Below are 288358 nucleotides of genomic sequence, written 5' to 3' on the forward strand. Positions count from 1 at the left end.
AAGTGGGTGTCTATGGTGTATACGCAACATTTTTTCTGTTTCAAACGCTTTGTAGTGTTAGTACAAAAATCATATCAAAATAATAATAGGTAATTGTAATAATAATATAATTGAGGTGCTAAGATTGCGTATAAGAATAATGTCTAACAAATGTAGTTATCTATTTTTTCCAAAACTTGTTGGTTTTTTTTTAAATAAAACACAAACATTTCTTAAAAGAAGTTTCATTAAATTTTATTTAATAGTTTTTTTTTTTCTTTTAAAATTTTTATCAAGTCAACATTCTTATAAGCTAAGAATATTTTGTCATTTTTTTTTTTTATTAAATTAAAATAAAAATCTCTTTAATTCTAAAAATTCTATACATAATTCTATAGAAAAATTATTTAATATATATGTATCAATATATATTTTATTTAAATTTACAATCCCAAATGAATGAGTTAAGAACAAGAGATCACTTGAATAAATAATTTCAACTTTATTTTATATAATATAATTTTTTTTGTATAAACTTTTTTTTATTAAAAATAAAAATTATTTCAATAGTAATGAGAGATGTCACAGCAATCCAAAGTATTTTTCATTTTCATTTTATTTAATCATTGTTTTTTTTTTTTAAAGTAGCTTTACCAGTATTGATTTTTTTTTTTGAGAGGGAAAAGCGTATAATGTTTCCCCATTTTTTGTATGTGGACAGAATAAAATTCTTAGAAACTTTAACGGCATTAAACGTGGGTTGGGTATAGTTAGGTTTTTATATATGTATTTTGATTTAAATTTATGAAACAGAATTGTATTCTCCGTTTCCGTTCGTTGTAATCTCATGAAGGCCGACATGGACCTTAACTGTGCTATTTGCAATTGGCTTAACTGGTGACACAGGCAGGGATACTGACGAATTGGATTCCTTTATGGAAGGATTTTTATTGCTACCAGTTCCGCGTAGAAAATTCATTTTCCGCCTTGTTCGCCAGCGAATTTTATCCGAAAGGCTTTCTAGCGTCTTGCTGGCTGGTTTGCGGGACGAATTCCTCAACTCTACACGACTATTCGTCGAATGCGGATCCCGACGGATAATACTGGAGAGTTTCGGTCGGCGAGTTGTGCTCACCGAGCCGTTATAGTGTATTCCGCCGCCAGGATGACATCTCAGTTCTTGCACTCTCAATGGTGTTCCCGCCCGTTCAATGCCCGACTTGGGGAACACGTCAGTCTCATTGTCTGAGCATCTATTGCTCATGTCCAAGTTATTGTCTGTCCACTCACCTGAGTCCAGTGACAACTCGTCACTGGAGACAAGCTGTGCCGGTAGGTAGCCCTGCGGTCGACGCATCTCCTTTAACCGGTACGACGACTGGTGGTGATGGTTGTGGGCAATTTCTGACTCTAGCAGCGAATTGGCATCATCCAACGAGGAGACCTGCGATATTTGAGTGTGTAATTCTCCACGATGGGTGGGCACTCCGGCCATCTTTGGCGTGCTATTAACAGCTGCTGCGGCAACTGCGGTTGCAGATTGCAGCACATAACTGTTTGTTGCAAATACATCGTTCTTGCTGAGCGAGGTCATCAAGGTCGACTGGCTACTGACGGACACACACCGCATGCGGTGGGCTCTGCAACTATTCCCATTCGTCCTCACACTATCCTGCAGAGAAATATGATGTGGATCACGACATTGCAATTGGACTACTCTATAGGAATTATAATGATCGATTGCATTGTTATTCACCGTTGTATGCAGACGCATCGAACCGTTCTGACGCAGCAGAGCGCTGTAATTGTGATTTGTGGTCTGGTATCGTCCAGTCAGGCCAAAGTGACGGGCCAGGGTAACCTATAAAATTGCAAAGGCGCAAGAGAGGTAGGTTTACCATTAGTGGCGAGACTGTGAAATGCTGTGCTATGCACTGAGTTTATGTATAGGTACCTTAAAAGCATCCCTGAACTTGTGACTCATGATGTTGTAGAGCAATGGATTGATACATGTCGACAGAAAGTATATGACGCCAGAGATGTATGTTAGGATGGAGTAAATCTCATTGTATAGTGGGGAGGTGTCACCGATGCTGGAACCATAAACTGCCATTAGTCGTTGGGCGTGATGTGGCGCCCAACACAGGAAAAAGGCAACTGCCACAGCTACTGTAAGGAAAAACAAAAAAAAAAAGAAGGATAGAATTATTTTTTAAGCTGAAACAGAAAAGTTGTGTTTTTTTGAAAATGGAAAAAAATGAAATTCAAGCATTTAATAGAGAAACACCAACGGGTTTTCGAAGTGAACTTTGACAGTTGATAAAAAACTTCCCACAGTTACGTTGTACTAAAATGCATATAAATGATGCGTTGGATTAAAAAATAAATCCTTAGCCCAGTAGCGAGAGTAATGGAAAATGAAATTGAGTATGACATGGTTGCTGAATTTGTTTGGTGATTATTTTTATGGAGGGTAGAGTGTGTCTTTTAAAAGTTTACTTTTCGTTGCATTCACAACGCATTTACAATTGGTATGAATGTAGTGAATGGTATTTTAAGTTGAAGGATTAAAAAGGCAAACAACAAGCCGGCTCAAATATTTTCACTGGTATTTCAATTGTAAGGATTTTTTTTTGTTGCAATTTTAATACACTTTGTGATAAACAATTCCTGGAAAAAATTAATCATTTCCTGAAGAGTAAAAAAGTTTGAAGGGAGTTCTATAAAATACTATTCAGGATATGGGGGTTTTGGGTATTAAATACTGAAATAAAATGGTAAATTATGTCACTTTAAGTTATTTGTTTGATCTGTTAAGAGGATTCATTGGGTTTTTTGTATCAATTTAAATATTGGTTTAAAAGAAACTGTTAATTAATTTCAGGAAAAATGTATCCTTTTTTTACAAATAAAGTAAATAAAAGTTACGACTGGCTTACACCTACTTGATCTTATGGTAAAATAAGCTTTAATGTTAAACCTTTTACAAAAATGAGTAATAATTATAATTTGAGTTTCCAAGGATTTAAGCAATATTAAAATAAGTAATGAAAAATATATATATAATTTTTGTGTGCAGTTACTTAAAACCCGACTTAAATGATTTTGAACACGGAATAAAGTATATCATTTGCTTTCTTGCATAATGCACGGAATTACAAGAAAAAAAAAATGGTTTTGAGAATCTTTAGAAACATTCAAAAAGAAAAAAAAATTGTATGCTTACAATTTTTTTGGAAATAAGAGATGCCATTTTTTAAAAACTATAAATCAAGACTTTAAAAAATTATTTTAGTGAAAATTCATCAACTCGTTTTCAAAAAAAAATTGTTGAAACATACTAAAAATATATCTAAAAATGTGGTTTTTGAAAATCTTACAATTTTATTCAGTAAAAAATAACTAGGGTATATTGATCAATACCTTAAAGAAAAATTTGAAATAAATTGAAATCCCCTTTTCAAAAAATTGATATAAAAAAAAAAAAAAAAAAAATAATAATAAATTATTATTTTTGGGAAAATAAATATACTACCTATAGGTATTTATGTTTTGTATATTTAATATTTTTTATAATTTATAAGTAAATAAATTGGTTAAAAATTTAACTAACTGAAAATCCTTATTTCTCGACTGAAATGGTTTAAACAATCTTTAAACAATCAATTTTAATGATTTTCAAATGTCATTTTCAATTTTTCAAAGCTTCAAAACACATAAAAATCCACAATGAAATGTAAATTTGCTCAAAGCCAAATAAAATTCAATCCCCATGAGTAATCTAAAACCAGGTGAAACATAAGGCAAAACATGAATACTTTTTTTTACCTTACCCTCTGTCGGCACACGGGTACGAATTTGGCAGGACAAAAATAAAAAAATTACCATTTTTCAAAAAAGTGGTCACAAATAAGTCTCTTTATAAGGGTTAGAATATATTTTTTTTGCAATTGTGAATACAATAGGTATTCGAATTCCTCAGAAGATTCTACATCAATTGCATAAATATATGATTCTCTAAAAAATATTGAGACCGAAAAAATTTCTAGCGACATGAAAAGTATAAAGCAAATTAGCACCCCGTGTGCCTATCACGTCACAAAAAAAGAGGTTAAACCTGAATAAAAATAAAAAAAATAAAAAGTTTTTTTTTCATTTCTGAAAAAGAAGATCACTTAAATCAAAAAGTTGTGGATAATATTTTTTCAAACTGATTAAAACAGTTATTGTTATTTTCTGTTCAGATGTTGATTTTATTTTTTAACTCTTTAAAATGTTTTCATAAAAGTTTGTTAAATATTGAATATTTAAATACTAATTTTTTTTTCTGAGAAACAGATACATTGTCAACGTGCATTAATGCAAAACCAAATAAAATTAAATTTAAAATCGTTGGCTAAGAGGAGTGTTAATATAACTTATTGAATTTATTTAAAGATAAGACTCTTTCCAATTTTTAAATTATTGTAAAAAGAGCAAAAACGTTTTCCACTTTAATAGGACAAAATTTTATATTTTTTGTCTTTGAAATAGAAATAATTTTAATGAAGAAAAAAAAAAAACAAATAATTTTTTTAAGAAATTGCATTGACATAAATATATCATGATTTTCAAACAATTTTATAGTTTTAAGAACAGAATAAATCCAATTTTTTACGAAAATGACTTCAAAGTTGTCATATGTTTATACTTTTTAGTTTTTCGCATAATTTTCAAAATTAGTGTTAACTTTCATCATTGTCATGTGAATAAAAACTTGTTGTCCACATGTTTGTCATTTGTTTGCCATACTTAACCATTTCATTGGTAAATCGCATATTGAAAATATTTCGTTTTAAAAATTCTACTAAACTACATCAAGATAATTTATGCCCAAAATGAATTTTCTGTTAAAAAATGCATGCTTTTATTTCGTCTTCTATTAATTTGTAGTTCTAATCAAATCAATAACTGGAATTTCGTAAGTGTAGCATTTTTGCAAGGTATTTTGATACAAATTCTTTAATTTACTATACTTTCTCTAATAAAAGGGAATTTCACCTTATTTTACGTGTTGTTTTAAAAATTCACTCGGTAGCAATAAAAAAATTAAATATTATTTCTCGGTAGCTATATCAAATGTCACCTTTACCTACACATAACTCTTTGAGTTATATACTGGCTTTAAGCGGATTTTTAATAGTAGCGAAATTAATAAATTGAGGTACACATTTTGAAATTTTCAGCTTAATTTTTCTTCGCAATTACCTCTACAAAGAAACTGCAATTTCGCAATTTTTGAAAAGTTTAATTTTCTTAAATATAATTCCTACGCTTTATATGAATAAATATTATGTTAAATTTTTAGATTCAATAGTGAATTCTAGGAGTTCCTTAATTGAATCCTAAATACCTACCAATCTATTAATCACACAATTAAAGCACTGAATTATTTTTCCTAAAATTTAGCACTCTCCTTTGTGAAGTTTTTTTTTTTTCAAATCTCAAGTTATAAAAACAGGACCAAGCACAAAATTTTCAAATACCAATTGGATCTTTATCAAAACAAATAATGATTATAACCCACAGTTAAAGTGTCAATTACCGCATCAAATTATCTACCCAGACGATTTTGTGTTTTTCTTTTTTTTTAGTCACACCAGAATACAAAACATAAGCTTCTTGTTCAAAATTTATTTGCACAAAATGAAAATAAATCACCAATAAATTGAGCGAAAAATAATATATTCAACCACTTTTCAATTTCATAACCTACACGAGACCAGAACAACAGATAAATAGAAACAAAAAAAAAAAAAATATCCTTAAATGAAAAACATTCTCATTCATAAGAAATATAATACAAAAACAATAATAACAAAAAAAAAAAAAGAAATCAATTCCCAACACAGAGCACAGACAGCTTAAAGCTAACAAGTATCCTCGATAAAGGATAACAAATGGCTGTGAATAAAAGAAAAAAGACCAACTCTATGAGAAAAAAAAGAACATTGACACTCTGACAATTTCAGGAAATGTTTTTCTTGAATTAAAGGAAAAACAAAAAAACAAATTAAATAAAACCGAGAAGGCAAGCCTGTAAGGCAAAATCAGAGAATAATAATTCTTGAGAAATGATTCCCTTGACGGAGACAAAGTTTTTATTCACACAAATGTATAAACACATTTCCTCATCATCAAGAAAAAGTCTAATCAGGATCAGAGGTCAGGACTATTTTTCATCAAAATAACCTCGATTTTCTCCAAATAAAACTTTTCTTAAGTGGTTTGTTATGCTACATATCAAAACAAAGTTCATTTGGAAAAAGAAAAAGAAACGGGAAGATTGATGAGCTGAATAATGAGCACCTCGAAATAATGTAAATCTTCCAAGAAACAAAGGTAGAACATCAAAAATTAAAGAAAAGACGTGATGAGCTGCCCCAGTAGTTCTGAGGGCATTTTATCCTTGTTTCTTCTTAATTCATCAGAAATTACCTTGTTTATCCTTTATTCATTTGAAATGTAAATTAAAAGAAGAAAAAGCACGAGTGGATAATTTCCTTTTGAAGAAAGGACAAAAAAGAAGATTTGTTAGCCATTTGGGCAGTCAGGAATAAAGACAAAACAATTAAAAAATGATTTTTAATCATAAAAAAAGCTTTGATAAAATTTTCTTAAAACAAAATTTTAAAAAGAACTTACAGCTAACATAAAGAAAGAAAGGAAGAAATTGTTGTTACTTAACTGAATTATATAAAAGTTACAGGATGAATACATTGTGATTTTAAGTACCTATAATTTGGAAAACAAGTTAAAGATTTGAATTAATTTCTTATGGAAACTCCCAATTTTGAACTAAAATTTTTTGATGATTATAAACCAATTACTCAAATGTGCATTAAAAAAAAATTTTTAAAGAAAATTAATTATAAAAAATATTTTCTATTTTAAGACTTATCACTTGATTTTTTGTTTATACCTTTTTTGGAGCTCAAATTCATTTAAATAGTAATTTTATTCCTTTGAAGAACGTATTTAATGTTTGTTAATTTAATACCATTAATTTAATGAGAAATTTAAACAGTTCGTACGTCAAGCCTAAAAATATCCTATTTATTTGCTCTCATCTACATATTTTTTGATATCAAAAGAAACTATGAATAATAAAATGTTGTTGTTCATATTTTGAATTTGTTATGAAAGAAAAAGTTCTACTTTCTAAATAAAAGTGAAAATAAGTTTGTAAATTCTTTTCATGCTCTACAAAATCAACTGAGCATATGAAATATATTAGAAAACCTTTGTAACTTTGAATCAAAAGTTTTGTTTAGTTCTGAGGAACTAGTTGAAAATGAAAATAAGTTATGGTGAGGAAAATTAACCATAGAATTCTTTTGATTGATATGGACGTAGAATTTCATTTTCTATTATAGGTTCAAAGAGCATCAAAATCCTGCTTTTGTTTTTTTTTTAACTACATTCAAGGTCAAGAGTATGGGAGGAGGTGGACGGTTGATCAATCTGGAAAATTAATGTTTTTGGGATCTGGCACACATTATTTAAAGATAATTTTAAATGCTGAATCGAATGCAACCAAAGACAATACGATACGATCACTGAAAAATTATAATTCTTTTTATGAAAAGTTAAATATTTTTTAGGAATATTATTTTTTAGTAAAAGTTTTTAAAAATAAATGCACGCTAGTAAAATTTGGCACTGTTGTTTTAATTCAATATACAAACAAAGATTCACGAAAGTCGTTTTAATTCTTTGTTGTTACAAATAGAGGGATTTTTAACCAGTTCCGAAACACCTTATGAACCTTATGAAGAAAAATATGGCTCAAATCCATTGGGCATTGGTCCGAGAACCAAAGGAATTAAGTCAAATATCCACGTTCAGAGGGTGTTTTTTAATACTGATTTATTCATACTAACTTGTAGAGTAGACCCGTGTTTTTGATACCTAGAGCTTCATTGCGGAAGGCCTGTGCAAAAATTCCACGGAATCAAAAATTCATTTCCCAAACAAATTAACTTTTTTGTTGAAAAATACATAATGAATGAAAACAATTTTTTTACAAAAAACAAGTTTGTTGAAACTCGATTAACCAGGATAGTCGGGACCGAGTCCATTACGGATAATCGAAAATCCCGGATAAAAGAATTTTTTTTTATCAGGAAAATATTTATATGTATTTATATTTAAGTTTTTATTAAAAAAAAAAACGAAAACAAACAAAAAAATATTACTTACATAAAACGTAAAAATTCATATTTTTGTTTGAACATATGGGTACATTAGAATGTCTCGAGATCATTTACGAGTATTATAAACTTAAAAAATTTGCCGGGGTGATTTTACTCGTTGATTTTCTTAAATTGAATTAATGTGAATACGGTGAATTAGCAGTATATCCTGATCTGTACTTCTAAGATAATTCTACTTTTCAAAAAAACTACGAAAAAAAAGACTCTCTTCAAAAATTCAGAGTCGTCACTCAAGTAAAATTTTTTCTCAAGCACAAGTCTGAGATTAGTTTTTTGAGTGTTTGTATCCTCAGTTGGTATTTAATAAAAGAAACCCTTAGGTTTTCTTAACGTAACAAGTAGCTTAAGTTGGCCAAACGCAAGAGCAAATTTTCACTTGTTTAAAATTTTTACTTGAGTGACTTCTATGAATTCCGCTCTTAGCCTTTTGAACATTAGATAAAAAATCATATTTTTTAAAGAAATTACCTGCTGCAAGTTTTCATAAGTACCATAAATGATTTATGATTGGGTCATATGCACACAAAATAATAAATGCTTTTACTTGAAAAGTTGTAAAGTATGGACTATTTTATCCACATTTTGTGCATATCAAACTAGGTTATACTTATTAATTTCATATTGCTAGTATTTAATATTTTTTATGCATACGGGCCATTATTTTACCAGCTTGTCTATGACCTTTTTGTTTATTATTATTGATGCTTTTGATCATAACCTGTTTTTAAACGTGTCGGTTACTAAAAATACTTTAACCTCTATGGGTTTAAAATTGAGGCTGTTACCGTTTTTTTTTTTTTTTATTAAAATTTCTATTTTTGGCCTTTTTAGTTTGAATTTAGCACTTTTTTCAGTTTTTAGCTTTGAACACGTACGTACACCTCCAAATTTTGAAATTGTATAGGTTTTTTGAAATACAAAATTGTACATAAAGCGTAGAAAACCATAATTAGTAGAAAACGCACAAATGGAATATTTGCAGAAATACTTGTCGATATAAATTGTGAGCCGAAGCTTGTCAAGGACTCAATCTTTCAACTTGGTTCGGTAAACTACCAACTGCTTTAAAATCGTGGAATCAGCAAAAAAATGTATCGAAAAGTTACCTGCACATACGTAATTTCTCTTCGACAAGGTTAAATTTCTGGATTAGCTTCGTAGAACACTAATTAAAAACAAATCGAAATCTCATATATGTACATTTCTATGAACATGCATTACAGCCTTCATAGAGGATTTTGCGAGGATTCAACCCAATGAAACTTTTTTTAACTTAATTTTCAGTTCTCTGGCAGTATTCCAAATAATTTGCTATTAAGAAATTTTTTAATTAATAGTTCCAAGAATTATCTACTTTATCAAAAAACTACTTTACATGTCCGTCCAGTCTATTTCAGAAAGCAAATTATTCCCAACCTCACACCGTCAAATCCTTTTTGGGCAAATAATTACAAGAGTTGGGGTACAAGAGCTTAATGTACCTTTTTAAAAGAATTAATTAGCAAGAAAAAGGAAAAACGAGCAGAAAACTCTCTTTTTAAACCTATCCAAAATACATCAATTTTACTAAAATTCGTAGAGGTACTTTGCTTAACATGAAAAATTTTATCACAAACCACTACGTAGAAGGAATAACTCTTTAATGCTGCTTAAAAGTTAGTTTTGGTCACTGTTGAAAGGAAATTTAACTTTGAATCATTCATCAAACAAGGACTTATCCATCTTCAAACCGCAGTTGAAATTCAAAGTTCTATGCTTTCCAACATCCAATTGTATTTGAAATCATTCATTAAAATAGTTTTATAAAATTTGTTTAAAAAGTTTCAAAATCACCTAAAAATAGGATACTTTATTACAAGTTCTAATTCCCAAAATATTCTTTCACTTAAAATAGAACAAAACCACACTTTTAACTTTTTCTTCCTCAACCTTTAACTTTCTCCTATAGGACTCATCTTCCTTATCCCAAATATCAATTTTCTTTTCAACTTGCAAATATCCTACACCTAATTGATATCCAATTCAAAAAGCAAACCAGTTAATATTGTTTGAACATCCCACAGAGTGCCATTAAATTTAACATAATCCCTTTTTACATTGCTCTGCTTAAATTTATATGTAGTTTTATACATAGATAACCCCCCTAAAGCTATACCGGACATTGTGTAAACCCTTATTTATTTAAAATTTGAATTTCCGCCGCGTCGGCTATACTTACCATTCTACTATAGCATTTAGGTATTTATATAGGCAAGGTACCTACCCAAATAGATTACAACCAAAGGGATAATCAATTTGAAAACACCACAAAGTATACCTACCTTTTTTGGTTTTTGATTCATTGCTTTTACGAGGTATTATAAATGTTGGTACGTTTTGTGGACCAATTAAATTTCATTCATATTTTTACGCTTGCTTGGCTTTATGGGGCAGAGTAAAATAATTATTAAGAGGTCTTGAATATAAATACATAAATAAATATACGCTGTCAAACAAACGATTACAGTTAATTCAATTTATTTTTCCAACCATGATTGTGCAAAGAAATGGGGGCTGAAAGTTGTTCTTACAATTTAATTTATTTTTACGCAGTTGGGTTTTTGTGAAGTTTTGTCGATTTTTAAAAGGTTGTATTTTTGGAAGCTTCTATATTTCAAAAGATTTGGAATTGTATTCCATCTTTCTCAGATATCATCTCAGATTTCCCTGTTTTCAGATCCAAGAAAAACCTTAGCGGATAATTTTACATCTCGCAGATAAGTGAAGCACACGAAAAAGTTAAACAAAAAGTTTGTTTATCCAATTCAGAACAACTTTTACCATCACCATTAACATCTTTTTTTTTCATTTTGATTTCCGAGAAACCCTTAAGGTTCAAATATGGGAAAAGTTGTGTTGTTTCCTGATACGGGTACAAACTATTACGTTCTAAGTTGATTTCTATGTCAGTCGATAAAATGTAGGAAGTCAATTTGACTGAGTGTTGGTTGGCATTTAAGAGTAAAGCTTCTCCTCCTCCACACTCTTTGAATAAATTTTGTTTGTTGATTGTATGTATATCAGAGTCAAGTATTATTGTTTTGATGCCCTTTAGATTGAAGCTTGTGTTCGAATAGTTAAACACAACAAACATAAACAAAATGCATTGTTATGTAAGAAGTTTAGCAAAAGTATTGTGAACTTGTGTATTTATTTGCAAATTGAACTTGTAGCTCCAGACAGATCACGATTAAGAAATCGTGATTTCAATATAGTAACAGCAAAAACGAAGTAAACAAACAAAACCGACGACATTTTTTAAACAATATGTCCATGACTCGTAAATTATGTTATTGGATATAGGGGTAATTGTTTTTTATGTCAAGCTAAAAGTTATTTTATTAAACCTTTTTTTTTTGTAGAAAAGAGTGATTTAGTATTTAAATTGTGATTTTCTTTTTGTTTATTTACATGAATTGTCAGGGCTTATTAATGTTATGAAAAATTTATGTGTATACGACTTCTGACGTGATGTGATATTGTGTGTTCTGTACAGACCTTTTAATTGGAAAAATGTTTTTCTGATATTGGTTGGGATAAATGAAATTTATAAACGATGTAAATTTACAGCTATTAAATGAAGAAGCTGTATTTGTTACATGTCATATATGACAAGTAAACAGATTTAAAAATACGTGGAAATAAATATCGAATTCAGATTTGCAAGGTAAGCAATTTTTGTTGATTGGATCGACTATAGTTATACGTCAATGTGACCTTAAAAATAATTGGTATTACCAAATTCTTAACTAACCTTTAGGAACTGCAACCTATTAGCAATCTATTTAAGAGGTTAGAGAATGGTAGGTATACAAAGATCAACTCGTGTAAATAATTGCTCAATAATGAAATAACTAGCAATAAGATTTTTCAATTCCAAAAAAAAATTACGCATACGCCCCAGTGACCGCCTTGTTCTCTCTAATATAATCACTTATTAGATAAAAAAAAGTTCACTTTGTAAATTCATATTAAAAATATCCTCATTTTTTTTTCTTTGTGTACATATTCTTTATTTTAAATTGAAATAATGTAACTTGTTAATGTATCCAAATTATTTACTATTTATTGTATTTAAAATTCGTATTTCAATTTTTAATGGCGATTTTAAATTGTATAATAGAGAGTGAATTAATTGTGCCTTAATCAGTTAATTTATTTTTCTATGTGAGTAAAGTAGTCTTTGAAGTAGGGACGAGTGCGGCACAGAGGTCCTCCATATTAAAATGAAAAATAAGAAACTTTTCTTAAAACTAAAATGCAATATCAAACATCGTTTTTTACTGTCTATAAGTTTACCAGGGTATTCTCAAGAGATAAAAATAAAGTTGTGTTTAGTGCCCCTTACCTCTAGTAAATAAATAGTAATCAAAACGAAAAGTAAATTAAAAGCGGCTTAACTGACTTCAGTCTATATCAAATGACTGTATTATTTAACAAATCAGTTTCAATTGTTTTTTAATAGTTATTTAATAGTTAGGGCTATTTTCTATTAAAGCAGTTTTTTTAAAATTAATTTGCATTGCTTTTACAACAACCTAATTAAAAAAATTTGCAATTTAATTTTTTAAAGCTTTAAAAATCATTTTGGGTTCTTAAAGAAACAGAAAACTTTCAAAAGAAAAAATTGTGGCAAAAAAAAAATTATGAAACATTCTTAAAAGAATATTTTCATTATAATTTTATAACAAAAATTTATTGAATCTTGAAAAATAATGTAGAATTTGTTTTACAAAAAAAAGGAAATATCTATTTAAGTGATTTTGACCTCAAAACGACTTATGCGATTAAATTTCTAATATTGAAAAGAATTTTAGAATTTTTTCAATACAGTAGAAAAATATAAAAAAAAAAATGGTACCTACGCCAAAAAAAAGGAATATTAATCGACACATAAAAACAAAGTTTCAAAAAAATTTAGGTTTCGTTTTTCAAAAAAATTGTTTTGAATTTTTTAAGCAATCCAAAAACTATTATTAATTTTTTTTGTACGAAAGTTTCCGAAGAAATTGGTTACGTCGATTACGAAAAAGTCGGACATCAAGACAACGGTTCTTTTGAAGGTACCAACAATAACTGTTTTTTATATTAATATTAGGACCTTTTTTAAAAATGGAATTTTTTTAATAGTAAATTAATAGAAACATTTTTGAGAAAAACAACCTTTTCCATTTGGTTCCAAAAATCGATGTTATAAAGTAAGGCAAAGAGAAGGAAAGACAAAATTGCTAGGTTATGTTATGTCTGATTTTATTTTTTTACGAATTCTAAACTGAATCGCAAGTAAAAATAACAAGAAAAAAATCCTTAATTCTTTTACGGAGCCCCGAATTCAGACTGAATTTAACGCTGATTTATACTCGATTTAAAAAAAAGTAAAATTGGCAACACTTGCAATATAAAATAGGTGCCCTTTGGTATGATCGATCACTTCTGTAAGTTTTAGCAATTTCGGTTAAGACCCCGAAGAGTTACGGTAAATTTTGTGATTTTTCATCAAATTCTTATCGTTCATGTGAAAAGTCAGTTGTATTTTTGACACTGAAATAATTAAAATTTTAAACTTTTCCTTTTTTTATAATAGAAAGTGCATATTAAAAACTATTTTCTGTGAAAGAAATAGTCATAAAGATAAATTAAAAAAAAAATAATACAGAACATCAAATATGATATGACTGGGGCAAGACCGCCCCCGGGCGAAATTGGAAGCTCTGGTAGCTTAAACAGGCTAAGCAACAGGCGACAAACAATACTGTAGGTAATTGATGATTCTGATGAAGAGGACTTTGCAGATTGTATTTGTACCTTCTATCTGCAACTGTTTTCAAGATCCAATCCAAAGTATTGTTGGAAGAAGTGCAAAATGTGTACCAAATGGTACCAAAAAGCTTGTGCTTGAGTGAGAACTAATGAAAATATACCATAATTGTGTTATTATTACAAATAGGCTGCATTTAAAACAATAGAAACGGTCTTTCTACCAACAAAATTTGATAGGGCGGTCTTACCCTATGTAAGGGCAAGACGGTTTTTTGTTTGATGTTTTTTCAAAACGTATTATATTTTGTTCAGTATTTTTTTATTTTTTTATAATAATGAGAGTTTCAGCAAAAAACATTAAATTTAATGAATAAAAACTTTATTCTATTTAAAAGATGTTTTTTGTTGGTTTTTAAGACAGTCAAACACTAAGTGGGAGGTCTTTCCCTATATAATATAACTAATTAATGGTACGAACGTCTGTAAATAAATTAAATAAAACAACATCCTTAAAAAAGAACAATTTTGCTGATATACTTTGCACTTCCGTCTACCCCAATTAACATTTTTCCCCGATAACAATCCAAAGCCTTATCTCTTAATTAGCCCAGTATACTAACTTAAATACGTGTCCAACCCTTATACCTACCAAAGCAAGCAATTTAACAATTCAAACTAGGAAGGTATAAGACAGAGAGTTAATATCTTATTTCTTTTTTAACTTACTTAACATTCGTATAACTCGCGTTTGTGCACTGATGCCTCGATTCAGATCAAAACATCTCCTTGGGACAGCCTGCAGCATTCTGCTTCGCTTAAGTTTTACTCCAATTAGTACGTACAGAACGCAAATGGCAGTCATTGGTCCTCCGAAGAATATAAATCCCGAAACAACAAAAACGTCTTGTGTTAAATCATTTTTCACCTAAAATAAACCAGAAATAAGAAGAAAAGAGAAACGAAATAGGACGACAAGAAAATGAACAAAGAACAATTAAAATCTAATTAATTACAAAACAAAAAAAAAAAGTATAAACTTTCAACACTCTTGAAGTTCATGGTTTCAATTTCAAGTTCATTTCTTGATACAAAATTTTCAAAATTCACCAAAAGGACAAACTATACACTCACACACAGACCACACACAAATATAGACAACAAAAATTGTTACATTAACACCAACATGCACAAAACTTTCATTGTTAGAGTAGCTGTTTTATACTCACCGAACAAACTTTGGTGTCATTTTGCTTCATAACGGAAAATTGCATCGCTTGTGGTAACGCCAACAGAAAGGCAGCCACCCAAATTGCCAGGATGAACTTTATCGCCCGGGATAATTTCGACATGGTGTGCTGTCTGTGAACGACAACGACACGATGACAACAAAAAAAAAAACATGGAATGAGCATTAGTAATAATAGTAAAAAAGCTAACACAACAGTATCAGTATCAGCATCAGGACCCAACCCAGGACCATGAGAACGAACGGACGGGCTGTGCTTACAAATGAACAGTAATAAAAAGCAAAATTCTATGTCCTTTGAGAGAGATTCTTTGATGATAGAGCGTGCCAGATTGATTGCACTCGAACAAACGAGAAGGATAATGTAATATGGCACGAGAAAAGATCCGACATCAAACAAAACGAAACAAAAAAACACAGAGGTCCTTGCTCTTTACTACTTGTGTCATTCAATTCATTATTATTGATATTGACAGCACGTATATAAGTCCTCGTCAAGGATATCGATCGATTAACTTAAAATTAAACACTCACCTAAAAGGATGACATATGGCAATGTATCGTTCGACTGTGAATGCCGTTATTGTAAGGACAGTTGCATTGGCAGCAGTCTCCGACAGGATTCCGCCAATGATGCAAACGACATCGGTAAAAGGATACGATGTTGGATACCACATGCTGTATAATTCATTTGGCATGCCTGTAAAGAGAGAGACCAAAGAAAAGGGTTATTTTTTATTACCTGTCAGAAAGTTGTGCGCTACTTTTCTACTAAAAAATATGGTTATGAAGAAAAATTGTTTTTTTCGTGGAATTGTAGGTAGAAGTTGGAAGAAAGGATGTGGAGGAAGTCTGGGGTGTGTTTAATTAAACTTTTCTTTCTGAAAGTCTATTATTTTTTAAGGAAATGAAATTGGTTTAATTTATTTCCAGCTAAAAACTTATTAAAAATGCACCATGATATGTTTTTCATGGCACCTTATTGCGTCAGTGTGTGTTTTAAAAGTTTTTTCATTTACGTACATAAATGTTGGGTCGTCAGCTATTCGTCAGTTTTTATTTGAATTATTTATTTCCAGGATAAAAGGAGTAAAAAGTGAAAACATATGGTGTCTGATGTTTCCACGTGCTCACGAAGTGTTATTTAAACCTGTCTATCAATTCGCGGAAAAAAACTTATATCAAATCAAAAAAGTGGGAAATTCTAGGATGGAAACACTTGGTACACAGTTTCTGGAAATCGATTTATAGAATAAGCTTGCAGTTAACTAAATTGATTTTTACAGCTAAATCTATTATATAGTTACAGTGGGAGATGAATCATCTATAAAAAATGTTCGGAGGAAAAAATCTTTTTACCCTTTCGGACCCAGCGTTAATCTCATGTAACATATCGTGGGCACAACGCCAAAACCACGAATCTGCAAAATTGTAGTTTTGAGAAAAACGGCTTCAAAGTTTTGCAAATGCATGCAATCTTATGGGAACTCGAGCTACGGAAATCGATATTTTAGGCTTTTAGGCAACAGATGGATGATTGGGGTCGAAGCAGTGGATAGAGAAACCGATAACAAGTTAAATGACGCATTAAAGTGAAAATGTCCAAAAATGCAGATTCGCGGTTTTGGCTTTGTGCCGACGATATATTTAAAAATTCGTAAAAAATATTCCATTAAATAATTTTTTAGGTTTCAATGGCTTAATTGAAAGATAATAATGCCGGGTTACTAGATTAATACAAAAAGTTAGTCAATTATCATACTTTTAATTTTTTTTTACTGAAATGCCCATTTTTTTTTTTGTAAAATATTTTTTTTTATGGTCATATATCAAAATATATAAAAAATATTAATCCAGAAAGTGTTTTATTTTTTGGCATGTTATATTAAAAATTATTTTCCCAGTCTAACATTTTTTTGGTGGTCATAGGAAGTGCATGTTACTTACATTTGATATCGGAGTAACGCATTAACTTTTTGCTATTCATATTTCTTAGTTGTGATGTTTTTGACACCATAATACTGAGAAAACCTGTTTTTAATATTGACTTTCATAGCTTGGGTTCCAAAGGGTTTTAAAAGCTGAAAAGACGTCCCTAACTTTAACGGAAACTTTGTGGCGGAATCAAACAAAATTTATCTCAGCAATTGTAGTTAGTTTTTTTGTACAAAAATCAAATTTTGTAGCCTACACGAAGAAAAATAGGGCACTTAAAAATAAGATGGTGCCCTTTTTAAATCCTACCACTTTAAAACAATAGGATTTCCTCTTAAAATAAGTGGAATCCGTTTCAATTTTTAAAAATTTAAGGTGAACTTCATTTCAGACTTCAACTTAAGTAAGAACATTTTCCGCTTAATTTAAGTGGATTTCTTATAGTTTTGGAGGTTCAAGAAATTAAGAAGATTTTTCCACTTATTTACAGAAGTCATCTTGGCAAAAAACCATGCAAAAATCCGCTTAATATAATGCGGAATCAAATTCTCTTAGGTGGCCTTCTTTCCGTGTATGGGTAATTTTATGTTCAAATTTTCAGTTCAAAAAGTAGTAGACTTCCGGTTTAGTCAAACCAGGGGAGGGATTTTGAAAACAAAAATTACTTATTTTGTTTAGTAATCCTTTATTGTTGAAGGGTCAAAAATGTAAAAGTTCAGAAAAAAACAATTTTTTTTTATAAAAAAACTTTTGTTTATTCAAAGCATTCAATTGTTGTTTTTTATTCCGTACAAAATTGTATTGAGGTTAGTACCGAGTTACCAAAAACCACTCCTAAAACTACCCTTAGTAGCTACAAAGTTAAATTTGGCGCAACTTATTATACCTACTTGTAGCTGGCTAAACAACAATATGAACATGAAAAAGACAATATTTTTTTTATTTTCGTCTACTAAGTCTTCAGTCTTATTTTAGCAGAATATTGAAAAAACAATTGTTGATACTATAATAACGAAGTTAATGAAGTTTACAAGCATTTCAAAAGTTACAAAAACCAATAAAACTATTAAAAATAAGGTCTTAAATCGTTAAATTTGTTGTAAATAAATTGAACTAAATATGGTTAGTTTTGAAAGAACTTTTGAGTTATTTAATTACTTGCATTTTACTTCAGTTGCTTATTTGTACTGATTCCGAAAAGGCTGTATAAAGGAATTACTGCATTATTTAAAATATATGTTTGTATAAATTTCCCTTATATTGGCAACGATTTTATTTTTAATGAAATAATTTCAAATAAGGTAGAAAGTATTAGTGGAGTAACTAAAGCAAATTATTAGGGAACCCGGCCGAACAGCTCTGATTTTGACGATTTTTGTTCCAAACGTAGGTAATTAAAATTACTTTAAAGGCTATAGGTTAAAAATTGCCGATGTTCCCGCATTGTTTTTTTAAATTAAAATTGAATTTATTTTGAACAAAACCATTTTTTTTTGCTTTAATTTCATAAAACAAATGATAGCAAAAGATTCTCTAGACAATTTAAGGAAAAAAAAAATATAAGAGAGTAAGGGACAATCTTCCATCGTTTAAGCAATAAATGCAATTTTCTCACAATCTGACTTCAAACACAAAAATAATATTTTGAAAACAACGGCAACACCTACAATATTTTAAAATACATTTTTAAAAAGCCAGAAGCTCATTCTTATCTCTTAGATTTAAATCCACTAAATTTAACTAAGAATTTTTGAAAGAATGCTCCTCAAACTGAGAATTAAAAAAAAAAATTGTTATTAAAAAAATTTAAATTTCCAAATTTTTTCTAATAAAATATGAATTTATTGTAAAAAAATTTTTGGTCATAAATATTATCAGTTGAATTTCGAAGCAGAAAAGGTAATATACATATACTACACTTTTGAAAAAAAAAAAAAATTAAAAATTAGTTCAATTTCAATGGGTTTTTTTTGATAAAAACTGAATTCTTACAATGAAATAATTGATTTTCGCAAAGATTTTGGCAAATAAGAACTTTAAACTTTAGCTTTTTAGCTTTCAATAATAATGGCTTTTGAATAAATAAAAAATAAATTTATATTTAAATGTTGAACTTAAAAAAAAATAAGTTAATTTTTTTTCAAATCTTCTATTAAAAAAAGTTCTTCGAAAATGAAATACTTTTTAATTTTTTTCATAAACTGTAATACATATTGACATTTCCTTTTATAATTTCAAATTATAATAAATGTGGCTTAAAACATTTGAAAAATAAATGCATTTTATATTACGAAAAAGTTTTAAAAACGACATGTTAAAATTTTGTCTAATTTTTTTTTTCAAAAATCTGATTTCAATTACCATTATTTCAAAAGCCCTTCATTCAATTTACTTAATTTTAATTTTAAAAATGTGATTAAGCTTTCTAGCTTTTTAAAAATATTTAAATATTGTAGGTGTTGCCGTTGTGTTAAAATATTTTTGTTTGTGTTTGAAGTCAATTAATAAGAAAATTGCATCTGTCGCTTGAACGATGAGAGATTGTCCCTCACTCCTATATATTTTTTCCTTGAATTTCCTAGACAATCTTTTGGCATCAATTAATTTATGAAATTTAAGAACAATTTTTGAAAAAATTTTTTTTTGCTCACAAAAATCTTCAATTAAATTTAAAAAGTCAAAACGGCAACACCAAACAAACAAACGCAATTAAATTTAAAAAATCAAAACGGCAACACCGGCAATTTTTAAGACTGTAAAGTATTTTTAATTACCGACGTTTGAAAAAAAAGATCATCAAAATCTAACCGTTCGGCCGGGTTCCCTAATATTGAGCTGTAGTTACTCTACTATTATGTATTACTGAATTGATAATAATGGATAAACTTTAGGTTCATTACTTAAAAACACTCATAATGCCCGAAGAAATAAAAGTTAGCTTATAATTAATAAATTTGCTTGCCCCTTTTTTATCAAGATGAACAGAAATGTTTTATGAATATTTATTCCACATTGCAAAAAAAAAGGGTTTTCAAAAGTTAAGAACAAAGTTTATTTTTTGAAATTATTCTGCAAGGTTGTGTATTAATCAAATTAATTGCTCCACACCACTAAAAAAATAGTGTTCTTGTGAATATATATAAAAACTTCTTATTTACCCTGAACAAAGTATTTTTTCATCTTAAATATTTATGTGTCCAAATAAAATTTGCGTAATATTTTTTGACCTCACAGAATCAGATAATATACTTTTTACATGAGTTAGGTTGGATTGTTTTTTTTTTTTATTACGAATAATGTAAAGCTCTTATTTTGGGAACCATATGTAGCTTAAAGGTTTATAAGGCTTTTGTGAAGGATTAACCATTGATTGAAAAATTATTACGTAGGATTTTGGCATTACTAATCCTGCAACATGTATTTATTTTTTCTTGTACAAAACTGTTTTCAATTGATATTAATGAAATTATGGAATTATTAAAATATTTTTTGAAATAACAAAATATTGACAAATGTTGTCGATTGAATTTGGATGAGAGGATTCACAAATAAATTCACAAAATTGATACTTATTAATGGAAAAGTATAATTAATAATGGGCTTAAATAATTATTTGAAACTTACTTCATGTTTCTGTTGTATTTAATAAAGTCAAACTTTAAAAAAAAACATGTATTACAATATCATAAATCCAGCTTAAAATTCAATTAATTAAAATCAATATTATGTAGATTAACTAGAAGTGTGTATATGGTATTTCCAAATATAATTTCCTTTTCTGAATTTGTATACCTAAATAAATAGGCAGCAGCTATATTCAAATACATGTTGTGAAACGATTACCTTCAATACATTGTGAATTATGTATAAATTTGGTATTTCACAATATGCAATTAATTTGATAAAGCCTTGTTGATATTCACCTCGAGCTCCAATCGAATGCATAATAATAATTGAACAGAGAACAAGAACACACTCCTTCATATAACACACACACAACATGTGTTAGAGAACGCAGAAACAACATGAATCTTGTTCATGTATATTTAAGGAATTGTAAACAAGAATTTCTTCATGATAATCTAACCTTTATCACAACAAAAACATTACTGTTAAAAAAAGAGCCAAGTTCTCCTATGTTGAAATTATGCTGGCACAAAAAGTACTGAGATGTAAAAGTGTACCAAGTTCTAAAGTTTGGGTTCAAATTCGTATCAATAAAATTTTGATTGTTCTCTTGACAATTTTTCTTAATTATCGATTTTTAAAGTTATTTCAAAAATTGCCAAGTAAACAATCAAAATTTTATTGATACGAATTTGAACCCAAACTTTAGAACTTGGTACACTTTTACATCTCAGTACTTTTTGTGCCAGCATAATATCAACATAGGAGAACTTGGCTCTTTTTTTAACAGTAATGTTTTTGTTGTGATTTGACTACTTTTTGCAAGGTATGGCTGTAGAATATAAAATCTCTATATTTGATGAAAATTCAGTGAAAATGGGTGGTTGCCACGCCCCCTGCCTGAAATTCTCAAATTTAAAATTTTTTCCTTTGTATAAACTACCAGCTCTACCATTCTACCAAATTTCAAGATTCTACGACAATCAGAAGTGCTCTATAATAATTTATGAAAACTCAGTGGAAATGGGCGGTTGCCACGCCCCCTGGCTGAAATTCTCAAGTTTTAAATTTTTTCCTTTGTATGAGCTACCAGCTCTACTATTCTACCAAATTTCAAGATTCTACGACAATCGGAAGTGCTCTATAATAATTTATGAAAATTCAGCGGAAATGGGCGGTTGCCACGCCCCCTGGCTGAAATTCTCAAATTTTAAATTTTTTCCTTTGTATAACCTACCAGTTCTACCATTCTACCAAATTTCAAGATTCTACGACAATCAGAAGTGCTCTATAATAATTTATGAAAATTCAACGGAAATGGGCGGTTGCCACGCCCCCTGGCTGAAATTCTCAAGTTTTAAATTTTTTCCTTTGTATTAACTACCAGCTCTACTATTCTACCAAATTTCAAGATTCTACGATAATCAGAAGTGCTCTATAATATATGATGAAAATTCAGCGGAAATGGGCGGATGCCACGCCCCCTGAATTGAAAATCTCAAATTTTCGATTTTTTCCTTTGTATACACCACAAGTCCTATCACCGTGTAAAATTCCAAGTTTCTACGATATCGGGAAGTTCTCCATAATTTTGATGATCTGTCAGTGAGTCAGTGAGTCAGTTACGGTTTTTGCGATTTTTGAAGCCCTATATCTCAGAAACTACTCATCGTAGGAGGCTGAAATTTTGTGAGGAGTTTGGTTTTTACGAGCTCAAGAAATGTAGTGAGTTTGAAATTTTTAGCATCTTTGGTGTGGAAGTTAGAGGGGGGTCGAAAATGGCCTGAGTTGTTTCCTGTAAATAAGGGTGTAGTGCCAAAGTTGCTAGAGAACTTGGCTGGGCACTACCGTGCCCCTTGATACGATATACGAGTAGGTATTTTTGGATATCATTAGATTTTGGAATAATATAATAATTGTTTATCGAAAAATCAATTTTGTAATTTTGTTCGAAGAAAAAGAAATCAAAATGTAGGTCCTTAAAAAATTCTTTAACAAATTAGGTGACTTTTTTTTAATATTTAAAATAAATTTTTTTATTGTAGGCTTAAAGTCAATTTTATTCTTTTATTTTTTGGCGCAACGTTTCAGGGATGGTTATCCCCTTCATCAGGCAAAATATATGTAAACAATATTTGAATTAAACAAAATAAAAAATGTATTATTCATTTCACTTGTTGACGTAATTAATTCTCCAGAATTTATAAAGTTTAATTATAAATATTAAAATTTGTAATTAAGAAAATGTTCGTAAGGCCCAACGATTTTTTTTTTTCAAATTTTAATGATATTTGGCTTGGATTGCAAATTAATTTATACTGTTTTTTGGAAGGGAAAGGAAACAAAAAAAACAAAAAAAAACAAAAAAAAAAAAAAATAAGGAAATGCACAACCACATACATTTTATCAGCTTTTGTCTAAGAGATAAATTAACCTATTTTCACAAGTTTGCAAAAAAAGTGTGTGTGTACACATGTACACGCGACTGAAGTTATACTTCTCACTCAGTATATTAATTGAATTTCATTTTATATTTTTATTATTTTTGTTTAATATTATTATTAAAATAATTAAACAGCGTATTTTTTTTTAACAATATCAGATTATAGTATTCTTAGGATTTTTTTTTGACTTCTGACTTCCCTGAATATAGTTATGCATGAAAAATCTTTCTAATTGTAAATTAAGAATCTTCATACCAATTTTCGGGGCTAAATTTTTGAGAAAAAAAAATTAAATTTTATCTAGCCTTTATATCAATACAAGTTTAGTTTTAGTCTATGTTGTTTTCTTTTCCTTTTATTTATACGTTTTTGTTTTTTCTGGAAACTTGCCACATGCAGCTTGCCACATGCAACTTGCCACATGCTACTTGCCACACGCAACTTGCCACATACAACTTGCCACATTTTGCATACTGAATGCCACATGCCTCGTGCTACTTGCCACATGCCACATGCACTTACACTTTGATTCATTCCACATGGTACTTGCCATATACCACATGCAACTTGCCACGTGTTGTGTGTTTTTTTTTTACCGTACTGCGGCGTACTGCATTTTTAAATACTAAAGTACTACCAACTCTAAAGGTGAAACGACAGCCCTGCCCAATTGCCTCGGAGATGACGATCGCGTCATAATCAAAAAACAAATTTTTATACCCACCGTCCCATAAAAAGTATAACTTCGAAAAATACAAACAAACACCTAGAATCATTAATTAAATCTTTTTTAACTAGAAGCTTGCGTAAAAAGTCTTTTGATTTGCAATTTTTAACTAAAAAAATATATTTTTAATTTATGAACTTTTGTCCCGTGGAGGCGTGGACTTATGACCCTGCACCTCTGTACCCATATTTAAAAAAAATAAACAATTTTTGGCCTTTTTTTGGGTGATATCCCTTAACATAAAAAATGGAGGTTGAAATTTTTTCAGTTGAATTTTATACCAAAAAATAAAGGTAAACATTATTGTACTTACGGATAACATGTTCGATTTTCTAATATCTAAATACTGTGAATACGTTTAAATGACTGCACAATGCACATGTCTATTAAATTTATATTTCAATATATTTCAAATATGTATATATAAACCGCAATGAGTTATGCATGAATGCAATTCAAAATAATTTTAATTCCACAGTAATAAAACCGACCAATACTTAATGACCAGACCATTAAAAAATATAATAAAATTTTGTATGCCTCTTTTAAACACACATGTTGCTTTGCACATTAACTGAATTTTGCTAGTTAATTGAAATTTTATTTTTTCAATTCGATGCCTCTCGAATCGATTTAGCGTTGAATTTCAGCAACAGTGAATTTGGATGGCCTTAAGCACATTTATTTCAAAACCACCAAAATGGAAAACATATAAAATTTAGTAGCGGCGGCAAGGCTTTGTAATGTAACTTTCTAATTCTATATCGGAATGAACCCTGCCAACAACTTATAGATTAAACATTCAAACACTAATCCGATGACAGCATCTGCTATCGGCGAAATGGTGTGAATTAAAAAAAAAAATGTGCGGTTTATTATTTTTTTTTAGAATAACAAATTAATTGAAATTTAAAATTGATTAGCTTACCTGATAGCAATAATATTAAATCCGATACGGCTAAATTAAATAAATAAAAATTCGTTGCTGTGTGCATAAACTTATTCCTATTGATCACAATGCAAGTTATTAGATTTCCCAATATGCCGGCGATGAATATCAGGGCATAGCACACAGTTATCACGGACAGCAAAGCTATCGAATCACGTTCGGCATTTCCATCTAATTCAATATAATTATCCAGCAAATTCGTCAAGTTCTTCTCAGAAATATTGAACAACTGGCTGACATTGTTTTTAAACCAATCACTTTTGAAAATTTCGTCACGGGGTGTTTCCTCATTGGCGAACATCTCCAGGAAAATGGCAGTTTGATTACCACCCACCATGGTAGATGTTCTTTTGTTTTTTTTTGTTTTTTGTTTTTAGTTTATTTTTGATTTTGTAGTTAAGTTTTTTTTTAAACTTTAATTTCTTTTTAGGTTTTATTTATTAATAAGCTGTATCTGTTTATGAGTATTATTTCTTTTAAATTTATAATTCGTATCTATTAGTTTATCAATGAAGGCCATTTTTTTGTTTACTCCACCAACGTCCTGTAGGATTATTATTTTTTCTGAAAATAAAAAAAAAATAAAATTTTTAAGTTAAAAAAATTATATGTAATAATTAATTATATATTTTATAACTTGCATGCAAAATACATGTTTAATAACCACATTAAAATGTTTAAGTTTTTTTTTTTAAACAGAAATTCATAATCTATTAGGAAAATAACCCATACTTAAGAGAAAAAAATCCTTTTTGACAACTAAAAAAACACAGCAATTTATAGCTCTTTACAATGTTCCTTTGTCTGCAAATATTATTTTTAATATTGCGTTTTTATTACACAGTTTTTTTTAATAATTTTCTTATTAATTTCAAATCCAAAAAATTAAAATGCATTAGTTTCTAATACAAAACATTAAAATGTAATCAAAAGTATTGAAATATAAGAAAATTTTAATTAAAAACTAATTTTTTTGCACCTAAATTATAACTTTTTCTGGTTTTGAATTGAGATTCTTTATACTCGTCTTCTTTTTTTTAATACAAGAAAATCAAATTTTAATCAAACTTTATTAAAATCTTAAACGAAAATGGAAGCAATTTCAAAAAAGAAAGACATTTTTTTTTGTACTTGAATTCAGGGTTATCGCTACTTGAAAAAGTACCTGTAGCTATTTAAAACTATTTGGGTTCAGAAAGATGCATTTGGTAACCTTTTTTCTGATTTTAGGGAGATAATAAATATCACCATTATTATATTTATGATGAGTAATCACTTTCAGAAATATTTTGTTTCATTTTAAAGAAGTAAGAAAGAAAATACTTAAAATAATACAAACAATAAAAAAGAAAAAGAAAGAAATATCATTATAATAAACTGAAACTTTAAGTTTAGGAATACGTCCTTGATTTTAATACAATAATCCAGTCAAATAAGGGCTTAACCTCGGAATGAATGTTAATAGAAATTAAATCTCGGAATGAATGTTAATAGAAATTTTTTTTGCTCAATATCTTCCTTTTGCCATTCTATAACATATCTCAAAAGTCTAGAAAAATCTCATTTCCGCTTGTCGCGATTTCAAGGTCAAATCGCGAAATGGAGATTTTCAAAATTAGCAAAAATAGGCTATGGTATTATATACACATATGATACATGTTTTCGAGGTATTTTTTAATGCTGATTCCAAAAAATCTAAAATCAAGATAATTTTGAAAATCTACATTTCGCGATATGACCTTGAAATCGCGACAAGCGGACATGAGATTTTTCTAGACTTTTGAGATATGTTATAGAATGGCAAAAGGAAGATATTGAGCAAAAAAAATTTCTATTAACATTCATTCCGAGATTTAACCCTTTTTTCTCCTTATTTGACTGTATTACAAAAATAATTAAATTTCAATAAATTTTGTATTAGACTCAAAAATGTATGCAATTAAAGTATTAAATTTAAATAAAATTTTGGTATTGCCTCACATGTAAGCTAAATTTTCGTAGAATCTACACCAAAATTTTAAACCGTGCAACCATTTTGAATAAAAAAAAAACACAGTGCACAAAATTTCATGTCTTTTCATTAATAAATGACGGTCCACCAAAAGGCACCACTGTGAGACTCCTTAAAATTACAATCAATATATTTAGAGGTCAACAAAACTTTCAGGAGTCAGTTCTTGCATGTTTTAACTTTGTTCTTCCAATTGTCAGGAAAAGTCAAGCAGTTTTGAATAATTTCCATTGAAATTTGGTACACGGATTGACTAAAAGACTAAAACAATATTTATAAGCTATTTTTTAATGAAAAAAACTGAACAGTGAACTTCAAATACGTGAAAAATTCCCAAATTTTTATATTTTCGAAATTCCGTACGTGTGAAATAATTATTCAAAATTTGGTACCAAATTTCAATAAAAAATTTTTTGAGATTTGTTACGTTGAGATTTTTTTTTTCAAATATTTTACAAGTCCGTACATCACATACGTTTTAGCCGTAGTCAAGTAAAAAGGAATCTGGTGTTAAAACAACTTTATTATTATGAGTTTTATGAGCTCCTTTTTTTCTCGCTTCATCTTTATCTTCATTGCCATAACTTTTCAAAAAACAAACAAAAATTATTCAACTTTTAATAGCAATTTCTCTTTCATAACCCTAATTTAGTTCAAAGTTTCCATCCTCATTTTTATATTTAGCATTTTTTTTTTTTTTTTTCAAACCACAAATATATAAAAAGAGATACATTTTTGCTGAATCTCTTTTCCTTAGCCTTTTTTCACTGATTCAATTTGAAATGAGTGTGGGTGGATAATTTTGTGATTTAATCTTCTGAGTTCGTTGGACTTTCTATAAAAGTACTTACCTATCCTATCTACCTACTTTTGATGTAGGATAATAATTAGAAGGATTTCTTAGAAGACGTATTTTTTTGAAGAATTTATAAGCTGAATGCTGACTTCTCTTTTTTTTTTAATTTGGTTTTTGGAAAAGTCTTATGATTGTTTGTAGAAAAAAAGCAAGTTTTTATTAGAAGTAAAAATTTTGAACTTTAATTTTTTTTTTGAAAAGATTTTAATTGAACTTTACTTTTTTGTAACTTTTTTTATTTATTTTAGAATTAAATGCATTTTATAAGACATTTCTTGTCTTCTAAAGTTATACCTATAATATCGGAACATTAAGTGTATCCCTAAGGAACTGACCTAACTGTCCGATCGACTCTTGGGAAGTTATTACATATAACCTTAATAGCGAAGGAAAATTCCATTAATAAACTCGCTCATGCAGAAAATTTTCTATAAATACCCAACCAAGCTCTTGAAATTCTAATCTTCCTTCTATACTCTTGTGCTGTAAAACTAATATAATTCTAACCATAAAAGCAAAGTTCACTATAAAACGTATTATAGATTTCTATTAATCTCCCTGGCAGCGTGAATAATTTATGTGACTTATCAGGTGATTTATAATACCGGATATGTCTATGTTGTATAAGGCAAACAGTTTTCCTCTTTGGTATACATATTCTTGTTTCGATTGTATTTGTATTTTTTGTCTTCTCCTTTTAATGTTTGTGTGGGTGACCACCGCAAACAACTCTATTGAACTATTTCTATATAAAAGTGCATCACTGCCGTAACATTTAGTTGTCCTGCGGCAAACAAAAGGACTTAACCACTTCCTGGCAAGTTGGCATTCAATTTCAGGTTTTCTATTTTTTTTTTTTTCCTTTGATATAACTTTCGCCAATTTATTGTCTAGGAGTTTTGTGTATATTTAGCACTTAAAAAAATGTATCCATCCACTACCACAAGTTCGATAAAGAAGAAAAATAAAAAAAGCTCTTCAAATGTCCGCAGGAGGAAAACACCAAAACAAACAAACTTTTATACGAAAGTGTATTTTATTGTGCAACAATTTTTCAGGATAGGAAAGGGATACACCTTTTAGTTTTTTTTTATTTTTGTATTGAGGTCAAACAATACCATTTATAGTTTTTTTTTTTGTAATTTTGTTATCTAAATAGGCTTTAGGGGCAACTGCAGTAGATTGTTGAAAGTACTAGACAGGGCTTTGAAAACACCTAGCTTACATAATGTTTATAGAAAGGGACGCAACCTTTGTAAGTGGAATGTAGTTTGTTGTTTTTTACTGCCCATTAAATGCGATGGCTTAATATTTATGTACAAGAGTATGCTTTAAGAACTAAACGTTGTTTTCCGGTTGTATTTTGTTGACAATGTTTTCTGTCTCAAGTACCTGGAAGGTGTCTGAAAAAGGAAGTGTTTGTGACGCATTGGATATTATAATCATTTCCGTAATGGATGTTTTTGTTTGAACAAATAATTCTCATTCTTTTTTTAATAAGAAGGATTGATAGAAAGCGTAGGATATTTTTGTCCTTTGAATTGGTTATTGAATATTTCATTCAGAAGTTTTAACAAAATTTAAAGAATACCAGTTTTGTCTTTTTTTGTTGTAAATGTCATAAATGCACTGGGGAAAATAAATAATATTTCAAGAAGGACAGCAAATGAAAATCCACTCAAAGAAAAAGAATAAAATTGCAAGAAAAAAAAAAAAAACAGTGCCAATGCCATAGTTATGGATTATTTTTCCTTTCTCTTTTAATTAAAATTATTTATTTCTTCAATATTTATTTTTGTATTGTTGATATTGGAAAGGGATACTACCAACTACTACTACTTATCACACTCACAAAGGGCTGGTATTATAAAAATAGAATTGTTTATTTTTAATCAATTGAATAGCTTTCTCTCACGAACTTGATCTTTTGGATTTGCAATTTTTTAAAGGACTGGGTTAAGCCAGAAGGGCATTTAAATATAATTAAAGAAAGTATAAAAATTCTTTTTTTCAAAAAGAAAATTTAGTCGGTAATGAAAAATATTATTCAGACAGATTTCTAGTCGTCTGCTAGAAGCGTAGGTGCATACCTTTGCCACAACCATAGCATAACGATTATTTTACTCTTAGTTACCGCAATTAATTCTTAGTATTTCATTTAACAATAATAATTAAAAGCAAACTCTTGATAATTAGACCACATTTATGATATTCGTACTTTTATTTTGTTATAAATACAAAAACTATCAAATAAATGAGAGATTAATTAAAGTGCCAAGTGATGTGGTTTCAAGCCTAACAATAGACAGATTTATATTCTTCTTACTCCTTCTTCAATAGAACGCCACTTATGTGATATTAATAGATAACACTGTTCTACAAAATAAAAAAAATTAAATGCACCCGACAAGTAACATAATGTAGGCTGTTCGTATGGACGAATAAATGCATAAAAATATTTTTGTTATATTTTTGGAACCCTCCATTTTTTTTTTTATTTACAAAAAAACTTTTTTACTGACTTTACGAAGTAATCTATCAATATCTCAGTCATTATTTTAACAATTCTCAATGTGTTTTATGTTTTTGGAAAGAGGGTTTTCAGACCTTTTAAATGATGTATAGAAATCTATTGTTTAAACAAATTAAGTGTATGTTTTTATCACATAAATCTTGAAAAAGTGATTTTTTCCTCAATTTTTTCAACTTTACCCATTTCTTATTGCACAATAAAACAAACAAAAAAATAAAGTTAGGTTATATTCTGAAAGAATATATGTTTAGTCACAAATTGGTGTATTGTTTTATTGAATGTGACCAAAACATCGGAATCTATGCTACTTTTACGTAACTAGAAAATATGGCAAATCATGATGTGTATTGCAAGGTGGACAATAGGGTGCTCGTTATTTTAAAATAATTAGAATTTGTATGCTCCTAAGATCTTATATGGTTGGAAATAAACTAAAAAAAATATTCCCCAAGTTTCAAGTCTCTAACTTAATTCTAACCCATGCCGCCAAGCGGTTGAAGTTTCTTATGGGAATAACATAGTGTTTCTTGGACCTTGTTCGATCAATTTTAAATTCCAGCGAACCAATTTGTGGCTTAACATAAATATTCTTTCAGAATATAACCTAACTTTATTTTTTTGTTTGTTTTATTGTATAATAAGAAATAGGTAAAGTTGAAAAAATTGAGGAAAAAATCACTTTTTCAAGATTTATGTGATAAAAACATACACTTAATTTGTTTAAACAATAGATTTCTATACATCATTTAAAAGGTCTGAAAACCCTCTTTCCAAAAACATATAACACATTGAGAATTGTTAAAAGAATGACTGAGATATTGATAGATTACTTCGTAAAGTCAGTAAAAACGGTTTTTTGTAAATAAAAAAAAAATGGAGGGTTCCAAAAATATAACAAAAATATTTTTATGCATTTATTCGTCCATACGAACAGCCTACACTATGTAATTTGTCGGGTGTATTTTCAGTGTCGCACCGTGTAATAATCACTTTATTTTCAAACACACTTAATACACTTACGTCTGCAAATTTAACATTCTCAGAAGTGTTAAATTGCTCTTAAAGACAAATGCATATTAGTTTCGTGTCAAAAAAAACTTCGATGTTTTAATCAAAACGAAATAGATAATGTAAAAATTGTTTTTAAAATAAGAAAAATATAATTTTAAATGTGCTGAGTTCGAACATAACCTTCGTTTGGAGAAATCACAGTTGCCACTTAAATTAAGGTTTAAATCTTTGATTTATTTTAATAAAATCATTTTTTAGGTGTTTGCTTGACTTTTTATTTTTTATTAAAAAAAAAAAAACTCTCTTCTGTTGACTTTTATCATAAAAATAAAGAAAAACGGTCAACCATAAACCTATTTTACGGAAAATAAATAAAAAAAAAATAAGAAAAAATGAAAATCCATTTCCACTAGGTACTTGAGTAATACCAAGCAAATCTAGACAGATCTATTTTTCCTTTTATAACTATGAATTAAATGTAAACTGTTTACCATTTTTTAATACACATCTTTCGCTTATTTGTGAGTGTAAATTTTTGTTATTAAATTTTTGCCATCAGGCGTGCAAAGAACGACATTTTGAAAAGTCTAAAAAAAAAATGGTTTTCTTTACCATGTTAAATCTCCGAAATTATAACAGTTTAAAATCCAGAAAATAGCTACAACTATGAGGTTTAAGTCTGCAAAGTTTCAAATTTTTGAAAAAAAAAAAAATTTTAAATTGATCGGACAGTGTGCAAAACCCAATTTTTTTTCCCATAATAACTTTCAAGCGTTTGGAGGTACGGGTTAAAATTAAGTTAGAGACTTGAAACTTGGGAAATATTTTTTTTTCCAACAATATAAGCCCTTGGGAGCAAAAAAATTTAATTTCTTGTAAATAACCCTAATGCAATGTTGAGTTATTAAAACAACAAATTTTTGAGATGATCGTGCACTGGGACGTATACGTGATTTTTTTTTGTATTTATTTTTTTTTTTCAATTGATACTACCTGGGTGTCTACATCTTTTTGTAATTATTCAATACTTTTATTATTTTTTCAATCAATTTTTAATTCCAGTTCCAGTCAAAATTTGTATTCAACAAAATCGTATCTTGGAAGACTTTAATAGTAAAGTAACTTCTAGCTATTTCTTAAAATTTTTAAAGTTTTTAGATTTTGTAATCGCTCACTCAGCTGTAGTGAAAAAAAAAATTGTTAGGACCAAACCTGTTATGCTTTTATGTGACACTGATTGTATCTTGTATCTAAATACAGCAAATAAGTAAGTTCCTGAAATTACTATCAGGCAGCAAGACGAAAGAAGAACAAAAAAAGGTCTTTATTTCAGAAAAGTCAAAATTATTTAATTTTGTGTTGTTTTGTGTTGTGCTTAAAATTTTTACCTATTTTAATAACTATGTATGTGCAACTGAAAATAACTTTTTCCTTTAAGGTGAATAACACAATATCCTTTCTATTTTATTATATTTTCTTTTTTTCATGTCCTTCATATCTATGTTGTCTATCATACCTCAGGCAAAAATATACTTGAGTGAAGCCATAATACCATGATACTTAACTTAAACTCAAACCATACGCATTCATCTATATGTTATGTCTTATTCATGATCTGTCATTAGGATTATCCTTGGGATTACAAAAAAAAAGGAATAACACGTTAGCTAGTTTTGGTTTATGTCTTTTCCTTCAAGCTCATATGTACCATCAAGTTTAGTGCAATTTGGCTTTGTTATACCCTGACTTTTGTTCACTTGATGAAGTACTTCTCGAGTTATAAAATTTTGTAGTTTTTTGCCTGAACTATGAACTCAAAATTAAGTTATAATAAAACATCGATTTGGAGAAGATCTTGAGGCTTTGTCTGTAACTATCTACTCTAATATAAATAAGTTTTGTGTATTTATTATTTTTTTAATGTAATACTCGTATCAAGAAAATCTGCACATTATTCTTTTTTTTAGTTCAAAAAAAGTGGTTGTAAACCATAAACCATTGCTTAACTAATATACACATTCAATGGAAGTACATCGTATAAAAGTTTTGATTTTTCATTAAATGTTTCGAAAGGGATTTTGTGTGCTTCTTATTTCTTTTGAAAGACGACAAGACAATTTATATTATATCAACCTTTTTTTTTTGTTCTCGGGTTGCATTTTATATAAAAAAGCATTTTAATAAAAATTCGAATTTGTTTTGGTATTACTTTGGTTGTTAGAGCTCCATCAGGAAAGTTTGTTTGAAAACTTTGGTGACATGATGTGGTTGGGTATTGTGTTTTTTTTTTTGTGCGTTTTATTTGTGGTTTGGTGGATAAGTTTTAAGTGGGTATTTGAAAAGTTTACACATTAGACAAAACGTTTTACCAAGATCAAGAAGTAAAAAAAAAAAAGAAAGCATTTTCAATGTAAAAAGAAAAGTTTCTTTGTTCTAAACTTGCAGCCAACATTATAATGATTTTGTTTAAATTCAATTTAGAAACAAAAAAAAAAAGATGTAACTGAGTTTTTTTGACACGTACTTGTCATTATAGCTAAAGGTTATGTTTGCATGTTATTTAGTGCTCTAAGTAAGAGAAAACTTGGTGAACAAATTGTAAGATATAAGAAAATTGAATTGTGATTGCAAACTTATTATCAATTTAGAGAAGGAGTTAAAAAAAAGTAGAATATGCCAACATGTTCCCACCAAAATTCAGTTTGTCAGTTATAATTCTGTCAAACTTTGTCTCAGTCTGTCATTCTTTTAGCTTCATTTTACACAAAATACGACTTAATTTCGTTGTATACTTTCGCTCTCCAAACTTTTTAGAGGTTTTAGGTTTTCGTAAAAGATATTTTGTAAAAAAAAATTATTTAAAAAAGTGCGTATACGCCATGGTGCACCACAATTGTCAAAAATAACCCATTTCGATTTAGTTTGTAAAATAACCTAATGACTATGTTTGAGCAATTTACATAATATATACATCATTGTTACTATCTACTACCTTTACGTATCATGTTTTCCAACCATCTTTAACATTCTACGTATTTTTAGTATTTTTTATGGCCATCTAATTTGTCAAAGTGCGTCATTGTGTGACTAACCAATATTGAAATTTTGTAAATTTATTTAAACTGCCTACTTAAGATTATAAAGCATTGATGTCACAATTTCCATTTACAGTTATTTTCATATTCCTTTCTGTAATCGACTCATAGTTCTCTGACGCAAAATGAGACCACTGTCTATAGCTATAAGCAAACTAAAAGATAAAAAAAAGTTAATATAAATCTTTATAATATCCGGAAAACGTGTTCCATACACCTATTTTCATTTTCCATAGAAATTTTTCCACACCCGCACTTTCAATCAAGAAAGGATTTTAAACTTGATGTTATTGTTTTTTCTCCCCCAACTAAGTTTCTTCAAACAATGGCAAGTGTTGAAGATTTTCAAAAATATCACCACTACATTGATATCATAATGCAATAAAATGCCCGGAAGAAAGAAAAATAGAAGAAAAATATTGCAAGTAGGATTTTTTCTGTGTTGGTGGTATTTGCATTCAATTTTTCTAATCTGCCCATAGCATTCAGTCCTTTGATATTTATTTTTCCTTGTCAATATGTCAATAGGGTTGAATGGAAAGCTTTGCGCGCAAGTGTATATTGTGTCTACCTATGTATATTTTATGCAGTATGAATTCCAATTCAAATATCCTTGACAGTAATGGCATTCTATTCATAGTAATATACTGCAACTGAACTGTTTTCTTGTTTTATTATTATTATAATTTTTTTCCTTTAAATACATATTTTGTTTATTTTGATCAGATTTTGCAGGAAATTTAAAAAAAAAAAAAATATTTATGCTACCAAGGAGTATAAGATATCTATTTCTCATATAGAAACTTTGCGACATGGCGATATGACGATAAGGCGACAAGGCGACATGGCGACAAGGCGACAAGGCTACAAGGCTACAAGGCGACATGGCGACAAGGTGACATGGCGACAAGGTGACAAGGCAACAAGGCAACTAGGCGACATGGCGACAAGGCGACATGGCGACAAGGCGACAAGGCGACACCCAAGTAACAATTTTCAATGCAAGCTATTTTTTTACTTGTTTAAGAAGAAGGACAAGTCTTATGCAAATCATTTTGGCGCACATTACCGAATTTCCCCAAGACCTTCCTCCACAGGCAATCCACAAGCTAATAGCTTGTGACGAACAGCGTAAAACGACCTTATGCAGGCCTTTTTACAAAACAATGAAACATTTTAGGGAAACTATAGCTTCGCTAAGGAAACTATCATTTGCATTGGATGTTATAATAAGGCCTTATGGAGGTTGTTATAAGATGTTGAATTTATGAATTGAATTTTATTGATTTTTTTTTTCTTTTAATTTTTTTCTATTTTGTTTTTTCTTATTTTTTGGCCATGTCAATGCTTTTCCTGTCGTTCTGAAATGGGAATTTCATTTTTTTTAATTTCACAAATGGCCCCGCCAGGAATCGATCCCACGTACCTCTGCATACCAAGCCAGCACCTTACCAGTAAACCATACTCGAATATTAAAGATGAGTTGCAAAAAGGGAGCTAATTAAAACCTCACATAAAAATGCAATGTTTTTTTCTAAAGTGTTACAAACATTGCATATCTGCAGGATAAAAGCTTTGTATACTTATTGGTGAAAAACATTGCATACTTGAGAGATGAAAACATTGCATACTTAAAAGAACCTCTTGGAACAGGTCTTATGAAAGCCTTCTGTCACTTGAAAATAGAAGGCTTCTTTAAAACGGTTCAAACAGGTCTTATGAAGGTCTTCTTTAACTTATATTTACAAGGCTTCTTCTGGTGCCGTGAAATAACGCCGAGGGAAATAACGCCGAATTCCAAAATTCGGCGTTATTTCACTTTCAAAAGCGAAATAAGGCCGAATTTCAACATTCGGGCTTATTTCACAATGACAAAGTGAAATAACGCCGATTCGGCATTATTTCACTTTTTCGGTGAGGCAAATCCTGCTAAGTGGAGCTTAGGAAAAATTGCAATGTAACCACCTGTAGTCAGTTTGATATTGAAATGCCATATTCTTGGCAAAGGGACATAAGGCCCATGGACATAACAGCCACTTTATATTTGTGGACTTAAGTCCCAATTGAGTGAGACATAAGTTCCAAATTAATTGTCAAACTCAGGTTGGACATAAGACCCACAAATAAAAGATGGACGTTATGTCTCACTAACGAAGAATTCACAAATTATAAAATTATTTCCCAACTGGATTTGGGATAGTTACAAAATTCGATTTTGCACTTATGTCCCACCCTATTGGCACATACGCCTATCCAATAGTGTATCCAAAGTAGGACAACATGTCCCCAGCCTACAAACATACTTCACTATTTATACGCCTAAGTCCTGTTTGTGTTATAACTTAGCAAACGCGAAGCGGAAAAAAATTTGCTTACATGAGAATATATTTAACTTTCGGAACCCAAACGCGAAGCGGAAAAAAATTTTGCCCACGGGAGAATCAATTTTGAGGTGTGAAAATAAAAATTCGCGCGAATTTTTATTTTCACACCTTAAAATTGATTCTCCCGTGGGCAAAATTTTTTTCCGCTTCGCGTTTGGGTTCCGAAAATTAAATATATTCTCATGTAAGCAAATTTTTTTCCGCTTTGCCTTCCACCAATTAAAACAGGTGGGATTTATTCGTTTCTTTTCTTTGTATTGTGATGACCGCCCTATTTGCGAGATAAAAATGACCCGCGCTTATCATGCGAGGTTGGTTGTATTCAAAGTTTCTTTTTCATTTAAAGAATCTGAAACAAAACGCGAATAAAATAGAACAAAAGTTATTCTACATTATTGTTTTATATTTCGAAAAGTGTGGGGCTTATGTCCCAGTTAAATAAAAAATATGTTGGGCTAATGTCTCACTCAAGTGGGATATAATTCTTAAATTAAATGTCGTCCCACTCAAGTGGAACATAACTCCCAAAAATAAAGAGTGGGCGTTATGTCCTTGGGTCTTATGTCCCTGCGCCACATTTTTATCACATCTTGAAACTTATCTAGGTTAATGAATAATTAAGAGGCATATAAGAAATAAGAGCCAAAACTTTTTTGGAACCTATACCTCGATGGGATGGACATAAGTCCCAAATTGGTATGGGAGCCATTGTGCCCAAATAAATTTGGGACTTATATGCCTTTGAAAATAAGAAAAAGGGTAACATACCGGTTAACTTGCGTCTGCTCTTATGCTGACTTTCTAACATTCGGCCTTATTTCTCAGTTGGGACTCGGCGTTATTTCACTTTGACAAAGTGCAATAAGGCCGAATGTTGAAATTCGGCGTTATTTCGCTTTTGTAAAGTGAAATAACGCCGAATTTTGGAATTCGGCGTTATTTCGCTCGGCGTTATTTCACGGCACCGCTTCTTCTAAACACTTCCAGATAGCCTTAAGGAGACCTCTTTTGTTTCCAAAATGGATGATTTGCGTAAGTAAGCCTTAAACTAAACTTATACAAACTATAGCTTGTCGAATCGAAGAAAATGGACCTTATGCAAGTAAAATTGTTACTTGGGCATGGCGACAAGGCGATATGGCGACATGGCAAAGCGACATAATATTAAATTTTCAGCCAAAAAAATGTCTATTTGTATATTGTCAGTTGAATTTATCTTCTTTAAAAAAATTCTAAAGAATTATAAATATGCCTAACAAAATGTACACACTTAAAAAGTTTCCTTCTCATGTCTAATGTTGTCCTCATGTTTCAAATTAAAAGTAAAACACGGGTTCACTTCTACACATTATTCATATTAATCTGAAAGCAACAATTTTAATTTTAATAATGATATCCTGGTAAAGTAATAGTATAAGGGAGATAATTCTGAGAATCTTTTTGATAAAAACGTACACGTGCCGTGCATAAGAAATTAAACAATCTGAATATTAATGTAGGCAATCTTCATTTAAAATTACAAAAACTACAAGAAATAAGTATGTGGTATTCATCCCGGAAGATTATTTAGAAAATGATAAAAGAATCCAATTTTATTTACTTAAAATGAACCCTATGGTGACATTATTTAAGCTTGAGGGTGTTTTGTATGAATACTGATAGATAAAAAAAATTAGTTTTTGTGAAAGAAATTCAACAACGGAATTTCAACCCCATTTAAGAAGAACTTTATTATTTTCATAATGAAGTAATTTTGATTTTGTATTTCTACCCCTGGGCAATTACAATCATGGTATTTTTTTTTTTTTTTTTTTAATATATCGCATCGAAATACTGGTTGATTAAACCAATATAAATCAAATTATTCCAATGAATTTACGAATATTTTTGTTTGATTTTTGTTGGTAACGTTGGCATAAATATTTGTGTTTTCAACAATAAAATTTATAATAACACTGTCAAACATAATTCCAATATCTTGAGAAGATTGAAATTAGCTGAAAAAAAAGAAAGGGTCATGTGTCATGTCTCATACACTGGCATTTCCCTAAATGCGTATAAGGAAAATAAAGGATCAGCTTATACTATTATACTATCAATTTAAGTAAATTTTGTCACATTGGAATCCCTGAAAACCATATGATGTTTTTCAGCTTTAAGCTTTTGAATTCGAAATACGTGCTACTCCATTTGCTTTGGGTTCATTGGTCTATAAAAAAGACTACAGACAACACAGACAAGATATTTCATTTAAGTACAAAATTTTAATGACACATAACATCTCAATTCAATAGTGCAGCAAAGTGGATTTCCTCATATTGGAATGTGTAAATGTACAAGTACATTCATGTACAAGGATAAACATCCTTAACGGAAGAATAGATTGTGTTCGACTTCATAGCTCATGCTCATGTTTTCGAATACCATCGATTTTATTAAAGCCACCTGTAATGCTATATTGACATTATGTCAGATGTACAAGTATAAATATCATAGCTAAGTCGCACAGTGGTGCCATTTGACGTTTTTGGCGACAAAATTCATTTGCACGGCCATTTCTGGACGAAAAGTCATGAAATTTGGTACACTGAATGATTATAGTATGGAGAATACGAAAAGACTGCCAACTTTTTTTTATTCAAAATGGCGGCTCCAAAATGGCGGAAAGAATGAGGGTTAAAATAGAATTTTAATTTTCAAAACAGTATATAAGCTAGAAATTGGGCTAAATTCATGTCAAAAAGGTGTTAGATTTAAGATTTAGAACTCATAGATTCATATTCGTTACAAAAAAATCAAAAAAATTGAGAACAAAGTCCAAAAAATGCCAATTTAGTAAAACACACTTTAAGACCTCTAATTACGCTATTTCATGCATTTTTTTTTAATTTATCACAATTTTGGGATCTCTTCTATTTATGTTTCATAAGAAAATTGAAAATATTGGGGTTATATGGTTGCCAACTATGTTTTTAAGTAAATATAAGAAAACATGATATAATGAAAAGTTTCAATGTTCAATAAAACTGGGAATTTATTTTTTCCGTAAACCAAAATATACTTTTCTAATAGATTTTAGCGTTTTCAATTCAAATCCGGAGTCAAAAAAAATCTATGACGTCACGTTTTCGAGATATAAGCAGATCAAAATTAATTTTTATCTTTGAAACGTGACGTCATAGATTTTTTTTGACTCCGGATTTGAATTGAAAACGCTAAAATCTATTAGAAAAGTATATTTTGGTTTACGGAAAAAATAAATTCCCAGTTTTATTGAACATTGAAACTTTTCATTATATCATGTTTTCTTATATTTACTTAAAAACATAGTTGGCAACCATATAACCCCAATATTTTCAATTTTGTTATGAAACATAAATAGAAGAGATCCCAAAATTGTGATAAATTTAAAAAAAATGCATGAAATAGCGTAATTAGAGGTCTTAAAGTGTGTTTTACTAAATTGGCATTTTTTGGACTTTGTTCTCAATTTTTTTGATTTTTTTGTAACGAATATGAATCTATGAGTTCTAAATCTTTAATCTAACACCTTTTTGACATGAATTTAGCCCAATTTCTAGCTTATATACTGTTTTGAAAATTAAAATTCTATTTTAACCCTCATTCTTTCCGCCATTTTGGAGCCGCCATTTTGAATAAAAAAAAGTTGGCAGCTTTTTCGTATTCTCCATACTATAATCATTCAGTGTACCAAATTTCATGACTTTTCGTCCAGAAATGGCCGTGCAAATGAATTTTGTCGCCAAAAACGTCAAATGGCACCACTGTGAGTCGAAGTGAACTTCTCTTACCAGTAATACAATATTTAAAAGTTCAATAGTCAATGCTCTATTTCTCTATGCTACACCGACACGAAACCGTAAAATTTTCATTTATAAAAAAAAGGAACCTATTGTATACGATAGAAATAATCTATTGTATAAGGTTCTTAATATATCGATTCCGATGGAAAGAGTAGAAGTGCCCTTGACACGATGAAATAAAAAATTGTTCAGTTATTAGAGCAATTATTATGATTTATGAACTGGGGAGAATACATCATTTTGTCAACAACTTGTTCTGAAGGACTAAAATGTCCAAAGACTAAAAAATTTTGGTATATTTGACAATGATACGCTCAATCACTTCTGTCCGAAATCTTAGGATGTTCATCGGGACATAAATTAAAATAAATCTGGGAAAAATCAACTGTCTAATGGTTATCGAATGATTTGAACTATCGATAGTTAGTAACTGAAATTCATTTATTCATTCGAGTAAAAACTATCGAATAAACTATCGGATAAAAACTATCGAATAAATTATCGAATAAACTATCGAATAAAAAAACTATTCGAATGAAAAAACTGTCGTATAGAAAAACTATTCGAATGAAAAAACTATCGTTTAAGAAAACTATTGGAATGAGAAAACTATTATATGACAAAAAACTACGAGTATTTGAATGAAAAAATTATCGTTTAAGAAAATTATTCGAATGAACAAACATTCGAAAGAAAATAGTAACTAAATGAATAATTGAATGATTTAAAACTATCGAATGAATGAATATTTTACAACTATCGATAGTTTGATAGTTTTTATTCTATAGTTCCCATCACTACTAATGGTGAAAGAAGTGAGGTAAATAAAAAAAAAAAACGTTTGAACCAAATTTAGTGAAAAATTTCACAATTTATTATTATCCCTCTACTGCATGAATTATCATCGAAGTGATATAAAATTATTTTTTACAATTTTTTAGCTTTATTAGGGGTTGAAAAACGGTATTACATAGAAATTTTTATTTTTTTTTTTACATATATATACATTTTTGGAAACATAAACCATATATGGGTTAGTATGCAGCAAGGTGATTTCCAGCAAAAAATTAATAACCCATATATGGTTTAGTATGCATTCAAGGTATGTTTTGTAAAGTATGTTTTTATTACAATGGACTTTTCTTATTCATGGAATTTATTCACTCTTTCTTTTTTCATTGTAGCAGAAGCAGTACACATTCCATTTTCTACACATTGTACGTCTTCAGTCCGCAAATTTGACATATTGCCTTTTTTTTGCCGTTCAGGGATATGGTCGATGTTTCCAGTTGGCACTGAATTCAACGGCTTTTGCCCTTGGTTGCTGTGAGTGAATTGAAGTTTCGGGATATAATGGGGATGGACTTCCGTGACTTGTATAACCCCCTGCCCTTTGTTTTGTTCTATCACCTGCCAAAGTTGAAGGTCGTCTTCTTTTTCGTGACATTGTAGGTTATCAAGATTTGCATATAAGTGCTCGGAGATGGCTTGTTTGATGTTAAAAAGAGCCAGAATCTGAAGCTAGATCATCATCACTTCGAAAGCCATCACGAGTTATAGCATTTACACACTTATTTTTTCTATAGAAAGTCTTCGAATTCATTTTACAAAAAAAATAAAAATCGTACAAAAATCAGTAATGAATTTCACCAACGCATGATAACCCATTTATGGTGTTTTGGAAAAAATGCCAAAAAAAGACAAAAATTATTATAAAAACAAAAAAAAAACTTCGTAAACATATAAAAGTATAATAAATACATACGAAACTTATTTTTAATTGGATGCAACTTACTTGTTTATTATGAAAAAACACCGGAAAAGTACACACTTTTATTCATTGATTTGCACTTTACACATGCTCTTGAAACAATGAGTTTATTTCAGAATCACGACTCTCTTACTGATAATAAAAACCGATTTATTATAAAAAAATAGACGTACCTAGTTTTATTATAGTTTTTTCTTTTTGACATTTGGTGCAATATAAATGAATATGCCATAATAAATGAAATTGATAAACCATATATGGGTTGGTATGCGGTAGAGGGTTATAAATGGTGTTGGGGTCAAAATTCTGCCGGGGTCAAAATTCATTTGTCAAAATTCTGCATTCAAAATTCTGCTTTGCAAAATTCTGCTTTCAAAATTCTGCTTTAAAAAGCGCGCGCTTTTTAACATTTTCCAAACCCTTTTTTATTTTTTTGCAAAATTCTGTAAAATCATCTTCTTGAAAAATTATCTACTTATTTGATTACTTACCTACACAATTTGTCATTCTTTGAATGCATATTAATTTTTGTTTTATAAATGAATAAATTTGAAAATATGTATTAAGAAAAGGTTTTTAATACTAAACATTTCCGAAAATAATTCAAATTTTTTAATTTATCAAATAAAGATGAATATTCAAAAATTTGAATAAGAAAAGTTGTATCAAACAACATCGATCGGTTCCAATAAGTTGTAGATTTTATTTGAAAGAAAGTAAGTCTATGCATTTAAAAAAAAAAAGAGTGTGTGTACACATGTACACGCGACTGAAGTTATACTTCTCATTCAGTATATGTAAATGAATTTCATTTGATATTTTTAATTTCTATTATTAAATTAATTAATCCACACTTCGTTTTTTTACATTTTTATCAAGTGAACAATAAATTAATTCTTTCATCCTCCTTGCGTCCATGTAGTTTTCAATTTATTCTGTGAAATTTACACATGTTGTGCGGTTCAGAACGTACGGTATACGCTTAACGAAACTAAATGAATTGCGCATAAAATGTGCGATATGGTAATTTTATGAGAATTATGTGTGCTTCAGCACTAGTAGTAGCAATATGGAACTTGCAGGGTTGCTACAAAGCTCAAAAGTGAGCTCAGCTCACAGCTCAGCTTAAATTTTGAGCTAGCTGACTTTTGAGCTATGTACCATAGTTCAGCTCATTTGAGCTGAGCTGAAAGTGAGATGAGCTGATGGTTGAGCTGAGCTGTTGGGTGAGCTAAAGTAAAGTGAGCTGAGCTGAGCTGTGATGGGTGAGAGGATACATAGATTTTTATTTGGAAAGTATAATGAAATATGAAGATATTTTAAACTTTTATAAAACACCATAGCTTAAGATGTTTGGTTCTAGTTATTGATGGAATTATTTTAACACAAGGATATTTTTATAAATAAAACAGATAATTTTTCGTGATCTTTCTCTTGGTTTTTTTTAACCCTAGAAAGATAATCATAATTAATATACGTCTCAGAGACGTATGATTCTAAAAAAGATTTTTGGTCTTATGTTAACACTTATATTTGTCATATTTATATTTATTTAACTCATTACTTAGATTATTTTAAAGAAGTGATATAATAAATCAAATCAATTTAACAAACACCCAGAAATTTGAATTGAATTAGATAAAATATTTCTTTTTTTATCATAAAAAAAAATCAGGTACGATCCGGTTTTACGACTTTTATCAAAATTCCGAGAAAATCGCGTTTGAAAGTTGGGGTAAATTTTTTTTTCGAAAAATTCCCGAATCTTTGAATGCTCCTGGAAGCTAAACCGCTTGAGAGCAATTTTTGGGAGCGGTGCCAAATGATAGCTTGTGTCATGGGCCTACGCTTTGCACATTATCAGATTTTTAAAAAATCGCCTTCCATGTTAAACCGCCACATCATGCCTTTTTTTCAGAATCGTGTCTATTTTTTTTTACTTTTAAGTTCTCCCGGTTTGAGAACGCGTGGACCTACAGGGATGGGAGTTGTACCCAAATGTAGGTTAGAGTCCCCGCTACCTTTTGGCATCAAAAATTTTATTTTCATTTTCTTCAAAATTCCGCGATATAGGCGTTGGAACGCTTTGATCTAGAGACAGGGGAGTGGTGCCATATGAAAGCTTATATTCTCAGCTACCCGAAAGTGGTATAATCCGGTTTTTCGATTTTTTTCAAAATTCCGAGAAAATAGTGTTTGAAAGTTGGAGTAAATTTTTTTTTCGAAAAATCCCCGAATCTTTAAACGCTCCTGGAAGCTAAACCGCTTGAGAGCAATTTTTGGGAGTGATGCCAAATGATAGCTTGTGTCATGGGCCTACGCTTTGCACATTGTCAGATTTTTAAAAAATCGCCTTCCATGTTAAACCGCCACATCATGCCTATTTTTTCAGAATCGGGCTTAACTTTTTTTTACCTTTAAGTTCTCCTGGTTTGAGAACGCGTGTACCAACAGGGATGGAAGTTGTACCCAAATGTAGGTTAGAGTCCCCGCTACCTTTTGGCATCAAAAATTTTTTTTTTCATTTTTTTCAAAATTCCGAGATATAGGCGTTGGAAGTTGGGGCGCTCACTTTCAGCTCAGCTCAAATGAGCTAAGCTCTGATACCTAGCTCAAATTTGAGCTGAGCTGAAATGTTAGCTTTTTGCAACCCTGGCAACTTGCCACACGCAACTTTCCACATGCAACTTGCCACACGCAACTTGCCACATACAACTTGCCACATGCAACTTGCCACATGCAACTTGCCACATGCAACTTGCTACATGCAACTTGCCACATGAAACATGTAACTTGCTACGTGTTGTGTGTTTTATGTTTGCCGTACTGCGGCGTACTGCATTTTTAAATACTAAAGTACTGCGTACTCTAAAGGTGAAACGACAGCCCTGCTACCCAGGGTGATCGCGTCATAATCCCTTTGACATTCTTGTCAAAAAGTAAATTTTCATACCCACCCTCCCATAAGAAGTATAACTTCAAAAATTAGAAAAAGTACCTATGTTGAATTACATTAATGAGGTGTATTTTTCTTTAGTCAGCGCATATGCTATAAAAAAAAAAAACAGAATTGGCAGAATTTTTTATTCAAGTATAATGCTAGCAGAATTTTGAAAAGCAAAATTTAAAAAAACAGAATTTTGAAAAGCAGAATAGAAAAAAAGCAGAATTTTGAAAAACAGAATTTTCGTTAAAAAAGCAGAATTTTGAAAAGCAGAATTTTAAAGCCAGAATTTTGACCCGATCCCTTATAAATGCCTTATTTCAGAATTTAGACTTACTCTTGCTAAATTTATTAAAACGATAAAATCATTCATCCTCTTAAAATGTACATTATGTATTGAAATGAAAGAGGGCCAATTGGAAACTGATATTTTCCTATGCACATTTACTAATTATTATACCGGGTTGTGTAACAGAATCCTTTTAAAATTTTCTCCAATCTCGTGTCAGTTTCAAGAACAGAATTTAACTTTCTTTTAACATTTCTGAATGCATTCATATGGAATTTCAAAAGACTTGAATCTTTAAAATTCATTTGGAAAGGATCGTTCCACACATCAGCACAAATAAATTGTGTACTTATTTTGTGTGTGCAAGGGAATAGGCTATTAAAATCATAATAAATATCCTCCCAAATGAATTCTGTTTACACAATATTTTGGACACAATAACTTTTGGCATACTCTATTCCACAAATGAAAAGACGAGAGAGAGAGATATTATAAATAAATTTTTGTGGGATGTTTTTGTGTTTACGAGTAATTATTATTTTCCACAAGAAAAAGGTATACATGCATTCGAGTAGATACAATATGCAACAAGGACTTCATCTTCCATCCTGTGCAGTATAAAATAAATATCTTCCTTTGAAAAGTTTCAGCTTTTTGGAAATGTGCCTGAAATATTAATATTTGGAACGTTATCCGTGTAGGATTATGTTTGTGATTGTTGAATTGTTGAATTAAAATCCCTTTGTTACCAAAAAACTTTATGGTGCATTCAGAAATTTGATAATAAATTTTTCCACTAGACAAATATGAACACAGAAGGATATTTAATAACAAGATCCTTGAGTTGTTTTTTAGTTTATGCTCTTGTTGTTGTTCATTTGCAAGAGTACTTTTTGTATGCATCTGATTTATTTGTATCTGGAATTCCTTTCCTCGGATGGTTGTTTGGAATTTACAACATCATGAACAATTTTATGTATTCAAGAAGTAAGATGTTATTCATTTTAATTTTAGAGAAAATAATATTCTTTTTGTTGAGTTTAAATTTGGGTGTGATAAATTTGAAAGATAAATAACAGAATAAATTAAACACCTTTTTACGAGCTGTCTAGTTGTGCATTTTACTTTGTTGTTGTGAAATATTGTATTTAAAAATAGTTTCTTTAACTTTTTACTGGAAAAACATGTTTAGCAAATGCTATTTGGCCATCATTCTCCTACACGTGTAAACCATTCCGCATTAAAGTCATAATAATAAAATAACAATCATAAATTATAATTCAAATTTTGACAATAGAAAAGCGTAAAAGCCACACATTTTATATTTTTTTTTTGTTTATCGATATGCGAAACCACAATTTTTTTAAGAATCATCACTCAACCAAAATATATTGACAAATATAAATAAATTTTATCAAAAGTTAGATCTTTTAATAGGTGTGTTTAATGTTTGGTGGATTTTATTAAATTTTTAAAAAGAATCATGACTCATTTTCTGTGGTTCCCCTCAAAATGTGTCATAAATCAAAGTGTTAACATCTTTGAATGAAGTTAAAAAACAAAAAATCCAAAACACCGTAATAATAAAGAGTTTGGGACCACAACCAATCTAACATTTTATTGTGGATTTGAATTTTAAATGAAATTAAATTGAATATGTTATTCGTATGTTAGTAAACACTCAACTTGATGACTTAGACCTTTGAACTTAAATTCATAGACAATTATTGCACTATGAACTTGAATTTTAAATAAATTTTTGGATATGAAAAGCAATTAAGATAGGTATACAAAAAATTGTGGCACGTGTAATGAAAATCTAAACGTCAATGTTTAAAAATTTACTGTCAATATTGAAGTCTTTTAACATGGTTATTCATTTTATTGTTTTATTTTATTTCGAAAACTTTAAAAATGAAAACATCTCAAAGGATTTTGATACAATAATTTAATTGTATATTGTACCTAAAGTTTTTTTTTTCGAAAATCATTATGTATTACCTCAAATAGAACCGTTTTTATGAAATTTCTGACTATCTTACAAATTCTAGCTCAATTTTACGGGTTTTTATTTATACAAAACATTTACAAAGTCAACTTCAAACAAAATTAAATATTACAAAAATTATATTTTGAATTTTTAAAGAAGTTTAAAAAAATTTTTTTTGAAATTTTTTTTTTCGAAAACGGCATTTTAATTTTTTTTTTATTTTGGTCTAATGTATTTGCTTATTAAAAATTAACTTATTTTTTTTAAAGCAATTCCAACGATTTTGGCCTTTTTAATAAACCATAGCAAAAGAAATAAACTCGGAGCTCAATTTGATTTAAAAATTTATTTTGCAATTAATTTATTTTCATTAACATTATGGGCCATATTCATAGCTGTCTACTAAGCTCTTTCTAAGCTATTACTTTTAGAAGTCCAGAGTTTAGCCTATTTATAAACAATTCTAGACCTATAATTAGGGCTAAACCTGTGGTCTAACTTTAAACACAAGAAATACTGTGTTTAAACAGTTACTAATACGAGCAAACGTAAAATCAAGACTTTTTTTCTGTCCTAAAAAGCCAACAAATATTATTATTTTAAATCAATTAAATACTCGTCAAATAAAATGTCGATAGATATTTCAAAAGTATAAGATTTTTATACATATTTCAGAGGATTTTCGAAACATTAATTGAAAATGTGGCACAATCACAACACCAGTGTGATGATATTAACCTGATGAATACTCTACCAGAGTGACATAGTTATACTTTCTATAATTTAAGTGTGTGTTCGTTTGATAAAAATTCAATTTATTTTTTGATCCAAAGGTGACAGATTTAGATCAAAAAATATTTGTTTTTTTTTTACCAAACGAAAATCCCATAAAACAATTCTGACTATGATTATTATTATTGTAATAGATTTTTTTAATAAACCGAGTTTAGTTAAACATTTCAAAGAAAACGTCTTTGAATATCAGCCGAGTTTATTTAACTTATTGAGCTTAAACTGTGGACTTAGAAGTTTTAGCTTTAGTAAATCTTTATGATTATGATCCATGTGTTTAAAAAATAAAAAAAAAACATTTAATGTCTGATATTCAAAAAAAAAAACCCCACGTTGGGAACCACTGGCCTAAATAGTTTAAAGTGAATGGTCAACAAGGTTAAACATGAATTTAGTCAGAAATTGACATTTTTTTTTGGACTAACTGCTTTATTGCACACACGGATAGAAATGTTACGCATACTTCACAGTAACCGTTTAAGTGTACTCTGTTGGTGTATCGTTGAGCAAATAATGAAACAATTTATTTTTTTTTAAACCAAGTTAGGTAGAGCTACATAATATGGTTGGTAATTTTTTCTTCGAAATTTTACAAATCGGGTACTTGTTTATTGTCAAAGCCAGTAAAAAGAAAAACACACCATGCTCGAAAAATTGGCAATTTTTGAAAAACAATACTGTGGAAAATATTACCTGTTTTAAATCAAATACATCAAATTTATACAAAATAAACAAAGGAGAGTGGGCATTTTGGCCCATTGGTGTAACACATTGAGACATACATCAAATGAAAGGTCTCGATGAGTGTACTATTTTTTTTGTATGGGCACAAGTCTGTATCTCGTGCAGGGAAAGTGCAGTGATGCATTTTATGTCTAAAAATGTATGTAATAAAATTCAGAAAAGTATACATTTTGACTAGACGCTCGATTAACTTGGTTCAAAAAAATTACATAACTGTGTTGGGAGATCAATTGGGCTATTCCATCACTTTTCACCCATGACTTAATGCATTTTTCGGTTTTCAAAACACTTTTGTATGGGACGTGGCTCATTTGTGTAACACATTGATACATACTTCAAATGAAAGGTCTCGATTAGTTTGTTATTTTTTTAGATTCCCAAAAGTCTGTGTCTCGTGCAGGGAAAGTGCAGTGATGCATTTTATGTTTAAAAATATATGTAATAAAACTCAGAAAAGCATACATTTTGACTAGATGCTCGATTGACTTGATTCAAAAACATTATAATATAATAACTTTGTTTTGTTGGAATAATCCATCAACTTCTCTAATTTTCAAAAAAATGCATTTATCGGTTTTTATGGATTTATGAAATGCAATACCAAGAAATGTTTGAGTTAGTATATGATTTTCTGTACTTTGAAGTCGTGTGCGAAACTACCTTGTTGGTTTGAAAGTAATTTAAATATACGATGGTTGTGACTAGTTTTTCAAAAATGCAAATCAAACTTTAAGTTATATTACTAATAAAATGTTGCAGTGAATTTAAACTCCAAACCATACCTTTTTTTGTTCTAAAAACACAAACATGTGAAATAAGCTGTAATACATTTTTGAACATAAAATGCAACACTCCACCTTCCACGAGAAAGAGTTTTGTGTCCATTCAAAGGACACTGCACTTTCCCTGCACGAGATAGAGTCTTTTGTCCATACAAAAAAATAACACGCTCATTGAGATCTTCCATCTAATGTGTGTCTCAATGTGTTACACCAATGAGCCACGCCCCATACAAAAGTGTTAAAAAAACCGAAAAATGCATTAAGTCATGGGTGAAAACTGGTGACGGAATACCCCAATTGAACTTCCAACACAGTTATGTAATGTTTTTGAAACAATTTAATCGAGCATCTAGTCAAAATGTATACTTTTCTGAATTTTACTACACATATTTTTGAACATGCATCACTGCACTTTCCCTGCACGAGATACAGACTTGTGCCCATACTAAAAAACAATACACTCATCGAGACCTTTCATTTGATGTATGTCACAATGTGTTACACCGATGGGCCACGTCCCATACAAAAGTGCCCAGTCTCCTTTCTGGTCCTTGTGAAATCAGATTTACTATCATTTTTCAGTGAATCGAGACTGGAATAAATTTTGATGTGGTTTATAAAATTATTTTTATTTCTAAAATAAAAAAATAAACTTCCAAATAATATTATTGCAGGATGAATCGCAATTCAAAAGATGTTGTAACGTTACGTTTTCTTCTTCCTCTTGTTACCTCAAAGAAGTGGTAACGGTAAAATAATAGATGTAATTGTGGTTACTTAAGTATCTCTATCATTTAAAATACCTTCCTTAAACCTAAACGGTATTCCCTTAAAAATAACATTAATCTTTTGAGCCCATTAAAGGTTAAAGAATTTATTACATAAAAAATGCAAAATATTTGATTTCCTCTTTCAAAAGGGATTCCCAAAAGATACATTTCAAGCTGTTCAGTACCTATATGTATTTCGAGTAGCTTACACAACTACCATCTTAGCTAAATAAATCGTAACTTTAAATATCTCTGGGAAATAATGTGAGGTCGAAAGTATTTGACCTTTACAATCACAAAGGCTATTATCTTAAAATATGCCCATCCATTTAGAAGCAAAATAATGCACTGAACTTTAAGTCATTAGGGAATTTTGTAAGTTATGTAAATTTCTTGACATTTTTGTCTGCATCAATCTTAAAAATCCAATTGAATGGAATGAAATACGAAAAATTTATTTAAATTTAACATCGAAACAAAATATTTACCATTCATTGATTTAAACAGCAAAATGTAACTCCCCCCATCCCATCAAATGTCATGACCAAATAAACTTAACGACCCTATACAACGACAATAACATTGTGTCAGATGACACACAGGACCTTTTATACATGTGGAATCTTGGCCCTATTATAGCAAATTGACATACTTTTGTTGTCGACGTTGTCGACCCATGAGTGTTTTAGAAGCTCCGCATCGTCATTAATTAAGGATAATAAATTTAACTTAATTGCCAAGTTCTATACAAAAGGAATGGAATTCTGTTTGGAATTATGTATTTTTTTTCTTGCCAATGGAATTCTTCATGACAAAAGCGTATTATTGTTTCTAAGCAGGATCTGCCTTAGATTCTTTCTTATAGTAACTACTTGTTGCCATATTTATGTGATTTTTCTTTGAAGTGATTGATGTGTTTTGCTGCGGGTACACTCTATGGTCGATGGTTCAGTGTTTTCTGTGTGAACTATGCGACATCAGCTTATTTATTGCACAATACTTGGTATTTGTTAGCCCCTACCAATAAGTGAACGTAAAAGTTTATTTTTCTTTAAAGGGAAAAAGAGGACATTTTAGGGACTGCTGCAAGCCTGAAAGTGACATTGATTAATTTCGTATTAGTTTGCAATATTGCAAGGGAATGAAGTATGACAACGTTTGTAGTGGATTTTTTTGGTCTGTTAGAGTAAATAAATTGATTAGCGAATGAAATTACTTGAAAATACTACGCAATGAAATTTAAACAACGTTTCACTGTTTCAAAAAAAAAAAAATGATTTTTTAAATTTAAACTGTAGGAAACTGGTTGAAAACAGAAAAACTCATCATTCATTCCTCCATGTATTTTCCAGAAAACTCCAAACCGTGAAGAAACTACCTTTTTCCAAAGATATTTTATATATTAAATCCTAATTCTTCCTTTTTTCTTAAATTCCTGCTCTTTTAAACAAATGCGTTTGCCTTTCAGAAACTAAAACCTATATATTTCAACCTTTTAGAGGTTTCAAAATTTCTTCAAATGCTATTATCTTTCTAAATGAATGAATTTATGTTGCCAACCATCGTATTTTTTAATAGCCTTTAGACACCTATATGACCGAGAACGTGCAACTTTAAATCGCATTTTTATGTTCTCTCTACCCGATGGGAATTTGGAAGTTTTAAATTATCTTATATTCCCTTAATGTTATTTTTTGCCTTAGATATTCGTAGCAATCTTCTACGTAAAATAACGTAGAACATTGTAGGACTCGTGTATAGTCCTGGAGATACTGTTAAATTAAACTGTCCAACACACAAACATTTTCCAGACCGTTGTTCTTAAAAACAAAAGAACAGAAAATAAAGGTAATTTTTTTTTGCTGCGAATTGTCTATGTGTGGGGTGTAATAATTTTTCGTTACGAAATTTCTTGGTTCGCTCCCCATGCATGGCCTGTGCTCCTGAAGGCCTCAGCAATAATAATCTGTTTTTACCAAAATCGGATTAGCTTCCTTTTTCGAGATACCCCCCGAAAAACGTGTTTTTTTTTTGGAGAAAAATTCATAACAAATAAAGGCTTGAGTGCGATAACTTAGGCGCCGAGAATTGAAAACGGTTTTTAGTAGAAGTATTCAATACAATCATTTTTTGTTATGGGAGGGAGGGTCTATATCCCCCCCTTTAGGCGGGAGTTGCAATTTTCTAAAAAAACATACAAAAAATTATTAAAAAACAATGGCAACACTTACAGTTATAAATTATATCTTTTTCAAAAGCTAGAATTATACACTTAATTATAATTTTTAAATCAAGTTATTTTAATCAGTTGTTTTCGAAATAATCGATTTCAAAGTCAACAATTGTAAAAAAGAAGTTTTAAAAAATACATTTAACACTATTTTTGTCAAGACTTTGGGTTTCATTACGGGATAAATTGATAAAGTAAACTACCTCAATAAGTTCCTTATCAAATACTGAAAACCATATGTTTCTATGCCTTCTAGTTTTTGAGAAAATTGAAAAATAGGAAAACTACTTTCTTTTTCAGAATTTTCTAGTTTTAGAGATTTATTTCTATACCTATTTAAAGGTACCTACATACCAAAATATGTTTCGTGCTCAAATCTGTAAACAAATTTGCGGTTCAATTTAATGTTTGAAATATTCAAATGTTTGTGTGTCATGACCTAAGTTTTCTGCCACTTAGAATTTTACCCCCAAGCTCAAACATCGGACGGGTTACAATAGGCTATTTTTTTTCTTTCACTTTTTCTAGAAATCAAACTACATAAATACATGGTGTTTAAAATAATCCTTCTGAAAGCTCTGTCCTGAATAAACCACACATTTTTAAGCTAACAAACCGGTCAGTTGTGATATTTTTCTGATAGTAAATGACCTAATATATCCTCCCAGCTTCGAATACTTGGACTACCTTCATCACTTACAAAGCTTTTTTGGTCATTTCAAACTAGTTGTTCAAATTCAGCAGCTCTACTTATAAATGTACGCCAATTTTGAGTTCTATCGATCCGGTCTAAACGCAAAAGTAATAGTAGTAAAAGGCTGATTTTTGGTATTTTTGAAAGGTATTCAGGTGGTTCACAATCTGTAAAAAGTTAAAAAAAATAGTCCGTCGGCTTAGAGGACAAAATTCACAAAAACTAATATGTATCTTAAGCACATTAGGTTTTAGACAAAAAATTTGTTCACAAACTTGCAGCTGCACTTATGCCTCTTAAAATTGTTTTTTTGAAGTAAATTTAATTTTTTTATAGGTATGAATAAAAAAAAAATGGTCAATTTTAAGTAGCATAAGCTCATATTCAAATTTGAGGAACAAATATACTTTTTATAAAACCTACATTCATTATAAACCACCAAAACCACAAAAATTAGCCTGTTACAAAAATGTTTCCTTTCTCTGACTTGTTTTCGTATATGGAGTCTTTTCTTTAATAAAAAGTCTTTTCTTCAACCTCCAATTCCTAGTTCACCAAGTCTCATATTTGTAATATTGTGTTCTCAAACTATAAATTTTCTCTCGAAGTTTAAAATGGAACCGACTGGTGTGAAAATGCATTTTTTTGACTAGCATAGTTATGAGACAGAAGGTTTTTATGGTTATAAAGTTTTCATGTGTGGGTTGAAACATATTACCTGCTTTTCGAGTGCAATGTGGATAGTGTGTGGATGGCACAAGTAATACCTTAACTTACAGCTATTACTTGCAAACAGTGAAAAACTAAGAAATATACCATACATTATGGAAAAATGATATGCTCTTAGCTTTAAAAAAAAATTGCCTGGAGTTAGAAAAAAAAGGAAAAGTTTTAAATTCACTTAGAAGTAGTTTTCTTTATGTTTTTTTTTATGAAAGGAGTTTTGGCTATTTCATTACCTTAAACTATTTATGTAGAACTCCACAGTTTAAAATTTTCTTGCTTGCATGTCTGTAATGCTTTCAGATAGTTGAAAAAGATAAGAAAATCAAGTAAATAAATAGAAAAAAATAAATGGGTTATTTTCTTACTTATAATTACGTATTTACTCAAGATAGTATCAAGTTAGAAAGTGCATATGAAAATGCAAATAAAGAACAGGAAATGGAAAGGTTAACTGACCATTAGCCAGAAAATCATGTCATGTCTTCAAACACTAAAGTCGGTCATTATGGAACAACTAAGAAGTAGATTTCTTGACTGAGTTTTGATATGGATGTACTCCTGAGAAAGATTCACTTAAATAACGTAGACTTTAAGTTTTGAGCCTATTGTGTGAGGAGTTAAAGTTTGGTTTCGAACGTAATTGTAAAATGATTTTATTTTTCTTGAGGGATTTTGCAATTTTTTTTTTGATTTTTTATCAGAAACGAAAGGAAAGATATGGTAAAGCCTGGATCTTTAGAAGAAAACTTGTCCAATTCAATCTTCTTAAAACAATTTTTAATACCTAACAATTCAGCTCATATCAATATAATAAACTAACAAGCATAAACTTCTTTTATCATTGTCTCTCAACTCCGGATACATTCAAGTTCATCTCAACATGCACAGTGTTATCTTATTTCCACAGCTCCTAAAGTTCTTAAAAAAAAAAATAGAAAATGAACAAAAATTTCGAATAAATTTTGTGCATGCTTTTGTTGTATATCTGCACACAAAATCCTCCAAGCGAAATGCACAAAAGCATCTATATCGTACTTTTTTTCCAGGAAAGTGTTATACACTTCCTGTTAGCAGCAACAACCTTGGGTGAAAGTACTTCGCTTTCATCATCAATTCTAGGAAAAATGTGTAGTTTTATACACTTAATAAAGTAGCATATCACGTAATTTAGTTTTTCAGTTGAGGAAGGTCATAAGATATGGATGTGTAAAATTGCAAAGGGACTTATTTGGAAGAGTATTTTTAAAATTTTTGGTATAAAACTGTTGCTGTGATATAGCTTTTTGGGAACAGAAACTTCAAGGACGATTTTGATATCATTTATTAGCTTTTGGATGATTTTCTATTTGTCTATACGATTTTGTTTAGAATTAAGTTGTCAGTATTGCTCATAAGTATAAACTACTTCAATATTTCATATGTACTAAAACTGATTTTTTTAAAAATGGATTCATTTAAAAAGTTAATGGACAATAAGGTACTCAAAATTAAAAAAAAAAATTAAAAATTCATTACATAGAAATAGTTAGTAAAAATCAGTTTAAACTGTAAGATTTTTTTTATTTAACTTTTAATTGAATAGAGTCAGGTTGTCACTTGTTTAAATATGGCATTATGTGTAAAAATGAAAACAGAAATTAAATTCGATACAGATAAATAAAATACAAAACTGCTAATTACGACTTGTAAATTGTGTTAAAAAAAAGTTCAATAATCATTTTTAGCAATAATAATCATTTTTACCAAAAAAACAAAACCGACTTCCATGATTCAAAACGGGGTTTTAAGGTTTTTCTAATAGTTCCTATCGCTTAAACTGAACGAAATTGAAATGGGACCACATTGCAGCAACTAGCTTCCCAATTCAAAAAGAATTATCAAAATTGATTCACTCTGTCCAAAGTTATGCGGTAACAAACATTAAAAAAAAAAAAAAAAAAAAAAAGTACAGTCGAATTGAATACCTCCTCCTTTTTGGAAGTCGGTAAAAAGACCAAACCCAGTAGATTTTGATAGTCCATATTTTATACAATTTTAACCATTATATTTAATTTTTGGGACCAGTATTTAAAAAATAAGTATCTTTTTTTTTTCTCCTTAACTTGTAAAATAATTATAAATAGTCAAATCATAAAAATAAACCATTTAGTAAAAACAGTGGTATTTTTTCTTAAGCTTTTACACTATCTTTAATAAAATTAAAATTTTTAACCATATCGACAGGAAATTTAGTAATATACAAAAATTTACTTAATAAAATTTTTCAAATTTTGCTTGGTATTCAAGTTATAGACAAAAACTCGAAAAGTAGCAAAAAGAGTCGAAATTTTTTATCGTTTCAAAACGTATTCATAGATTTTTAAGAAAAGCATCTTTGCCAGAAAGTGTACTACACATACAAAATTTAATAATACGAAGATTTGAAAGATTTTAATTTTTTCTTTTTAAATTTTTTTGTCAAAAATCGTTATCGTTTTTTTAAAGTTTTGTTTCATTGCAATTAAATATGATTATACATAAATATCGGTTCTCCTGTTCAGATTGGGTCACTTATTACTCAAGATAAAAGCTTGGTATAGATTTTGCAACACCTATTTATCTGATGGTATCGTAAATGGACATGTCTTGGAGTTAGAATTTTGCTAAAAAATGATTGTTCCACAAGTTCCTGATAAAGAAGTAAACAAACTTCATCTTTCTTTCGTGTCGAGTTACTCATTTTGTATGCAAAAAATAAATTAACAAACGAATTTAAATAAAAAAAATGAATATGTAAAAAATATCAAGTAACTAACGATGGACTACTGACTCACTTGGGTCTGTTATAAGTCCACAAATCAATTATGGACATACAACCCACCCAAGGGTGTCAGAAACCCACAAAAAAGTGACCCAGAACTCCTTAATGTCGAAAAAGATGTGGAAGGTGATTAAAAAATATTAATTTGTAAACAATGTGGGAACGTTCAATTTTTTTGAAGAATGTTTTTATAAATTGATTTTTTAGTTTTTTTATAGGTAAGGTACCTAATTTTTTAATTTTTTTTAATTTAATATTTTTTTTAACTGACTCGAGTTTCGTTTGTACAGCCTATTGAAGTAATTTTCGAAAACTTCAAATGACGATTAGTTTGGAGTCTCATAGTGATAATCGCCACTGATTTGGGAAACTATCTCGCAAACAAAGCTGGCTAAAGGAGATTAAAAACAAATAAATCCCAATTGATTGGCGGAAAGCGAAGCGGAAAAAAAATTTCTCACATGAGAATCTATTTAAATTGCAGAAGCGAAACGCGAAGCGGAAAAAAATTTTGCCTTCGGGAGAATCAATTTTGAGGTGTGAAAATAAAAATTCGCGGCGAAGAAATTTAGAAGATGAGAGTTCAGCCGCATTATGAATTTTGGCTTTCATAATTGGTTACAAATTTTTAATCGATGGGCCAAAAGTCCACAGGAGTTTTGTGTGAACTTTTGACCCACTTGGGTGGGTTGTAAGTCAATAATTGATTTGTGGAGCTATGACCCACACTAGTGAGCCAATAGTCCATTATGGACTTTTGGCCTGTGGACTTTTGACCCTGCACCGTAACTAACAGCTAAATTTAAATAAGATAATTTTTTTTAAGTATGGGCACCTACCTAGAACATCATTCAAGCAAAAACTTTTGAGCTTGTTGAGCGCCCAGTTTCACTTGAGCTAAAAAGCTGATAATTTACGTATTCAATACAAAATACATTATGTAACTAGTTTTTAAGTTGGAAACAGCGAAAATATGAAATCTAATAAACTGGACCACCCTGCCCTACTAACAATTTTGCTTCTTTAATGCTTTACAGAAGCAATTGCATCTGTAAAGCTTTGTAGAACCAAAATTGTTTGTCGGGTAATCAACACGTATATTTCCGCATCTATGGTAACTAAAGTTAATAGATCCCCAATATTTTTGTTTCATGCCAACTACGTATTATTTTTCTAAAAATGAATAAGTTTTAAACATTATAGTTTGCGGTTCACAGCAGCTCATTATCTATTTTGTGGGATGTTGCAAATAAACTTTTCGTAATTAGATTCTAATGGGATTCCAATCCAATTATAATTAATTTACCTAAACATCATTGTTTATCAAAAATACTTAATTAAAATTACGAATTCGGATATTTTTTTATCAATAGTATAATGGAATGTTATCCGAAAATACCATAGAACTATCAAATTTAAATTTAATTAGACAAAATAACTTACAGAATTTTATTAAAAAAAAAAAAAATAAATTTACCAAATCGAATTGTTTTACAAAATTTAGATCAGACAAAATGATTGTACCTATACCAACCAGATACACAATCTAACATTTCACATTTAAATTTACTTAAAAGTTCTTCTCTTGCGCGAAGTTAATTTTAATTATTTGGATTTTCGATTTAAAATGCGGTCATTAGACTCTCTCTAATGAATGATCTGCTTGCTGGCTGGCATCAAATTGTGTTTGTTAATTTGAAACGAAATCAACAATGTTTTTGTTTTTCATACGAATTTTCGATTTCAATTTTAATGAATACTAAAATGGCGCCACAAGCTATATACCTACTTATATTTGAAACAGAGAACCTCTTTTTTTTTTAAACTTCTGTCTTGAAAACTTGGAACATCATCAACAAAATTATCATCGACAGCCTCATTTTGTTTTATTAGGCTTTAATTAAAAAAAAACTTCGTTTTTTTTTTTTGTTTTTTGTTTGGTTCAATGTCATGGTCATTTGTGGTGTATTTAGTTGGTTGCCGGGCTTCTTTTATTTTTATAATCATTTTATAAATACTTTGCGGTCGGGTTTTGGATTCATAAATAAAATTTAAAAAAAATGGTTCATCAAATAAATTTGATGTAAAAATGCAAAATGACGATGACAAAGACCAAAAATTATGACTCACAATTTTTTTTTAAATAATTTTTTATTAACTTTTTTTTAAAAAAGAGATTAAAATCAGAACTTGGAGATATTTTAAAGTAAGACTTAATTTTTCAAGCCTAAGAGCAAGAACAATCGCTGCCATAGTCTTGCTGAAATTGTCTTTTAATTCTGGATTAAAAATTAAAATTTATCTTTTTAAGAATATTTTGCTAATTTTTGTTTAAATTCTTGATAAACTACTTCGACCTTTAAAAATAATCGCAATCAAAACAAAACGAAAAAAACAAAGTAATACAAAATGGTTTAGAAAAGAAACTTTAGAGAGAAACATTTGCATAACTAGTTCGTTGTTGGCGGATCTAAATTCCCAAGTTTAAGAAAAAAAAAAATGGACAGACACACATTCCTAATGTGGAACTGGCGAGATGTTTTAAAATCTTGATTTGTATCGATTGATTGATGTTCATTTTGTTGCAAGAAATTTTATACTACCCTGCTTAGGTTTTTATTTATTTTAATTGAATCTTTTTTTTTTAAATGTGCTGTTGACATTGTTAGTATTGTTTGTATGAGATAATCTATAAATTACAATTTGATTTTACTGTGTAAATAAACATTAATTTTGTTAAGAATGAATATTTTATAAATCCAAGTTTTATGGACTGTAGCCATAAATGCACTGGTTATTTGTTATTTTTTGTCTTTTAGATTCATTGAAATGTCTTTCACATCAGGTTCACTTAACTTACTGCCTAATATGTAGGAATTGAACAATTAAATTTTTGCGATCAATAATAACACGGTGTAACACTCAAAATATACGCGGGCGGAGACCTATCAGGTTTTGTAGAGCTAGTCGCACTGAATACGAAACGGTATTTGAAAATCCCCTAACACCCCCAAAATCTGGAGTTACGGGCAAAAAACGGTTTTTTGGACCTTCACCCATTGAAAAAATTCTAGCTTCGACAATTTTTTACCCATTTTCGATTTTTTTACAGTTTCTGATAGAAGATAAATATACTTTTTTAACAATGTATAAAACATGTAACTCGGTTAATCCACTTAGAATTTATAAGATGTCAAAGTTCAAAAATTCAATTTTTTTTGTCTTTTGCCCAACTTCGACATCAATTTAAAGTATATGTTTTCAAAACAACATGCTATTAAAAAAATATATTCTTAAACTATATCTATTTCCCAATTGATCGAGGTATTTTTTATGAAAATCACTTCAAAATTGGCTTAGAAAAAAAAATTTTTCGATTTCAACCCAGATACAGAAATTCGAACTTTTAGGTATAGAACAAAAATGTTGTTTCGGCACGTAGTAGGATAAGTTGGGCGCCAAGATTTGATGAAGAGTTTTTGTAGAGGACCTCAATACAAACATTTTTTTTCTTTGGAAGGGGGGTCTATCTCCCCCCGTTTAGGTGGGAGGGGCATTTTTCTAAAAAAAAATTATCAAAATAAAAAAAAATTATTAAAAAACAACGGCAACACTAACAGTAATAAATGATACCATTTCCAAAAGGCAAAATTGTGCATTTGATTCTAGTTTTTAAATCAATATAATATTACCAATAGTTTTTGAAATAATCGATTTCGAAGTTAAAAATAGGGGGAAAAAAAATTTTAAAACTCATTTTATACTATTTATGTCCAGACTGTGAATTTTAGTAAATAAATTACTTAAACAGAAAACTGCCTCAATTAATTCCTTATCGAACAGTGAAAACTATATATTTCTATGTCTTCTAGTTTTTGAGAAAATTGAAAAATAAAAACAAATAAAAACAAAAAATATTTTGAAAAAAGAAAAATCTGATAAAATAATTTTTCAATTTTCTCAAAAACTAGAAGACATAGAAACATATAGTTTTCACTGTTCGATAAGGAATCAATTGAGGCAGTTTTCTGTGTGAGTAATTTGTTTACTTAAGTTCACAGTCTAGACAAAAATAGTATAAAATGAGTTTAAAAAAAAATTTTTTCGCCAATTTTTATTTTTGAAATCGATTATTTCAAAAACTATTGGTTATGTTATATTGATTTAAAAATTAGAATCAAATGTACAATTTTCCCTTTCGGAAATGGTATCATTTATTACTGTAAGTGTTGCCGTTGTTTTTTAATAATTTTTTTTTATTTTGATAATTTTTTTTTAGAAAACTGCCCCTCCCACCTAAACGGGGGGAGATAGACCCCTTTTCCAAAGAAAAAAATGTTTGTATTGAGCTCCTCTACAAAAACCCGTTATCAAATCCTGGCGCCCAGGTTATCCTACTACGTGCCGAAACAACATTTTTGTTCTATACCTAAAAGTTCGAATTTCTGTATCTGGGTTGAAATCGAAAATTTTTTTTTTCTAAGTCAATTTTGGAGTGATTTTCATAAAAAATACCTCGATTGATTGGAAAATAGATATAGTTTATGAATATATTTTTTAAATAGCATGTTGTTTTGAAAACATATACTTTAAATTGATGCCGAATTTGGGCAAAAGACGAAAAAAATGGAATTTTTGAACTTTGACAGCTTATAAATTCTAAGTGGTTTAACCGAGTTACATGTTTTATACATTGTTGAAAAGGTATATTTATCTTCTATCAGAAACTGTAAAAAAATCGAAAATGGGTAAAAAATTGTCGAAGCTAGAATTTTTTCAATGGGTGAAGGTCCAAAAAACCGTTTTTTGCCCGTAACTCCAGATTTTGGGGGTGTTAGGGGATTTTCAAATACCGTTTCGTATTCAGTGCGACTAGCTCTACAAAACCTGATAGGTCTCCGCCCGCGTATATTTTAAAACCTCATTTTTGTAACACCGTGTAATTTAATGCTTTAATTTGCAGTTTTTGAAATTCAAATACCAAATTTAGAAATTAGAGAGACCAGTTGAGTCAAAATTTCAAACAAGCTGTTTTTTGAGATAATTTTGTTTTTAAACTCTATTTTTGTTCTCATATATGGTACCTACTTAACTCCCAGCTAAATCTTTATTTAATAAATTGTTATAGTTTTTCTTGTAAAATTTAATGCTTCTAAAAAGAAAATGAAAATAACCGAAAAATCATTTCTTATAATTCCATTAAACTATAAATTAATTTATCCTTATAGCAGCTATATGCAATAATCTGTAACCTAAACAACAAAAAACCCAATTAACGACACAACACACACGTTATATAAATTATGCCAAACCCTCTTCCTGTTTCAATTCAATTTCCGAAGAATTCTTATAGGAAAATTATATTATGATCTGCTGTTATTAAAATTCCAAAATTTAATTTTTTTACCAAGAAAATGAAAATTTATACGAAGAATTTATGTATGTATGAATTCATATAATTTTTTTTTTTGTTGTGTTAACATTTTCATACACGCCTACTTTATTTCTTTAAGCAAACTTCCTTTAGAATGAAGGCTTTTTTAACCTAATTTTCATTTTCCTTTAAATTTATATGTATATTGCATGGCAAAGAAAATACAAATATAAACATACATAAACAAACACATATTTTTTTGTTTGTATAAATTTAGTATGCAGTACCTATAATGTTTACATTTTGGTTGAATAGTCATTGTGTTTTCATATTGTTAGGGGAGCAGGATTTTGTTTCCGTATAATATTGCTGATGTAGGTACATTAGTTTGTTTGTGTGTGTTTTGGCTTTGATGATATTATCATTTTAGATATGAAATGCGTATTGGGAATTAAAGTTTCTATAGTGATTTGTATTTTTTTTTTTTTATAAATAAGGATTTTATTATAGAATTTAACTTCGTACAAAATTAAAGAGAATAAAATCGATTTGAAACATATTTGTGCAATATATTTTCATTTTTCCCTCTTTGAATATTGCAATCATTGAAAGAGAGGACTCTCAACAAACCTCAATATACCAAGAGCTACTGTCTAAACCACAGAAAATATTTGGTTAAAATTTTGTAGTTTTGGTTTTGAGTGATACGGATACCCTACAGGAAAAATTGAAATTGGTTTTCTAGTCCCAAAATTAATAATACTATGTCCTTGGCTATATGATAAAAACGGAAAAATTTGTTTTTTTTTTTTTTTCAAAAAACGGCTCATTATTTACGGTATTTGCCAAAAAAATATTTTTATGATTTTTGGCTTTACCGTAAACTATTTAATCAGTTTTAATGAAAATTTTTAAACAAAAACGTTAAAGAAAATTTAATTTTAAATTTATGAAAAAATTTCAAATTTAAAATAAACTTTTTTTTTTTTTAACCCTCTACCGCATACCAACCCATATATGGTTTATCGATTTCATATCGATTTATTTCCGTTATATTGCACCAAATGTCAAAAAGAGAAAACTATAATAAAACTACTTCTATTTTTTTATAATAAATTGGTTTTTATTATCAGTAAGAGAGTCGTGATTCTGAAATAAACTCATTGTTTCAAGAGCATGTGTAAAGTGCAAATCAGTGCATAAAAATGTGTACTTTTCCGGTGTTTTTTCATAATAAACAAGTAAGTTGCATCCAATTAAAAATAAGTCTCGTGTGTATTCATTATACTTTTACATGTTTATGAAGTTTGTTTTTTGTTTTAATAATAATTTTTGTCTTTTTTTGGCATTTTTTCCAAAACACCATATATGGGTTATCATGCGTTGGCGACATACATTACTGATTTTTGTACGATTTTCATTTTTTTTGTAAAATGAATTCGAAGACTTTCTATAGAAAAAATAAGTGTGTAAATGCTATAACTCGTGATGGCTTTCGAAGTGATAATGATCTAGCTTCAGATTCTGGCTCTTTTCAACATCAAACAAGCCATCTCCGAGCACTTATATGCAAATCTTGATAACTTACAATGTCACGAAAAAGAAGACGACCTTCAATTTTGGCAGGTGATCAAAGCAGAGATGGAACAAAACAAAGGGGAGGGGGTTATACAAGTCACGGAAGTCCATCCCCATCCTATCCCGAAACTTCAATTCACTCACAACCAATAGGTAAGGGCAAAAGTTGTTGAATTCAGTGCCAACTGGAAACATCGACCATATCCCTGAATGGCAAAAAAAAGGGAATATGTCAAATATGCGGACTGGAGACGTACACAATGTGTAGAAAATGGAATGTGTTCTTCTGCTACAATGATAAAAGAAAGAGTTTGAATAAATTCCATGAATAAGAAAAGTCCATTGTAATAAAAACATACTTTACAAAACATACCTTGAATGCATACTAAACCATATATGGGTTATTAATTTTTTGCTGGAAATCACCTTGCTGCATACTAACCCATATATGGTTTATGTTTCCAAAAATTTATATATATGTAAAAAAATAAAAATTTTTATGTAATACTTTTTTTCAACCCCTAATAAAGCTAAAAAATTGTAAAAAAAATTTTTATATCACTTCGATCATAATTCATGCAGTAGAGGGTTAAGTAAACATTTTATTTTATCAATTTTCACAATTATGCGGTGACTGTGGTGTATGTGTAACATTTTTTATTAATATTGTTCCTAAAAAAAAATTAATCTGTATCTCAAATCTGAAGTCACTAAATTTGGCCCGTCAAAGATGCCTACGAGTATAGTGAAAATTGTTATGACAGCCGTGTTTTTCAAAAACTCAATAGCTACTCATTTTTTATTTTATTCACCAAAGAAGAAAAAATTACACAATTAAGTATCTATTTGTTTTGTGTAAAAATGAGTAGCTACTCAGTTGTAGAAAAAACATGGCTTATATAACAATTTTGTATCAATAGACAAATATCTACATGCGATATACTTAGGTATTACAGAGTAAGTTAAGGATTCGTAAAAAAAACACAAATAGGTTTTTTTGTTTGTATATTTATATTAGGGTGTGTCACTTTCGTATGGGAAAAAAAAGAAATCTAATTTTCAAATGTAATAGTGGTGAAAAGTTGTATTAGGGTCTGAGATTTAATAATATGTAAAAAAAATTATAATATTGTTCGTCTTTGGCTAGCTCAAATCGGTTGATGTTGTTGAGAAAAAAACGATTTTATATGAAAAAAAAGATTTTTTTTCCTTCACTTATTATTTTGCAGCTTCTTTACAAAGTGTTCAATTCCAACAAATATAAGCTTAAAAGTTTTTTCTTGGAATTATCTTTCACTTGAAAGTCTAAAAAATACTTAATAGGTATATATTTTTTGTATCCAAAAGGCGCAGTTAAAAAAAAAAACATAAATTTCAAAAATCTCTAAAAATCCAAATTTCGTCGATTTCTTCCTATATTTTGAGCGAGCCAAAGATATTAATTAAAATGAAAATTGTAAACGCAGGAATTAATTTTGCTAAGCAATGTAAATTTTAAAAGCTATTATATTTGAAAATTCCATTATTTTGTATATGTGCTTGTGCATTGAAGAGCAGACTAAATCGTTGGAACGCTTTTCTTCAAACTTGATAGCTATCAGTTTTAGGTGATTCCCTAGAGGGGCAATAAATAATATTTTTTTAGGACAAAAATTAACTATTTTATAATACACATAAAAGATTTTTTTCAATATAGGTAAACAGATTTAACTGTTTTATAATATAAATAGATTTTTTTCCTAATAATAAATTTGATCAAATTATTTATTTTTAATTTGACTAAAAGGACCATATTTTAATATAAAAAAATAATTTTTGAACCTCCCGTTTTGGTCGGAAGACACCCATTCCAACGAAAATTTTCATACAAAAGCGTTTAACTAACCGAAATATTATAATTTTCAAAAAAAATACAGTTGTGGATTTTTGTAAAAAATGTCACAACAAAAACATTACTGTTAAAAAAGGAGCCAAGTTCTCCTATGTTGAAATTATGCTGGCACAAAAAGTACTGAGATGTAAAAGTGTACCAAGTTCTAAAGTTTGGGTTCAAATTCGTATCAATAAAATTTTGATTGTTCTCTTGACAATTTTTCTTTTAATTACCGATTTTTAAAGTTATTTCAAAAATTGCCAAGCAAACAATCAAAATTTTATTGATACGAATTTGAACCCAAACTTTAGAACTTGGTACACTTTTACATCTCAGTACTTTTTGTGCCAGCATAATTTCAACATAGGAGAACTTGGCTCCTTTTTTAACAGTAATGTTTTTGTTGTGATTTCACTACTTTTCGCAAGGTATGGCTGTAGAATTGAAAATCTCTATATTTGATGAAAATTCAGTGAAAATGGGCGGTTGCCACGCCCCCTGGCTGAAATTCTCAAACTTTAAATTTTTTCCTTTGTATAAACTACCAGCTCTACCATTCTACCAAATTTCAAGATTCTACGAAAATCAGAAGTGCTCTATAATATTTGATGATAATTCAGCGGAAATGGGCGGATGCCACGCCCCTTGAATTGAAAATCTCAAATCTTCGATTTTTCCCTTTGTATACACCACAAGCCTTATCACCGTGTAAAATTTCAAGTTTCTACGTTAACGGGAAGTTCTCCATAATTTTAATGATCTGTCAGTGAGTGAGTGAGTGAGTCAGTCAGTCAGTCAGTTACGGTTTTTGCGATTTTTGAAGCCCTATATCTCAGAAACTACTCATCGTAAAAAGCTGAAATTTTGTGAGGAGTTTGGTTTTGACAAGTTCAATAAATGTAGCGAGTTTGAAATTTCTAGCATCTTTGGTGTGGAAGTTAGAGGGGGGTCGAAAATGGCCTGAGTTGTTTCCTGTAAATAAGGGTGTAGTGCCAAAGTTGCTAGAGAACTTGGCTGGGCACTACCGTGCCCCTTGATCTCAATTTTTTTTTTTTAAACAATAATTTATCCATATTGGTAGGGAAAATATAAAAATAGATTTAGTTTTTCACCTGGACACTTAACAGTTCTTAAATAGTGGTATACAAAAAAACTACCGAATTTTTGGGGGACTTAAAATGTAGGTACAATTGAGTGTAACCATTCTACGTTGACACCATCCATCCAATCTAAAAAAAAATTCTATACGTCCTTATTATTAAATTTTTAAATTGTTCTATTTAATGAACTCACTCACTGCAGTATCCAAATCGATTTGATTTCAAAAAGATTTATTAGCTTTAATAAATATACGATTGCAACTAAAAGCTATCAAATGGCTTTTCTGCACAATCAGCAGGGCGCGCATCGCCTTCGAACATAGTACTAGTATGCAATTTGTAAATTGCCAATAAATTGGATCATTGATTTACACAGCAACATCATGGAACAATTCCAGATCCAATGTCGTAAATTAATATCAAATAACCCTCGTGTATGCTCGTAAAAAAAAAAAATTTTTACACAATGATTGCAATTTTTATTGAAAAAGTCAGAATAAAATAAAAAAAAATACTCTTTTTCTATCCCATTATTTTTTAAGGAGTGTTGATTTCATGTATCAATTTTTGTTACATTGAAAAATCAAAATGTAAAAGTGAAGCTATAAATGTCAATTTCTTTGTTTATTTGTTGAATATCACACTCTCTTACTTAGTAATTTAAAAAAAGGTTTTGACCAAATACACGAACTACAAAAGAGTGGAAATGAAGTGACATGAAGAGTAGGGTGCTTCTTAAAAATCAATTTTCGAAATTTTAATGGGACACCCTTTCATTTTGTTCTTCCTGCCTTAAATATAAATTGGGTAAAATTTGGTCCAGTTTAATCACGTTCTAGGGGTCGCTACCACAACTCAAAGTTTTGAAAAATACACCAAATTTTGTTTTTTTTTTCTCAGAAAATTTAAAAATTTGTAATCAGAATTAAGTACTTTATATTAAATCTTTAACTGTCTTTAAGAAGTTTTGACAAAAATACAGCGGAATAAAAATGAAGTTTAATTTTGAATATTTTTGAATTTGACATTTTTTTGTGTTATTCTGTAGAATAGCTTAATTGAAAAATTCAATGATTTAATCTGATTGTTTATGAGCCTAATATCTTTATTCGACAGACAGTTTACTGACTGTTTATTAGAAGATTGAAAAATCGGGTCTTAAACGTACTTTGTATTGTAACAAAAAAAATTTTGTTGAAATTGATCTTTTTTTTTTACTTAAATCTTTAGTGAATGGTAGCGACCCCTAAATTTTAATATTAAAATCGGAAAAAAATACCATACACTATGTTTATATGGTAGAACATAATGCAGGGGTGTCCCATTAAAAAATCGAAAAAAAGATTTTTTCGACCATATAAGAAGCACCCTAATGAAGAGCCATATTATTTTCACTTATTTATAACCAATCGATATTCAATTTGTCGATGGAATTGAATTCAATTGGATTGTATGCATCCTTTTGAAACTTTCAAAACACGCCAAATAGCTTAACACTTTAAAACGTCTGTCGGGGCTGTGGTAAATCCGTGAAAAGAACTTTCAATTACTATTATAATAACAATAAGTGCCCTCTTTGGGTGTGTAAGTGGAAAATACACCAATTGATGGTATTGGCTGGACACCACCAACCCCACATCATGTCAAACAATAAGCCAATGATAGCTTAGCAAAAAGTTCCCTTTGAAATAGAAAAACAACATCATTACTAGAGTTTTAGATGTCAAAAACAGAAAAAACACAAAAAAAATGTGTTTACTAGTAGTAGCTTTCGAAAAATTCTTTTCTCCCCTTCACGTGAAGTTGATAGAAAGTTTAATTCATAAATAGCTTCAATCGATTGTTGTTGCTCAATTTTGCCCCCATAAATAGTCCTTTATGGCTAGAATGTTTGTCTAATATTTGAAAAGTGCCATTATAGCTCGTTATTGTTAACTTTTATCGGGGGCCCATGATTGGTGGTAGTGAGTGACAATGAATTTTTATATTTTGAAGAAATTAATGGATATTTTTGACTTTAAAGGAAACACTGATTTCATCAACAAAAAAAAAAATCATAGAACGATAGAACCATAAGAGGAGATAAGAATGTGTACAAATTCAATACCAACTTAATGATCCGTTTCCTTTTAATGTATTCTTTTTTTTTTTTTTTCAAATGTAATAGACGATTAATTTTTATTCATATAAGTTAGTCATTTTTTTTCGTTGTTGTTGTAAGTAAACAATGAAAATTGACTTTTAGTAAGAATAGAGACGTGCAAGAGGACATTAACATGCAATCGACTTTCATGCTATTATGGGATGAAATTTATATATTTTTTTTGTTCGCTTTTCTTCACATATTTGAAAGGGCTTTATTGCGTGTTTGAATACAACAAAGACTTTTATGAAGAGCTAAAGTTATTATAATAAAACGAACCAAACCCTATTCTTATATGGTGCCATGCAAGGAATAACAATTTTCTATGAGTATCTTCAACATTGTCTTAAGTATGTAGATACACTTTGAATTACTTTGAATTTATTTGTTCATCGACTTTGGATATTTGTAGATTGGTTGATATTAGGATACTTCATGTGTATCAAGTGTGCGAAAGTATTACTTATTGTGTTGGCGCCCATATTAGACAATTAAAAGTTAGTAGTATTTTCTGTAAGCATGCAATTGCTCGTAAGAAATTATGTTTGATTTTTTTCAAAGATAAAAATAGTCATACTTTTAGAACAAAAAGAAAATAATCTTAACAAATGTGACTGAATTTACAAATTACATTTAATAAATTTGCAGAAAATGTGAAATTCAGTTAAGATAAGATGCACGACTGTATTGCAAGTATAGGTACTTTCTCTTATGGTAAAAGTAGCTTTAATGAAAATTTTGATATTTTCAAGAAATTAAAAAAAAAATAATAAAATCTGTTTTTATAATGAATTAAACACCGTTTTAAATGATCTTTTACAAAAAACAAAGTATGCCATTTTATTTCTTGTATAAAAAAGGAATTTTTAGAAAAAAATTTTCGAAAATCGTTAGAGCCGTTTTTTTTAAATATAATTTTTTATATATACCTAAAAATTTTCTAACATTTTTCAAAAAAAAGTTGGTATGCCATTTTGAAGAAACAATTAATTTACGGGTTGGGGTCAAAATTCTGCGGGGGTCAAAATTCTTTTGTCAAAATTCTGCTTTCAAAATTCTGCTTAACAAAATTCTGCTTTCAAAATTCTGCTTTTCAAAATTCTGTTTTTCAAAATTCTGTTTTTCAAAATTCTGCTTTTCATAATTCTGCTTTTCAAAATTCTGCAAAAAATTAAAAAAGGGTTTGGAAAATGTTAAAAAGCGCGCGCTTTTTTTTTGCAGAATTCTGTAAAATTATCTTTTTGAAAAATTATCTGCTTATTTGATTACTTACCTACATAATTTGTCATTTTTTAAATGCGAATTAATTTTTGTTTTATAAATGAATAAATTTGAAAATATTAAGAAAAGGTTTTTAATATTAAACATTTCCGAAAATAACTAAAAATTTATTAATTTATCAAATAAAGATGAATATTCAAAAATTTGAATAAGAAAAGGAATATACAACATCGGTTCCAATTAGTATACATATTTTATTTGAAAGAAAGTCAGTATATGCATTTCAAAAAATATTTGCGACACTTAAATAAAAAAATTTAGGAAAGTACCAATGTTGAATTACATTAATGAGGTGTATTTTTCTTTAGCCAGCGCATATGCTATAAAAAAAAAAACAGAATTAGCAGAATTTTTTTGTTCAAATATAATGCTGGCAGAATTTTGAAAAGCAGAATTTTAAAAAGCAGACTTTTGAAAAACAGAATAGAAAAAAAGCAGAATTTTGAAAAACAGAATTTTCGCTGAAAAAGCAGAATTTTGAAAAGCAGAATTTTGAAGCCAGAATTTTGACCCGATCCCTTAATTTACACATAAAAAAGAATATTCAAAATTTTTCACAAACCCGTTTTCAAAAAATTGATTTTTCAAAAAAAAAATTTGAAATATTTTTTAAAAATCCAAAATTTTAATATTACGTAAACTTTAACGCGTCTGTTTAAATTTTTTGTGTTAAAATCGGGTTAGTTTTGTACGAGATATTTAGAAACCAAAAAACCGTTCTATCGCAGGTACCGTTAATATTGGTACAAAAAATATTTTTGGGTTGGGGTCGAAATTCTGTATTGGCCAAAATTCGGATTCCAAAATTCTGTATTTTAAAATTCTGTAAATTCAAAATTCTGTATTTTATAATTCTGTAAATTCATAATTCTGTATTCTAAAATTCTGTAAACACAAAATTCTGGATTTCAAAATTCTGAATCAAAATTCTGTACTCCAAAATTCTGTAAATGATAAAAGAAAAATTGTTTTGATAATGAAAAAAGTGCGCACTTTTTTCATTATCAAAACAATTTTTCTGTTATCATTTACAGAATTTTGGATTACAGATTTTTTATATTTTCTATGCAGAGCCTTGAAGCAGTTCGCTTTCGACAGCTTAAGTTAAGTGTTATGAGTTAATCGTGATATAAAATTAATTCAGAAAAATGGAAAATATCAAATCATTAAAACCTAATAAAGGAAAGGATAAATTGTGTGTCAATGGTTTTATGTTTAATAACGAAGAAAGATCAAATTAAAAAAAAAACATGAAAAATGAAAATATTTTTTTTAATGAAAAATCGGAAAATGCAGAATTTAATTCAAATCAGTCGAACATTCAATTATTTATGTCCAATTAAAGTTAGTAGAACATGAATTTGTATGGAAAATGAAAATATTTTTTTTTTAATGGAAAATCTCGGAAGTTTTTTTCAAAAATTGGGTACTTAACTCAAATTAATTAAGCACTTAATTATTCAAGATAATTTAAAAAAAAAAATTTTTTTCGAATATCAGAGAAAAAAATTATTTTTGTAAAAAAATTTTTTTTGGAATTTTTGTTTATCACCTTAATATTATACCAAACCCGAATTTTTTACTAACAGTTTAAGGCATTGTCTGGTAATTTAAATAGAGTTAGCAGAACATTAAGTTTTTCCAAAAGTAGGGGAGCACTTGATATAATTTTGGGGTACTTGCTCTGCTTACTTGAGGGACATGTTTTAATGTAGAGATTTAGAATTACAGAATTTTTAAAAGCAGAATATTGTATTTGCAGAATTTTGAAAAATAGAATTTTGGATTTACAGAATTTTGAAATACAGAATAATAGAAAAGCAGAATAATGGAATACAGAATTATGTTCATACAGAATTTTTTCTTCAGATACAGAATTTTGGCCATACAGAATTTTGGAATACTGAATAACGACCCGTTCCCAATATTTTTTTTACTTCAAAAGTTGGCTCTTTTGTGCAGTACTTACTATACACAAAAATTTTAATCAAAATCGTTAGAGCCGTTTTCGTAAAAAAATAGCTTTTCTATTTCCGTTATATGACAAGTACCGTTAGTTTTGGGATTTTTAGAAAACAACTAAATTTAAATCGGTAGAACCATTTTTTTAAATAAAAAATAAATAAAAAAATCAAAATGGAAGGTTACGTAAATAACAGTTCAAAAATATTTAATTTAAATCAAAAGAAAAAGGATCTTATCTGCCAAAATGATTGATATGATTTCTTGTGTAACACATTTTTGATTTTTAAATTATTGGAGGCGTTTAAAAAATTTTTTTTTTTTTTTTAACATACAAATTTTCAAACATTCTGAAAAAATATTAATCTATACATAAAAAGAAAATTTTAGGAAAATTTATACATTAGCTTTAACAATATTGATTTTCCCATAATAAAAAAGGATTTCATATGCAATTTTTCTTAGTTTAAAAAATTAGGGAAATTAAAAAAAAACAATTATTTTCGTTGAAACTTTAATCAAAACAGATCAAAACATACGGAACCCGCTTTCCACTCATTTTTATCTCGATTTAGATTATTTTTCGAATTCTAAATCAAAAGTTTAAAATAGTAAATATTGAAAAAAGAAATAATGATTGATTAATAGGTTGAACCAATTAAAAAACGAAACAAAAGTTCAACATTAAATAAACTAATTCTGTCACATTCTTTTCTTTCGGCAACAATTCTTATTCATAAAACAAAACACATATTTAACAAAATAAAAAAAAATCCAATTTGTTGTTTTAAATTTATGAAGTGTTTTTTTCTTAATTTTTTTGTTGATCCATTCCAATTAACAAAAATTTTTCAGCGGTTTGATTTCTAATAAACCACACAAAAAAACACAGTTCACAATTAAAAATAGATTAATTCTCACTGTGACACATTATAAGTCAGTTTTCCAAAAATATCATAGATAGCTACTTTCCGTAAAACGATGAATTATAAAAACAAAGAAAAAAAAAATTAATTCGACGCTACGACAATCTTCTTTTAATAAATTTTGTATAAACCAACGACACAACATTTTCATTAAATCAGAGAATGTTGTATAGTCTCCATTTCCAGCATCACCAAGAATAAGATGAATGTTTTCTTTTCGAAACGAACACATAAAAAGCTATAAATCTTTCAATATTGTCTTAAAAATTGAAATCGAAAAAGAATGTTCTTAATAATTTTAAAACAATGAAATACATTAAATTTGTAAAAAGGGGGAAAAAAGAAAAAACGCCGCCAAGTCAGACTGAGTTAATATAATTTTAATCCTCGCAGCTCAGACTGACAAAGTGACAAATAAGGTTAAACAAACACCAACCAAGGTACATAAAACGTGACATTATTTCTAACACTTTGCATCTTAAAATACGGGATCGGGTCAAAATTCTGGCTTCAAAATTCTGCTTTTCAAAATTCTGCTTTTTCAGCGAAAATTCTGTTTTTCAAAATTCTGCTTTTTTTCTATTCTGTTTTTCAAAATTCTGCTTTTTAAAATTCTGCTTTTCAAAATTCTGCCAGCATTATATTTGAACAAAAAAATTCTGCTAATTCTGTTTTTTTTTTTATAGCATATGCGCTGGCTAAAGGAAAATACACCTCATTAATGTAATTCAACATTGGTACTTTCCTAAATTTTTTTATTTAAGTGTCGCAAATATTTTTTGAAATGCATATACTGACTTTCTTTCAAATAAAATATGTATACTAATTGGAACCGATGTTGTGTATTCCTTTTCTTATTCAAATTTTTGAATATTCATCTTTATTTGATAAATTAATAAATTTTTAGTTATTTTCGGAAATGTTTAATATTAAAAACCTTTTCTTAATATTTTCAAATTTATTCATTTATAAAACAAAAATTAATTCGCATTTAAAAAATGACAAATTATGTAGGTAAGTAATCAAATAAGCAGATAATTTTTCAAAAAGATGATTTTACAGAATTCTGCAAAAAATTAAAAAAGGGTTTGGAAAATGTTAAAAAGCGCGCGCTTTTTAACATTTTCCAAACCCTTTTTTAATTTTTTGCAGAATTTTGAAAAGCAGAATTATGAAAAGCAGAATTTTGAAAAACAGAATTTTGAAAAACAGAATTTTGAAAAGCAGAATTTTGAAAGCAGAATTTTGTAAAGCAGAATTTTGAAAGCAGAATTTTGACAAAAGAATTTTGACCCCGGCAGAATTTTGACCCCAACCCAAATACATTTATTGCCAAAAATAGCTGAGTATTAGGTATAACTTGGTTAATATATGTATGTATGAGATTTAACATCACGAACCGTTTTGACGATGAAAAGGACAAAGGGCGTACAGGGCCAAAGTACATAGAAGATCCATTCTAAATGTGAAAATAAGACCCTCCAAAAGCACATTTTTTGATGATAAGATTATGTGTATTTTTGTATAGAAACAAGCCTGGTACAAGTTAAAGATATACAAACGTGATTATAGGGAAAAATACAACATTTTACGGAAATAGAAATAACATCTAAAAAGGTTCGTTTACATTTCAAGAAGTTACATTGACTAGAAGCATGTGAATGTATCCATAATTGAGTTATTTTTAGGCACATGTTTGATTCAAGGATTCAAATTTTCTGCAAATTATACTTTAAGAGTCTTGATAAATGTCTAAGGTACTCAATATAAAAATCGTTTCTGACAGCATTTTTCAAGATAAAAATAGTTTTTGTTTTGACATGCAAGAATGTAACCTTGCATATTAAAGAATTATTCAAAAATAAAATTGGTGCTACAATAGTTCCATCAGCCTTAAATAAAAATTTAACTTTCCAAAGACATGAACAAAAAACATAAAAAATCTAATACCAAAAGCAGGAAAATAAATAAAGTGACTTTATTATTGACAAAAAAAAAAAAAAATAAATTGTCATCCAGAGTTTAGTGAAATGTAACAATATTTCCCAAAGAACAAAACTGCCATTATTTATGACTTAACTTTATAAAACACCTGGGATTTTGCACAAAACGTTGATGAAATGAGACAAGTCATGCAAGGAGATAATATGTATACACTTTATCAGGATAAGATATTTTTCTTTTGGGTTAATTGAAGCCCACGCACGAACAACTTAAGCAAAAATAATACAGAAGACAATATAAAGGCAAACTTAATCTAAATATAGTCTAGATAAATGGTATGGTTGGTTACTTTAATTAAAGAATATGGTAGAACATATCCGGGTTGTCTATATTACAAAGCACTATACACACACAATCACAAAAGGAAGTAACTACACTCAAGCTATTAGGACATCAAATCAAAAATACCATTGAGTAAAAATTAGTTTTCTGAAATTGCACTGGATTATATTCATTGTCATTAACACAATTGTGTTCAAATGAAATAATGGGAAAAATTTTCTTTTTTTTGCATAATCCCTTTGTGAATTTAAGATGAGCTCAATTAATGTTGCTAAAAAAAATATTGAAAAGATAAAAAATATTGGTCGAAGTTACTGACCACGTTACTGATCGCTTTAAAATAAGAAAAATATAAAAAAGTCTAAAAATAAGAATAACAAAAATACTGAGGAATACAATGAAAGTCTAAAAAAAAACGTTTTTTTTGGCCCTAAGTTCTATGTTTTCAGGTGGTTCGGAATTTTTAAATACCGTTTTATAATCGGTGTAACAACCTCTACAAAACGTAATAGGTTTTCCACCACGTTTATTTTTAGTTTCACACAGTTTAATCGTACCATTGATTGTTAAAAAAATTATTTTTTGCTACGTTTAAGCGTCCATAACTTTTTTTCTTATAAAATTTCGAATCGAATATAAAAATGGTTTTCCTACGTACTCCAGAAGCTAGTAAAATAATGCAATTGTTTAAAAAAAAATCAATAATTTATAAATGATTTGTTGTTTTTTGAAATTTTTTTTTAGTTAATTGTTGTGTGCACAATTGGTAATATGTGTACCAAATTTCATTAATTTCTATTTTTTCATTACTGAGATACAGTCATTTTAATAAAAAGACGAACAAAATTTAATTTGTTTATAACTTTTACGGAATTGAAATTTTTCAAAAATACTTTGGAATATTATTTTTAACATATTAATCTTCCAATACATGCAAAAAAACGTATCAAATTCGAGAAGTCGGTTTTAGGTGGCCCATTTGAGAAAATTTGACTCTTATACAAAGTTGTTTGTAGGTGATTTTTTCAGATAATTTTTTTTTTAATTTTTAGAAATGATAAGTTTATGATTCAATTTATAAGTTCAAGTGACCTCAACTCCAAAAATTTATACCTAAATATTTTTTTTATTATTTTTTCTTCGTTATGATAAGTTTATGTATATTTGTTTTATTTTCTTTGTTGATAATTTTAACCTTTCTCGCTAATCAGCAGACATCAAGGAAAATCAGCCAAATCATACAAATAAAAAATTTAAGATAATTCACGGTGTAACACTCAAAATATACTCGGGCGGAGACCTATCAGGTTTTGTAGAGCTAGTCGCACTGAATACGAAACGGTATTTGAAAATCCCCTAACACCCCTAAAATCTGAAGTTACGGGCAAAAAACGGTTTTTTGGACCTTCACCCATTGAAAAAATTCTAGCTTCGTCAATTTTTTACCCATTTTTTTATAATAGGAGAAAAAAAAATTTTTAAAACTACTTTTATACTATTTTTGTCCAGACTGTGAATTTTAGTAAAAAAAAATACTCACACAGAAAACTGCCTTAATTGATTCATTATCGAACAGTGAAAACTATATGTTTCTATGTCTTTTAGTTTATGAGAAAATTGAAAAATAAAAACAAAAAAATATTTAGAAAAAAGAAAAATCTGATAAAATAATTTTTCAATTTTACTCAAAAACTAGAAGACATAGAAACATATAGTTTTCACTGTTTGATAAGGAATCAATTGAGGTAGTTTTCTGGATGAGTAATTTTTCGCCTATTTTTAACTTTGAAATCGATTATTGCAAAAACTATTGGTTATATTATTTAAAATATAGATTTAAAATATAGAATCAAATGTACAATTTTGCCTTTCGGAAATGGTATTATTTATTACTGTAAGTGTTGCCGTTGTTTTTTAATAATTTTTTTTTAGAAAAATGCCCCTCCCACCTAAACGGGGAGAGATAGACCCCCCTCTCAAAAAAAAAAATGTTATCAAATCTTGGATCCCAAGTTATCCTACTACGTGCCGAAACAACATTTTTGTTCTGTATCTTGGTTGAAATCGAAAAATTTTTTGTTTCTAAGCCAATTTTGAAGTGATTTTCATAAAAAATACCTCGATTGATTGAGAAATAGATATAGTTTTAGAATATATTTTTTAAATAGCATGTTGTTTTGAAAACATATACTTTAAATTGATGCCGAAGTTGGACAAATGACGAAAAAAATGGATTTTTTGAACTTTGACAGCTTATAAATTCTAAGTGGTTTAACCGAGTTACATGTTTTATACATTGTTAAAAAGGTATATTTATCTCCTATTAGAAACTGTAAAAAAATTGGGTAAAAATTTAACGAAGCTAGAATTGTTTCAATATGTGAAGGTCCAAAAAACCGTTTTTTGCGCGTAACTCCAGATTTTGGGGGTGTTAGGGGATTTTCAAATACCGTTTCGTAATCAGTGTTATTTTTATCAAAACAAAAAAATTTTTTTCATAGTTTCTATAACTAGAACTGAACAAAATGGGGCCACACTGCAGGTCCCAGCTTTACAATACAAAAAGAATTATCCAAATTGGTTCACTCAGTTCAAAGTTATGAGGTAACAAACTTAAGAAAAAAAAAACTGACTCCTCCTTTTTGGAAGTCGGTAAAAACTGAATTTCTCTGTTTATATAAGCATTTATAAAAACCTTTAAAGGGGTATTAAAAATAACTGCATATTTTGCAATCTGATTTACATATTTGGTATTGAATTTGAATTGAAGCTAAATTTTGCGTCCAATATGATAATGTAAAGAAAAAAGTTACTCATACACCCCAGTAACCCTCAAAGTAAAACTGGAAAAAATAATTAAAAAAAAACCGAGCACCGGCATTTAACTTTTGTTGAAAAATTGCGAAGTATAGTAAAGTGTCGAATTTTAACGATTTTATTTTGTTCAGTAACAAGAAAATCCAACGGTTTTTTTTTAATATAAGAGGAAGTACTTTTTATTCCATCAATACAATTTATTAATATTAAATTAGAAATTTGTTGGATCTTATCTTACTAACATACATTTAATAAATAAATTTTATGATCTAAAAAGGCATTTTTAAAATCAATTGTCATAAAACATCTCTCATAAAATTATTATCGACATAAAATGAAAATTTATAAATTCAAATACACAAGCCTATTTTGTGTAGGCAAAGATTTATGCTATAAAAAGGCAAGAACAATATTGTTTGAAGAGTTCATTTGTGGTATGAGATTATTATATGAATCAAGAAAATTTGACAGCATATTTGTATACATATATTTTTCTAATAGAATTTATTTGTATATTTAGAGAAAATATTTGAAATTAAATTTGAAATGCTAAAAACTGCCCAAACAAATATCCGTGACAAAATTCGTGAAATCATAATAAATTAAGACAAGTTTATGCATTAACATTATTTTTCTGCTTCTTATTCCTAATTTGTCTTCTTATGTTTTTTTTTTTTTTTTAATTTTAAATGAAATGTGAAAAAAAAATGGTATTAAATTTAAAAGCAATCGCATAAGGTCTCTAATTAAAAATTAAATTTAATGGACATTAATACAATGTTTACCCACTGTGTTTGTTTGGAGAAGAAGAGCATTAAAAAGGTGTGAATGAAAACAATCAATTGGTTTATTTGTTGAAAAATCTTGTGTTTTTTATATTTTCTGTATAATTAGCCATTTCACAGCTTGAAGTTCTTAAACAAAGAAACTTTTTTTATTCTAGCTGAAGAAAGCACTAAAAATACATTTATGATAAATTTTATCGAAGAAGTAAAGTTTATGGTGTTTAATCCAAAAAAATGAAAAAAAAAAAACAAATAAATACACACCAAAATATAATGCTAATTTTAAGTTCAAATAAAATCACCGAATATACAAAAACGAAAACAAAAAAAAAATCCCATGCATTGACCTTTATAAGTAGCTGCTTCACCGGTTTCAATATGGGGCTATAAAATATCCAATCTACCTAACAACAATATTAATAAATTCTGATACTTATAAGATGATACTTTTGTTTTTGTTGTTGTTATATGGAATTAAAGTTGTTACCCTTAGCAGCTTGTTTAACGAGAATTATTGATTTTGTGTACTTTTTGTTTTTTAGAGATTTTGTTGTTTAGTGTTTAGTTGTTCATCGCAGTGAATAATAAAATTAGAATGGAACAAAGGAGAAAGGAAAACTCAATGAATAAATAATTTCACTTGTTGATTTTATGAAAGTTTAAGACATAAATTGCGTTAAAGATTAGTATGAGTTGGTAGAGGGCATCCCACTTCTGATTTTGTTTATTTATGAAGGATAGATCGACATCAAAAACATAAATATTTTATGTTTGTAGACATAGTAGGTGCGGAATATTTTTTTACAATTAAGGTAAAAGTTTCAAATCCAAACAAATGTATGCCGAAAGTAGGGAATAAATCTGTTGATTTCATATTTAAAGTTCCTTACCTTGAGGCTTATAGATGGAGTTTGTTAAGATGTAACGGATTCTGGAATAAAAAAAAAAATATTTAACAAAACTATGGTACAACAAGTTTATATGACTTAACTGTTGAATCTAATTCAAGGTCAAGATAAAAAGTAATGAATTAAATAATTTATTTTCGAAGTGAAAAATACCCAAAAATGAGACAGATAAGAGTATCAATTAATAATCTTCTTCATTTAGACTGAATGACAAGGACATCTTTTTCGTTTGTTCATTTAGAATTAATTGCGTCTTTCCAAAAATCAGAGGAAGGTAAAGTCTGAGCATAAAGCAATATTTGATTTTCTTCTAATATAATTGACACCAGAAGCAAACATCAAAATGTATACTAGAGTAAGGATTATGAAAATACGTGACAGAAGATTAATGGAATTCTATTCTCTTTGAATTTTATCAATCCAAATGAATTAAGAAAAAGTTTTATTTTTTTTTTTCAGCAAAATAGGTACTCATATAACCTTCAAAAGGAGTTACCATTTTAATTATAAAAACGTCAAAGTAGTCATAAAATAATATGGGTCAAGGCAAATTCCTTCCCTCCTTTATGTTTATACCGAACATTTTACAGTCCAGTGCATTTATGATGTTCATAGTATATGGGCGACCCAGCAGTTTGTACAACCGCCAAATTTTTTTTGCTCATTCGATAGAGCATACAACAACTCTGTTATACAACATTTTTTTCTATCGCTATAAATACAAAAGTTATTAATACTTTTTTTTTGTTAAAAATGCTCTTTTTTGTTTGTGTTTTTTATCTTTACTTTTTTTTTAAATGTTTTTTTTTTTTTACCAAATTTTGAATTTTAAATGATTTGTGAGTATTTTATAGCTTTATGTTACAAGAGAAAATTCAGGACCTGCAATTTTTTTATATTTAAGTCTCTTCATTTCGTAAAAAAGGGGTATTTAAAAAAAAAACTAAAATCCAAGATGGCGGCCGAAAGGTGAATTTCGCGAGTGCGAAAAATCAGGGTAATGATATTAAGCCAATGCTCTATCGAATGAGCAAAAAAAATTTGGGGGTGGTACAAACTGCTGGGTCAAATTATAAATGCAGTGGACTATTATTCTTGTACCTATTTATTTATTTGCTTTTTTTGTATTCTTCATTATTAGATATATCACCGTTGAGTGATATAAAAAAAGAATGAAACAATACTAGCTACTTATCAAACTTTTTTTTTATCGATTTTGTAAGCTGCCTATGGAATTGGACCATTGGAGAAGGTGAAATTAAGTGAACGCAGGCAAAATGTCGGAAAAATTATTTTCGATTTAATTTTCTAATGATTTATTCAATACGTGCCATTTTAAAGAAGATGAAAAAACACAGTGTTACTTAAATGGCACACCAACTTTTTTGTTTTAATTTTAGACAATTTTTATATACATATATACAAATATTTTTCTAAAAAGCGGCTCAAACGATTTTCGAAATTTTTTTTCTAAAAATTCTTTTTTATACAAGAAATCAAATGGCATACTTGGTTTTGTGTAAAAAAATCATTTAAAACGATGTTTAGTCCATTAAAAAAAACAGGTTTTTTTATTTCACTACTAATGAAATTCCTTAAAAATATAAAATTTTACCTAATACCATTCAATAAAAAGCTTTAACATTAGACTAACTTTTACAATACTAGTTCGTGCGACCCCAGTCGTGCATTTTTTTAGAATAAAATTTAATTTTAGTGTTGAAATAAATAAGTTATCGGCAAAAGATTGGCAAAAGCTTGGTAAAACTTTGATTATTTTTAAATTCAAGTTAAAAGGACCAAAAATGACAAGAATGGAGGCACAAAAAATACACATTTTTTGTTATTTTGAATTTTTTGAGTAATGTGTTATGCTATTCTATTCAAAGAATGGACTATTCACCATTGAATATTTTTGTATTACTAAATTTTTTATATGTAAAAATCCGGAAAGGTTCATGTTTCATGAAGAAAAGTTGAAAAAATAGCTTGTGGAAAAGTTTCGAATCGCTTATTTAATTCATTTAATTTTTTTGGAGATTTCATAACCTATTGCTTATTTGAAAAGAATCACAAACAACTCGGCCTTACAAAAGAATTAACATACTTTATGAAACACATACATATATATTTAATTTTTTTGGTAAACTAAATGTAAATTGTAATGGAGTTTGTTAATGAGATGTACTTATAACACCAAAGTATTATAATCTGGTAAGTAAATAATCTTGCTGATTGTCAAATTTGACGGGTTTAAATTTAATAACAACTATAAGTAACAATTCTTCCGCCTTTTATCAGGTAAACCTATGCTATTTACATTCAATTCGAGCAACTAATTAATTCAAACAAGGTGATTTTTAGTTCTTCCTCAATTTTTCAAGGTTGGTATAGAATATGTAGGTAATTGGCAAAGATATTTTGTCAATTTTTTCAATTTTGTTGGCTTTAAGATTTGAAAAAATGGTTTAAAAAGACTAAAAACTGTAGATTTTGAAAGTCCATTATTTATCGAATCTTAGCCATATTCAATGTTTGTGACCATTATGTTGAAAGATAAAGTATTTTCTTTTCTCTGTTACATGTTTAATATCTTTAAATTCTCAAAGGATTTCTTAAGTTTTTTACAATATTTTAATTTTAAAAAATTTTTAAAACGATATAATGTTGATTGGAAATTTAATTATTTAAAAAAAAGTATTTAATAGAAATTTTCAAATTCGGCCTTTTTTTCAAGTTATAGACAAAAACACAAAAAGTAACAAAAAGAAACAATAATATTGATCGTTATAAAAATTATCATATCTTTATAACTTATTAATAGATTTTGAAGAAAAATATCTTGAAATCTTTGCCAAAAAGTGCACTTCACATAAAAAATATAAACCTATGAGGATTTGAAAGATTTAGATTTTTTATTTCATTAAGAATCAGAAAATTGGAATTGGAACACTGGAGTGATCCAAAAAAGTTATTTCAGTGTTTGTTGTTTAAGTAGGTGAAAGTTTGTCTGTTCAGAGATTGATCGTTTAATTCTCCAGATACAAGATACGAATTATAAGAATGCTGGAAAAAAAAACGACAAAAAACTTTGAAAAATCATATCTCGAAAACCTATCCATAAACATTTTTTTAAGATAAGATTTTCGAGTTTCCTGGGCTTAAATCTATGTACATGAAAAGTATAACTGTACTTGGTGTCCAAAAATGTTTTATTTTTTTTTTTTTTTGTAAACTAGTGTAATCTTTGAAAAACGCTGAAAAAAAAGCATTCAAAAATATAACACTGCACAACAAAATTAAAGTTTTTGTATGATGAATAAACCAAACAATACTTTTCCAAAGGTTTTTGATGTGCTGAGCTCGAATCCGAATTCAGAAATATTCTATCAGCTCGCGTTTTTAAAATATTACCGCTAGAAAATGCAAAAACACCTGTTTCTGAAGTTATGCTGCAATGTGAGGGAATTTTTTTCAACACTCTTTTTGAAGGTTTGTATAAGAATTGCTTTTCTTCATTAAAAATCTGTTTAAATCTTTGCAATACCTTTTTTATATTCGGATATATTTTAATTTGAAGTTAGTGCAGTTTGAAATAACGTTATTGATAAAATAAGCCAAAACACACGTATTTAAACTTAAGATATCTCGGATAATAAAACAGGTATCGGAAAGATTTAAACAGATTTTCAAAGAAGAAAAACAGTTCTTATAGAACCCGTTAAAAATTATGTTAAAATAAGGTATCCCACATCATAGCATAACCTCAAAAACAGACAAAACACGTTTTTTTTTCGCAAATTCTAACGGCAATATTTCAAGAACTAAGAATGATAGAATATTTCTGGCTTCATATTCCTGTTAAGCACACCGAAAACTATTGCAAAAGTATAGTTTGGTTTATTCATAATAAAAATAGTCAAATTTTGTTGACCAGAGCTATCAGCCAAAAAACGTGTTTTTGCATTTTCTAATGGCAATATTTCAAAATCTAGAGCTGATAGAATATTTCTGAAACCGGATTCGAGTTCAGCACACCAAAAACCCTTGGAAAAGTATTGTATAGTTTATTCATCCAAAACCTTGTTGTGCAGTGTAATCAGTCAAAAAATTTCTTTTAGAACGAAAATATTTTTCGTCCTTTCGGAAGCTCAAGTCCTTTTGATTTTAAGTTATAAGTTATCTTTATTCACTTAGCAATAAAAATCAAAAGAAACACCTTGCTTAACACTAAGCAACCAACCGGCTTAATTTCAAAACTTTTATTTTTGTCAATTTGCCTTTTTCCAGACGATTTTCCGATAAGGTTTAAAATTTTTATTTTTTTTCTATACATAGGATATCCTGTTTGGATCATTCTTTTTAATCCTCTTTTCAATCTTGCCCTTATTCTTTGTTAAAAATGTATACAACCTCACCTTAATGTAATCTCGATAGGGTAATACTTCTTTATACTGAATAAATAAAGCAGTTTAAAGAAAAAAACCTTTTATGGACTTGAGCCAGAACAATAGAATTTAAGTTCTTTTGTATCATTTTTTTGTTATTTTTGCTTGAATTTGTTTTTTTTTTTTAACAAAACAAATAAAATTAATATTAGAAATACAATTCCTTGGAACCTCTATTGTAAGGATAAGGTTAAGATCCTTTAAGCACTTAAGTACCTTGACTTATTTTTGTCAATATGGAAGGGGATATAGAGGAACTTGAAGTGAAGGAAAAAAAATGTTTTCTTTAATGAAATTTAATCTTCTATTAAAAATTAGGGGAAACCTGAGTAATGTCCTTTATTACTAAGAGAAAAATTGTATTTCAGATTAAATTCACAGTTGAGTATTTTTTTGAAAAATGAAAAAAATTTAAGAAACAAAAATTTAACAGTAACGCTAAAAAAGCAAATGATTTAATTTTCTTCTTAACGATATACCATTCAGCATATTCACAGTCATAATTTTGCATTTAATTTCCAATTAGCATTTCATCGCTTATTTCCTCCTTTCTTTGACAGTAATTATTGTCGATTTATTCCACCAGTAAACAAATTCTCTTAAAGCTCTAAATTCCATCTCATTGATGGACATCATTTGAATTTAATGGCTTCACAGCATACGGACAAACGTCAGACGTCACACAAATTTCTAACAATACCGCACCAAATGATATCTAATGTCTATGTGCGTTCCAGAAGAGAATTACAATGCCATATTGATGGGAAGGACATCAGATAAGATTCAAGTCCTTTTTGAGGAGCACAAACGATGTAGAAGTTTATAGCTGTTAGGCAAAAGTGCGAGGTTCATTTTTGTTATTGATTTTTTTCTTCTCTGGGTATATTTAAACGTGACCTTATGGTGATATTGTCAGTTTCATTTGAACTTGAAATTGTTGAAAGTATGCAAGTTATCTGTAATCTTGATAAAAATAACAACTTCTATTTGAGGCAAATGGAATATTGGAACTCTTAGTTGATTTACGTATATGTTTTGAGAAAATCTAATATAAGCCAATTTAGGTAAGTTTGTATTCTTATAACGAGAACAACATAATTTATGGAAATCGTTTTAAGAAATTAGGGAGAGCACATTAAACTTAAGGACCTATTTGGTGATACGAAACTTAAGCGTTTATATTCAACATAAGCACTTATGCAAGTGACAGTTTGCACAGAAGTGGAACATAAGCTTTTATGCTTCATTTAAATATTTAAGTTTCATATTAGCTAAAGGACTTGGGGATATTAGTTTTACCTTTGGGAAACCGTATTATGTCTGCTTTTTTTTGACGTTGTTTTATAAATGGCCCCAGAGGTTGGTTTTGAAGTATGAAATCTGTAATTTAAAGCAGGGAAAAGAGAGGTGTAGTGCCGATGATAAATGCATCTGTTTTTTTAATGTTCGTCCGAATATTACAAAATAATTTCTCTAAAGGAAAGAATTAATCCACAGAAAAATCACATTTTCAAAAAAATTCGGATCATTTTGAAAAAATTGATTTTTCAAAAAAAAAAAAATTAAATTTTTAACAAAAAAAATGTATTACCTACAATTTTTTTTGTGAGTTTTAATTTCAATTAAAAATTAAAAATAAACTATTGGAGATACAAAAATTTTCTATAACTTATTTGCAAGATAATAACGTAAAAGTGATACATAGCGGTACATTTACTACAAGCTACATAATCTTAAATTAAAAAAAACTTAAAAAATACCTCAAAACACCTGTGGAGATCTATTGCCCATGACCAGCCACTAGTATGGGAAGTACCGTAATATCAGTTTGAAATTTCGACATGGTTGGCTTTAAAAAATTCTAACTTTTTTTGTAGGCATTGTAGAAATATTATTGAAGCGTTATCTGAAAGATGAAATAATAAGCTTTCAAATGATATAAAATTTATTTTAGGTTATCATAGAAAAAAATTGATTTAATAGTGTGATAAGATGAAAATATAGTATTTTTTTGTTTTTTTTTTTTTTTTGAAAATAGATTGATATAATATGTAAGGTCTTAATCTTTAGTTTGAGTATTTAACTATAAAAATTATTATCTTATAAATTTTTTTACAAGAAAGTTGGCAAGTAAATAGGTATATTTTAGATCATTTTTTTTTAACAAAAGCACACAACCTGTTTTCTTATTTCACGTAAAATTATCGTCCGTAAACCGACTTTACGTTTTAACATTAGGGCTATTCAATCGTATTCTTTGTTGTGCCCTCTTCGCCTCTTCCATACCTACCAGAGGAAATCGGCGTCCGTTGAACTCAGCACACTTGAATTGTAATGTTCAATTTGATTGTCCATTCGGATATTGTTTTGGGTCAATCAAAGTGCAATAAGACAATAATTGAATTGTGCTGACTCTTTAAACGTGTCGACGATTATCCACTGAGGAAGTTGGGCTCGCGACAATCGGAATGACAAGACAAGTAGAGTCTTAATTAAAACGTAAACCAGTAGAGTTGTGTAAATTTAATCAATGCGAAATCCCAAGTATAACATTCTTACATGTTATAACACCTTAAATCCCTAATTAAAATTTCTGTCACCTCTCGTTTTAGTGTTGGAGCTATTCCTGGTTAAACAATGAATACATTTATAGATTTGACTTGATTTCTTTTGCATAATTAATATTTAAAATTGTAAATGTGAGCCCCCAAAACAAATATAAAATCCTAAAATATAAACTCATATTATTCTAATGAATAATATTAGAGTCAAGTTTATGTGAAGTAAAAGCATTTCGTTATGCTCCACTTGTTAGCCGAGAATTTTATACACCCCCACTAAATCGCATACAAAATACATTTATATGATTTATTATAATGTTCATATTTAAAGTATACCTAATCATATGCTTTAGTCGATTAATTTTGAATTTGGCTTCCTGTCAATATGTTGATCAATTATATCACATTAGTAGGCAACAACCGGATGAGTATGAAATAAAGAAGTGCGAGGGACATAAAAGTGGGATGAGAATTTAATGTATTTTCTTGTACATTAAAAAAAAAAATTTTAAATCTCGTTGGGATAAGCCCACCATTAGTAATTAAATTAATCATAAATCAAATTTTATTTACAAAGTGCTCATATCAAAAAAAAAATAGGGAGAAAATTAAACTGGCTTCTCTTTGGTTTTTTATGAGCGTTTTCATTTGCTTTATTCTTCAGATTTTTTTTTTTATTTATTTTTATTCTTTTTATGCTTTATTCTTCAGATTTTTTTTTTTATTTATTTTTATTCTCATTTATTTGAACATTTATGTATTTTGTTTCTTAAGATATTGATATCAACTCTTGACTTTTACGATAGAGTGAATTAACTTATAAAACAAAAAATTCAAAGATCGTCATGATTTTATAGTAATAAAAAAATGGGCGTTCCTACATAATAATATTTGAAAAAATATCTTATTTTGAATGGAACATATAGTTGACGTTTATATGATCATTAAAAGTTATAAAAAAAAAATATATTTAATGCGACGAATTTCCAATGTAATTTATTTATCTAAAAAAAATGTGTTATATTTTTATATTTATAATCTTAAATTAATTTTATTTGTGTTTTAGGTATATTTATTTCTATTAAAATTAATGATTAATAATCATTTTTAAATCTAATTATGATTCTGAAACTAATTAAATAAAATACACTAAAAATCACTGAAAAAAAGCAAATTAAAAGGATATCCTATAATAACGGTTGAATAAATTCTAAATATTTGTTTTAATAACTTAATGACTACCAAAAATTAATATTTTTTTTTTCTTTTTTAATTATTTATGAATGTTAATTTATTTGCAGTATATGTTCATTTGTATATATATTTATCTGTTTATATAAAAAAATAAAAAATGAATATTAGAAACATTATTTAAAAATAAAAGAAAAAAACAAATAAAACCAGGTGTTATAAATAAATTAAACTAACTTCTTATATTGATATAATAAATTTAAAAATTTAAGTTTATAGAAAACAAAAAACCATAAATCTTGGTTTTCAACGGGTGAAGCAAAAATTTATCAAATTAAATTAAAAAAAAAGAATTTGATTACAGATTGGTCTTTATTTAAAAATCAAGGGCGTTGTGCGTTATTCAGTGAAATAATTTTTTTTCTGAGAAGACCGTAACGAAAAAGAATTACAACAACAAGTTCTATGAATATTAATATTTAACTCACTTTTAAATTATTTTATGTAAAATTAAAATTTTTAAAAATTTTTTTTGCCTGGGCCCTATTGCACCAACCACTTTGCACTTTGCATTTTGCAACTTTGCAAAAAAATACTTTTCTGCAAAGTAAAAGTGCAAAGTGTTGCACCAAAAATTAAAAATTCCCCACTTTGCACTTTGCAATTTTTGATGTTTTTTTTGCAAAGCAAAAAGTGCGGGCGTTGCACCAACTAAAAATGGAATTTTGCGTAATTTGAAAATTTGCAAAGTAAAGCAATAAATAGTTTCAACTTTTTTTTGTTGTTAAAAAAGGTTGAAGTCTTCTTTTTTTACTTAACCTTCCGATAACAACACCCTTTTTGGTTGTCCTAAAATTAAATTAAAAAAAAAAAATACTTTTGGGTATAATAAAAATTATATATTTAATCATAACACTTCATATTGTTCAACAGAATCAGAAAATAGATAATTCACAAAAAAAAAAACAATAATTGTATCTAAAAAAAAGCCTGGGGTGGTATAGCACCCCTGTTGTCATCGGAAAGTTAAACAACGATATCTTTTGAAATTTTGTTGTACTTTACTCTATTATTTGTTATTTTGTTGGTTATAGTTACTTAGACTGTTGCTTTGCTGTAATTTGTTTAGAGAAGAAAATAATAGAATTTTTAATATCAATATAATTTCATTATTTTAACTTTAAATTGCAATCATTATTTGAATGACGGATAATTTTGAATAAGGTGGTTGGCAATTCTAGAGGAGGCTATGTGGCCATGAAGCAGAGGGCAGAGGTGCGTTTTTTATTTTACCATAGTTTACTTATGTTTATATTATCGAACTAAATGGTCTATTGTTTAGTTACAATTTCTAACTATTTGAAATGGTTCCTAAACTCCTTTTGAAGTGTCAAGTAGTCACGATTGGTAATTTTTTCCAACTCACTTCCATGATAAGAGTTTAGTGAGTTGTTGATCTAAGAAATAAGATATTTGGTTTTCAAGACAATTCAAATCAAACATTTGTATTACCTACTTTTATTAATCAGCGGAAAAATTAAGTTAAAATGGAATTTTGGAAATGATGGGAGAAAATTTATTTTGAATAAAAACATGATTTTCGGTTATAATAAAGGAATTGGAATTAATTTAAAAAAAAAATTCGTTTGACAGTTTATCATTATCTAACAACAAATCGTTCCTAAATGATTTTTTAAAACGAACACAACAAATTCTAATAATGCCGCTTCAAATTTTTTTTCACATAGTAACAATAGTTAAATACTCCCAATATGTAGTTAATTATTCCTAATTTAAAAATTCATTCTTAATTTTACATCACTCACGTACCTATTACTATACTCTTAATCTTCAAAAAGTCATTCAAAGCGATTCATTTTAAATTATCATTTAATATACCCGAACCTTACACGAGAAATGGCCTTCCGCAAATGAAATTTTGTCTTTGCATATTATTGCAAACAGGGGCGTATACAGGATTTCTTCTTGGGGGGGGTCATGCCAAACTTTTTTTTACAAAAGTTTTGATAGTAGGCGTAAACTTGAAAATGTGCTATTTGAATTAAAAATACCTATTAAAGTTTGTTCGTTTTGCATATCAAATCGAGCAGTTCCGAAGAGTTCTAAGAATAACCAAACAAAAACGTTGTGTGATTCGTTTGCTTTTGTTTAGGGTTCAACCTTAAGTCTAACCAATTAAGACCATCCTGTCCTTAAAGTACAGTGTAATGTATAGGGATAGGATTTTCATACACTTAAAAACGAAAAATATGCGCTCAAAATATACTCTTAAAAAAAAAAAATATGCACTTTAAATATGCTTTTGAGGCCACATGAAAATTTAATCTTAAATAATCCAATTTATCATTTGAGTGTGTTTTTTATGAGTTTGGACAACGTTGATTTGCCAGTTTTTCACAGCATTTGCTTACGTTTTTGACTTTTTTCCAATTGACTTTCAGTCACTTTTAGTCAAAAATTTTAAGCGTGAAATTTCGTTATTTTTGCCAATTTTTGCGAAAATATGCACGAAAAACATGCATTTATTTCCAAAATATGTCAAAATATGCAAAAAAAAAAAAGGTTAATAAATGCAAAATATGCACTAACGATTGATTGCGATTTTAAAGAAAATATCCTGATTCGTCTACATACTTCGTTGCCATGCTTCCGAGGTGTTTCTAAAAAACATTCATTTGCATGGAAACCCGATCCCTAGTAATGTACAAGTCCTTCGATTCAATAATTTACCTTTAAACAACTCTGCATTGTTTTCCGCTAGTCCAGAATTATTTTATAAGTTAAAATAAAAATAATTTTAATTTAATAACACTGGTAACTTTCGAATTAATTGTCTTCCTAACCTCAGGCAAACGAATCGCAAAGTTTTTCCAAAAAAATTGTGTTTGAAAATATAATTTTTTTTAAATTTTGTTTTAAAATTGTACGCGAATTTTTTTTTAAGGGTTACAGGATTCAAATAGGTACCTCTGTGAAAATAGTAAAGACAAAAAAATATTTTTGTCGTAACAGAAAATATTATGCAAAATTATGCTAGTATTAGGGTAGATATTTTTTCGAAATTTCAAACGCCAATACTAATTAAAGAAATGTTTTAGATCACTCACTAAGGATTTTACAATTTTCGGCTCTGATTTCTTCAGCTTTGAGGTATTTATCGGCGGTTTAAAATATAAAACATATTCAGTTATATTTATTAGATTTTCTTAAATTGATTTTCGAAGGACATTTTAAGCTTGCTTAAATTCTAAGCTTGCTTAAATATTTAATTTGCCTTTAGACAAGCTTGCTTATATTCTTATCTATTTTATCGGTTTAGTCAGAATTAAAAAAATATTTGGATTTTAAATCCATACAAAACTCTACAACACAGCTTAACTTGTAGCCTATCAATGCCTTATATTATTATCGAACGAATCAAAATAATCCTGATCCAGCATAGCGGTTGCTAAAAATATCCCCAAATATAGGAAAATAGTTGGTTTGAATACCGAAAAATTTTTTCACATTTCATTTTCGTTCATGTTGTAAAACTTCGACATTTTGCAAATCACATAACAATTTCTTTTTTAAGTTTTGAGTTCTTGGGGGGGGGGGGGGGGGGTCATGACCCCCCCCCCCCCTGTATACGCCGTTGATTGCAAAACTTTGCAGAATTTGATATGGAAAGTGCAAAGTTTTTTTGGTTGGTGCAACGAAATCGAAGAATTCTCTGCAAATTGGCAAAACTTTGCACTTTTAAGAAAAGTACTTTGTGCTTTGCAAATTTGTGGTTGGTGCAACAAAATTTGCAAAGAAGGAATTTTTGTTTTACTTTTCAAAAAAATAATTTGCTCTTTGCAAATTGGAGTTTGGTGCAACAGAATTTGCAAAGTTAAAGTGCAAATTTGCAAAATGCATAGTGCAAAGTGGTTGGTGCAATAGGGCCCTGGTCTACATCTTTTTTCATAAAACGATTGCAATTGTTTTTAATTTCATTTTACTAAAAAAAAAACATGTTCAAATTAATTTTTATCCAAAAAAAAAGAGCTTAAAACATTTAAAGTACTTCAACTTTAAGTACACCTGTGACCCAGACGTGATGCATTGATTTATCCTTTTTTGATTTAAATTCCTTACTCATGGAAGAAAATAAATGAAATATGTATACAGACGGAAAGGGCCACACGTTTGTCTAGGCTTTTGGTCGAATTGGGGAATTCAGCATCCATCATTTCATTAAAATCGAATAAATCCGACGACGTCCAGAGTGCTGATGGATTATTTGAAATTCTTGTTGCAGATGATTTGGTAGGCATGGCAGCAGCAATCATTTGGAAGAATATACTGTCGGAGGAAATAATGGCCGATGACGACGAGTGGGTTCAATTTCTTTCTTCATACATGATGTATGATGAAAAGAGAAATCGATTTCTCATATGTTATGATTCTTAGGAACATTTTTGTGTGACGTGTGTGTGTGGGTATGAAATTGAATCAGAATACTCGATAAGAATATTAAGGAAAAGGTTGTCTGTGGTCTTTGAACAGCCATTGCGTTTAACTTCGAGAAAAAAAATATATTTTAAAGTTACATATCTTGTAAATACATGGAACGACAATTTTCTATAACTTTTTTTTTGAATTTTATATCGGTCAGAATTGTATCTGTCTCAGAAAAAAAAACTAAAATAAAAGAATCAAATGTTCCTTTAGCTTCAATTTAAACTTAAAATGACTAAAAAAAACCTTTTTAAAATATTTAGAAATAAGCAATTTTCGAACTCAAAAAATTGCAAATTCCGGAAGGGTCTCTACCCACATAATAGGAAGGATCATATTTTTCTCGTGAAACAGAAATTGAACAAATTGCTTTTCTCAGTATTAAAAGTCTGAAAATTATTTAATATTATTGGCTCTTTCATCAAACAATCACTATTGGCAGCAAGACAAAATTCCGTTTAAGGCACAAGGAGACCCAAAATGCTAGAAAAATCTATAACAATTCTACGAAAACACAAACTAGACTAGAAAATCCTATCGACAAAAATATATAAACAACAAACCCATCTGGTTCCGGGAAAGAGAAATAAATCGAATTAGGTATAACACCTTTCCAAGACGCAATCAATTTGTTTCACAAGAATGAAATTTGATATCTTTTGTTAAGCAGCAATACAAATCAAGAGAACTGTTTTGTGGTATGAAATTACTGTTGTTTACCAGAAATTAAATTTATATTAACTATATAATCATGTTAAATACCAATTAAGTTGTGGGTATAATGCCTTAAACATATTTTGAATTGGTTTGTAGAATTCGATTTTTGAATGAAATTTTTGCAAAGTTTCGCAAATCAATGTGACACACTAATTTCAATTAAACTTTTAACTAGATGCAAAAGTTTGTATATGTTATATTGGTACAACTTATTTTCAGTTAAAAACCAAGCCAATTTGGATATATCCTTCTTATTCTAAAAATGGTCTTCAAAGGTTGGAAAACTCACAATTCAACGTAATTGGTAAAAATCGTTTTTTTTTAACATTTGATTTAAGAAAACAAAATCCAACTTTGACTAACTAACAAAAAAAAAGTCATGTGTGCAATTCACACTTGGTAGAAGTGAAACTTTAAAAAAAAATTTTCTTGAAAAAAACGAAAAAATCTTCCTATTTTGTATGCTATCTCATTTAAATACATGTTTTTTATATGACAACCTATATATTAATTTTATATCATCTGAAAGCTTATTGTTTCAGCTAAAAATATTTATATCGTCCATGTCTATACAACATCTACAAAAAGAGCTTATTTTTTCAAAATAAATCACTTTTCATCAAAAAATCAAAAAAAATCAATTTTTTTAATCTTTTAACACCATTAAATATATTTTTTTTAAATGACAACCTATAGTAAATTTTATATCACCTGAACGGTTATTTTACCTTTTATATGACGTATGAATCTTATTTCTACCATGTCTAAAAAAAAAATGAGAATTTTTTAAAGCCAACTATGTCGGAATTTTAAGCTGAGATTGGTACTTTCTACACTGGTCATCGTCAACAGATCTCCACATGTGTTTTGAGGTATTTTTCAAGTTTTTCAATTTAAGATTGTGTAACTTGTAGAGCTTGTACAGTTAATTGTGATGTATCAAAGGAAAGGTTATGTTATCAGCATGCGTATTAAAGTTAAATCAAATTTGTATGTGCATTAAATCAAAAGATATAACGTGTGTAAAAAAAGAACATCTTTTTACCGTTATCTCAGAATTTTGAATATGAAATTAATTGAAATTTTGTGCATTTATAGTTTATTTAATTACCTATCTACAGTATTTCATATATCTATCTATTAAAACAAAAAAGTTATAACAAGTTGAATGTTCGTGTCGCGTTTTCGTTTCATCTTGTTTCAAATCACTACGATACTAAAGAAGTTTTCACTTCAAAAAATTCAAATAAAATTTCTAAAAAATCTTTTTCTAACAAGAAATTTATTTATTGAAAGACAATAGGTACTATTTTAAACGATATTTGTTTTTACAAATTAAAGCCAGAACTACATCAAAATACAAATTAAAAAAATTACAAACTAGTTTTTAAGATTTCAAATAGTTTTAATTTTTAAATTTTGCGTTTCTAGACCAGTGCCAATTTGGTTTTCTGAGATCAAAAGTTGAACAAATTATTAGCAGCATAAGGGTGGTGGGAAAATTTAGGATAAATGGTATATGAAAGGGGAAAAATAAATTGCCCACAAAAAAATTGGGGGAAAGGGGGTGGGTGGGCGAAAAAGTGGGGTGGGTGTCAAAAATCATGATTTTTTACGATTTCTGTCAAAACTAGACGTCCTATCGAAAAAAGTCAAATGCAAAAGTTGTAGGTAGTATAAATGTCCTCAACTTTTACTCAAACAATTTTTTTCTATAACCTCAAAAATATTGGAAAAAATGCAAAAATACGATTTTTTTATTTTTTATTTTTATCTTTTACAAAAATGGTTGGATTTTAACAAAACTTGGTTAAAACTACTTTGTTATGTTTTCTATCTATTAAAAATGTTTTTTGAGCAAAAAGTGAATTTTTTGGATTTTTGACGATTTTAATTTGAAAAAATAGCCTATTTTTCAATCAAAAAAGTTACCGAAAAAATTTTTGATTTTTGAAAAGTTTGGAATGAAATTATTTAGATTAAAACCTATTATTTAAGATTGTGTGGGAAAACTATACTTTTGTTTTAGAAAATATTGAGAAAAATTGAAAAAAACATAAAAACGATTTTTAAGATCGATTTTTCCGTAAATGACAGTAATATTGGCGAGAAATAATTTTCCATAGAAACAAAATTATACTTTTCTAATGGTCATTGACCTTTTAAATTTGAATCTATCACTAGAATAGCTCTTACGTGCAAAGTTTTTGAGATATTGAATTTTGAACGTCGAAAACACTATTTTTGTGATGTTTTGCATGGTAATATCTCAAAAACGTGATGTGATAGAATTTTTCTGACTTCGGATTAGAGCTCAGCGCACAAAAAACTATTAGAAAAATATACTTTGATGTCTATAAAAAAAAAAACTTTTTGACTAGTGAATTCGAACAGGGAAGAAAAAATCGAATGCCTTGTTCGATTTCACTAGTCAAAAAGTTTTTTTTTATAGAAATCAAAGTATATTTTTCTAATAGTTTTTTGTGCGCTGAGCTCTAATCCGAGGTCAGAAAAATTCTATGAAAAGAAAAAAGAATTTTTTTTATTTTTCAATTTTCTCCAAAACTAGGAAGCGTGGACTTCAGTATTTGATAAGGAATCAATTGTGACACTTTATTTTATCAGCCATTTTTTGTATTGTAATCCACAATCTTGACAAAAATAGTATTTAATGTGTTTTTTTAAACTTTTTTTCCCAATTTTTTACTTTAAAATCGATTATTTCAAAAACAATTGATTGAAATAACTACACTTTAAAATTAGAATAAAGTGCACAGTTCTAGCTTTTGAAAAAAGTATCATTCATAGCTGTAAGTGTTGCCATTGTTTTTTAATATTATTTAAATCCATTTTTTAGAAAATTGCCATTCCCGCCTAAACGGAGCCAGATAGACCACCCCTCTTATAGTAAAAAATGATCGTATTCAACTCCTCTACAAAATACCGTTATCAAATCTCGGCGCCCAAGATATAGTACCCTCCCCCATTTTTCCTTCACTACTTGTTTTGGTACGATCTTTTTTAAAAATTATTTTTCTTTTATCAATTTAAGAAGAATTGAACAATATAAAAGCACTGTTTTTATAGTAAATTTGATGAGGAATACGATAAAAATAATTTTAACCGTTATAAAAAACAGTAAAATATAGTTTTAAGGCTTTTTTCCCAGCATTTATCAGTAATTTCGACTTCTAACGCCTGGTAATTAGTCAAAAATATTTTTTTTTGAAAAAAGAAAAATTGATGTAAGTATATCTATTGAAACTCAATACTTTTTACTCAAACAGCTTTTCGATTCAAAAATTATTTAAGCTATAAAAAAATAAAAACTAAAAGAGCTTATTTTTTTTTTATAAAAGGGGTGCGCGCAACCCCTAAACATCATCGAGAAATTCTGAAAAAATTAGGGTAGCATTATTTTGTGTCGAGAAAACAAGTTATCGGTAGAGCAAATTAAAATAATGAAAAAATGATTTTTTTGGTCCACCCTATTACACATTCTACAAAATTCAACAGAGTCATCAATTTCTTATGTTTCTTGGTAGTACCTAATCCTTAAATGCCAAGAAATGATTTCCATTTCCAAAGAACCTTATTTGTAATGGCCTTAAAATTCCGTTATATAAGCATTATTTCGAATGTAAATAGGTATGAGAAAGTCTATTATTTGCAGAAGGTAACTCACAATAGTATAATCCACTTTTGTTCTTATTAACTTTTCAAATCATATTATTCCTAATCTTATACTCTTTTCGATTCACACAAACAAAAACAAAATAAACTTATTCAAAAAGTCCTTGAACAGTTGAGAACTAATTTTCCACTATATATTTAAACTCCACAATCGTACTGTGTCTCTCTCTCTTATCCAAACCAAGAATCTACCAGACAAAGAAGACCACCTCTCGACCAAAAAACCACTCATAGACAATTCGCTTACTCTATACGCACTAAAACAGATCCACACACAGATTATATACCGCACCAGGATAATGCTCTTTGAGACGAATTTGGAATAATCCTATTTTAGAACTGCCACTCTAGCCTTCAATTATTATGGGTTAAGCTTAAATGCTCAAAATGCAGATTGGTCCTCTTATTTTTTTTTTTTTGTGGTGGTTAAGAAAGAAAAAAACGTCAAGTTTAATTAAATTCAAAAAGTCCTGAAACTCTAGAATTTAAATTTTTGCTGTTTTTATATTCAAAACAAAAAAAAGCAAGAAAAAAAAATAAGAAATCTCAAGGAGCAAAATTGGATAATAGGATGCAATGGCAGAAGAGCACTTTCACTACTTCGTCTCGCCAAGATAACAATTTGTCAAAGACAGCAAATTGTCACCTTTCTGCTGAGGTTGGTATGATGGTTTGTCTAGAATACCATTACAAAAGGTTATCACGTTTTAGTCGCCCACTCCGGTTGATAAATGGAAACAATTAATTATGCAAAATGAAGAAGCCGGGAGTTATCTTAAGAACTCCCAGGGCAACATACTGCGTCATTGAGTGGCAACAAAAAAATATATTTTATTGGCTTCTGTGTGTCACACACAAAGGTGATAAAATCTTCTTACAGATGTGTGATATTTTTTTTTGAGAAAATTAAAAAAAAAAATTCAGGAGGTAGACTGATAAATGTTTAAAGGTAATGCAGCATTATAATGAATTAGAGGTCTTGAAATTATTTAATGTACTTAATTTATAATCTGAATTTTTCGAATTTTAAAGCAAATAGACCTGGGTCGATAATTTTTGAAACCAAAAAAAATCATAGTAGAATGAAACCCATTGGAAAAGGAGGTGAATATGATGAAAATTAAAGGAAAAATAAATTACGGGCGAGCCGAGTTCGGGAAGTGGGTGGGTTGAGTTTTTAATGGGAAAAAATGGTATATCTCGATTTCCGGCAAAACTACAAATCCTATAGAAAAAAGTTGTATAGCAAAGTTGTAGGTAATAAAAAGATCTACAACTTTTGTATCAACAATTTTTCACATAACCTCAAAATTTATGTTAAAAATTCAAAAAACCGAGTTTTTGATTTCTTATTTTTATCTTTTTCAAAAACAAACATTTTTCTACGAAATTTTTTGAAAACTTACCTTATTATGTCCCAAATACACTGTAATTTATTTGATTTAAAATATTAATTTGTTCACCTTATTTTGACTTAATACCAAAAAAACACCCTAATTTTCAATCGAAAATTCACGTGTCAAAATATCAGCTTTTTTCAAAAAGTCGGTGGGCATTTCGTTCGTTAAAATGTCTATTTTCTGATGGTGTAAAAAAAATTTTACATTAGTATACTATAGAAAATGTTCTAGTAAAATTCAAAAAATGAAAAAAGCTTGAATTCAAAAAAAAATTTTTACCATTGTTTACAATTTTGGCCTATTTATTCAAATTTACACTTTAATTACTCAAAAAACGTAAGATTAATCAATGTTACATGAAATCTTACGTTTTTTGAGTAATTAAAGTGTAAATTTGAATAAATAGGCCAAAATTGTAAACAATGATAAAAATTTTTTTTTGAATTCAAGCTTTTTTCATTTTTGGAATTTTACTAGAACATGTTCTATAGTACACTAATGTAAAATTTTTTTTACACCATCAGAAAATAGACATTTTAACGAACGAAATGCCCACCGACTTTTTGAAAAAAGCTGATATTTTGACACGTGAATTTTCGATTGAAAATTAGGGTGTTTTCTTGGTATTAAGTCAAAATAAGGTGAACAAATTAATATTTTAAATCAAATAAATTACAGTGTATTTGGAACATAATAAGGTAAGTTTTCACCAAATTTCGTAGAAAAATGTTTGTTTTTGAAAAAGATAAAAATAAAAAACCAAAAACTCGGTTTTTTGAATTTTTCACATAAATTTTGAGGTTATGTGAAAAATTGTTGATACAAAAGTTGTAGATCTTTTTATTACCTACAACTTTGCCGTACAACTTTTTTCTATAGGATTTGTAGTTTTGCCGGAAATCGAGATATACCATTTTTTACCATTAAAAACTCAACCCACCTACTTCCCGAACTCGGCTCGCCCGTAATTTATTTTTCCTTTCATTCTTATCATATTCTCCTCCTTTTCCAATGGGTTTCATCCTACTATGATTTTTTTGTACTTTTTAATGTTTTTGAAGGCATCGGCACTGGTCTAAAACACGTCTTGAATAAAAAAAATGTTTGCTATGCAAAAATATAATTTTTTTTGTTTATCCTCATTATTGATTCTCTTACGGTCAATTTAATTCATTTACTATTTTTGAATGAGAATAAATTCCAAAATATAAGTAAATCAATCATTTTCCAAATTATTTAAACATGTTTAAATTATAGGTATTTATGTTTAAAATGTTCGCAATAATTTTCTGTCAATAATGTACAAAAAAAGGTTTACACTTCGATGATGGAAAAGTTAAAAGTAATAGCCCCTGAGGGATTTCAAATTTACCACACGTGGTTCTAAAAATTCCAAATCATTAATTTTGTTTGGCAAATACAATTTATAATTTTTGTAGGTACATAATATACAAATTTTGATTATTAATTATTTGAAGATTATTTAGCCCATTAATTGAGTGTTTATTTTCTACTTTTTTTTTCTAACAAACCACTAAAATTCCACAGAGGATAATGATTTTTCTAAATGGTTTTAAAATACAGGGTGTCCCGCCCCAAATGAAAACCATAGATTCCAGAGGTCATTTTAAGTTAAAAAACTTAACAGTTAATTTCTCGTTTTCGTTCCGTTTTTCAGTTATGGGGGTTTTATGATTTTTGCTCTCTTTTCCTGGCTTTATCTTTGCCAAACTACGTCGCACAGTGGGGCAGAATGCCTTAAAACGTGGTAATAAATCAACCGTAAGAGCTAGGAACCTGAAATTTTGTATATATGCTTCTGAGATACTTACTAGGCCAAATCTAATGCTATAATTGTCACGCCCACTAGAACGCCCACTTATTTGGGATCTAATAAAAATGTTAGTGTTTTTCAGATTGAAAGGTTATTTTAAGGCTCAAGATACTTAATAATATATTAATTTCTTATCTGACATAACTTTTATCCATGCTTTTATCCAACTTTACCCTTATTGTAGAGAAAATCTGATTTAAAAAAAAATCTTTATTTTTAATTTAAAGTTTTTATTTTCATCGTCTTTTTTAAATTTAATTGAAAAAAAACTAAAAAAAAATTATAATTTATAAAATTATAATTCATCACTTTCGTCATCAGATACGTTAGTTTCAACAAAAATGTTTGCTTCGGGAATGCTTGGAGGTTTCAAAAGCGCAGGTGCTTCTGGGGGATAAGACTGCAATTTTTTTGGACGAGCACGTTTCTTTGCAGATTCTTCTGCCTTTTTAAGAACAATTGAGGTATTGAGCCAATTTTCGTTTGTTGCATTAAATCTTTGTTCTATTCTAGAAGCTTTGACCCTGCGCGTTTTGAACTCGGATTTAAAATGCGATAAAAGTCTATTCAATTCATTAACTTGGGTAATTTCGGTACTTTTTGTCATATTTAGAAGATATTTTTTTAAAAAATCCATCTGATCCTCAATCATAACACTCTCACATCTTTTCATAATTTCTACAAGTTGCCGTCTTGTAAAAAAAATTGAATTTGAAGAGATTCCTAAATCAACGAAAAAAATAAAAAAAAAAAAGTTAAGGTTCAAAAGTTACGAAAATTCACATATCACAAAAAGGGTGCAAAACGAGCACGTTTTTTTGACGGAATCACAAAATAAACATCACAAACATTTTAAAATCACATAAAACACAACTCGATCCCACTCGGAATACATTTAAAAATCAATGGATTTCGCAGAACCTCTAAAATAACCCTTTTAAAAAACTGATCACGGAACTTCACTAAAATTTTACATATATATTTACATATAACAAAAAAAAAATTGTTTAAATAACTCTTACATACCCGAAGTTGAAGGTTGCATACATAAATTTTTAATGAATCAACAAAAAAAATGAAAAACTGTTTTCAAAGATCACGATGAAAAATCGACAATTTCACTTCTCTATTAGAAAACATTAAAAAATTAAGTTTATTTGCGATTTGGTTTTATTAATTATTGCCAGCTTTTGGGTCGATTTGCCCCATTGTGGTCGGTTTCGAATGATTGTTTTTTACAACCAATCAAGAAGTCTCAAAACAAAAAGATATATATTTTTAAATGTTTTGAACTCGAAACCAAGATTGCAATTTAATATTTTCTATAACAGAGAGGGTTTTAAGGGGAAACAAATTAAAAGTGGTATACAAAAATAAAAAAAAGGGCAAGGAAAATTTATACCAGAAGTTAAAAATCGTGAAAGCTGTTTTCCAATCGTGAAATTAAATAATAAGAATATTTCAGAATCTTATAAAAATTATCTGGCAGACCGACACGCTACGCATCGTAACGTATACCTAGTATGAAATTAAGCACTTTATTTGGATTTCTCCATCATCGTGATGTTTGTTAAGATTGAAAAATACATTTTTATTTGACATGAAACCCAATACTTGCACTATAGAGCAAGTTAAATTAAAAGTTTGTTTCCCAAGAGTGCGGTCATTATTTTATCATTGCATTGGAGAAAATAATAATTAGCACTTAGTATTTGTATCTTGCTCTTGGCAGTCCAGAAGTAATTTATTTTGTAAAAAAACATACATTTTTTTCATTTCATAGAATTTTGTATGCAATCTATTTAAACGTTTTGATAAACTATGCAAATTCAATTAATTTTAAGTTTTTACATCGAAAAAAACTTAAATAGGACTTTTTCGGTTTTGGGTCACTGAGGTGTATGCGTGACATTTGTTTCAATAAAATTGGAAACACACGGTTTTTGATATTGGACTAAATATTGTTATTGAAAACTTTCAGCCATTTTATGAAATTTGAAATTTTGTACTTATATGTACATATGTATGAAGAAAAGTAATTGAATATCTAACAAAGATAAATATGATTAAGAACTTATGCTTATGAAAAAAAAAGAATAATTTCTCAATCATAAGAAAAAACTTCAAATTTATGTTTAATACCTAAAAATAAGAAATTGACTCATGAAATGAAATAATAAACTGAAAGAAAAACATATCAAAGGAAAGGAGGAATTAATATTTAAATTTTTTTACCGTCCTCTCATAAAGATAGATAAATTGTTAAAAAAGATTTTGTTTTTATATCTACTCGTTTTTTTTTTTAAATTTCAATTCAATAATTTAAATTTTGGCTCGTGCAGGCAAAAACTTGATCTGAGTAGACAGTATTCTATGTATTCATAAAAAACAAGTTTTTTTTTTGTTTTTTACATTTTAACTTCTTATTTATAATTAGGCTGATTATGAATCAAGTTTTATTAAATTGCGCTTTGATGGAATCAATTTTGTTTGTTTTTTTTTCCTAACTTAAATATGAAATAGTTTTATTTACACAAGCAACAAAATTTAGTTTATTTAAGATTTTCAACATTTCAACCCTACAATAAAAATTTATTAAAAACGAACTCTTTAAGTTGCACAAAAACTATAAAAATAAAAAAGGAAAAAAGGAACAATATGAAATATCAGCATTATTTGCACTTTCCAAACAACTTCGTTATCACAGTTGAATAAGTTTTGCGCATTTTTTCTTTTTTGTATTGGATTTTTGGTTTGTTCATGGTTTAATATTTTATTTGTGTGTTTATTTTTTTTAGAGAGATATAAGGAAACTGAAATCAGTCAGTCATAAAATGCTTTATAAACTATGAAAATTTTAGTTTTCATGTTTCAATTGAGTTCATAAAAAAAGACAATACAAATTGAAAAATTGATGTTTTGAAAGGTTATTGATATCAAGGTTTTTGTTAATTTTTCATCATCATTTTCCATAGAAATTAAAAACTAATTTTACAATTTGTTTCTGTTGCAAGTTGCGTAGGATATAAGTAATGATTTTTAAATGAATATATTTTATTTTGATGATAAAGTGTTACAAATAAATAATATTGACATATTTCCCCCCAAAACGGTAATTTTGTATTTTTCTCTTTTTTCCTATCTTTGCCTATTTTCGTGTTACATAAAATCTATACATACTACACAAATTCATTTATAAGATACATCCTATTTTGCATGTTTTGTAAATAAACTATTAATTTAGGGTATACCTTTCACTTTGTTTCAAGTTCTATAAGTTTATGTTTTGATTATTATATTTTGTTTTTTTTTTTTTTATCAATTTAATCTGCCCATTAACATTCCTGAGCTGAGATTTTAATTTAAGCACCATGAATGCTTTCAGTTTAAGTAAAAAAAAACTTTTTTTAAATATTTAAATCATTTCGCAATTAATAAAATAAATAATGACACACAGGCTAGCAATTTATATCTTTAAATTGAAAAATTGTTTTTTTTTCTTCAAATCTAAATAATTAATTTGATTTGAATAAAATGTATAAAATAAATCTTAACTTTAAAAACATTCAAATTGAAAATAATAGCATTTGAGTTAAAAAGATGTTACCATGACTAAAAGTCGAATGGTTGATTAAACAAATTAGCATGCAAAAACCCAGAACTAAAACTATTTATTTATTTATTTTTTTTTGGTTTTGTATTTTTATTCAAATTAAATTGTATCTACCAAAAAATTTTAGAATTTTTAATTCTAATACGCCGCTGGTATTTTGCACATTCCTAATTTAAAGAACTTCTGTCTGCGTTTTCAAAAAAAAAAACCAAGGTTGTATAAAATTTTATATACATAAGTAAGGGTATGTATAATGTTTTGACACTGGAACTTGTGAGAAATAATTTTGTATTTTTTTTTTTTCTAAATTGATGGCTAAGTAACTCCATTATATTACAATTTGCAAAAAATCGAACGCTAGATCGATAACAATCACACATGGGTCCACCAATTCTGCCTGTCTGCTTGTCAGTCTGTATCTATCTCGAAATACAGCCTAGGCTACTGAATCGATTTTCTTCAAATATGGAGTTTTGTAATGTACCCAAGATGTAAAATTTAAGACTAACAGAAACATTAGATAGCTGCCATATAACAAAAAAAAAATTGATTTTGATTAAAATTTTATTTTAAGGAATGTTTTTATACAAAATCATTTAAGTTACCACTAAATAAGTAACATTTTCGAAAAACACATTTTTTTAATTTTATTTTAATATTTTTATTTTCTGAAAAAAAAAAAAACAATTTTTTAAAAAAGAGTCCATGAAAACTTTGTTTTTATTTGTTTAAGTTATGTGCATACCAATTTTTTAATGTTTGAAAATTTTATTCAAAAGAAGTAGCTCAAACGGTTATATTTTTTTTCTAAAAATTCTTTCTTATAAAAACAATCAAATTGCATAATTCGTTTGGAGAGAAAAGTCCCTTAATTCTATACAACTACAACTATTAAAGCAAGTACAAGCGACCAAGTGGCGCATTTAATTTTTTTGTAATTAAATACATAATATACCTAATTTATTTTTGTTGTAGCTATATGAAATAAAACTTAATGTCGTTTTAATATGGATCAAGGACAAGGACAAGGCTTTTTGGTTCAAATTATTATGAAAACATAATAAATTCAGTAAAAAAAATTTCATACCAAATTATTTGTTTTTGGCTCTTTCGTAAAAAACACTGGTCAACCAAATTGAACTTTTTTTGCCACAAGAACCAAGATATACTTTTCTAGAGGTTTTGATGTCCTGAACTGGAATCTGAAGTCAGAAAAATTTTATTGGCCTCCGTAAAATTGTTGGAAATATTACCGTTATAAAATGTTAAAAAACGTCTTTTTGGCGGTTTTCGAGGCTATACTTTTATGTGAGATAATTCATTATAAACAAAGGAGATGGCACATTTTTCTATGGAGCTTGGGCCCAGTGTGTTCACTAACGAAATTGGTATCAAATGAAAGGTGACGGTAAGCACATTACGTGGGTAAAATATTTTCAAATTCGTTAGTGGGGTTTTGGAGATATTTGAGTTTGAAGTTTCGGATTTCACAATCAAGATTTCAGCTATTTTTTTGAACAATTAATCGTAGAATGCGTAATAATGGGTGTACAGAAATAATATTGGTATCAAATGAAAGGTATTTCTCTTGTCTATAAATCTGTATCAAAAGTTTTTTTCTTTATTAAAAAAAATAATACATATTAGGTATTTACTTCTCAAAAGGTGATTTTTTTAAGCGAGGCATTTGGCACATCGAAATATCAAAATATTCAGTGGTGACATCCACTTTTTTTTGTAATTTTTCGATAGCTTAATGTGTTACCTTTAATTCTATATATAAAATAGTTCTTTAAAACATACAAAAACCTTATAATAAGCAAAATTCACAAAAACGCGCTGAAATATGCCTATTAAATAATAAGAATAGAAACTATAGTTCAGTCAATGGGGAAAAATCTGGAAAAAGGTATGACGTCAGCTAAGTTTGAATGCAGTATTGAAGAGGGGTTTATCCCAAGTACAAATCTCAGATTGCGTATTGTTTGGTCTTGTGGGGCGACCGCCATTTTGAAAAACGCATATGTCTCAATATCTCGAGAACGACTGGTCGGACAGAAAACTAGAAAAGACTTTTTAGATTGGAAATTAGTTAATCTTTCTTTTTTTAGTACATCATTTTTCTCTAGGAGTTATTATTTCAGAGTTACACTACCGAAAATTGTGTGTTTTTTGATATTTTAAATATTTTAAACAACCCTTAGAGTTAAGTGCGGAATTACTGAGAATGAGATACTTTGCGGTTCTGTTACTCTGAAAGTATAACTCCTATATAAAAATGATGTACTAGAAAAAGAAAGATTAACTAATTTCCAATATAAAAAGTCCTTTCTACACATTCTACGATTAATTGTTCAAAAAAATAGCTGAAATCTTGATTTTGAAATCCGAAACTTCAAACTCAAATATCTCCAAAATCCCACTACCGAATTTGAAAATATTTTACCCACGTAATGTGCTTACCGTCACCTTTCATTTGATACCCATTTCGTTAGTGAACACACTGGGCCCAAAAATGTGCCATCTCCTTTGTAACGTTTATTATAAGAACAGATATTCTTCTTTCAAAAACTGTTTAAATTTTCTCAATATGTCTTTAATTGCTCTAGACATCTTGAAATTCAGTTAATAAGCCAAAGAGAAACTTAACTTAATCTAAAGTTTATGCCATTGATCACAGAATTTTTGACACAAAAACCAAAATATTCTTTTCAAAATAATGTTTTTATCTTGCTGAGCTCGAATCTGCAATTAGAAAAAATCTATTAGCCTCCGTTCTTGAAATATAACCGTTATAAAAAAAACCCTTTTTTGCAGTTTATAACGGTAATATTTCAAGAACGAAATTTAATAGAATTTTTCTGATTTCGGATTCAGCAACTCAAAAACCTCTAGAAAGTATATTTTGGTTCTTGTGGGAAAAAACCTTGTTGACCAGTGAGATTCAACCGATTTTAACAAGAATTTTTAAAAAATTAAAAAAAATTTGATAAAAAAAATCAATTTTTTGTTTAAATAAATAAGTTTGTATTTTCATTACCAACCAAAGAATTTTCTTGCAATTTTATCTTACATACATATGAATCGTTTATTTCAGAAACGACATAAGTCCATGAGCATAAACTTTTCAGGAGCAACAAAAAACTGTTTTTTACTTAAAATTCCACAACATTTCAAATTTAGAGTATGCCGAGTTATAATCTAGCCTAAGATATATTTAGAAACCTTTAAAATATAACCTTTTTTTTAAGTCTTTGCGGGTTTTTAAGCCTTTAAAGTCGGTGGACTTATGTCGTTTCTGAAATAAACGAAATTTTTTTGGTAAAACTTTTGTTTTTATTTAGCTATAGTTTTTGAACCCTACTTTCGATTTTAACAAATTAAATAGCAGTAGATAGAGTAAATCTTTACCTTTTTATAGATGTATAACGGCTTGCGTGTCATGATGTTTACCAAAATAATTTAAAACTGGTAAAAAGTCATGTATTTAACAGTAAAAAATTTTGTCACCGGGTGAAATTTGTCCATATATTTTGAACCCTTTTCTTTCGGTTTTCGTATTTTGGGTGGTCTGACATACTTAATTTTTTTTCAGAAGATGACTAACTCTATACATAAATGAGAAATTTCCAAAAAAATTTTTTTTTGGAAAAAGTGGACTTATGCTGTTTCTGAAATAAACGATTCATATGTGAAAATAAATATTTTCCTCCAGAACGGCATATTTATTAGTTTGAAAAATGTTTGAAAATTTTCATACAAAACAAATAATATTTGTTCCAACAATTTTAGACAAAAATGCCAAAATTCGAAGCATACTTCGTTTTGAGGTTTAAATAATTTAAAATATCTTTTTGTAAACACATTTTTAATTTTTTGTTTACCCAAATTTCTTATAAAATTACTTAGTAATAAAATTAGACTTAAATTTTCTAATAATTTTTTGCATAAGAAGTAAGTTCGTGTTCTTTTCAAATACCTATAAACATTTAAGTTCATAAAATACACAATAACATTTTACTTATTTTTTTTTATAAAAAATCAAAATTTTATTTTTAATTTTGAAAAATTATGAAAAATGAATAAAAAAAAACTACAAAATTAAAATCTTCATTTTTTTATCCACATCCAAAAATATTTTTAAACTTTGTATTGAAATTTTTTGCATTAGGACTGAACTAGCTTTTGAACAAAAAAAAAATTAGACTATGTCACTTAACACTAGTAAAAAAAAGTTAAAGTCTTCCAAAAGTAAAAATAAATTCATTTTAAAATTAAATAAAATTTCAATAAAATGCAACCGTTGAGGAACTGATTACATCCGATATATTTTCTAGAATAAATCACCATCAAATCCAAGAGAGCAAAAAAACCTTTAATTAAAAAAGTTCAAGTGACCTCCAAAAATATTTGTTGTCAAAGAAAAATTAATTGACACCCACAATTCATCTCACGAATCTCTCAAATGGAATAAATTAAAAAATTAAAAAAAAAAAAAAATATGTACCGCAATCCGTCCAAAATCCATCATTTCTTCATGAATTATAAAATCTTAATTAACTGCCATCAAATATAACCAATATTCTTTTCCAACTGTCCCTTTATTATCCATCTCTATAATTAATACACTCAACGCACCAGACCAATAAAAACAAACCCAAATCCCCCAGGAGTAAGACAGAGTACATAAATATTTCATTCAAAAGTATGCAATTCAGAGTAATTTCATCCATGAAGCACTTCAATTCCCTTTTTCATTATAAATTCCCGAGAAATATAAATATGTTTAAATTCAATTTAACGTTCAGACGCGTACAGCCATTAAAAAACTTACATCCGCTTCCTTTATAGCTGCTACGCAAATAAACTCGCTGCACGAATAAATCCTTCCAATAATTCAGCTGCACTTTTATTATCCTTGCGTATTCGCTGGACGAAAGTCCTTTTTTTTCAATTTATAACAATAAATAATTTTTATTATGCTATCCTTCAAGAGACTATATAAATAAGGACTCGCGCATAAAAAATCACTTAAATACACGACACTTTTTGTTGCCCAGTACCAAAACCAACCACACGATACAATAATTTTTTAAGATAAATTTAATTTATTTGCATTAATTATTTTAATATGGAAGAAGAAAAAAAACAACGCACAATGAAATTGTGAACATTCTTTAATTTTCACCACAAAAATAAATTTATTTTCTTAAAACATTAATATAATTCACTCAGAGAATTGGACGGCAGCACATTTTTTTAGCCATCATCTCAAGATCAAGATTTTTTTTCAATTTTTCTCAACTTCACGTCATTTAATTAAATGCGAAGCTCTTAAACACTCAAATCATTGATGTATTTTTTTTTATTTATTAAATTCCGTGGGAGATATACATATGTATATAATTTATTTTATTTTTTTTTTTTGATAAATTTAAAAATATCTTCATCAAATTTTTGACAAAAACATTATGTTCGAAACATTAACTTAAAATTTATCATCTTGATAATTTTTTTGTTTTAATTTTCAACAAGATAATTAATTTATAAATTATTTAACGAGCTTATACAAATTAATTTGTGAGAACGATTAAAAGAGTGGTGAAATGCCGCAACGTAACACCGGCTAGCTCGTCCGATAGCTCCCGGTTACAGGCATCAACTAACCATTCGAAGGAAATCTAAAATACGAATTCACGAATCCGTCGGATTGAGTAAACTGGTTTTTTGATTTAACCAACTTGGAGCAAGTATACCAAACCAATATTATTGACTGGAAAAACTGTTGGATGTGGTCCGAAGCAAAAGTTTAGAAGGTAAATGGCATTGGCATCTTTTTTTTGTTATTCCATTCCAATACCAACTTCACAGCTCATTTCACCAGACTTAACAAGAAAAGACACGGCGAAGTTATCTTTTGAGAGGCTACTATAAAATGAACAACGAGAATATCCCCTTCTTTGGAAAAGTGAATTAGCTTCCAGTTGTTGTCAATACCAAGCAGACACATCAGCTGTTGGTGGTAAGCTTTTATTTGGATTCACCTTGTACGATTTTTGTGTGCACTTGACAATGGAAACATGTTTGTTTTCATTAAGATTTTCACGTGCTCAAAGATGAATTCGCCGTGTAATATAAAAATAAGCTTTTTATTTGACTGAGTAGAATTCCAGTGAGCTTTTCATTCATAAAAAAATGTAAACAAAAACAATCGTATAGTATTTTGACTTCTGGGGGTAGAAAGTATTCAAAGAAGGGGAAGCTGAGAGAGGTGTTAATTTGTTTTCTGTGATAAGTTTGCTCTCCTCTATAGAGTATTGACTTTAGATATATGCAAGCTTCTGTACCACTCTCTGCGTTCGGAAGTTGTTTTGTTCAAATTTAATGAAGGTCATTCAATGTAAAAAAAAAATAGGCTACTTTAATGAACTTAGAAAAAACTTATATGCAGGTACTAGTAGGTATGTGACCAGTGGAAAAAAAGTCAAAAAATATGATCTTTTAAAATAGGTTTTGAAAAATGTTAATTTGGGTCACGGGGTCATGACCCCCCCCAAGAACTCAGAACTTAAAAAAGAATTTTTTAAGTGATACTGAAATCTCTTGAGTAAGATTACACCGGCACACAAAATAAAAAAATTGTCATGTACCAGGAACCAGACCTATGTTTCTATATGTTTTTACCGACTTCCAAAAAGGAGGAGGTATTCAATTCAGAGATGAGTATTTACTTCATATGTAGCAGATCTACTTCATTAATTTATTTTGATGTATCTGCTACGTAGCAACCTATTTCTACTTCGTTTGACAAATTTTTTCTAACGAACAAAATTTCATTTAAGGTGTGTCGTCTTGTTACATTTTTTGTTAAAAAAATGCATTGTTAGTGCTCTTTATTTTTAAATTGGCTCACTAGGTACTGCAAGAATTTCACTTTCATATACATCCAAATCAAAGACCCATCCAAGATATCAATTATTTTATGTAACCGCCCAGATCCCCATAATGGCTCTGGGTCCGGTCATGCATTTTGCATAAAATAAATCAGACATCGGCTTTTAAAAAACAATCTTAGGTTATTATATGGCAGATGGCACATCTTTGCTCATGGAACTAAGACCAAGTCAATGAAAATAATTTTTTTTTAAATATATTTATTTTTGGGCATTCTCCTTTGTTTTATATGTATATTTTTTTTTTTTTCATTATCTGCTACATATTTTCCAAATCTACTTCGTTTTTTTGGGCAATATGTTTCACTTTTCGGGCTTAGCATTCTCATCCCTGATTCAATTCGTCTGTATTTTTTTTTTTTTTTTTTTTTTTTTTTTTTTTTTTTTTATGTTTGTTACCGCATAACTTTGGACTGAGTGAACCAATTTTGATAATTCTTTTTGTATTGGAAAGCTGGTGGCTGCAGTGTGGTCCCATTTCAATTTCGTTCACTTTTAGCCAAAGGAACTATTTTAAAAACCATAAAACCCAGTTTTGATCCATGGAAGTCGGTTTTGTTTTTTTGCTAAAAATGATTATTAGGCACGCTGAATCCTAATTTCAAGTCCGTTTGGCCCGGTCACCCTCCAGTTTTGAGCTGTGACTGCATTTTGTTTGGATTTGTATGACTTTTTTGGAGTTTTTTGCATTTTTCTCAAAATTGAACGGACTTGAAATTCGAATTCAGCGGGTCCAAAAACATATAGAAAGATATGTCTGGTTCCTGGTACATGGAACTTTTTTTTTGTGTGCCGGGGATGAAAGCGACATTTCGCGAAAGTGCCAGCACACCAAAAAAAAAGTTGTATGTACCAGGCACAATACCCATCTTTCTATATGTTTTTGGACCTGCTGAATCCGAATTTTAAGTCCGTTTTGCCCGGTCACCCTCCAGCATTTTACTCAAAACTGGAGGGTGACAGGGTCAAACGGACTTGAAATTCGGATTCAGCGTGCCCCAAAAAAATATATAGAAAGATAGGTCTGGTTCCTGGTACATGACACTTTTTTTATTTTGTGTGCTGGTGTTATTTTCAAAATGTTGAAATTTTAGAACATGAACGAAAATTAAAAGTAAAAAAAGTTTTTGGTATTCAAACAAACTATTTTACCATATTTTGGGGATGTGGTCATATTTTTAGCGAACGATATGCTGGATTACGATTATTTTGATTCGTTCGATAATATTAGTTAAGCTGTGCTGTAGAGTTTTGTATGGAAACAAAATCCGGATACGTACCTATTATATTCAAAGCTTTTTAAAAGAAATTGAATCTGGTAGGTACACAAAATAATATCTTAAGGGCAAGACACTGCTTACCAGCAAATAAAAGAAGCAGCCATTTCTTCTATTTTTTTATATGATGAAGTGAATAAAATATGTTTTAAATAGGGAAGCTTTCTGTGGCCTTGCTGTGTGGAGGTCAATTCTGTTGATAAAATTCGTCATCGGCAAAATGTTAAAGAAGGATATCATTTCTCAAATCTTTTTAGTTTTTTGCAATGTTCCAGTTCAATACATTCGTCTGATAAAATTTGGTGAATTTTGTTTGCTTACAGAATATGACAGTATTTTGTACATACTAAATTTGTTAGATCTGTTGCATTTTTTGAAACAACTATCGATTTGTTAATCATCAATGGCCAGCCAATTATAGAAGCAATGTAAGCAACATTATCTAAGGCAATTTAAATATTATTATTAAATATCACTTAGGGCTAATTTTTTGAATAGTTAGATAAACCTTAGTTAGAGCTTATTCCTAGGAATAAAAGTTTTTTTTTAGAGTGACATTTATTCTTCTGATAGTCTATCTGACGATTGAAAAAGCAGGGCTTAATCTAATAAATACAACTGAATGTTTTTTATATTGTAAACCGCTGATTAATACCTGAAAACGGACGAATTCGAAAATATCGCCAAAATAATTTTTTTTGTCTTTACTATTTTAATAAAGGTATTTTAAATTCATATTCAATTTTAAAACAAAATTTAAAAAAAATTATATTTTCAAATGCAATTTTTTTTACAAAACTTTGCGATTCGTTTGCCTGAGGTTAGGAAGACTTTTAATTCAAAAGTTAAAACTGTTATTAAGTAAAAACGATTTTTATTTTAACTTTCTGGGCTAGCGGAAAACAATGAACAGTTGTTTTAAGGCAAATTAAACTTCTTTTTCGCACACAAACAATTGCCGGGGACATTCATTGTGTGTGGAAAAATGACATTTTGATTTTTTTTGTTTGTTTTTGTTGTTCATTTTGTCATTGCGTGTCTTTCTGCGATGCGTGTTTGCTTTTATTTTCATTTATGTTTTGCAATTTTTGAGTATTTTTCGGTCCAGATTTCGCAAGCATTTCGTTGTCCTCGTGGAGACCGACGAAAAATTTCGTTTCACATCAGCAGCGTTCTAGGCTTTAAGGCTTAACGCTAAACTTAAACGAATCTCATACCGTTTTTGTTTGGTTATTTTTAGAACTACATTCGGAACTTTTTGATTCGAAATGCAAGACGCACAAATTTTAATGTTTAATAATTCAAAAAGCCCATTTTCAGGTTTATGCCTGATATCAAAACTTTTGAAAAAAAAAAAAAATTGGCATGACCCCCCCCCAAGAAGCAAACCTGTATACGCCCCTGGCACCTACAGCAACCTATACAACCTCTTAAAGGTAACATGTCAAAAGTAGGCCATTTAGTGATGATTTACGAAGCGCTGCACCGAGGAGTTGAGTTATAAAGTGGGAAATACGACCTTTCCAAAAAGGTATCATTTATCCGCGTCCACCCGCATCCCTGCTGGCTATCACTGTTTGTTTCAAGCCTTTTTACACACAATTTGTATGAAAAACGCACTTTTTGAGTTATAAAAATAACAATCCTTAGTGTACTTATGTGACAAAAACTTATAACCGAAATAAAAAAAGTTTTAATACACTATTAGCTTGCCATGAGACTAAAAAATAATGTTAAAAGAAAAGACCATACAAATCAGGCTGTTTTGAATTTTTTCCATACTTTGCACTGAACCCAAAAAACAGTATAGTATTATATTTGTTTTTTAAATTACGAAAACATATTCTAAAGTGGTTTTTATTTCTAATTAAAATAAACCATTTAATTTTTTGAACAATTAAGAATTTTTGGATTTTTTGTTTTTGAAAATTGTTGAAGCCGTTAAAAAAATCAATATTTTGCCGCTATGAAGAAATTATTTTTCCACATTTTCAAACAAAATTTCAAGAATATTTATTTAAAAAAATGGGTTTTTCACCATAAAAATTTGATAGGTATATTTTGAAAAAGGCTAAAAACTGATGAAATTTTTTCATAATTTTTTCTTGCCATTAAAAAAATTCTACTGATTAGGTAATAAAAATTAAAGTTTTTGAACCCCACTATCTTTTGAGATTAAAATAATTTAAACTAAACATAGCATTCCATAAAATTTCTTGGATAGCCAAGAATATTTTTAGAATTTTTTTGATGATAGTTTTTTATATAAATATGTAGATAGGCACAGTACACATAATAAGGTAATATCTTCCGAAAGTTGTCAAAATTTGTTTGTCAAAAATGAGCACCAATCTGTCAGGTCGCCCTTTAATTTTTATTTTTCAATCGCAGTAAACCGGAAATTTGTTTTTGTTTTAATTTATAAAATGTCATTTGAAAAAATTATAAATTGAAAAATAACGAATTTTCTTCGTGTTTCAACGCGGAAAATGGTCAATATTTGTTTAAAAATTAGTGGTGTGCGTGGTTTATCGGTTTTTGTGCGTTTTTCGTCGGTAATTTAAACAATTAAGAATTCGGTAGCTGACATTGGTCGCCAATTTGTCATGTTTTGACAATTTGGCGACCAATGTCAGTTCGGAATATATTACCTTTTTTATGTTAGTAGGTACAGGTAAAATAGGCATTAAAAAAAAAATTGTTACACTCATGAAACTTGGCAAAAAGTTTGCTTTTGGGATACAAAGTACAAAGTACAAAAAAAGTCTATACAAAAAAGTTGGGTGGAAGGGTTTTTTTTCGCGGACAAGAGTTTTTATAAAAAAAAATTTGGTGAAAGGGTGTTTCTTCGAAGAAACAGTAAAATCTGCAATTTGTTCCAAAATCCAATGATTTGCGTAAAACATGTAAGAACTTATCTATAAATGTTTAATTTGTCATCAAAACCATAAATAAAATGAATCATTGGCTTTTTGGGACCAGCAGATTTTACTGTTTCTTCGAAAAAAACACCCTTTCACCAAAATTGTTTTTATAAAAACTCTTTATTCTTGCTTTCTATCCCACAATCAATGTTTTTACCAAATTTTTGTTTTCACTCAAAAAAACACCCTAATAACCATGATATTTTTATAGACACTTTATATTCTTGTTTCTTATCTTAAAAGTAACATAATTGCTAAATTTCAATAGGGTACCACTAATATTACTCTAGTAATACACACTTTTTCAAATATACCTATATTTTCTTTATTTCTAAAAAAACACCCTTTCACATAAAAAAATGTATAGACTTACATTATTCGTAATTCCTATGGGATAGAGAACATATTTAATGAATTTCGTAAGGGTACCATTTATACCATTGATTTTATCGGACTTATCGCGGTTTTTTCCCTATTTCCCAAAAAAAAAAAACACCCTTTAACCTTAAATATTTGTATAGACTGTTTGGGTTCTTGGTTTCTGTTATAAATGATTTATAGATTCTTAATTCTTATACCAACCAAAACATTTACACCAAGTTGTAAAAATTACTTTTTTTGTACTTGGTTCTTATCCCAAAAGCAAACTTTTTGCCAAGTTTCATGAGTGTAACAATTTTTTTTTTTTTTATTTCTTGATTTTACACAGAGAAAAATAGACCACATAAAATAGAACAAAAACAATAAGATTTCTCTATGGTTTTCATCCAAGAAGGAAACCTTATTAAAACAATCGGGTTTACCTTATTGTTTTAAAATCTGCAAAAAAATAAAAAAAACGATGACCAGGCTGGGAATCGAACTGGAGACTTCAAATCATTAGTCGCCCACCTTACCACCTGAACCAACCTGCCATGAAAATATTGATCGCGATTTTTGTTCTAGTGCTAAGTTGCAAAAAAAATCAACTTTTCAGTCAAATTTTAATAAGATTTTCTCTATAAAAATAATAAGAAATCTCCTTAAAAAAACCTTATTAATCGTTGATTTTAATAAGATTTCCTTATGAAATGTATGGACGATAAAACAATATGGCAATCTGTTAATTTTTAGCGGGTCATATTTTTCTCTGTGTATGTACTATTTTACCTGTACTATGTGTACTGTGGTAGATAGGTGCTTAAATAGGTACTAAAATTTTCAAAAAGTTTTCAAAACAAAATTGTTTGGTATTCATATAAAAAACAATATTAATGAAAATATTCAAAAAAATTGATTAAAAAAAAATATTTTAAATAAATCCAAAAATATATATTTTTTGAAAAATGTTCTTAAATTAAACATTACGTTTAAATTTTTAAGAAAAAAAAAAAACCATCAATTACTTAAAGAACTTTTTATCACAACTACATCCAAACTAATCGTCATGCAAGGTTGAATATGAAGGTTGTTTGGTTATTTTATTTAAGTCATCCTCATTCTTACTAACTGCATTCGCTTTTCATTCAATTTCTTTCTTATATGGAGAATTTATTTAAAATCATTGTCGTACACATTCTTATTCCAAAGAAAAATAAATAATTTTTCCATCTTTATATGGTTCAAAAATGAAATAACGTTGGTTCAAGAGAAGCAAGAATAAAAATCAATTTGTTATATTGAATTTTACTATTATGGTCCAGTCAATAATAAAAATGGTTAAAAAGTTCTTTTTTTAAAATGCGTTGCTTGACCATAAAAATAAATTTCATCCGGACCGTTAAATGTTGATTAGTTCATAGCTTATAAATAAATTGAATATAGAGCTTCAATAACCCATTTGACTGTTATGTGCTTTTAATTAAAATGCGAAATAGCAAAGCTTGTGCATTTTAATTCTTCCATGTAGGGCAGCGAAGCCGGCAGTTTTGAAATTCCTTTCAAAAATGTTTATAGTAATCGAATGATTTAACAACTTCAAAGTGGGCTTTCAATTAGTCAGCTATTGATTTATTGTTATTTCTCTAAGTATTCCAATGAAAACGTCATTAATTTTATTGGGTAAATTGCTTAACATTGGCATTAAAATTTTAACACAAAATAAAAACAAAAAAAATGTGTAAATAGTTCCTTATAATTTCTTTAATGATTCTCTTACCAACAGAAATGATTAAAGGTTAATCTTTAATTTAAAACAATATTGTTCTTCTTCAGCATTCTTATTTTTCATAAAAGACTCAAAAAAAAAGTAATTCACAAACAAATGGTTGGTTACCCTTTGAAATTGAACAGCTCAGCTTGTTAAAAACTTAGTTTATTTTTCACAGACTCGACATGATTCTATCATAAAATACTTATAAAAGAGGGAAACAAAAACTTAAGTGAACGCTGCAAAAAAAAAATCACAAACGATAAAGTTAGTTAAACATCAAATGCCACAATCCACAAATTCAAAGTCGAAGTAATTTCACCAAGGCCATCCATGATAAAAATCAAATATCTTGAATATCCTGAATTTCAGTGGCCATCTTTTGCGTTTGGGAAACTTTTTTGATGGGTATGATTTTCTGGTTTGATTTTAAAACATTTTTCTTGTTTGTTTTGCTGAGGACTTTAAATTTCAGTTCATGAGTCATGACAACACAAGCATTTTATTTGCTTTGAAAAGATGAAATGATGTAGATATCAAATAGAATGAAGGAAAAAGAAGTTCAAATAGAAAAACTACTTCAGGACTAACTTCTTCAAGCAGATTTAAGGAAATTTCACAAATATTTGTGAAGACTGAAGAACTCGTGAAGTGAATATACCTCCTACTCATATTCTGTTAGATTTAAATTTTATATGATGAGAAAGAGAAAGAAACTTTGGAAGTAGATTTTCAAAAGGCAAAACATTTGATACCAGAAATCAAGGTTACTCAAATTTACTCATGCAAAGTATTTCGCATGTTTTCAATAAATTTTATAATTGCGTACAAAAGAAGACACGTGCTTGCAGTATTAGTTTTGTAGTGGAAGAAAGTTATTTTTTTCTCGACTTGTTTCAATATTTCTAATTTACTTAGTCCAATCACTTGTAGAATTCTTTGATTAAGAATTTTGTAAATAAACCTATGATTTTTTATTGTAAAATCTAGTGTTGATAATTTTAATATTCCATTGAGCAACTAATGTCCCAAATTTCAAGAAAAATACCTCGCTTCAAAAATATCTCAAAATTTGTTCACGAAATTTCCATTCACATTAATTCCAATAAATCATAATTTTCTTGGACTGAGAAACAAAGAAAATTATAAATAGAAGAAGTCATAAATAATTTTGACTAAAACGACAAGAAACATGATACAACAACAGATTCTGAGCTTCTGAAGCTGCCAGTTCTTATTTATTCGATAAACCAATGATTAACTTCTCAAACCTAAAGAATAAATTGAAAAAAAAAAAGAAATCAAAAAAAAAAAAAAAACATGAAAAGTTATCCCATTACTAGTGGCAAGGACGACCGACGACGGCCACTACACCATCAACGCATCACCACACTCCCTACCGAGCTAGGTCGAGTGAGGCTGTCATCATCGCCATCATCAGTATCCCGTCCTGCACAGATTTCATTTTTCGTATTTTTTTTTTTTTTTTTTTTTTGCTTTTTCAGAAAAAAATATTTTTTTATCCCAACAGCCATAAAGTAGGTAAACAAATTAGATTACTGGCAATGATAGCTGGAGGAAAATCAACTTCGTCTTTATGGTCTTTGCAAAAATGTCAAGAAGTAGATTGTAGTTGAACGCACTTGTTCTTATGGTATTTTCGTTTTTTATCAAATTTTTTTCAGAATAAATACTATGAGTATTTTGTTTCTTGGGTGCATTGAGTTGATAAGATGGTTTTCTTATAAAAAAGAATTTACATTTTTTTGGGTTTTATTTTCTAAAGATTCAGTTCAATGAGAAACAATTCTCTACATTTTTGGTTTGGAAAAAAATAAATAATGTAATTGCATTTACAATAATGCATTGATTAGCAAGTAACGAGGATTAGCATTAAGCAGTGAATACTAACAATAGTCTTAAGTAATGCATGTTGTATGTACATATGTATTTGTAGGCCCCTATTTTTAAAAAGTAGCTTACATACTATATGGGTCACTAGGGTGTATGCGTAATTTTTTAGACGAGTTCTTATCTTTCAAACAAAATATTAAAATGTTTGATTTTTTTTTCGTGGCAAAATATTATAGTTTCGTCCCCGTGAAATAGATACATATAAATCCAGCCTCTTGGGGGTAACACACAAAAGTTTTTTGTTGTTCGTGGCAAAATATTATAGTTTCGTCCCCGTGAAATAGATACATATAAATCCAGCCTCTTGGGGGTAACACACAAAAGTTTTTTGTTGTTCATACAAATTCTTCAAATAGTAAATGTCATAGTTCATTTAATTGATGAATTTTAATTGGTTTCTAACAGAATTTCAACATAATTGAGCACATTTAAATTTCTCAAAAATTACTATAGTAGTAGGTAGTTAATTAGTTTAATTTTCTATGAACAACTTCAAATGTTAATTTAGTTAACTTTTTGGAAAAAATAGCTTAGATTTAATATAAAGGTAAAAAAATCACTTTTTCGTAAGAAGCTTGGTAGAAATAGTTTCAGTAGCTAACGAAAAAGTAAACATCCACTAAATTTTTCTTAGCTCACTTCATCCAAATAAGGAGAAAGGCCTATTTTTTTTGTTAAAAAAGGTTTTTTTCGGAAATCGTTAATAGGTACCGCTACGATAAAATCACTTTTTTTTTAATTTTGAATCCCTTCCAAAAATACGTGTATATTCTCTATTTAGAACCTACTTTTTCTATAGAAGATCCATTTTTTTAACCTTTATTAACGATATTTACCTCATATATCCTTGCAAACCTCTTCACTAATTTTTACTAAAATTTTTATACGAAAGAGTTTTCGTAATTTCAATCTAAAAGAAGAATTTGAATTTTTACTAAAATTTTTATACGAAAGAGTTTTCGTAATTTCAATCTAAAAATTTATCAAAAAATATTATTTTTTGAAAAATCTATTTTTATGAATATTTTTGAAATTTTGTTTTATATTAATACCTATGTAGATTGATTATAATTTTTTCACAATGGCATATCAAGTTTAGTGTTAAAAAAATTTTGAAAATTTTAATGTAGGTAATATGTACAAGTATACAGGGTGTCCCAAAAGTTGACGTCGAAACGAAAACGGTAGATAGGGTAGGTGGTGACAGTTATCAGAAAAATAATAAAAAAAATCGCAGCCATATATTTTGTGAGTTATGGGCATTCGAAAAAAATCGAAAAAATGGTCACCCTATGAAGGTTTTTCATGTGCCGTGACTACAAATCTTAATTTTTCTCATTTTTTTCTTTTGTTACGGAACAGTAACCCTGCTACATAATTCATCCAAAAATATTAACTCCGCCGCATCAGTTTTAAAGCAAATATTACTTTTTTCCCCAACTAAGTACTAAAAAATTTTACATGACTCTAATTCAATGAACCGTAGTGTAAAAAAAATGCACTACAAGTTACATTAAAAGTTGGTTTGTTCAATTCTCTTTTCAAAATGGTATAACATTGTTGAGAATATTCCATAAATAACCGAGATAAAATTTTTTTTTCTTTTTTATTAGGAAATTTTTCCATATTATTTAAGTTTTTGTATTCGAAAAGGTTCTGAAAGGGTTTTCGATCTGTAGGAAAAAAACTTCAAAAAGATTGTAATTTTTTATATAGGAAAAAGCTTCTACATAGTACAGTGTAATTTGCAAAAGATGTAACAAAAACCTAGGCGTGTAGGTTGCACTCAGGCAAGAAAAAAATCGTATAGTTTTAGGTGGGGAGGGGCAAAAAGTTTGCAGTTTTTTATATATGAAAAACCTATATAAAAAATTGCAATCTTTTTGAAGTTTTTTTCCTACAGATCGAAAACGGTCTGTCAAATCGAAAAACCGTTAGTGTAATAAATAGAGGTAGGTAGTAAAAAGATCTACAACTTTCACTTCAAATTAATTTTCAAAAAAGCTCAAATGAAAGAGATATGACGAAAATAAGAAAATCACTCTTTGACTTGTTTAAAAAAAAACCACCCTAACTCTCAAACCGAAGGTTAAATCGAAAAAAACTTCTTTAACATGTTCTGTAGGAAATTGAATTATCTTCAAGATTGCTATACATTTTTTTTTGCTAACTCCAATAATACGCGAGTATATGTAAAAAAGTAAAATAAATGAATTTTCAGAAAAACTGCATTTTTGGGACCGTCTGCCGGGGGTTTGGCCAAACTTAAAATGTCTGCCATGGGTGTTTTTGTTATCATTGAGTACACCGCTACAGGATGCGACTAATTTCAAGTGGTTACCCTAAATGAATCAATTTTCAGAAAAACTGCATATGTGGCGTTGGTTATCTAAAACTTTTAATTTTCAGAAAAATGGTACTTTTGATGCGCTTTTTCTCGACAACGCCCCAAATAAATGCAGGCAGACTAAGGTATTCGTCATCACCATGACCCAAGCTACCTCTGACATTCATATGAATCGCTTACCTCTCACGCAAGAAATCTGCTCCTGGCTCTTAGACTATATACCTAGAGTAACTAAGAAAAATGTTGAACCTATTCTTACAAATCAACTTTATTTTTCACTGTGTGGTCACTTGTGTTTCACGTAAGTCACCAACTTAAAAACCATACCACACCATTTGGGACAGTTATTGCAACATTATCAAGTTGATAAGTTCAAATACCCTTTAATCTAAAGGTAATATTTCACAGACCTACACCAATGTCATCGAAGATTAAAAAGGATATCTTTAAATTAGGAAAAAATACCTACACAAGTAAAACACGTTTTATTTTAATGTAATCAAAAGTCTACCCACAACTTCCTGATAAAATATTTATACCTTCAGCAGTCCCAGACAAAACACACAACCCAGCCTACTCCACACATTTTGCCAGACATTTTTTGGTCTATCCAAAAATGTGTCATTCCTAACTTGTGAGGTCGTTCAAACGGAAATTCTCATTTCAACACAATAAAATGTGTCCTCAGAAATATACATATATTTTATTTTTACCTTTTTTTTTTATTGAAACAAATGTTCTTGAACTTGAACTTGTAGCACACAATGATGATGTCAAAGGACATTCAACTCATTCCCAAAATACAAACTTTCACCAAACTCTTAATTCGATATTTGTGCTTATTTATTGACAAACATAAACTGACGGAAAAACATGCTGCCACTTAAAAGTAAAAAAAAAATACAAATAAAAATAAAATAAATCCCCCAGCAGAGAGTAATAAATCTTTGTTTACAAGAAAATACTCTCCAACACCGAAAATTGATTTGCCCAGGTGAAAAAAAACATTTTCCATTAAAATCTTCTCAAACAAAATTAGTCCAATAAATGAAGCTAAAAAAAAGGGGGTTACCCTACAAAAGGTCCGGTAGTTCTAAATTTTTGATATGTTGTTATGTATGGTTAGTAGATAGAAAAACCAAATTTCCACAACCACGCCCCCTCCGCCCCCTTCAGCATCACCGAAAAACCATAGAAATCTGGCACTTTTTTCACTTTTATGCCCATAACTTTCTTCTGGTGCATTTTACTGAAAAAAAGTTGTTGGTAGACTTGTAGAAAACATAATTTCCTATGAAAATGACCTTGGTAGTATTTTTATACATCCAAAAACAACGAAGTTATGAAGCTTCCAAAAACATGTAAAATTTCGGATTTTGCAATATTTTCAGTTTCTTGTCACTTAACAGTGCTATAACTCTTTAACAATTGACTTTTACGCAAAAGTCTTCATAATCAATCTTATAGACAATTTAATTACCTAAAATAAAATGTAACCCACTTTGATTTTGTGAATCAAATAACCGAGTTAGGGCTAAAATAGTAAAAAAGTATTTTTGATAGTTTTAGAAAATTTTTTAATTATCCATTAAATGAAGGATTTGAATCCCACAAAAAGTCGGGTGGTTCTTATTCTATATTTAATCAGGTTCTAATGGTAGATTGAAAAAAAAATTCATAGCCACGCCCCCTCCGCCCCCTTAACCATACTCCAAAAACCAATTCTGCATTTTTTTCAGTTTTATGAAGTTTCATATATGAGTTGATGAGTTGACAAGTACGATTGAAGGAGGTTCAGCTTTATTGCTATATACAACAGGGTGGTCCTTAGGAACAAAAAATTGGGGACGTCCCCTAGAGTGGTTCCAAATCAGGAAAAAAAAGCCCTAATTTTTTCAAATTTGTATTCCTAACCCTTCCTGACCATATTTAATTAAGAAGTTTATATCAAAAATCCGCCATTTACCCAACACTGGACACAGAATATCGCCCTTGCTATAGTAACTTCTTATCAAAATAGGGCCAGGAAGGGTCAGAGATAAAAATTTAAAAAAAAATAGGGTATTTTTTTTCCTGATTTGGAACCAATCTAGGGGGCGTCGCACTCAATTTTCGAAAAAGAGTAAAATAAGGACCACCCTAATATACAACTATCAATCGGAAGTTGATACAAATTTAATTTTAATATCTTATTACTTAATTAAAAAAAGTTTTGAAAGCAGAGAATGGTCCTAGTCGTTATAAAGAAATCTAATTACAAAATTCCAGTTGACCAGTTTTCCTATAATTTTGGTTTAAAAACCCAAAATTACAGTATTTATCAACAATCGATTGACAGTTGTAAATCACAATACGGGTGATTATAAAATGGATAATAAAACAGTCAAATCCTGTTTGCCTAAGAAGTATGGAGAAGGTTAAAAGGTTGAGAGTAGTCAAAGCAGCCGCAGGCACAGTTTTGGAAGTCATTCGGTCTAAAGTTTACAATACAGATGAGTACCCTTACCCATCCTCTATTTTTTGAAACTGTAATACTGAAGAATAAGAGTGGCCCTTTGGATAAATGGAAAAGGAAATGTTTGGCCTTATCCCATGCTGTTAAAGCTGCTGCTCGTCCCCGATCCTTCCTTTCCCCCTTCAAACAAGAATAAGTGTATATGTATAGGAAGGTCCTGAGCTTCTCATTTATATGATTACATCCCTTGGCTTTTCATCAAATCACCACGAGGCGCAGCTACTTTAAGTTTCTACTATCATGCAACCACAACCACCCCTGATTCAACTCGAACGTAAGGATGCTTTCTTCCAGTTGCGCCAGAATTAGTATCTAAAGCAGGTACCATAGAGTTTCAAAGATTTTTGAGGAAGACATCGACTTACTATACCTAGGGCAGAGAACGTGTATGTACCTTCGAAAACCTGGGAGGATCAATTTATCTGATGAATTCTCCATTTTTCACATTCAATTCTATGGAGAACGTCTCATTCATGCCATAAGTGAATGTGACACCACCTCAAACATCTTTGTTTTCGGAAAAAAACAAATTTTGCAAAATGTTTCAAAAACCCCTCTGCTCTTGAAGCTGCAGAGAAGCTAAGGACCCAAATGCCAGAGATCAGAAAGTATCGGAGGCGGAAGAACATATCTTGTTGGCTTTATATGGAGAGGACAGTAGTCATATCTCTAAGCTCTCTTCGATATTTCAAATTTATGAGCAGTTCAACTAACTTAATTTGTGCAAACTACCGCGTACAACAGATCCAGCACACTTTCATTTCCTCCGGACTTATCACCAGATCATGGCGTGGATGGGTATTGAGAAAAACCTCTGAAATGGGGCTGGACGAGAGGATGCCACGTATTGCAACCCATTAAAACTGTGCAAGATCCTGCTCCCCAAAAATTGATGAAAGCTGTGTCATGCAAATACCTATGTGCCTAGATGCATGGGAGCTGGCAGATGCAGGAAAGAGGGACTTAAATGTTCCACATTCTGTAATTTTTGCTGTGGACAATCCTGTCAAAATCGTCCACTTGAATTTTTTATGAAGATGTCGACGAAGAAGATCAGATATCATCGATCAATTTGAAGAAAAATTCAACGAAGCCAACTTTTCTCATAATTCACCATCTTCAACTCCACCTATTACTTCTATATTTCCCCACCTGCTACCCCTTCCCCTCATAACGCAATTCTTTTACCTTCGTCCACTCATAGCCCACCGCTTTATAAGCGCATGAGATATTAAACTAGGTTATTAAGAAATACGACTTTTATTAAATAAAAACACTTAGGGTAAAAGCGGGTGAGATGGCGCGGCGGGGAAGATGGCGCACTTTAAATATCTTTTACATTTATTGCTCTAAAAATGTATGAAAAATATTTTTAGCTTTCTTTAAATATTTTAAATCGAAGTAGCCAGTATTCGTTTCTTTGTCTTTGATACAAAAAATAAAAAAAATTTGAAAGCAAATCATGTGATGATTTTTTTCGAATTTTTTTTTTTTCACTTTTTTTTTTGTTCCGATATTTTGTGAGTCGTTGGGATCTTAGATGCCCTTGATACACCAATACAAACAAGAGAGTATAAGTTATGGATTGCGCGTAAAATCTGAGCTCTAGTTCTATCTGCTTTTTATGGGTGCTTACGAATATTAATTATGCGAAAAAAGGTGAGATGGCGCAGTTTTTTGCGGGTGAAATGGCGCATTCCGTACAAGAATTTTTCAATTGAGTATAGTATTAGCATGTGCCATATCACCCTCAAAATATTTTTTTTAAGTAATTCAGCCAAGCTCAAATTTTATGAAAAACACGACTAGTTGCAATCTATTATATGGCATGCATTGGTGCTTGACTCCTTCACATCGTTCAACCATTTGTGCAATGAATTTGGCAATAGAAACCTAAAACAAACTCATGCGCCATCTCACCCACCCTATAGGGGGAGATGGTTTTTTTTAAACTTTTTTTCTATATTAATTTAAAAATATAAGTTTAAAATATAAAATTCTGTAAACCAAATAATACGTTGGATATTGAATATAGAACATTTTTGCATTGTTAGAAATATGAAATGTGGTTTACTTTGTAAAATATGACAACAACAAAAAAGGTATGCCATCTCACCCGCTTTTACCCTACTATTACCTGGTTCTTATCAAAATAATAAAGTTATGCAAATGAATTCCCTACAAAAGGATTTTTGGCTAAAAATTAAAAATTGGGAAGTTATAGCGCTGTAAACAGGTAAGAAACTGAAAATAAAGAAAAACGGAAATTGTAACTTTTTTTTGAAAATTCTTAGTTTGGTGGATATTGGATGTGCAAGTTGTAGAAAATTTTGTGTTCTACAATTTTGCACATTAATTTTTCACATTTAAATGACCAGAAGGAAGCTATGGGCATAAAACTGAAAAAATGCAGAATTGGTTTTTGGGGTATGGTTAAGGGGGCGGAGGGGGCGTGGCTATGAATTTTTTTTTCAATCTACCATTAGAACCTGATTAAATATAGAATAAGAACCACCCGACTTTTTGTGGGATTCAAATCCTTCATTTAATGGATAATTAAAAAATTTTCTAAAACTACCAAAAATACTTTTTTACTATTTTAGCCCTAACTCGGTTATTTGATTCACAAAATCAAAGTGGGTTACATTTTATTTTAGGTAATTAAATTGTCTATAAGATTGATTATGAAGACTTTTGCGTAAAAGTCAATTGTTAAAGAGTTATAGCACTGTTAAGTGACAAGAAACTGAAAATATTGCAAAATCCGAAATTTTACATGTTTTTGGAAGCTTCATAACTTCGTTGTTTTTGGATGTATAAAAATACTACCAAGGTCATTTTCGTAGGAAATTATGTTTTCTACAAGTCTACCAACAACTTTTTTTCAATAAAATGCACCAGAAGAAAGTTATGGGCATAAAAGTGAAAAAAGTGCCAGATTTCTATGGTTTTTCGGTGATGCTGAAGGGGGCGGAGGGGGCGTGGTTGTGGAAATTTGGTTTTTCTATCTACTAACCATACCTAACAACATATGAAAAATTTAGAACTACCGGACCTTTTGTAGGGTAAAACTCCTTTATTTACTGGACTAAATGCTTCGATTTATTTTTTGTTCTTTGTCCACCAAGTGCTGTCTGAATTTTATATCCCGACAAAATAAATTAAACAAATTGTAATGAATAACTCAATGGTATTTTCTTTTCTACAGGATTAATCATAAGGCACCAACGTAAACTTCCAAGGACCAATAAAAATTATTTTTTTACGATGAATTCTTTCGTACCTACGTTAGCTTGGGGTAATGTTTAAACGTCCGTCGTCGTCGGATAACTCATCCAGAGTCGAATTTTTGATCAATTCATAGACGTAGACGGTATTGAACTTTATTTTTGGATATTTTTGAAGTTATACTTCTTATGGGAGGGTGGGTATGAAAATTTACTTTTTGACAAGAATGTCAAAGGGATTATGACGCGATCACCCTGGGTAGCAGGGCTGTCGTTTCACCTTTAGAGTACGCAGTACTTTAGTATTTAAAAATGCAGTACGCCACAGTACGGCAAACATAAAACACACAACACGTAGCAAGTTACATGTTTCATGTGGCAAGTTGCATGTGGCAAGTTGAATGTGGCAAGTTGCATGTGGCAAGTTGCATGTGGCAAGTTGCATGTGGCAAGTTGTATGTGGCAAGTTGCGTGTGGCAAGTTGCCAGGGTTGCAAAAAGCTAACATTTCAGCTCAGCTCACAGCTCAGCTCAAATTTGAGCTAGGTACCATAGCTTAGCTCATTTGAGCTGAGCTGAAAGTGAGCTGAGCTGAAAGTGAGCGCCCCAACTTCCAACGCCTATATCTCGGAATTTTGAAAAAAATGAAAAAAAATTTTTTGATGCCAAAAGGTAGCGGGGACTCTAACCTACATTTGGGTACAACTTCCATCCCTGTAGGTACACGCGTTCTCAAACCAGGAGAACTTAAAGGTAAAAAAAAAGTTAAGCCCGATTCTGAAAAAATAGGCATGATGTGGCGGTTTAACATGCAAAGCGATTTTTTAAAAATCTGACAATGTGCAAAGCGTAGGCCCATGACACAAGCTATCATTTGGCATCACTCCCAAAAATTGCTCTCAAGCGGCTTAGCTTCCAGGAGCGTTCAAAGATTCGGGGATTTTTCGAAAAAAAAAATTTACCCCAACTTTCAAACACGATTTTCTCGGAATTTTGAAAAAAATCGAAAAACCGGATTATACCACTTTCGGGTAGCTGAGAATATAAGCTTTCATATGGCACCACTCCCCTGTCTCTAGATCAAAGCCTTCCAACGCCTATATCTCGGAATTTTGAAAAAAATGAAAAAAATTTTTTTGATGCCAAAAGGTAGCGGGGACTCTAACCTACATTTGGGTACAACTTCCATCCCTGTAGGTACACGCGTTCTCAAACCAGGAGAACTTAAAGGTAAAAAAAAAGTTAAGCCCGATTCTGAAAAAAAAGGCATGATGTGGCGGTTTAACATGGAAGGCGATTTTTTAAAAATCTGATAATGTGCAAAGCGTAGGCCCATGACACAAGCTATCATTTGGCACCACTCCCAAAAATTGCTCTCAAGCGGTTTAGCTTCCAGGAGCGTTCAAAGATTCGGGGATTTTTGGAAAAAAAAATTTACCCCAACTTTCAAACGCGATTTTCTCGGAATTTTGAAAAAAGTCGTAAAACCGGATTGTACCTGATTTTTTTTATGATTAAAAAAGAAATATTTTACTAAAAAAATAGAAATATATTTACTATTAACCCTAGAAAGATAATCTACGTCTGTAAGACGTATGGCGTGTAAAGAACTGTTTTATCTAATTCAATTCAAATTTCTGGGTTTTTGTTAAATTGATTTCATTTATTATATCACTTCTTTAAAATAATCTAAGTCAGGCATGTCAAACTCAATGGTTACAAGGGGCCAAAACAGCGAGATAAAAATTTGTGTGGGCCGCAGAACATGTTAAGCTACAATTTTTATATGTAAAAAATTTTGTAAAAAAAAACAGCAAAAATGAGGAAACAATTTTTTTTCATTTACCTTTTTTTTCTCAGACCAAAGTTAGTTATTCAGGATTTTATAGGTAACTCATTCCTCTTAATAACTGAAATAACTGCTCGCATCGACAGGTACCTACTGTGAAATTTGCAAACGATTTTATATGGCAGTTTTCAAGTGCACAAAAATACTTATAAAATCGGGCATTTCAACGAATTTGGAACTTATTTCGAAGTCAAATTCGGCAATAATTCTATGTTTATGGAACAAATCGAAAAAAATTAAGAAAACTTGTCTTTCAAGAAATATTCTGCAAGTCTTTTTCGTATTCAATTTTATAGTTTAGATTTTTTGCGTAGTATTTTTGATACGTCAAGTCCTGGTTTATCTTCTGATGTTCCAAAAGAGCTAGGTTGCATTTGAATGCAAATTTGCATTTGAATGTTGCATTTGTTCACATATTCGTTATTATTATGAATTTTGCTAGCAGTTTTGAGTTTAACTCAATAAATGTTTTGCTACATCTAGGTAAGTATCATGAATTATAAACTCTGCAACCATTTAAGATAGCAAGATATGCTGGTTTAAAGACTTTTATCATTAAAAACTAAAAAAATATTCCAAAGCCCCAAAATCGTTTGTAGGTTAACTCAGAATATTCGCTTCCTAGTTCACTTTAAGAAATCACATAACTTACCCTGATTTAAGCCACGAGATCTTATAAAATTTACTATTTTGTTCGGTTTTGTCCCATATTTATTTGTTGATTAGGAAAAAAAGGAGGTGCATGTGTGTCAAAAGCTGTGAACATAAAATCTAAATTATAATCTAAAACTCAAAATTAATAAAAATGTGGACAGGGCCGGGCCTTAAAGTTATTCGTTGTGGGCCGCATGCGGCCCGCGGGCCGCAAGTTTGACATGCCTGATCTAAGTAATGAGTTAAATAAATATGACAAAAAGTGTTAACATAAGACCAAAAATCTTTTTTAGAATCATACGTCTCTGAGACGTATATTATGATTATCTTTCTAGGGTTAAAAAAACCAAGAGAAAGATCACGAAAAATTATCTGTTTTATTTATAAAAATATCCATGTGTTAAAATAATTCCATTAATAACTAGAACCAAACATCTTGAGCTATGGTGTTTTATAAAAGTTTAAAATGGTGTTTTATAAAAGTTTAAAATTTGAGCTGAGCTGTGAGCTGAGCTCAGCTCACTTTTGAGCTTTGTAGCAACTCTGCAAGTTCCATATTGCTACTACTAGTGCTGAAGCACACACAATTCTCATAAAATAACCATATCGCACATTTTATGCTCAATTCATTTAGTTTCGTTAAGCGTATACCGTACGTTCTGAACCGCACAACATGTGTAAATTTCACAGAATAAATTGAAAACTACATGGACGCAAGGAGGATGAAAGAATTAATTTATTGTTCACTTGATAAAAATGTAAAAAAACGATGTGTGGATTAATTAATTTAATAATAGAAATTAAAAATATCAAATGAAATTCATTTACATATACTGAATGAGAAGTATAACTTCAGTCGCGTGTAGGTACATGTGTACACACACTCTTTTTTTTATTGTTTCTCTTCTTTTCAATCAGGATTTATTTGCAGACTTTCAAGTTCATCATCGTATCATCAATAAAATTGAAAAATAAATATTTGTTGTGTATTTTTGTTGGAAATAATAATTATTATTGGTATGGAACTGACGCAAAACCAAATTAAATGCATCAATGGGTCGCATGATGTAGCCCTTAGGTTCAATGAAGACCAGAAAAAGTTACCCACTTCAATATTTTTTCACAATATAGACGATTTATTTAAACTTAAAAGAACCTTCTTAAGCTACTTAAGCCTTTTAGTTAAAGATCATAATTTAAGTTTTGATAACCCCAAACTTTTGAACGAATATTATTTTACGAAACTTTAACTATCCCTTTGAAACTTTTCCATTGAACTTTAACTTGACGTCCATTTTGAAGGATGTTCAACAAATCTATACCCAAATGGAAAGGAAAAACTTTTTTGTTTTATATTTATTTACTACTATTTTGGTATATGCAAGGATCTCTGATAGCAGTAAAGAGGTCAGCGACAGCAACAGCAATAATTTCTATAATTTTTGGGTATACTTTTTTGTATAGTAAGCCTGGATCTTCAAACTTAAATAGTTTTAGTTTGGAATACAAATTTTTTGTGCGATATTTTACAAAATTTTCAACCCACAACTTTGTGTTTTTGGTTGATGTTGATGGTGCAACTAAGGATTTACCACAAAATTGGTAGAAGTATGCATGACATGCCGCACATCATAGAACCCAAAAGCTTAAATATATAGTTTTCAAAAATGTTGTTTCCTATTTTTTAGAAAGGGCAAAGTTTTAATCGGCTTTAAAACCTGGTATTAAATGATGTGAATGTGGTGGTGTATGGAAGTGTATTGAGATTACCACAATGTTTAGGGTAAGGAAAAACTATTCAGATATTTCACCAAGTACAACACAATGTGTAGACGAAATACTGTATCTGTATCCTTCTTAAAATAAACATGCTTTAACTTTAGATAGTCCGTGATTTAATAGGTTATGAGTATTCTTCATTTAAGTGATCTGGGGAGAAAATTATTCATATGGAGAAGATTTTTTCTAATTTAGTAGCCAGGAGGTTAAATTTAATATGTATAATTAATTATTTTGAAAATAGAATTTATAGTTTTTTTATTACTGAAAAATAAAGAAAATCCTTTCTATGCTTTTCAATAGTTTTTTTTTCAAGAATTCACCATTTTGGACTTAAATTTGATTATCTCCCAAACCGCTGAGCCGGTTTTAAAAACGAATTTTTATATAAACCAAAATGATCATTTTTTTAATAAAAATAAATATTTTAGAATAAATATTTTATTTTCAAGTTAAAAGTAGCTTGAAATATAAAAGGTTTTTAAAAATTCTTTAAACAGTTTTTTTTTCAGAAATTTTAAATTAAAAAATTTTAGTTAAAAAAACATCTTTTAGCATGATTTTGACCTCTTAACGAAGTATTATGACATTTGATTTTTTTTATTTATTTTTTTTTGAATAGGGAACAATTTTCAGAAAAATTAAAAAAAAGTTTGGTATATCTACCATTAAAAAACAAAACAAAATTTCAAAAAAGTCATTGGTTCGTTTTTAAAAAATTGATTTTTCAGAAACACATTTGGGACTTTTTTTTAAATTGAAAAATAATTTGTTGATTTTTGTTTTCTTCATTTGAACATTAAACGATTTATACAAAATATTTCATTGTAACCGATCGTGTTGCTTAGGAGAAAGTCAAACATCAAGGTTCTATATAAAGTACGAAAATATTTGCCAAATTACATCTAATTTTTACTACTTACTCTACAATCAACCCATTTCCATTCTTGGAATGACTCGAGACCCTGGACTCTTGCGAGTAAGAGCTCAGTTTTGTAATGCACAAAGATGACATAATTCACAATGTTAGCTGAGTACTCGGCTTTGTTAATCTATGGTCGAAAGAATGATTTAACCCTTACTTGACTTCTTACCGGATCTATATACTGTCAAACACTCTATAATTCCATTTTTTTTTATTCCCCGTAATCTGACAAATTTTCTCATTTCTTACCTGTCCTTTCAAACAAAAACGGTCCAATCGGCCCCTTATTCGAAAGTTGCGGATAATAAACTCCATTTTTAAACCACCAATTGTCCCAAAATATGCATTTTCAGAAAAACAAAAAATTTCAGAATCTTTAGAAGAGTTCTTTTTAAAAACTTTTATTCGAAACATTATTCGAAAAAAAAATCGTTGTGCCATTTTTTAATTATTTTAAATTATCTAGTCCTAGAAAATTACCACCTCAGCTGCTTTTATTTTTGATTTGGAGGAATACCCAATATGTTAGAAGTATTGTTTATAGAGATATGCTTTTGTTGAAATAAATAAAATTTTGTGTAAGGGGACATGTTTCATTATATTTCTTCTTGATTTCAATCGGTTGCCATTTTTTCCAACTAAATTTTGGCAACAATGCTTACATATGTTTGCTCAACCTAACAAAAAAAACTCTTTCACCCAAAAGCTGATTATATTTTTGTGTTCATTAACAAATGAAGGTTTCAGGGGAAAAACAGTACATGTCCACTTTTTGTCAAAAATAAACTAATGATGAGGTCTTGTAGTATTTACTGAGCACTATCTGATGGCATCCTTACTTTTATTAAACAAATTTAAGCCTTGCCGAAAAAATATATTAATTGTGTGCTTTTAATACTAAGTTGTATGGTGAACAAAATTTTAAAATGCTTTTTTTCTCGAAATGAGTTGGAATGGACTTGTGCTGTTTTTCCCCTGGACCCTTTAAATGCAACGATTATTTTAAATTTAAGTTCCACACAAATCATTGGCATTTTGTAACTTAGTCCCTGAATATGTTCATGCAGTCTTTTATAATTATTACCGAATTTCATTAGAGAAACATTTTGTAGTTGTAGAATGTTGCCAACAATACCAACCATCAATTTTTCTTATTAAAATGAAAACAGTTTTTATCGACACGGTATAGTCTCAGTTAGTTGTTAGCGTTCCGAGGCATCTGTCTTCGTTCCAAAATAATTTCCAACTAGGTACTAGATGGGTAGTTTATATAACAATCAAATATATTTGTATGATTTATTGTTCAACAGATTCTACATTTACCTACACACTTAATACGTTATTTATCTGTTAGGCATATCCTTTTTGAGTAATAATAATACTTGACAATCCTAAAAAATTCTGTGGATCATATTAGCGTTTCGAAACACTTAAATTACAATAACTTGATTGACTATAGCCACCCCGTTTATTTAAAATAAATATACAGCCCTTAAAGCAGCAATAGTAACACTGAAAATATTGAACTGTCGCAAATTCTTTAAGTGACTCCCTATAGCTTAAATTATGGTCACTTATTAATATTTTATATGCGTTTGAAATAATAAAACAAAAATAAGCCCTACAATTTGGAAAGACATGACATCGTGCAATATCCCCTCTCATAATAAAAATAAAAACGAAAATAGCTTATTAACAATATCATGAGTGTTATCGTTAAAAGTCTGCCTGATACGATGAAATATTGCATGCGAGAATTTATGAGCACGATAGCCTGCTGCTGCTGTTGCTGCTCAATCGTCAGTTCATTTGAGGTAGACATAAATCGTTCTCCAGCGGAATCGACCTCATAAATCTAATTTATTTACCCTGAGTTGTATAAAACACTGTTTAACCTGTAATTTTTTCACATAAAATCCACGGCTCTTAACCAAAAGAGCTATTTTGATAAATTTAATTTATTTAAGAATGTTTAAGTATTCAAGAGTTATTTTGTATATAAATGTAGGTATATAAAAATTACATGTCAATACCCTCATATTATGAAAAGCTACCTTAAATGATAGAAAACTTGAAGAGACTTGAAGAAGTTTAGGGACTGTCTTATTAAAACCTATAATTTCAAAACAATAACCTTGAAAGAAAAACACCTTGAAGGGAAATAAATTGGGCGCCATACAGTCAAGTGTTTAAAAATGATTAATTTCGATTCTCCTATAATACCTTGAAGGTATATTTGAAGGCCATCAGAAGAAAGGTTCATTTGTTTATTTGCTTTAAGTATGTTTTGTTAATCCGATTAATTTTCCTAAAAACGAAAAGGATCTCATTTATTGAAGTGGAAATGGAAAGGAAGGATTTTAACTTAAATCGTCTTTTTTTCATCGATCCGTGACTACACAAACGAGTGAAAAGTAAATTTAAATTCAACCTCAAGTTTACTGCAGGGTTAGGTATCTTTTTCTGTGATGTGGTAAAAATTGTTTTTTTTTTTAGATTAATTCGCTAACTCCGCCGACGACGAAGCGACGTCTTATTGACAAGTTATCTTGAGTCGACGAGTAAATAATCCTTAATTTATTTAAAGTATTTTAAACAATTCAGAAATATGTGATACTTTAACAATTTTCCTGTCAAATTTTAAGTAAACATATTCCTTTGTCTATTTTTTTGTGAGAAAAAAGAAAAAAATACCACATTTTTAGTAAAAATTTTAAGTATTTCCAAAGAACCTTTTCTTTGAAGCCCTGAAGTTTGAGGTAGATTGTTTTGTGTTTTCATGTTATTGTATTGTTGAATTCTTCTTTATAAAATGAAGAGCAAAAGAATTCAATAAATATTATTTTGGTGTCTCGTGCTTATATGTATATTCACAAGACAGATGGCACATTTTGTCAATAGACTCCCAGACAACTCATCCCATTTTTTTAATATTCACGGCCGCCGAAATTCTTAAGAACGAAATCCTTTGAAGAATGTTCTTTATCGATTAAAATCATCCTTGTTATCTTATCAATTCTTAAGAATAAGTCAACATAGCTTAAATTATTAGCTATTTACTGTTTTTTTTTTTTTTTTTTAAAGCATTCATGACTTTGATGTGATGGATCTTAGACAAAAAAAAAAAGAGTGTGTGTACATGTACACGCGACTGAAGTTATACTTCTCATTCAGTATATATAAATGAATTTCATTTGATATTTTTAATTTCTATTATTAAATTAATTAATCCACACTTCGTTTTTACATTTTTATCAAGTGAACAATAAATTAATTCTTTCATCCTCCTTGCGTCCATGTAGTTTTCAATTTAATCTGTGAAATTTACTCATGTTGTGCGGTTCAGAACGTACGGTATATGCTTAACGAAAGTAAACAAATTGTGCATAAAATATGCTATATGGTAATTTTATGAGGATTGTGTGTGCTTCAGCACTAGTAGTAGCAATATGCAACTTGCAGGGTTGCTACAAAGCTCAAAAGTGAGCTGAGCTCAGCTCGCAGCTCAGCTCAAATTTTGAGCTAGCTCACTTTTGAGCTATGTACCATAGCTCAGCTAATTTGAGCTAAGCTGAAAGTGAGCTGAGCTGATGGTTGAGCTGAGCTGTTGGGTGAGCTGAGCTGTCGGTGAGCTTAGCTGAGCTGTTGGGTGAGCTAAGATAAAGTGAACTGAGCTGAGCTGTGATGGGTGAGAGGATACATTGATTTTTATTTGGAAAGTATAATGAAATATGAAGATATTTTAAACTTTTATATAACACCATAGCTTAAGATGTTTGGTTCTAGTTATTAATGGAATTATTTTAACACATAGATATTTTTATAAATAAGACAGATAATTTTTCGTGATCTTTTCTCTTGGTGTTTTTGATAGTAAATATATTTCTATTTTTTTAGTAAAATATTTCTTTTTTTATCATAAAAAAAAAAATTCCGGTACAATCCGGTTTTTCGACTTTTTTCAAAATTCCGAGAAAATCGGTTTTGAAAGTTCGGGTAAATTTTTTTTTTTCGAAAAAACCACCAATCTTTAAACGCTCCTGGAAGCTAAACCGTTTGAGAGCAATTTTTGGGAGTGATGCCAAATGATAGCTTGTGTCATGGGCCTACGCTTTGCACATTGTCAGATTTTTAAAAAAGCGCCTTCCATGTTAAACCGACACATCATGCCTATTTTTTCAGAATCGTGCTTATTTTTTTTTTTACTTTAAGTTCTCCCGGTTTGAGAACGCGTGGACCTACAGGGATGGAAATTGTACCCAAATGTAGGTTAAAGTCCCCGCTACCTTTTGGCATCAAAAAATTTTATTTTCATTTTCTTCAAAATTCCGCGATATAGGCCTTGGAACGCTTTGATCTAGAGACAGGGGAGTGGTGCCATATGAAAGCTTATATTCTCAGCTAGCCGATAGTGGTATAATCCGGTTTTTCGATTTTCTTCAAAATTCCGAGAAAATCGCGTTTGAAAGTTGGAGTAAAATTTTTTTTCGAAAAATCCCCGAATCTTTGAACGCTCCTGGAAGCTAAACCGCTTGAGAGCAATTTTTGGGATTGATGCCAAATGATAGCTTGTGTCATGGGCCTACGCTTTGCACATTGTCAGATTTTTAAAAAATCGCCTTCCATGTTAAACCGCCACATCATGCCTATTTTTTCAGAATCGTGCCTATTTTTTTTTTTAATTTTAAGTTCTCCCGGTTTGAGAAAGCGTGGACCTACAGGAATGAGAGTTGTACCCAAATGTAGGTTAGAGTCCCCGCTACCTTTTGGCATCAAAAAAATTTTTTTCATTTTCTTCAAAATTCCGAGATATAGGCGTTGGAAGTTGGGGCGCTCTCTTTCAGCTCAGCTCACTTTCAGCTCAGCTCAAATGAGCTAAGCTATGAACTTTTTTCAACCCTGGCAACTTGCCACATGGAAATTACCACATGCAACTTGCACATGCAACTTGCCACATGTAACTTGCCACATGCAACTTGCCACACGCAACTTGACACATACAACTTGCCACACGCAACTTGCCACATACAACTTGCCACATGCAACTTGCCACATGCAACTTGCCACATACGACTTGTCACATGCAACTTGCCACATGAAACATGTAACTTGCAACGTGTTGTGTGTTTTATGTTTGCCGTACTGCGGCGTACTGCATTTGTAAATACTAAAGTACTGCCTACTCTAAAGGTGAAACGACAGCCCTGCTACCCAGGGTGATCGCGTCATAATCCCTTTGACATTCTTGTCAAAAAGTAAATTTTCATACCCACCCTCCCATAAGAAGTATAACTTCAAAAAACAAATATTTTCAGCAATGGTAATCTTCACTTAGAGGAGGTAACCATTCTTTAAAATGAAAAAAAAAACAATTGTTCAAAACACATGCCTTCAAGGATATTCTCATATGTTATGAATTTAAAATTTCAAGCTTGTTGAATAAAGGCTTTTAATCTATTATACATATTAAAGTTTGGTTTTGTGTACGTTCGCTAACCGGCCACACCGACTGACTTATTTTCTTAATTTTTTTTTAAATCAAAGAGGCATAAGAGGAGAAGGTTTAAGGCAAAAAAAAGATTTAAGATTTTATAGGGTAAATAGGGGTAAATAGGGGTAAATAGGGGTAAAAAGACATTGAAAAAAGAGGCAATTTTCTAAACGGTAAGTTTTAAAATGATTTTTGACCGAATAACGGGAAAAACAATTTTTTTTGTTCCAAGTTTTTTGGCCGTTTTTAACAGTTTTTTATTTTTATCTTTTTTTCTTCAATAAATAAGTAAATGAAATTTACAGTGTAGATAGATAATGGGCAAGACTATATTTGTACAAGGTTTCAATTAATTTTGTAATGACAAGTTTGAAATAACGGTAAAATAAAACTCTATTTTTCAACACGTTACATCTTTTGATCTGGAGCTTATAAAAATTTGATTTATCTTTATTGAGCATCCTGATAATATTACCTTTCATTTGATAACACATTTTAAGCGTGAGAAAATAAAATTACATGTTTTTTTTGCTTTTTATATATATTAAAGTTTACTTATTTTGCTTATTTTTTTTAAATCAAAGGGGAATAAGAGTAGAAGGTTTTAGGCTCAAAAAATTAATGATTTTATAGGGTAAAAAGGGGTAACACGACATTGAAAATAGAGGCTATTTTCTAAACGGTAAGTTGTAGAGAGTTGAATTTCTTTTTTAAATGATAGAAAAATTTATTGTAAGGTTGAAAAAGGTATTGCAAAAATTCTAAAAAATTTCAAAACTAAGTTGTGAAGGTTTTTGTGCAGTGAAAACATCTGGTAGAACTTCGACAAAAGGCTTATTAAAGGTAGGGAAAATTGTTTACGGAAACTTGAGTTACACGATTGGAAAGATACTAAGAAAAAAACTTAGGCGTCTTATACGGATTTTTTTCATAGGCCTTGGATTTTGAAATTTGAATTTTTGAAAAACAACTAATTTTTAGGAACATTTTTGAGAAGTTTTTAATTTTTTTTGTTATTTTTATAAGCCTCCAAAAAATCTCAAGCTAATAGGAAATATAGGCTTTTGTCATGCGCAAGCATTTACAAAATTTAATTTTATTATTATTAAATTTTAAAATGATTTTTGACCGAATAACGGGAAAAACAAGTTTTTTTTTGGCCGTTTTTAACAAAGGCCAAGTGAAATTTTTAGTGAATATTTTTAAACTCATTTTACAAACTTTTCAAGTTTTGATTCCCTTTTTCATTTAAAATGTTAACTAATTATAGAGTCGAACATTAAAAATAAATACAAAAAAATGGCGGAACGAAGTCCGCCGGGTCAGCTAGTATATGTTATAAGATACAAAAAAACCGTAGAAGACCTTGGATTTTGAAGGGTATATCGTGTTGTTTTTAATTAAATTTATTCTAGCACAAGAAATTAACAAGAAATTATGTGCCTTATACTTAGACTATTTTAACATTGATTCATCAGCATAATGTGTTGGAAATTATTAAGTTTAAATTAAAAACCACTTTAAAGTAAACACTTTTAATAAACATATAAAAAGCATATTTAGGGTTAAGAGTTTTAATTAAAGTGTATACAAATGGATATGTTATTAAAAAAGATTTTTCACTATAAAACTGTTCTGAATTATTGAAAACTATTTGTATGACTTTTCGAAAGAGAAAGCAACTTTACACACCCTAATTTTCGTTAACATATATCTTGCAGGTAAAATGAACTAGAAGAGTCAAAATAGTTTACTAAGACTCTGGGGAAAAATTTAAGAGTCTGAAAGTAGTTTACAATAATACTTTTCCTTATTATAAAAAAGTCATTATAATTCCAGTTTTTGCTTTGAAATAAAGTGCAGCAATTTTCCACTTCACGTACCTTTCACATCGAACCTTTTTCTCGCAGTATTAAATTTAAATTTCCCAGGGGAATTTAAATACATCCTTTCGAAGGAAATTTAATCAAACAACCTTTTATAATTTCATAATAATATAAAGATTCAACTTCATTTTGACTTCTTATTTGGTAAAAATAATAATTAACCAAATGGTTAAAAAAAAAAAAAAAAAAAAAAAATATCGTTAAAATAGAAATTTGGCAATTTTATTATTTTTTCTTCCTTTTAGGAATTTTGCATTATTTCGACAAATTTCAAAACACCAGAAATCCGGAAGTCCTCACCCTATTTCAACAATCTTTTTTTTTCTACTTAATATTAAGCTCTAAAAAAAGTTGTCTAAGCTTTGATTTTTCAATCGTCAGTTAGACTATCAGAAGAATAAATGTCAATATAAAAAAAAAATTATTCCTGGAATAAGCTCTAACTGAGTTTTATCTGACTATTGAAAAATTGGCCCTAAAGCTATGTATTATATTAAAAAAATAAGGCGTTAGGGTGCTCATTTTTTTTCTAAAATTACAATAATTATAAAAAATTTTTCAAGTCAAACTGGAGGCATAAGATATTAACTGATGTTGATTATTTTTTAAACCTTTCTTAGTCCATTCGCTGCTTTTAGGATTTGAAATTCGAAAAAAAAATTTGTTTCATACATTTTTGACCCAGCCTAATAAATATGTAATTTTATTATATTTGAAAATATTTCAACACTTCTAAGGCCATTTATGTGGCATAATATAATTTAACACAAAGTAAAGGATTTTTTTGACGATGTTAATTAATCGTAAATAATTTCAAATCCTTGCATTATGAGATTGAGTATGAGCAAGGACATGGTCAGGTCGTGGCAACCACTATGTACATTTTTATAAGGATTATTAAGAGCATCATTTTTATCAAGATAAAACCATCATCCTAAAGCTTAACCTTTTATACTCTACTGGGGCACATTGATTTGTGTAAAAACCTTCACATTAACTTGTATCTGCCTTCAAAAAAGTTAGTACCTTGGTTTTATTCAAGTTGACTTTTATTAAAAGAGTTAGTTAATTAGTACAGGTTATTACGACATGCACCTTTTTTTTGAGGAATATTATGGGCTTGAAGAATACATTGAAGGCTTTTAAGTTTTAAAAAAATTATTATTATTAAACCTTTAGCGCGACGTTTCGAGGATGGCTATCCTCTTCATCAAGCAAAAAATATGAAAAAAACATGTATTTCAGAAAAATTTTGTTCTTATTTTTTTGCTTGATGTAGAGGATAACGGTTTCTTAATATCTTGGCCGTACCAACAAAAAAATGAAACGATATTGTAGTTCCACTTAATTTTTTCAATTGTATTTCTGAGTGAATACTGCAAACTCCTACAATAATATGGACTTATTACTTTTTATGAAAGGAATGTCTTCTTTGATTAAAAATTCGCTTTCATTTTACTTACAAAAGCATAACCGACCAGTAACTTTACACAATTTTTTCAAGTAAACAACTTTTTTTCTCATTTAATCCAAATTGAAATAAACCAAAAAAAAAATCAACACCCCAAAAACGAAAAAAAAAGAACGATTTAGATCTAGTTATTTGCCAGCAAATAAAGTTGATTTAGTGTGCGTATAAATGTAAATGCCATTGTTAACAAATTTCAATTTCTCGCACTCACTTACAGCTCGTCACCCCTAATAAACTTCAGACAAAATAAGATGAATATCAGCAATCAAGTCATAACTTATTGTGAGTGAATGTGTATAGAGCAGGGATATCCTTTCACTCGACCAGTCAACCTCAACAATCGGCCAACCCAACCAGCCAGCCAACCACTATACTCAGCCATTCAGAATTTCGGATCTTATACATGCCATAGCCAGTGAGGTCCTTGTGCTGCGGCGTGTGGCAATGAGCCATAAAATATCCTTGCGCTCAGACAAATAGCCAATAAGCAAAAAATTTTGGTTCGATTCATTGACATTTGGATGGAGATTCATTTTTTGTTGTTGTTGTTGTTGTCTCTTGTTTTCTATGTTCCTTTTAACAATTTTCACTTTTTCTCTCTGTGTGATTACCCTTGTGAGAGATGGTGGCAATAATGAAAGTCATAAAAGTGTCCGTTTGACCGGATTTACGTTTTTCAAGCGTCCATTGGAATATTATTTCAAGATGAAACATCAAATTCTGTTTTGTACAGAATAAAAAAAAAACTAAAGGATATTTTGTCTAAAAATGAGTAAAGTTAGATAAAGCAACATCTTCATCATCATGTGAACCAGCTGGCTTGAAGGATCAATGAACTTGTGTCTTGGCAAAAACAGAAACAAGTAACAAGAAATAAACAATATAATTCATAGCTTTTAGTTGCGTTTAAAAACCAGCTTGTGGTAATTTTTATGATTGGAAGTTTTAATTGTGCCAAATATTTTTTATTAGCCTGCTGCCGGCCGCCTCCACTTCCTTTGTCAGTCAGTTGATGGATTCGGATGATAATTTTCAAGTGGTTGACGTTAATTCACAATTTTGTGTTCCATTAATGATGGAATTGTCAAACGACAAGAGGGGTTACTTTGGATTGTTCCGAGAGATAATCTCCATCCAGACGCAGAAAAACTAATTTATGTGAGCATCATTTTTGTGGCGGCAATATTTGGCTCAACTGAGCGATGGTTATTTATGGGGTTGGAGGTGAAAGTAATTAACAAGCGTCGAATTGTTTTGTCTGGTGAAAATAATTATTTTTATTTGTTTGAGCGATAAGGTGCCTTATGACGGTAATTGAGACATAAAAACGCAGTCAAGTTATTTTATTGTTTTTGTTTTTTTTTCTATTTTTAAATTATTACTGTTTTAAGTACGCACTGGAAAATTGTTATTTATTTGAATGATGGCAATTTGAATAAGCATAACTTATTAATCGCTGTTAACAAAGTACCTACCTATGTAATGTATGTATTTTGTTAATGAATCCTTGTAAAGTGAAAACACAGCAAAATTAATATATCAAAAAATTTCAATTTCAAACTGGAAGACCTTATTTAAGGTAGGTACAGTCAAATTAGGGAAAAAGAAAACGGCAAACCTCGCAATGAATGCTATTAAACTAATTTAATATGTTCAAACTGATACCTTATTTAAGTTCTTCATCAATTTTTAGCTTTTACCTGATTTGGTTATTTTCGCTAATTTTAGTGGACATCATTATCATGCAAAAGTGCATCTCTGCTAAACCGTTCGGAGGCGGCCCCTTCCATTCTTTCAAATTTAACGAGCACTCAAGGATGGTTGAGAGTTGTTAGTCACTAGACCATGCTCATGCTCCTTCATGGCATGTGGCAAGTATGACTGTTGTGCCACAAAATTTATTTATATTTTTACATTAGACTTAGTTTTTACAAAAATAATCAATTAAAATAATGCTGATATGCCATTTTTTAGTAACTTTTTATTAACACACATTGCTTGTAATCTTTCGAAAAATGGATTTACGAAAAAATAAAAATAATGTACCTAAGGATTTTTTTTTTTTTTAAATTTTTATCTTCAATTGAACTTTAAAAATTTTCATATTTTTTTCTTTTTTCGATGCTTCTTTTTAAATTTCTTCGATTTTTAATTAATTTTTCGTGTTTTTAATTTAGGGCCAATTTATTGAGCCTCCATTAGGCCCAATTTATTCACTCTCCATTAAATTTAAAGTCGCCATTTAAAATGGGAAATTTTAAAATATCGTATGCGATTTGACATATTTTCAATTTTTAATGGCGACTTTAAATTTAATGGAGAGTGAATAAATTGGGCCTAATTATAAATTTTGAAATTTGTCGTTTTAGTTAACAGCTTCGTTAATCTATTGACGTCTTTTAGTTTCTATCATTAAAAATTAATTTAATTCACTCTGCTTTAGTTAAAGTCCTTACTTTTAATGAAAACTTTAAATTTAAAACTCCATTAAAAATATCCCAGGAATTTTTTATTTTTTGAAAAATTAAACTGTTAAAAACTAAGATTATGCCAAATAAAATATATTTAAATTTGAAGAATTGAAGGATAAACAATATAAAAACACAAAAACTATGGCCCGTAAGTATTTTGCAGCTAAAACGCCAGACAAAAACCCACAGACGGTGTTACGATATACCAGTGGAAACCAAAGACTAAAATATTCATACATAGAAATCCTGTTTAAAACCTCAATTTGCTCTAAAAAAAAATCCTTCTTAAAAGGTCTGTTTCAGCTGACCATAACTTTGGAAACTCAAACTCTAAACATTTTTACTTTAAAAATATTTTTTTTTTTTTTTTTTTGAGTTTCCAAAGTTATGGTCAGCTGTAATAAGGTCGAATTTGGTGTTTTAACTAAAACGACTTTTAAATTTAATGCTCAATTAGTTAATGATGCCAAACTTCAAAAAAAAATCCTTAAAAGAGACTGAATTAAACGAATTTGGTTTTTAATATTAAAATTCCCTTTTTTAATGGCGATTTAAGTTTAATGGAGAGTCAATAAATTGAGTCAAAAGTTGAAAACTTACATAAATTTTTTCACCAAAAGCCTTGTTTATCTTAACTTTATTGGTGGCGCTTTATTATAAACCAGAATCGTTACTAAGGATTAAGGAAAATTGTTGTTCATAGTATATTTTCTATTTAATCTTATTTTTTTTTTTTTCAGTGTCCAGGATTATAAACAAGTTAAAATAAGGAAATTATTTTTTTTTCCATTGAAACCAACAAAACTCTGTTCTTCTAAATTTTCCTTCATGAAAAATTGACATCAGAAAATTCAAACAATTCTTAGAAATAATTATTATCTACCATAGCAAAATTATCAAAAGAAATCAGATTTTTAAGATGGCACAGTAACTTAGTTCCCTCTCATCTGTTTTTTTTTTCACAGCACAAAAATCATTATGGTCATCAAAAGTTTCGTGAGTTTCAATGAAAAAATCAAACAATATTTTTCAAATACTTGGAATTGTTTATTTTTTTCCTTGAACGTAACAATGGAAAGATATTTCGAATCAGTTGATTTCCAAGAATATACCAACTTAACAGGTATTCACGCTTATAGTATCTATATGAAAGAAAAGAAAACCTATATATTTTGTAACCTTAACTGCTTTTATATATATTTTTCAAGATGCTTTGAAGATTTTAGGTTTTAATATTAACATTAAACACTTAAGTACTTAAGTTTAAGATTTATTGTTTTAAAAAGTGTCCTTCATTATCTTTCTTAGAAATGAAAAATTTTCTCAGAAGCATCACATTTTGCAAGTGTGCAAAAACCACAAATTGTATAAATAGATGTTTATACCATTAGTGGGGCGACTTAGCATTAAAAAGAGCTCCATTGTGCAATTTGTGATAAAAGCATGAAATTAATATTATTGGTAGTACTCAATATAAGAGTTATTTTGAGATATTGGGCCACCTTGTATTTCATCCAGGAGGGTTAGATACAAGAGTTTTTCTGTATTGCAACCGCATTGTTGCATATCATAGTATAGCTAATGAAACCTTTTTATTAATTTAATACATGATTTCGAAGTAATTTTTTACGCCCGATCGAATAAAACCAATACCAATGTGCCTGGACCGTCATGTAAAAAGTTATTGCACTCTTTAAAAATAGTCATTTACTTCAAGAACAAGAGCCAAAATATTACCAAGTACTCCTTGAAAATGTAAGTGAAAATAAGGCTGATGAAATTTTGTATGCACGTTTACTATACCTACGGTGACCATATTTCTGGAAGCAAAACCCGGGACAGATACAAAATTCATTGGATCGTTTTGAAAATATTGATTTTTCAAAAAAAAATTAAATTTTTTTTTAATGAGTTTTCATAATTTTTCCTTATTTTTATATCAAGAACGATTTTTTGGGAGCGTTTTTGTTGAAATTATTTAAGTCGTTTATACGAAATCAGAAATCAAGAAAATTGTTTTATAATAATGTCTGTTAATAACAGACTGCTGCTTTTTAACTTTTTAATTTTATTTTAAATGATTTTAAAATATGGTCTTTAACACAACTTTTAACATGTCCTTGAAGGTCTTAAAACTTATCTGGGTTATTTACTCTTCCATATGTTGTTCTTTATTCGAATACATTTTTCCTGGTGTAGCAACCAGACAAACAGAAGCTGAAACTAAATAACTAAATAAAACTATAGCCTCGTCTAAAAAAAACTATAGCCTAAAAAAAACTATAGCCTAGTCTGGAGACGAAACGAAAATTTTCATACAAAACCAGCACAACGAAATCATAAACAAAAATTTTGCTTTTCGTTGCACAATACTCAGCTTAGGTAACAAAATTCTTACACTGAGGGAAAAGCCACCATAAAATAACGTAAAATGAATGAAAACCACATTTTTAACTATTATTCGGAATGATTTTGCGTTGAAGATGAACATTTTAAAATCAACGTGGAAACTAGGTTAATTTTTGAGGGTTTCGTATCTTAAAGTTACATAAATCAAAGTAGTTCATCTTTAAAACAAAGACGTTTCAACTTCAATTTATTTTTTCCCTCAGTGTATAGGTGCTAGAATATATGGAAAGTTTTCAATCGTTTGTCACCTCCATTTATTTGCCCAGGCAAATTTTCTTGCAGCAAAAGTTTTTTTGAATTTGGAGACTTTTTTCGTTTTGCTTCAGCAGCGTACTAGGCTTAATGCTTTATCCGAAAAATAAAAAAAATTTAATTTCCAACCACTTTTTTCTTGTTTTCCGTACAAAGTATTCAAAATATTGAATACAAAAATCAGAGAATGTGCAATCACGGGACAAATTACAAAATACGGGACACTTATACGTCCCGGTTTTCTTAAATAAAAACCCGGGACAAGCTGTAGAAATACGGGACAGTCCCGGGTAAACCGGGTAAACCGGGACGGATGGTCACCGTAACTATATCATATATAAAAAAATAATAAAATATGCTCGTCAAAATTTTTCGGTTTAAAGTACAGCTTACACTCACATTCTTTAACAGGCCAATTCTATTATATTCAAGAATTTCCTACATGGGTGGACCATTTTATTTCTTTTGTACCATTGTTAAATTCCTTTAATTCATTCAAACGAATTTTTTGGAAAGTACGGGTTTTTGTTGGTAAATATCCACAACATTTTGGCTTATATGTAATTGGTAATTTTTGTGTGGCTTTATAATAAGCCTTAGCAAATGGCTTATACTGATTTCATGTTTGTATAATTTTTCGCAGTACAATTCGAAATATCAATTATATACGAAAAATGAGATTATAAAACCCTGCCAGCTTTAGTTGGAAAAAATAACGAATAGCAAAACACAATTATTCATTCTCACAGCCATTAGAGTAGAGTTGTTCCGGACTTTTTCCATGATGATTGTAAATGTAGTATCCATACCATTGCATTGTGTTGAGGAAAATTTCGCATTTTTTGAATATTATCAGCTTGCAATGCAGCTTGAATGTGGAAATGGATTTTATTCCTGTAATGAAATTTCTATTAAAAATATCATGCAACAAAATAATGAAGTTTCCAAGGCTGGAAAGTTTTGCAAATTCGTTGTTCTAAATTATGGATGGATGGAAATAATTCTATAGTCAAAATATCTTTAGAATGAAAACAATGGAACATGTGGTAATTTGAGTATAAATAATTTCAAAAATATTTCATGAATACATCCACAATGAGTTTTGAATTTGATTATAAACTGAAATTATTTTGAGGAAGATGAACTATGGTGCAAATTTTAATGGAAGGCATGTTTAATAAGGGAGTCAGCTATCAAAATCACTTTTGTTATAATTCATTAATATTTTTTTTTTTGTATTATTCTATTCATTTTGCAGACGATAATATCAATTAAATCTAATAGCTTAATTAGCACCAACATTACTTACTTATATTTGGGAAATGTTTGTATATGGTCCCCGTCACAAAATAGGTACCTTTTTTGTAGATATTTATCTATTAAAAAAGTTTAACTTAAATTTTTGAAGGTTGTTTTTATTTTATAATTAATAAATATTAATCTAGTTTTCAGGGTTAAATCAATAGTTAGCAATTACAAAAATTCTAGCTTCATCAATTACAATTTTGTATCTTAAAAAAATGTAAAAATCGGGAAAATTGTGGAAATAACAGTACTTACATATTTTTGAAATTTTTGAGCTTATAAAGTTTTGGTTTTCTTACAAAAACTATTTAATGTTATTTTGGAAAGATTTGTGTGTCTTCTCAAAATTTAATGGAAAATGACGTAGCTAGAATATTTAGAATAGCTTGGGCTTCGTCATGACGTCCGTCGGTCGGTCAGTGCGTCCGTCGTCGGTGTGTCCGTGCGTCCATCTGTACAAGTAGCTACAGCCTAAACGGATTGACGGATTTTCTTGAAATTTGGTATAGATGTTTTTTTCGTAATTTCCAAGGTTTTTTTTTTGGTTTTTTTAATATCTGGCTTAGAACGTATAGCTCCCATACAAAATTTTCGAGTTATGTTATTTTCTCAAAAACGGCTTTAACGATTTTGATTAAATTTAACACACATAATGCTGTACAAAGTTCTAACAAAAATGCGTTTTTTAGTTTTTGTCTTAAAATGCGGATAATGGAAATATGGTATTTCCGTTTTTTTTTTTTAAATCACTCATGTCGGCTCTTCCCTTAAATCTTTAATTAGTTATTGGAACTTTTTCGAAAACGGCTCTAACGATTTTGATAAATTTTTGCAAAGCAATTACAATAAAACTGAATTTTTAGTTTTTCTCAAAAAAGTAAAATAAAAAAAATTAATCAACAAAAATTTCGTCTCCATGTCGGTCGGCTCTTCCTCTTCATAAACCAAATTTCTAAAAAATTTATATAGAGGCAGCTCTTATAATCTACAAGTAGAATAACATCAAAGTGCTTTGAACTGCAAGAGCAAGTCTGTGCGACCCCAGTCGTGCATTTTATTTTCTATCACACAGTGTTATAAGGAATAACTGTTTCTGTTAGAGGATTTTCGCTTTTCACCATTGTTTGTAAAAAGTTCCTCTTTGTAAATACATCATCAAAAATCAGCTTGATTTACCAATCGTTTTCATTTCAAGGAATTAAATTGAATTAAAGTGACTACGCGTTTTAAAAATAGACGACATTAAATTAAAAAAAAAAGAGTTAAATATAGTGCTTAATTATACATAAATAAATAAAAATAACCAAAAACTCGGTCTGTTGATGGGATGAGGAATTTCATAGATACGAAAAAAACTAAGGTCTTATTACCTACCTATACCCATAGTTGAGATAAACTTTGTCGATCAGTGTTTTTTTTTTTATTCACAGTCCTAAAGCGTTCTTCGAAATGCGATTTTGATCATACCTACCTGATTATAATTTTGTATCTGGCAATTTTAAACGAAATATTTTAAGATTGTACTGTAAAAGTTTGTCTTGTTAATCATAATATTGCAAAGAAAAAATTAATTTAAATTTACAGATTCCAAAATGAGCGTTCCCGGAATGACGGTTAATTTGATGAATGCTAGTTATAAGTGGAACTGAATTTTAATTATAACGTTTTACATTATATTTAATTAATTTATCCATTAAAATAAATGTGCAATGATAAATGAATCGTTTATTTCAGAAACAGCATAGGTAAGTCCATTTTTCCCAAAATTTTTTTTTTTGGAGATTTCTCATTTATGTAAAGTTATTAATTTTCTGGAAAAAAATTAAGTATGTCAGACCCCCCCAAATACGAAAACTGAAAGAAAAGGGTTCAAAATATATGGAAATATTTCACCCGGTGACAACATTTTTGACTGCTAATACATGACTTTTTACCAGTTTTAAGTTATTTTGGCAGCAATCTTGATACGCAAGCTTAAAAATTATACATCAATGAAGAGGTTAAGATCTACTCTATCTACTGCTATTTTATTAAATAAAATCAGAAGCAGGGTTCAAAAGCTATAGCTAGATGAAAACAAAAGTTTTACCAACAAAAATTCGTTTTGAGCAGAAACGACATAAGTCCAGCGACTTTAAAGTCTTAAAAACCCGCTAAGACTTGAAAAAATGTTTATATTTTTAAGGTTTTTAAATGTGTTTTTAGCTAGATTATTTGAAGTGTTGTGGAGTTTTAACATAAAAAACAGTTTTTTGTTGCTCCTGAGAAGTTAGTGCTCATGGACTTATGCTGTTTCTGAAATAAACGATTCAAATCTATGCAGCGTTATTTTAAAAAAAAAATCGCTTCCAAAGCCATTTGTACGTCGCACACTGGGGAAATTTGTATGGGAGTGCGGAAAAAATTAAATAAAACCTGAACCACTGGATAGATTTGAATGAAATTTTCAGGGATGACAGTTTTCGTCGTAAGAAATTATTATTATTCATTTCCGCCCACTGCCACGCCCTTTTAAAAAAATTTGTGAGAGTAATAAAGAATTCCGATTCTCAATTTACTTGTACTTAATGCATTTTTTTTTTTAAATTTTTTTGTATTATTGGAACCACCTCACCGATTTAAAATACATTAAATGGAAAAGAATAACTCATAGTAGGTACTGTTGTCGAGGTCCACGTCCACGTCCACGCAAAATAAAAAACCCAAATTATAGTTAAAAATTATTTAAAAAAAAAAAACACTTTTTTCATTTTTTTATACAAATTTTTCAAAAGTTTATTCTTTTAAGAGAGCCATTTTTTCCTCAATTAAATGACTCTGATTCTTCTTAATAAAGGAATGGGTCAGATGATCTGTATTTTTTAATAATAATTTCAATTTAAATCTTGAGACATTAATAAAATGTATAATAATAAGACGCATAATCCCTTTTCACTCGTTTTTAATTTGAATAGTTTTCAATATATTATGTACATACATTTCAGTTACATATAACGAAAATTAATTTTTTTTGAGCCAAGTTCAAAAAATCAAATGTAATTTTATTGTAGTAGATTTGTAAAAAAATGTGTTACGAATTAATTTTATTTTCTCTATTTGTCTTTTCGGATAAGAATTTCAAGCTTGCAGCCAAAAAAACAAAAATCTGACAAAAAGGAGATTTTTTACTTTTCAATTTTCTCGAAAACTGGAAGGCATAGAAACATATAGTTTTCAGTGTTTGGTAAGGAATTAATTAAGGCAGTGTTCTTCATTATTCAAATTGAATTCAAATCCCCAGCCTTGTCAAAAATAGTATTGGATATGTTTTTTTAAATTTTTATTTCAAAATTTTGACTTTGAAATCGATTATTTCAAAAACAATTCACTTAAAGAACTTAATTTAAAAGCTCAAATTAAGCCTTATATTTTGGCTTTTAAAAAAAGTGTCATTTATAACTGTAAGTGTTACCATTGATTTTTAATATTTTTTTTGTTATTTTAAGTAATTTTTAAGAAAATGATTTTTGCGACCAAATGAATTTTTCAATTACCAATAAAAAACGCAGTGGCACCTGGTGGCACCCAAATTTGACCTTCATCGAAAGGGAATTTCATAAGGAAAATGTTTTTAATAGTCTCTAACTGTAGGCAAGTGTAGCTAAAATAATATATACAAAAATATGAAAAAATCAAGCCATTTTTTTCTCTTTTCTTTAAATAATTATATAAAATAATTAACATCTTTAAAATTAATAATTTCTTCGATTTACAATAGACAAACGATGGCTTCTTTACGGAAAAATAAAAGTGTATGAGTCGGCTCAAGCTAAAAAAAATTACACAGCTTTAATTTGAGGGTACCTATTTTCATTTCGTTTTTATACTTTCAACAACTTGTCCCTTTACAAAGCTCTAAAAAGTAAACTACAAGTCCGATTTTAGTAATTTTTTCTGATTTTGATTCAGATTTTATTCTAGAATTTAGAAATAGAGCTGTAGCAAATCGTATGTATTCGTTACTAAAATGCGGGTATTAACTTCAGTAACGAGTAACGAAACGTTACTTTTTAAACAGAATCGTTACTCGTATGTTTCGTTACTGGGTACTGAAGTAACGAAACATACGAAAAGTACGACATACGAAACATACGAGTAACGACGCGATTCCAGAGTCAATACTAAATCCGATGTAAGAGATACGAAATGAAGTGATACACTCAATTTGTCGCATTTCGCATCTCGTGTCGGTATTGTAACCATAGTCAGAATGCTAACTGCAGATAATTATCTGGAGTTTACTTTTGTCTCGATTAAAACAGTAGTGCCAAGGTTCAATAATCATTGTGTTATCGATAATTTATATAGAAATATTAAAAGATACGTTTTTGTATTTTCTCTATTTGGCCGAAATATGTATATCCACGACGCAACCAATCTGTTTATGGCCTTGGTGTTAATGGTATTGATATTTAGCTTAAGAATGTACAAAAGTGTTTTGGTTTTTGAAAAAATTTGTTAATTTTCAGTGCAAAATTTTCAACTAAAAAAAAGTCGAGAAAACGAGGTTTGAAAATCACTGTCAATAGAAAAAAAAATGAAAAATTGTTCGACATGGTTATATTGAAGTGTTAATATTTCGAGATCTGTGCGTTGCACTTTTGAAATAAAGGTCTCTAAAGAATTGTGATAAGATTACTGAAAGAATATAAACAAAAAATTACCAAAGTTTTGTCTAAAAATTTGGAAAAAAATCAAAAAAGTTTCCACGTTTGATTAAAAAAAAAACGAAAAAAATTCAATATAGCTACCTTTAAACTCTTATTACATGAGAATGCCGCAACTTATTTTAATGTTTATGACCTTAAAATGTAGCTTAGATTATAGAAATTGTTTTTGGTTTTTTTAAAAAAAAAAAATTTTTACACCCTTATACCAATGTACGAAACATACTTAAAATACCAAAAATACGAAACGTATCAAATACATGAAATATACGAAATGTACGAAACACACGAAGCATGCGAAAGTAACGAAAGTAACGAAACATGCGAAACACACGAAACATACGAAATATGCGAAAAATGCGAAACATACGAAAGTAACGAGTAACGATATTATTGATGCGGGTACTAGTATCAAAAGTAACGTATACATGCGGGTACTCATTTTGTAGTTACTTTTACAGCCCTATTTAGAAATACTATTGAAATATTCTCCGAGGAACTTTAAATTTTGGACTTTTTTCCGCAAAATCCCCAGGGTGCGTCGTTGGATGATTAAAACTCAACTTTAATCAAAATCAATATATAAATAACAATTTAGCTAGTATTCATTTTTTTTTAAAGACAGTTCAAAATTAATAAAGAATATTGTTGTAATATGTGGTAATAAAAAAAATGCATACAAATAGTGGGATTTAGTATAATTTTGTAAATCATTCGATCTTCCTGTTTAAAACCTCTATTTTCCTAAAATTCACATACATTTGTGCTTTTCTACATAACATTCAATTTTCTGCTTCATCCCAAGGCTGAAGCAGTCTTCCTTTTCAATTGAATTCCTCTCTTCTCTAGAGAAACCTCTAAAACATCTACAATTGTCATTGTCATAAAAATTACGACAGAAAAAAACACATTTATGAATGAACAAATTAAAATGCATTCAATAAAAACTTTTACAACTGAAAAAACACGAAACAAATTGAAAGTTTCCATAAGGACTCCATAAGGACTCTATATATGTGAATCCAAAAAGGAAGCATTTCATAGTCTCATTTTTAAGTGCTATAGCTATCATGAGAAAGATGTTATCATTTTTTAGTTTCTAATGGTAACGATGCCAACCCAAGACTATCATAATAAGAATAACCATAAAATGTCACTTGTGGGTATGTATGCTCTTTCCTTTGGCTAAATGTTGTCATCCTTTTTTTGTCTCTTTTGCAAAATGCATACAAAACACAACGATGCCTTTTTTATTATAATTAAAAGCGGAAACTTTGTCGGTGGTCTTTGGTAATAGTGTTGAAGCAGCTGCAAACCCTTCCCACATCTCTAAAGCTCCTTGTTTTCCTTATAAACATCTGCATTTGGTTTGGAATTTTGTATGGAATTTTATATTGCGCATTAATAATTTTTTGAGTGGGTGTTTTAAATGCACATTACGTACATTTAGAAAATGCGTTATGACAAAAGCATATCTTAAAAGGTTCACTCTTGGAAAATATAGTAATCTTAATTTCATACAAAAATGTCTCAAAAGAATCAGAGAATTATTTGTGTTGTAATAAAACAATGCAAATTACAATAAAAATTTTGAATAAGTTAAAAAAAACTGTGTCTTCAAAAGAATTGCAATTTTATATAAAATAAATAAATGTTTCTTATCTTAAAAAATGCGTCTGACTCGAGAGCACGTTTCAGTTTGTGTTTATCGCCGGGTAAAAAAAACAAATACCAACCAGACAGTCAATTAATTACGTGTAGCTTCCGTATGCACACTCTAATCGACCATAACAATTAATTGCTAGTCAATTCTGTAATAGGCATTATTTTTTCTATTTGCATTTTGATCAAAAACATTCGATTAGTAATCGCAGTTAATTGCGCTTCTATCGTAAATTGTTTGTTTTACGTTTATTAATGAGTTATTGTGGTGAGTCGTTTAAAAATAATGTTGATCGAAGTGCAACTCACTGCAATAGGCTTTAAGACAAAAAATCTATAATATTACTCAAGAAGACCTTATATCAAAGTTTATACGCATACAATACGTAATTTAAATGAAATCAACAACGATAGATAATGATTTGATTAATTCTCTTTCAGTTTTTTTTTTTTTGCTAATTTATTATAATAAATGCAATTTTAATCTGGAATTTGAAAACGTTCGTAGCAAACCGAATGAAAAAAGAAAAAAAAAAAACAGACAAGTGCAATTTGTAGTATTATTTTATTTGGTTGAAATAAAGACAGTTATAAAAAGGTTAATTTGTATAAAATATGTTTTTTTTTAATCAATATAGCTAATTACATGGTGAGAAAACATTTATAAAATTTATTAATCTTTTTTATTACTAGTATAATATAACTTTTTCATTTATTATATGAGGCGTTCAGAATAATAAATGAATCAAGTCCACTTCTCTATAGGTTGAATGTTTTAAGGTCGTTAAGTTCCTGAGAAAGAGATTCTCAAAGTTTTTAATAATGCACAAATTTCAAATTGACTTGACCCATTATTATTCTGAACGCCACAGTATATTAACATAGAAACTAGAATTTTAATTTCACTCAATGAGATATTTGGTCACTGCGGCATATGCGTGACATTTTTTACTTACAATAAAAGTGTTAAGTGCCCTGACTAAACCCCTGGTCCTAGAAAAATGGTTTATACCTTTTTGAAAACGTTGTTAAATGTAGACAAGAACTCCATCAAAAAATTTTGCTTGAAGGCTATATCTAAAAAAATGGCCTTATAAGTCAAAACTAGGTATGTTTTTCCAAATGATAAAAAACTTTAACCCTCTTGGGGCGCCATCTAGTGTAAAAATAAAAATCTGAAAAAAATTAGAGGATTTTTTGTTTATTATTTAGAAACAGTTTTTCCACTTAGGAAATTGATTCTCGAAAAAAACCTAAATAACGAACGCACTATTGTACATACCTACCTATACATATACGTATATAAAAAGCTTCTTTTTTTAAACGGGTCTAAAAGACCAGGGTCGATAATTTTTGAAACCAAAAAAAATCATAGTAGAATGAAACCCATTGCAAAAGGAGGTGAATATGATGAAAATTAAAGGAAAAATAAATTACGGGCGAGCCGAGTTCGGGAAGTGGGTGGGTTGAGTTTTTAATGGTAAAAAATGGTATATTTCGATTTCCGACAAAACTACAAATCCTATAGAAAAAAGTTGTATCTCAAAGTTGTAGGTAATAAAAAGATCTACAACTTTTGTATGAACAATTTTTTCACATAACCTCAAAATTTATGTGAAAAATTAAAAAAACCGAGTTTTTGGTTTTTTATTTTTATCTTTTTCAAAAACAAAAATTTTTCTACGAAATTTGGTGAAAACTTACCTTATTATGTCCCAAATACACTGTAATTTATTTGATTTAAAATATTAATTTGTTCACCTTATTTTGACTTAATACCAAAAAAACACCCTAATTTTCAATCGAAAATTCACGTGTCAAAATATCAGCTTTTTTCAAAAAGTCGGTGGGCATTTCGTACGTTAAAATGTTTTTTTTCTGATGGTGTAAAAAATATTTTATATTGGTATACTATAGAACATGTTCTAGTGTGATATCTGTTTTTAATTTTATTATAACAGTTGCAATCTTACTACCGAAAAACCCTTAAAAGTTATGGTAGAGGAACCAAATTTTACATGAAGGTTTTCATATGCATTATCATTAAGAATCAAAACAATGCAATGAAAAATATTCATATCTATAAAAAAAATGGTATTTTTTGAGAAAAGGGGAAATTTTGGGATCCCTGATTTCAATTAGCATTCATTCCGAGGTTTACCCCTTTTTTCACCTTATTTGACTGTATTATACCTATTTACCTTATTTCCTTATATATTTAAGGGCATTAAAACATTCCTTTAAATTTTAAATCCTATTAATTTTTTCTTGAAAATATTGCTATATAAATGCTGACAAATGGGGTTACTTTAATCTGAATATACATACAGGTTTCCACACACAAGGGCAGAGATTTCTGCGAATCCCTTACAAAAACTCTTTCAAGAGAAATCTTTGTCCCTCGAAATATTTATTATTTTAATATTCCATGTATACGTGCCTTTTTTATAAATTTTTTTTTTTAATACTTCTGGCCTTTTCATGGGAATTTTGTAAACAACTTTATATATTTTTTTTTAGTTTTGTAATAAATGTAACTTTTTATTCCAGGAATATAAATTCATTACCATCTTTATTTTATTTAAGCTTATTCTCTTAATATGAATTCACTTTAGCTCCAATTTCCTGGAGGTATAGTTTTACACGTCCATGTACATTGTGCAAATACATAGTAATAGGTCTTCCCCAATACCATCCTTTCCTCGGTTTCTTCAGCCATTGGTCTTCATCAGTATGGTGATTTTCTATCCGACTCCACATAATTGATAGTTTGGTGAGAAATGTTTCAGTGGTTCACTTGCTCTCAGTTGCCAAGCCATGACATTGCCACAGCAGGCAATCGCAACGGGTGTGATTCCGCAAATTAGAATCGATAAATTAATTATTCAATGAGGAATGTGCGCCAAGTGGCAGCATCCAATTCAATTCCTTTCTTGCGGGTAAACACATGTCTAGAACCACCACATGAATATAAATCCTTTTACTTGAGTAATTGCTTTCGGGGCTGATGTCAATTAGGTTTTCAGGATATTCAACCTGAAAGTAAGTTGAAACAGTGTTATTCTTGGGGATATTATTCTTTTGTTGTAAAACACAAAAAGGAATAATATAGTATTTATAACTTTTTAATGCAAAAAAAAAATACGTTACATATTTTAACTGACAAAGTTTGATTCCTCAGACAGTCCAAGAAAAAAAAAAAAATAAAAACTTTCAAAATTACCAGACAAAAAAAGAAACGAAACTGCATTAATCGAAATCCGTTCATAAAAAAGAAAGCAGATGCTTTCCTTTTTCTATACAAAATGTACCATCTTCTTATTCGCAAATGTACAAAAAACAATATTTATGAATATGAATGCAAACAGTTCAATAAAATATAAGAAGCCTTTTAGTAAGTTTTTGTTTCTTTTATAGTCAATATCGTTTGCCCACGTATGGCAATAAATGTCCTTTTTGCGACCTCAACCGTGAACTTTTTACTAAGAAAAGAACAAATTTATAAAAAAAAAAAGTCAAATAAAGACGATGAAATTTATCATCTATTATAAGGTGATTTATTGGCAATTTTGGATGCTTTTTAATTCTATTTGCTTTTTCCAGACACACACTGCATTTATGTTCTTGAATACTTTTATTTGTATATTTAAGAAATAAATTTATGAAGTTAGTTTTGTGCCAAAAATATTGTTCTTTTGTTCTTTAGTCTGATGACTAGTAAAAAATATTCTACTAGATGGATTTTAATGATACAAAAGTATGTGGGAATTGCTACATATTTATTTAATATTTTATTACTATATTTATATCTGACAGAAAATACTGTATTAGTTGATGTCAATGTCTATTATAATCTGCTCATTGAACTTTGAGAAATAGTGCAGATGTTAGGTAAAGAGCTTGGAGAAGTCCAATCTGACGCATTTGTTGAGGTTTTAAGTAGATAATATAACTAAATAGTATAGTTCACCTTAATCATTCCGGCTAAGAAGTATGTTAGCCTTTATGCCGAAAACCTGATAAGTTATTCTCTGAGCAAAGTTTCGGTGCCCTGATATTAGGCCAAGTGACCTTAGGCCACATTCCAGTATTTAGCTTAATGACAATTTGAAAAAGTAGGCACCATATTAAATCAAAAAAGACGCGTAAAGCAAAGCAAAGCATTATAACTAGCAAGACACTTCCAACAATACATCACTCATGCCAAATTTGAGTTAGTAGTTTAAACTTTAAAATCTATAATGAGCAGAGACAACATTCAAATCTTGTGTTTCAATTTTGTGATACATTTTGTATGTGTTAACGAGTGTTTTTGTTGTTCTGTATTAAATTTTGTAAAATGTTTTTTTTTGAAGTTATACTTCTTTTGCGGCGTTGGAGCAAAAATTTCCTTTTTGACAAGAAGTGTCAAAGGGATTAGCAACTAGCGCCATTTTAACCCAGAGCGCCAACGCCGGAAAGAAAGTACAACTTCAAAAAGAATTTCTGTGATCAGTATAAAACTGACATCGACAATTAAAGCACGTACCAAAATAAAAAAAAATGGCGGTTGTTTTTCTTTTAATATGAATTATTAAACAACAAAATAATTTTAATTTATAACAAAAATAAAATTAACGTAATCAAAGAGTGTAGTGTTAGTGAATTCTAAGTGATACATTTTTTTTAGTGTGAATAACATTGTTGAATTCCATAGTCTTTTTACGTTGTTTTTTATTATATTTTTGTTTTCAGAGGAATTCAGATTTGCCATGGGAATGGCATTTTAAATCAACCACCATTTTTTAAATATAAAAACAAATGGAATATGAATATGAAATTTCATAAACAAAGTACGTATTAGATAAGCCCGGATTTTCTTCAAGGTTCACATAAAAATCAAATCAGGAATTAGCACTTAATTTTTCACGTCCCATGGTCCGTTCTTGAACGGACCATGGGACTTGAACTTGTCCATTTATTAATGCCACATGAGATTTGACAACTCGTACAGGTGTGAAAGAAATTTGTTCTCCCTTTCTTTCACATTCTCAAATGAGGAAATTTTTGTATGGTATTTTTTTCCTGGGGTATTTTTTTCGCTGCGTTTGCACTTGCAAGTTAAAATGCGCAACCAGTAGTCAAAATTTGAACTAAACATTAAGTTCTGCCACAATCAAATTTTTTTTAATTACCATATTTTTTCCTCATATTTTTCTTTCTTTAAGCCTAGTATACAATTCTTTTCGATATAAAATATTAGTGCGGTGAAGAAAAAAAATTTTTTTTTTGAAAAAAAAAATATCTGTGGTGAACTACAGATGACAGTTGTAATTTTTTTCCGCAAAAACAATGGGCTCCATATTGTTTTGCGAGAAAAAAAATCGTGGAGAGTATATTTTTTTTCGATTTTGGTTTATTTAGCAATTTAGCGACTTAGCAGTGGTGAGTTAAAAAATATTTTTTCTTCGGAAAAAATCTAAAAAAATTTCTCCCATAAGAAATGCATTGGTTGCTGGAAGAACTGTATACTTAGCTCTAGAAATTGATACGGCATTTTTTACATCATCGTTATTTTGTTCTTTAGGGCTTATGGTGATATTAAAGCTTGATAGAATTAGAAGTACGAAGATCCGAGGAAGCCTTCATGTTAAAAACACCATCTCCCAAAAAATTGAACACGACCGACTCAGTTGGTATTGCCATGTTCAAAGGAGAGATCCTGAGAACCCCGTCAAAAAAGCAATATCATACAACGTTCCAACACGAAATAGAAAGAAAGGTAGGCCTAAAAACTCCTGGTACAAGCAAATGCAAAACCACCAGCATTTAGTTGGCCTTAGAAATGGAACAATACAAAACCGGGAGGCTTGCCGCCGATTTCTGAGGTCAACCCGGCGAACCCCACAGGCGGAGCACTAGTGTGAAGCAGTAACGTGGGAAGGTTATGATCCCCTCGACATCGAGATCATAACAGCGCCGAGAAAAAGGAAGAAGAAGAAGAAGGGCTTATGGTGATATTGTGTCATACGACTGTGGTCCCAAAAGTACCCGACCTAACAAAGAAAACACACAACAATTGGGAAAAATTATCTTTGTCTCTCTACATTGTCTTCTTTTAGCTGGATACACCTTTCCCAGCGATGTTTAATAGCTTCGATACCCTTTTTATAGTGAAAACCGTCGAGCTCCTCAAAAAAGCCGTCTCACCTCTTCATTTTTCGCAAATTTCTTACCACCGACCCATTTTTTCAAGTTTGGAAACAGAAAATAATTCGAGGGGCCAAAATCTGGTGAATATGGTGCCTGATGAAGCAATTGGAACATTAACAACTTCGCCAAAAACTCGATTGCAAGATCCTCACGACGCTGTTTTTGTTCGATTTTGAGAAATAGCGGCACCCATCTTGCGCACAGCTTTATCATGCCAAATTTTCAGTCAATATGCGATGTACGGCACTTTTTGAAATGCCTACCATGTCTGCTCTCTCGCGCACTTTCAGTCCACTGTCACCCAATGCCATTTTGTGGATTTTTTCACCATTTCTGGCGTGGTCACCTCATTTGGTCGACCACTCCGATGTTCGTCTTGGCAGCTCGTACGACCTCGTTTAAACTCTGCCACCCATATTTTACTGTTGTAAACGAAGGAGCAGACTCCCCCAGAACAGAATCTAGCTCCGCGTTGATGTTGTTTGGACTAAGGCCTTTCAAATGAAAGTATTGGTTCACCAAATTTTTCAATTTTTGCAAATTTACTGAGGGGGTTCACTATTAATCGCTGCCAAACAAGTACTGAACAACGTAGGGTCGTCAAACTTTAAACTTAAGCTTTCTAAAGTTGGTACTCTCTACCATAGTCATTCTTTCAAACAAAAAGCGCCATATGTTTGTCAGGTCGGGTACTTCTGGGACTGCCCTCGTATGTAGACAGAGATATGTGCTTGTGGAGTTTGCGTTTTTAGGCCAGGCGCACACATGCGATTTTAGTCGTGCGATTATTCAGTCGCAAAAATGGATCACAAGGATTTCAATGCCTGTGAACACACAAGCTTCCCGCGATTAAAAATTTGAAAATTGTGTCTACAGTCATTAAAATTGTTGTCATCTAATTTGCGACTGAATAATCGAGCGATCAAAATCGCATATGTGTGCGCCTAGCCTTAAAGATATACTTCTTTTGCGACTTTGGAGAAAAAACTTACTTTTTTACGAGAAATGTAAAAGAGATTTACTGGTAGCGTCTATTGTGTTTATAATTATAAAACAGTAAGGGTGTTAGATAGAAGTATAACTTCAATCGCGTGTACAACTGTACACACACTTTTTTTTTTTTTTAAACAGGGATTGGTTCAGAAATAATAGCAATAAAATGTCTTTTTCAAAAATTCTGTATATTGTAAGAGCGGATTTGTTACAGGGTCAATGTTTTGCTGAAATAAGTCGTTTAGCATGTAAGCACTCTTAGAAAAAGATCTTTAACACATCATATTAATTTTTCTATCTCCTTTCTTATGTACTTGGTAAAAGAACTATTAAACAAAAATTGATAAAATAACAATAACAAAAAACAGTACACTTTAAGGCCTATTATTTATCGTATTTAAGTCTCCTTTGGTTTTTTACCCATCTAGCTTAAAAATGTATTATAATTTACCATTAAAATGTTCAGATTGCTCATTGAAAAATTAATATAATAAATACTAAATAGGACTAAGAAAAAAAAAAAAAAACATTGTAAAAAATAATCTCTAGAAAACTTTTTTTCGATAAGATGTCCGTGTTCTATGGGTTCAAATCTATTTGAAAAATAAAGCGATACTTGATACCAAAAATTTAGTATTAATTTTATAACTAAGGTCATAAATTGATCCCCAAGAGATAAAAGACGTACTTAAAGAAAAACAAACGAAAAGCGCGCAAGAAATGGCAACAAACTCGTGCTCCTCAACACAAAGCTAATCTAAATCATCTTAGTAATTTGCTTAAAAAGATGATATCAGATTTTAAGAACCTCGAAGCTAAAAATTACCTAGAAAATTTGACGGCAGGTAAAGAATCTAACTACTCTCTATGGAAAGCGATAAAAGCCACGAAAAAACCAAAGCTTCCAGCACCTCCGATAATGAACGACCAAAATGAATGGGCAAGAAGCGACAAGAAAAAGCAAACGTTTTTGAGGATTACCTAGAGGAAACATTCAAACCATTCAATGGGCAAGCATTGAATGATAGTATAAATATGAATATAACGTCAAGTGAAAGCTTCATCACAAGAAATGTTACGCTCACCGAATTAAATAAAGAAATTAAGACGCTTAAGCCAAAAAAAGCACCAGGATACGACTTAATTACTGCGAAAATTCTTAAAATGCTCCCACGAAAAGGTATAATAAACCTCCTATATATAATGAATGCCACTCTTATGTTAGAATATATTCAAAACCAATGGAAAGTCGCAGAAGTAATAATGGTATATTGAAACCTGGAAAACCATCTCACGAAAAGAAATCGTACAGGCCCATTTCACTTCTTCCTGTAGTGTCGAAGGTCTTTGAGAGAATATTTCTTCAGCGTCTTCAGCCAATAATAGAAGAAAGAAGTCTTATACCTGAACACCAGTTCGGCTTTAGAAGCAAGCACTCGACGATTGATCAAGTACATAGAATCACCGATGTCATTGAGAAAACTCTTGAAGAAAAGAAAATTTGTTCAGCGGTCTTTTTAGATGTGTCTCAAGCTTTTGATAAAGTATGGCACGAGGGTCTCAAATTTAAATTAAGACAAGTCCTACCTGAAGGACTCTTTACCATTCTTAGAGAATATCTAGAGAACAGACACGGAAATGATTACTCAGACTTTAGGGAAATAGTGGATGGGGTACCACAAGGTAGTGTCTTAGGTCCCATTCTGTACCTTATCTATTCAAACGTGATATACCTCAAACACAAAACACAATTGTAGCTACTTTTGCTGACGACACCGCAATACTTGCAGTAGGCAAAACAATTAACGAATCGACAAGTAAATTGCAAAATGCTCTTAATAATGTCAATGAATGGACACAAACATGGCGAATAGCGCTTAACGAATTCAAGTCAGTCCACGTGGACTTTACGTATAAGAAAATAAATAGACTGCCTGTTTTTATTAATACTACTCAGGTCCCATTTGCAAATGAGGCAAAATATCTCGGGATGATTCTCGACGCGAAATTAAAATGGAAACCGCATGTTAAAAATAAATGTGATCAGTTAAATATGAAATTAAGAGAAATGTACTGGTTGATCGGACAACATTCAAGACTTAGTATTGAAAACAAATTATTAGTTTACAAGTAAGTACTTAAGCCTGTCTGGACATATGATATTCAACTCTGGGGTTGTACGCGCGATACAAATTTAAATAGATTACAAACTTTTGAAAATAAATTATTAAGATCATTTGTAAATGCGCCGTGGTATATAAGAAACGAAGATCTTCACAGGGATCTTGGAATCCCCACGGTTCGCGAAGAAATAAAAACTTTTTCCAAAAAGCATAGAAAACGGTTAGTCGAACATACTAATAGAACAAGGCTAGAAATTTTCGACGAGACAAACTTAGTACGACGCTTGCGAAGGACTAAACCTTCCGATTTGGTACAGTGAAATTTTTCAATTTAATTCCTTTATTTCAAAATATCGGCATTGATTAATATAAATTTAAATGTTTTAGAGAATTATTTGTTTAACTTCTTTTAAAATATTTTTTTTTATCTTGATAACAAATATTAAACCATTACTTGAATGATTTAATTTAAAACAAATGTTATTTATTTATTTTTATATATCATCAGTAGGAACTTTCACCGGAAAGTTACATGCAACACGTAACTTTACTTCGAGAAAGATAAATTGCTAGATAAGTTCCATCTGAACTTAGTTGCAATCGGGAGGAGGAGGTGGTTTTAGTGGTTAAGAGTCCCACATATCTATGATGAACGCGTTTTCCGGTCCTCATAGAATCTTTTGAAGATTTCAACACCTACCCACGGACAAAAAAAAAAAAAAAAATTGGTGAATCTCTTATTTTATTTTATAACACACAATGTGCTTTTCTACACATATTTAAATGAACAATAATTCAATCTCAAAAGAAATATTGTACCTACACATTTATTACAAGAACATGTAAATTTTCTTGCCATGGCAGACAAATAAATAACATTTAAGTTTATTCAAAAATCAAATTTATGTAACTTAAATACAAATCACGTTCCATTTAATGGCAATTTTGTTTTGTTTAAATTATTACATTTTGAAATATGAAGAGCAATACAAATATAAATTTTATAAAAAATCTACACTCACAAACAATACAAAAAACGACTTAAATGAAATTATATATTGTTTTATGTTACGTATACGCCCAAGTGAACTAGTGAATTAGAAATTATATTAAGGGATGTGAATTTTTAATAAAAAAGTTTTATTTTCATGTTTTTCATTTTATTTCAAATGTTATGAAATTTAATAATTTCATCAAAATTATTGTTACAATTTGTCACGGTTCTTTCTGCCTTAATTGATGCTTTAAGAATTATCTTAATATCAAGGTCTGCATTTATTTATGTTGCTCATAAATATTGTTTTTTTTTTCCAGGTTTTAATAAAAGGATCATGATATGGTTCCAACTTCCAACATTAAAGCTAAAAGCAACAGAATTAAAAACTTAATTTTGGAAGTCTTTTCTGTTTTATTCTGTGGAAAAAGAAGCAACAAATGAAGAATAATTACCCACCTTATTCTTTGAGGATGTACTGTGCATATTAATATAATCGTCCAGGAAGAAAAGTTTGTTGCATGTGGAAGCGATAAAACTAATTTCTTGAAGACAAATATCTGAATCTTTGATTCCATTGGTGGCTCATAATGTTCTTGTATGTTCTTAATTTATAAGTTAGTTCACAACATGAATATTAAATAAACAAGTTGAAGTGTCACAGTTAATTATTGTATCCTATTCTTTTGTGTTTTTTTTTTTGTTTGCTCCTTTTTTATCTGACTCAGAGCCATTTGTTATCCTTTTATCGATTGTTAGATTAAAGCTAGTCTGTGCTATGTTTGGAATTGATTTTATAATTGAATGAAAATTCTTTCTTCGAGGTATTGAAATTGGAAAGTGTTTGAATATATTAGTTTCCACTCAATTTAGTTAAGTGATTTATTTTCCATTTTTTTGTGTATTTTTGCCAACAAAAAAACGTCTAGGTTATGCATTTGTTGAGATAATTGACAAGTTAATAAATTAATTTCTTTAGTTTTTTTCAAGTTTTTCAAGAATACTTGAATATTCTGTTTCCAATTCATAAAATCGTTAAATGGATTTTCTTTTTAGGATTATCCTTCCAAATTAATGTCATATTCTCTAGCAATTCAACTTTTCTGCCCTAATAATTAAATCTTATCAAATTAGTGAGAGTTCCATGAATTAAATCATTTTGGCCCTTGAAAAAATGAATCTGGTTCAGTGGATGAAATTGTGGTTTGCATCTGTATAACAGACAGAAAAAGTTAATTTCTGTTTTATCTAACTTAATTTGAGAAAGTTCTATCAAATAGTTTGATGGTTTTTGGCAATCAATGATAAAAACACAAAATACATTGTGAAGTTAAAAATATTTTAACTGACCGTTAAAGTACGAAGAATTTTTTATTGAAAAACATATAGATATTCGTATCCAAACCAATGCCCACTGATTTCAATAGTTTTCTTATGACAAGTATGCATTGCGATTTGAATACGATTATCTTTTAAACGGTTTAAGCAATTAATTTGCTGCCAAGGAACTTTTTATAGAACGTTTAAGCCCCTACAAGAAAACATCTTGTTAATTTGAAAATATTGAATTTTCAGTGAATTAGAAAATTTTGAAAAGTAAAAAATGTTTTCATATTTTTTTTTTTAACTTTGACCTCGAATATCTTTAGAATGGTTAGATTATTGAAAAAAATTATTAAGACCTTTTTTGTGGCCCAATCTCTTTCCTACAAGAATAAGTCTTGCGCGTTTGATTATTATAATTTTTCAATTTGTTACAAAATTAAGAACAAAAAACGAATTTTTAAAGATTTTCTCGATTTTTTGAACTCAAATATCTATTAAACGGTTAGATAAACGAAAAAAGAGTCTGAAGTCCTTTTTGTAGAGCGTTCAATTTCCTACAAGAATAAGCAAAGAAATTTTCAAAAAAGTCGATTTATAAAAAAAAATAATTTTTTTTTGTAGAAGCTTGATGCAAAAATGGGAAATTTAAAAGCGGAGGACCTTCCCATTAATATAAAGAGCTCATATTTGGTGTGTATATTCTAGAGGTGTCTAGCAATCGATTTTTCGGAGTACCAAATCAATTTCGATTTTTTTGACCCACCCTAAGGTATACATATTTATTTTACAAATAGTGCATAAATATGAAATAATTTTTGATATCACCTTGACTAAAATAATTTTAAAATACAAATATTTACTTACAAGCAATATTAAAAGCGATGAATTGAATAACATCTGTCTTTAAACAGTTAAGATCTTAAAATTTATTTCTTTATTTTGTTTTTTTTTTTTTTTTTTTTTTTTGGGCAATTGTTTGGCAATTAATAAAACATTAAAAAAATAAACTTATGGCGTTTTCGATTGGCAGTCCGGAAGCGTCCGGAATCATTCTGAAAGCGTTTTATTCGTACAAAACTGACAGTTTTGTGTGAATAAAATTTTTTCAGAATGATTCCGGACGCTTCCGGACTGCCAATCGAAAACGCCATTAATGAACATAAATATTTAATAGACATTTCTTATCTGCTGTATTATGTCCTTTAAAATTCTAAGAAGTTCTTGGAAAATGAGATAAGAATCATGTAAAATAAAATAAAATTTAAAAGTTTTTGCGTAGGGGGAATAGAAAAATATTTTCTTTTTTACGTGTGTTGGCGTTTTGAAATAAATTGCACGACTGGGGTCGAACGTACTTGCTCTTATACTTAAAGTAACTCTAATTTTTAGGCTTTTTGTTTTTATTCAAGAAATTTAATATTTGATATTTTGAAGAAATTTCAAAAGTAGTATAAAAAAATTAAATCTGTTTTTATAATTTATTAAAATTTTACAAATTATAATTTTACAAAAAACCAAGTATGCCATTTTATTTCTTGTATAAAAAGGTATTTTTAGAAAAAAAATTCGAAAATCGTTGGAGCCGTTTTTTAAAAAAATAATTTTTTATAAATAAAAATTTTCTAACATTTTTCAAAAAAAGAAAGTTGGTATGCCATTTTGAAGAAATAATTAATTTACATATAAAAACGAAATTCAAAGATTGTTCGTCAAACTGTTTTCAAAAAATTGATTCTTCGAAAAAAATTTTTGAAATATTTTTTTAAAAATCCAAAAGTTTGTTTTTTGAAAATTTTCTTAAATTTTAATATTACCTTTATCTAAACGCACTTGTATAAAAATTTTCGTTGAAAGCGGATTAGTCTTGTACCTACGAGTTATTCATAAATAAAAAAAACCGTTATATGACAGGTACCGTTAATAACGGTACAAAAAAAATTTTTTTTATTTTAAAAGTTGGCTATTATGTGTAATACTTCACACAAAAATTTTAATCAATATCTAACTTTAACTTTTTTACTTTTCTATTTCCGTTATATGGCAGGTACCGTTAGTTTTGGTCATAAAAATAAAATTCCAATTTCCCCTCTAGGGAATCACACAAAACAGCTAAAAACCAAGTTTGAAAAAAATCACTTCACTGGTTTAAACTGCAGCTCCAGATAGAGACAGACACACAGACAGACAGAATTGCCGGACCCACTTTTTTGGCCTTCTCCATCATCGTAATGTCACGTAAAATTGTTATCTCGAGTTCGATTTTTTTTAACGAATCCTAAACTTGCCCTTTAGTACCTATATCGCAAGTAAGAATTTTGATGTTGTTTTGTAGATAAACTTAATTCAATTCTAAAAGAATCTGAAAGCAGGATTTTTATTTTAACGCAATTTGTGTTTTTCACTAATCAAATTTTGCTGGCTATAACTCACGATTCAAAAATCGTGATTGATAAGTGTAACTGCTAAAAGTACACAAAGCAAAATTTTCACCCATGTTAATTTTGCATAGATTATTAATAATTGTTATTTGATATGATTATCTTTAGCTTATTTATTTATACCCACCATGCAACATTACCAGCAATAATTAAACTCTTTTTCTATAATTGATTGTTAAAGTGTAATGTAATTTATTATGATTTGAAGCTTACCTTAATTGTTTAATATAGTAATTATAGACTTAAATATACAAATACATGTCCAGAATATTAATTAGCCGCAACTTTTAACCATGTAGATACCATAATAGAGGCAAAAAAGTTTTCAGACATTTAATACTTCTTTTTCTTGCAATCAAAATTTTTAAACTTAAAAACAGGCTTTAAAGTAGCATTAGTAAGATTGAAGTTAAAAAATTTCAAAAACATGCATTTAAAAATTAAATATTAAAAAATGTCAAAAATGTTTAAAAAAAAATTTGGATTTAAAAATTTGTTTCATAAAAATGCAAAATGAAATAAAAAAAGCATACCTTTTGGAGAACAAAGTCAAATTCTCAAATTAATTTTTTTTTTTATTTTTATTTGTTCCGCTTTATTTTTAAGTTTGAATTCTTATACAAGCCCCTTAAAATGGAAAAAATATGTCAGTTGTTTGAAATATATTGTAAATTTTTAACTTGCAATAAAAATCTGTCTTGTCTGTCTGTCTGTCTCTATCAAATTGATTAATTACACTGGTCTGCAAGGAAATCCTCCTTTAAATAAAACTATACTTTTCTAAAGGATTTTTGTATGCTGATTCCGAATCCGAAGTCAGAATTGATCTAGCACGTCACGTTTTTTAGATATTCCCGTTAGAAAATCTCAAAAACCCATTTTTTTGCTGTTTTCGAAGAAATATTTTGGCATAATGTAATATTTTTCAATTAAAATTGTTACGGTTTATAAAAGAACTTATTTTTTTCTTTCAAATTCAGTTTCAATCTTCTCAATATCTCTTTTTTTCTCCGAGATATCTTAATTTAAGTAAGTTTAGTAGGTTTGGTATATCTTATCATAAAAAAAATGATCTCTAAAAATTAATATATCTTTCTCCCTAGAACAAAAATATACTTTTCTAATGGACTTTAGTGTGCTGATTTTGAATCCGAACTCAAAAAATTTCGGGCAGCTCTGGTTTGTGAGATATAGTAGCTTTTATTGAGATTTTCTAAGAAAAAACTTGATTTTGTGATACTTTAATGCGAATATCTTAAAATCCTCATGTGATAAAATTTTTTTGACTTCGGATTCTAACTCAGCACATAAAAAACTATAAGAAAAGTATACTTTTGTTTCTAGTAGAAACAAATTTAAAGCTTTACAAGGCAGTTTATCGAATGGTTTATTACAAATAAGATATTTCTAAATAGATAAATAGTATATAAAATTACAAAACACGTAAAAATTTTGTTTAACGTATTTTATTAGGTATATACATATTTGACTTTTTAAATATAATGAGCGTTGATATTTTACATTTTCCTTAATTAAGGTGTTTTTGTTCCTGTAGGATTTACTAAAAAGTAAAGGATTTCGATATTTCTGCTAATTTTAATAAATCAGTATTTTAGAATATGAGAAAACATTAATGTAAAAGGACATATTTGGTGTCAATCGATAGGCCATATTACGAGGAATAAGTCCTCCAAATTTGAGCTCAATGCTACAAATAGTTTTAATTTTGCACGAGTTCAAATAAATCTAAAAGGTTGATTTTTTAGAAACTACCCACATTTTTCAAAAATCATTTTTACAAAAATGGTACCTGATAGAATTTTTCTGAAACCAGATTTAGATTCAGGAAAGTCTAACCTTTCATAATATCAAACAAATATTTGAAGGAGAAAAAAAAAGTTAAATTTTGCAGACCAGTGTTATTTAAAAAATATAGGGTAGTACATTTTAGGTTACAAAATATTTTTGAAACCTTTATTCGGTCTGTGTTTTCTATATTTCTGACTTACTCGTAAGCAATTCTATCGATCTTAACGAATATTTGTATACAAATGCATTTTAGAAAAAGTAAAATAATCTAATTTCAAAATCTTTGAAGACCTAATAAGGATTGAACTTTCAAAAAGTTTTTATTTGAATATTTTGCGAATACCCTGCCGTTATATAATGCATTGAGTTTAACTTATTTTTTCTTAATTTCGTTTTAAAAACAAATTTCAAGGCTTTAAAAAATTGAATCTCAAAATTCTCATTTCCACCGCGGAAACGAGTGGACGGATTTTCTTAAATTTGGTACAGATGATTTTTATGGAATTCTGAAACTTGATGATTTTTGTTTGTTTATTTATTTTTTATTTTGTACCCAATTGCAAAAAAACTGCATTTTTAGTTTTTCTCAAAAAATTTGGATAACAAAACAAATTTTTGTATATCAACCAAATTTCTTTAAAATTTATAAAAAATTTAAAATCTACAAGCTAACTAATATAAAAGTACTTTAGTTTAAACTGCAAGATCAATTACGTGCAAACCAGTCGTGCATTTGATTTTGTTTGAAACCGTCTAAACGAATTAGATTTTTTTTTAATTCTTTAATAAACAATGAATTGAATGGCATATTTGGAAGTCAAAACTTTTTAACTATGTTTTTGCAATAAACAGGGTGATTCAGGAGGATTGGCCATAAAGCTAGAGCGTGTAGGTTGGGTCGAGACAAGAAAAAAATTGTGTATTCACCCCCGTTAAAGCAAATTTATTGTTTAGAAAGAATGTTTTTAGGGATCAATTAAAACTACTCCATTTTTTTCGTTTCTGCTCAACCCTTACTCTATATCTTTTTAAAGCATTCCGCAAAACCTAAAAATCACAATCGAACGTGAAACTGATTTCTGAAAATCTGCAACTTAATTAAGACGTTATACTTGAAAAAAAAAGAACCAAAAATAGCACAACAAGTTTCATAAAAATAAATTTTACGAATTTTATTTAAGGCTTGGCCACACCGGAGGGTACGCGGTAGCGGTACGGGTAGCGGCAACGATATTTGTATTTAAAAAATTCCACACCCGAACGTTGATGTGTCAGTTTGGAATTTTTTTCATACAAGTACCCTCACCGCTACCTGTACCGCTACCGCATACCCTCCGGTGTGGCCAAGCCTTTATTCCCAGAAGAATGTTATAGCCTTTTACCCCTACAATACCTTGACAACAATATCATCGTAATTCTAATGTCAACCCTAATACACAATATTCCATCATAAATTGTATTGATTTGGTGCCATAAATAAATACTAAAAAAATATTATGATTTGTAAACAATCACGTCCTTTTGTCTGCCATATCATTAAGAACAAAAAAACAAAGCAAAAAAAATAGGATCAAGATCTCAATTCAATCATTCGGACATAACACCAAAATCATTGTGAACGCAGAGAAAAAATTCAATTCGTATATCCTTTGACACTTGAGTCGTACGTGTCTAGAAAAATAATCAGAGAATATGTAGGACGAAGGTATGAAAATATCTTCGTCTTTCATGAGCAAGAAACCAAAAGTGAAGGAATGTTCAACGTTGATTGATTAAGAATACCGCAACTTACGTCAACGTGATGACTTTTTCTGTCAACGGATATCTACAATGAGTGAGTGAATCTAAATTCAGAACTTTTGGAGAAACTACAGTTGGAATAGTTTGCAGACTTCACAGAATTTGAGGAACTTTCAAGAAAGGAAGCCATCACATGACAGCTCATCGTTTTGACTTTTTCTTTAATCTTTCATCTGTCATTGAATTTTAACGTTATAAATTCAATTTTCAATATTGAACTAGAGCACACTCGTTTCATGTCTTAGTTTGATTCAGATTATCTCATTATTTTTGAAATGTGATGACATCACACATCCAAATGTATGTTGGTATCTATAGAATATTGAAGATATAATTGAAATGAAATTGTTCTCTATAAATATTTGTGTCATGTTCGATAGTGCTCCGATTTAAGGACTTTATAATTAATTGGAAATTGGAATTCCCATTTGAATTGATTCAAACAACATTCCTACCTTAAGCATTTGAAATGTAGACATTTATTGTGTTCCGGCACTCGTGGTTCATCATAAACACGCAACCGCCAATAATAATTGCTAACACAATATCCAGCGAGAACTTCAATCCGTAATAATATTGTTGCTTGCAAGGTTGTGTTACGTAAAGCAAATTAATTGAACCTCCATTAATAACCGTGTGAGTTGCTTGCTAGAAGCAATGTAAACCATATTTTATATTAGATTCCTGTAGGATTTGAAATACTGATTACAAAATTCTAGAAACACATGGGTTTATGTCAAGGACTGAATAAAGGAATGCTATGTCAATATTAAACTTGTATTCATTAACCGCAGAAGTGGGAAACTTATATAAATCATTTTTATCACAAAAACAAACCGACTTCTATGGATCGAAACTTGGATTTGTGTTTTTAACATGGATTCCAACGTCAGAACTAATTGAAATGGCACCACACTAAAGGCTTAAAAAAACAAAAAAAAATTATCAAAATTGCTTCTCCCAGTCCATAGTTATGAGGTAACAAACATAAAAAAAAATCATGTGTGCAATTCACACGTGGTAGAAGTGAAACCTTAAAAAATCAAAACAAAATTTCCACCATTAAAAAGCAAACAAATTTTCTTTTTTTTCTAACACCATTAAATCCATTTTTTTATGACAACTTAAAACAAATTTTATATCATCGGAAAGGTTATTATTTCCTCTTTAATATGACGCTTCAATCATATTTCTACCATGCCTACAAAAAAGGTAAGAATTTTTTAAAGCCAACCATGTCGAAATTTAAAACTGAGATTACGGTCCTTCCTGGTTCCTACACTGGTGGCTGGTCATCGGCAACACATCTCCACAGTTGTTTTGAGGTATTTTTCAAATTTTATATATCAAATGAAAGGTAATATTAGAGTATTAGAGTTAAATCGAATTTGTATGTGCTCTAGATCAAAATATACATATATCTTGTTTAGAAAAAGAACATCTTTTAACCGTTATCTCAGTATTTTGAATTTGAATTTGTACAATTATAGTTTATTCTATAAAATTTCTTCAGTATAATTTTCATTTATCTATCTGTTAAAACAAAAAAGTTAGGATCAATTGATTTTTCCTGTCGCTTTTTCGTTTCATCGTGTTTCAAATCATTACGATAGGTACTAAAGAACGAAATCAGACCAAATTTAATTTTTAAAATTTATTACCTATTTAATTTAAAGAGAGGTATGGAGTAACTAAAGCTAAAAAATTGGCAATATTAGGGAACCCGGCTGAACAGCTTAGATTTTGATGGTCTTTTTTTCAAACGTTGGTAATTAAAAATACTTTAAAGTTTATAGATTTTAAATTGCCGGTGTTGCCGTTTTACCTACTGTTAATGAAAAAAATAAAAAGTATTTCATTTTCGAAGAACTTTTTTTAATAGAAGTTTGGAAAAAAAATTTAACTTATTTTTTTTTTTAAGTTCAACATTTAAATATAAAGTTTTTTTTTATTTATTCAATGGCCCTTATTGTTGAAAGTTAAATAGCAATAGTTTAAAGTTCTTATTTGCCAAAATCTTTGAGAAAATCAATTATTTCAATGCAAAAATTCAGTTTTTATAAAAAAAAAAAAAAAACCATTGAAATTGAAGTAATTTTTAATTTTTTTTTTTTTCAAAAGTGTGATATATATTACATTTTCTGCTTCGGAATACAAATGATAATATTTTTTATGGCCAAACATTTTTTTTAAATAAAATCATATTTTATTACACAAAAACAATGCGGCAACATCGGCAATTTTTAATCTATAGACTTTAAAGTATTTTTAATTACCTACCTAGGTTTGAAAAAAAATCGTCAAAATCAGAGCTGTTCGGCCGGGTTCCCTAATAATTTGCTTTAGTTACTCTACTAGTATAGGCATAAAAAAATTGTGTAAAATATGTCCTTTAAATTATACAAATCGTTATAGGGAGGAAGTCAGAAAATAAGAAAAAATGAATACATTCCTAATTGAAGTTTTGGTTTTCGAATAAGAAAAATAAACACTGTCTAAAAACTATTTTCATTTTTTTTTTTATTAAAATTATAGAACAAGCTTAAGAAAATATTAAACTTTTCCAAAATTATAAGATTTATGACATGTACCATATTCAACACCATAATAATTTGCTTTATCGAAATAATTTCCCTCTCGAAATAATCGGCATCAAAATGAGCTTATTAAAACAGATATTCTATAAAAGATAGGAAACAAAACAAAAGGACAACAATACAAATGAACAGTATCTAAAAATATGTTTCAATATGTTACAAGAACACAAAGTACCTTATCGAAATCTTACTTTCATTTGCTTCCGCAAATGTCCTTTTGTGATAGATAGTATATCAAATTGATTGAATAAAAACAAATGATCTATATTCTATCATGGCAAAAAACAAAACAAAAAAAAATAGTTCCTTTTTTATTCTTTTGAACGACACTTGTCACCAAATCATCATTATTGAAAATACTTAAGATTCAAGTTGTCTATGATATCGATTTCCTGAAAAGTGAAAATACTCGTCCAGTGGATTGACTTGTATAAAAAAAAGGACACAGAGATGGAATAGAAGAAAAATATAAATCAAAGTTTAAATAAACAAAACCATAAAATAGAGTTCTTTTGTTAAAAATAAATTTTTTAACCAAATTAAATTGGTTTCTTTTTGACCTAAGAAGTTATACCTAACCAGCTTCTTTATTGGGTTAATATTATAGTAATCATACTTAAAGCAAAGCAAAGGAATATGTGATGTGAATGTGTGGATAAGAATAACATCTCTGAAAAATGATGATATTATTATAACAGTTTTTGCTGTGACAGCTGTTCCTGTATGACAGCGTTGAAAAAATACTAATATTTGTATCTTAGTGATTTTATCGACTCAATATGAATGAATTATGGTGTATAGTTTTTTCGCATCCTGATTTTAAAGAACCTGTTAATAACCTGTTATAACGTTCTGTTGATAAGAAATCCCATTTAAAATGACAACAAGAATACCTTAAATAAACTTCCTTCCTTGAGAACTCTTACCAAGTTATAACAAAAAATAAATTGAGGCATTTTTTTCGATTTAATGATTTGGTTCGGGTCAGGTTAAGGTTTTAAATCTATATTTAAATTTGGAATAATTTCAAGAATTCTGTTATATTACTAAATTTTCTAAGAACAACTAATTAAAAACAAAAAACTTCTTTAATTCACTTAAAGTTAAATGTCCCAATAAATATTCTCTTGAGTGTAATTAAATCTTTAAGAGCCCTTAATTGCAAATAAATAGATCTTTTCTCACACCTCAACTAACAAAAAAAAAGCTTAAACAAACTTAACTTGGAGATTTTTATGAAGATAAAAGAAAATTCTTGAACATTTTGTATCCTCTTTTAGGATTACATCGTCCAGTTTCATAAAATTCTAACTAATTAATCAAGTTTGTTTTTTTTCTTTTCAACTAAATTTATTCGCAAATAGACTTCTTATAGTCCAAAGCAATTTACGTAATTAAGTCTCTTAAATGATAAAGATGAAAAACTTTGCCGATAATATTAATTTAATCGATATTCTCGAAAGTTTTGAATATCAAATTGTTCTTGCTATAAATTTAAGTGAATTTCAAGCTTCATAAGCTGGCTAATGGGAGAGGAAATCATATTGAGAGAGAGAATCATTGCCTTAAAAGGATTTAAGTCCAATAGCTTGACTGCGGAAAGCTTCAGGCATGGAGTTTATAATCAACATACTCTATCTGACACCAATTTCAAGTAATAAAAATCTAATAGGTATTTATGAAAAAGTTATTTATTCAATTTTTTAATATCTTTTTTAGGAAAACAAAAACATAAAAAGATTACGATAGGGAAACAAAGACAATGACAGAATTTGACCTAAATACATCTCAAACCCAGCCAAATTTACTTCCATGTTAAAAAAAACCATTCAAATACATCAAATCTTATGGTGGTTATAAATAATGTTATTGACCATTTTACATGAAGTCGTACAGTACCATAAAACACAAGAAAAATAATAAAAGTGAGGCATTTGAATGGGAATATAAATTTCCAAAAATAAAACTTTATTACTGCCACTCTGAGAGATATATTTTTTTTACTATATGTTTAAGCCTATAAAACAAAAACTCTCACCTATTGGAAGATCTAAAACTTTTTCAACATTTTAACTAATGACTAGCCAATTGTCTTTATAAAATATCGATTACATTTCTATAATCGATATTTATCTGGATCACATAACTTTTCGTTATCTTTAATGCGCGACTTATATCAAGTTTCAGTAAGCTTAAAACTTCCACACGGTGACAACGCCATGATTATCACGAGCACAAAAACTATAAAATATAGACCTATTTTTGGTTTACGAGCCTTTTTAATTACCATAAATGAAAGGATACAAACGACAAACCTAAAAATCGATTTCAATGAGCTTTCTGTCGATATGGATAATAAAACCGAATGAGGCAGACAAGGTTAGATGAAAACTTTTCAAAGTACCTACGTAATTATCCTAAAAATATGAAAGGATATAAAATCGTCTCCATCCTAGGCTTCTGTGTTGGATAAATGCCCAACAAAATAAAAGCTAAAAGAGGATATCTCTCACAGAAGAATTAGAGCAAAACTTTTCTGAAGTAAAGGGAACCAGGGAAAGGGAACCTGGTTTAGGCAGCGCACTTGTTGACATCTGACCGAAGATAAAAAAGAGGTTGTCTGTAAAGCTGGTTTACGGACGATGATTTTACGTGATAACGTCGTCAGAAAACAGGTTGTGTACTTTTGTTTAAAATGAGTCAATTGAAGCGTTTACTTTTTTCAAACAATCAAGAAAAAGCTAAAAAAAATACCTTTTTTATTTTCTCATTATATTAATTTTTTTATTTTAAAAGCTTACAAAAAAATTATGCAATTTAAAAGCCAAGTATTTCTTCTTAAGAATAAAACAATTTTTAAATTTTTACAATGCTCAAAAAGTATAAAAATAATTTATTGAAAACAATCATTTTTATCAAAAAAAGCAAAAAAAAACATGAATTTTTATCTTCTCATGTCATTAATTCCATTTTATTCCCTAACAACCTATACAAAATTTTATACCATCTGAAAGATTATTGTCTTATCTCAAAATACATATACATAGTTCTGTTTGTATTCTTGTATTCAACTTCATTTCTTCAATAGAAAAAATGTCTTTGAATGGATTCAGATGCACTAAAAAGTACTTTGCTGAGCCCAAAGGAACACAGCCATTATTTCGCAACATTTTTAGCAAAGGTAAACACAGTAGAGATATAAAGAACACAAACACAACAAATAACAAATTGAACACTGAGCTGAAATTCTTTTCAAATAATTTCAAATAATTTCAAACTCAAATGACATTTGCACAGGTGGCTTTGAATTTTTCTTAAGGGTTCATGTTTTTTTAGTTTCGTTATTTTTTTGAAAGTTTCTTAAATCCAACCAACTTTATGTGTGAGCAATAAAGTTCGTGGTTTGAAAAATGTTTCTTTTATCAGTGTTTTTCTTATAAACGTGTTTCTTATAAACACATAATTCAACATTAAAATATATGGTAAGGTACACGGTGCTTTTGTTCGAGTTTCTTTTAAGCGAGGTTTTCTTATAAGCGTGTTTCTTATAAGCGATAAATACTGTATATATATATCGATCAGGTCTATGAGACATCTACAAAAAGAGCTAGAATTTTTTGAACTCGATTAAATTTCATTAAAAAAAGCAAAAAAAAAAAAAACATTTATTTGTATGTTCTTAGGCTATGAAATCAATTTTTTTTGTTTGACAATACAAAAAATTACCATGTGAAAGCTTATTATTTCACCTTTCAAATGACGTATCAATCTCATTTCAAAGATGCCTACAAGAGAAGTTAGAATTTTTTAAAGTCAACCATGTTCATGATCAACAGATCTCCACTGGTGTTTTGAGGTTTTTCGCAAGTTTCTTCATTTAACATTGTGTAGCTTGTAGTTAGTCTACCGTTATGTGTGTACCAAATGAAAGGTAATTGTGTCAGGATGCTCATAAAAGTTTAATAAAATTTCTATCTGCTCTTGGTCAAAAGTTATAACCTGTTGAATTTTAAAATTTTATTTTACCGTTTGTGTTTACGAAAATGATTGAAACTTCGCACACATATAGTCTTGGTCATGGTCTATTATTACTCCATATACTTTATTCCTGTATCTATTAAAGAAAAAAAGATAAAAATAAAAAACAATGAAAATCGGTTAAAACGGTCAAAAAACCTATTTTTTAAAAACTTGTTTCTTCCGTTTTTCAATCAAAACTCACTAAACGTTTCCAAGTTTTTGCACATGTATGCAAAAGGCTAAAACCTACATGTCCTATAAGTTTGAGATTTTTTGAATGCTCCAAAAAAAAGGTAAAAATCAAAAATTACCCAAAAATACCCCTAAAAAACTAGGTGTTTTTCAAAAATTCATATTTCGAAACGCAGAGTGTTGGAAAAAAATCCGTATCAGACCCCTAATTTGTTTTCCCCTCATCTTTCACCTGGCATCTTAAGAATTGTCAAAAAAAAATTTCCTTTACCCAATATCATCATTTTGTCATAGTCCCAACACGTGTACAACGTTCAAACAAAACGTTATAGCTTACTTTCAAAATTTTTAGAATTTTTTCTTGAATACAGTTATTCTTAAATTAATCTCATATACCTATAGCAAAAAAAAATCAATTCTCTACGACTTCGCATTCAGCTTTTAGCCGAAGTTTCATCTTTCCGTTTTACCCCTGTTTACCCTATTAATTGACGGAATTTTTAAAAATCCTTCATTTGAATTAAGCTTTAGGTTATTATCTTTCAAATAAGCTATAGAAGATTTTTGCATCTCTAATAGTTTATTTTTAATTTTTAATTTTTAATTGAAATTTTTTGCCGCACTGCGAAAGTGCGAGAGTGTAACGTTAGAAAATGGCGTCACTTTTTTGTGGTGGCTGCCATGGTTCATCGATTTATAAGACGTTATCACGTCAAAAGGCTAATTATTGTTATTCAGCAGACGTTGACCCCACTGTTTTGGGTAAATCCTAATTATTGTTTGCGTTTTCATAAAAAATAGGAATATGGTGAAGTAATAAATCATTCAACAAGATATTCCTTTCTGGCAAATATGGGCTCAAAAATGAGTTGGGGTTAAAACTCTGCCGGGGTCAAAATTCTTTTTTCAAAATTCTGCAAAAAATTAAGAAATGGTTTTGAAAATGCGAGCGCTTTTAAACATTTTCTAAACCATTTTTAATTTTTGCGTTTTTTTGGACCATTTTGAAAGCGACTATTTTTGGCTCCAAAATTTTTCATAATGTTGACTCGAATATATTCTGGTAACACTGGTATACACACTCTTTTTTTTAGTAAGATGTTTGTCTTATTGGATTACCATCATACAAAAAACCTTCATCAAATCTTACTTCCGTATAAGTAAAGTAGCGATTGGTCAATTTTTTTTATAATTAAACTCAAATCTAAATTTAAAAAAACTACCTCTTCCAAAGTTACTGAATATTATTTGCTTTTCATTAACTATTCGAAGAAAAAATATTTTCTAGGTCAATAAATAAATTGGTTAAAAATCTCCCACACAAAGGCTTGTCAATAGCATATTAATGTATTTTTGCTGAAACCAAATGAGTTTTAAAAAAATGGTCCAATATGTTTTTGACAATACTTTGAAAATATTAAAAATTGAATTTTTTATAAAACAGAAATTGTAATTGAAAATATATTATTTTTAAATATTATTGATACAAAAAATTCATAAGAGCAAGATAAAAAAAAATGATTTTCCATTCTTTATATAAATTGTATATATTTTAACAATCTGTACCAAAAAGTTAAGTTTTATTTTAAATTAAATGTTTTCAACCAACAAAGTGAGTGCACAATTCTTTTTAATTTAAAATCAAGTTAATTGAATGAAGCAACTTCCCCACAGTTGCATTAAATCATCATAAGCCCAGTTCAGTGAACTTTAACCATTAAAAAAATAACTAAGTTATGTAAATTACTAAAAACATGGGAATTCTCCTTAAACTTAAATTAACTGAATAAGAGAAATATTCAAGGGAATTTCTTACTATAAACTCAGCTAAACCATTAGTTTCACTCAAATTCAGAAGACGTAAAATATTTTCGACTCGTTGGTTGATGAGAAATTTTCTGTGGGGTTGTAGTTTATTAAGCTACCATTCTTCGTTACAATCTCATCTCCATCAGTAATTAAGTTTTGACAGGGGTGTACAAATCTTCAGGATATCGTTAATCTTCTTGGGCCTGAGGTTCATGAACTTGGTTTTAGATATTTCGAAAGGAAGTAGGAAAAAGATTGAAAAACATCAAAAACGATTTATTTTGCTTGAAAATAAAAATGAAAGTTTTGTTATTAAAAGTTTGTATTTCCTAAAATATAAAATTATAAAGTGTGTATTTGTGTTTGAGAATTAAAGAATAATAAATTGTGGGAATGACTAGCAGAAAAAGTTTTATTTTAAGAAAGAAGCAATCCTAATTAAAATTAAATTTAATAGTATAAGAAAAACTATTTAAAGATAGCATTTTTTTACATCACCTGGCGAAAAGTCAACTATTTTAGCACATACAGTAGCGAGCAAAAAAAATGCAAACAATAAAAACATTTACATTTTTTTGCTCGTCTAAAGACGCATATTTAGGTAGACTTTTGACCAAATAATGGTTTTGGAGTAGAATATTCCACAAATTGATTCTGTTTAATGAAAATAAAACAGTTTCAATATGCCAAATTTGGTAACTTAGTTCTTGTTGAAAACTCTTTAAACCTCTTTCGTTTGCATTTTTTTTGCTCGCTACTGTAAATATAGAGGACATGAGAACAACCTTTTCTCGCAACACAAACACTTAAATTAAAAAGATATATTTCTTTTTTTCTTTCCTCAAGTGTTGTGAACAGGAATTTACAAACTCAGCTCACCAGAAGACAACATTTTCCACCTAAAGCAAATATTTCCTTTGTCTCATTCCATTTAATGGACAGTAGAATTTAAACTAGAAAAAAAACACATTACACTTCCGTTAAAAGGGTAGAATTTCCCGCCCTTAAGCAACTAGGTACCCTTGGAGGTGTGTAAAAAATCTTTTGGCCCAGAAAACCAATTATATTAAAACACCCTCTATCAAGACGCTTAAGATAAGAGACACGATAGAAAATAGGATTATTGTTTGACCTCGTTACTACAAAAAAATTCTAAACAACTTAAGCTATTGCACTATAAAATATTCTCCATAGATCAAGACTGTTTATACAGTTAGTATTTTTTTGTCTCTCTATCAACTTTTGGTAAAGTCTTTTCTTAAGTTAAAAATACAAAATTACAAAAAATAAAAAGTTGCAGAAGGAAATATCAAAGCAAATGGTCAAAAGAACTACAATGCGGAATTGTTGAATTGAAAAAGTATTTTAATTTTGTTTTGTTTCTGGTACCCTCCTGCTTCTAGTTACAAGCACACCGACATCACAATGCACCGATGCAGATATTTATATTTCACCAGAGTCCTGGTCGCTCGCAAATGGTTTATTCGAGCAGAAACAACTTGCAAAGGGTTGCCGCTAACGAGAGTTTTGAAAACTTTGAAAAATAAGATAATTTTGAGCTTATATCATATAAACGATCAGTAGGGCTTTTCTATTCTATTCTATGTTCTATTCTATGTTAAACACCCCTTTCAAAAAAATATAAACCATTTTTCTAGGACTAGGGGTTTAGTCAGGACATGTATCTTTTTTTTGGGTTTATTAAACCAAGCATGTTTTATTAAAACAAGCATAATGAGTAGCATGAAAAATAAAATAAAACCCAAAAAAGACATACATGTCCTGACTAAACCCCTAGTCCTAGAAAAATGGTTTATACCTTTTTGAAAAGGATAGAATAGAACCTCATCAAAAATTTTTACATTTAGGTTATATCTAAAATGGCCTTATAAGTCAACATATACCTATTTCAAATGAGAAAAAACTTTAACCCTCTTGAGGCGCCATCTAGCGTCAAAATAAAAATCTGAAAAAATTAGGGGATTTTTTTTTATTATTTAGAAACAGTTTTTCCACTTAGGAACTTTATTCAAAAATAATGAACGCCCTAATGTATGTATATGGCAACCCTGAAAACCATGTCTTACACACCAGTAACATCTGGCATAAATAACCTTAAAAGTCACATAAATTATTCGCGCTAGTAAGAAGATTAATTGATATGTATGGTAAAGTGTGCAAAAGTACACAGGTAACTAGGGTATTCCTGTGGACCAGGTGCAAGAAATTGCTTTGACATAGAATTTAATAGACAGATCTTTACAATGGAAATCCACCCCCAATGAAGTACCCAGCATTTTAATTGGACAGTAAATTGAAACTTGTTCCATATCCTGCTTTTTGTAGAATCTAGAGTATATGTATAGCGTTTTCGGTATATCAAGACAAACAAAAATAGTAGAAAAGGAATCCTAGCTCGTGCAGAACTGTCACGAAACATTCTGGGTCACAAATTGGTCAGAAGCTTTTGTTATAATTAGAACAGAACTTGGTATTGTATATGGCTTATGTGTCTAATGAACTTCTATTTAGTGTCATGTACTGTGAGGGAATGGCTTTTAAAGAAATGTCATGTCATTACAATGTCAGGAGATCCCTTTTATTTGAGTTGTAGCTAACATTGGGGTTGTTAAACATCAATTAACTGTAGTTTATTAAAGTGAAAGTTGGAGATTCCATGGTTTGTGTTTTCTTATTCCAATGTTTTGTTTATCACAAAATTATTAACAAATAAGATTCAAGCTTTCCCAAATAGCTGCGTCATATATAAAATGTACTAGAACTTAGTTTCTAACAGATTTGCAAATTTGTTTGTAAGAAAATAGCTTTAATTAACCTTTGTTTACTCAACTTGAATTTAAAATTTTTAAAAATCCTGAAAATTTATATTTGAAATTAAACTTAATCTGACGCAATATTTGTTTACACCTTTAGGAAATTTATCCTATGGCGGGATATTAAAGTATTCCTTTGCATTGCAAAGCACGTAGTTTCGCTTATTTTATCGACTTGCAAGTCATACCTAACCATACTCCTTAGTTATGGGTTAAACTTACGTAAAAATTCATTGTAAATTTATTATTAAATCAATTATGTTTTGGTCATTAGTTTCTCAAATATAATTGTTATTATTTTATCTTTCCATTTAAACTTTGAACTACCGAAAAAGTATAAAAGCCTCTTATTCAACCTTAACCAAGAGTTTACATGCCTTCTTTAAGTAGATGTTGTTTATCTGCTTACACAAAACATTTTTGTAAGTATTCGAATTTCCTCAAGTTCATCACAAAAGATTTAATCACAACAAGGATGTCTTTCGTTTAGTGGTTTTTTGTCAATTCATGTCCAGCTTTAGGATTTATATAAAATTGCGGTTTACGGTGAATTAAGCAAAATTAGAGTGTATTAGTCAAGGATGCCTTCTCCTGTAAATGTCAAATGTCATAGAAATAATTTGTACAGTTTACTTACATATTTAATCAGCAATATTAAGGAAGTTTAATATGAAAAAGTAAGAAATCTGACACTTATTTCGAAAATACGCCAAAAACCCGATTATGTTGGCTTTTTGTTTTTATGACTCCTAGAATCAACAGTTAAAGTCAAGATGGTTATATGCGTGAGCAACCGGAATTAAAACCTTACCAAATTGATAGCTTAAGAGTAATAAGATCAAGCTCATAAAATACAAATAATAGTTTGCACGATATATTTGTTTGAATCGTAATACTTGAAGGATTACTCAAATAAATTCCTTGATGAAACAAAATTTAAGAAAACTTTCACCAAAATGAAGACCATACCCTTATTTTTTGAAGTAAAGTAATAATTCATAGGTTAGAGGAAGGTGGCCTAAAATGGCCCCCCTAAGGAAAATGTCCTATATTTTGAAAAACAGTAGCATTCAAACTTAAATGCTATATACTTTTCAAAGTTTAATATATTACTCTCACATTTTTTTCATTTGCGAGTTAAAAAAGTTCCAAAAAGTATTTAATTTTTTTAATTTTCAAGACGTCTACAAATTTCACTGATCAAATTTACCCGGGTAAAATGGCACACTGTCCAAACATACGTGATTTTAAATGCAAAATTGAATCAAAGGGCTTCTTTTCCATTTTCTTGAAACAAGGGGTGCTTAATCCCCCCAGATCTTTCATCGAGTCATTCAAAACCCAGTTCATGTTGGTTGCTCGTCTCTTTTTTTTAGTTTTTGCAACTTTGAGTGTTTTGGAAGCCTTTTTCTAGGTTTTTGACGGAATTAAGGGCTTTCCTCAGTCCAGGACTTCCTCTCTGTACATCGTTCATAAATAGCAACTATTTTCACTTTAAAAAAATGAAAATGTGAAAAAAAATTTAAAATGACATGTGAAATAGGTATGCCATTTTACCCGAGCACTAAGTAGGCCATTTTGCCCATTTTGAGTTTTTTCAATTTAATTTTTACACCAAAAAATTTAAAATCGTTTTAAACCATTTTATTTCAGTTAATTAATAAGAAATACTTCATGCGTACACACATTAACTTCTTTTTCCAAAATACAATGTTTTTTACACTTTTTTTTTGCAAAAAAAATTTCACAAAATTTTAACGAGTGTACTTTTTGATGTGGATAGAGACAGTTTGACCTGTCAAATTTCAAATAATGGCTTGAAGTTCCTGAAATTTCGTATATGTTGGTTTTGCCAGATAAACTAAAGAATCGCGTTCATAAAACTTTCTAATTATTTTCGATTCTACGATTTCTAGCAAGGGGGCCATTTTACCTTGGGGTGCCATTTTAGGCCACTTTCCCCTAGTATCTGTCACTTTTCTCGAAAAATATAAGATGGATTGGATAGGAATATAATGCTATAAACTTTGGGTAAGGATTTTATAGACAACCTTTTCTTTTAAAAAAAATAAAATTTATTCTTGTTGCTTAAAAGAACTAAAAAAGAAAATGGAAAATAACATGATTACTTGGGCTGAAAGATTTGTAGGCATTGAGTATTGAATGTATTTTACTAAACACTCAAAATTATTTTTACACTAGCCCAAAAAATTAAGGGAACAAAAAAAAATCGTCATTTTTTTAGTGATTTTCGATAGGCTGTATCTCATTAAGGGCTGGTTTGTTCACAGCCGATTATCTTTTAATCAAGTATTTTTGTATGGAATAATCCTTGATTAAAAGATAATAATCGACTGTCAACAAACTGGTGCTAAAAATGATCGCATCATGACAAAATAAAAAGGATGTGAAATCTCTATTCTTCTAGTTTTAGGATTAAATGTTAAAATATTTTCTTTCTAAAGGTAAAATAGCTAAACTGTTGGAAATGTTCAAAAACCAACATTTTGCAATTTTTTTTCGTTTTTACTGTTCTCCTAAGAAAGTGAAAAAATTTTTTCTGATAAAATGATTATTATTTTTAGAAAGGCTATTTATTTGGCTTTAAGATTAATTTTGTTTCAAACTTCTACGATTTTTTTTAGACTGCAATATCAGTCATCAAACCAAAAAGCATACATTTGACTATCAATATCTCAATAACGGATCACTGTACAGAACATTCAAGGACAGAACATTCTTATTTTTGAGATTAATTTAGAAAAGCTATCAAAATAGGCATTTTTACGGTTTTTTTAGAAAATGTACCGCTATTTTATTTCTATGAAAATGAATCTTAAAGCTAAATAAATAGCCTTTCTAAAAATAATAATCATTTTATCAGAAAAAATTTTCCCACTATCTTAGGAGAACAGTAAAAACGAAATAAAATTGGAAAATGTTGGTTTTTAAACATTTCCAACAGTTTAGCTATTTTACCGTTAGAAAGAAAATATTTTAACATTTAATCCTAAAACTAGAAGAATAGAGCTTTCACATGCTTTTTATTTTGTCATGATGCGATCATTTTTTACTGAGATACAGCCTATCGAAAATCACTAAAAAAATGACGATTTTTTTTTGTTTCCTTAATTTTTTGGGCTAGTGTATTAATAAGACACTCCAAAATTTTAGCAAACTTCAAATGATAAATTACATAATGAGTTGAATAAACAAGAAAATGCAAAGTAAGAAGGTTTTTCAATAGAAAAAAATGTTGCGCATACACCCCAGTGAACTTGTTTGATATATGTTTATTTTATAATATGTGAAAATGAAGACTTAAAAAGTTAGGGAATACAAAAATAAACAAATATACATAAAACAAATTATAAAATAGAATTTCAAAATATTTTATCTTTGCACATCTTAATTAGCAGAATGCAATAGGTATTTAATTTTTATCTTAATTTTGATTTTTGTCCGAATGCATAAAATAGGTACATTGAGATTCTTATGTCAACCTGCGATAAAAATCATTGGAAACGTTGCGGACGACATTTTTGAGAAATACAAAAATCAACATAAGTAATTTCTTAATATTTACTTAAGTTTTATTTATGTATGTATATTATTTCGATTGAATTTCAGGAATATGGAAGGACTTGGAAACGTCCATATGCCAACATTACTTTTTTGTAATAATAAAGGCAATAATTCTTTTGAAATACATACATCATAAAGTAAAATATTCAGATGAAAAAAAATCTTCATTCATATTTCTCACAACTGTTGACAAAGGAGAGACATAGCTAGCATCAATCGGAGCTTTGTTGGAATTTCGTATACAAATTGCAAATACGAAACGAAAAAATCCGATTTGCTCCCTCCCTCTTTTCTTTGTTTGTTTCAGTGAAAAGTTCCCTTTTTTATTCTCGTACAATTATCGGTATTTGAAAGCATTGAATTGAAAAACAAACTTGAAAATTCTTTTACAACAAACTTAAATTCTAATTGAAATTTTTTTTTCTGTAGAAAGTGCAACACGTTCTTGTGCTTAAGTTTTAAGAAAATAAATATTTCTGTGTCTCTTTTATAAATATTTTTTGAATTATACAGTGAAACTATATTTTTATGACTTGAAGACTTGAAGAAAAAAAAAATTGGAAACTAATTCAATCCAACAAAAAAAGCCTTCCCAAAGAAGTACTGGTTAGTTAAAAGACGTTTTTTAAGGATAATGTTCTTCAGCAATAAAATGACTTAAAATAATTATGCATAAAAAACAATCTCTAGGATTTCATAGTAAATTTTTTCTTGTCCTCGTAGATATTCATGTTTTGTTTACAGTTTTCCTAAATTTTACTACTCGAAGTTACTACCTATAATAAAATACAAGGACTTACACTTTGAGTTATTTTAGTTTGAATGGTCATTTTAACATTTATTTATTGTTCGTATTAAATGAAAAAAAAAAAAAAACTTTCAAAGTAGATTTTCTTTTGGACTTTTTATGAAATTGATAGACATAGAAAAGGAAGCCTAGGTTAGGTTAAATTAGGTTAATCCAATGTTGTAGTGCAAGCATTTGAGCAAACATATTCATTTTTCACTTTTGCCAAAACATCAAGTCCAGAAGAAAAAAAGAATTAAACCCTCTCTCCGTTTTGTTCTTGGTACTTCTATAAATAAAATGCACGACTGGGGTCGCACGTACTTGCTCTTATGGTAAAAGTAACTTTTATGTTGAAGCTTTTTACCAAAAAAAATTAGAAAAAATCTAAATTTTGTTATATTTAAGGAGTTTCATAAGTAGAGCAAAAAAATAAAATCTGTTTTTATAATTAATTAAACACCGATTTAAAGGAACTTTTACACAAAACCAAGTATGCAGTCTGATTTCTTGCATAAAAAGTAATTTTTAGAAAAAAAATTTCGAAAATCGTTAGAGCCGTTTTTTAAAAAAATAATTTTTTATATATAAAAATTTTATAACATTTTTCAAAAAAAAAGTTGGTATGCCATTTTTAAGAAAATATTATTCAACATATAATAACAAAAATTCGATGAAATTCATCAACCCGTTTTCAAAAAAACGATTTTTCAAAAAAAAATTTTGAAATATTTTTAAAAAAATCCAAAAATGAGTTTTTTGAAAATTTGTTAAAGTTTTTTAATTAAGTTTGTTTTAAAGTTTCTGTATAAAAATTTTGGTTGAAATCTGTTTTGTCGTTTACGAGATATTCATAAATCAAAAAAACCGTTCTATGACAGGTACCGTTAGTAACGCTTCAAAAAATATTTTTTTTATTTCAAAAGTTGGCTCTTATGTGTAATACTACACACAAAAATTTTGATCAAAATCGTTAGAGCCGTTTTTGAAAAATATTAACTTTTCTATTTCCGTTATATGACAGGTACCGTTAGTTTTGGTCCTAAAAAAAAAATTTCAATTTCTCCTCTAGGGAATCACCCAAAACTGTTAACTACCAAGTTTGAAGAAAATAGCTCCAGTAGTTTAGGCAGTAGCTCGAGGTTCTTACAGACAGACAGACAGACAGAATTGCCGGACCCACTTTGTTGGCATTCTCCATCATCGTAATGTCATGTAAAATTGTTATCTCGAGTTCGATTTTTTTTACGAATCCTAAACTTGCCCTATAGTACCTATATCGCAAGTAAAAAGAGGCTATTCGTGAGTTTATAAATAAAAATTGAATTGAAGACAATTTAAGCTGCTTTTAGATGAACAACTTTTTCCCAGAAGATACACTTGTCAGTCAGAAATTTATCTGCATTTTAACATTTCTACCAAATTTTAAACCTTTTCAAATGTATGTTCGTTAAATTCAACAAAAACACTCATAAAACTGCATAATGGTACTTTAAAACCACAAAAGATTTTACACTTTCAAGATATTTTGATTGATTCCGATTCCAACACCCATGAACGTATTTAAATTGTGAAGGTATTTATTCATTCATTTCAAGTGCAGAACGATAAAAATGAAGTTTGAATAGTGCACATGGATGCTTTTGCCCATCGCTGAGGATATTGTAGTTATGAAGAAAAATGGAAGCAGAATGCACACATACTCCTCGTTATCGTATTTCTTACACATCCTTTAAGGGACTTTGGAAAAATCCCTTTATAACCAAAGCGTACAAATACGTGTTTTGAATTCCTTAACATCGTTTTAAGCCTGCTTCCTTGTAAGCTGTTGAATGCAGTCTATACATTCCTTTGGAAATTCAAAAGGATTTAATCTTGAAAATTCTTCTGGACCTGATGCTCCACATGAGCATTCTCTATGTTCTTTACCAGAATGTAGGTACATGTTTTCCAGAAATTAAAAGGATAAAATCCTCATGAGAGAAATTGTTAAATTTGAAAGTGATAACTTTTGGCAAACTGCCCATTGAAGATAAAGTGTTTACTTAAAATTATTTTTCTAAAGAGTGTATTTGCAGTTGGAATATGTTGCTACACTTTGCAATAAGGATATAGTTATTTTCATTGAAACAATTGAAATAAAATGTATTCCTTGTAATTAAAGTTTAGGTTTTATGGACTTTTAGAAAAGACCAAACAAGCTATTTTGAGTTCTGTTCACATTTCTTATAATTGACCAATTTCTTAAAATTTATTTTAATACTAAGGTATTTGTATACCTACTAGAAGTAGTAAAAATTTTAATTTTGACAAGATTTTTAGTTTTTTCCTCTGAAGTTTGTTAATAAATTATTAAATTGTAAACCAACCAAAAATTGACGAAAACAATTTTTCAAAAATCCAAAGCGGAAGCTTCCTCCTTGAAAAAAAAAACAGGATTATGTTTTTATAGCCCAGGGTCGATAATTTTTGAAACCAAAAAAAATCATAGTAGGATGAAACCCATTAGAATAGGAGGTGAATATGATAAAAATGAAAGGAAAAATAAATTACGGGCGAGCCGAGTTCGGGAAGTGGTAGGGTTGAGTTTTTAATGGTAAAAAATGGTATATCTCGATTTCCGGCAAAACTACAAGTCCTATGGAAAAAAGTTGTATGGCAAGGTTGTAGGTAATAAAAAGATCTACAACTTATTTATTAACAATTTTTTCACATAACCTCAATGTTTATGTGAAAAATTCAAAAAACTGAGTTTTTGGTTTTTTATTTTTATCTTTTTTAAAAAAAATGTTTTTTTCTACGAAATTTGGTAAAAACCTACCTTATTATGTCCCAAATACACAGTAATTTATTTGACTAAATACCAAAAAACACCCTAATTTTCAATCGAAGATTCACGTGTCAAAATATCAGCTTTTTTCAAAAAATCGGTGGGTAATTTGTTTGTTAAAACCTCTACTTTGTGATGGTGTTAACAAAAATTTGCATTAGTATACCAAAGTATATGTTCTGGGAAAATACAAAAAATGAAAAAAGCTTAAACTCGAAATTTAGTTTTTATCATTATTTACAATTTTGGCCTATTCATTGAAATTTACACTTTAATTACTCAAAATCCGTAACATTTATCAATGTAACATAAAATCTTACGGATTTTGAGTAATTAAAGTGTAAATTTCAAATACACCAAATATAAATAATATTGTAGTTGTGGTTACTTAGTAACCAAAAGTCCTTTTCAGGAATTTTTCGGCCATCGAATACACAATCCTAAAACGATTGTGGCGCCACCTCTCAAACAAAGCGGATGTTTTTTTCCGATGTCACTTCTATATATTTATTCAATGATGGCACACATTTTTATAAGAAAATTCTTAAACAAATAAGAAAGATTTTGGCAAATTGCAAATGAAATATAAGAAAATCATATCAACGGTGCTTATATTTTTTGTTTACTTAACCTCAAACAGGACGGGTATAGACATAGTTAACCCTTAAACCACTGACATTAAAATATAAGATATTTTTTTGTAGGAATTTTGATTCTTATATGATTTTAGGCTGAAAAATACGAATATGAAGTCCGTTTATCCAAAAAATGTCACCTGGAAGCGCCAGGTGGAAAAAACGGAAGACCGTCTGTAGACGGTCTTAGTGGTTAACTACTAAGAAAATATGACAATTAACAAATGATTCAAATCCAAAATAAATGTTTTATTCATTTCAAAATTACAAATTATTTTCTAAGAAATGTTATAAAAAGCTCTTTAATCTTGAAAAAAAACACTAATGCTTATTGCATTTGGTACAAAATGTGTGTTTTGGACATTTTATACAATGTACAAATTTTTTTCGTTCCCCATCTTACCCCACATCACCTTTCTTTACAAGTTAAAACTTGTCGTTGAACGATATAATATTTTGTGAATTTGCTCAAATTTGTTTTTTGATAAACAGTCAGATATAAGCCGAAACCCATATTCGCTCCAATGCTTCGATGTTGCAATAAGGAAAAATCGACATACTAATCAAAACTCAAATATACCTTCGGAGTCCGTGTTTATCAACCTGGAATTTTGTTAAGACTTTTTTTTTATATCATCCCGAATTGTTACGAGGGATATCAAATCTATTAGACCGTGTCGGTGGAGAAATATGAGAAAAACTTAAAAGGTTTTGAAGTTTTTTTTTTTATTTCAGGCGGAAAATCAGCTTTCCCCCTAAACGTAACTTCATTCCTCCATTGAAGCGACCAGCTGATGTCATAATTGAAAAGCTTGAACCTTCTTCGGCAGGCAACGATGACCGAGCAATATTTTTGACTCAACCGGCGTTGCCACATCTTGTTGTTACTCTTGCACATGCATATTTTCTTATGTGTGCAATACTAACCAGCTCCATATAAGCCACCAGCTGATGGCATAGTTGAGGGTCCTGAAGCTTCTTCAGTAGTTAACGGGGACGGAGTCCTTTTTCGGCTCAAACAGAGTTGCCACATCTGGTTGTTGCTCTGATAAAGTAAGCTCGATTAGAGCTTCATCGTGTGTAACTTTTTTTTACAACTCCTCTTGACACTTGTGGTAATGCGTCAATCAAATTCAAGCTGAGGTTGCTCACATTCTAAGACAAATTAACAGCACAAATGACGAAGTGTCTTTGAGCTGCAAGCAGTCACGAATAATTCCTGTCTTCAGGTGGAAGCTCATCACAACTATAGTCCAAATCTCCAATGTGTTTTTTGAAAACTTTGTTATAATCTTCGAATTCACATCTGCAATTTTTTCATCATTGAAGGCAGATAGATTTACTTTTTTCCACCTATCACAAGCCTTGTTTCTATCACTCCGACGAGACATTATTATTTACTGCAAAAAAAGCATAAAAACTTTTGATTCTGGTAAACAAAACAAAATAACACTGACAAAATAACTAAGAACCAATAAGACTTTGGTGGATAATTTTGGACAATTTTTCATTTCTTAGCCACTAAGACCGTCTACAGACGGTCTTCACAAAAATTCGATTTTCACAAAAATTTTGTGTTTCACAAATCAAATAAAAACAATATAGGAAAATATTATACCTCATTATTTACCAAAAAATTCCCGTGTTGATTGAACTATTGGAAAATATTTTTTTTTAATAATTTAATTTGACCAAATTTTCTAATTAATTTTTACACCTTTTCGCATCAAATTCTTGATAGAATTGACTATATCTATAGAAATATTCTACCCATAGGCTTCAAACTGGTACTGTTGTAGAGATAAATTCAATCTGCATAAAACTTCTTTCGAGGTGGGAGCGGAAAAATTATTCAGTTATAAGACAATTGGATTTAAGCGAAGACCATCTGTAGACGGTCTTAGGGGTTTAAGGGTTAATAATGTCGATAGCATTAATGAGCATCAACATCAATTAGCATTATTGACCTTATGGCTTGTTGGATTGCATATTCTGTTCCTAATCCAATCCTTTGTCAATGGATAGCTTTGTCCTTCCGCAAAGAATAGTTGGAAATAAAAAGAAAACCACTGATTTTGTGCATGTTTTATTTCAATTTAAACGATCTGAAATCTACATTTTCTAGTGAATGCATATTAAAACCTGCTCAAACTTAACACAAAAATTGACGAAAAATAAAGGTCAAACACAGAATAAATTGAAATATGTCCTTAAAACAATTACTTTATTGGGACATCATTTTCAAGAAGTTGAAATCATTTTTAACTTTCTTATGCTCTTGAAAATAAGATAAATGGTATCCAATATTTAATCAGTTTCCCTAAAGGCCTAAACATATTTTTAGAATGAAATTTTTTCTTTTTCAAAACTTTTGCACACAAAATTGTTACAATAACCTTAACAATCCTGCAAAAATCCAAAATAAAAGATCTCAAGGGCATCAAAACAAATTTACATGCGTATTCATCCAACAGATGATTTCCATAAATCACATCAAATAAAAGTAAGAGTATGGAAAAAGTATGATAAATTCCTATTCGTCCTTTGTAAAATACCTATCCTTATTTTGTGGGTTTCAAAATATAGGTTAAAACAAAAGCTCCAGTCAATATTTCGTAACAATATTTTGCCATTTATGTCTTAAAGGGCCATTTATGTCTTAAATGAGCAATGAGTGAATAATTTCCAAGTTTTTTAATGTTGTCCTCATTGTATATGAATTGATATACAATGTTGTCCTTCAAAAGGTCAATTAAATAATAATGGAAATAAAAGCCCACAAAATGCTTACAATTTAATAAATGTAAAATTTTTTTTCTTTTTCACTTTTTATGGTCGCATAGGGCAACGCAGTAATATTTTTGTTTTCTGTGGTTCTTTAACCAATTAATTAGGGAAAGACAAACAACAGTCAATAGTTTTTTTTTTGTATTCGTCCTACAAAAAGCTAGTAGTTATTCAATTGTAAAATGATAAAAATCAATAATCCTGTGGTGATTAATCCTAGTTAAACCATTGATAAATCGGACATGAAAATGGCATAATTGCAACTGATGATATGTAACTATTTTAAATTTCAGTGTTCTAAAAATTTACTTTTTGTTGGAATGATAATGAAGTCTTTTTGGAGCTTTTCTTCGCCAAAATTCAGTAATATCTTATCGGAACCTAGTATCTAAATACTAAGATTTTGATGGTGTCGCTGATAATTATGATATCTTGGGTTTTTTTCTTTTTAATTATGTATGTTTTAATAACGTCCTCTTTTTCATTCTATAAAATAAATTTAAATAGTACGTTACTAACAAAATGTCTCTACATAATTTCTCATTGTGATTTGTGAGCCTTTTCTTTCCATAGAAAGACTTTTTAAACAATTTTTTTAAAGGTCTTTTTTGCATTGTATGAAATACCATGTTGTTTGAGTAAATGCCCTGATTGAATTAATTGAATATAAATTTCCCTCTTTTTTGTTTATTTTATTTTCAAATAAACGTGGAATTGAATAATTTATAAGTAAGTTCTTGTTGAACACTAAGAAATAAATTGAAAAAACCTTCAACAATTTTCACTTTTTGACAGCTTTCCCCGAATTTTGCCCTCGAGTTTAACAAAGGTTTATTTTTTTTAAAGAAAGTTCACTTAAAGTTTTTCTATACAAAATATTGATATTGAACCTTTTCAAAGCATTTCCTTTATTCCTTACCACCTTTTAGGTTTTAGGGAAAAACTTACTGATCTGAGTACTCAATTGATTGTTAGCAAATATAAATGAAAAAATCGAAGGGAAATTTGTTTTGAGGATTTTTGTCACGTTACATTGTTTGTATTTTCCCTCAAAACAAAATTCAAATTTGAAAGGGAATGGAAATGGAGTTTGTGTATCCTGATTGGCTTTACGTTTTTTTTTTTTTTCAATTTGATGAAAGGTTTGGAAAAGGTAATATCCGAGGTAGGGAAAAAGAAGGCAATATAAGACTGCCTTCCTGTCGTAAGAGTGTATACCTATTATAAAACCCTCCAAATAAGTGGAAGGGCAACTTAAAATTCTATTGTATGATAAGAAAAGAAAGTACCTTTAATAAATAAAACATACGAATGTACAACATTGATTGAGCTCATTAACAATCTGAGGCTGAGTATTTTAAAAAATGGTTATGGTGAATACGTGTTCCGGAGTTTTACTTTTTTTTCGTTTTTTCTTATTTAAATAACAAGCACTTAACTTTCTATTATTCTTTCAAATATGGAAGTTTAAATTTCTTATTAGAAAGTAATTTTGTCCCTTCTTCAAAAAAATAAGCATTTTTGAAAGGAAAACTCTAGGAACCTTTACACCAACTTGATTGATGATTGTAAAAAACAACGAAAACTTGATAAATCAAACATTTTATAAAAAAGGAAACCTATTTGTGTGTTGTAAAAGGAAACCCAAATTTAATGGGCTTATTCGAAACCTCTAGAAGAAGGAAACAAAAACACTTTATACAAAATTTTGTATAAGCCGTTCAAAACCACATCCGATATCCAATATATATAATAAAGCACTCAAAATCAACAAATTTAATGTATCGATTTTCATTGTCGAAATGGATTGCGACTTTATTTTGTAGTTCACCCTCTAACCTCACCAAAATTTTTCACTAAACTCAATACCTAAATAAAAACTGAAGGATTTTTATTCTTCAAAATAATTTGTAAAATTTAAAGATTCCTTAAAAAAGATTTTCTGATATTTAAAAGAGGAATTACTTACCTAATTATTCTACTTTTCTCTTCTTAATTAGGCATTTTGAATTTCAATCACTAAACATTGCGTTCGTTGGTTTTGTTGGAATTTAAGGGAATAAATTATGTTCAAATATTGTTTCAGCCATTTCGCTTTAGAAAATATTATTCTGATTCACGCTTTTCAGGAAGAGAATTTAATGAAAGCTAGGAAAATTTTCAGGATATTCGATGGTTTTAAATTGCTTTGCGTTGGAACATTGGTCGATGGCGTAATAGTGCATAAATTTGAATCTTTAAAATTGAATTTTAAATTATTGTTGTGTGTGGATAAGTATTGGGAAATAAAAATAGTCATATAAGCCTACTACCAATTTGAATGTTTTTCCTGTCATAATGTCAACATGTGGGCTGTAAAAATGTATCTAGCCTATGTTTTAAATATAGCTATAACATCCGCCTTTATATGGATTCATGTTATGTACAAAATATGTAAATTAAAGACTATGAATAGGCAGTGCCGGATTAACCATGTCATGGGCCCCTAGGCAAAGTAGTTCTTGGGCCCTTTTTCGATGATTTTTCAATATTATAAGCTTTTTTTAAGTTAGGTTAGTAGGTAACTTACCAGAGACTAATCGGCTATAATCTAGTTTCCTATCATGTCATTTTATAAATGTAGACTAAAAGTTTTGAAATAACTATAGTAAATATTGCAGTGATATCTCAACAAAAAAATTATGGCAACTTGATGGTTCACAGATAATTTCGATTTACGTTAGTTATTAGAAAATATTTTAGATTCAAAAGGTATAAATAGGTATACATTACATATGCCTATTTTTCACGAGTCGATTTTAGCCACATGATATGTCTCACGGCTAAAGTCGACTAGGATTCTACTATGGGGATTCTCACTTTAGTCGCGTGCGGCTTACGTTCACACGACTCGACTGACGCCAGGTTTCATTATAAAACTGGAGAGAGAAATCATACGAAAAAGTGTCAATTTTGATTTTATTACTATAGCCCAGGCAAATTAGTCAAAATATGGGAATGATCTCACATTTTTCGAGGGACAATGTCTTTTTCATTGAATGTGTTTCGCTTGTTGTCCTTATCATAAAAGTTGATTTGTTTGGATGATAGGAGCAAAATCTTCGTGTAGACGCTAGAAATCATCAAACTTCTGTACATTCTTAAAGCTACATACAATACAAGTTGGGAAAGTTGATTGGTCAATTTTATCTAATTTTATTAATATTCTTTTTTTGTTGTTCTTTTTTCTTATACAAACATAATGCTGTTTTTTATTGAAGGTACAACTCCAAGAAATTTTGTTTGTTCGTAGTCAGGGCGAGGGGCCCCTAGCTGAAGTGGGGCCCCTAGGCAGCTGCCTAGTTTGCCTTGAGGCTAATCCGGCACTGTGAATAGGTGTTGTATAGCCTATTATAGTTCATAAGCTTTACATTTATCCTAAAATGTAAAAATCAATATTTATAGGTTAGAGTGAAGTCTGACCCAATTTGTTCAATATTCCACTGTGGTCTTCTACTGGTCTTCTACTATATTAAAATTAAATTTAAACGAGCGTAAAAGAAGCCATTGAAACTTACATCCGCTTCCTTTACAGCAGCAACATGTAATTTTCGAATATAGCTATTCCGTTTCTTTTTGATGCTGATGTATTTTTGAATCCTCCTCCATACGATAATAAATTACATTTTATTGTGAGTTCTTTTTTGCACATTATAAAAATTCACATACACCATCCAGATGGTTTAAATGCAACATCACATTCTGGTGATAACATTAAGGACCTTTTCTTTATTTCAATTAATACACACAAAAAAAAACTAAAATTCAAAATGGTGGCAAAAGGTGAATTTCGCGACTGCAATTTATTGTTTTACGACCAACTCCATGTAATATAAAGAATAGAATTTGAGGGTGCTAAAAATTGATAAGTCAGACAGTTAATTGACTGTTTTAACATTGTATTATTCGTATGAAATAGCTTCACAGTTCAATTTTTGCAATTTTTTAATTGAAAAATATATCATTATGTCAGGTATTTGGTTATAAATTATGAAATGATGACAGCTTTAACCCATCACTTGAGAGTGCAAAGCCACAATATTTAAAGTAAAACAATACGGACAATAAAATCTTCCAACTCTGTTACTTTCACCCAACGGCGGATCCAGGGGGGGGGGGGCACGGGGGCACGTGCCCCCCCCAGAACTTAAAGTTCATACTTAAAGGAAATCAAACTATAAGAGTTTTAAAAATATATGAATAATAACAGAAAGAACTTGAGTGAAACTCTTGTCTATTTCTGGCTGAAAATGCGAATTTTGTTGATTGTTGCATCCCTTTCCCATGAAAAGCTCCACCTCACAAATAAATAAACGGCTATTTGTTGGGTACACACGAATTTTTTTTTTTTTTCGATTTAAAAAAAAGTGAATTTTCAAAGTGATTTTGGTGAAAAATTTTGATATGGACATCGAATGACATTGAATGATATAAAAAATAATTGTATATGCAACTCTATTTCATACAGAGTGGTTAAAAAATTTGCACTTTTTTCGTTGTTTTTTTTTTAACATTAGTGTTTTTAAAATAGCGGAACACGTCACAAAATTGCATAAACTATATATTATAGAACTGCTGGATATGTAGAACAAACTTGCATTTCAGAAATTTGCCCAAGTTTGCACCCCGAAAATAAAGACCCCTTGAAAAAAAACTCCTCAAAAGCGACCCTTACTTATAGATTTTTATAAATATTATTTTATTGAGAAAATTTCTCCAGGGATACCTCTAAAAATATGTAAAAAAAATAGTGTTCCAAATTTCAAAAGAATCGGTGCAGTAGTTTTGAAGTTATGAGGAGCACCGGCGTTGAAAACATTAGTTGTGGGGATAACGATTTAAAGTTTTGAACTCTGGACTAAAAGACTAAAACGTTCCTAAGGAAAGTATTAAAATACTCATAACTTGGTCAATTTGGCTCCAAGAGACCTACAATTTCAACACAACATTCTTGAGGTATAAAACAATTTAACCCCTTGTAGCCCCATGTGACATTTCTGTAACAAACCGAAAAAGATTGCATAAAAGCTCTACAAAAATTTTTTTTTTTCTTTTGAAGCTTCTAATATTATAATCTTTAAGTATTGCTTTATCGAAATAGTACTTCAAATTTCTAATAAATAGTTTTTTCTAACCAATAGTTTTTAATTGACAGTTAATGTTGAAAGTTGGTTTTTTTTTTTTGAAAATAAGCAAATTTGTGTAAAAACTACGAAATTCAGAAAAAAAATAGTTTTTGTTAGTAAACCAAACGGGGTTTTATTTTTGGATTTTAGGAAAGTGCCTAAAAATTAATATTAGATAGTTTTTTACTTGAATTTTTGCATTTTTATATAAAAATAAATTATTTAAACTTTTTTTTTACTCCCAAAATATCGAAATAACTAAGTAAATAATGACTTTATTGAATTTTTAAAAAAATACGTGTTTTATTAAAGATAAAGGCCAGTCGATTGACTTATTAATTTTTAAATTTACGACCTTGGGTTACAAAAGGTTAATGCAAATAAAAAAAAACAAAACTGGGTTTCTCGGCAAAAAAGTATGATTCAGTTTTTTTTGTTATTCTTAGGAACTTTAATATTTATTAGAATGAAGTCTTTAGTATTTGACTAAAAACTACTAGGTCATTAACTAATGGTATAATTATGTCCATAATATTGCAAAATTTTATACAAAATCAATTAAAAAACGTAAACATTTTTTTTTTCAAAATTTCATCTTTAAAACTTAATTTCTCAAAAACTATTTGGTGAAACAACTTAAGTCAAAAAATTAAATAAAGAATAGATTACTAACTTTAATATAGCACAGAATTGTACGTGCATTTTCTGGTTTTTTATATTTTTTTTCTTCCGGCTAATCCAGGAGTAAGAGGGTTAGCACTTAAGTGGCTTTTACTGTAACAAGAAAATGAAAATTTTTCCTTCCGAATAACTTTTTGGTCATTTGGTACCTATTTGATATGGGAAATGTGCCTAAATATTTTTGGCCAGGTTTTAGACCACTGTGGGTCGTTAAAATTTTCTGCTTGTTAGTCAGTCGTATGGTACTTCACTTTATTTCTAACTGTTATTGCTGTTTTTTTTTTGCCAATCCGTCCCTTGTGCCCCCCCCCCAGAAAAAAAATCCTGGATCCGCCCCTGCTTTCACCCACAAAGACGAAGTTGAGTTTTTCCCAGCTATCGCGGTGCTTTCAATCTTATTTATTTACTTTCTTTATTTCGAAGCTAAATTTCTCAAAAAATAAAAGAAGAAAATATAAAATGTGTGCAGGACATGATACAGATGAAGGCCAGGATGATGATAGTAGCAGGGATGTGCTCATTGAAGCTTCTCTTTCCAGTAGAACAAACAAGGTTATGTCCTTGCCGTTGGAAATAAAATAACTTTTTTATGATACTCGTATTCCTAGGCTTACTTGGGTTTTAAGGACTAAATCATCGGTTTATCGAATAAAACAAGAACAGGCGTCAAAAGCAGTTGTGTTGCTTTGATTTGATTTATTTATTGAAAGTTTTCACATTTTTTATTTATTTTTTACATTTGAAAGAATGCAAAAATCAATAATTTTATTTGTTGGTGTTATTTTGAATGTATGTTTAATGTTCATACCTCTTACCAATTGTATTTAGATAAAAAATAATTTATGTAAAAATATTACTCCAGGATTTGTATTATTTTTGTCAAATTTTAAAAGAAATTCCTTTCACGTACCTACACAATAAATAATTAGGTACATTACAGCCGAAGGGGAAATACATAACATATTTTACATACGTTTTTGAGAAATTTATTTCCAACAAAAATAAAAGTAATGAAATACATATATAAAAGACAATTTCTTTATGTAAAATATTTCAGAAAATATTCTTTTGTGAACATTTTTGTGTTAGTAGTTGTTAGTAGAATTCATAAGAATTCTTAAAATTCTGTAATAAGTTTTTTATGTACCTAACTAAATATTGCTTTCCAGATAAAAATGTGTTTTTATTTATGTAGGTTTGGGTTGAAGAATTCTTAATTCCATAATCATATTTTTCTTAAAAAAATAAATATGGCATTTTTGAGAAAAAGATTTTAAGAACAATGTTTTTGTATGAAAGTTTGCTGAAATAATTGTGTTTTTATTGTTTTTTTATATTTTCTTCGTAAATGTTTTTATATTTTTACGGGTCAATTAAGATATAGCAACCTCTTACTACAGTAATGTTCTTCGAAATAACAGCTCAAAGAAGAAGAAATGGTCAAGAGATTTGTTTGCCAAAGTTTATTAACAGTTGTACTCAAGCCGTATCTTTTTGTAAAGCTAAAGACTTGTTTTTTATCTTGTTTTTAAATAAAGCTGTTTAATGGACCGGTTTTTGAAAAATTAATTTAAAATTGTATGGCTTTAAAAAAATAGTTTTTTATTATTTTTTTATTTATCGAAAACGGCAATAGACTTTAGGATCCAGTTTTCTGTTTTTGTTTAGAAACAAATAAGAGCATTGAACTTTAAAAACTTTATTAGTACTTAATAACATAAAATTTTGAAAAAAAATTACTTCAATTTTTTTTTTCAATATTTTTTTCAATTTTTTTTTTCGAATTTTGATTTTGAAAATAAAATTTTTCAAAAACTAGTAAATTAAACAGCTTTATTTAAAAACAAGATACAAAAACAAGTCTTTAGCTTTACAATTTAAAAAAAAAAACTTTGGGTTGCCAACCCAAAAACCACATTTCATAGCTTTGGTGTTCATAGCTATGGTCTTTCATAACTTCGGTTTTTCATAACTTCTTGTTTTGCATAACTTCAGTTTTGCATAACTTTGACTCTCATAACTTTGTCGCGCATAGCTCTGGTATTCAAAACTTCATCGGTTTCCATTATCATTGTTGTATGTCCTTATTAAATTTAATAACACAAATTCAAAACAAATAATATTTAAACAATAAGGATTCTAATTACAATGGGATTCAATTTTCCAAATTAGTTTTACTTATACTGTATATACCTTTTTTGCTCTAATTGCACTCGTTTGCTCAATAAATGTCGTAATTTCAATAGAAATAGAACAGGAGTAAAAATATTAAGGTTTAACTGACATTCCCTTGACCAAAATAAATTCATTTAACGATGAAATAATATTTTTATGACTTACTTGCTGCTGTGAAATATTTATTCTTAGAAAATGGGCTTTCAAAAAGTCCTTTATTTATTTTGAGCAATAAGAATTTAATATCTCTAATCTATTTGATGCCAACATAATCATTCAACAAACCTATGTGGAAAATATTTACCGATATCAAATTTGTTGCGGTAATTTAATGAAGTGATAATTGGGCAAATTAACTAATAAAATCCAATAGTTTTATTTTTTCTTAGAACTAGATAGATAAAATTACTGAATTTGTGGGAAATTCGTTGCTTGTTCCCAAGAATACAAATTATTGGTTATAAAATACGGGTTGTAAATAAAGATTTTATATTTATAGAATTTTTATGGTTCTATTTTCATTAAGGATAGATAGAATTATGAGAAACAAATAAAAGCCATGGCATTCGTATTTGATGACAAAAAAGGTCAAAATACAGCAAAAATTAAAAACGTCTTCTAACGGGAACGTAACGTAAGTTATTTAATATTAAAATGAGACTGTCTTTATATGCTTGCATATCAAGGATACAGACAAAAATCCTTATTCACTTATTTAAGAAACTCTTTTCTGTTTTTTATCTTTTTCAAGAAAAATAACTTTCATAAGTCCTTTACTAAATAAAAGAATCCAAATGAACATCCTTAGAAGACCACATCAATTTATCTACCTAAAGCAGATATAGCATCAGAACAAAAGATAGGTACCTTGCATGTTTTATAATAATTTTCAACCAAAACTATGCGAATAAAATCCAACAACCATTTACATAAACAAAAACATATTCCAAGAAAAAATAAAATGCACGACTGGGTCGCACGAACTTGCTCTTAGAGTTCAAGTTGCTCAAATATTTAAGACTTTTTATATAGAAACTTGGGAAATGTAGGTATATATAAAAAAAAAAAAAAAAAACAAAAAACAATAAACAAAAATTAATTTTGCAAAAAAATAAAACAATATCTGAAATCAAATCGCCCCACAAAACAAGTATGCAATTTTATTTGATATATTAAGGTGCATTTTTAAAAAAAAAATTTTTCAAAATCGTTAGAGCCGTTTTTTAAAAAACTAATTTTTTATAAATAATTTTTTGAAAAAAAAAGTTTAAAAATAAAACTGGTATGCCATTTTGAAGAAATAACTAATCAACATCTAAAAACAAAATTTCAAAAAAATTCAATGTCCCGTTTTCGAAAATTTGATTTTTCAAAAAAAAAAATTTCAAAATTTTTTTAAAAATCCAAAAATTATTTTTTTCAAAATTTTATTTTTGGCTTATATTTAAATTATATAAATGCTTTTGTATAAAAAATTTCGTTGAAATACAATACGTAATTTTGCAGAAAATCCGATTTCAAAAAACCGGTCCTATGGCAGGTACCGTTAATAATGATTTTCAAAAAAAAATTTTTTCTTCAAAAGATATATCTTGTTTAAAAACTAACATTTTAATTTTTTTAACAAAATCGTTGGAGTCGTTTTCGTGAAATTAAACTTTTCCGAAATTTTTGTATGACAGGTACCGTTATTTTTGTTCCAAAAAAATTAATTCCAAAAACCCCTCTGGAGAGTCTCCAAAAACTGCTACATAGCAAGTTTGAAGTCAATCGGTCCATCCGTTTAGGCTCTAGTTCTTTATACAGACAGACAGACAGACTGACAGACAGACGGACAGACGGACTTCCGGGACCCACTTTTTTCGCATTGTCTATCATCGTAATGTCATGGAAAAATGTTATCTCAACTTTTTTTTTTTTGTACGAATGCATAACTTGATATACTTGATATATAGTACCTATATCGCAAGTAAAAATATATATAAAAATGTTTTGAATTCCAACCAAATGTTTATTAGACTTTCATCCAAGACAATATATGAACCAAGGAGAAAAAAAGATATACCTACAAACACAAACACAACATTATAGCCAAATGTCCATTTAGAGCAATTTTAATAAATTTTTATCTTCAATGCTTAGAGACACTGGCAAGTGGCAAGTCCTGATTCTTTATTTTTTGTTTCAAAATATTTCACAATTCATTCAACTCTGACAAAAATCGATGTTTAGCTATTTAAAATGGGAATGAACTCCTTTTGATAGAACGTAAAATCTGGTTCAGGTATCATCCAGGTTAGAATCGTGGATAAAAGTTAATGTTCATTTTAACTGAGTCAAGACTTAATGGTTCGAATATCCTTTTAAAGGGTTTTGTCTTCACAGTGATTGACTACAATAAAACCATTTAACTGCAGGTTGGTGGTTACTTAAAAATATTCATGTTGGAACATAATGTTTGACAACTTTTTCTCCTTGGCTCTCCTAGAATTAACAAAAATACGAAAATTTTGGCACAGATTTAGTCTTATGATCTTAAAATGTGGTTATGTTTTCCCTGACGTATGTATATACATATAGGATCATTTATTTTTATGGAAAATCCACAGAATTGTGTTCACACAGTTTGTTAATATGGTGCACAGAATTTTCCACAAAATTGCAAATTTCATGCAAGACATGGTACATGAGATACAATTTTAAAGTAAATCATCTTTTTTAAACTTTTTTTTCTATTTAATTTAAAAGAAGAAGTTTTAATAGATTTTTTATAACTTTCTAAGTGTTTGCAGTGGTTTCAATCTACCACTAAAGCAGCATTGTCAGTGCTTGTTAGCCAAACCCAAACATAATGAAATGAAGACAAAGTCGAGACGTGTTCAAGTTAATTGGGTTTGGCTATAAAAGGATGAAAATGGCCAATTTTGTTGTTTTAAAGATGAAAGATAAGCATGAGCACTATTACTTTTACTTTTTGTATATTCTTTTATATTGGAAGTTTGAATAAAGTTAATTTTGTTGTTTTGTTTGAATTATGGTTTGATAATAATAAATTCAATCTGATTTGTATCATTCGATAAGTTGAGAAATTTTTTAGGAAAAAGTAATATGTTGTAAAATGCTTGGAAAACAAACCTTTTTAATTTTTTTTTTTTTTTTGTTTAATAAAAAAAACTTATAAATTAATATAAAATTTGGTTTAAAGTTACAAAAAAACGTACCTTTAAAAATTTTCAACCTTCAAATAAAGTATGTCAACTTATTTATTGTATAGCAAACAATTTTAAAAGATTTTTTTTGAAAATCCTTAGAGTCGTTTTTTTTTTCAATAGTTTTTTGTTCATATAAGAATTTTCAAAGATTTGGTATACCATTAAAAAGACAATATCGACACATAAAATGAAAGTTTCCATAAAATTCACTCAGCCAAAAAATTAAAAAAAAATCAAAAAATAGATTTTTCAATGAAAATTTTGAACTTTTTTTTTTAAATCAAAAAGTTTTTTTTATTTTTCTTATTTTAAATATTTAAGTTATTAAAATGTTCTTATACAACCACTTTCATTGAAATCGGTCGTTTCGTTCACGAGAAAATCAGAAATCAAGAAAACCGTTCTATGAAAATTACCTACCGTATACATATCGCACCCTCAGTGCAAAAGAGTGAGAACTCAAAAAAGTTCATTTCGAGAAAACGCTTCTGCAAAATACATACTGACTCTAAACTTTCCACTATAACTTTCCATGGGACAGCAATTTCCATAATGTCAAAGCTCTATTACAAGAACCATTATGTTTATTTTGTAGTTTTAATAAATTTATTTTTTAAAATTGTTTAAACTAGGAAAGAGTTTGAATTTTAATATAGTAGGAATTGGATAAAAACAGTCATAATCTTTCGAATTTTTCATTTACGTTAACAACAAGACCTTCAGAAGAAAGGTAATTTAAAAAGCAACATTTCCTTATCATTATCTCAAAAATGTTTTTTGACTTATCGCTCTTTTGCACTGAGGGTGCGATATATACCTAAATAACGGTCTAAAAAATATTTTTTTTTTAATCAAAATCGTTAGAGCGGTTTTGAGAAAATCAACCTTTTCCATTTTGGTCTTATAGCAAGTACTAGTGATGGGAACTATCGAATAAAAACTATCAAACTATCGATAGTTGTAAAATATTCATTCATTCGATAGTTTTAAATCAATCATTCATTCATTCATTTAGTTACTATTTTCATTCGAATAGTTTTTTTTATACGATAGTTTTGTCATGAAAATAGTTTTTTTTTATTTGATAGTATTTTCTTTTGAACATTATTCTTATTCGATAGTTTTTTCATTCGAATAGTTTTTGTATACGATAGTCTTCTCATTCGAATAGATTTTTTCTATAAGATAGTTTTTTCATTCCAATAGTTTTTTTATACGATAGTTTTTTCATTCAAATAATTTTCTTAAACGATAGTTTTTTCATTTGAATAGTTTTTTAATACGATAGTTTTTATTCGATAGTTTTATTCGATAGTTTATATTCGAATCAATAAATTAATGAATGAATGAACTATTCTATAGTTCAAATCATTCAGTTACTAACTATCGATAGTTCAAATCATTCGATAGTTCCCATCACTAGCAAGTAATGTTGATTTTGGTCCTTAAAAAAAAACAAATTTCTATTCTAGGGAATTACCAAAAATATAAATATAACCATTACTAGCAAGTTTAAAGAAAATCGCATTAAAAGTTTTTTTTGGGATTCTGGGATGATGTTTTTTTATGAAAAATGCTGTTGGTCAAACTAGAGTATGAAATTACGTATACGAAATTCTTATCTTCCTGAAGCTGTGAGTAGTCATTGGTTGAGGTAATCCTTTTGAAAATTTTAGTGCCATTAGCATATAATTATAGCGGCCCTAAATGGCTTTCTTGGGGGACACCAGAATTAATGAAAAATTGATTGCTCATTTCTTAAAGTTACAGGTAAGCTTCTATTCTTAATTATTATTATTTATTTATTTATACATATATTTTCACAAGTACTTTTGAATAAACATAAACACAAACAGCCATTAAATGTGTGCCACCAGTAAGATAGATAGATAGATAGATAGATAGATAAATTAATTTTATTTTCATTAAAATGTAGTTATAAAAACAAGATTATGCTGGTTTACAAAATTAGTTGTGACAATAACTTGTTAAAGTTGTCTGTCAAGTCATAGTTTTACTATTAACATTTAGGCTTAGCTTGAATTTTAATTAATTATATTCATTTACAATTAAGTTGCGATAATTAAGAGCATATTTTAAGAATTTATAAAGGTTTGAATAACATTTGCCATTTAATATTTGAAGAAATTCAGTTCGATCAATTGTTTCAGTTCCAAGAAATACTCTCCGGTAGGATTTAAAAATAGGGCAGATGCTGACGAAATGGAAGGTGTTCTCAGTTGCATCAAGATTGCACAACGTGCATAAACCAACAGTGTCACGCTGAAATGCCCTAGCATTCAAATTTAAAAGCCCACATCGTGTTTTTAAGAGCAGACTTATCATTTCTCGTGAGTTCGAGTCCACCAGTAAGAAAGTAAGACATAAAAAAAATTCTTCAATGTAAATGATAAAGTATATTTGAATAAGTGACAAGTTTATGTTTACACAAAATAATACATATTGCCACATGTCTGATCAAATTATATGTTTCTCTTTCAAAATGTCTTGAATAAATTTAATCAGTGAGACCTTGACAGAGTTGAAAAAGAAGCTGCCAAGTTCTTAAACATGTATATCTATACCAAAAGAAAAACACACGTTTTTTTGTAAGGCTATATCCTTACAGAGTTAATTAAATTTGCCGGCAAAACGAAATCGATAAAAATGTCAGGTTTTATAAATATGTATGTAATGTATGTATTCTTCAAGTCTTGATATTCTTTTAAATTCAAAATTCTTTTAACCTAATTATATAAAGTGTATAGGTACTTGAATAACACACATTGTACTTGTTACCTTTGATGTGCTTCGATCATGGATACAAAAGAACCTTGTCAAAATTTTGAACTACGTACGTGTGTTCAACACCAGTTTTTTTTACTGATACACTTGAAGGATATATTTTTTCAAGGTAACTCGATATAAAGATAATATAATGAACGAACATATACAAAAAAGGTTGTGCTGAAGCTTGAAGGCATCAAAGGTCAACCGGCAACTTGAACTTGATTCGTTTTCCATTAATATTACGAGGGTATTGGTATTTTGTTTAACTTTTTTAGTTCATGATTTTTTGTTTTTGTTACACATTTCAATTATAAGGATCGATAAGCATTAAAGTTGTATGAGGTTAAAGATGTTTGGGAACCAATTTACAAGTTGTTATTTTCGACATGATTTACGTTACATAAATTAGGTATATAAATGTGTTTCGATGTTTCGTGCTCATATAAATTCATCTATATTTTTTTTACCTATGCTTTCAATATTCTCATAAGTACGATATTAAAAAGGTAATTTGATGTTATTATGCTCACTATACAGACGTCAAAGAGTTATTTAAAAAAATGTTTCAGACAAATTCTTAGAAAAAGAATTATTCAAGTATGTATACATTGTAATAATTTTAACCCTAATGGCAGTTTTTGTCTGATTTAAATAAAATTGATCTACCTGTGTGATTCATTGAAGTTCACATCCATATCATTTATACACTTACATATTGGTACCAATTTCCAGCAATTTAAAGAGCTTACTAAATTTAATGGCGACATCATAAAATGGGCTTTCTATAGCATTTAAACTTTACTGCCACTTAAAACTTTATTACCAACACCACCTCTTGATCATATCCCTTAAAGGACAATTGAGTCTCATCAAAATATTTTTGTACAGATAGGCACTTGAATGCATAAAAAACATACACACATACAAATAGAAGGTATTTAGGCTGACTTGCAAGGACACTTTATAAACCAAACAGTATAATAGTTAGTTTTACTTTTTATTAAGGTCATTAGGTTCTCCATTTATATTGAGATTAAGAAATTTACTGTAATTATTATGTCTGATCTTTTTTTTAGACTTTTTATTGAACCTTTTATATGACCAAACAATGGTTCTTTTTGAATAAGTCTGGCACACAAGTTAATTTGGGTAAGTTTATTTAAATTAAACTATTTACCAATACTTTGTGGGGACCTTGACCAGTTGATTTTATATGAAAAGGACAGGTAATAAATTTGATATTATAGTGTAGAAACCTTTATAATAGTCATACAATTATTTAGTCTGTTGATTTAAACTATCAATATGGTCTATCATTTTTTAAATCACTTCTTAAGTAATACCTTTTTTTCAAAGAGTGATTATGTTGTTCCGTTTGGTTTAAAGGCTAGTTATAATTAATAAATAATTATTTGCATTTCTTTAAACAAATAATAAAACGTTTGAACTTTTATAAGAGATTTTGAAAATGGATTAGCATTTTTTTATTTTTATTTCAAAGTAGGAACTACAGCTCGGATTTACCAATTTATCAAACTCCCCGTTCTTCATTCTCATGAATAATATTCATGATAAATATAAAATGAAATGAAAATAAAATAAAACTCCTTAATATCCTATGTATGTAGGTATTATTAATAAATAAAAATATTAAGAGCCGATTTTTCAATCTTCTAATAAACAGTCAGTTAACTGTTCGACGAATAAAGTTATTAGGCTCATAAACAATCAGATAAAAACATTGAATTTTTCAATCAAGAATAATTTATTCTACAGAATAACAAAAAAAAATTGTCAAATTCAAAAATATTTAAAATTGAATGTCATTTTTATTCATGATTGTTTTTGTTTTCTTGTGTTCTACTGTATTTTATTCAAAATTCTTTCAAAACAGCTTTGACAACTGACAGAATATTTTTGTTCATATTATTCCTTAAAATAATTTTTATTCGTCTCTGAAAGAAGCAGATAGTTCTATTCTTAGGAATAAGCTATATCTGCCTGTTGAAAAATTGATTTTTTCTCTATCCTTAGGAATAAGTACTAACTGACTGTTTAACTGACTATTGAAAAATCGGCCCTAAATGGAATAAAAAAGGTGTCAAGGTGTATCATTTCTCCAAAATGGAATATTTCAATGTTTTATATAAAAGCCACAAACATGACTAGACTCTATCCTTATCGATTCTATTATAAACCCAATTTAAGGATAGGCAGCATAAAAATATATATTACATGGTTTTAACTATATCACCTACTTCCTATACACAAAATAAGAAAATGAAAAATGATTTCCAAAATTTACTGGCGTGTGATATATGCTGACGCTGGGATTTATGGTTTATTTCAGCTTTTTAAGTGTCAGATTTCTTCCGGGTTAATGTAATATTTAAATCTATTCATGAAGATTGTAAACCTTTCATTGTTATAAAAATAGGGAACTTTTGAGAAGAAAATACACAAAAAAAAATAGGGAACTGTGTACCCTTCTCAATCAAAAAAGTCAACAAACATGCCTTATATCTTTTAAGATCTGAATTTAAACCCATTGAGATAATATATGAATATTATCTTCCCCAAATTGACAAATAAAAACAATCTAAACTGAAAGAAACTTATACCAAATAGACTAAGGCCCAATTTTTCAATAGTCAGTTAAACAGTCAGTTAGTACTTATTCCTAAGGATAGAGAAAAAATCAATTTATCAACAGGCAGATATAGCTTATTCCTAAGAATAAATCTATCTGCTTCTTTCAGAGACGAATAAAATTATTATAAGGAATAATCTCAATAAAAATATTGTGTCAGTTGTCAAAGCTGTTTTGAAAGAATTTTGAAAAAAATACAGTGGAAAACAAGAAAACAAAAACAATCGTATATAAAAATGACGTTTAATTTTAAATATTTTTGAATTTGACAATTTTTTTTTGTTATTCTGTAGAATAAATTATTCTTGATTGAAAAATTCAATGTTTTTATCTGATTGTTTATGAGCCTAATAACTTTATTCGTCGAACAGTTAACTGACTGTTTATTAGAAGATTGAAAAATTGGCTCTAAAAAAACTAAAACTAAAAATAGAAAAAAAAAAAAAAACTGTGAAACGGGTGGGAGCTATAAAATTGGCCACTATCCTGAAAGAAAAACTGTAAAAAATGATCCACATACGCCACAGTGAACCCAAAGCAGTTAATATGAAAAGTTATTCCTTTGTATAGCTGTATTGATTAAAATTTGTTCATTTTGCGGGTGGTTTTGGTACATACCTCGTCTAAATTATTCCCATTGATATTAAATCCACGCGTTTTTGATTATTTAAAAAAAAAATGAAACACTCATGATTTGTTTTTAAAGAATTGTATGTAATAATTTACCACAAAAACCTTAAGAAAGGCTTAAGAGTTTTAAATTGGTGTTAATTGAAATATAGAGTAACAATGGTGAACAATGTGTTATTGATTTTTTTTAATAGTAAAGAAAGTTAAATTATGAAAGTTATATTTTAAAAAACTTCCATTCCACCGCTATTAAAAAAATTATTTTTCAAAAAAAATGAATAGGTACTTTTAGTATTCATTTTTTTTTTCCATAATTGATGTTTTAGGGACTTTAAACACACACTTTGTGGCGGATTCAAAAATAATTAAGTTAACTTAAAAAATTTGGCAATGCTTATTTGCTTGCCAACTGTTCTCTCAATGTCTCTTAACTGTGTCTGCTAATCTAATGTGTGGCTTATATTACATAACACACATATACATTATGTACATTACACACATGAGACGTTCAGAATGGGTCAAGTCCATTTGAAATTTGTGCATTGTTTTGAACTTTGAGAATCTTTTTCTCAGGAACTTAAAGAACTTTTGAAATAAATGTTTCACAGATCAATAGCTCTATACCTCCTCCAGAGTTTCTTTCTCTCGTACTATTTGATACATATAAAACGAGACCCTATACATTTTTAGGACCTTAAAACATCCAACCTGTAGAGAAGTGCACTTGACCTATTATTATTCTGAACGCCTCATATAAGAATCGTTTCTCCAAAATTTTCGGTTAAGGACTATTTACATTGAATTTATAAGAAGACACATTAAAATGGCAAGTATAATCAAATGTTAATTATGTGCTGAAAATGACTAATTTTTAAGGGGCATAATGTTTTTGTTTTTTTTTTTTTCAAAACTTTAACTACGAAATAGCTACTTCAAAAGTGCTTGTTTTCAAACAAAAAGTATATTATTATGTTCTGATATCTTGTTCTGCCTCTGCACAAATTTTCATCTCAAAATAAAAAACTTAGTTTGGTGGATGTTTTTGCCATTATGACTTGAATAGAAAAGAAAAAACACTATTCTTTTTTTAACATTTAAACGTTTTCATCTCGGGTAAGCCCCTTAACACGAGAAAAGACTTAGATCTTTGTAAAACCAACATCAAACTTCAGCCAGCTATATTGTATATTTATAGCTTTCCATGTCAACACGTTCTAAACTTTGAGAACACAACCCTTTGGTGTTTTTCGTGTAAATTACAAAAAAAAAATAGACTCACTTTCACATTTCCACATTCTTTACTTCTTATATCAGTAAGGAAGAAAGACCTATTGAGGTTAATATTGACCTAGTCACTATTCTCACTTACCGTTCACGTACAGACGTACACACTGCAATCCATTTCATTCATATAAGGTGCAAACTTCTCCCGTATCATAGAAATATTTTCCTATAACCCCGGCACGTATAGAGTATACGATGTAGATGTACATTAGGGTGGGTCAACCAAAACTAGTTTTCTTTTGACCCGTCAAAAGAAAACTATTGAAATCAGTGGGCATTGATTTGGATACGCATATCTTCTTAACGGTTAAAGCAATCAATGCCAAGGAGTTTTTTGTAAAATATTTAAGCCCCTACAAGAATACGTCTTGCTAACTTGATAATAATGAATGTTCAGTAAATTTAAAAATTTTGCAAAGTAAAAAATGTTTTTTTAATTTTTTTTTTTAACTTTGACCTCGAATATCTTTAGAATGGTTAGGTTAATGAAAAAAGTTATTAAGACCTTTTTTGTAGAGCAACCAGTTTCCTACAAGAATATGTCTTGCACGTTTGATTATTATAATTTTTCAATTTGTTACAAAATTAAGATAAAAAAACGAATTTTTAAAGATTTTCTCGATTTTTGGACCTCAAATATCTATTAAACGAAAAAAGTGTATCGGGCCTTTTTTGTAGACCGTTCAATTTCCTACAAGAATATGTAAAGAAATTCAATTAATAAATGATTTTTTTTTTTTAAGCGGAGGACCTTCCCATTAATATAAAGAGCTCATACTTGGTGTGTATATTCTAGAGGTGTCTAGCAATCGATTTTTCGGAGTACCTACAAAATTTAAAAAAAAAAAAGAATTTCGATTTTTTTGACCCACCCTAATATAGGTACATGTATATTGAATTCCATGCATCCTTAATTCTGTGAGTGATGTGATAGTAGTCTTCTTTCTTTTGTTTTTTTCCCTTTCATTACTGACAAAATAGCAAAATCGCAAATTGTAACAGAGTTTTTGATAGTTTTTTTGCTGATGGAAAGAAATAAACACAATTTGTGACCAAATATTGTTTGTTGATGTTTACTTTACGATATACAATCGACTTACTCAAGGACATAAATTGACATTTTAGGGACATAAGAATGAAGATAATTTTTGGATATTTATGACACCCATTAGGCTAAGTTGGTTTTCTCGTGCTAACCTCTTAATTTAGTGAAGTAGATAAAAATTATATTTTGAACAAATTTATGGATCATTGTTAGATTTTGTGTTAAGTTTGTTGTTTTTACTTTAATATTAATATCGTAAAATAGCGATCGACTGATTGAATATTTAAATTGTTAAATTTTGCTTTAAACAATGAGAGATACCTATACAAGAAACCTTGGCAATTTTTTGCAAGAAAAATGATTTCTAAACAAATAACACAGGTCTACAAGGTTTTTGGTGCTGAGACTAAGATATAGTTTTCTATAGGTTTTCGGTGTGCTGAATTCGAATCTGAAGTCAGAAATATCCTATCAGCTCCCGTTTTTTGAAATATTACCGTTAGAAGATGTAAAAAAAAACCACTTTTGAGCACCAAAAAAAAAATTGCAATGTAAAATTGACATTTCGTCATATCAACCCAAATTTTATTCAAAAATTTGAAAATAACTGCAATTAACGGAAAAAAATGTGTTTTATACGTTGAAAAATGTCTAACTCACATTTTTCTTGTTAGTTTCACATTTTTTTTTTTTCAATGGCAAATTCACATTTCAATTTCAAAAAATCATATCAAATCTTCTTCGAAAATCTGACTTATCAATTGGACATTTTTTAATGTAAATATCCAAATTAAGTGGTAATTTCACATTATTTTAAGTTTTCGATTTCGAAAATGTGAAAATCATATGAAAATGTAAAAAAATAATGTTAATTCTACATTGTTTGAAAGGTTTTGATATTGAAAATGTAAAATTGATAAGAAATGCAAATAATGTTAATTCTACGGTGAGGTTATACTTTTATGTGGAGAAACTTTTTTTTTTAATATAAATTATAACTATTTTCCTTTTTTCAAGACCTTTTTAAATCTTTTCGATATCTTTTTTATTGTTCGAGATATCGTCAGTTTTTCGACTTATTGTAATGTATCAAACAGATATCACGTTTTCATCTCCTTTTTCATAAAAACACACTTACTTCATTTTAAGATATTTCGGGCAGTTAAAAAGATATTGCAAAGATTTTAAAAGGTCTTGAAAAAAGGAAAATAGTTCTTATAGAAACCGTTATGATTTATATTTAAAATAATTTCTTCAAATTAAGGCCTAACATCAAATGTTGTAAGAAAACGTTTTTTTTTTTGCATTTTCTAACGGTTATATTTCAAAAATGGGTGCTGATACTGCTGATAGGATATTTTTGACTTCAGATTCGAGTTCAGCACATCAAAAACTTATAGAAAAGTATATTTTAGTGTCCGCACCAAAAAAAAATTAAATTTTTAGACCAGTGTAATAGATGTTCTTAGGGATGATTTGAAGTTTTGTCTTTTATTTTTTTTTTGTGAATGTTGAAATAAAAGTACGGAAAGGAATCTTTTTGACCTTTTTCATCTCTAAAATCATAAAAACAATATATTCAGTAGAGCACACATAACTGTATATAATATGGAATCCAAAAACGGAAACGGATTAACATGAGAAAGTTTTTAGTTAGGGTACTGTAGCCTTTCTACATCATACATATGTTTCCTCAAAGTGGATAGGGGTCAAAATCATGGAGGTGGAAAATTTGATGTCCAGGCATTTTTTTAAATCAAAATAACATTTATTTAAAGTTTTTTTTCTCATTTACCAATTAAAATAGTAGGCACGCATCTACGAATATATTTGTTTCGGTTAGAAAAGTTTAAATTTCTTTCTTCTTTAAATTTAAAAACAAACAGTTTTTAAATTTGATTTTATATAGATTTATCATTCCACGCTTATTTTTATGGATAAATATATAAAATGTATGTAAGAAGCTAGTTTTAGTTTCATTTTTAAGTAGCGTACAACAATTAACCGTCATTCCGGGAACGCTTGTTTTGGGGTATAGTTAGATTGAAATTTTAATTTTTTGGTGATATTATGATCAAAAATCGAGGCCACTGCAATATAATCTCAAAAATATTTTGTTTAACTTTGTGACATAAAAAATAAAAATAAATTTAAGGTCAAAACGTCATTTCCGGGAACGTCATTTCCGGGAATGCTCTTAGAATCTGAATAAATAATGCAGTCTAACACTCATAATTTTGCATTTTTTGGGTATTTTTACTAAGCAATCTATCTAAGTATGACTGTTATATACACTTTTATCAAAAAAACTTACAAGAAAATAAAAGAAAAAATTGCTTATGGCCTAAGTGTTTCGGAGGTGCATAAAAGCATTTTTTTTTTTTAGAAATCGGTCTCTGTCTTAAGAAATAAAGTTATATTTAATTAATTTAGGACCTACTACCTTAATATAATAGTGTATCATTCACATTGATACTATTTCTAGACCCCTAAAGTCGTTTTGAAGAGATTACCACCATTTCGAGGAACGTTTTTCTAGTACTATTTTTTGGGGTTTTGCGGTAAAGTGAAAAATATACATTTTTGTGCTCTGCCCGTTCATGAATCGACAAATTATGGCTAAAGCGAACATTTGAGCATAAAATTTTTATCATAAAACAAAGTTGATTTTTTAAGAATTCGGTCATCGAAATTTCCCACCTCCATGATTTTGATGTGTTTCTGGTTCAAGAAAAAAAAATAAAAAGTATTTTGGGGAAAAAAACATGACCATATGACCTTGATGGAAAACAAGTGCACTCAGAGAAAAAAAGGTAATAAAGGGAAAACTATTTTAAATAGTTAAAAAATGGTTATTCTCATGTTCTCCAAATTAACTATTTAATAGTCAATTTTAACTATTAAAAAAGGTTAAATGTGGCTAGTGACTATATAATCAATAAATGACTACTTAAAATAGTTACCTTGCTTTTTTCTCTGAGTGTAGAAGCAACAGAAATGCACTGCACCTATCAACAATTATTAGGAATTGAAATATTGACCATTGCTGCTTGAGTTCGAAAAATTCCGACAACTGAATGCATTGAAAATTGTAAGTCGAATCTTTTCCAGAATCAGAGAGATTTTGATTGAGGATACTAAACGCAATTGACATAAGCATTGTCAATGTAAATATTAAATAGACTATTGATTAGAAAAAGCCTCTAACGCATTGGAGTTTTAAATTCTATAAAGCAAACAAATAAGACAAAAAGTGAAAGAGACTCTTTTGAATTTGAATGCTTGAAAATGTAAATTAGAATGTTCCAATACAAAACAGAAATAAAGAGACAATTTACACGAAATAGGAATTTGATTGAAAGGATCAATATTTGACTATCCAAGCGTTCGTTGTCTTTGTCAAGAAATTATAATCCGCTTGAAAATTACATTTGAGAAAAAGGGCACGTGTTAAAGAAGATGAGATTAGTTTAAGATGACTTAACAGAGTTATAAAGAGTTAGAAAAAGTTCTTTAATAAAGTTAGAATTGATTATTTAATAAATTATTTTTTCTATTTTTACCTAATAAATTTAATGTCACTCGTCTTTCGTAGCGTGGATTTGTTTTTCATCAAAGACGAACATCCTCGACAGTCATAACATAATCATAAAATACAAAAGGTTCTAATTACCACGAACGACGTCACTGATGAAGGCCTAAGTTTTGAACAGAAACGTGTTATCCAGGGAAAGTTTGAATATTTTTAATGTTGGAAGTTTTATAATGTGTTAATTAATATACAGAAGGAGCAATAGAAATAGTGATATAGAAAGTTTAAGGAAGAACTTTTAGCACAAAAAGTTCTTTTATGATTTCTCTAGTTCAAGGAAACACGTATAGGTATGTTTTGAATTAATTTCTAAAACAAAGTCAAAGGATAGACCAGGGTCTATAATTTTTGAAACCAAAAAAACCGAGTTTTTGGTCAATGTTACATGAAATCTTACGTTTTTTGAGTAATTAAAGTGTAAATTTGAATAAATAGGCCAAAATTGTAAACAATGATACAAATTTTTTTTCGAATTCAAGCTTTTTTCATTTTTTGAATTTTACTAGAACATGTTCTATAGTATACTAATGTAAAATTTTTTTTACACCATCAGAAAATAGACATTTTAAAGAACGAAATGCTCACCGACTTTTTGAAAAAAGCTGATATTTTGACACGTGAATTTTCGATTGAAAATTAGGGTGTTTTTTTGGCATTAAGTCAAAATAAGGTGAACAAATTAATATTTTAAATCAAATAAATTACAGTGTATTTGAGACAATATAAGGTAAGTTTTCACCAAATTCCGTAGAAAAATTTTTGTTTTTGAAAAAGATAAAAATAAAAAACCAAAAACTCGGTTTTTTAAATTTTTCACATAAATTTTGAGGTTATGTGAAAAAATTGTTGATATAAAAGTTGTAGATCTTTTTATTACCTACAACTTTTCCATACAACTTTTTTCTATAGGATTTGTAGTTTTGCCGGAAATCGAGATATACCATTTTTTACCATTAAAAACTCAACCCACCCACTTCCCGAACTCGGCTCGCCCGTAGTTTATTTTTCCTTTCATTCTTATCATATTCCCCTCCTTTGCCAATGAGTTTCATCCTACTATGATTTTTTTGTACTTTTTAATGTTTTTGAAGGCATCTGCACTGGTCTAGAAACGAAACTATGAAATGAATAATGAATATAATATATGTATAAAATATATAAAAACAAATTTTTTTTTAAACCCAAAGAAGTTGGTATCGTTTTTATTTAAGGATAGACTTAATAATAATATCTAAAATTATCTAAAAAAAATAGTACAGAAACAAATTCGATTAAATTCTGTTTTATATTGTAGTTGGCCATGGCCAAAGTCCGGATTTATCTCTAAAGGTGGTGAAAATATGACATTTTTTTCATATATGTACATTAGGGTGGTCCTTATTTGGGACATGCAAAAAAAATTTAATAATTTTTTTAGATTTTTATTTGACTCTCTTCCTCTCCCAGATTCAATGTGAAGTTTTCATGTAAAACGTCATTTTCTTTGGTTATTACTAGCCTGTTGAAATAAAAATTCGCTAAAATTAGGGAATTTTTTTCGCTATTTAGAACCAATTGATATAAGGACCACCTTAATGTACTTAATTGACGATTTTTTTATTCTTTCGGGTAATTCTTAAAGAATGAATAATTGTAGTATATCTTAGTATATATAAAATGGAGCTATTAAATAAAAACGATACCAACTTCTTTTGCAAGATGGCGGTTGCTCCCGAGCAGGGATGGGACTTTGCTGCAATTGCAGTAGATCTACTGCATTTTCTTCAAGAAACAAATCTACTGCCTTTAAATAAAATCTACTGCACTTTTTGTTTTACAAAAAAAAAATTATCAGCCTATTGTGAGTTTCATGTGAACAGGATTTCACCCGAAAAAATGGAAAATTACTTTTATTTCTATTATGAGTTCCATGAGGAAAGTTGTTGACGTTCAGAAAACTCCTCGTATTTTGTTCAGGTAATGTGCGAGGCAGTGTTGCCAGAGCCGGCTATTTATCGCCAAACAAGCTCCTTGAATATTTCACCCGCTACTTAAAATTTTTATTTCCGATTTATCGGAATTTGGCCCTTTTACTATTAAACTTGGCGACTTAAGGCTCCTTTGAAATCAAAGCATTTTACAACAAAAATCCATTAAAGATGTGAACAGAGATAACCAATTTGCATACACTTTTCATTATTAACTACTACTAATTTAATTTCATGCCCGTCAATGAGCATAAAAACCAGAATATACAAATAGGTATCAAATAGGTATGAAAAAAAAATTGTACTTGAGGTCTGATATCCAAAATTTTTCTGAAAATTAAAAAAAATCAAAAATCTCATAGCAAAACAAAACTATATGCGTTTTGTATGCCATATAATTTATTTTTTATTTATTTATTATTTATTAAATTAATACAATCATATAAACTTACAACTATTGTTTACAAAATAAAAGGCTATTTTTGGCTCCAAGATTTTTCAAAATCGGCTCCTTGCTTCTTAAATATTCTGGCAACACTCTGCGAGGTTAAAATTTAGTGGCGAACAAAAAACTAGTTTTGCCGTTATTAAAATTGCATGCGAACAAAAATGTTTCGTGTGGAAAATTTCCACGTGAATCTCATGTAAAAATACTATCAGCATATTATTTATTTTATTTGTTTGATCGTTATTCTGAATGCAGTCAATCTCATTCTAATACGTAACGTGTGTTTTTACGTATAATTAATACAAAAATGCATAAATTTTTGTTTTGGTCCGTTTTTGTTATATTTTCTAAAAAGAAATGAATGTTTAGTTTTTGTTATTTTTTATGAAATTCTAAAAATATAAAAATCTACTGCGATAAAAATGAATCTACTGCGTTTTTTGTTCAAATCTACTTCTACATTTTTTTCAAAAAGTCCCATCCCTGCTCCCGAGAACATTCCATGAATAATTTTTTTCCCGCAAAAATGCGATTTCATTTAGGTACTAATTTGCCTGCGCACAGTGTGACAATTCGCTCATCTAGCGGAATTAAATTAATAGCGCTCACAGATTATAACTTTTCGAGGATTTTTTTTGTTAAATTTATAACAAATATATACAAAATGAAATTTAGCAACAATTTTGTTAATAGTTTTTCATATTTTTAGCCAAAAGAGGTTTAATGGGGGGTAATTTTTTTTGCAAAAGTTCGATAACTCAGAAGGTGAAAAATTTAAACGTATTCTTGAAGAGGAGTTAAATACAATTATTTTTTACTACCTGAGAGGGTGTCGATCTCCCCCCGTTTAAGAGGGAGGGGCATTTTTCAAAAAAATTACTGAATATAAAGAAAAAAATATTTAAAAATGACGGCAACACTCACAGTTATGAGTGATACCTTTTTCAAAAGCTAACATTGTATACTGAATTGTTATTTTTAAATCAAGTTATTATAATAAAAAGTTTAAAAAACACATAGAATACTATTTTTTAAAGACTGTGGATGTCAATACAAAATTGATTGATACATCCAACTGTCTCAATTGATTCTTTTTCAATCACTAAAAACCATAATGTCTTTTAAATATAACACATAGAGTTAGTTGGAAGCTTTAAGTGCCTGAAAAAACAAAAATTAGATACCCCTGTAAGTATTGAGTTAGCACTGGTGGTGCAGGGAATTTAATTTTAGATTCAGACACCCAAACATCAAGACTTTGCGTCTAAAAATTTCGAAAATTATTTTTATAAACAAGAATAAAGACCATTTAATACACCTGTTAATGGCAAAAAAAAATTCACACAAAAAATCGTTTCAAATTAACATTACAATCCTTACAATTTTGTTTTTGATTCTTTCCATAGTAGTTATATTTCTGGAAGGCTAGTTTGAAAATGAAAAAAAAATGTATGGGTGTCGCAGCTATGCGCAGCCACTTAAAATGCAAAAAGAAAGCTAATATATCAAGCTTTAAAATTAATATGGATTCTCAATGGAATAATGCGGAATAATTTTAAATTATCTCCATTTAATGTAAAATTTAACCCAAAAACACGATTTTTCAACTTTTAAGCAAAATAGCAAAGTATTCAACATCATATGAAATGAGATTTTACTTAAATTGATATGCTTCTGTATTATATTTAATAAAAATTACACAAAATTTTCAATTACTAATTAAAAAACACTTAAAAAACCATAGTAACCTTTAAACCTCAATTTTACCTCAAAAAATCACAAATTCCAACTTTAAGATCAGTTATTTTTTGTTTGCGTTATCTCCACCCAAAAATTTAATCACACTTACTTAGTACAAGGTATTAGCTTCACATAAAACCGACTTTTGCATAGATTCTTGCAAGTGATTTTTTTAATTAGATGAGCGATTTGTCACACTGTGCTGCGCCATCCAACAGTTTTCAAAAAAAAATTAGATATAGTAGAAGTCAAATGGCATACTTTTAACTTTTAAGGCATAAACTTGCAACTTATTTATTTCCCTCAAATAGCTTTGTTAATTAATTTTTTCGATAAAATCGGTGATAGTCAAAAGATGATTTTCTTATATTAGTTAAAGATTTTTTATTTTTGGATTTTTCAAAAATTAGTTTTCAAGATTTAGGTCCAATTTATTCACTCTCCATTATATTTAAAGTCTCCATTAAAAATTATAAATCTGTCAAATCGCATACAAATTTTAAAATTTCCCTTTTTTAATGGCGACTTTAAATTTAATGGAGTGTGAATAAATTGGACCTTAGAGCTGTAGATTTTGTCAATGATCTTCATTTTTCAAGAAAAATTAATTTTTTGTTTTTTTTTTTAATTTTTTTAAACATATAATTCCAGATGGGGTAAGACTAAAAAGGCAGGCCCAAAAACTTCTTCAAATGCTGCGTTAGTTCAGAAATGGACCAAACAAAACTGGGTAACTTGTTACCGCTTCTAAGGTTAACCCGGCGAACCTCACGTGTTGATCAATAGTGTGAAGCAGATATGACTTTGTAATTATAAAAACGCCAAATAAATGAGAAGAATTCGACTTCGAAAAGGGTAAATTTGGTTTACAAGGAAAATAACTAAAGGGTTAATTAAAATTTTTATCGGACTCACCCTTAATGTGAAAAACTTGAAAGTTATTATATGAATATCATTTTGAGATTTTGCATGACTTAAAATTTCACCCTGGTTCCTGGTAGACATACTATGTTTAATGTTCCCCATTCAAAATGTCTAACAAGAAGAGTCTCATTATTATTTCTAAGACAAAAAGATAAATGATGAATTTATAAAACAAAGCGGCTTTAGGCTACCGTAAAACTTTCAGCGTTGCCACTCCTCAACCTTAAAAGACAAAAAAGGCTATGTAATTAAATACAATGCCATTGAACTTTAATATTCGTGATAGCCAGTATAAATCACTGTTATCTATAATCAGCAGACTTTTATCAAGCAGATAAACCTAAAACAATAATAAACAAAAAAGGGTTCAATATCCATTGAAGAGCTCATCGATTTTAACATCGCGAGCCTTAAAGCTATTAAACGAAAATCTATTTCTGAATCACCGTCATCGACCATCAAAAATGTGGGTATTGATGAAAGCGAAAGTCATAGTTTGCTAGGTGAATGAATAAATGTAGGAAAGTGAAATCATCAACTAGTGTCCGTTTAGGGAAACATTCGTTACAAGGTACGTGAAAAAGAAACACAAAATCAAACGTTAGCTAAAAATGTTTAAACTAATTATCGTACATGTTTGATGACTTTTGTTCTTCTGTGTTTCGTTAAAATGAGGTCGCCTGTGACATTTCAAGGCAAAATACGATTCCACCCAAAGGACACGAACATAACTCCCAACACGAACAAATAAAATGTAGGTATATGTCCTTCCATTTATATTTAGCTTGTCGTCCAAGGAAAATGTTGCTGTTGTCATATTAGATAAAACTAGAAGGATGGGTTAAATTATTCCTTAACGACAAGCCCACGCAGGTCCTCGAACATATAAAGTAAGGATATGAGTTTCATAGAAATCTGTCTTCAATATACTAGTAAAACTGATTTCAGCCTGAACTAGAATCAAATCTGCCAACTTCCTCAAAAAAGGTTAGCTGACAAGTGGGTAGAGATAAAGCACCTCAACCAAACATGGGTTAAATGTTTCAGAGATGTTTAAATATTCATTTCCTTTAAACTAATAAACATCAGAGTATTGGCAAAAACATGTGACAAATGTGGCATCAGACATTTCAAATTTAGGACAGGAATCCTAGACTAATTTTCAAAAAAGGCAATAATTATAATCAATGAAATTCTGTAAGTCTGACGATGACGGTGACATATGTAAATATTTAATGTGAGACTTCAAAAGCTTTCGAAACCCTTCCTAAATTTCCAACAAAGGTTGTCGTTTGTATTTTGTACGTCCCGAATTCGGTAGAATACTCCTTAGATTTTCCTTCTAGATTAGAAAAAGAGATAAAATTCAAATTGATATAGAAGCAGAAGTATCCTTGAGAAAGTAATACGTTTATAATAAAATAAATTGCACGACTGGGGTCGCACGTACTTGCTCTTATGCTTAAAGTAACTATAATGTTAAAGCTTTTTATTCAAGAAATTTAAAATTTGATATTTTGAAGAAATTTCATAAGTAGTATAAAAAATTAAATCTGTTTTTATAATTAATTAAACTCCGTTATAAATTATCTTGAAAAAAAAAAACAAATATGGCATTTTATTTCTTGTATAAAAAGGTATTTTTAGAAAAAAATTTTCGAAAATTGTAGGAGCCGTTTTTTAAAAAAATTGTTTTTTATATATAAAAATTTTTTAACATTTTTCAAAAAAAAAGTTGGTATGCCATTTTGAAGAAATAATTAATTTACACATAAATACGAAATTTAAAAATTTTTCATTGATCCGTTTTCAAAAAATTGATTTTTCAAAAAAAAATTTTGAAATATTTTTTAAAAAACCAAAAATGCGTTTTTTGAAAATTTTCTAAAATTTTATTAATATCTTTACTTACACACTTTTGTATAAAAATTTTCATTAAAATCGGGTTAAGGTTGTACGAGATATTCAGAAACGAAAAAAACCGTTCTATGACAAGTACCGTTAATAACGGTACAAAAAATATTTTTTTTATTTAAAAATTTTAATTAAAATCGTTAGAGCCGTTTTTGAAAAAAATTAACTTTTCTATTTCCGTTATATGGCAGGTACCGTTAGTTTTGGTGATAAAAAAAAAATTTCAATTTCCCCTCTAGGGAATCACCAAAAACTGCTAACTACCAAGTTTGAAGAAAATCACTTCACTCGTTTAGGCTGCAGCTCCAGATAGAGACAGACACACAGACAGACAGACAGACAGAATTGCCGGACCCACTTTTTTGGCATTCTCCATCATCGTAATGTCATGTAAAATTGTTATCTCGACTTCGATTTTTTTTACGAATCCTAAACTTGCCCTATAGTACCTATATCGCAAGTAAAAAAGGTAAAAAAACCTGAGGGAAATTAACGAATCAAAAATGCCAAAAAGCACATCTTAAAGGGGAAATATAATACCGTTTAGATTCCGCATTATTTTGTTTATTTTGTCAAAGCATTTTCTCTGCTTGATAAATATATAAGTGTTAACTTTTATATTGCGTATTTTAAATAAAACAACACAGTTAAGAGGAGGGGATAAACCGAAGTAATTTAAACGGGAATACCTTTTTCAGTTTTATAGATACCTAACATTTTTTATAAACCTATCCTTAACCCGCACCTTTAACGATTTAGGGGGAGAAGAAATGTTTCAAAAAATGGATATAATGTTTGAGTATTTAAAGGTAAATATGTAAGATATTTTGCTGGAATATTTAAGGAAGACACTTTCTTGAATAAAATATTGGTGTTTGGTGTTTTCAAAGAACCTTCATGGTTCATGTTGTACACATAAGACGAATGGATTGTATGTTTGTATGTGGGGATGGAAAATATAGGTATCAAGAGTAATATTTAAATTATATAGGAGGGATTTCAATAATCACTCGGGATAATAATTATGGGCTTGTGTGAAATTTATGAACTTTGCTTAAGTATACCTACTTTCTATTATACTGGAAAGTAAAGTAAATTTTTTTGCCACAAGAACCAAGATTTACTTTTCTAAAGGCTGAACTCGAATCTGAAGTCAGAAAAATTTGATTGGCCTCCGTTTTTGAAATATTACCGTTATAAAATGCTTAAATACGTTATGTTGGCTGTTTTCGAGATTCTGTTTTTTTTTTTGTGGGGTAATTCATTATAAACAAATTTGTAACGGTGATTATAAGAACAAATATTTTTCTTTCAAAAACTGTTTAAATTTTCCCGATATCTCTTTTATTGCTCGAGATATCCTGAGTTTCAGTTAATAAGCCAAATAGAAACTAAATTTAATCTAAAGTTTAAGCCACTGGTCAAAAAATGTTTGCCTCAATAACCAAGGTATACTTTTCTAGAGGTTTTTGGGTTTTTGAGCTCGAATCCGCAATCAGAAAAATTCTATTAGCTTCCGTTATTGAAATATAACCGTTATAAAAAAAAAAAAACTTTTTTTTTGCATTTTATAACAGTAATATTTCAAGAATGGAGGCTAATAGAATTTTTCTGATTGTGGATTCGAGTTCAGCTACCCAAAAACCTCTAGAAAAATATATTTTGGTTTTTGTGGCAAAAAAAGTTTAATTTGGTTGGCCAGTGCTGTTTCTGAATCTACTTAAATATTTAATATCTCGGGCAGTAAAAGAGATATCAGAAAGATTTAATTTTTTGGTAGAATAAAACCAGTTCTTATAGACACCGTTACAAATTTATTCATAATTAATTACACCACATAAAAACATAACTTCGAAAACAGCCAAAATGACGTTTTTTTAACTTTCTAACGGAGGCCAATAAAAAATTTCTGACTTCAGATTCGAGTTTGGCACATCAAAAACCTATAGAAAAGTATATTTTGGTTCTTGTGGCAAAAACCTTGTTGAGCAGTGTTATGAGAAAACCATAAAATCAAGTTTCGATCCATGGAAGTCGGTTTTTTTTTTTTTTTCTTTTATAAAAATGATTATTCATACTATTTATACTTGTATCGACCCCCTCTAACTTCCACACCAAATATGCCAGAAATTTCAAACTCGCTACATTTGTTGAGGCCAAACCCAAATTCCTCACAAAATTTCAGCTTCTTACGTTGAGTAGTTTCTGAGATATATTACTTCAAAAATCACGAAAACCGTAACTGACTCATTGACTCACTGACAGATCATCAAAATTATGGAGAACTTCCCGCTATCGTAGAATTTTGAAATTTTACATGGTGATAGGACTTGTGGTGTATACAAAGGAAAAAATCGAAAATTTGAGATTTTCAATTCAGGGGGCGTGGTAACCTCCCATTTTCGCCGAATTTTCATCAATTATTATAGAGCACTTCTGACTACCGTAGAATCTTGAAGTTTGTTAGAATGGTAAAGCTGGTAGGTGTAATTTGTGATAATGAACTTAACTTCAGATCCCACTATGACAATATTATATCTAGGGCTAATTCTGCTTTAGGTTTCGTCAAGCGCTGGTCTAAAGAGTTTTCTGACCCTTACGCTACGAAATCACTTTATACCACGTTTGTGAGGCCTTTACTTGAATATGCTAGCCAAGTCTGGTCCCCTTATCACCAAGTCCACATCAAGAGAATTGAAGCAGTACAGCGTAGATTCCTCCGTTTTGCCTTAAGAGGACTTCCGTGGGTTGATAATTTCAACTTGCCCCCTTATCAAGAACGTTTGCAACTCATCAACTTACAATCTTTAGAAAAACGTCGCGAAGTTGCCGATGTTATTTTCATACACCAAATTTTATGTAATGTAATTGAAAACTCCACCCTCCTTGAGCAAATTAGTTTTAACGTAAGTTCCTATTCTCTCAGAACGACCCCGCAATTTCATCAAGCTCTTCATAGAACTGATTATGGCAAAAATGAACCGATTACGAGAATGTTAAGGAATGTTAATAAAAATTGTAATATTTTTGATTGTAATAACAGCAAGATCACACAAAAAAACCTACTATATGGTATTTCATAGCCCTCTTGGACCTAAAGATTAGTAAAGATTAGTAAATAGTGAAATAGTAAAAGAGAAACTGAAACTGGACTTTTTATTTTTTTTTACTGATCTAACAAGTGCTTAAGCATGCTTTTTTATTTTATTTATTGTTTTTTTTTCTACACTTTTTTAATTTTTTTAATTATTTTTAAATTTTAACTTTATTTAATACTTTATTTTAATTTTTTTTCTATATGGTTGTATGTTTCCCCATGCTCCCATATAGATACATATTTATTTTTACATTTTGTATCTGCTTGTAATAAGCAGCCCCGCTCTTATCTCGTGTTTATTTTTTTCTTCAAAAAACTCTAATTTAAGTGCCGATATGACTAGCCACCGCAAGTGCCATCATACTCGGTGTAAATGGACCCCAGCGCGTGCGGTATCTGGGGGGGAAAGAGGCGTGGGATAATTTAATTTAGTTATACAAAGAAAAAAATTTTTAATTTGAGAATTTTCGTCAGGGGTCGTGGTAACCGCCCTTTTCTGCTGAATTTTCATAAAATATTATAGAGCACTTCTAACTATCGTAAAATCTTGAAATTAAATAGAATGGTAGATCTGGTAGTTTATAAAAAGGAAAAAATTAAAAATTTGAGAATTTTCGCCAGGGGGCGTGGTAACCGCCCATTTCCGCTTAATTTACATCAAATATTTTAGAGCACTTCTGATTATCGTAGAATCTTGAAACTTGGTAAAATGGTAGATCTGGTAGTTATTACAAAAGAAAAAATTTAAAATTTTAGAATTTTAGACAAGGGGCGTGGTAACCGCCTATTTTCTCTGAAATTTCATCAATTATAGAGATTTTAATTTCTACAGCAAAACCTTGCAAAAAGAAGTGAAATCTCAACAAAAACATTACTGTTAAAAAAAGAGCCAAGTTCTCCTATGTTGAAATTATGCTAGCACAAAAAGTACTGAAATGTAAAAGTGTACAAAGTTCTAAAGCTTGGCTTTAAATTTGTATAAATAAAATTTTGGTTGTTTACTTGGCAATTTTTCAAATAGCTTTAAAAATCGGTAATTTAAAGTAAAATTGCCAAGGGAACAACCAAAATTTTATTTATACAAATTTAAAGCCAAGCTTTAGAACTTTGTACACTTTTACATTTCAGTACTTTTTGTGCTAGCATAATTTCAACATAGGAGAACTTGGCTCTTTTTTAACAGTAATGTTTTTGTTGTGATTAATATTAACTCTATTTATTTTAAATAGATTTAAAACTATGTACACTGTGTATTTGTTAGCTCTTAAAAAAATATATTAAATGTGTTAAGCTCTAGGTTTTTCTTAAATAAAATACACGTCTTAAAAGAATTTTATCATTACAATTTCTGTAATTTTTTTTTTTAATTTTTTTTTATTTAATAAAGTCGAAACGCTTTGGAGTTGAATTCAATTTAACTTTAAAATTGAATTATATATTCAATCGCTCCACATTAAATAAAAATAATTTTTATAATTTTTATTATTTTTTCTTCGTTTTTATTTTATTTATATTGTTTTTGTAGGTATTCACTTTTTTTTTATTAAAAATATAAATTATTTCAAAGATAAAATATGTCACAGTTACCATTATATTTAAACTATTATAATCTTATGTTCAATGTTTCCTCATATAACGTGGGGTTGGTAGGTACATACATACATATGAAACAGAATCGTATATTCTCCATGCAGTAGAATCTGCAATTATTCCCATATTCGTCCCCACACAGGAAAACATGATGTGGATCACTACATTGCAATTGGACTACTCTATAGGAATTCTAATCGATTGCATTGTTATTCACCATTGTATATGCAGACGCATCGAACCGTTCTGACGTAGCAAAGCATTATAATTGTGATTTGTGGTCTCGGTACCGTCCAGTCAGGCCAAGTCAACCTATAATATTGGCAAATCAAGGGAAGAGAGATCTACCATTAATAAATGAAGCTGCAAAATACTGTGCTACTATTTTATGTACCTTAAAAACATTCCTGAATTTGTGACGCATGACGTTGTAGAGGAATGGATTGATTCACATCGACAGAATTTATATGACGCCAGACCATAAACTCCCATTAGTCATTGAGCGTGATATGGCGCCCAACACAGGAAAAAGGCAACGGCCACAGCAACTGTAAAGATAAAAAAAGGAAATTATTTTTTAATCTTATCAGAAAAGTTATATGCTATTTTTGCAAAGCTACAATTTCGAGAAAAGAAGAACATTAAATAATGCAAGCATAACTTCAAAATAAGGAAAATAAGGTTTTTTTATTTTATAACGGTAATATTTAAACAGAATCCTAATGCCGCCACAAGAAAATATTTTGGTTTTTGTGGCAAAAAAAAAAAATAATGCATTTCGTTGACTAGTTTAATTGGCTTCATCGATTTAAAATGATATTCTATTTTAAATCTTGAACAATGCTGCTAAATTTTCTTTTCTGTCCCCTGCTCTCACAATTATTATGAAAACAGGACCAAATTAAAAGAGTTGAAATGAGAGTTGGATTTTTAACAAAGCAGTTAAGGTGTTAACTACCGCAACAGATTATATATCCGTATAATTGTTGTTCACCCAGAATACAAAACAAAATCACCAATAAATTGAGTAAAAAATAATATATTTTCAACCAACTTTCATTTTCATAACCCACAAGAGACGAGAAAAATGATTTAAAAAAATCCTTAAATAAAAAACACTTTCATTCATAAGAAATGATATACAAAAACAAAACAAAAATATTAAATCAATTCCCCACAGCAAAAAGAAAAGAGCTTAAAGCTGAAAAGTATCTTCAATAAAGGATAACAAATGCCTGTGAATAATATAAATGAAAAAAATAAAAAAAAGAACATTGACACACCGAAAATTTCAGAATATTAAAGATATATAATGGAAAAGGAGCACAGAAAATACCAAAATTGTTTCTCTTCACTTAAGGTAAAAATAGAAATGAAATAAGAATGACAAGGGAAGTAGCCTGTAAGACAGATAAGAGAATAAAAATAATTCTTGAGGAATGTATTCTCTGATAGGATAGGGACAAAGTTTTTATTCCCAAACGTATAGGATTACACATTTCCTCATCACAAGAAAAATTCCAATCACGACCAAGGGTCAAGACATTACTTTTTTCTATACGTCGAAAAAAAACTTGATTTTTCAAACTTTAGTTACTCGTAAGTGGGTTGTTAAGCTACATATCAAAACAAACTTCATTTGAAAAAACAAGAAATGAGAAGATTGATGAGGTGAATAATGAGGAACTTGAAATAATAATAAATCTTAGAAGAAAAAGCATCAATATGATTAAAGGAAGGACTTATATCGTATATTCTTTATTCATTTCAAATGCACTTTAAAAGGAGTTAAAAGCTTAAGCAAATAGTAAGATGGGACATTTGGGCAGACATAAAAACACAACATAATGCTTTATCAGGCTAAGTAGATAAAAAAAATTTATTGAAATAAAAAATTTCACAACCAGAAGCAACTTTAACCTAAGAGGCAAGTCCTTGCGTCAGTCTGCAGAATAAAGTCTAAACTATTTTTGATTCTGTGATACCTTAGTCAAAATAGCCAAAACAGGTGCAAGCCGGAACAGGCCTTTGATTAGTCACTAAAAACAGATTGCGAAAAGTTCTCATCAATTTCATGTCTCGTGTCAAAAGTTATTCAGAGTTATTATCGAAAATATTAGTTTGAAAAATGCTGGTTTTGAAATCATCAAAAAAAAAAAACAGCGCTCTTTTGATTTGTTCTTAGAATTTGATTTTTTTTTCTTTCTTCAATATCATTTTTATTTCCTGAATTCACTTTTCTAAGTAAAATTTTTAAGAATTATCTAACACCTAACAAAAAACAGCACCACAAATACGCGTCGCAAATAATTAAAACTTTCGAAAGTTGTGTAAAACAAAAAGTTTGGTTTTGCCACATCCATTTACATGTGTTTATTCATTTTGATTTCTGAGAAACCCTTTAGGTTCAAACGTGTACGTTAAGTTCTTTCTCCTGATACGGGTACAATTTTACAGAACTAAATTCATTTCTACGTGAGTCGATAAAATGTAGGAAGTCATTTTGAGTGACTATTGTCATTTAAGTATACAAAGCTCCTGGCTACACACTCTGAATTAATTTGTTTATGCTGACTTTAGTATTATTTTTTGATGCCCTTAGATTGGGACTTGTGTTGTGATATATTTAACACAATAAACATAAACAAATGCAATGTTATGTAAAAACATAGCTGAAGTAATGTCTTGAATGCTGCGAATTTGTGTATTTATTAGCAAATCGAACTTGAAGCAGCAAATTTAGCTCCAAACAGATCACGATTAAGAAATCGTGATTTCAGCAGTAACAGCACAAACGAGTAAACAATAAACCGACGACATTTTTAACAATATTTCCATTGCATATGACTCGTAAATTATGTTGTTTGATATAGGGGTAATTGCTATTAATGTCATGTTAAAGTTATTTTTATTAAACTTTTACGAAAAGAGCGATTGTAATTGAATTGTGTTTTCACTTTGAGTATTCACATGAATTGTCAGGGTTTATTCATGCGATGGAAAATTATTTATTCAGTATCATTCAACGTGATGTGATATGTTGTAAATTTGATGTTTGTGTGTAAAATTGTGTAGGTGACTTTTCATTTTAAAATGTTTTTGCTGATATTAGGATAAATTACATACATTTTAATGAACGGTGTAAATTTAAAGCTATTAAATGAAGAAGCTGCAAATTCTGCTTTTGAAAATTCTGCTTTTTTTCTATTCTGCTTTTCAAAATTCTGCTATAGACCAGGGTCGATAATTTTTGAAACCAAAAAAAATCATAGTAGAATGAAACCCATTGGAAAAGGAGGTGAATATGATGAAAATTAAAGGAAAAATAAATTACGGGCGAGCCGAGTTCGGGAAGTGGGTGGGTTGAGTTTTTAATGGTAAAAAATGGTATATCTCGATTTCCGGCAAAACTACAAATCCTATCTAGACAAAAGTTGTATGGCAAAGTTGTAGGTAATAAAAAGATCTACAACTTTTGTATCAACAATTTTTTCACATAACCTCAAAATTTATGTGAAAAATTCAAAAAACCGAGTTTTTGGTGTTTTATTTTTATCTTTTTCAAAAACAAACATTTTTCTACGAAATTTGGTGAAAACTTACCTTATTATGTCCCAAATACACTGTAATTTATTTGATTTAAAATATTAATTTGTTCACCTTATTTTGACTTAATACCAAAAAAAACACCCTTATTTTCAATCGAAAATTCACGTGTCAAAATATCAGCTTTTTTCAAAAAGTCGGTGAGCATGACGTTCGTTAAAATGTCTATTTTCTGATGGTGTAAGAAAAATTTTACATTAGTATACTATAGAACATGTTCTAGCAAAATTCAAAAAATGAAAAAAGCTTGAATTCGAAAAAAAATGTTTATCATTGTTTACAATTTTGGCCTATTTATTCAAATTTACACTTTAATTACTCAAAAAACGTAAGATTAATCAATGTTACATGAAATCTTAATCAATGTTACATGAAATCTTACGTTTTTTGAGTAATTAAAGTGTAAATTTGAATAAATAGGCCAAAATTGTAAACAATGATAAACATTTTTTTTCGAATTCAAGCTTTTTTCATTTTTTGATTTTTGCTAGAACATGTTCTATAGTATACTAATGTAAAATTTTTCTTACACCATCAGAAAATAGACATTTTAACGAACGTCATGCTCACCGTTTTTTTGAAAAAAGCTGATATTTTGACACGTGAATTTTCGATTGAAAATAAGGGTGTTTTTTTTGGTATTAAGTCAAAATAAGGTGAACAAATTAATATTTTAAATCAAATAAATTACAGTGTATTTGGGACATAATAAGGTAAGTTTTCACCAAATTTCGTAGAAAAATGTTTGTTTTTGAAAAAGATAAAAATAAAACACCAAAAACTCGGTTTTTTTGAATTTTTCACATAAATTTTGAGGTTATGTGAAAAAATTGTTGATACAAAAGTTGTAGATCTTTTTATTACCTACAACTTTGCCATACAACTTTTGTCTATAGGATTTGTAGTTTTGCCGGAAATCGAGATATACCATTTTTTACCATTAAAAACTCAACCCACCCACTTCCCGAACTCGGCTCGCCCGTAATTTATTTTTCTTTTCATTCTTATCATACTCCCCTCCTTTTCCAATGGGTTTCATCCTACTATGATTTTTTTGTACTTTTTAATGTTTTTGAAGGCATCGGCACTGGTCTACTAGCCTTATACTTGAACAAAAAAATTCTGCCAATTCTGTTTTTTTTTTTTATACCTAGCATATGCGCTGACTAAAGAAAAATACACCTCATTAATATAATTCAACATTGGTACTTTCCTAAATTTTTTTTGTTTAAGTGTCGCAAATATTTTTTAAAATCCATAGACTGAATTTCTTTCAAAAAAAATCTATAACTTATTGGAACCGATGTTGTTTAATACAAAATATTCCTTTTTGAATATTCATCTTTATTTGATAAATTAAAAAAATTTGAATTATTTTCGGAAATGTTTAGTATTGAAAACCTTTTCTTAATATTCTTAAATTTATTCATTTATAAAACAAAAATTAATATGCATTCAAAGAATGACAAATTATGTAGGTAAGTTATCAAATAAGTAGATAATTTTTCAAGAAGATGATTTTGAAGAATTTTGCAAAAAATTAAAAAAGGGTTTGGAAAATATTAAAAAGCGCGCGCTTTTTAACATTTTCCAAACCCTTTTTTAATTTAAAAAACTAATAATATTAGTTCGGCTTTAATTGGCATGAGTACAAAAAAAAAACTAGGAAATAAATTTTCACTAGTCTAAAAACATAACCAAGAGCTATGGAAGATTTTCGCTTTTCATTAACAAAAATAATTTCTTTACAAGTTCTAAATTGGCCTTTAAGTGCTACATTTTATTAGAAAATTGTTTAAAAAGATCAGACAAAGATCTACAAAGGTCAAATCTTTTAAATATTTACTCAAGAATAAAATAACTTTCATTAATATATTTCTTTAACAAAAAATATTACACATACACCCCAGTGACCTCTTAGTTCCCTTTAATTCAATCCTTACTCATATATACAGGGTGTCCGGTAGAAAATGGATAAGCCTGAAATGGTTGATAGGTGCACTTTTTAATGTTCTGAAACCGAATAGAAAAAGTTTCTATCGCAACCAGTTTAGAAAATATTAGCTTTTTTTCGTTCAGTGTACTTTAAATTTCATCATCTTACTTTTTCTTTAACCACAACCACGAATGAATGAATTTTATAAATTTCTTATTTTTATAATTTTCTACAATAATTGGCTCACTACACTACATAAGATGTTAAAAGTTTTTAGAACTGTTGAATCTTTTCTTTAAAAAAATTTTGAAATTTGTTTTTCGATGCAAAATGTGAAAAAAAATTTTTCATGAAAATTTTCCAACACCTGTGGTATAAAAAAATCCATAGGAACGTAGGTGGCCAACTTTTTTAAAAATATGCGCGTCCAAAGGGGATTGCAGAATGGTAAGAGTTTTTATCAAATCTAGAGTTACTAGGAAGTTATTGGTACCAAAGTGCAAAAAAAGCCTATTAATTTAATAAATTATTTTAACTGTAAGATCTTAAGTTTTTCACATTGCTGCCACAAATGCATGGATTCCATACGTTTTTTTAATCAGTCATATTTTACAATAATTCTTCTTACACATAACTATTAAAAAACCGTTATAACCGTTGAACAATGGCTATAAAAAAAATAATTTAACTTTTTTTTTAATGCAAAGTAGAAAAAAATATTGGAAAAAACTGATGGAATCCATGCATTTGCACATGCAGCAATGTGAAAAACTTAAGATCTTACAGTTAGTTTAGAGAGTTAATATTATTATTTTTATTTCATCTATTAACTTAACGTATAACTCATGTTTATGTCTGCATTATTATGCTTCGCGTAAGTTTCATTCCAATTAGCACGTTATGTAAAGCACGTAAAGGGCAGTCATCGTTCTTTGAGTATTAAATCATTTTTCCTAAACATACGAAAATAAGGAGAAGAAGACAGTAAAAGAAAACAGCAACACAAGAAAATTTACTAAAGGCAATTCAAATCAAATTAAATACAAAAAAAAAAACTTCCTTAACTTGAAATTCATGGTTTCAATATAAGATTCAATTCCTTTTCAAAATTTCAAATACATCGAAAATACACTCACTTACCTACACATGCTCACAGAGAGTCAACAAATCATTGCCTTAATACCGACATGAAAATTTTCATTGCTAGAATAGCTATTTTATACTCACCGAACAAACTTTGGTGTCATTTTGTTTCAAAGCGGAAAATTGAAACATTTGTTTGTGGCAATGCAAAGAGAAAGGCAGCTGTCCAAAACCTAGAGGATGAACTTTTTAGCCCGAAAATATTTCTACATGGTGGTGTCATGTCTGTGAACAACAAAGACGCGACGAAATGGCAACAAATATGGAATGAGCATTAGGAATAATAGTAAAAAGCTAATACAACAGTATCAGCATCAGAACCCTGGACCATGAAAATGGGCTGTGCCTACAAATAAACAGTTATAAAAAGCAAAATTTTATACCCTTTGTAAGAGGTTCTTTGGTGATAGATCGTGCCAGATTGATTGCACTCGAACAAACAAACAAATATAAGGTTTTTGCTCTTTATTACTTGTGTCGTTCGATTTACTATTGATATTGACAGCACGTAAGTCCCCGTCAAGAATATCGATTAACTTAAAATTATAAACTTACGTAAAGCGATGGCACATGGCGATTTATTGTTCGTTATGTGGACAGTTGCATCGACAGCAATCTCCGGCAGGATTCCTCCATTGAAGTGAAAGGACTTCATGTTTGGATACCACATAATTCATTTGGCATGTCTGTAAAGAGACCAAGAAAAAGATATTTTTTATATTACCTGTCAGAAAGTTGTGCTACCTGCCTAAAGAAAAATCGTTATAAAAAAAAAATATTGGTTTTCAGATGGATTGTATAGTTGGTAGAAGGATGTGTAGTTAGTGGGTCTGTTTAATTTAACTTTTCTTTTTCAAAGTCTACTATTTTTAAGGAAATTAAATTGGTTTAACGTTTCAAAGCTAAACAAAAAAAAAGTTGAACCATAATGTGGGATTCATGGCACCTTCTTGCGTCAGTTGAAAGTTTAAAACTTCTTGTATTTGCGTAAATAAATATTGGGAAGTCAGTTTATTCGTCAGTTTTTAGTTGAATAAAATTTATGTCGAGGAAAAAGAAGCTGAAAGTGGAAGGATATGGTGCATGATACATTCACGCTCCTACGAAAGTATTTTTATCTTTCTACCGGTTCTAGAAAAAAAAACTTTTTTAAAATTCACCCATTTAATTTTCTTAGTTTAACTTTATTTGCTGATGTGCTTAAATTACTCGTTTGCTAGGGTCGTCATCAGTAAATCCGTCCGTTTCCGAGGCTTGTCGTCGTTCCATAACTCCATCCTACTTCTGGTCGGGCAGTTACCCCGACGGCAGAAGCCCCCAACCTGGAGGGCCAGGCCCTTTGATGACTCCAAGGACGAGAGGTTGGCTAAGCCGCTCCTTATAGACCTGTGCTCTGAATATGTCTGAGTAGCTCATATAAGGTGTTCACCAAGTAGTTCGGCCTTACTGGAACTGGTGACGCTACCGTTGATTCTAAAAAGAATTCTTCCGCTACCGTCATTTGTTGGAAGTGCCTTGGTGGGAACACTCCTTCGTTGGGGGGGGTAATTAGTAGCAACAGCCTACTCCGCTTCGACCTGTCGACCATGGGAGGCCCTTCTGCGAAAACAAGTTTCGCGATCGCATAGCTCTAAGCTTCATAGTAGTAGTCACCGTAAGCCCATCCGCCACGACAAGGCTTACCCCCATGGATGGCTTAAATTACTCTTCACACTATGTCGAAATTATTATATAAGTAAAACAAAACTTTCTTTTCGTCAACTGATTTGACTTATTGAACTGTTCTTCAAGTTACAGATTTTTGCATAAAATTACAAATTTTTGAGACGACTATTTGATGTGCGGCACTCAAAAATGATTACCTATTCTTTAAAATTTAATTCAAATTTTAGGAAAATAAAATTAAATAAAGCTTGTGTGATTTAATGTTTGCCTTCTCAATATTTCTCATATATTCTTACGATACCAAGATAATAATATTTTTTTTTAAGAATAACTTAAAGATTTATTTTTGGAAATAAAGTTAAACCAAATTGATTTTTTAGATAAACATTATTCCAATTTATGCAATATAGCAATTGATACCAAAATACTCGTATTTCGATTAAGGTTATGTTGACATGAATTAATTCTTGTTTACAATTCCTTTTCTGCGTTCTAAAAACGTTGTCTTATATTAGCTGTGTTTTATTTTCCTCGTGATCAGGGCCGTCTTTAACTATCCTGGGGCCCTTGGGCACACAAGAATTTGGGGCCCTTTTGGTAAGTAAAATAAGTACAATGGTTGGCTTAAAGGCAATGGTTATGGTTAAAAAAGGGGTGCCAATATATCGTTTTATATAAAGTAAAGGGGGTGCCAATAATACGTGCATCGAGACATCAATCGTTGCCACTACCAATAATTGTACCCTGTATCCGTTATAAGTTTCAGTTTGAAGAATTGGAAAAAAGAGCTCAAACGGATTGATAGATTTGCTAAAAATTCGGTACAGACGATTTCTACGTAATTTTCAAGAGCCGTTTTTTTTATTTTTTGCCTTTTTATTTTAATGGTTTTTTTTCAACGGATATCTACAATATAAAGTTTTCGAGATATTGCAATTTTCTCAAAACCGGATAACGATTTTGCTTTGAAAAAAAATATGTTTTGCTGCAAATAAGGCCGCACTTTTGAAAGAAGAAAAATATTTTTTGGACCGTTATTAACGGTACCTACTTTCCATAGAACCGATTTCTTAATGAAAACGACACAACCGATTTTAATGAAAATTTTTACATAAAAAGGTTTATACTGACATTAAAACTAAGAAAACTTAAAAAAAAAAATTATTTTGGATATTTTTTTTTTTTTGTGTGCCGGGGATGACAGCAACATGTCGCGACAGTGCCAGCACACAAAAGAAAAGTTGTATGTACTAGGAACCAGACCTATCTTTCTATATGTGTTTGGACCCGCTGAATCCGAATTTCAAGTCCGTTTTTCCCGGTCACCCTCCAGTTTTGAGAAAAATGCAACAATGACCCCAAAAAAGGTAAAAAACTTCCTTTTTTTGAGTTTTTTGCATTTTACTCAAAACTGGAGGGTGACATGGCCAAACAGGCTTGAAATTCCAATTCAGCGGGTCCTAAAACATATAGAAAGATAGGTCTGGTTCCTGGTACATGACATTTTTTTTGTGTGCCGGTGTTATTTTTGGATTTAAAAAATAAATTTTTTTTTTTATTGAAAAACAATTTTTTTAAAAGTTATTAAATGAATTTTATGTGTCAATCTTTAAATACGAGAGCAATTCGCAATTCAAATTAAAACCATTGTACCATGGCGTTTTCCATTGAACCAAAACATTGATGTACCGTCGACGAGCCGGCAATAGTTTTATCTCAAACGTTTTCCAACGGAAAAAGTATTGATGTTTTTTGCCGATGAATTGATTTTTTTTCGTCTTTTAATACGAATTACTCATATTTTTACACTGATTTTAACACGCACTACAAATTTGATAGTTTTCAAACGAAATTATTATTTAAGGAAAAAGATAATGAAAGAGAATTCGTTGTTTTTATTAATAAATAATAAATAATATTACCTACAGTGGAAAAAAAGGTATTTTTCTTGTTTTTTGAAAATATTATTGTCTTATTTTTTTTATTTGAAAATTGAATTTGGGTTTGGTGGTTTGGATTTAAAATTTTGTCCGCATACAACGCCACATAGTTTGTTTTCTTTTTGAAAACATATATTTTCCGTATAGGTGTAGAAAAAAAATTATTTGATTGTTTGGTTGCCATATAAAAACTAAAATTTTTTGGTAGATGGCCTGACCGACGAAAATGTTTTGAGAATACAATATTCGTTTCTTCGGGGCCCCCCTGAGAAGGGGGGCCCTGGGCACGGGCCCCGTGTGCCCTTATGGTAAAGACGGCATTGCTCGTGATCCGGATCAGATCATTGTTATTATTAGCTTTACAACAAAAGCAGTTTTGTTATTGTTTCGCAAATAAATTAATGATCTGATCCGGATCACGAGGAAAATAAAACACAGCTACACGGTTAAAAATTCTGGAGTATTTTTTAATATTTTTTGGGTTACATATAGGTCTACACCAGAAATGTATTAAAATTTAATACATGACAAGTATTAAAATTTTTATTAAATACAAAATGTATTAAAATTTAATATAGTTGTATTAAAAAATAATACAGTTTATATAAGAATTTAATACCAAATGTATTAAATTACTAGTATTGCATATTAAAATTTAATCTTTTTTCTAATAACAATTTTATTAAAAGATTATACAAAATATTTCAATTTAATACCAAAAGTATTTAAAATTAATAAAATGTATTCTTTTCCTCAATTCATTACTGAAAATAAATACTAATAATAAATAATATAATAATGGTGATATTATTTTCTCTAGTTTATCTGTTTCACAAACTGTGGCATGTAAAATCTTACTGCCGATCAAAATTCATCTGCAATGTATGCATTTTGCTTCGAAAAAAAACAAAGCGCCTTAAAATTAGTACAAATTTACATTTTCTGATTTCATTTTTTTTTTATAGAAAAGGTACCTCAAACAATGGATTTTTTCTGGCTGCTGGCGTCGTTTGATTAAAATTTAATATTATTGTATTTCCATTTAATACTTTTTATATTAGTTTTTAATAAATTTGTATTACATTTTAATACAATTATATTAAAGTGTAATACAATTTATATTAAAAAACAATCATATTAAAATGTAATACAATATATTAAAATGTAATACAAAAATATTTAAATCTAGTACAGCGGTATTAAAATTCAATACAAGATTAGAATTTAACCCACGGAGATTATTTTCTAATAATTTTTGTATTACAAGTAGTAAACTTAATACTTAAATATTGAAATTTAATACAAAAAAGATTAAAAAAAAAGAGTGTGTGTACACATGTACACGCGACTGAAGTTATACTTCTCATTCAGTTTTATGTAAATGAATTTCATTTGATATTTTTAATTTCTATTATTAAGTAATTAATCCCTACTTATTTTTTTTACATTTTTATCAAGTGAACAATAAATTAATTCTTTCATCCTCCTTGCGTCCATGTAGTTTTCAATTTATTCTGTGAAATTTACACATGTTGTGCGGTTCAGAACGTACGGTATACGCTTAACGACTTTTTTCAAAATTCCGAGAAAATCGGTTTTGAAAGTTGGGGTACATTTTTTTTTTGAAAAATCCCCGAATCTTTAAACGCTCCTGGAAGCTAAACCACTTTAGAGCAATTTTTGGGAGTGAGATAGCTTTGCACATTATCAGATTTTTAAAAAATCGCCTTCCATGTTAAACCACCACATCATGCCTTTTTTTTCAGAATCGCGCCTATTTTTTTTACTTTTAAGTTCTCCCGGTTTGAGAACGCGTGGTCCTACAGGAATGGGAGTTGTACCCAAATGTAGGTTAGAGTCCCCGCTATCTTTTGGCATCAAAAATTTTATTCATTTTCTTCAAAATTCCACGATATAGGCGTTGGAAGTTGGGGGCGCGAAAAAACTTCTGGGAGCTGAACGCTTTGATCTAGAGACAGTGGAGTGGTGCCATATGAAAGCTTATATTCTCAGCTAGCCGATAGTGGTATAATCCGGTTTTTCGATTTTTTTCAAAATTCCGAGAAAATCGCGTTTGAAAGTTGGGGTAAATTTTTTTTTCGAAAAATCCCCGAATCTTTAAACGCTCCTGGAAATTAAACCGCTTGAGAGCAATTTTTGGGAGTGATGCCAAATGATAGCTTGTGTCATGGGCCTACGCTTTGCACATTATCAGATTTTTAAAAAATCGCCTTCCATGTTAAACCGCCACATCATGCCTATTTTTTCAGAATCGTGCCTATTTTTTTTTTTACTTTTAAGTTCTCCCGATTTGAGAACGCGTAGACCTACAGGAATGAGAGTTTAACCCAAATGTAGGTTAGAGTCCCCGCTACCTTTTGGCATCAAACAATTTTTTTTCATTTTTTTCAAAATTCCGAGATATAGGCGTTGGAAGTTGGGGCGCTCACTTTCAGCTCAGCTCACTTTCAGCTCAGCTCAAATGAGCTAAGCTATGGTACCTAGCTCAAATTTGAGCTGAGCTGTGAGCTGAGCTGAAATGTGAGCTTTTTGCAACCCTGGCAACTTGCCACATGGAAATTACCACATGCAACTTGTCACATGCAACTTGCCACATGTAACTTGCCACACGCAACTTGCCACACGCAACTTGCCACATGCAACTTGCTACACGCAACTTGCCACATACAACTTGCCACATACAACTTGCCACATACGACTTGCCACATGCAACTTGCCACATGAAACATGTAACTTGCAACGTGTTGTGTGTTTTATGTTTGCCGTACTGCGGCGTACTACATTTTTAAATACTAAAGTACTGCCTACTCTAAAGGTGAAACGACAGCCCTGCTACCCGGGGTGATCGCGTCATAATCCCTTTGACATTCTTGTCAAAAAGTAAATTTTCATACCCACCCTCCCATAAGAAGTATAACTTCAATAATTTTAATATTTTGGAAGTATTAAAATGTAATATTTTTTCTATTGAAAATGGCTTTAATACAAGAGCTGTATTAAAAAATACTACAGAATTTTTAACCGTGTATTATAAAGGAGTGCGTGTTGTTGTTTTGTTTATTGTTTATTTATTTTTAAAGGGGATTTAAATTGCTCGATGGTTCTATCAATAATTATAGCAAACAGTTAAAAAAAAAAAAACATGTAAGATCATTGTTAGTGCTTAAATCCTATATAATACACGGTTAAAAATTCTGGAGTATTTTTTAATACTTTTTGGGTTACATATAGGTCTACACCAGAAATGTATTAAAATTTAATACAAGACAAATATTAAAATTTTGTAGTTAATAAAAAATGTATTAAAATGTAATATAGTTGTATTACAAAATAATAGAGTTTATATTAGAATTAAATACCAAATGTATTAAATTTCAATTATTGCATATTCAAATTTAGTCTTTTGATATTAAATTCTAATTAGAATTTTATTAAAAGATAATACAAAAATATTTCAATTCAATACCAAATGTATTTAAAGTTAAGGGGGGAAATCCCTCCAGACGACACCTTTTTCACTATTTTTTTATGAAAAACTGAAAGCACTTATTGAAATTTGGAAAAAGACAAGATATTACTGACATTATCAAGAATTGAAAAAAAAAATTTTGAAATGAAAAAATAACAAAATGGCGGCTCTGGAGCCTTTCAAAGTTGACGCCTCTAGTTTGCGCCGTGCAATGTACAGGTCCAGGAAATCATCTTAAATCAAAAAGGAAATTTTTTTCCGTTAGATGATAATAGTACGCATTGCATGAACCTAAATTTATTTTTTTTAAATGAAAAATAAAAATTAGAAATCAAAAAAACGAAAAAAACATGTTTTTTTTTACAAAGAAGTAGTTAAAAAAAATATTTACTGCACAAATTTTATTCAACTTTTAGGTTCATGTTGTGGCCAATGATTTAAGGAGTAATTTGCTTCAAATTTCAAGTCGATAGCTTCATTAGTTTTTGAGTTACATTGCACGGCGCGAAAAAAAACTAGTTTCGAAAAAAATGCATTTAAAGTTTTCGTTTTCGTACTATGGTAGGTTCGGAGCGCATTGGTTTCGGGACTATCTAGGCACTTTTGAGGCTTCATTTAAGGCTAAGACCACTGAAAATAGTTTCTTCGGTTGATAAATAAATTTATTACGCAAAAAAAAAATAAAGCAAAAATAAAAAATTCCGGAGGGATTTCCCCTCTTAATAATATGTATTCTTTTCCTAAATTCATTACTGAAAATAAATATTAATCATAAATAACATAATAATGGTGATATTATTGTCAAACACAAAACTGTGGCATGTAAAATCTTATTGCCGATCAAAATTCATCTACAATGTATGTATTTTGCTTCGAAAAAACACAAAGCGCTTTCAAATTAGTACAAATTGACAAATATTAATAAATTTTTTTTTAGAAAAGGTACCTCAAACAATGGATTTTTTTCATTTTTTTTTCCAAACTGACATTGGTCGCCAAATTGTCAAAACATGACAATTTGGCGACCAATGTCAGCTACCGTAAATCTTATTTCTTTTATTTATCGACAAAAAACGCACAAAAACAGAAAAACCACGCACACCACTAATTTGTTAACAATTATTCACCATTTCCGCGAAGAAACACAAGGAAATTTGTTGTTTTTTAATTTATAATTTTTTCAAATGACATTTTAAATTAAAACAAAAACAAATTTCCTGTTTACTGCGATTAAAATATAAAAACTAAAGGCCGACCTGACAGATTGGTGCCCATTTTTGACAAACAAATTTTGACAACGTTCGGAATATATTACCTTATTACGGGTACTGTGGCTGCTGACGTTTGATTAAAATTTAATATTCTCGTATTACAATTAAATACTTTTTATATTAGTTTTTAATAAATTTGTATTATATTTTAATACAATTATATTAAAATGTAATACAGCGGTATTAAAATTCAATAAAAGATTAGAATTTAACCCACGGAGATTATTTTCCAATAATTTTTGTATTACAAGTAGTGAACTTAATACTTAAATATTGAAATTTAATACAAAAAAGATTAAAAATAATTTTAATATTTTGGAGGTATTAAAATGTAATATTTTTTGTATTGAAAATTGCTTTAATACAAGAGCTGTATTAAAAAATACTCCAGAATTTTTAACCGTGTAGTATAGCAATCAATAGAGTTAATCCATCACATAAGCCTGGAAAAAATATTTAAGCCTTTATTGCAAAAAAAAAAAACCAACGCATATGAAGTTGAATCATGTAAATGAATATTAAAGTTAATACAATTTCATACAATCTTATTCATGTTAAAGATTTATTTTCGAGGTCAAATTGCATTTTTAAGTTGAAAAAAAAACCACTTTTCTTTCATGGTGGAACACATAGGTAATTAAAGTAAAAAAAAAAAAACTTTTTATAAGCTCACAATTCGGGAGAAAGAAGTAATTAATTTGATTAATAACCAACCTTGCGAAAGAAACTTAATCCTTAACTTTTTAAAAGTCCTTTTTTCGTAATGCGGAGAAAAATTTATAATGTATTTGGTTCTTGATAAGGAAATGGTAGGTATGCAATTTTCTAATTAGGAACTAACTTTTATTTCTTTCTGCATTAAAAGTGTTTTTTAAAAATAAAATTAGAAGAAATAATGAACAAGGAATTTTACATTGATGTAAACCGATATAATTTACCATGTTTTTTATGACACAAAAATTTAAAAATGTCAAATATTGCGTCGAAAATCTGAAATTTCTGACAATTGTCAGCACAAAGCTTCGACCTCAATATGGTTGAGAATCAACACAAAATTTAGAAGAAATTTTTAAGGCAGTAAACCACAAATTTAACAGTGATGATCTTTAGAATTCTATAAAACTTAAATAAGACGAATTTTCATATTTTATCTTCACAATTTAATAGATAGTACCTATGTCGAGACATTTTTAAAAGTAGTAAAAATGAATTCCATCAGCACAAAATATGTTTATTGAAAATAAGTATTGAGTTCGTTTTATTTTATCAATATTACTGTTAAAATCATTTCTGGTTCAATTTTATTTTATATTTAATTTTTTGTTTGCATTAATTAAATAATTTCTATAATTTAGTACCAATATTGGTTCATTTCAAAATAGAATGATATGCTACCCGGAATTTCTAAAAGTATAATGTTAAAATTAATTAAAGTCAAAACAACTTTAATATCAGTTCCTTATTTTCTTTTCTTTTCTGCAACTTTTAATAGCAATTTTTCTTTTATAGCAGCAATTAGTTCAAAGTTTTCACCCTTATTTATTTATTTTCCAACCTTTTTTTTAAATACAGATTGTATAAAAAGATATAATTTATAGCTTCCTTTCTTAGGATTTTTCAGTGATTTACTTTAAAAAGAATAAGTACCTTTGGATGGATAATTTTGTTATTAAATTTTTTGAGTTCTTGTTGTACGAGTACTTATTCGACCTACCTTCGACGTAAGATAATCTTATAAGAAGGATTTTCTGTAAAATAAATAAATATCTAAAGTATTATCAAGAATTTTCAATGTCACTCAGAAAGTTAAATTTTTAAAACTGAATTTTTATTTTTCAAGGACATTGCAACTATAACTTTATTTATTAAGGAATACATTTTATGATTGTGTACTTTATTTTTAAAGTATGAATTCTTGATTTCTGTGGTTTGATTTTAGAATTTTTAATTAGACAATTCTTATCCTGAAATAAGTTTTTATATTAGGGTCTTATGTGATTACAAAAGGACATCAGTTTCTGATCAACTTCTAGAAAGTTATTATATTAAACATTAATACCAAAGGAAATTTCTATTATTAAACTAACTCAGGTATAACTAATACACTTCTTTGAAATGGAAGAAAAAAAAGTCTTTAAATGTCTGCAGGAGAAAAAAACTAAAACAAGCAAACTTACGAAAGTGTATTTATGGTGTAACAATTTTTCAGGATAGGATATAGGAAAGGGATACCTTTAATTTTTTGCATTGAGGTCAAACAATACCACTTATACCTACCTCTTTTGTGTAATTTTGTTATCTAAACTGCAGTAGATCAATGAAAGTACCAGAAAGGGGGTTTTTTTTAACACATTTTAGCTGGCTTACATAATGTTTATAGAGTGGGAGCAACATTTGTAAGAGAAATGTAGTAAGGCATTACGATTATGTGTAATTACGAGTACTTAAATCATTATGAAAATAAATCGGCTTCAGGACCATGGTTGAATTTTGTAAAAAAAATGTTTCTTATAATTCACACAAAGCCCCTTTAATCTACAAAAAAGACATCATAGAGTTCCTTTAAAGTTAATGATCAAAAAATGTATTATTCAATTAGGTACTCTCTTTTAAATTTTCTTCCGGGTGAATACCATACATTAATTTGTTTTGTAGTTTCTGAATTCAAAATATAGATTGTTTAAAAAATTATAAGGATTGTTTCATTTTTTTACACACATGTGTATGTTTTATTGAAAAAGATTCTCAGAAATTATTATCTTCTTTACTTTACCAGGATGTCGTTATAAAAATTCATATATCATATAATAATGTAGATACAAAATAATAATGTAAACTGAACCCGTGTTTTTTTTTTTTTTTAATAAATTAGCATTAGGGAAGGCATATCACTTAAAGAAAGAGAACTTTTTGAGTGGGCAAATTTTGTAAGTCATATTGTTCTTGGGAAATTTTTCCTTTCTTTAAAATTTAATTCAAATTTGTTTGCAATAAAATTATGTTCATGTTCGTTTATTTTTTTATGTTGACATCAGGAATCAAAGCTTATTTTGGTTTCATGGAAAAATACAAATTGGAGGGTAAAATATTGAGTTCAGACTGGATTTTAAAAATTTGTTTGATGCATTTGTTTTTGATTAAAAAAAAACTAAATATTTAGTGCAAATAAAAAACTTGCATTAAAATAAACATTAATAGAAACTGAAAAAAATTTGAAAAAAACATTGCAAATAAAAAAAAATTCAATGCAAAATGTGTGCATTAAATATTTATTTTCTGTAAAAATATATATATTTCAATGCAAATATTTATTTTTAACCCATTTCCGGCTAACGTTGCGTTTTCGCAAACGTCATGTTTGAAGACTTCTGGAACATAACTGATTATATTTTTAAATAAACTAAAAAATTATTTGGAAAGATAGTCAAATTATCTAATCGACCTGTTTTTGGATTTTTGTGTAAAAAAGTTTTTTCGAGCTTTTTTGGGGCTATGAAAATTCGAGTTTTTCAAAATTTTGAGGTAAAATTTTTGAACTTTTGAAAAATGTAGTCAAAATTATAATTTTTCTAAGAGCCGATTTTTCCATCTTCTAATAAACAGTCAGTTAACTGTTCGACGAATAAATTTATTAGGCTCATAAACAATCGGATAACAACATTGAATTTTTCAATCAAAAATAATTTATTCTACAGAATAACAAAAAAAAATTGTCAAATTCAATAATATTCAAAACTAAACGTCTTTTTTATTTATAATTGTTTTTGTTTTCTTGTGTTCCTCTGTATTCTTTGTCAAAATTATTTCAAAGCAGCTTTGACAATTGACACAGTATTTTTATTGATATTATTCCTTAGAATAATTTTTATTCGTCTCTAAAAGAAGCAGATAGTTTTATTCATAGGAATAAGCTATCTGCCTGTTGAAAAAATGATTTTTTCTCTATCAGGAGAATAAGTACTAACTGACTGTTTAACTAACTGTTGAAATATTGGCCCTAAATAGTGTCAACTACAGGTAAATAAGGGTTCAAATTATATTCTAAAAGTAAGTAATTTAATTGAGTTGCCTGCTTGTCAGGTTAGATGAAAGCATTACGTTGCGTTTTCGCAACGTTAGCCGAAAGGGGTATCAACATTTTTGAAATAATTTTTTTTTACATGGAGTATGAATAAATTTTTTTTGAGTATTTTTATGAAGAAATGAACCAAATAAAGATACACTGGGTAATGAAAGATTGTTGAAAATAAAATAACAAAATTTGTAATAAGTTATACATTATATTTGGTAATTTTATGCCTCAAAGAATGGGATTTTGTGCGGTATTCATCGAAGTATTTTTGTTGAATCGGGATGTAACATTTCTTGGAGGAAAAGCAGCTTGGCTAGAACACTTACAACGTCGAAATGGAGCACTTCATTGGGATTTCCTTCCGTTTGGATATCTGGTTCATTGTTTGTTTCTGATTGCAACATGGAATTTACAACAAATATTCTAAATTCTAGTTTTGCCATTGCTGTTTTCTTACCAAACTTTTTGCAAATGCCATATATTTTCAATACTTTTAGGAACGCTTCATCCAGCGCATTTGATAGTCAAATATATGTAATTGATCAGTTCGAATCCGATAATTTGCTTGTAGCGTTATAATATAAATCAATTCCATCCATCGTTATGATGTTTTCACGAATTGAATTTGGCATTGGAATTTTGACAAGTTTTCCCTTTATTCGATCATTGAATAATTACAAATAGAAGTGGACACCCAGGGAAACTTCCGCTGTAAAATTGTAGTCGCTAGTATCGTGCGTTGAATTAAAAAAGCAAATCCAAAAGCAAAGCCAACAATCCAAAAGCAAATCCAGCAACCCAAAATCAAATCCTAAACAGCTTATACATATAGATAAAAGTTTTAATATTTCAAAAAGTGTGGATAGCCTAGAGGATAAGGTGCATGCCTGTTAAGTTTACCTGCCCAGGTTCGAATCTGACGGGAGATTGAGATTGTTTTTTTTTTTTACATTACTAGAATAAAAATTAATAAAATTTCTCAAAAAAAATCTCCGCAAAAAAAAAAAAAGTTTCAAATTTTACCGGTATTCGAACCTAGGCTAGTAGGAGTAAAAGGCATCGGCCTTGTTCTCTAGACTAATACGACTTTTCAAAATACGAAAACTTATTTCAATATAAGCTCTTTGAAATGTATAATAATAATTATTAATTTTTTTATGAAGGTTTAAAAAAATTATTAGTTGAGACTCAACTCGAAAATACATGATAGTTGAGGCGCAAACCTGTAGTTCATCTATCTTCCGGTACTCTTATAGTCGCATGAGTAATCTGCGGTGTCACTTCTATTTGTAATTATTCAATGATTCGATCAAACCGTTTTGCCTGATATATTGGTAGGTCCATCAAATGATTTGATAAGACTGTTACAATTGTTGTTCCAGCGAACAGGTGCAATTTCATTTTCGTTATCGAATGCAAAATCAATAAAACCATGACTTTTTCTCATTTGTTTGAGTTCGGTCAACTCTGATTTACCAATTCCATTCTCACGAACTATGAATTTTAATACAACACAAAAGTTGGTTTTTTGCTCTGCATTGAGAATAAATCAAATTACCTGTTATTAGGACGGTATTCTAGTTTGTGAGACTTAAAAAAATTGTCGATTGTTGGCGGGTGCTGATTTGGTTAATCGATTTTTGAAAGGAATCAATTCAGACAAGTTATCACTAAGTAATTGCACTACGATAAGAATTGAATGAAGTAGTAACTTTTATCATTTTTTTGACAACATCAAACATACTGTCACCAAAACGATGTCGCAAGTGTTTCAGACAATACGTTTTTTTTTTGCAAGAAATGTAATATCTTGATTCATATCCAAAATGCATCGATGAGTAGGTACCACACAAAAAACATTTCTTAGTAAGCAAAAAATATCAAAATATAATGTTTAACTTATTAGAAATTTTGTTATTTTATTTTCAACAACCTTTTATTACCCAGTATATCTTTATTTGGTTAATTTCTTCATAAAAATACTCAAATAAAATTGATTCATACTCCATGTAAAAATAAATTATTTCAAAAATTTTGATACCCCTTTTGGCTAACGTTGCGAAAACGCAACGTGAATTTTCTGGAAAACCAAAAGCTTTTCCAAATTTTTTTTTTCAGATTTCCTCTAATTGGGCCAAAAACAGATAGTGTGTCAAATTTCAAGTTTCTAAGTCAACTGGAAATGGGTTAAGTTTCAATAACATTTTTTTTATATAAAAAATATTTTACTGCAACAAATATTATTTAATGCAAATATTTTTCATTTGCAATAATTTTTTTTAATTCAATCTTTTTTTCGGTTGCAATAATTTTTTTTTAATGCAAGTTTTTTATCTGCAATAAATATTTTTTTTTTTTTAATTTTTAATGGAAAACAAATGCATTTAAAAAAAATAAAACTTCTTAGTAACTTCAAATAAAAATATATTTTCCAATTCTAACAAAATCAATGATATATAAAAACAAAAATAGTTCAGTTGCTGTAATACCTACTATGAATAGAATGCCATTACTGTCAAGGATATTTGGATTGGAATTCATAATGCATAAAAGATACACAACACATTCGCACTCAAGCTATTCATATTCATTGAAGCGTATTGACAAATACCAACACTGTAAATTCTTGCTTTTTATATTCTTTTCTATTTTCTTATTTCTTTTCTTCAGGTGATATTTGTGCAGTGATTTTTAAACCTTCCTTTGAGGAAAATTATTGACAGAAAAATGACAAAATCAGCTTTAAAATCGTTTTCTGATTGAAAGTGCGGATGTGGAAAATTCCAATGGAAAAATTGAAGGTAAATGGAACACGTTTTCCGGATATTATAAAGATTTACATATTATATTTTAAATTTCATTTTCTAGAAGACAGCAGACAGGGGTGTCTTGAATTGCGCCAGAGATCCAGCAGTTGGTTAAAGTATAAAGAAAACTGTACCTACAATATAATGGAAATTGTGACCTAATAACGTTAGTCTTCCTTAGGCAGTTTAAATAAATTTACATAATTTAAATATTGGTTTACTCAAATATTATGTAAACAATGACGCACTTTTATGAAATTTTATGAAAAAAATATTTCTCTTCTGCACAAAAAAGGCTTCTTCAAAATATTCTTGTTTGAAGTTACTACGTAGAAGCTTTTAGATGGTTGGTTATACAAAAGTATATTGAACAGCTGAAGATGTTTACAAAAATTATAAGGATTACCTAAGAACAATGTTGCTGCAAAACAATGATGAAAACATAAGTTGCAAAAATATTGCTTAATTTTGTTTGGCAATGAATGCAAAATTTTTGATTCATCAGATTAAGTTCGAAAAACAAAATTACAGCCAGTAACAATCTAGGGATTTCAGTCAATTATAACTACGGTAACCATCCGTCCCGGTTTACCCGGGACTGTCCCGTATTTTAACAGCTTGTCCCTGGTTTTTATTTAAGAAACCCGGGACGTATAAGTGTCCCGTATTTTGTAATTTGTCCCGTGATTGTCCCGTATTTGCATATTTTCTGATTTTTTTGTTCAAAATTTTAAAAGCTTTGTATGGAAAACAGCAAAAAACAGTGGTTGGTTGGATGGTTAAAATTTTTCTAATTTTTCCGATAAAAACAATTTCTTCACAGAGTCCTAGCGCTAGAACCGGTCTTAGTCCTAAAGTTAGTACTCAAATCGGTATCAACTCATTTCTTCACTCAAGTACTAAGCCCTAGAACTGTCAATTTAGGACCGAGTACTAGTTAGGACTCGGTACTAGCTAGCTCCTCAAAATCTGCTAGTACCTGGTTATTATACCAATCGTTAGGACTCAAATCGGTACCAAGTGATTTCTTCACACGAGTACTAAGGCCTAGTACTGTCAAATTGGTACCGATTTTTACTTAGGACTTCTTAAAAGTTAGAACCTAAAAATCGACAGTCTAGCGACGATTTGGTTGAATTTTTTGTATTTATTTCAAAATTTAACTAGCAGTTACGAGATTTGGTGACTTTTCAAATAGATACTTTTTGCTTTTATTGATTTTTATTCTGATTTTGGCATTTTTATAGAAATTGTGCCTTTTATATATATATATGTATTTTTTTTTGTTGAAGAAAATGGATTTAATTTTTGATGCACAGCTGGAAAATGACATCTATCCCGCAATTCAAAAAGTTGTGGGTAGACTTTTTAAACAAATTCAAAAAGTTGTGGGTAGACTTTTTAAACAAAAAAGTCGGAGCCTTTTATTTCTTCAAGTTATAGTTAATAACCCGACTCGCAACAATGACTTCTATGAGACATAATGACACAAAAAAAGACTGCGCTTTTAAAAACTGTTATTTTTATTGATATATATAAGTACAAACGTCTTAAACGCATACTATCTTTTTTTATTTCTTAAATTAATATAATTCTTCTTCCGGCAGGCGAGCGTCATAATTAATAGATCATGACATCCCATTTTTGATGGTGACACTTCTTGATAGAACTTGAATCTTGAATTTTAACTTTTTTTTATTTGCATTTTTTCTTGTTAGGTCTTCTTGCGTCATTATAATTTTTTTAAATTATTTTCTGAATGTTGATATCACTAAATTTAAACTTTTTTTGTCTATTTTCTTTTGTTTAATTTGCTGAATTATCAAAATAATATAATTAAAACATCAAAATATTGTCAAAATGACAGTTAGACCAGTTTTAGACGAATTAATTCTTAGGACTGCGTTGTAATTTTAGATCAGGTCCTATAAATGTGAAGAAAAGCTCAGGTCCTAACTTTTCGTTAGGACCGAGTACTAGTGCTAGGACCTGGTCTAGCTAGACCGGGTACTAGACTGACTTAGGACTCATGTGAAGAAATTGGCCGTAAGCCTAGTACGCTGCTGAAGCAAAACTAAAGTGTCGAAAGTCAAAAAATTCTCGATTGAAAACTCTCCAAATATTCTAACACAGTTAAGAATATCGTTGGTATAAAGCTGCGTAAATGTGCAACGAAAAGCTAAATTTTTGTATTTCCTTGAAAATTTTCGTTTCACCTCAAGACTAGGCTTTAGTTTTTAAATTTTTTTTTTCAATTATTTAGTTCCAGCGTGAATTGTCAAGTTGAAAAGCTATATCAGGAAAAGTTTTTTTTCGAATAATGAACAACATATGAAAGAGATTATTTTTAGGAAAATTGTTTGAAAACTCAATTCTTATAATATAATATTGATAATTTTCATATAATATGGAAGAAAACTCAGGTTTTGGTTATATTCAATCTAACATCGACTGGTTAAATGTTTTATTTTTAATAATAAATCGAATAATTTAAAAAAATAACTATTTTGCAAAAATCAAAAAGAAGCTGAATTAAGCAGAATACTATGTTTTAAATTCATATATACCAATTTTAAGAAGAAAAATATTTCCTCTTAGGTGAATAAAACTTAATCTTTTCTATTTAATGAATCCTAGTACCACAGGCAAAAACACTCTCGTATACACACTATCGTACTAAACTTTAACCCAAACCATACGCATTCATCTATGTTATGTATTATTCATGATCTATCATTAGGATTATCCTTGGCTTACAAAAATATAAAAAAGAAAAACAACATGTAAAATAGTTTTGTTTTATATCTTTCCTTAAAACTCATATAATTTCTAACAATGTATACTTCAGCCATCAAGTTTAATGCAATTTGGCTTTGTTATATTCCTAGCTCTGGCTTTTTGTTCACTTTTGCTTGATGAAAAGCTTCTTGAGTTATAAATTTGTGTAGTTTTTTGCCTGAACTATCAACTCAAAATTAAGTTATAATAAAACACCGATTTGCAGAAGATCCTGAGGTTTTGTCTAGAACTATCTACACTAACTTAAATTTTTGTATTTATTATTTTTTTTATGGTATGCTCATAAAAACAAAATCTGCAAATTATTCTTTTTCTTATGTTATATGATTGTTTTAAAAAGCAGAAGAAATATTTTATGGTTGTAAGCCATAAACCATTGCTTTAACTAATACACACATGCAATAGAAGTTAAAGAGTACATTTTATAAAAGTTTCAATTTTCATTATTTCGAAGGGGATTTTGTGTGTTTTTTTTTTTTTTTTTCTTTTCTAAAGACGACAAGACAATTTATATCATATTAAACATTTTTTCTCCGGGGTGCATGTTATATAAAAATTCGAATTTGTTTTGGTAGTCTTTGGCTGTTAGAGCTCCATCAGGAAAGTTTGTTGAAAACTTTGGTGACATAATGTGGTTGAGTATTATTTTTTGTGTGCGTTTTATTTTGATTTTTTACTTGTGGTTGTTTGTGAATAAGTTTTAAGTGGGTATTTGAAAAGTTTATACCTTAGACAAAACGTTTAACCAAGATCAAAAAGCAAACAAAAAAAAAATACACTTCTTATCAATGCAAAAAGAGAAATTTCTTTGTTCTAAACTAAGCAGCTAATGTTTGAATGATTTTGTTTTAATTCAATTTTAAAACAAAAAAATATAAACGACATTTTAGACACTTACCTAATTTTGTCATTATACCCAAAGGTTGTGTTTGCATGTGATGAAGTAAGAGAAAACTTGGTAAAATTGTTGGATGATGTACGAAAATGTAATTTTACGTAGAAGTTTACTATATCACAAAATTCGTTTTAAGATTTTAAGAAAAAAAAATGTTTGTTAACATGTTGAAGGAATCAGATGCCAAGAACAAGGATTGCAAATTCAAAACTCTGTGTTTTTATTATTGCAATGACTAATACTTGTAATAGAGTATTAAAATTCAAAATCATTTGAACGATATTTTTAATTTTAATTTTTTGAAAATTTAAAAGAGTTTAATTGATTAAAACACTCAATCTCAAAATTAGACACTTGAAAAGATAGTATGTAGCTGAAAATTGGTATATTTCCATTACTAACTATAGGAATGCCTCACATATTTTCACCAGTACCTAATGCGTCAGTTGCAAAAATAGAATTTAAATATCGTCCTAATTTTTGAATGCATTCATTTGGAATTTCAGAAGAGTTGAATGTTGAAAATTTATTAATATAGGTATAGGATACTTTCAAAACACACACAAAATGTGGGCATGAACGTAGGCATGCCAAATGCATTGTGTTTCCACAATATTTTGGACACAATTACTTTAGCTTTCAGCATACTATATCCAACAGTAAAAGAAGAGAGAGATAGAGATTATATTTATTTTTGTAGGATGTTTTTATGGGAGCATAAATATTATTTTCAGAAGAAGAAGGTATGAAGGCATTTCATTTCATATTTATCCTGTGCAGTAAAATTAATATCTTCCTTTGAAAAGTTTCAGCTTTGGAGATGTGCCTGAAATATTAATATTTTGAACGTTCTCCATAGAATTACGAGCTTGTAATTGTTGAATTAAAATCTCTTTGTTCACAAATTGGGTTATAAATTTTTCCACTAGACAAATATGCACTCAGAAGGATATTTAATAATAACATCCTTGATTAGGTTGCATGTTTTCGTTGTTGTTCATTTGCAAGAATCTTTTTGTGTGCATCTGATTAATTGGTATCTAGATTCCTCACAGATGGTTGTATGGAATTAACTACGTTATTAACAGTTTTATGTATGCAAAAAGTAAAAGGTTATTCATTTTAATTTATGTATAACATTGAAGAGCTTAATATTTCTTGAGTGGGAATATCTCTAATAAATTTGTTAAAACCATTTAAATAATAAAACACGTTAAACACGTAAGTATCAGCTACCTACTCTATATAGAATACATCCGACGATATATCCAAGTTTGTTTTGTTTTTTTTTTTTTTTTTTCAATATCATCAATATGGAAAAACTAATTATACAAAATTATGTAGGTACCCAAAATATTGTTCTAAAAATTTTAAATTTGTTGGTAACAATGTCATTATGCATTCTATCAGGACGTTTTTAATTTGTTGAACATTTTGTTCAGGCTTGTTTATGAATCCATAACTTGACATTATTACAGACAAAAAATTTACAGACAGTTTTGTTTGCAGGATAAAAGTTATTATTATTTTATATTTTGATATCTTTTGCTATTCTCTCTAAGCCAGAAAAAAACATTAATTAATTAATTTGCTTAATATCGATACCTTCCCGTAAGAATGTATTAAGCGACATTTTTAAAATTGTTCAAGAAACGAAAAAACGTCTCATTTATTTATTTATTCGTGTATTTTATTGGAAGGAACACATTTCGAAAGGGATTTTTAGAATACAAAACTTGACATCATTACAAAAACGAAATTTTAACCAGATAAGAAGTTTTAGTCGCTTAGTACATTTTTGCGGTCAAGACATTGGCTTAAAAAATTGTGTCGCTTAATCCTTTTTTAATTTTTTCTGACAAACAATAAAATAAATATGGGAAGAAAACAGTAGCCTACTTCACAGAAAAATAGAAAAATATCAAAGAATGGTTATCTTTGATTTTAAATTTTTTTTTATGAAGTAGACTGCTGTTTTTTGGAGTGTTATAAGCGAGTGGGAAAACTTGGCGGTTGCTACAATTTTATTTTCTCCATAACTTCTTTTCCATATATGATAGGACAGCCAAACCCAGACCAAAACGTGGCTCATAACTCATAGTATAGTTCTTCATCAAAAAGTCATTTTCGAAAAAAGTGTCGCTTAATACATTCTTACGGGAAGGTATCGATATAATCTGTAACATAACAACAAAATACCGAATTAACCAAACAACACATAAATGTCAAACATTCTTCCTGTTTTAACTCTATTTCCATAGACTTCTTATTAAACATTTAACATATTATTGTATACCTATGTACTTTTATTAAAATTCCATAAATATCATTGAAAAATGTTAATTTACCACCTTTATGTTTACGAAGAATTTTCAAATGAATTCATGTTTATTTTATTGTGTTAACATTTTACCCACGCCTACTTTATTTATTTAAGGAAACTTCCTTGAAAATTCAGCATTCATAACATAATTTTCCTTTGGATATAGATATTTACCTTTGGTTATTCGTTGTGTGTTAAAGAAAATACAAATGTACACAACACACATTTGTTTATGAATTTAATATGCAATAATGTTTACTTTTTGGTTGAATAGTTTAATTGTATTTTCATTTTGTTAGGGGTGCAGAAATTTGTTTCCGTATAATATTGTTTAGGTATAAAAACATAAGTTCGGTTTTGTGTGTATTTCTTTTGATAATATTAATACATACGATACATATTGGGAATTCCAAGAAAAGGATGACAATATAGAATTTAACCTCATTAAAATTAAATTAATAAGGAGTATAATTGATTTAAAATAATGCATTTAGAAAATTAAATGCTATATCCAGAAATAGAATCTGAGTTTTTCAATGACAGTAATTTTAGAAGGAACGGAATAATTAAAATTCAGTTATTGACTAAAACTTTCAGATATCAGATGTCTAAGTTAGCACAACATTTTCTAAAATATTAATTTTCTGTCAATGCAAGAAAAATGCATTATTTCTGCTCTGGGTATCGGGGTCTTCATATACATAGCTTAATTTTTTTTTTTTTCTTCACTTACTCGACTTTACATAGATATGACCTCAAGTGAAACGTGACAACCGAACAAAAATTCCACATTAAGATTAATATTATAAACTTGATAAAAATAAACTGCATGAAAAGGTTTGCATATAAAAAAATTTTTTGTTAAAGTACATTAATCAAAGCATAAAAATATTTAGCAACCCGTTTTTAAAGTTTTAAGGATGTAATTTAAAAAAAAAATTAAATAACATAAAATTGCTCTTTTTTGTACCATTTTTTGTCAACATCTAAAATTAAAGTTTCAACAATACTGTCATGTTTTTGAAAAATTGGTTAAAAAAAATCAATTTTCTTAATCATCCGAAAAAATCCTTTTAATTTGATGATGCGATGTACATATATTTAAGCTATATAAAATCTTTCTATACAAAATATGTTTGAAATTGATCAACCCGTTTAGAATAAAATCAGAAATAAAAAACAACAGTTCTATACTATCTGTCAAAAATGATTTTTGAACTTTTTTCATTAAAAGATAAACCTTGTCTAAAATGATTAAGATATGAGTTTTTATTCCAATATCATAGAAGCTATTTTTTTACTGAATTAAACTTTTTTCAAAATCTGTGCATGGTCGGTACCCCTATTTTTGGCAGGTATCAAAAATTATTTCCAAAACTCCCCCTAGATATTCTCTAAAAAATTAAACATACAGACAGACAAAATTGCTTGTCCACTTTTTCGCATTTTGTATCATCTTAATGTCATGTTTAATTGTCATCTAAAATTCGATTTTAATCAAAATTGTTAGAGTCGTTCAGGAACCGATATTTTAGTCCTAAAAATATAATTTAAATTGCCCCTTGGGAATCTTCCAGAGCTCAACCAAAACAACTAAGGTTGAAGAAATATTCGCATTCGCAGCTTTCTCATTTCTTTCATGGCCAAAAATAGAGTTCGGTTTGATTTATTTAATAACTTTGGCTCTTCAGAAAAGACTTTGTTTCATTTAAACACGCAATAAAGCCCTTTAAATATATGAACACAAATGTAAACATTTTATCCCACAAAAGGCTGAGAGTCGATTGCATATTAATAACTTGCACTTCCCTTTTCTTACCAAAAGCCAATTTTCGTATATAATTTTTTCACAGTCTTACATACTATCTCCTCTAATAGTTTTATCGTTCTTTGATTTTGTTTTGCCTGATTTAATCAATGTTTCTTTAAAGTAAAAAATATTCATTAATATTTTCAACAAAATAAAAATTCATTGTCACTCACTATCACCAATCATATCCCTTCAACCCATAAAAGTTAATAATAACGAATAAGGATAATAGCACTTTTCTAATACTAGACTTAAGACAAACATTGAAGTCATAAAGGACTATTTAAACTTTCTATGAATTTCACGGAGGGGGGAAGACAACAATTTTCAAAAAACCTACTTCTAATAAACATATTTCTAATTTTTATTTTTCTGTTTTTGACATTTGAGATCCTTGTAATGGTTTTGTTTTCTTTTATTTCAAAAGGATTTTTTTTTTTTCGAAGTGGGGCTGTGGTATTCTGCCAATACCATTTATCGGTATTTTCTACTTCCACACCCAAAAATGGGCTCTTACAGTTATTATTATAGTAATTGAAAGTTCTTTTTAAGGATTTACCACACCCCAACAGACGGTTTTAAAGTGTTTAGCTATTTGGCTTGTTTTGAAAGGATACAATCCAATTGAATTCAATTCCATTAACAAATTGAATATCGATTTATTACAAATAAGTGAAGATAATAGGGTTCTTTGTGTCACTTCATACTTTGTAGTTTGTATAGTTGGTCAATACATTTTTAAATTATTAAATAAGAGAGTGTGATATTCAATAATATAAATAAAGAAAGAAACTAACATTAATGGCTTTAATTTTATGTTTTGATATTTCAATGTAACGGAACGACACCTAAAATCAACACTACTGAAAAAATACTTGTATAGCAAAAGAATTTTCTGATTGTGCAGAAAAACCATTTGTGGCAATCGTATTTTAATCAAAGCCTATAAATCTATTTCAATGGAGTTGATGGAACTATATTCGGGAATGTTCTAAATAGTTTTAACAATAAAAGTTATTTGTTAAAGTTCTTAAAGAACATCAGCCAAAACAGCCCTTCTTTTTAAATATAATTTTAATCCTCGCTGCTCAGACTAACTAAAACGTGACATTTTTCCTAACACTTTGCATCTCAAAATATTCATTCACTGCCAAAAATAGCTGAGTTTTAACATCACGAATCGTTTTGAAAATGAGAAGAACAAAGGGCGTAGTGCCAATGCTTTACATGTTAGATCCATTCTATGCAAAAATAAGCCTCCTACAAAGCACATTTTGGATGATAAGATTATGTATGTTTGTGTGGATATGGATACCCCTTTGGTTGGTACAACTTAAAATACATATACAAAAAGGATCTTTGGAGAAAGAGACCAGAGTTACGGAAATGGAAATAACCTCTTAAAAAGGGTTCGTTGACATTTCAAGGATTAACATGTGTACTAGGAACATGTGAATGTATATCTTTAAATAAATTATGTATGTATATTTAGACATTTTAAATTTTTACTTCAGATTTTGCTTTGAGAGTCTCATGATAAAGTGGCTCTGGTAGGTACCTACTTAACATTGTTTATAACTCACTCTCTCTTTTAAGCTTTTATTATAAATAATTGGTCATATCTCAGGCATTAATGAACTGATTTGAAAAATTCAAAAACTTGCTTGTCTTGCTAGACATCAATTATAATATTTACGAATTTTGTTTAAAACGACACTTACCGATTTTGAGATAGTTCCTTTTGTTTATAAAATTTCATGAATTTGCAAAAACTAACATTGCAGCTAGATTTATCATCCCCAAAAACATATAAAAACACTCCCATATTGCGTTGATCTTAAAATCTATAATCAAAGCGGGTATAAAGTTTAAGCTGAGTAGGGGTATAGTTTTTTCAAATTAACTCGAAAAATATAGGTCATATAGAAAAATTTATTAAGTCAAAAGTTATAGAAAATAAAATTTTCTACAAGTTTTACACATTTAATTTTTGTCAAAAATCAAAAATGGCCGAGTTATTCACTAAAACGTATTCTACCTTTAATCCAAGATGGCGGCTTAAGCACAAGGTCGATTTTCCCGAAAAACTGGTTTGAAGCTCCCAGTGATCCCCTCTATCATCCTATAAAAAAAAATTGCACGATCTAATTATTTCCATTTCAGCTTAATTTTTTATTCCTCTTGTTGACTAACTCCTAATTCTGTGTCTTATATAAACTCCTGCTCAAAATTAACGCACACATTTTTCGTCTGAAGTTATACCCCTGCATCTTATTTTAAAAGGCTTTAAAATTCTTTGGTGCATTTTTTTGTTTTTTGTTATTGTTTAGCAAGTCGAAAAAACGCTAAACTGCAACAGTATTATCAACCAAAAAAAAGATAAACCAAATTTAACAATTCAAGGTCTGAAAACTGATTATAAAATAATTTGTATTTTTAAGAAGAAAAATTAAAAAAAAATGGAAGCGGTTGACGGTTCTTTCCCATAATTGTATGCAATACTTGGTATAGTCTCCTCTAGCGCATATGACAACCTGGAGTTCCACTAATTAACTTTTGAAGGTTTTGTTTTAACACTTCTTTCACTGAAGTTTTCAGTTGATCAAGACTGCTTGGAGGTGGATTTCGGTCGCGAATGCATCTTTTCAATATTTCCTACACATGTTCTATTGAATTCAAATCCAGATTTCTGTGTGGTTAATCCGAAGCTGGAATATTAAAATCTTGAAGATATTCTCAAACTACTCTAGCATGCATTATCGTGCATCAGACTAAACTGTGGACCAAATCTAGGGGTGATTGGAACCAGATGCTGTTCGAGGGCATCAGTCAAGTATTTTTGGGTACTTAACTTAGGTCTAGAAAGGCTCGCTAACTCCGTAGGTGTTGTAAAGCAGATTTAACTCCATGAAATTTTATGACTCTTCTTTAAAAGGCTCGCGGGTTAACAGACAGACTTCAGCAAATCTCTCCCCAAATCTTCCCGACAAACATATTATTCCATACCTTTAATTTATGATACTATTGTCTCATTTGAGAAAATAACCATGATGCTGTGGCATAAAGTAATAGCAGGACTTTACTTTAAAATAAATAGGATGTGCGTTCAATTTGAGCAGGAGTATATTTATGTAGATTTTCAACATCGACTACATTAGTATTTTATGTCGCTTGAATATTTATTCAACTAATTTTGCCGAAAGTACAGAGTTAATCTTTTGATTTTATATTTACATTCAGTTCCTAACTTTTTGCGGGGGTAACAGGTTAAATTCGTTAAGGTGTATCGGATTCTGGAATTGAAGAAAGATTTCTAATCTAATCTTAACTTTTCAAATGTCAGCTTTATTTCATTATGCATATGAAAACCAACTTAGTTGACAATAAACTTTGAGAGATTACACTGGTCAACAAGGTTTTTGTTACACACTCCAAGATATACTTTTCTATAGGTTTTTTGGGTGCTGAGCTCGAATCCGAAGTCAGAACAATTCTATCACATCACGTTTTTGAGATAATAACGTAAGAAAATCGAGAATGCCGCTTTTTACCAGTTTTCGAGGTTATTTCTTAGCGTTTGGTTATTTGTTAACCAAATTGATCTCATGTAACCAAAAGTATCTAGGTAAATTAATTGGAAAATGAATTTTAATACTTACATACATATATTGATTTCATTTAGTAAATTTTGTTAGTGATTACAAAATTGGAAGTCGAAAATCTTTGAAGAGGGCCTGTCAAGTCTAAAGGATATAATTTTATTAACAAAGTTGACTTGTGTGCTTCCCTTAAATGATCATTAAGGAAGCTGTTTTGCTAATAAATGAAAAATCAAGAAACTTTTCTCAAACACTAAGCAACCCAGTAGCAACTTTAATCCCTATTAAAATCTTCTTTTTTTTATACGAGCTTTCATAAGTATTTTTCTTTTTTTTTTTGTAGAATATCCTGTTCCTTTCTTTTTATTTTACTTCTAAAGCATTATTAAATCTCACCTGAATAAATCTCGATAGGGTAAATACTTCTTAAGAATAAACAAATAAAGCGATTGAAAAAGAAAAACATTTTTTATAGTCGATTCACAACAAAAGAATTTACATAAGTTCTTTTGTAATTTTTTTGTTTTCTTTTCTGAAGAAAAAAAATAAAATTAATCTCAACAATACAATTCCTTAAAGCTTCCATTGTTAGGATAAGTTTAAAATCCTTATGCATTTAAGTACCTTGATTCCTTAAATTTGTTCAATTTAAAACAGGGGAAGAAAAGATGAAATTGAAGTGTAAGAAAAATATTTCTTTAAAATCAATTTAATATTTTATTAAAAAATTATACCAAAGGAACCTAAGTAATGTCTTTAATTGATTAGAGAAAAATGGTTGTCTGAAATACTAAACTTGAAATCTCTGATTTCAGATTAAATTCAAGCCAAGAAAGTATTTAATTGAGGGTCAAATATAAATAGAATAAACAAGGAAACTTTCAAAGCAACAAAACTTAAAAACTCCAATAAAAAAAACAAGATATTAGCAGATTATTTAATTTTGGATCGATTGACTTCAAACTTGCTATGTAGCAGTTTTTGGAGACTCTCCAGAGGGGTTTTTGGAATTAATTTTTTTGGACCAAAAATAACGGTACCTGTCATACAAAAATTTCGGAAAAGTTTAATTTCACGAAAACGGCTCCAACGATTTTGTTAAAAAAATTAAAATGTTAGTTTTTAAACAAGGTCTATCTTTTGAAGGAAAAAAAAAATTTTGAAAATCATTATTAACGGACCGCTTTTTTCAAATTGGATTTTCTGCAAAACTGCCTATTGTATTTCAACGAAATTTTTTTATACAAAAGCATTTATATACTTTAAAAAATATAAACCAAAAATAAAATTTAAAAAAAAAATAATTTTTGGATTTTTAAAAAAATTTAAAATTTTTTTTTTTGAAAAATCAAATTTTCGAAAACGGGACATTAAATTTTCTTGAAATTTTGTTTTTAGATGTTGATTATTGATTTCTACAAAATTTCATACTAATTTTATTTTAAAACTTTTTTTCAAAAACTATTTAGGTTTAAAAAAAAGAGTGTGTGTACACATGTACACGCGACTGAAGTTATACTTCTCATTCAGTATATGTAAATGAATTTCATTTGAAATTTTTAATTTCTATTATTAAATTAATTAATCCACACTTCGTTTGTTTACATTTTTATCAAGAGTGAACAATAAATTAATTCTTTCATCCTCCTTGCGTCCATGTAGTTTTCAGTTTATTCTGTGAAATTTACTCATGTTGTGCGGTTCAGAACGTACGGTATATGGTTAACGAAAGTAAATGAATTGCGCATAAAATGTGCGATATGGTAATTTTATGAGAATTGTGTGTGCTTCAGCACTAGTAGTAGCAATATGGAACTTGCAGGGTTGCTACAAAGCTTAAAAGTTAGCTGAGCTCAGCTCACAGCTCAGCTCAAATTTTGAGCTAGCTCACTTTTGAGCTATGTACCATAGCTCAGCTCACTTGAGCTGAGCTGAAAGTGAGCTGAGCTGATGGTTGAGCTGAGCTGTTTTGTGAACTGAGCTGTCGGTGAGCTGAGCTGTTGGGTGAGCTAAGGTAAAGTGAGCTGAGCTGAGCTGTGATGGGTGAGAGGATACATTGATTTTTATTTGGAAAGTATAATGAAATATGAAGATATTTTAAACTTTTATAAAACACCATAGCTTAAGATGTTTGGTTCTAGTTATTAATGGAATTATTTTAACACATGGATATTTTTATAAATAAAACAAATAACTTTACGTGATCTTTTTCTTGGTTTTTTTAATAGTAAATATTTTTCTATTTTTTTAGTAAAATATTTCTTTTTTTATCATAAAAAAAATTCCGGTACAATCCGGGTTTTCGACTTTTTTCAAAATTCCGAGAAAATCGCCTTTGAAAGTTGAGGTAAAATTTTTTTTCGAAAAATCACCGAATCTTTGAACGCTCCTAGAAGCTTAACCGCTTGAGAGCAATTTTTGGGAGTGATGCCAAATGATAGCTCATGTCATGGGCCTACGCTTTGCACATTATCAGATTTTTAAAAAATCGCCTTTAATGTTAAACCGCCACATCATGCCTATTTTTTCAGAATCGTGCCTATTTTTTTTTTACTTTTAAGTTCTCCTGGTTTGAGAACGCGTGGACCTACAGGGATGGGATTTGTACCCAAATGTAGGTTAGAGTCCCCGCTACCTTTTTGGCATCAAAAAATTTTTTTCCATTTTCTTCAAAATTCCGAGATATAGGCCTTGGAAGTTTTGGCGCTCACTTTCAGCTCAGCTCAAATTTGAACTGAGCTGTGAGCTGAGCTGAAATGTGAGCTTTTTGCAACCCTGGCAACTTGCCACATGGAAATTACCACATGCAACTTGCCACATGCAACTTGCCACACGCAACTTGCCACATACAACTTGCCACATGCAACTTGCCACATGAAACATGTAACTTGCAACGTGTTGTGTGTTTTATGTTTGCCGTACTGCGGCGTACTAAAGTACTGCCTACTCTAAATGTGAAACGACAGCCCTGCTACCCAGGGTGATCGCGTCATAATCCCTTTGACATTCTTGTCAAAAAGTAAATTTTCATACCCACCCTCCCATAAGAAGTATAACTTCAAAAATTAGTTTTTAAAAAACGGCTCTAATTTTTTTTTTTTCTAAAAATGCACCTTAATATATCAAATAAAACTGCGTACTTGCTTTGTGGGGTGATTTGATTTCAAATATTGCTTTATTTTTTTGAAAAATGAATTTTGTTTTTTTTTTATTTGTTTTTTGTTTTTATATACCTACATTTCCCAAGTTTCTATATAAAAAGTCTTAAAAACTTAAGCAATTTGAACTCTAAGAGCAAGTTCGTGCGATCCAGTCGTGCATTTTATTTCTCAACGATGGCATTCACTCACTCAGCATTCACAGCAATAAATTTGTATTTAAATTCCGATTAGCTTTTCATCGTTTATTTTCTCCATTCTTGGACAGAAATTATTGGCCATTCATTCCACCAGAAACAAAATTCTGTTAAAGTCCTACATTCCATCTCATTGACGAACATCATTTGAATTTAATGGTTTCACAGCATACGGAACGTCAGACGTCACAAATTTCTAACAATACCACCAAATGATATCTAATGTCTGTGAATCCCAGAAGAGAATTACAATGCCACATTGATGGAAAGGACATCAGATAAGAAGGAAGTCCTTTTGGGAGCACAAAACGATGTAGAGGTTTATGGCTGCGTTAGGCGTTCACAGATAAGAGAGAAGTTCATTTATTATTGATTTTTTTTCTTTGATATGTATTACAACGTGACCTTATGGTAATATTGTCAGTTTCAGTTGAACTTGAAAGTAGGTTATCGGCAATCTTGATAAAAAGAATGACTTCCGTTTGTTCAAAAAAAATTTTAGGAGGAAGTTAACTTGCGTATGTTTTGAGCAAATTTAATATTATTCAATTTAGTTAAGTATCTACTTCTATAAGGAGAACAACATAATTTCTTAAACTCATTTAAGGCAGTTTAAGAGGGAAGCTGTAGTGACATTAAACTTGAAGACCCATTTGCTCATACGAAACTAAAGCGTTTATATTCAACATAAGCATGACGATGTACACAGAAGTAGAATATAAAGCTTTTATTATAAAAATAAATATTGAAGTTTCGTATTTTAGAAAAAGGACATCTTCAGGAGATTATTTTTACATTTCAGAAACCATCCTTGTGTTGACAATATATCTCCCTTACTAAACTTTTTCTCAAGCATTGAAAGTCAAATAAGAAAACGGAACTCACATTTGAAACAAATCGAATTTGAAAATATTTTCGGCAAAGTTCAGTTTTTGATTAATATTCAGTTTTTGAATAATTTTAGTTCTTTCCAGTCTTTAAGCTATTCCTGGGTAACAAAATGTATTTATAAACTTGATTTTATATTATTTGCATAATTGATGATCACATTTTTAAATAAATTTGGAATCCAAAAATATAAATTCGTTGCATATTAAAATTCTAATTTTAGACGGAAGTAAAATATAAAATCATTTAGTTATGCTCCAATTGATTGGTGAGATTTTATACATACACCCACTGATTTCGCATACAAAATACATGAATGATTTTATTATTATCTGAATAATGATTTCATTTGAGGTAAATTATCATTTATATTTTAGTTGATTTATTTTGAATTTGACTTCCTGTCAGTATTAATCAATTTTATCAAATTGGAAGGAAGCAGCCAGAAACATAAAAAATAAATTGTGAGGAGAATAATAGTGCAAATTTAATGTTTTTTATTTGTACAATAAAATAAAAGAAATTTATTTTTTTTATATAAAAAATTAAAAAGTATTTCATTTTCGAAGAACTATTTTAATTAAAGTTTTGAAAAAAAATTTAACTTATTTTTTTTTTTTTTAAGTCAATGCCATATGTGCATACAAAATAGTAAATACTAGCAATAGGAAATTAATACGTATAAACAAGGTTTGATATGCATACAATGTGGATAAAAAAGTTCATACTTTACAATTTTTCAAGTAAAAGCATTTAATATTTTTTATGAATATCGCCCAATATCTAAACATAAAATTATTTTTTATTTATTTAATAACACTTACTGTTAAAGGTTAAATAACAAAAATATAAGTTCTTATTTAGCAAAGTCTTTGAGAAAATTAATTATTTTAATGCAAAAATACAGTTTTTATCAAAAAAAAAAAACCATTGAAATAGAAGTAATTTTTAATTTTTTTTTTTTTCAAAAGTGTGATATATATTACCTTTTCTCCTTTGGAATTCAACTGATGACATTTATGGCCAAAATTTTTTTTAAAAATTTTAAAATTTTTTTAATAACATTTTTTTTTTTAATTCTTCTTGGTTTGAGGACCATTTTTTCAAAAACTCTTAGTTTAATTAAGTGGATTTAAATTTTAGAGATAAGAATCAGCTTCTGGCTTTTTAAAAATGTATTTTAAAATACTGTATGTGTTGCCGTTGTTTTCAAAATATTTTTTTTGTGTTTGAGGTCAGAATGTTAGAAAATTGCATTTATCGCTTAAACGATGGAAGATTGTCCCTTACTCTCTTATATTTTTTCCTTAAATTACCTAGAGAATCTTTTGCTATCATTTGTTTTATGAAATTTAAGCAAAAAAAATGGTTTTATTAAAAAAAAATTTAATTTTAATCTTAAAAAACAATACGGCAACATCGGCAATTTTTAATCTATAGACTTTAAAGTATTTTGAATTACCTACGTTTGAAAAAAAATCGTCAAAATCAGAGCTGTTCGACCGGGTTCCCTAATAATTTCCTTGGGAAACCGAAGAAGTAATGAACACCAGAGTTATGCGCGACAGAGTTACGAGCGTCAAAGTTACGCAAAACCGAAGTAACGAAAAACCGAAGTTATGAAAGACCGAAGTTGCGAAAAACCGAAGCTATAAAAAACCCGAGTTATGAACACCAAAGCTATGAAACGATGTTTTTGAGTTGGCAACCATTGAGATGAACTATATACGGGATTAACGTACCAAAAAGCTAGAGCGTATAGGTTGAGTCAAGACAAGAAAAAAATTGTAGGTATGGGACGGGGATGATTTTCTAATAAAATTACTTAATTTGAAAAAAAATTATTTAAAATCAACGGTTACACCAAAAGTAACATTCTGTAAGTTTTTGTAAAGCCAACAACTATGTACATATATTGACGAGTTTTGAAAAAATTACTTTTCAAAATCAAAATTTGGAAAAAAAAAGTAAAAAAAATAAATTTCGAACTTATTTCTTTAAAAATTTTATGTAATTAAGTGCTAATTTAAATTACATAATTTAATGTTCTTATTTGTTTTTAAACGAAAACTTGTCGTTTTCGATAAATTAAAAAAAAAACCAAAACTAATTTTTTTTAAAAAATCCATATATCTATTTTTTTGAAAATTAATTTTTCAAAAACTGTTTCATTAAACAGATTTATTTAAAAACAATATACAAGAACAAGTCTTTGGCCGTACAAAAAAGTGCAGTACGATATTAATGGTGTAACCGTTGATTTTTAATAAATGTTTTCCCAAATTAAGTCATTTTTTTTTTTAAATCTCCCCTCCCGGCTAAACGGAGGGGATTAGACACCCCCGTCATTTATAATTTTTTTCTTGCCTTGACTCAACCTATACGCTCTAGCTTTTTGGTACCTTCCTTCCGTATATCCTTCATCTCAATGGTTGCCAACCGTTAAACCACGTTTCATAGCTTTGGTGTTCATAACTCTGGTTTTTCCTTTTTCATAACTTCGGTTTTTCGTAACTTCGGTTTTTCGTAACTTCGGTTTTGCGTAACTTTGACGCGCGTAACTTTTTCGGGCATAACTCTGGTATTCATAACTCCGTTACCATTTCAATTTCCTTTAGTTACTCCACTAAAGGACATTAAACTGACTTATGATTAGTTTCATTAGACTTGTTTTCGTTATATTTTTCAAGTGATTTTTATTATTAGTTATTCGATGGCGTTATACTAATAAAAAATTAACATTGCCACATAAAAATTATAATTTGTTTTATTTTTCTACAAAACTTTTTTTGAAAATTTTCATACATTTTGTTGTTAAAATTAACAAGGAACATGTAGAAAAAAATGATAAAATGGTATGGTTATGGTTATTCAAAAAAAAAATATTTTTTTTTGTTCATAGTTACCTATATATCGAAAATATTATTGGAAATGACGAAAAAGAAAATACTGTAAAAGTTACAGCCCTTAATTAAGAAATAAAATGCACGACTGGGTCGCACGAACCTGCTCTTAGAGTTAAAGTTTCTTAAATTTTTAAAACTTTTTATATATGTACCTAGAAATTTGAAAAAAATAATATTCGTTTAAAAAAAAAAAAATAAAATAAAATCTGATATCAAATTGCCCTCCAAAACAAGTATGCGGTTTTGATTGATATTTGGGGAAAAAAGTATTAAAATAAAATTGGAAAGCCATTTTGTAGAAATCACTAATCAACATATAAAAACAAAATTTCAAAAAAATTCAATGTCCCGTTTTTCGAAAATTTGATTTTTCAAAAAAAAAAAAATTCAAAATTGTTTTAAAAATCCAAGTACATCAAAGCTTTAAATATTTATACCTACTCCAACATTAAAGAATGTGGTGTAGGTACACACCTGTGACATAGATGACCCATTTTTGACAACTATGTTAGGTGTTAAAAATAAGAATTTAGTTTTTCTTCATGAATTCAATACTATTCAGTTTTAAATCCTTAATATGGAAAAAAAATGAATGAAATATGTTTACAGACAGAAAAGCCCACACGTTTGTCTCGTATGTCTAAATTAGATCTAGATAGATAGATATCTATAATTTCATTAAAATCGAATAAATCCGACAGATGGTCTGGTAGGCATGGCAATACCAACCAATCGGAAGAATACTGTCAGAGGAAATAATGGACAACGAGTGGGTTTAATTCTTTTGTATGCATGAATGTGATGCCTGAACAAAAGTACGTATCGATTCCTCGAATTTATGATTTTATTTTTCATTTTTTGCATCCTTTGCCATATAAGATGAAATCATTCTAAATTATGGAATTAAATTTAGAAAAAATATTTTACATTTCTTTAGAAATTTGTATATCGCCAATAAAATGTTTCTGAAAAAAAAAGTTATTAATAAAAAATAATCCAATAGAAAAATAAATTGAAAAAAATTCTTCTTTTTTTTAAACCATTAAGGAAGGTAAATGAACCCTGAACACAAACACAAACAGTTGCAAATTCCAGAGAAGCTTCTTCAAGGAAATATCATGTTTTTACCTCGAAACAGGTAAAAAAACAATTTGTTTTTCTCAGTATTGTCAAAATTATTTAATATTATTAACTTTTATACATCAATCACTATTGACAGCAAGGCAAAATTCCGTTTAGTGACGAAAATTCTTCTTAAGGTTATACATACATCCTACACACAAGCTAGACTAAATATCCTGTTGGAAAGAATAAACAATACAGAAATACAAAATCTGGTGGCATCTATTGATACAACGATATGGAGTTGGCAGAGAAAAATAAATAGAAAAAGGTATAACATCTTTCAAAAAAAACGCAATCAATTATTATTTTCAGAAGAATGAAATTTGATATTTCTTACTTAGCATTTTTAATCAAAATGAAATTCATGTTAGATAGTGTCAAATGCACATAATTTCGAATTCAACTGAGTCATAACTTTCATGTTCATCTTCATTGTAATTTCTTAAGGAATAAACATAATTATTTGTGTGTTCAAAGAAACTCATTTTTTTGTAAGCTTATATTCTGACATATGTATAAAAGCATCATTATTTTGTATGTAAATTGACATGAGTACGTCTATTATAAGCATTATATAGGAAGGTAACTCATGCATTTCAAATCAAATTATTTCTAATGTTATACTCTTTTCAAACACACAAACACAAACAAAATAAACTTATTCAAAAAGTCCTTTGAACAGTGTTGAGAACAACTACATAATTCCACTTTATTTAAGCTCCACAATCTTTCTTATTTTTTTCTCTTATCCAAACAAGGAATCTTCAGACAAAGACGACCTCTCAACCAAAAAACCACTCACAGACAATTCGTGTTCATACTCTATACGCAGATCCACACAGATTATACCACAATATAATGTCTCTTTAAGGTAAATTTTGAATAATCCTATTTTAGAACTGCCACTCTAGTCTTCAATTACTATTAGTTGTTAATCTTAAATGCTCAAAATGTAGATTGGTCTTCTGTTTTTCATCATTTTGTGATGCGGGTTGGAGAGAAAAAAAAGTCAGTTAAAATTAAATTAAAAATGTCCTGAATCTCTACCTATAGAATTTTAAATTTTTCGTTTTTATAATCAAAACAAAAAATAAGAAATCTCAAGGAGAAAATTGAAAAATAGGATGCAATGATAGAAGAGCACTTTCACATTTTCGTCTGGACATGATAACAATTTTGTCAAATTCTCACCATTCTGCTAAGGTTGGCGTTTGTTGACAACACCATTACAAAAGGTTATCACGTTTTAGCCAACTCCTTTTGATAAATGAAAACAATTAACTATGCAAATTGCAAAATGAAGAGGCAGTTATCTTAAGAACCCTCACGGCAATATACTGCGTCATCGAATGGCAAAAAATAAATTTGTTTGGCTTCTGTGGCTAACAAAGGTGATAAAAAGTTTTTTTTTGCAAATGTGCGACATTTTTATTAAATTAAACCGAAAAACGCAATCTCAAAATTATTCAATATGACAATAGAAAATAAATAAAAGAAAGCAAAAAATTAAAACATAATTTTTTGGATCTCTACAGGACACAATGAAAAACCAAGGTATAGTATTTTTCATATAATTTTGCCTGGTTTTGCTTGCGATATAAATTGTAGCTTTTCACAATAAAAAAAAAATATGCAACAAATAGTAAAATGATTAAAATTAAATTTTTCCAATTTTAAAAAAAGTTAAAAAAATAATTAAAATATTTTTTTATTTATATGGAAAATGAAGATGAAACATTGAAACCAATTTAAAATAATTTTTATTGTCCTTTTTTCCAACAAGACCAAATTGAAATCGATAACTTTTAAAGCATCAATTTTTCAATATTCTTTTTCAGTGTTTTTTTTTGTTTTTGAAAAATGAAAACTGAAACGGTCACAGTTTATATAAAATGCTAGGACTGGTTTCACTTCCTTTTTCAATAATAAAAAAAAAAAACAAATACAATATGAAACTATGAACAAACACAAAATCCAATATAAAAAATGAAAGAAGAGAGAAAAAAATTTAAAAAACTTACCCAACTGTGATAACAAAGTTGTGTGAAACGTGCAAATAATGCTGATAGTTCATATTGTTGTCGTTTTGTTTTTTTTTCTGTTTTATTTATTTTATTTTTTCTTTGATCAAAAGTTTATATGCTTATTTATTTTATTGTTAGGTAGAAATGTTAAATTTTTAATGAAAAAAGTTTCTTCTTAATTAAATTATAAATATACCAAAGAATTCAAATATTTTATTTTTAATTAAATAGTATTTGTTTATACATAATAAGAAGTAATATTTGCATTTACATATTTATGTTATATGCATGTTTTTATTTTTAACCATATTACCACATTGATAAGGAAAGTAGACAGATAATCTACTTATTCCATCAGAACGCAATTTAATCTTCAATTCATAATTAGTCATAACAAAGTGAAAAGAAAATCATTTGAAATTTGTCTCGGTGATATTTGCTGCCCATTTGTAAGTTTTATGTTAAAAATATAAAAGTTAGTACAATATCAATTAGTATAGTAACATCAATTAAACATTGACTGATGTTATTTTTAAACAGAAATAAATGTTACGCATACACCACAGTGACCTGATGAGATAGTGACTGTTTTTTTTTTTGTCAAATCTTTTTCAGTCGATTCTTATATACACTTAAACTAAAAATTAACACACACCTCTTTTGTATTTTAGTTAGACCCCTGTATCTTGTTGAATGGCTTTAATATTCTAGTTCGTATTTTTGTGTGTTTGCTTATTTTATAGCAAAAAAAAGTGCAGATAGAATAGGCACTTGAAAAAAAAAATGTTACCCTCATGAAATTCATTAAAGGGTCAAAAGAGTCTATTTGATAATTTTGGGTGGATAGCTGTTTTCTAACGTAGAAGAGTTAGGGGTGAATTTTTTCGGCTAAAATATGTAAAATATATCTGATACCTATGTAAATACATTATGAAGTGATGAAATTCAGAATGAGTCCTGAAAAATCATGTAGTAGAGTAACTAAAGCAAATTATTAGGGAACCCGGCCGAACAGCTCTGATTTTGACGATTTTTTTTTTTCAAACGTAGGTAATTAAAAATACTTTAAAGTCTATAGATTAAAAATTGCCGGTGTTGCCGTATTGTTTTTTTAAAATTAAAATTAATTTTTTTTTTACAAAACCATTTTCTTTTTGCTTAAATTTCATAAAACAATGATAGCAAAAGATTCTCTAGGTAATTTAAGGAAAATAAATAAAAGGCAGTAAGGGACAATCTTCCATCGTTTAAGTGATAAATGCAATTTTCTAACATTCTGACCTCAAACACAAAAAAAATATTTTGAAAACAACGGCAACACCTACAATATTTTAAAATACATTTTTAAAAAGCCAGACGCTCATTCTTATCTCTTAAATTTAAATCCACTAAATTTAATCAAGACTTTTTGAAAAAATGTTCCTCAAACTCAGAATTAAAAAAAAATAATGTTATCAGAAAAATTTAAAATGACTTTTTTCCAAACTTTTTCTAATAAAATATGAATTTATTTGAAAAAAATGTTTGGCCATAAATATTATCAGTTGAATTTCGAAGCCAAAGAGGTAAAATATATCACACTTTTGAAAAAAAAAAAATGAAAAATTACTTCAATTTCAATGGTTTTTTTTATTAAAACTGAATGTTTGCATTGAAATAATTAATTTTCTCAAAGACTGTGGTAAATAGGAACTTTAAATTTTTGCTATTTAACTTTCAACAGTAAGGGTTATTAAATAAATAAAAAATAATTTTATGTTTAGATGTTGAACTTAAAAAAAAAAAATAAGTTACATTTTTTTTTCAAAACTTTTATTAAAAAAAGTTCTTCGAAAATGAAATACTTTTTAATTTTTTTCATAAACCGTAATACATATTGACATTTCCTTTTATAATTTGAAATCATAATAAATGCGGCCAAAAAAATTTGAAAATAAATGCATTTTATATTACGACCAAGTTTAAAAAACGACATGTTAAAATTTTTTCAATCATTTTTTTTTTTTCAAAATCTGAGTTCAATTACCATTCTTTCAAAAGCCGTTCATTCAATTAACTTAATTTTAATTTTACATATATGACTAAGCTTCTAGCTTTTAAAAAATGTATATTTGAATATTGTAGGTGTTGCCGTTGTGTTCAAATATTTTTTTTTGTGTTTGAAGTCAATTAATAAGAAAATTGCATCTATCGCTTGAACTATGGAAGATTATCCCTCACTCCCATATATTTTTTTTCCTTAAATTTCCTAGACAAAAAAGTTTCGTTTGTTATCAGAATTACGAGTATAAACAGTCTATTGAATTTTTTTTAAGTGAAAGGGTGTTTTTTATTAGAAAAGATGAAATTGAAATTTTACATTGGAGATTGACCTTCAAAAATATTTGCTCCATTATCAAATAATTTCACAAATAATAATACAATTCAATAATTGAGAATAACCATCGTTCATCCTGAAATATAAAACCTTAATTAACTCTCATGAAAAATAACCAAAATTTTTTTGACATTGTTTCTTCATTACCACTCAACGCAAAAACCAATAAAAATATTCCCAATCCCCAGAATAAAGGCAGGCAGAGTACATTCATAATTCATTCAAGAATATATTCAATTCAGAGAAATTTAATCCATAAGCTCTTAAATTCCCTTCATCATAAATTTCGCGAGTGAAAAATATCTACATTTAAATTTAATTTAACATTCAGACGCGCAGCAGCTAATACAACTTACATCCGCTTCCTTTATAGCTCCTACACAAATATCACGCAACACAAATAAATCCTCCGAGTGATTGAGCTGAACTTTTAAATCCTCGCGTACGTTGGACGAATGCCTTCCAATATTTTTTGTTTTTAATTCATAACTGTAAATTTTTTACTATACGATGCTTGAAAAGACAACCTAAATATTTGCGGACACGCATAAAAAATCACTTAAATGCACGACACTTGTGATGATTTTTTTTTAAGATAAGTTTTATTTATTTGTCTTATTTTTTTTAATATGGAAAGAGAAGGAAAACTCCGCATATTGAAATTGTGAACATTTTGTTCACATTTCAGAGAACTGAATAGCCCATTTTTCAGTCATCATTATTAGCATAACTTTTAATTTTTTTGTTAATTCATCCGATAACTCCCGGTTTCAAGCATCAACTAAGCGTTGGAAGAAAAATCTGAAATACAAATTTACGATACGAATCCGTCGGATTAAGTAAACTGCTTTTTTGTTTAACCAACCACTATCCACTGGAAAAACTGTTTGAAGTTAAATGGCATCTTTTCGTATTCCAATACCAAATTGGCAGCTCATTTCACCATACTTAATAAAACAAGACGGCGAATTTATCTTCTAGAGGCTATCAACAGCCTGATGGAATATTAAAGTGAACAATCAGACTAGATCCCCTTTTTTGGAAAACTGAATCAGATTCCAGTTTTAATACTAAGCTTTTGTTTGAATTCACCTTCTACGACTTGTGTGCACTTGACAATGGAAATATGTTTGTTTTCATTGAAAGTTTCACGTGCTCAGAGATAAATTCGCCGTCTAACACAAAAACAAGCTTTTTATTTGACTAATTGTATTCCAGTGAGCTTTTCATTCATAAATAAATATGTAAACAAAAAATTTGTAGTATTCTCAGATTTTTGCGGGAAGCAAACAAAAAAATGGAAGTTGAGAAAGAGGTGTTGAATGAGAAAAATGTAATGTTTTTTTCTGCAATAAATTTAAGGTAAGATGAACTGCTTGACACAATTGAAGGGATTGAGATCTTTGTATGAATTGTTGAACTGAAATTTAAACCAATAGCACCTAGTTTTTAAATTTCCACTCACAGTAAAATTTGGTTACGCTCAGAAGATATAATAGTCGTCTATTATTGCAATGAACAAATTCACCACCACAAAATATTAAAGGTTCGTTATGTTAAAAAATGATTGAGATATTTTAGACAACAATATTAAAGAAATAAATATACGTTTTTGAAAATAATTATAGAACCACGTCTGGTTTTAGATATTCTTTAATTGTAAATATTTTGCGTTTTATTTACAATGATTTTTGAGAAATCTAACTCTGCTTTTTTAGACCAGTGCCGATGCCTTCAAAAACATTAAAAAGTACAAAAAAAATCATAGTAGGATGAAACCCATTGGAAAAGGAGGTGAATATGATGAAAATTAAAGGAAAAATAAATTACGGGCCAGCCGAGTTCGGGAAGTGGGTGGGTTGAATTTTTAATGGTAAAAAATGGTAGGTATATGTCGATTTCCGTCAAAACTACAAGTCCTATAGAAAAGAGTTGTATGACAAAGTTGTAGGTAATAAAAAGATCTACAACTTTTGTATCAACAATTTTTTAACATAACTTCAAAATTTATGTGAAAAATTCAAAAAACCGAGTTTTTGGTTTTTTATTTTTATCTTTTTCAAAAACAAAAATTTTTCTACGAAATTTGGTGAAAACTTACCTTATTATGTCCCAAATACACTGTAATTTATTTGATTTAAAATATTAATTTGTTCACCTTATTTTGACTTAATACCAAAAAAACACAGTAATTTTCAATCGAAAATTCACGTGTCAAAATATCAGCTTTTTTCAAAAAGTCGGTGGGCATTTCGTTTGTTAAAATGTCTATTTTCTGATGGTGTAAAAAAAATTTACATTAGTATACCTACTATAGAACATGTTTTAGTAAAATGCAAAAAATGAAAAAAGCTGGAATTGGAAAAATTGTTTTTATCATTGTTTACAATTTTGGCCTATTTATTCAAATTTACACTTTAATTACTCAAAAAACGTAGGATTTCATGTAATATTGATTAATGTTACGGTTTTTGAGTAATTTAAGTGTAAATTTTAATAAATAGTCCATTATTAATGTAAATTTTTGTTTACACTATTGGAAAGTAGAGATTTTAACGAACAAAATACTAACCGATTTTTTTAAAAAGCTGATATTTTGACACGTGAATTTTCGATTGAAAATAAGAGTGTTTTTTTGGTATTAAGTCAAAAAAAAAAATTTAAAAATAAATATTTTAAATCAAGTAAATTAGAGTGTATTTAGGATATAATAAAATAAGTTTTCACCATATTTCGTAAAAAAAATGTTTGTTTTTGAAAAAGATAAAAATAAAAAACCAAAAACTCGGTTTTTTGAATTTTTCACATAAATTATCAGGTTATGTGAAAAAATTGTTGATGCAAAAGTTGTAGATCTTTTTATTACCTACAACTTTGTCATACAACTCTTTTCTATAGGACTTGTAGTTTTGCCGGAAATCGAGATATACCATTTTTTACCATTAAAAACTCAACCCACCCACTTCCCGAACTCGGCTCGCCCGTAATTTATTTTTCCTTTAATTTTCATCATATTCACCTAATTTTCCAATGGGTTTCATTCTACTATGATTTTTTTTGGTTTCAAAAATTTTATCGACCCTGGTCTATTCACCTTATCCATACGTTGAAATAAAGAGAATGTAAACAAATTAGTCCCTATTTGTGTAACTAAAACAATATATACATTTGGGTGGACCAACAAAATTATTTTTCATTATTTTAATTTGCTCTACCGATAACTTGTTTTCTCGACACAAAATAATGCTACCCTAATTTTTTCAGAATTTTTCGATAATGTTTAGGGGTTGCGCTCACCCCTTTATTAAAAAAATAAGCTCTTTTAGTTTTTAATTTTTTTTAAGCTTAAATAATTTTTTAATCGAAAAGCTGTTTGAGTAAAAAGTATTGAGTAACAATAGATCTACTTATACATCAATTTTTCTTTTTTTTTTTAAATATTTTTGACTGATTCCCAGGCGTTAGAAGTCGAAATTACTGGTAAATGCTGGGAAAAAAGCATAAAAACTATGTTTTACTGTTTTTTATAACTGTTAAAATTATTTTTATCGTATTCCTCATCAAATTTACTAAAAAAAAACCGTGCTTTTATATTGCTCAATTCTTCTTAAATTGATAAAAGAAAAATAATTTTTAAAAAAGATCGTACCAAAACAAGTGAAGGAAAAATGGGGGAGGGTACTATATCTTGGGTGCTGAGATTTGATAACGATATTTTGTAGAGGAGTTAAATACGATCATTTTTTACTGAGGGAGGGGTGGTCTATCTGGCTCCGTTTAGGCGGGAATGGCAATTTTCTAAAAAATGACTTTAAATAATAAAAAATATATTAAAAAACAATGGCAACACCTACAGTTATGAATGATACCTTTTTCAAAAGCTAGAACTGTACACTTTATTCTAATTTTAAAGCAAAGTTATTTCTATCAATTGTTTTTGAAAAAATCGATTTAAAAGTAAAAAATTGGGAAACAAAGTTTAAAAAACACATTAAATACTATTTTTGTCAAGATTGTGTATTACAATACAAAAAATGGCTGATAAAATAAAGTGTCACAATTGATTCCTTAGCAAATACTGAAGTCCATGCGCTTTAATGCCTAGAAAAATTCTGAAAAAATTAGGGGAGAGCAAATTAAAATAATGAAAAAATGATTTTTTAGTCCACTCTAATATTCATACATCTTAAAGAAAACAAGTTTCATTTTTTATTTCTTCACTTTTATACCTGCATAATTATTTAATTTTAATTTTCTGCTAAAAAATTAAGTTAAGGAATAGTTTTTGAAAAAAATTCGAACATAGAGTGGCTTTTCGCATTGTATATTTTTTATCTTGCTCAACTTTTGCATTAAAAAAAATAATTACGTACCACTTAAATGGTATTTCACTGCACGAACGCACATATTCTTTTGAGCAGTTATTTAATTGCTAGCTAGATCGAAATTAACATCCATGTATTTTTAGCTTAAAATCCATAACAAGAATATTTTGTTACTTTTCGAAATAACCCGTAGTGGAGTAACTAAAGATCAAAAATTGGCAATATTAGAGAACCCGGCCGAACAGCTTAGATTTTGATGATCTTTTTTTTCAAACGGCGGTAACTAAAAATACTTTAAAGTCTACAGATTAAAAATTGCCGGTGTTGCCGTTTTGATTTTTTAAATTTAATTGAAGATTTTTGTGAACAAAAACAAATTTTTTTCAAAAATTTTTCTTAAATTTCATAAATTAATTGATGCCAAAAGATTGTCTAGGAAATTCAAGGAAAAAAAATATATGGGAGTGAGGGACAATCTTCCATAGTTCAAGCGATAGATGCAATTTTCTTATTAATTGACTTCAAACACAAAAAAAAAAATATTTGAACACAACGGCAACACCTTCAATATTCAAATATACATTTTTTAAAAGCTAGAAGCTTAGTCATATATGTAAAATTAAAATTAAGTTAATTAAATGAACGGCTTTTGAAAGAATGGTAATTGAACTCAGATTTTTGAAAAAAAAAAAATTATTGAAAAAATTTTAACATGTCGTTTTTTAAACTTTTTCGTAATATAAAATACATTTATTTTCAAATTTTTTTGGCCGCATTTATTATGATTTCAAATTATAAAAGGAAATGTCAATATGTATTACGGTTTATGAAAAAAATTAAAAAGTATTTCATTTTCGAAGAACTTTTTTTAATAAAAGTTTTGAAAAAAAATGTAACTTATTTTTTTTTTAAAGTTCAACATCTAAACATAAAATTATTTTTTATTCATTTAATAACCCTTACTGTTGAAAGTTGAATAGCAAAAATTTAAAGTTCCTATTTACCACAGTCTTTGAGAAAATTAATTATTTCAATGCAAAAATTCTGTTTTAATAAAAAAAAAAACCATTGAAATTTAAGTAATTTTTCATTTTTTTTTTTTTCAAAAGTGTGATATATTTTACCTTTTTTGCTTCGAAATTCAACTGATAATATTTATGGCCAAAAATTTTTTTAAAATAAATTCATATTTTATTATAAAAAGTTTGGAAAAAAGTCATTTTAAATTTTTCTAATAACATTTTTTTTTTAAATTCTGGGTTTGAGGACCATTTTTTCAAAAAGTCTTGATTAAATTTAGTGGATTTAAATTTAAGAGATAAGAATGAGCTTTTGGCTTTTTAAAAATGTATTTTAAAATATTGTAGGTGTTGCCGTTGTTTTCAAAATATTTTTTTTGTGATTGAGGTCAGAATGTTAGAAAATTGCATTTATCGCTTAAACGATGGAAGATTGTCCCTTACTCTCTTATATTTTTTCCTTAAATTACCTAGAGAATCTTTTGCTATCATTTGTTTTATGAAATTTAAGCAAAAAAAATGGTTTAGTTAAAAAAAAATTAATTTTTATTTTAAAAAACAATACGGCAACACCGGCAATTTTTAATCTATAGACTTTAAAGTATTTTTAATTACCTACGTTTGAAAAAAAAATCGTCGAAATCAGAGCTGTTCGGCCGGGTTCCCTAATAATTTGCTTTAGTTACTCTACTACCATTGATATATTTAATTATCACCCCACTTTTTGCTTACAGTTTACGTGAATAAAAAAGTTACGTATACACCACAGTGACCCTAGTTTAACCTATTATTTTTAAATGCTTATATTTCCTTATAAGGATTCTTACCTGGAACATCAAATCATTCTTTTTATTAATAATGAAACAATGATATGAAACAAACAATCACTATAAATCATAACTAAACAATTATCATAACTAAACAATTTATCTGCCAGATTGAAAAAAAAAAACTTAAAACAGGAATAACTCAAATTTGTTTAAAAATGAAGCACAAGCACTTAAATATTATTTTCTATTATATTCGCGGCTTAATCCAAAATAACTTGAAAACTATCCCACTTCTGAAAAACAAGTCATACCATTATAGTATTTGTGTTCTAACCTTAGAATGTAAATAATTCTTTTGTTATTTGAATGAATTTAAACAAAAAAAAAAATACCAAGAATGTAAATACATTTTCTAGAGAAAAATCATCTTATCTCCTCAGAACACCCAAGACAAAAAATACCGAAAGAATTTTTTTCTGAAATATTTGATAAAAAAGAAAAAAAAACATCATGAAAACAAGTGCGTTCAACTAAACTGCTACTTGACATTTTTCGAAGACCATAAAGACGAAGTTGATTTTCCTCGAGCATTCATTGCCAGTAATCTAATTTGTTTACCTACTTTATTGGTGCTGAAAAAAAAAATAGATTTCTAGAAAGAATAAAAGAGAAAAAAGAAATCTGTCCAGGACGGGATACTGATGATGGCAATGATGACAGCCTCACTCGACCTCGGTAGAGAGTATGATCCGATGGTGGTAAAATGGTCGTCCTTGCCACTAGTAATGGGATAACTTTTCATTTTGTTTTTTTTTTTCTTTAATTTATTCTTTGGGTTTGAGAACCTAATCATTGATTTATCGAATAAACTAGAATTTGCTGCTTCAGAAGCTCAGTATCTGTTTGTATCATGTTTCTATTGTCTTTTAGTTAAAATTTATTTATGTCCTCTTCTATTTATAAATTTTCTTTGTTCTCAGTTCAAACAAGTTAAGATTTATTTGAATTGATTGTGAATGTGAATTTTTGTAAATAGATTTTGAGAGATAACTGTTGTGAGGTATTTCTTTATATTTGTAGTATTTTAGTGCTCCTTTTCCAGGCCAGGAAAATTTTATATTACAACTATCAATTAGTTTTGGGTTGAAATCCAGAATTTTACATGAAACACGTGTCTTCTTTTCAATGTAATTGTAAAATTTATTGAAAACCTGTGAAAGTCTTAACATGTGTAAATTTGGTTAACCTTGATTCCTGATGTAAGGTTTTCCCTTTGAAAAATTGACTTTGAAACTTTCTTTCCTCATCATATAAAACTTTAGTCTAATCAAATATGAGTGGGAGGAATTCACTCCACAAGTTCTTCTTAAATCTGCTCGAAGTTAGTCTTTTTGATTTTCTTTTCCTTAATTTTATTTAGTATCTACATCATTTCATCTTCAAGCAAAGCAAATATTTGCTGTCATGACTCATGAAGTTATTTTAAAGTCAGCAAAACGCACAAAACAAACAAAAAAAAAAAAACATATTTTATATCAAACCAGAAAATCACCCATCAAAGGATTCTCCAAACGCAGAAGATGGCCATTGAATTTCAAAATATATGCAAGATTTTTGATTTTATCGTGATGGCCTTGGCCGAAGTAACTTTGGCTTTGACTTTGACATTTGATGTTTAACTAACTGTTTTTTTTTTCTACTCGTAATATTTTTTTAATCATGCACTTTAGTCTTGTTTCCCTCTTTTTTAAACTTTTCTGTTGTTAAATTATTTAATTAATATAAATAATTTAAAGAAAGGAACTTTAAACTGCCGGCACCTGTGCCCTACTTGGAAAAATTTAAAATGCACAAGGTCGCTTTTAGCACAAAACTGTCAAATGGAAAACTGAAGCTCTGTGTAGTTGCTTTAAAAAGCTGTGAACTAATAACCATTTATCGGTCTGATTGAAATCAATTTTCTGGTCAGACAATGCATTTAAAAGAAGAATATTATGCCTTGACTTGAATATAATAGTTACGGTGACCATCCGTCCCAGTTTACCCGGGATTGTCCCGTATTTCAACAGCTTGTCCCGAGTTTTTATTTAAGAAACCCGGGACATATAAGTGTCCCGTATTTTGGAATTTGTCCAGTGATTGTCCAGTATTTGTACATTTTCTGATTTTTTTTACCGACTTCCAAAAAGGAGGAGGTATTCAATTCGTCTGTATTTTTTTTTTAATTTATTTTTTTATGTTTTTTAACTCATAACTTTGGACGGAGTGAACCAATTTTGATAATTCTTTTTGTATTGGAAAGCTGGTGCTTGCAGTGTGGTCCAGTTCTGGCATAGATTCTACTATGAGAAAATCATAAAACCAGTGGCGTAGCTAGCCCTTTGGGGGCCCTGTATCCAAATTTTTTTGGGGCCCTCTCCATCTCCTAGACTTGGACACAGCCTTAAGATTTAACAACATTGGCTCAAAAAGGGAAAATTTTCAAACGCATTTTTGTATAGTTTTCCGGGCTGTTTTGCAGAAATTTTTACCCAGACCCAAATGGTTTAAGAATCCATGTGGGTCTCGATTTTTAAGCATGATTATTTTTCTACAAAATCGGGAATGTAAGCGATTCATCTCTCTCTAAGTTACTTCAAAATCAGCAAATAGAATTTTAGAATTTTGCGGTTTTTCGTATTTTGAAAGCTTACTTTTATTTATAAAACCTTTCATATTTCAAAAAGAGTTGAGCTACCTACAAAATGTGGATTTGCACTGTGAAAGCTATAATTAACAACAAAAAATTAAAAAAAATTTTTTTTTAATTTTCCACTGGCCGAGCAAACTGGAAGTGCATTTTTTAAACTTAAAATTGAAATATGAAAATCTACAAAATTGATTTTTGGACAAGAAATTAGGAATTAACTAGCTTCAATATCCGAGATTAGTTTTTCTTTGATCCACTCACAAAGGATCCACCAAATTAAGGGACGTAATAATTTAGCAAGTTCCTTTATGGAATAATTCTAAGCACATTTTTAAAGCAACTTGTTCCTCGTAGAAACAACTGGAGAGTATATTTATTCTACTTTTCTACCAGTTTTGTTGATCCTTGTTTTATTACATCATTTGAAAACGGAAACAGTTTAATTTAACTCATCGAAATATCCCAGGTGGCAATTGTAAACGTTGACTTCAAAGCACGATACCGGATTTGAAATTCTTACTTAATTACTTCTGCCAACTCATCAAAAAAGCGTTTCGTTATTTTCCTGCTTTTATTTTTGAAAACCTTGAAACAGTGCTAATGTTTCGGATTAGCACCACCGATTTCAGAAGATAAAAGTTGCTGAACCACGGATTAAATATTTGTACAACTGGCCCTAAGTGTCTAAGTCATTTTGTTGAAGGACTTTGGAAATAGGATCTATATTTTCAAACACAAAAATCGATACTAACATATTTACATTCGTTTCGTTGATCTAGATAAAAAGGAAAAAAAAAACTATCCCAAAAGCACATAGTTATCATTTTAAAAAAATGTTTAATACTCAATTTTTTGGGGGCCCCTATATTTCGGGGGCCCTGTTACATGGATACAGCTGATACAGCATAAAACCTAGTTTCGATCCATGGAAGTCGGTTTTGTTTTTTTTTTTTGACAAAAATGATTATTTATTCAAAATTTTAAAATCTTTGTATACGGAAAACAAGAAAAAACAGTCTTTGGTTGATTTAAATTAAAAGTTTTTCTAATAAGTCTCCAAAGTCAAAAAACTCTTTTAGAGTAAGAAAAATTACTTGGACAGTTAAATGTCAGTGAAAAACGATTGAAAACTCTCCAAATATATCGAAAAACTGAATTTTCGTATTTCGTCGTGCTGGTTTTATATGAAAATTTTGGATTCACTTCAAGACTAGGCTTTAGTTTTAAAAATTTTTTGTCATTTTTTTAGTTCCAGCTTGTATTTGTCGAGTTGAAAAGCTATATCAGGAAAAGCTTTTTTTATTGAAAAAATATTCTTTTAGAAGTTATTAACAGTAGGTACATATTATAAATCCGCTTTCTTGATTTCGTAAACGGATTAAATGATTTCAATGAAAATGCTCCCATCAAATCGTTTAACAAATCATCATATCAAAATAAGGAAATTATGAAAACTCATTTTAAAAAAATAAAATTTTTATTTTTTTTTTTTGTGAAAAATCAATATTTTCAAAACGATCCAACGAATTTTTTTATCTGTCCCGGGTTTCGCTTCTAGAAATATGGTCACTGTTATAATAGTACATTCAATAAAATTGGTTTTCTTTCATGCCTCTGATAAATAAACTCCATTCCAATTTTGAACCATATAAAAAAGAAACGATTACATTTCTTGAGAATAATAATAATCTGAATTACAATGATAATGATTTAGAATAAATTTTTCATGTAAGTTAGAAATAGAATTGAAAGCGAACGCAGTTAGTGAGAAAACGGATGACTAAAATAAAATAACCTTTAATGCAGTGATAATAATGTAAAAACAGTTTATGACGAAAAAAGAGATTATGAGATTTTTTCAGATTTTTGACATAAGTTATAGAATATCCAAACAAAAATAGAAACAAAAAATTAACCTATTAGCACTAATTCCAAGATTGTAGCAGAATATTTTTTCGTGCATATCCCAAAATGTCCCCTTTTCTCAAAAAATACCATTTTGTCATAGATATGAATGCTTTTTGCATTGCATTGTTTTGATTCTTAATGATAATGGATATAAAAACCTTCATGCAAAATTTGGTTCCTCTACCATAACTTTTAAGGGTTTTTCGGTAGCAAGTTTCCAACTGTTATAAAAATATGGGTTGACAGATGAAAAACAGGTATAACTTTTTTTAGAGACGTCAGATTGTCTTGATTTTAGATTTTTTGGCATCAGCATTAAAAAATATCTCGATGTCATGTATCATATGTGTATATAATACCATTGTCTATTATTGCTAGTTTTGAAAATCTCCATTTCGCACTTTGACCTTGAAAATGGCAACTTGCGGACATGAGATTTTTCTAGACTTTTGAGGTATGTTTTAGAATGCCAAAACGAAGGTATTGAGCAAAAAAAATTTCTATTAGCTTTCATTCCGAGGTGAAAGCCTTATTTGACTGGATTATAAGCTGTTTTTAAAAAGCAGTTCAATAAAAGTTTCTAGTTTAACAAATATTTGTATCATCTTCAGTGATTTTGACTTTATATAATAGTTCCTGGATATTTGTAGTCTAGATCTGTCATTTAAATATTTTCTTCAGGTCATTAAATTTGCTTTTGGGATTAAATTTGACTAAACTTCTCCATTAATTGGTCAATTTTAAATATTTTCGGTATTATTGAAAAACTAATCTAAGTTTGAAAGTTTCACTCAAGTCGCTTTTAAAGTAAATAAGAATTTTCATTAAAATGAATAGCTGATTAAAAAAATAACCATACAATTGTATTATTCTATTGTATGGGAAATATCCGTTAAAAAGGAAATATTAAATAAATAAAAAGAAAGGGGCTAGGAAATTTCCTTAAAAATAATTTGTATAACAAATTAAAAGCGAACCCAATTATCCGTTGCCCTAGAGATCAAGTAAGAGAACTGCACACGAAGGTGGTTGTAACCTTTATTGTATCTCAAAACGTATTCTTTTAATTTATGATATAAATTCGACTTTCAATATCACAGAGAAAAATACAGCTTATAACCAAATTGAAAATAAATGATTTGAAATCAAGATTTTTTCTTCAACCAATTTTCTGTCGTATGAAAAATCAAAATTGAGGACTTATAGTAAGTATACAGGGTGTCCCAAAAGTTAACGTCGAGACGATAACGGTACATAGAATAGGTGGTGACAGTTATCAGAAAAATAATTTAAAAAAATCGCAGCCAAATATTTTGTGAGTTATGGGCATTTGAAAAAAAGTCGAAAAAATGGTCACCCTGTGACGGTTTTTCATGTGCCGTGACTACAAATCTTAAGTTTTATCATTTTTTTCTTTTGCTACGCAACCTTAAATAACCCTGCTACCAAATGTATTCAAAAATTTTAACTCAGCTGCATCAGTTTTTAAAGCAAATATTACTTTTTTGCCCAACTAAGTACACTGAAAAAAGTATTATTCTTAAAAACTATGAATCTCGTTCATAAACCAAAATTCATACATTTTTAAGAAAAATTCATTAAATTTAAGCACAAATTCTTAAAAAAAAAGTTTAGTTTTAAGAAAGATTCATAAAATTTAAGAATCAGTTTTCATAAAAATTTTCCTATGGAAAATTTTTTTATGAATTTTTTTTAAGAACAAATACGAAGGTTTATGAATAAATTCATAAACTTCTAGCCCCAATTCGAAAGAATATTTTACTGAATCTTAGAATCTGGACATACTTTTATGAATGAAATTTACTATTATTTTCCATTCAGTTGTATTTTGAGTTAAAATAATTTTTAAAATTGACTTTTTTCCCTTCTAAAATTGAAAAAAAAAATCTATTTTCACAATTACATTTGTAAGAAGTTCATAAATTTTGTGTTTTTAAATATTTTTTCTTAGAATGAATTCATTTATTAGGTAATTTTCCCATTTTATTTAAGTTTTTGTGTTCTGAAAGGTTCTGAAAGGGTACAACACTTAAATAATATGGAAAAACAACCTAATACAAAAATTGGATTTCTTAAGAAAATAAATTTTATTTCGGTTATTTATGGATTATTCTCAACAATGTTATACCATTTTGAAAAGAGAATTGAACACACCAACTTTTAAGGTAACTTGCCGAAACATCGTAGAGCATTTTTTTTACACTACGGTTCATTGAATTAGAGTCATGTAAAATTGTTTAGTACACTGAACCAAAAAGGTACATAAAATTAATGAATTTGTACATTAAATTAATGTAAAAATTCATGGCAAATGAGCCAATGTAAAAATTCATTAAATTTAAGAATCTTTTTAAGAACAAATTCATAAGGGAATGAATCTTTCTTAAAAATTAAGAATAAGTTCTTAAATTTTAAGAATTCTGTTCATAAACAAATTCGAAAAGTTTTGAACATGTTTAAGAAAAGTTTCTTAGATTTTAAGAAAAATTCATACAATTAAAGAATTATTTCTTAAATCTTTTTTTTTTTTTCTTCTATAATTTAAGAACAAATTTTAAGAAAAGTTTCTTACATTTTATGATTATTTCTTAAATTT

At 29.0% G+C, this 288358-nt stretch overlaps 1 protein-coding gene across 3 annotated transcripts; it reads right to left on the reverse strand.

Moving 5' to 3' along the window:
* Positions 1–457: 457 nt before the first annotated feature.
* LOC129915978 (neuropeptide CCHamide-2 receptor-like) lies at positions 458–109947 on the reverse strand. 3 transcript variants are annotated; one of them, XM_055995720.1, is made up of 9 exons: positions 109035–109947; positions 80223–80263; positions 24941–25525; positions 15814–15979; positions 15260–15392; positions 14760–14958; positions 1934–2148; positions 1736–1840; positions 458–1651 (listed from the first exon to the last, which is right to left on the reverse strand). In XM_055995720.1, exons 3-9 carry the CDS (start codon positions 25296–25298, stop codon positions 782–784), a joined length of 2046 nt encoding a protein of 681 aa, XP_055851695.1. In that variant the 5' UTR covers positions 25299–25525; positions 80223–80263; positions 109035–109947; the 3' UTR covers positions 458–781. The 3 variants fall into 3 exon arrangements, with proteins under 3 accessions (XP_055851695.1, XP_055851693.1, XP_055851694.1); XM_055995718.1 differs by having other exon boundaries at positions 458–1840; XM_055995719.1 differs by lacking the exon at positions 80223–80263 and having other exon boundaries at positions 458–1840.
* Between the last annotated feature and the right edge of the window lie 178411 nt (positions 109948–288358).

The sequence above is a fragment of the Episyrphus balteatus genome, chromosome 3 (genome assembly GCF_945859705.1).
Source record: "Episyrphus balteatus chromosome 3, idEpiBalt1.1, whole genome shotgun sequence".
Taxonomy (NCBI): Eukaryota; Metazoa; Arthropoda; class Insecta; order Diptera; family Syrphidae; genus Episyrphus; species Episyrphus balteatus.

Excerpts from the sequence above, each read along its gene's own strand:
- LOC129915978 (XM_055995719.1), bottom strand. The coding sequence starts at position 25,298 with ATGGTGGGTGGTAATCAAACTGCCATTTTCCTGGAGATGTTCGCCAAT. Across the intron at positions 15,980-24,940 it reads TTTAATATTATTGCTATCAG|GCATGCCAAATGAATTATAC; the intron begins GTAAGCTAATCA and ends CTCTCTTTACAG. Across the intron at positions 1,841-1,933 it reads AGTTCAGGGATGCTTTTAAG|GTTACCCTGGCCCGTCACTT; the intron begins GTACCTATACAT and ends GCAATTTTATAG.